Here is a 272,630-nt window from a genome sequence, read left to right on the forward strand (position 1 = left end):
CAGTATTGGCAGTCCAGTCTAGTTTATCATCCAGCTGCACTCCCAGATATTTATAGGTCTGTACCCTCTGCACACAGTCACCTCTGATGATCACTGGGTCTATGAGGGGCCTGGTCCTCCTAAAATCCACCACCAGCTCCTTGGTTTTGCTGGTGTTCAGGTGTAGGTGGTTTGAGTCGCACCATTTAACAAAGTCATTGATTAGGTCCCTATACTCCTCCTCCAGCCCACTCCTGATGCAGCCCACGATAGCAGTGTCTTCAGTGAACTTTTGCACGTGGCAGGACTCCGAGTTGTATAGGAAGTCCAATGTATGGCTGAACAGGACTGGAGAAAGTACAGTCCCCTGTGGTGTTCCTGTGCTGCTGACCACAATGTCAGACGTGCAGTTCCCAAGACGCACATACTGAGGTCTGTCTTTAAGACAGTCCACGATCCATGCCACCAGGTATGAATCTAATCTCATCTCTGTCAGCTTGTCCCTAAGGAGCAGAGGTTGGATTGTGTTGAAGGCGCTAGAGAAGTCTAGAAACATAATTCTTACAGCACCACTGCCTCTGTCCAAGTGAGAGAGGGATCGGTGTAGCATGTAGATGATGGCATCCTCTGCTCCCACCTTCTCCTGATATGCAAACTGCAGAGGGTCGAGGGCGTGTTGAACCTGTGGCCTAAGGTGGTGAAGCAGCAGCCTCTCCATGGTCTTCATCACATGAGATGTTAGAGCGACAGGCCGGAAGTCATTCACCTCACTAGGACGTGATACCTTTGGGATTGGGGTGATACAAGATGTTTTCCAAAGCCTCAGGACTCTCCCCTGTTCCAGGCTCAGGTTGAAGATGCGCTGTAGAGGACCCCCCAGCTCCGATGCACAGACCTTCAGCAGTCGTGGCGATACTCCATCTGGACCCGCTGCTTTGCTGGCACGAAGTCTCCTCAGCTCTCTGCTCACCTGCGCTGTTGTAATTATGGGTGGGGATGTCTCTCCTATGTTGGTATCAGCAGAAGGATGTGTGGAGGGTGCAATACTCCGAGGTGAGAGTGAGAGTGGGTTAGGGTGGTCAAACCTGTTAAAGAAGTTGTTCATTTCATTTGCTCTCTTCACGTCTCTCCCGATGGTGGCACCCTGCTTCGAGCTGCAGCCAGTGATGATCTTCATCCCATCCCACACTTCCTTCATGCTGTTATTCTGCAACTTCTGCTCCAGCTTTCTCCTGTACTGCTCCTTTGCCGCTCTGAGCTGGACTCAGAGTTCCTTCTGCACGCACTTGAGCTCATGCTGATCACCGTCTTAAGCAGGGAACATAAAGAGAGGTTAGTGCAGATGTCATTTTATTAATCTTCCCTTTGCTTCCCCTGAAAATAACCCAGGAGACCCTCTCCATGCTTGCATGCGTGACACTACAGTGAAAACGTGTGTTCTCTGTGGCCCTCCAGGATTTGAGGATGTCACCCTTTTAAGATTTTTAATCATCACAGTTTTCATTCTGCTTTTCCAGATTTTATGCTACTGAATGCTGAACGGGGGGCAGCTGCCTCACTGTTAGACCCAGTAGTGTGGTCACTAGTAAATACCGGATGAAATAACCCGAAAACGAGGAAGGAATATCATAATGATCATAGGGAAGTCCTGACCTGAACCCAAGAGAGAGGTTGTGGCAGATCCTGACATGACTGGCTGACTCTTGTAAACCTGCTAATGTGTCAAAGAAAGGTGAGTGATGGGAAAGACTGATGTCAAGTGATAAGAAGCATTTAGTGGCACGTAACACTTTGGGGGCAATTACTTTTTCACATGGGCTATAGGGGTGCTGGAATTGATTTAAACATTGTATTGTGTGTTCCCTCAGGGTCTTTTTCTCAAATGCTGTCATTTCATCTTAAGGTCTGAGGTCATTTGTGTGTTTTTAACAGCACAGCACCACCCAGACATTGAAACCTTCAGCCTAATCCTGGCCAGTCAGTTGAGTGGTCTTTTAGAATTTTATATGGTCAGATAAATAGTAGTGTAATAGCAAATATGCATAGTAATTTAATATCTAACACAAAGGAAACATGTTAAAATTGCTTGTCTTAATTTTAGGAATATCAGAACTAAACAAGTTGGAGTTGTATGTAGAGCTGAGTAACATAAACCTGGCTAAATGACAAAGAGGAGGATGAGTATGACACAGACGGGTACACATTAGTTAGGAGAGAGGGACCAAAAATGGAAAGATGGGAGAGTCGCCATTTAAGTTAAACAGAATCAAAATGTAAGGCTTCTTCACTTGGATGATGAGCCGCATCTTAGTGAGGACGTCTGGATTGGACTTAAACAGCATTAGGGTTGAGACCTCATATTAGGGGGGTGTTATAGACCCCCTAAAGAGACAGTACTTTCAATGTGCATCTTTTTAATAATATTAAAAAAGAAAGTTCGGAGGGGGAATATTATAGTCACCAGCATAGTGAAGTGCCCATTTGTAAAACCAGGCTTAATGGTACAATGGATGGTGGACTGCATTTATGAACCTCTGTTCACCGGATATGCCTAACATGCCTCTTTCTCTGCACTTCTTGTTGCTGTTCTGTCCTGAACAGTTTACTATCTTACGCCGGCCACTTGTCTTAGTTCATCAGACATTCCCACCCTCTTGTGGACACCAGATGATATCACTCCCAGGCAAGGGCATGAGTGCCGGGGGTCTTATTACTGCATGTATGTGTATACAGTATATAAAATCCAACATCTGTCTGTCTGTCTGTATGTCAGTCCGCTTTTCACGAGAGAACGACTTCACAGATTTAGATCAGGTTTGTTTTCTACAATTTGTTTGAACATTCTGGTTGATTTTGCAACTTCTCTCATTGCTCCAAGAATCAGAGTTCGCTTGTGGTAGCCATATATATTCATGCTAATCCAAGACAGGGGCCGCGTGCTGAGGGGAGGGGGAAGCATGACATCAGGAGTGGGGAGCCAGATGGGGCCCCCCCTCGCTGTCCTGTTTCACAATATACTGTGTGTATATATTGTGAAAGGCGCTATATAGTGCCCGACCCGGCACAGACTGAGGCAGAGGCACGTACTTTAACACTTTTTTATTTTTCTTCAGCCGTGGAGCACGCCTTCCTCGTGTCCCACAGGCCCAACACAGTCCGAAAACACTCACAATAATGACAGTATTGCTTCTGGCTCCACCACTCCTCCTCCCGACCCTGGCGCCTCGAGTGGCGATGGCTGGCCCTTTTTTTAAACCCCACCCGGAAGCATTCCATGTGCTTGATCACCTGGCACTAATTGCATTTCTGGGTGGGGCTGCAGACTCCATGCAGCTCCCCCTGGCAGCCATCTGAGCCCCCAACCAGGCTGTGGAGGACTTCATCTCCCATGGAGCCATGCGTCAGGTTGGGGAATCATCGTCTGCCAGGGAGGCTGCCACCAAGCGTCCCGGGGGAGGTATTGAGCTGTCCATGGTAGCTCCCCCGGAACAGATGCAGTAGGGGCGTCCCTGCCGGGCATGGGACCCGGCTGTCCTTCACAATATATATATATATCCATCCATCCATCCATTTTCTAACCCGCTGAATCCGAACACAGGGTCACGGGGGTCTGCTGGAGCCAATCCCAGCCAACACAGGGCACAGGGCAGGAAACAATCCTGGGCAGGGTGCCAACCCACCGCAGGACACACACAAACACACCCACACACCAAGCACACACCAAGGCCAATTTAGAATCGCCAATCCACCTAACCTGCATGTTTTTGGACTGTGGGAGGAAACCGGAGCGCCCGGAGGAAACCCACGCAGACACGGGGAGAACATACAAACTCCACGCAGGGAGGACCCGGGAAGCGAACCCGGGTCTCCTAACTGCGAGGCAGCAGCGCTACCACTGCGCCACCGTGCCGCCCCTATATATATATATATATATATATATACACTAGACATTAAGCCTGTTACAATAACGGGCGCTAGAACAGTAGTGCATAAACATTAGAAGGAACAGTCTCTATTAAATTATTAAATGGCAAAGGACCGTCTATTTTCTGTTACAGTAATACTGGCATGTATGTGGCTGTAATAAGCGTCACTGTATTGTGTGCCTTTCATTTTCTCTCACAGTAATACGTCTCTCCAGCAAGTATTTGAATCTGTGCTGGCGTGCAGCTGATTATTGTATGTGTGGCGTCTCCCCAGCAACGGATTTTATGTGCGCGAAAATAAATCTACTTTTAAAAGTCATCCTATTGTAATATCATGAAAATTCGTATATTTAGTAAAACACTTTACACTTTAGCACTTTTGTTAATTGCAAATCAGACATCCTCAGAGTGAACACTTGCACAACAACAAACACTAATCCCACCTCTTTGGGGAAGCTGCTCTCCGCGTCTCAGTACCCGATTGGATTTTTCGTGCGTTATGTTTTAGGTCTTACCTCATTCACCGAAATCCGATTGGATCGCCCGCGTGAGGCAGCCTTTGAAGCATCGCACCGTGCCCCGCGCATGCGCACTTCGCCAGAAGACACCCACAGGGATTTTATTAAAGTGGATATATATATATATCTCCATCCCTTAGCCAACCCAGTATATCCTAACTACAGGGTCACGGGGGTCTGCTGGAGCCTATCCCAGCCAACACAGGGCACAAAGCAGGAACAAATCCCGGACAGGGTGCCAGCCCACCGCAGATATATACGTATATTCATAGCATTTGTAGTCTGAAACACAATCTGATTGTATGGCTGGTTACCTACCAGGTAATGCATGTGGTTGGTCTGCAAGTCAGCAAACATCCACCATGCTCTCTCATAAGGGATGAAACACGTGTCACGTACTCTTTGCATTATTTTGATAGTAAACTATGTTATATATATATATATATATACATTGTGAGATATGGCCGGCCATTCATCTCAGCCAATACCCCCAGGCTGCCAGATGGAGCCCTCCCTGCAGCATGGAGGTGCCCTGAATGCCAGCAGGGAATCATGGACAGTGGAGTCGTTATTCACAACCCTGCTGGATACCGTGGGGGCCGCCAGAGGACACTAAAGGGAGGCGGCTCAAGGACGTGTATTTCCCCTATAACCTGGAAGTACGTCTTAGTCACAGCGACAGAGGAAATGATGTACTTCCGGGATAAAGAAGAAGAGTTTTCATGCACTAGCTAAGCGGAGGCAAGGTCCGCTCCAACACGTGGCGACAGGTAGGCTGAATTGAATGGAGGCTGGTCCTGCCTGGCTCCCAACTCCTGAGGCCCACAGCCACTCTCTTGGATTCACGCTAATAAATCAGTAGCGCAAGGCAACTCTGAGGGAAGTCACAAAATCAACCAGAATGTTCAAGCAAATTATAGAAAAAAACCCGATCTAAATCCGTTAAGTAGTTCCCTCATGAACAGCAGACAGACGGACAGACAGACATTGGATTTTATATGTAGACTAGCCGTCCTGCAGCTCCGCCTGCATAGTAGTGAAACAGGACAAACTTTAACAATCAATAAGCAAACAAGTATTGCTAGCTAAGTGGAGGCAAGGTGCGCTCCAACAAGTGGCGACAGGTGGAGCGACTCGAACGGAGGCTGGCACATGAGTGAGGTGCCCCCCACCTCCCCCTCCCCTCTGCCCGTAGCCTCTCTCTCGGATTCACGCTAATATGTTGCTACTGCAAGCGAACTACCGGTATGATTCTTAGCACGATGAGAGAAGTCACAAAATCAACCGGAATGATGACGCACATTATAGAAAAAACGAATCTAAATCTGTGAAGTGCTTCTCTTGTGAAAAGTGGACAGATGGACGTTGGATTTTAGACATAGAGATATAGATGGGGGACATCATCCATCCATCCATTTTCCAACCCGCTGAATCCGAACACAGGGTCACGGGGGTCTGCTGGAGCCAATCCCAGCCAACACAGGGCACAAGGCAGGAACCAATCCCGGGCAGGGTGCCAACCCACCGCAGGACACACACACCACACCCCAAGCACACACTCGGGCCAATTTAGACTCACCAATCCACCTAACCTGCATGTCTTTTGGACTGTGGGAGGAAACCCACGCAGACACGGGGAGAACATGCAAACTCCATGCAGGGAGGACCTGGGAAGCGAACCTCAGGTCCCCAGATCTCCCAACTGCGAGGCTGTAGCGCTACCCACTGCGCCACCGTGCCGCCCTGGGGGACATCAATTACCTGAATATTAACTGGGCTAACCTTTCAAATAGCGGAGTTTAAGAGCAGGAGTGTTTCTTATCCCAGTATGTTAAAATACCAACCAGAAGGGAGAGCCTGATGGTCTTGATGGGGGTCTCAGACCTGCCCTGAGTGACTGATGAGGAGGAGCGCTGTGGACGTCAGGGGTTTGCAACTCAAATCTGGTGCTGGCTTTGTGAATGTAAAGAGCCGAGCCCTTTATGGAGCATACTTGAATTTTCAGAATTCAAAGGTTAACAGACCCTGATGCCAACCCAATCTCTTGAATGGAAACCATACGAATGTGCCCAATAGCAAGTTTTATTGTGTTCGGAAAAGAAGAACGACAGCCAAAGCCTTTAATCGCACACTCGAGTCAATACTGAAAATGAAAACAGGGACGGTGAAGCAGCAGGCAGCGTGTGTGCACTTCACACTGTACAAGTCCTCAGGGTCGCACATCTGGAGCTCTGTACATTGTGCTTGCCATGACAGGTGCCATATGTCTTCATACGTGTGACATGAATAACTGGGCACCCCAGCATGCAGTTCTTCAAGCGTCACTTGTGTTCAGAACAGAAATCCATTTGTGTCTTCAGAATCTCTTTGTTTTGTTCTGCTGGCATATTTTTGCCTTCTGCAGTGAAATGCTCGTAGTTTCTAGAAGTCCTGTGCCCTTGAGCCCATACCACCTGGGCTGACATGGCTTATCCGAGGTCCTGCCATGTGCTGTCGGTGTTGGCTTTGCCTTCTATGTGTTCAAACCTGGAGTTGAGTTACGTGGTTACTGATTTGATTTCTTTGAAAGTGCTTGTTAAAAACAGAAAAGGAAATTGAAATACAAAAACAGATACTGGGATCGTCATCTTTGTTTGTGTGCTTCGTCGTCCCATTTTCTTCTTCTTTTCAGAGCGCTTCACGCAGTCCATTTGCTTTTGCTATTCAAGAAGCTAGAAGGGCGACTTCTCTTCAACTCGTCGCACTTCTTGTTGGTCAAGTCAAGCGACTTGCTAGTGTAGGATGGTCATTTAGAGAAACAGTGCAGTAGTCCTTGTAGTTCCCTTGTCATATTGCAACAGTCTCCTGTCTTTGCCCGATGTTGGCACGCACCTTGTACAATGGACGATCCCCCCACCCCCCGTTAACAGTGGCTAAGCTTTGTGCAGCACAGATTTTCCCCTCCAGTCCACGACAACTGCTGCACATTGATGAGGATGCAGTTAGTGATTGTTAACAGCGGCCTGCACCATCTGCATGGATACTGCTGAACTCTCCTCCAAGGAAGTCAGATTTTCTCCACGTAGTTTCCTGGGAAAAGTCCTTCTCTTCCTCGAAACCTCCCTCGCCACCAGCCTGAAGGGTCTGGAAAACAACAAAAAAAAAGCAACACCAACACTTTAGTTTCAGGTAGAGTGACCCCCCTGAGTGCCCAGGGTGTTTCATTGTTCTGCCAGCGTTATGCCCACAATAGTCTTACAGCCTGGAGGCAGCTCTGAGTGAATTCTACTTAAAAGTGGGTGGGAACAATTGGGCGGCTCCCTAAGTGGCCAATCCAAAGCCTTGTGAAGGCGGAGCTCAAAGTAGGGGCGGTGCTGACAGGCCGCAAGCTTCTGATTACAAGAAACTGTCTACAGCTCCGTGCGTCAGGTGTGAAGAGAGCGCACCGCATGGCGAGACCTTTTAGTAACATCAGAGGATACGTTGGCATGCAAAGACCTCCATGGAAGAATGGTGCACGTGAAATGTCGCAGGTGCTGTGTGTGCTCTCTGTCGTTCGGTTATGATTGTGTCCGAGTCGACGTGAGCCTGAAATAACTGACAGCCACATTCGTGAAAGTATGAATCGCAAAATAAAAGTTGGGTCACATTCCACCAAAAGGACTGCCGCTAAGAGAGCTGATCAAGAAGAGCCACAGGAGATGACAATTTCACTCCTCCAAACACCTCAACCAGACACGGTGGTGTGTGGCACTCCTAATATCTCTGCAAAAGGATGAAGGTCCAAGTCATTAGAGTCCTGTGAGACATGGAGGCTATCCAGTGACCGGAGATGAAGACTGGACTCCTTCTCTCCAGAGAATCTTTGGGTCCCACTGGTTTGACTTTGTGTTGTCCACGGAGTCCCGAATGAGGCTCATGACCTGCAAGTTACAGCACTACGGCCGTGTGGCGCGATTACCCAGATGGAGATTCAGCTGGCACGATTCTCACTGTTGGAGACCGAGTGGCTGGACCAGGCCAAGGGGTCGCCCACGTAACAGCAGACAGAGGGTTTTTCTGGAGGGTGGGACTGGGTCTGCCTGCCAACCAGGATCCCGAGTTGTTTCGTCATGTGGCTGGTGTAGCAACACGCTGTACCGGTGCATGCTCCCCAACCTGACTTGACTTGACACGGAGACCACCAGCATAACTTCAGATGAGGTTGCACAGCACCCAGTGTCTCCCTTCACGTCTAAACAAATAACTAAAGGAAGTTGACGTTATTGTCTAACTGGAATTACACAAAGAATACAGCGACAGCCTTGTATCACGCAGCATATCCACAGGCCGCAGTGCCCCTTTAACGCCTACGTGTGTTAGTATCGTTTGTTCTCTCCCTGACACCCTGGCTGTTCAAAATGCATGAACTGAAGGAACGGTTTGTAGTAAGGACCCTGTGGGCTGAGCTTTTCAACAGATTTTTCCCTGACTTTTATTCTCGTTTAAGAGTCACGTCTGGCCCTGCGAGACTATGGCCACGAACAGATGTTTGAGGAATACATACAGTAGATCTAAATGTTAGTCATAAAAATGCAGACTCTGAGCCCATTCAATCACTAGCTAAAGCTGCAGAAACGTTTCCCAATGAATCCACAATGTTGGACACCAGAACAACAGGGGAGCAAAAAAACCAAAAGGTCAGTCAGCAGCATCCCTGGAGACAATAAACCTCCAGGGGGTCCACAGAGAAAGTCCGGAGACCTCGGCCAACTAGCCACCCACCCGCTGCTGGTCATTCTATATTAGAGTCTGTGCTCGGCCATCCAGTCCATCCAGTAATCCCAGGGCTTTCTCAGGTGTCACTTCCATGGGCAGGAGAACAGCTTGGATGTACAGCAGTGGCACCAAGTGCCACAACGCGATGTGTGTGAGTCATTTGTATAGAAATATGAGGTCACCCACATGCACATGGGAGGCAGCTAAAGGGCTCAGAAGAAGGTAATTCCCAGTCAGACCAGAGGGTGGCAGAGAGCTTTAATCCTTTCTCTTATCTCCCCACAGACCAAATGCGAGAAATTCCACCTGGCTCCCATGATGTCACTTCCTGTTCCGCCCCAGAAGACGTCACTTTAGAACATCAGAACATGAGAACACTCTGGACGAGAACAGGCCATTCAGCCCAACAAAGCTCGCCAGTCCTCTCCACTTATTTCTTCCAAAAAAACATCAAGTCGAGTTTTGAAAGTCCCCAACATCTTACTGTGCACCACACTACTTGGTCGCTTATTCCAAGTGTCTGTCGTTCTTTGTGTAAAGAAAAACTTCCTAATGTTTGTGCGAAATTTACCCTTAACAAGTTTCCAACTGTGTCCATGTGTTCTTGATGAACTCATTTTAAAATAACAGTCTCAATCCACCGGACTAATGCCCTTCATCATTTTAAAGACTTCAGTCAGGTCTCCTCTCCGTCTCCTTAAGACTCAACTCTTTTAATCTTTCCTCATTTCTCATCCCCTGTAGCCCCTGAATCCGCCTAGTCGCTCTCGTCTGGACCTTCTCTTGTGCTGTTCTGTCTTTATGGAGACTAAAACTGCACCCAGGACTCCAGATGAGGCCTCACCAGTGTGTTATAAAGCTGGAGCAGAACGTCCTGGGACTTGTACTCCACACATCAAGGCGCTATATAACCATCATGGCTTCTGAACATTGTCTGGAAGTCGATAGCTTAGTGTCCACTACGACTCCTACATCCTTCTCATAAAGTGGACTCTTGATTTTCCGACCGCCTATTGTGTATTCAAACCTCACATTTTTACTTCCTATCTGTAATTCTTTACATTTACTGACATTAAATGTCATTGTCCAAGCCTGTCTGCTGTCCAAGTCCTTCTGTGATGATATAATGGATTCCAAATTATCTGCTAATCCACCTATCTTGGTATCATCTGCCAACTTCACCAGCTTGTTACTTATATTCCTATCTAAATCATCCATCCATTTTCCAACCCACTGAATCCGAACACAGGGTCACGGGGGTCTGCTGGAGCCAATCCCAGCCAACACAGGGCACAAGGCAGGAACCAATCCCGGGCAGGGTGCCAACCCACCGCAGGACACACACAAACACAGCCACACACCAAGCACACACTAGGGCCAATGTAGAATCGCCAATCCACCTAACCTGCATGTCTTTGGACTGTGGGAGAAAACCCACACAGACACGGGGATCTAAATCATTTATATGTATTAAAATAAGCAGCGGCCCCACACTGCCCCCTGCTGGTCACCACTCTGAACATCAGCCAATTCTGATGAGGTTCCTCACACCATCATCACCCTCTGTTCCTGTGTCTGAACCAATTCTGCACCCATCTAAAAACATCACCCTGAACTGCCACTTCTTTTAGTTTGCCCTCTCAGGTGGCACCTTATCAAATTCTTTCTGAAAGTCCACATCAATGATCTCATCTGCTCCACTCTGGTCGTATCCTTTTGTTGCCTCCTCATAGAATTCCAGCCTGTTAGTCAAACACGACCTCCCTCTTCTGAGCCCTTCCATACTAACAGAAGAGCCCATCTCCTAATGGCCTCATGTCCAGTTCCTGTTCCAAGATCCTTCCTCTTCCTGCATTTCAGCTTTACCTCCGCCATGTTTCCTAACCTGTTCAGTTCTGTTTTGGACTCTTGTCTGTGCAGATCATTTTCTGAACCTCTTTGCATTTGCAGCTAATTCTCGAGTATACGGGAGGCCGACCCAAACCTCTTTTGTTGTGTCAAGGCTTGATTATTTACCACAATCGGTAATTCAGTAATTCTGAACTCTTACTGACCCTCCGCTATTCTTTTCTCTTCTCAGTACCCTGCTGTAGCATTTGGTGCCAGTGCTGTACTGCCAGGCCCGTGGCAAGACACCTGAGGTACTGGGAGCCTTGGAATCGACAGATGGAAGGATTCTGTTGTAAGATTGGGAAGCTCAGCCCTGACTCTACTGTAGAATGACCAGTGGCTGGCCGTGGTGTCCAGGACTATGACGATCTCTAACTGACCGCAGACCCCCAGACGTTTCTTTTTCCTGTTGATGCCTCTGACTGCAGTTTTGTTTTCCTTTCATTTGTTGTCTCACCAAACAAAGTATGTTAGACATTTTGAATGAATCCACAAACAACCAGAAGGTGCACAAGGCCCATCTTTACACCAGTGTAGGAGTTATAGTAAAATGGTGCTGATACCAGCTTTCACACCTCAGTGCCAAGACAATACCAAAGCAAATAGCTAACAACAGCGGAACCCCAGGTGCCATTCTGTCCCCTTCGACGTGTCGAGGACGTTGGCATACCTGCTGCATATGTAAATGTGGGGGTTTGGTCTGGTCCTGTGGTGATTTGTTTCGAGTGTGCAGATATACAACGTGAGCGTGGGTGGGACTGGGGTGCCAGGACACAGCCAAATTTAGCATAATGCGGGTAGAGTTCTGTTTGAAAAATGTGGAAGTTCAGTACTTTGTTAGCACCAGCAAACCACACAAACCCTACTTTATGCTGTCACTGGGATGACGTCATGAGTTGCACAATCCCAGTCACTTAGCAACAATACAGACAAGGCGTCTCAAAATGGTGGTGCCCATAACAAAACAAAGTGGCTAATAAAAATAAATGTGACTAATAGACTCCTTATTGTCTTAACCCTTAAACTGCTGGAACTGACTATAGTCTTTTCTCAGTGCAATTTGCCAGCACGCCGGAGCTGATCAGTCCATGCCGGACATTCGTGGAGCAGCCAGCTCGTGACCACTGGCGCCCCCTACAGCACTGCAGCCTCACTGTCCCTGGGATTGAGCCTCTGCTCTAGACTGGCCTACCAGTATCAGCGTTGGCCTCTGTGTGCAGCCAGTTCAAGCTCAGTAGGCTCGGTGATTTACTGAATTTCATCAATGACGTTAGTCGCACCTTCTACATATTGTTGCAGTAGTTTTTTAATTAGTTTTTAAAATTCACATGCGGTGTGTAAAATGATCAGTGTTGCAGTAATTGTGATGCTCTTTGCATAAAAAAACAACATGTGTTACATTAAAATTTCACATTTTCTTGGTGAATTTGGCATCCAGGGGTGCACTAACCTCCAAGTGTGTGGCACTTTAAGGGTTAAATCTCCCTGATGATATATTAAATACGAGACCAACGAACGGCCGTGAAAAAATTAAAAACAAAAGCCAGGTCATGACATTAACAACAAGAGCACGAGACGCTAATAACTCAGCCCGGTGCTGTGGCCTCTCAAGGTGGTTTATAAAGATGAGGCCCCGCCCCCTTGGGCTCAGCCAACAACAGACTAACACACGACCATAAAACAAAAATAATAGAAAAGGAAGGAAAGACAAAAATCACCAAAGACGTCTCTAAAAACAACAACACAAAAGGTAGCACGACACTCAGGTGGTGTTCTGCTGCTGTTCTCTGGCTTGAGGAAGTCCCACCAGATGATCCATAGCTTCACTTCCACCTCACTGTGGCCCCTCCCCTTAGGTCAGTGACCACCACCACCACTTCTGGAATCACCGCCGTGTCCTTTGTCAGCTCCTTTGGGTTTTCCTACTTTCTCCCTTTTAAATGCTGGAATTCTCACTCTTTTCATGTCTGTTCACTCCATCATAGCGATACAAATAAACGTACACTGGGATTTCAAAACAATTATTAATAAATGATAACCACAATGGCAGAAAATGAGTAAATAACACTGACATGCTGTGGTTATCGTTACACTTTTGTCAGATAACTGTTTTTTAATGACTTCTTTCTAGATACAAAGCAGCCTCACCTTCATTGAGGATGTCGATGACGTCGTTGACGTTAAAGCTGAGCTCATCCGTGTCCTGCCCCACATACTGATAGAGCGCCCGGCACCGAGGTCCTTGTACACGGGGCTGTGGCTTGGGTTGGCTCGCTGGCGGCGGGCGATGCTGGCTGATGCTCTTCCTCCTCTGCATCCTGCAAACAACATTAAAAATAGTGAGTGGCGAGTCTGTAAGAGGGCTCCTCGTGTCACGTGGGCCTCATTGCAGCCCCCCAGGACTCATGTGTGTAAAGTGACAGGGCAGTCATGGCCTCTGAATTGCTGGGGTGATCCTTGAGCTTCATTAGCTACGAGACTTATCTGGAGTGGCTAGCGGTGACATGACCGGAGCGCTTATGTGGCTCGGCTTATTGTAAACTGACAGTGATGTGTCCTTTATCTGTTATCTGTCTATCATATAGCGCCTTTCACATCTATCTATCTATCTATCTATCATATAGTGCCTTTCACATCTATCTATCTATTGATCTATCATATAGTGCCTTTCACATCTATCTTTCTATCGATCTATCATATAGTGCCTTTCACATCTATCTTTCTCTCATATAGTACCTTTCACATCTATCTATCTATCTATCATAGAGCGCCTTTCGCATCTATCTATCTTTCTATCATATAGTGCCTTTCGCATCTATCTATCTTTCTATCATATAGTGCCTTTCACATCTATCTTTCTATCATATAGTGCCTTTCACATCTATCTATCTTTCTATCATATAGTACCTTTCACATCTATCTGTCTATCATAGAGCGCCTTTCACATCTATCTATCTTTCTATCATATAGTGCCTTTCGCATCTATCTATCTATTTATCATATACTGCCTTTCGCATCTATCTATCTTTCTATCATATAGTGCCTTTCACATCTATCTATTGATCTATCATATAGTGCCTTTCACATCTATCTATCGATCTATCATATAGTGCCTTTCACATCTATCTTTCTATCGATCTATCATATAGTGCCTTTCACATCTATCTATCTATCGATCTATCATATAGTGCCTTTCACATCTATCTTTCTATCTATCTATCATATAGTGCCTTTCACATCTATCTATCTATCTATCTATCTATCTATCTATCTATCTATCATAGAGCGCCTTTCGCATCTATCTATCTTTCTATCATATAGTGCCTTTCACATCTATCTATCTTTCTATCATATAGTGCCTTTCACATCTCTCAATCTATCTATCAGGCTAGGGATCTGCACTGGCAATCGGAAGGTTGTCAGTTCAAATCCCGTAAATGCCAATAGGGGCAATAGGGGCCCTTGAGCAAGGCCCTTAACCTGCAATTGCTGAGCGCTTTGAGTAATGAGAAAAGAGCTATATAAATGCAAAGAATTATTATTATTATTATCAATTATATAGTGCCTTTCACATCCATCTTTTTTATAGTGCCTTTCCTGACTGTATCTCCCTATTATATAGTGCCTTTCACATCCATCTTTTTTATAGTGCCTTTCCTGACTGTATCTCCCTATCATATAGTGCCTTTCACTTCTATCTATCTATTATATAGTGCCTTTCACATCTATCTATCTATCTATCATATAGTGCCTTTCACTTCTATCTATCTATCATATAGTGCCTTTCCTGTCTGTATCTCCCTATTATATAGTGCCTTTCACATCTTTCTCTTCACACAAAGTTCCTCTGCCACACCTAAACCCGCCAACCCTGGCGAACATAAAGCAGCACCTTACCCGGCGACCCCCTGGTCGGGCACGCTGAGGAAGTCCAGGTTGTTGGAGGCCGCTGGGGTATGCCTGGCTTTAGAGGCAGCCCCCTGCTTCGGTAACATCCCCACTGGAGGCCGGTTCTGTTTCTGGGGGGATGAATAGGTCTGCTCATTGCCTCGGGGGCCCTTCTGGGGGAAGCGAGCCGCTCCATTCTGGTAAGAAGCTGCTTGAACAGAGAAGGTTAGTTAGTTTCTGGCCTCGTTTTTGCACCTCTTACGTTTCTGGTGGCCAGAGAGAGCGCCTTTGCTCCTCACCCTCCATGTGTTCTTAATTTGCTGTTGCGATTCCACAATTCAAACTCATTCAATACAAATGAAAGTATAGAGTGATGTACAAAAAAAAATGGATTTCAATTCTGAACTTAATATGTAATTGTTTTTAAAAGCTTTTAATTCTGATACTTCAATCAATTTTAATGCAGACTGTTCAACAAAAGGATAACAAGGAAAACAAAAAAATATTTTATTTAAGGTCAAAATTTAGTTTTTAAATATTGGATTTTTTTCTCTTAGTCTGATCCCATTTTTTATAAAACTGAAAACTGTTCCCTTTATTTATAATTGAAGTCCATGCGCCTGTCCTTCTCCATGAAAATCTCCGTCACTTCTTGTAAAAGCCCTCTTTATTTTCCTTTAGTTTTAAAAATCTTAATCTTCCATTTTGACAGTCAGTTCGAACAAAAAAATAAAAATAAACGAACCGCCGCAGCGCACTTGACTTTCTGATGTCGCTGACTTATCGGCGCCTCTGCGGAGAAGAACAGCAGCAGACACGGGCACCTGTTGGGCTCACATGCGCCCCCTTCAGGACGCCACGGTACTGCCTGCCTCTCCCTGTGCCTTCTCACTGCGGTTTTATGTCCGATCAGCAAAACTAAATATGTCACAGACATTCATTAAAGATATTAGTCAGACTGTGAACAGTCAGGGTGTATAATAAACGTGTCTGCATAACGTATATTGGCGACACACAGAGAGACAGCGACAGGCACGCGCATCAACCCTGTGAGTGTGTGAGGAGAGCGCAGTCCGAGGTGAGGTGAGACTCGTTGCTGCCACACCTCGCGCCTCTCCATTGTATGTGAACAGGAAATGTGCCAATTCAGTGATTTTGACTATAAAAATGACCACAATTATTGGAATCATACAGAAAATACGTTTCTAGCACAGAGCAGTGGACACATTTATTTTATGTTTTCATTATTAGTTTTTTTTACTTTTCATGATGACTTGCCTCCCCTGACCGCACGTCCCCATGAATGCCATCCCTCGTTTGTCTTTTTGTAGTCTTTTGTTTTTCTGTATTGAGTGAGGCACCGATTTTATTTTATAACCTTAAAACATGGCAGCACTGATTGGTTTTGTTCTCTCCCATTTTAAATGCTGCAGTCCTTCCAGCTGTGGCTGGTGCTCAGATGGCTGGCAGCTTCTCTGCTCATGTAAGGCACCATCAGAGTTTCATTTACTTGCAACTCCCTGGTGGCTATGAATTCAGGTGGGACGCGGCCTCGCTGAATAAATTTGGTTTCTCATCAAAGTAACCAGCTGGGCTCGAAATCCCCCACAAGTGTCCGAGGACAGAGCCCAGCCAGTATTTCTGAACATTTTGAGGTCTGATGGACGTCACTGCGGCCTTTCTTTCACTTACCAGTTGGTGGGCCCGGAGCCTTCCGAGATGGAGCTTGTGTCCTGTGCCCTCTGCTCTGTGGGACCCCCTTCTTGGTTGGTTCTGTTCAGAAGAACACAAAGTCACATCATTTATCAGGTTAGGTGAGATGGACCAGCAGAGTCTCCCGCAGGTTCATGGCCCACCTTTTCTATCACTTCTTGCAGAGCATAGCCAAGACTATAAGGAGCCTCGCTGGGAGTTTAATCAGTCAGTTAGAATTTCAGGGGGGTTCAAACCCGAGATGCCCAGTCACTACACCCACGATTGTGTGAGAGGACATCTTGACGGCCTGGCCTGCTGTATGAGTGAGAGGTCTGCTGGGTGGTGCAATGGTGTCCAGTCCAGTGCTGATGGGCTCCATGGAGAAGTCACCAGGTGGACGGGGACACGTTATTACCACACGTCTGATCACAAACAGAAAGGTGGAATACAAAGGGCCTACAGGCCACCACTTTGTGTCACTTGATTCATCCACATTGCTGAAGTGCCCTACATATACCTAAGGTGGCTTGTCATCGATTGTGTGTCACCCAGCCAAGCTCAGTGCTTAACACTGGGGTGAATGCAGGTGAGGTGGACCCCAAGGCTTTTTGGTGGGCTCAGTAGAGCTGACCTTTGACCCTCTCAGGTGTTCAGTGAACTCAAGTCCAGGAACATCTCAGCATAGTGTTGTTAACCAAACTACAGTATAATAATAATTCATTACATTTATATAGCGCTTTTCTCAGTACTCAAAGCGCTATCCACACAGGGAGGAACCGGGAAGCGAACCCACAATCTTCCACAGTCTCCTTACTGCAAAGCAGCAGCACTAGCACTGCGCCACCTGTGAGGACTATAACTGAACTTGACAATGAAATCAAATAAAATAAGATTATTGAGTGGGCACAGCATCTCCATCTTAACTAGCAGGACTGGGATTGACTTGGAAAAAACTTGTCAGCATTGAGCTCAGCCACTTACTGGACGTCTTGGGGAGGCCGTCACCGATGGTCACCGTCAGCGTCTTGCCTCCGATTTTGAGCTGCGCTGCCTCCCCTTGGCCTCTCATGAACACCACCACACGGGACCCTCCTCCTCCCCATCCTTCCTTCTTCACCCTGAACTCGATCCTGCAATGAAACAACAGCAAATTAAAGAGGAGGATCATGGGGCACCTGCCAAACTGGACACTCTCAAGGAGCTAGAGGCGACCTGCATGGGCGCAGTCCTTCAGTCCTCACTTAGTCGGAAGGTTTTCAGACTGTCAGAGTGCTAGGTGGGCTGCACACCCACCTACCAGTTTGAATACAAGGGGGCTCACTGTAGACAATCTGAGAACTAATTGACAAGAAGAAGGGCGGCAGGATTGGAGCCCATGAAGGACTGGTGGCTCTGCTGGCATCTAGAAGGTTGCGGGTTCAAATCCCGTTACTGCCAGGAGAGACCCTTGACCTGAAAATTGCTCTGGGGTGCTGTATGATGGCTGACGCTGTGCTCTGACCTCTAAAGCTCACCCTTGGGGGCTTAGTAAAGTATATCAAATGAAAATCAATAAAATCAAACATGCCCACTGTCCCCTCCACCCATAACATCATCTACTCAGGGGTACGGCTGCTTTTGCAGAGTGTCGAGGAATACTCTGCCTAAAAACGATTATTTTATACGTGTAACTCATCCCATGTTGACCTCCTGCTTTCATGGGGAATGGAACTCACAAACTTCCCGACACAATGGACTTCAAAAGGGACTCACACTTGTGTACCACCAGGCTGGCGCTGCCACCTGAACCCTACACAAGTTCAAGGCACACACTACTCTAATTTTCCCTTTTTTACCTTGTGGGAAACGCCATCCCCCGTTTCCCACAGGCACAACACAGTCTCAGCCCAAGCACAGCACAAATCCTTCCTTCTCTCTTTTCTCTTCCTTTCTCCTCCACTCCTCTGGTCAAGCTTCATCTTCGTCTTCCTCCTCCCGACTTTGGCTCGCCGAGTAGTGGCTGCTGGCTCCTTTTATAAGACCCGTGGAAGGGCTCTAGGTGCTTGATGATTTACTTCCAGTTGTGGGAGAAGAACTGCCTGTAAGGGCTTAACAGCTCCTATTACAGCACCCCATATAGTGGCGCCTGCGGATCCCAAAAGGGCTGCACCAAACTCCAACTCCCATGAAGCCCTGCGGGAGTCCGAGGCACCGCTGTAACCCATCTAGCATGGGGTAACGCTCTGCTGTCCCGGCCTGGCAAGGGCCCCGGCCACACGCTACACCCTGAACAGCAGACCCAGTCCGGCCCCATTGAGCTCGTCGTGGGTCTAAGGTCTGATTGTGTTCTGGAAGTTTCTTGCATACTTTTACTGTAACCTCCAATAAAGGTTCTTAAACTTGTGATTATGAGGATGTAAATAATAAAAAGACAGATGTTTATGTTTCTATTTAAGTGAGAAGTCAAGCAGAATGACCCCTTTAATTGGCTAACTAAAAAGATTTCAATATGCGAGCATTCGAGGCAACTCAGGCCCCTTCTTTAGGTGAGATGGAAGCCAAATCCTCCCATGAATATTAAAGTAAAAGTGTAGAAAACAGGCATATTGTTAATAAAAGTGCCATTCAGGAGATTCTCAAGATTTGTCACTGCCAGTGTAAACCGTAGTAAAGCTCATTTATTATAACACGGGCGGCACAAGTCTAGCCGACTGCTGTCTGTGTGCCTTCTGCGTTGTCTGATCAGACACTTCATGTCTGAAATCGGGGGCATCACACAGGAGAGCGGACTCTGCCACTCTTACTTACAAAACATGAACACGATGTCAGCCATCCATCGATTTTCTGTGCCAGCCAGCACTGGGCGCAGGCTGAATCATCAAGTCACTTTTATTATCACATCACACAACATGAATGTACAAGCAAGTGACAAACTTATGTGGGAGGCCCAGGGTAGTAGAGCAACATTAACACAGCAGAGTGTGCACATGTGAATATGAATATGTGAAAATAAACTTACATTGGCACTCCATACAATATACACTATCCAGCCATCCATTGTCCAACAGGGTCAGAGGGGTCTGCTGGAGCCAATCCCAGCCAGCACAGGGCGCAAGGCAGGAACAAACACTGGGCAGGGCGCCAGCCCACTGCAGGGCACACACACACACACACCAGGGACAATTTAGCATTGCCAATGCACCTAACCTGCTTGTCTTTGGGGAGCAAACCCACTCAAACACGGGGAGAACATGCAAACTCCACGCACCTGGGAAGCGAACCCAGACGGGTCTCCTTACTGCGAGGCAGCAGCGCTACCCACTGAGCCACCGTGCCGCCCCAATATATACTTAGAACACAAAAAAGATGGAATACGTAAATGATGTGTGTGTTACGGGACGGGGTGTCAATCAGGGTCAATGCAGAGTTCAGCATCCTAACCCAATATCTAAATGGTACTGATAATAACTGTGCAATATCAATACTCTCAGGGTCCAACATCCACTACTCACCGCACATGATCAGCATTATTGTGCAATATTTAAATAATGTGCAATAACCCAATAGTGCAATAGTTATTATTCTTTCCATATGTATATAGCGTCTCAGAACTTTTTTGCAAATTCTTTGCAACTTTTTGCACCATTTGTTTATTTACTTGTTGTGTTCTACATATATGTCTGCACTGAAGGAGCTGCTTTTAATCTCATTGTCCGTGTGAAGAAGTGACAATAAAAGGCATTCGATTGTATCCTAACAGCTGGATGGGAGAAGCCATTCCTGAGTCTGCTTATCCTGGGGTCTGATGCTGTGGTGTCGTCTACCTAAAGGTAACAGTGAGATCAGCTCAAGGCCTTCCTTACACACCACCTGACACATACGTCCTGTAGGTTTGGGAACGTCCCCTCCAGTGATTTGTTAGGGCAGAATGCACGACCCTATGTGTGGCTTCGCAGTTGATGGCAGGGCGGGTCCCATACCAGATAGTGATGCAGTCAATTTCCCCTTGGGATTAATAAAGTATCTATCTATCTGTCTATCTAATCCTGCCAACTACACTATCTATCTATCTATCTATCTATCTATCTATCTATCTATCTATCTATCTATCTATCTATGGTGCAGAGTCGAATGATGTAAGGATGTGAGATCCTAATTGTCAAACGTCTGTGTTGCTGAGCCTTCTTCGCCACTTTTGTGGTGTGAACAGTCCATGTGAGGTCTTTGGTGATAGGCAGGTACAACACCTGGACCTAAGTACGAAGAGACGTTTATTACATCAGCAGGACATCAGCAGGACGGTTTATCCTGGTGAAGCTATATTTTTTGCACACACGTTCAGTTTGACACCATTACTGTAATAGTACGTTTAGCACAAAAGCGTACCACTAACGGGGGGTGGGGGCGTGGAAAGTAGGTGGAGTCAAAAGAGATGCTGCTGATGGGGGCGTCATCTTACGGGCCTCAGAATGTCTCGGGTCGCTGAATCTGTCCGAGGCCCAAAACTGTCCACAGTGCAGCTGGACTCGATTGAATTAACGAGGTGTCATCCACAAATCTGAGACGTCTGACAGGCGAATCAACTGAAGTACGGCCATTTCAGAACAGTGAGAAGAGTAGTGGGGATCGGGCACAGCGGTAAGGGTTAAAAGGCTCGTCTGGTTACCCAGCCGCACGCACTGTTTCCTATTTGTAAGAAGGTCCAGTGATCAAGTGACAGATTAAACTGGGTTGGTTTCTCATCTTGGAGCTCTAGGAGTCGAAAGCTGCAGTAACATATCGACATACAGTACTTGTATGAATCAAAAATAAACAGGGATAGGGGCGTCACATAGGATAACGGACTTCTCTCTAACTCCTACCGAAATAACAATCCAAATTAAATAGGACAGTGAAAAACATTAAATATTAAAAGAGAAAACCAAAGAGAAAGCGAAGGCTATACCATTAAAATGCACCACGGAGGGAGCAACAGTCATATATGCTGACTTTCTAAACAATCACAGCATAAAATAACTACACAGACCTGAAAAGAAAGCACTGCGTATATGAAATGCCAAGCCTTTTATTAAAAATAAAAAACGAAAATGCTCCAGTAAAATCAAAAGCATAAAGAGTCATAAGGAGAGCTTGAAAACCGCGTCTCACCCCTTCAACCTTCACGCCACGTCTGCCTAAGTTCACAGGAGGAGCTGACGCGCGCGTTCTTGGGGTGCAACACACAACAAGGGCTGGCCCGGAACAGTGTCAAGTCAAGTTGGGGAGCCTGCACTGGTACAGCGCGTCACCGCCCGGCCGCCACCACTACACGACGAAACAACTCGGGATCCCGGTTGGCAACCCCCCAGGTAGACACGCGTTCCAGTCCCACCCTCTGGAAATGACCCTCTATCTGCCGCAGTCAGGTGTTACGTGGGCGACCCCTGGCCTGGTCCAGCCACTCGGGTCTCCAACAATGAGGATCTTATGAGCTCGTTAAGTGATACAACTACCGGGGCCTGATTTACAGAAATCGTAATAGCGGCGTTCTGTGATATGAGAAAAACGACCAGGCAGCTGCTGATGGACTATGAAAGAACAGAAAGGGCGGAGGTGCAGCACTGTAAGTAAGGAGAGGGGCTTCTGATATGTGAGGGTTAGACACTCCGCGTGGGAGATGACAGGCAGGAAAGAAGGAGTGAGGAGTTCGGGGACAACAAGCAGGACAGCAGAGGACAGAACGTGAGTGACAGGAGACAAACCGGTAGATATGGAGAGCTTCCTTTCTTCACTCTGAAGGTGTCCTCCATAACCCAGGTAACGAACTGGAGGTAAGGACACAGTTTGTTGCGGAACTAAGGCTCCAAAAAAACTCCAGCCTCTCGGAGTTGTGTGGGCTCATTACAATATAATGCAGCATGCTGGAGATGCAAAGACCAGTATGGGCGACATGGGCAGCTCGATAACTCGTATGGGGTGCCCTCATCCAAAATTCCAAATGGCGATTCCAGCCTCAATCCATCAGGGGCGCGCGCTCCGTAGAGTCTGGGGGGGGGGGGGGCAATTATGTAAATGATGGGGCGCAGGTTTCAGGCAGTCGATGGGAACCCCCCACCTCCGCCAGTCGTCCACGTCTAGTACTTCAGCTCATTCGCGTCATATGACAGACAGGTAAGGGACGTGCGCTCCGTTCATTCACAGAGGGGCGTACTTAACATAACTGAAGGAGTGCGCACTCGAGACACCGAGGTGACCCCCCAAAACCCCCCCCCCCAACACTGACTACCCGCTGTGGACACTGAGGGTCGCCTGGAGCGGGTAAATCATTATAAGCTTTTTAGATGTGAGCTAGAAATGGTGAGAGAATAACAGGAGTTTCTACAGATGTGTCTACAAACACAACACCTGGAAAGGAGCTGTTTATGGGCCTGACGTTTGGGTAAAAATAAATAAAAGAATTTCAAATCATTTAAAAGTATAAGCAGCAGAACTCTACCTCTTCAGGATTGTGGAGTATTACATCTCTCATTACAGACTGGATTTATTATTGGAGGTCAGTCAGATTTTATTTCACTAGCTGGTGGGTTTCCTGCATACGTTGAAGAGAATGAGTGGGCTGATTGTATGGCTAAAGAAAACTGTATGGAGGTGTCTGCCGAGAGTGGAGATATCCCAGTTAATAAAAGAGGAGCCTACGGATTACGGCCAAACCTGTGGTACAGTATAATGGAGTAAGGAGAGGCGTCTGCACAGAATTTATACACATTTTGGATTCGTGGGGGAAAGGGAGGGAATAAAATGAACAATGAAGCCCAACCTTAATCCCTGCCCTTTAGCTGAGCAGCAGAAATGGTGGCTCTGATTTGAGCTCCCTGGGTGTGTGTCTGAGGGTGACACGAGAGGTAGAGAGTGTGACCGTCACCCTACACGATTCCTCAAAGGTGTTCATGAAACATTAGAACAATCGAGATGAGAACAGGATATTCAGCCCAACAAAGCTCGTCAGTCCTGTCCACTTATTTCTTCACGTCGAGTTTTGAAAGTCCCTCAAGTCTTACTGTCCACCACACTACTTGATCGCTTATTCCAAGTGTCTGTCGTTCTTTGTATAAAGAAAAACTTCCTAATGTTTGTGTGACATTTCCCCTTCAGAAGTTTCCAACTGTGTCCCCATGTTCTTGATGAACTCATTTTAAAGTCACCATCTTGATCCACTGGACTAATGCCCTTCATCATTTTAGACACTTCAGTCAGGTCTCCTCTTCATCACTGTGAAGGCTCAGCTCTTCTAATCCTCGTAACTCAACAGGAGCCCCCCATAATCAGCCAAGTCGCTCTTCTCTGGACCTTCTCGTGTGCTGTTATGTCTTTCTGGAGACCTAAACTGCACAAAGGACTCCAGATGAGGCCTCACCAGTGTGTTATAAAGCCTGAGCAGACCCTCCTGTGACTTGTACTGCACACATCAAGACGCTATATAACCTGACAGTCTGTTAGGCTTCTTCTGACTGGCAGTTGATAGCTTAGAGTCCACTGTGACTCCTAAATCCTTCTCATAAGGTGGACTCTCGATTTTCTGACCTCCCATTGTGTATTCAGACCTCACATTTTTACTTCTTATGTGTAATTCTTTACATTTACTGACATCGTCCACAAATCTGCCCAAGCCTGTCTGCTGTCCAAGTCCTTCTGTGATGATATAATGGATTCCAAATGATCTGCTGATCCACCTATCTTGGTATCATCGGCCATCTTAACCAGCTTGTTCCTTATATTCCTATCTAAATCATTTATATTTATTAAAAATAGCAGCAGCTCCAGCACTGCCCCCTGCTGGTCACCACTCTTAACATCACCAACTCTGATGAGGTTCCTCACACCATCACCCTTCCTGTGTCTGAGCCAATTCTGCACCCATCTACACTCCACACCCTGAACTGGCACTTCTTTTAGTTTGATGCCCACCCTCTCTTATCAATGCTTTCTGAAAGTCCACATCAATAATCTCATCTGCTCCTCTCTGCTCGTATCCTTTTGTTGCCTCCTCATAGAATTCCAGCCTGTTAGTCAAACACAACCTCCCTCTTCTGACCCCACACTGACTGTCCTGTCCTTGCCAGGTGTTGCTCCATCTTCTCCTTAATAATTCCTTCCATTAACTTTCCTGTGATGCCCATTAAGCTTACTGGCCTCTACTTCCTTGGTTCTGCCCGGTCACCTCCTTATATAACGAGATGATATTTTCCACTTTCCAGTCCTATGGAATCTCTCCAGTGTGCAGTGATTTCCTAACAATGTGTGCCAAGGGTTTCTATCTGCACTCGCTGGCCTCCTTAAGAACTCGAGGGTCAATATCATTTGGTCCTGGTGATTTGTTTGAAACCTTCTTATGAGCGCCGCCATGCCCTCCATTGTGCAGTAATGCTAAGACGATACACTAGGCGGTCTCATATCCTGGCATGTGCATGGGTAGTTACCCATAGTCCTCCTTCCCGGCTGTGCCCTGTGAATAAGGCAGCCATTGACATCGCCTTCCCCACAAGGTGGCTGCCCAGGTTTGACTGTCTCATTTTGTTACAAACTGGGACAGAAACCAGAGGTGCTGCCCGACACTCATCCGATACTCGGGAGGCCATACCTGTCTGAGAAGTTGAGGTGCAGCTTGCTTCGGGTTTGCTCTTCAAAGCGCTTGCACAGCAGACTAAGGAACTCCGTTTTGAAGGTGGACTCCAGCAGGCTGTCATATTGGGCCTCGTGGATCACAAAGAAGTCATCCTTCCTCGTGCTGTGGGGAAAAAGAGAGTTGGGTTATGTGAAGCAGCGCCACTGTCAGAGGCAGGCACTGGTCTGAAAATGTCTAAAGTGGGCGCGGGTTTGTCACTATGTCACCCCTCAGCACCAGCCAGGATTTGTCAATTCTGGCACCACAATCCATTCCAGAATAAAGAGGCTTAATGGTCAACTAGGGACCACCGTGTCAAGGAGACACCTGCCTGCCACACACCCACAGTAGCCCTGCGTCACCTTAACTCTCGCTGACCAACTGTGTCACCTGCTCCCTTTACCCCATTGTTATAAATTAGTGGGGAAGTGGCAGCAGAAATGGAGCAACCAGCTGTAATGTCGTTCTGTTTAGTAGGAAAGAAGTAAGGAGTTTGGTTTCTTTGAGGAGGGAGCAGGAGATGCATGGACCAAAACTGTAGTCAGGAGAACATCTGCAGTCAGAGCCATAAATCAAAATATGAAGCGAAATGAAAAATCAATCAATCGAAAATGTCTCCAGCTCTAAACACCCCTTAAAAAGGGACACCTAAGAACATAAAGAGCTGTTTGTGTTGAGAATCCACAATCTTGGACACCTTGAGGTCTCCTTATAGACTTCCTGGAAGTGACATCACAACGTGCAGCACCCTGGCATCACGTGACAACAATAGGGATGCGTAACTGAGCACAAAATGGCCTCCCAAACCGAAAACAATATACAAGATGGCGGCAACATTTCTGTTCCTAGTGACTAATGAGATAAACTGTTTGTAATCCGTTGGAAACACGGACAACAGAACTCACAGCGTCTTATGACAGTGGAGTCCTCTGTTGGTGACTGCAATTATTTTAACCAGCCGAGCCGATTGCAGTGCACAGTCGTCGATGCGCAGCCATTCTTGTACTCAACAGCTTTTTAAGTAGCGTTACTCGCCATTATCAGTCATTTTGTCAGTTAACGCGAGTGACTTGGCAGTATGTAGGCTTTGTCACACCGCTGTTTTTCTTTTGGATTGTGACGTTTTACCTTTTATAGGTGAACAGGATTTAACTATTTGGTCAGTGCTGTTCAATTTGTTTATAACTAGCTGTCCCCCCGCAGCTGCAAGCAGAAGGTGGGTACACGCCAACGTCCAATACTGGCACTGTGTCTGATCGTGGAGAGACGAGCACACGGCCGTGACATCTCTGCCAATCAGCAGCTCCCCTCTAAAACACACGGAGCTCTGATCTCTCTCTCAAAAACGTCAAACGTTACTCGTTAACAGATGATCATGTTTGCTGAACAAACGGGTATCGCTAGCTAAGCGGAGGCGAGGTGACGAGAGGAAGAGCGACTTGAACGGAGGCTGGCGCGGGAGTGAGGGGAGCCTCGGCCTGCGCCCCTCTCCTGATGTCACGCTTCTCCCTGCCCTCGGCCCGCAGCCTGTCTCTCGAATTTGTGCAAATAAATCGGAAACTGCAACTGAACTCTGATACTGAGTGCGATGCGAAAAGTCGCAAAGTCAACCGGAATGTTCAAGGAAATTATAGAAAAGAAATCCGATCTAAATGTGTGAAGGACTGAAAAGCGGACAGACAGACAGACATTGGATTTGATTTATTTATTTATATATCTATATGTGTGTATTAGCTGTGTAAGCCGTGCTGTAAAAAGCCTGGGGTCCTAGAACTATTGAAATCAAAATCCAAAAACGTTGTTGCGGTGTGAAGTCCTGTGAGACGGAGATTCTATCAAGTCACGTCAAACAAGACCGCCGTCATCTAACCTCTCAGTCGTGCGAATGCCTCTGGCAGACACACTTCCTGCGCTCTCAGCTCTTATAAAGTTTATCAGGACGATCATTTTATACGTTCTGGATGACACGTCAATGACAAAGCGAAGAAGAAAGAGCAGGGACAGACATTCGAGAAAGTCGTTTGATTAATTAGAGAGAAAGAAATTCACTCACAGGCAGTTATACGTTACGTTGTCACGATGTAAGAATCAAAATTCAGTGCGATCTTGAAGAAAAGTTCATTCCTAATATTGTTTTTACTGAAGTTTTAAAGTAAAAGTGAAAATAATGCATAAGTAACAATACCCATATCTCTTTAAATTGGATATCCGGTAAACCAAACCTGGAGGTGGGCAAGTGAAGCGAGCAGTGGGCAGAGCCTCCTAGTAGATATATAGATATACATATTGTGGCAGGTGGCCGGGACGCCCCTTCTCTGTATATTCAGGGGGAGCAGCCCTGGACGGTGGATGGCTGCCCCCCCATGGGTTGGAGTGCTGTTTTCGGTTTCCCGCAGGGCTCCATGGGAATTGGAGTTGGGTGCAGCCCTGTTGGGTCCTGCAGGCGCCGCCAGGGGGTGCTGCAGCTGGGACTCCTGAGCCCGTCTGGGTGGCATATTCGCCACACCCGGAAGTGCAGCCGGAACTCGGCAATCAAGCACCTGGAGCACTTGTGGGTGCCCAATAAAAGGGGCCAGCGAGCAGTCGGGTGGAGGAGGACGAGGTTACCTGGGAGGAGTGGTGGTGCAGGAGAAGAAGTGTGTGGTGTACTTGGTGCTTTTGGGACTGTGTTGTGCCCCACAGGTGAAGAAAATAAAAAGTTTATTTATTTTCTACGTGTGCCTCCTGTGTGAATCTGGGTCAGGTCGGGCACATATTAGCGCCTTCTCACAATATATAGATATATAGTGTGATAAACAGCCGGCAGGTCAATCCAGCCGGGACGTCCCTGAACTGAAAGAATGGAGGAAGGCAGAACTTTCAGGACACTACCTCCCCCAGAATGCTAGGTGGCAGCACCCCTGGACGGTAACTCTACCCCGGATTCCCTCAGGGCATCCTGGGACATGGAGTCCGTTTCCTCAGCCCTGTTGGGTGCCGCTCATGAAGAACCTGGGGACTTCTACTTTTCTTACAACCCAGAAGTACTTCGGAGTCAGGAGGACAGAAGCCCACAGTACTTCTGGGCTGCTTAAGAACTGAGGAGGTGCCATTTGACCCAGAAGAAGAGGAGGAGTGCTTCCGGGTCAAGGAATATAAAGGACTGGTTGAGACCCAGCAGAAGAGAGCTGAAGAGCTGGGAGGAGAGGATTGTATTGTTGTGGTTATTGATTATTGTGAATTGTGGCGATTGTGGTGCTTTGTGCACTTTATTTAAGAAAATAATTAAAAATCTGCTTGGTGCTTTTAAATGTGTGTCCTGAACATCTGTCTGGTGGGTGTCATGGGGCAAGGGCACCCTCTAGCGTCCACAATAGATATATAAATATATAGATATCGATATCCATACATCCATTTACCAACCTGCTGAATCTGAACACAGGGTCACGGGGGTCTGCTGGAGCCAATCCCAGCCAGCACTGGGCACAAGGCAGGAATCAATCCCACCGCAGTAGATATAGACAGATATTACTAATTTGTTATTCATGTAGCTGTCCGATTTATTCACCTTTACTTTTCTAATAATTGTTCAATATCTTATTAATTTGATTTGATTTGTTTTTTATGGTCTTTTAATGTCCATAACATAAAAATCTAATCCTTGTCTTGCGGTTTCCTCCTCAAACATCTTGAGTACACCAGAGAGTCGAGGGGAGAGCACTCGTGATTTTTGTCGATGTCTTTGCTTTGCTCTGTCACCTCCTGGCATTTCTGTGCCCCCAGTAATCCGTAGGCACATCGTGTTAGCATAAAGACAGGGGCTTGTGTCCTAAAGTCCATGAGACAGAAGAACCAAGAATGGAAATTGAAGCATCCAGAACAGGACGTCCTAACACAGAAATTCTTTCGAAAGCAGCTTATACTTCACTTCTGTTTCTTTATTTCAAGGCCACCATTTTGTTTCTTACTAGCAACCAGCAGCCACTCATTTTGCTACGCAGACTAGCAAGAAGTTGTGATGGACGGCCGGCAACTCATCCCAGCCGCTAGATGGCGTCTCCCCTGCAGTACCCAGGATTCCTGCAGGGCACCATGGGAGATGGAGTTCGGTTTCACAGCCCTGTTGGGGACCCTGGGGGCCACCGTGGGATGCTGCAGGAAAACAAGGGGAGTTTTATTTCCCGTATTGCATGGAAGTACTCCCAAGTCACAGGGGACGGAAGAACTGAAGAAAAATATAACTCTTTATCTGACCCGGAAGTGCTATGGAATCATGTGGACTGAAGGACAGGAGCACTTCTGGGTCAAGGACTGTGGGAAACCCAGCAAGAGAGCCGGAGTTGGGAGGAAGAGTGACAGAGCTGCTGGGTGGAGAGGAGGATCGATTTACGGTATTATTATTGTGATTATTGATTATTGTATTGCGTATTGTGGAGGTGGAGGTGCTGGTGTTTGGACGTGTTGTCTGTGGGCTTTACAGGGAAACAGCGACCCCTAGTGCCACAGAGTATTTTATGACAATCACAAGAAAGAAGACACGCCAAAAAAATGGTTGAAACAGAGAAATGGATGAACACGGCAACCAAAGCCAAAAGGAGAGGTGAAAATCAGAGTCAAGGTGAGGACAGAAGACACTAACAACGAGAAAAAAGAGCTTTGAAATGAGTCAGACAGGATATCTGAAAAAGGGTTTTGTTGTCAATTAATCCGCATAGGAAATACTTTTTTTTTTTATTTCCAGGACCTTTTGTCCCCATCACAAAGTCTGTCAAGGGTCATGACCTCTGTGGACACGCCCCTAGCAACGCCCTAATAACGGTGGAAATGGCCCCACCATTGCCATAAACTTGGTGACCCAAAAGTACTTCCAGAAATGCCTCACTAGAGGGGGAAATCCTGTTAGAAACACCCTGACTAGACAGAAATGGGCCTTCATGAAATCAGAGAGAATTCTTCAAAATGGTGTTCTCCAACTGCAGTGACACTTCGTGGAGCACAAAGACAAAATGCAGGTACCTGCAACGTGAAGACAAGCCGAGTCAAACCCGTCCCAGTACAGACTCCAATACGGAGCAGGAGGTCGAAAATCCGGAAAAGTCACCAAATGCCAAGCGCATTCACAATGAACCACCTGGCGCTGTGGGAGCCCCTCTGGATTTATAGGGCAGTGATTGGCAGGTGGGACCACCCACAAAAGACATGGAGCAGATGCAGATACATGAAATATAAAGAATACTGCAAACCACAAGCACAAGAAAAGAGCAACGCGTACAAATAAAGCAGGAAAGTACAAGAAGGGCACAAAACAAGCATTTGAACGTAAGCCAGGGAAGGAGCCAAGGCTGAGATACGACACAAATAATCAGATCCATTATCTGGGGGCTATGAAAGCCCCCAAAGCAAGTGTGAGAACATGCCATTCAGGGTGCTAACATGGCCTGTGCCAGTGGTTGGTGCTAGAAATGCTAGTCTGCCTGATGCCCGTCCACCACATGCCACTGTCACGTCAAGATGAAGTGAAGCTGGGGGGGGGGGGTTACCTAATAAACTGAGACGTCTGCCTCTCAAAGACATGGCGGGCACCGTTAAACCCGGGCTGCTCGAGTACCTGAGAGACACACTCTGGATCGTAGAAACCTCCAGCTTTCTCTTGAGCACCTCCTTGATTTGACCTTTTTCCGGACCCTTCTTCACCTTCTCTCGTCCAATCAGATAAATCCCTTTGGGCGTCAGGATGAGGTCACGTTTTATTGACTGCAACAAGAGGAAGGATGACAAGGATTAGAAAGTCGTACTGCAACACCCCCATTTCAGAGGGGTGCTGGACTTTAGGGGGGGTTTGAATGAGCAAACTCACTGAGGTGACAGCAAGAAACTGTGCAGATGTCATGTGACATTATTGGAGAGTGGCGTTGACTTGTCTGTGTCACATGATGTGAAGGACCCACTTCAAAGACTAACAGCAGAGTGATGACCCGTAGGAGAGGTGCCACCACCCCTAAGGGCACCTTGCTCGCACATGTCACCAACCACTGCTTCTTATTTTTTCTTTTTCAGTTTTCTGTGGTGGCATTGCCACCTGATTGAACTTCTTTACACTCGCCTTTGATCGTGGGAAGGATGTGGAGCTCAAACCATTGACGAGTCCTCTGGCATCAGATCTTCTACCCAGAATGCACCAGATGGTGAGGTGTTGGCCTAAGTAACTCAGTTAAATGTGGCGTCTCGTTCGACTTCCTTCAACAAAGTGCTTTGTGTGTGGCTAGCATGGCGGGTCACGGCCTTCTGTCCTGTTTGAAGTGACGCTATGGGCATTGTCACCATTGGTGTTTCAAACAGAACGTTGACACCTGAAACTCGGTGGAGTTATCTGTTGTAGTTCAGTGACGTGACCACAGGGGGGCATCTGCTGGAATATGGGGGCTGTCATGAAAAACAAGCAACTGAGTGAGCGTCTGTCCGGTTCTCGCTGTGTTTGTGGGTCCAACCGGTGTGCCAAGCTGCCAGTTGTGTGTAGAAAGACTCAAGATGGCTCTGAATGGACCAACCCAAGGAAGGAAAAAAAATCCCCACCTGCTAAAGTGCTTTGTAGTAACTGGCATTGGTGCTCTTTGTGGCATTCCTGCTTTAAAAAATCAAAATGGACAGAAGCCTACCTTGAAGCGGCGGTCAAACTTGTTGACGGAGTCGGCGAATTCAATGCGCTCCCTCTTTGTCAGGAACTGGCGGAGCTCAGGCTTATCCTCCATCCCCAGGTAGTCCCCGACAAAGTTCCTGTTGATGCTGTTCCTTCGCCTCTCCTTCCAGTTGTACAGGATGTCGGAAGCTGTGGGGACGAGAACATCCGGTGTCAGGGCACAAGAAGGCCTTTGAAGTTCTGAGGTGAAAGGAGCACTGCAGGGGCTCGACTGTTTACTGGCATCTGCTCTGCCACCTCCTGGCCACCAGCTGTCCTGGGGTATTGGAAATTGTCACCAAATTTACATTGTAAAGACCCCTTTGTGTGAAGCCTTCAGTTTCTTGGCAGCCGGACACACGGACGAACCTTCATGCTGCCAAGTCCAACAGACCGGCATGTTCATGGAGAAGGCGTCTGAACCCAAAACAGAAAGTGAACAGGACGGAGGAGACGCACTTACAAAGGTTTCTCTAATAGCCCATCAGCCTGTAAACGTGACTGACTCGGGATGTTGGCCATTGGGACACTGAAGGGGCCTTGCAGTCCGACGTGAAAAACACGTTAAAAATGAGCGGCACGTCAGCCACGCTGGGAATGCCTTGGCTATATTTTTAAACCAATATAACGGTATCTTGATTAAAAAAGATATGATAGGGGTGTCCATTTCTACTAAAATCATGAAAACCTCAGGGTGACCCCCAACTGTCTATATAAAAGGGACAGTCAATCAAGAGCACAGAAGGCTACTTAGAAAACTGAAGAGAAGTGACGTCAGGCTCGCTCCCCACGCTCATCGATTGCGGGTTTTAATTGTCTGCTCAGAGTCGCTGGCAGACGTCTCAGGGGGTCTTTGGCCACGTGCCAGGAAGCCCATCAGAATGCAATGCTGGTGAGTTTATTTATTGTTTACTAGTCGTCCCCCGCGGCTCCGCCCACAGAGAAGTGAAATAGCACAGCGAGGAGGGCCCCGCCCACTCCTGACATCACGCTTCCCCCTCCCCTCGGCTCGCAGCCTCTGTCTCAGATTGGCGCAAATAAAATCGGAACCACAAGCGAAGTGTGAGACTGAGCACGACGAGAGAAGGCGCAAAATCAAAATATAGGAAGAAAACACCCGATCTAAATCCGTGGAAAGTGGACAGACGGACAGACAAGGAGACGGAGAGACGGATGTTGGATTATATACCCTGCTCAAAAAAATGATAGGACCCCCTTTCTAATGAGAGTATCACATCAAGTCAATGAGACTTCTGGGCCATCGATCTGCTCAGTGAAGTAGCAGAGGGGCTCGTTCATCAGTTTCAGGGACACTGGAGAGGGGGACAACAATGAGACGACCCCCAAAACAGCAATGAATGGGTTAACAGCTGGAGGGAGGCCACTGACATTTTTCCCTCTCATCTATTTTGTCACTCGTTTTGCACTTGGCTACAGTCAGTGTCACTACTGGTACCATCAGGCCATACCTGGACCCTACAGAGCTGGCACACGTAGGATGGCACATCAATACCACATGTCATTGCCAGAAGGTTTGCTGTGTCTCCCACCACAGTCTCAAGGGCATGGAGGAGATTCCAGGAGACGGGCAGGCAGTTACTGTAGGAGAGCAGGACCGGGCCCCTCGTAGAAGGTCCTTAACCCATCAGCAGGACCCACCGGAGGAACAGGATGAGCACTGGCAGAGCCTACAAAATGACCTCCAGCAGGCCACGGGTGTGAATGTCTCTGACATCTCAAACAGACCATCCAGCAGACCTCCATGTCACCGGCCTGTCACCGTTACTCTTCTGTCTGTGCACCGCCGACTAGAAATATCACAGCAGGTCATGTGACCTTCAGAAACTCTCAGGTGATTGTGCAGTGACGGTGGGGGTGGGATTTGGAGGTAAGACAGAGGAGAGGAGTGGGGTTGGGGGGGGACTTTGAGAATTGTCTGCAACTTAACATAAAGAACTGCAGCATCAAAGAGCCAGGTCAGCATTTAGAAAGTGGACACATGGGGGGGTGCAGTGCTGCATGTACCTGGGGGTCCACATCAATGGACACACAGGAACTGGAGAAGGAGGGGCAGAGATCCTGGTCTCCTTAACGTGGGGAGTGGTGTCTTTGATATCTTCTACAGCTCAGTGATAGCCCACCCGTGGTGTCCCCTGTCGACTCGCACGCCACTTCCAAGCCAAGAAATCTCTAAAATGTCATCTTTGAAGAACAGCCTTCTCATAGATGTCTAAGGACGCGGTTGTTCACAGTTCTGTTTTATTCAGATTAGTTGCTTGATTTTTGATTGTACAGCAACCTTGGGGGTCTTGCTAGCTGCTCATATATAAAATGTAGAAATAAATAAATAAGTAAAGATGGCCTGCAACAGCTGGAGGCTTTGGCTCGATCAGGCATACCTTCCTCTCTCATCTGCTCATACTTCCTTCTTGCAATGTATTTCCTCCAGGCTTTCTGAATGGTCCGGGCAAACGTATCAAACTTCCGCTCCCTCATTTCTTCCAACAGAAAAAGCTGCAGGACAGGAAAACGAAATCAACGTGAGGCTGTGGCAGTGCATGAAGAAAGCCGAGACGGGCCAGGAGCCATCGCTCCTACGGGTACACAGACAGACAGACAGACAGAGTGAAAAACGCTATGTAATAGAGCCTAACTCTTTACATTTATATAGCGCCTTTCTCACTACTCAAAGCACATTACATAATGAGTGGGGAGACACTTCAGCCACCACCAATGGGAATGATGCCACAGCAGGCCATTTTGTGCCAGCATGCTCACCACACATGAGCTATTAGGTGGTGAAGGGCTGAGAGAGAGAGAGACTTAGCCAGTTAGGGACAGAATGACTGGGCCAAGGTGGGCACTTTATACAGGACATCGGGGCACACTCTAATCTTTTTGAAAGATGCCCAGGGATGTTTAATGACCACAGAGAGTCAGAACCTTCATTTTACATCTGGTCTGATGGATGGCACCATTTTTACAGCACAGTGTCTCCCCGTCACTTCACTGGGGCATTGACCAGGATAAGAGCCCCCTGCTGGCCTCACCAACACCTTTTTCCAGTAGCAACCAACACATTTTCTACATGGTTTCCCATCAAAGTAGTGGCCAGGCGTGAACACGCTTAGCTTCAGGTAGACAACCTCTTCTGAAGATAGATAAGGCGCTATATAACGAGAGAGAGAGAGATGGATTGAGAGAGAGTGAGAGAGTGTGAGAGAGAGTGAGAGAGAGTGAGAGAATACCCATCTCAGTCCTCTGGGAGCACCTGCAGGAAAACCACACAGACATGGGGAGAACATGCAATCTCCATGCAGGAAGGACATCACACATCTGCACATTATTATTATTATTGTTGTTATTATTATTAATGCTTTAATGGTCCCCAAATGAAATAAAACATCACACAGGCCATCAATCACACACTGAGGACACTCGGCCAGGCCAGGCAACGTTTCTCTATGGGGACAAATAAAGTTCTATCTATCTATCTGTCTCTATCCATTATATAGTGCCTTTCACATCTATCTATCTATCTATTATATAGTGCCTTTCACATATATCTATCAGTTATATAGTGCCTTTCACATCTATCTATTATATAGTGCCTTTCACATCTATTATATAGTGCCTTTCACATATATCTATCTATTTATCTATCTATCAGTTATATAGTGCCTTTCACATCTATCTATTATATAGTGCCTTTCACATCTATCTATCTATCTATCTGTCTGTCTGTCTATCCATTATATAGTGCCTTTCACATCTATCTATCTATCTATTATAGTGCCTTTCACATATATCTATCTATCAGTTATATAGTGCCTTTCATATCTATCTATCTATTATATAGTGCCTTTCACATCTATCTATTATATAGTGCCTTTCACATATATCTATCTATCTATCAGTTATATAGTGCCTTTCACATCTATCTATTATATAGTGCCTTTCACATCTATCTATCTGTCTGTCTGTCTATCCATTATATAGTGCCTTTCACATCTATCTATCTATCTATTATATAGTGCCTTTCACATCTATCTATCTAGAGGACATGAGTGATGACAACTTGAATGAAGTGTGTGGTTACAGCAGCCCACGGGTGTCCTTCGTGTCTTAGCTCTTTATTTCTTCACATCACATCCACTCACAGCCTAATCGCGTTCTCCTTGACGCCAGTCTGAATCTTTACTAACGTTACAAATTTACCTCATGCCTGTTTTTCTCTGTCTTTACAATTTTGGAATATGGAGACTTTTTGAAAATCAGAGGCTGCTGAGGAGCATTCATTTCTAGTAGGGTTGATTACTGCAGTGTGTTACTTGCAGGCTTTCCGTTCGTTCGACTCCTTAGAAGAAGCAGACAGTCTGACCCCATAACCCCCATCCCGGAGTTATTGCATTGGCTTCCAGTTAAGTTCAGGGCTGATTTTGGAATCAGTCCTCCTCCAAAGAGCAGCGTCTCTATCAGAAGTCCACATTAATTACAAGTAGACTCACCTATTAAAATTTGAAGCTGCCAGCTTACTAAATATTAAGAAGACATCAGCGGTGGTCGAGCTTGTAGCTGCCTGCTGTTATCGGAGAGGCTCCCTTTCTTATTGTGTTATAATTTGAGGCCTTTTTTTATCATTTTCTCAGGGTTTCCTGACGTTAACAAAATCATCTTGTAGTTGTTTTGGGTTTTTAATGTAAGGAATCTCATTTTATAAGCAGAATTAAATTCTATTTGGAACTTCTGTCTGAAGTGAATCACTTTTCATTGCCTTTGAAGATGCCATTTTGTGTTGGCTATGGGCACTACCACCTTGTGTCTCCCGTTTCCATGAAGATTTTCTCACCTTGTTGCCTTGCAGTGACTGCGACTTCACAGAGGAGATTGTTGCTTCAATGCAGCGCACCAGAGAGGTGGCTATGAAGGGAGAGGCGGTGGGTGAGAAGTGTGGCACTCCCCAAAGTCCAAACTACTAAGAGATCTGTAAGATGGCGCCAGTGCTTGTGCTCAACCAATCAGCACAGTTCACAGGAGCCCCACCCACAGTCATTCCTGATTCAACAAAAAGTAGAAACCCTGGAGGAGGAGGAGGAGCTAAGAAGAGTAGCAGGAACTACAAGTGGCCCAAGTTGCCATAGTGGGAAGGCAACAAACATCCCTGAGTTTCTAGAAACTTCCTGGCTCCTGAAATAAAAGTTTCTTCAGTGAGAATGTGCCTACAGTTTTTCTTCATGGTGTCCTGCTGTGCCACTTGGTGCCAATGCTCTACTTGTAAGCTGTTTTGTGGCCCATGGCAAAGACCCTAAAGATACTGAGAGTCAAAGATGAATGTCATTCTGTAGGGCAGCCCAGCAAAGACTCTACTGGAGGATGACCGTGGCACTGTGGGTGGTCAGTTGGCTGAGGTTGCCAGGACGGCCTGACTTTGACGGTGACTTTGCATTACAGTGGGTGTGTGGATGCCCCATGGGTGGGTGGTGGCTCGTTATAGGGTAACACGCATGCGCAGACGTACCGACTCTGGGTTTTTGATGAACACTTTGCTTCTGCCCATCTGGAACTGATCAGCATCCATATTGACCGAGCGCAATAAGTGCTGGACACCTTGGCGCTCATCGCCACGCCAGTAGGGCCACGTCTCCTGTGTGAGGATGGCATACCTGTGGGGAAAAGAACAAAATTATTTATAGGGTAAGAATGATGACAGTGGCATCTGTGGATAGATGTACATAGATGTGAAAGACGCTATATAATAGATGGATAGAACTTTATTTGCCTTATGGGGAAATTTGGCTTTTTACAGAAGCTCATTAAATAAGCAGATAAGATAGATAGATAGATAGCGTAGTTGGCAGGATTAGATAGATAGATAGATAGATAGATAGATAGATAGATAGATAGATAGATAGATAGATAGATAGATAGATAGATGACGGTGTGCCCACTAGGGTTGTAGCAGCAACCCAAACCCCAGACACCACTACACAAACGCAGTCCCGGGTTCAAGTACCAAATGTGTGTATTTCTAACATTAAATTCACTGGTTTCCAAATCCTCATCTCCACGGAGGTTTTCCTCTCCTCCCGCACCTCCCAGGTGGTCTTGTCCACCTCCACCCACCTCTGACTGCTGAGGCAGGATGTACGGCTCCTTTTACCCCAGACCCAGGAGTAGACCCAGGTGCCACAACCTTGCACATCAGAGGCACTGCCCAGTTAGGTGGAAGCCTCTCATAAAAGGTATAATGGTCCCCTGCAGCTCCCCCTGGTGGCACCCAAGAACCCTGACAGGGTTCTCATACAGGACTGCAATTCCCAGCCTGCCCTGTGGGTATCCACCAGTGGGATTCTGCCATCTTGTGCATTGGGGGGAAAACGTAACCTGGGAAGCAGCCAGCCTCTGTTCTTCTGATTAAGCCTTCTGTCCTGGCGTGGCACCAGCACCCATCCCGGTGGGGATGCCAGACCATCCAGCATGGCACTCACAATAGAGAGACAGATAAATAAATATACACACACACTGTGGTCTAAACGCACACCAGAATGACTCCAAAGAAAGAAAATTAAAAAGAAAGAAGGCCTCGGCAGTCCCAGTCCCTGCGAGGCGGGTGCAGAGGGGTTTCTTAATCCGTTGTGTGAAAGTCCCTGGTGGTGTTGTGTCACATTGTTCATGACGGTCACTCCACCACCACCTCCAGCAGGTCCATGGCTAAGCCTGAGGTGGGCACTGCGTTCCAACAGCAGGAGTCGAGAGGTGACCACTCTGCCCGCTTGTCACTCAGATGTCCCAGTGTCTCCTGCAGGTCCTTCTTCACGTTTGTTGAGGTTTCTTCTTCAGCTCCATATCTCGGTAGTTTGCCTCAGACTCCCACCACAGTGTGTGTGAAGATGGGCTTCAGTCCTCCCTGCATGTCCCCTTCATTCCCTCTCTGTGTGACAGTGTGTTTGTCCTGTTGTGTTTATATAGCGCCTTCACAGAGGCTTGGCTCAGAGCGCTGAGTGTCCTGAGTGATGGGCACAGACAGTGACTGGCGTGTGGTGCCCCTCTTTCTCCCCCTCTCTCTCTCTCTCTATGCCCTGCCACCCCTGCCCTTCACCTCTTTTTGGGCTCCCGGCCATTTCCAGCTCGCTGAGCATCTGATGAGTCACTCGTGCCTTCAAAGGAGGAGGATGTGATGACGTGAGGTGATCAGCTGAAAGAAGACGTCACATCACAAAGTGGCCGAGGGTCAGAGGGACCGAAATAGAACAGGAGGTGGAGTGAGTGGTGGGCACTCATCAGCACAAATGAGACCACAAATTCCAAAAATAGAGCAGAAGAGAAAAAGAAAAGATGAAGAAATCAAGCCCCAGGCTCCTCTGAGGCCTAAAATCCAAGACCAGCCTTTCCACAAACTCCACAGCAACAGACATTGGAGTGGGGGGCTCACCGGAAACTCCTGCAAACGTCAAGGTGGGCGACTTACAGGTTTCTGTCTTGAATTCCCATCCCCTCATTACTCCCCTGCACAGTCAGCCAATCACAGAGAGAGAGAGACCCCCCTCAGCCCCCACACCCCCAGCCCCTCACCTCAGCAGGAACTTGTTGAAGATTCTTCTGTAGGCAAAGCCGGCTCGGCGGACCCTGATGTTCTCCCGGAGACCCAGATACTCCACCTGGTGCTTCACCCTGGAGGACAATGACAGCCACAGAAAGACTTACTCGGGGGTCTCGTATACAGCAGGCAGTCACACCCGGGCTACCAGCCCACCCTACCGTGGCTCAGGTGACCCCCCAGCCCCCCCCCCCCCCACTAGTGACACCTGGCCGTGTAAGAGACACTTTGTCATCGACCTCCCAAGATGACACTGAGTGAGTTGTCTTTGATGTCCTGGCAAATCCCACCATAACTCAAAGACAAGTCCCACCATAACTCCCTGTGTGACTCGCTGTGACATCGTCAAAAATATAAGAAAGAATTTTACAGTAACAGTGCACGTCTAAAGGGCCCTGGTTCATTGTAGAAAGGCGCTATATTCAATAACGCCTCTGTGACCCTAAACAAGTCACTTCCACCCACGCTAGGCCCACCTAACCACTTCAGGATCAAGGGGAGCCACTGGCCACCATGGCAACACTGGGTACAAGTCAGGAGGCAAATCTGAGTGCGATGCCAACCAGGCACAGGGCACAATCGGGCACACACACACACACACACACAGAGACGTTACAGAAACACAAAGAAATTGTTTTTACCCATGAAGCACCTTGGGAGGCTGCTCACTGAAGTAAGTGCCAGTTCCAGTTCTAGATTTAGGTCTACAGTACTGGCTTGTACTTCCTCTCGGTCCAGTTCTACTTCTAGACCTCACTGCAGGCCCAGGTGGAGTTCTCGTTCTAGTTGCAATTCTATATTCCTAGTTTTTCGTCTAGGTCTGGCTGTATTTCTAGATCCAGGTCAAGGCCTAGGGGGAGTTCTGGTTCTAATTGTGGTTCAGTAGTCTCAGTTCCGGGTCTGGATCTAGTTCAGGGTCTAAAGCTCTAGTTCTGGGTGCAGTTCTGGTTCAACATCTAGTTTTCTTTCTAGGTGTAGTTCTAGTTCTTTTTCTAAGTCTAGCTTTAGGTCCTGGCCTAGGCTGAGTTCTAGTTCTGTTTCCAGTTCTACAATCCTACTTATTGTTCCAAGTGTAGTTCTGATTCTGGTTCTAGGTCTATTTTTATTTGAAAGTCTAGTTCTATTTGGATTTATAGGCCTAGAGCCAGGTCCAGGCCTAGGTAGAATTGTAGTTCTGTTTCCAGTTCTGTAATCCCAGTTCTGGTACTTGGTCTAGTTGTACTTCCAGGTCTAAATCAGCTCCAGTTCTTGGTCTAGTTCCTGTTGACATGTGACATATTGTGACACAGCAGGGATCGGTTCCCACTGCTAGTGTGATCTCTGATAGGTCACGTATCTTACCTGCGCTCACTTTGTATAAAAATATTTTGGAAACAATTCCATTCTGTACTTGTAAAGATCCCTAGGATGGTGGTCACTGTTGAAAGGCGCTATATGTATTCACCCTGCACCGGTCAGTCGTCTTCCGAGGACAAACACAGAAGCAGTTGTGCGGGTGGCCTGTTTGGCCTCACTGGACTGTTGATGGAATGACCAGGTCAGTGACGAGGAAGAGGAAGATGGTGGACGGGGAGATTTTACACCAGAACTGAGGAGTCCTGCTGGACAGAAAGACACAGGGTGGTAAACCTGTGAAGGAAGCCTCACCAGTCAGATGGCACGAGGCCTTGGCACTGACTCATGAGGGGCTGTGGGTCACGCCCGGCCAGGCAGAGGCTTGTTAATTTCATTCTATTTACTTATCGTCCAGTCTCTACATGTGAGAACAGAATATGTCGTCCTCTTGTGTTCCTTGTATTTTGTGGGTGGATCCTAAAGAGGTGGGGCCACCGGTCCATCACCTTTAAAGGACCGCCCCCTGGGCCTGTAAAGGCTGCTGGGAGTTGAAGTCCAGGGCGGTTCATTTGAATGTGCTCTGGTGTTGGTGCTTCTGTCGTATTTTCCTTTGGGTTCTTCGATTTACTTTGCTCTTCTTGTTGTGATTATTCTTATGGATTTCGAATTGGGACTCATGTGCTTCTGATTGCCTTGTAGGTAACTCCTTTTTTTAAATATTTTGTTATTTTTCCACCCTCTGGTGAATGAATCCTTTATTTATTTCTTTGTGGGACTTGTCTCAGCATGCCAGAGTTTTACGGTTGTCCACTCCCTTCCTTGACTACGTTATGTTAGTATTTTTGAATAGTTTGACCTTTTGAATCTAAAGCCCCATTTTGCCCACCTACAGAGTGGGGACCTCAGGGTGCCTTGGAGGGCTGCTCGTTTGGGGCAGACTGGCGTTTGTGTGCCAGTGTGTTCATAACAGAAGGCCCGGCCCGGCTCTCCACATTCATTCTCACCTCTTACCTGCTTTCTTCCCAGTCCTTGGGCCTCTTGGTCTCGTTGGGCTTGATGCAGCGGATGTAGTGGGGTGTGCACTTCATCAGCGTGTTCACCAGGTCGTTGGCTTGTTTCTGTTGAATGTGGGCACAGAAGGAGGCCGTTAAACAGTTTGGCTTTGAACACAAGTTCATCTTGAGGACAGCGTTCGGCTGGACTGAGGTGGCCATCACCAGTCCCTCAAGTCACTTCTCCTCTCCGGCTCAGATCAGGATGAGAGTCCCCAACATGTCCTCGTGGAGCACCAAGAATGAGGGGGCGGCTGGTCTGATGGTTTCTCACCTCTAGAAAGGAGGAGATACAGCAGGGCAGTGACACGACCTTAAGGGGGCGCAGCTGAGAGGCACAGAAATTCAAGTTCATTTGGATAAGCCTGACCATCCTGAGCCATCAACTGGACGCACCGGACAACTGGAGTGACCGTCCTGAGGTCCCAGCAGGAGAAAAATCAACTGTGTGAACGAATAAAGGACAACGCAGGACAGGCAGAGGCGGCGACGGGACAGCGGGAAGGAAATCAGCCAGAAAGGGGCAAAGCAAATCTAAAGAGGGCACCCTGTGACCAGACAGTAAAATAATTAGAAATAAATGAGGGCATAAGAAAGAGACGGGAGGAAAGGTGGGACACCGGCAAGTTTGAAGGACAATGTAGGACAATGTTCTCAGCTGTAAGACATCATTTACACTTGTCTGTTGATATCATTGTGACATTGTTGAGAAACATTCCTCTGCATCTACTTGTACATATGAGACAGAAATAAGAGAATAAAAAAAAACACAAATGGGGGACTCGAACCTCAAAGCCGCAACAAGACCTCCGGCCATCTGTGCGATTCTGTGGCCACCTCAGGCCTGTGCTGGCCATCAAATGTCAAACGGCTTCAATATCATTAATTCAGGGTGGATTACTGTAGGCGCTCAGGGCCGTGACATTGACCCCTTGGTCCAAACTGTCCAATCAGGCACCTGCGGCTTTAGATCTTCATCCAGCTATACTGTAGTTACAGTACATTCTATTATTATTACATTATATTGTATTCTATTACATTATTATTCTATTCTATTTATTATTATTATTCTATTCTATTATTATTACATTATATTGTATTCTATTACATTATTATTCTATTCTATTTATTATTATTATTATTCTATTCTATTATTATTACATTATATTGTATTCTATTACATTATTATTCTATTCTATTTATTATTATTATTATTCTATTCTATTATTATTACATTATATTGTATTCTATTACATTCTATTCTATTCTATTATTATTATTTTTTTATATTATATTATATTGTATTCTGTTATATTATATGATATTACATTCTATTCTATTATATTATTATTATATTATGTTATATTACATTCTATTCTATTATATTACATTCTATAATTATTATATTATATTATTATTAAATTATGTTATATTACATTCTATTATATTATTATCCATCCATCCATCCATTGTCCAACCTGCTGAATCTGAACACAGGGTCACAGGGGTCTGCTGGAGCCAATCCCAGCCAACACAGGGCACAAGGCAGGAACCAATCCTGGGCAGGGTGCTAACCCACCGCAGGACACACACAAACACACCGCACACACCAAGGCCAATGTAGAATCGCCAATCCACCTAACTGGCATGTCTTATATTATATTATATTATATTGTTTTCTATTACATTCTATTCTATTCTATTGTATTCTACTCTATTTTATTATTATATTATATTCTATTACATTCTATTCTATATTACATTCTATTCTATTACATCCTATTCTATTATTATTATTATGTTATATTATATTATTATTCTTTTATATTCTATTCTATGATTATTCTATTCTATTCTAATCTGTTCTATTCTGTTATTATTATTCTGTTATATTATATTATTATTATATTCTATTGTATTCTATTCTGTTATTATTATTCTGTTATATTATATTATTATTATATTACATTGTATTGTATTCTATTCTATTATTATTATATTTTATTTTGTATTCTATTTTATTACACTGTGATGGACTGGTGCCCTGTCCAGGTGTTGCTCCTGCTGTAGTACAAAGCGGGCATTGCCCTTTCTGCTAGGCTTTAAGTGGCACACAAGGCCTGTTCAGATGTCTGATTTAGCAGGGATGCAGCAATTCAGCTGGACCCCCTTGACTCTCCGCTCGGCCCAACACTTTGCTCAGCCCTGATATCAGAGGCCTCAGTCCAAGCAGAGTTGGCACCCAAATGGACATTCATGTTAGACTTGAACCTCTGGCTGAGCTCTGGCTGGATGTGATGTAGAAAACAAGACCTCCATGAGCAGGCATTGGCTCTGTAACTGAAAGGGACTTTGGTGGCATCACCTTCAGAATGAGGTGCAGTCCTGTCCTCGGGGGTCCTTGGGGAGCTCAAAGCAGACAAGGACTTGGGGCTGAGAAGCCCCCCGACCCTTTAGCCTGAAAGCTTCTCACCATAGAGCCTTGGAGCTGGATGCCCTCTGCTAGCACGAAGACCCACTCTGCCATGCCAGGCTCTGTGCCAGTGGCTGAGCCCACTGACAAGCAGCCGTGACTTCAAGAAGAGAACTCTGGCGCCTGCTCTCTTGTGCCAAGAATGATTGTCACTTTTTCCCTCTGAAGTGGCAGAGGGCACAGCAAAGAGCCAACAGCAAGCTAAGGAAGGCACCTTCTGAGCACAGCACAGACAGAGGACGCCCAGCGAACACCAACTCCACAATCTGAAGACTTGGTGTCGTAAAACTGATTATGTGTGAACTCTGAATGGCCTGTAAAGTGCCAGCCTGTTCTGTGCTAGGTGTTTGTCTGTCTTGTGTCTCGTCTTCGCTGTTCATATCGATGCACTTATCATATTTCTGTAGTCCTTACATTGACACGTCTGCGGCGAGTCGTGGTATGTAATAACCTGCCGGGGCGAGAGGGGGCGCTGTTGTCGCTATCACGCCGTCTCTCCTGGCAGCACTGAGAAACCGCCCAGTGAGGGCACTTAGCCACGCCTCTTCTGGGTCATGTTATAGAAGACATGAAGGAGGCACCATTTGCACTTTGAGCGACCCGCCGGGCAGACCTCAGATACTTTGTCGCTGTGCCCGAGGGGCTGTTTGCTTTGACGCCAAAGAGGCGTAATTGGTGCTTGGAGATCGACCCCATTTGTGAGGAGAGCTGTCAGTCCTACACCTGGGCACATTATCAGTAAATTGTGTTACTCTGTTTGTTAAGACAAGTGGGCTTCAGTTACTTTAATAGAAGACCACCTCCCGCTGCAGAGAAAGGTAAGGAAGGTAAAGTGAGAGCCTTAGGGAATTATTAATTAGTTACTAATAACTAATGAACTGATGGATTAACGTCGATCAGTCAGCTCTTCTTCTCACACACAACTCCCTGCACTTACTTTCTTGGCGTCCCTGGGTGGGCTACTAAACGGAGATCCTCCGCTGCCTTGTGCCTGATTATTGCAGGGATCAGCTCCAGTGAATATGGCTGCCCGAGCCTAAAGTTAGACCCCCACGTGACTTTGCCCCCCTAACAGAGAGCTGCTTATACTTTTAACAGCGCAGCATGCGGACCACCAGGAGGTGTAATGCTGTCTGGTGTTTCTCCCTCTTGAGTTTACCATGCGGAGCCATAATCGTCACATCACGCAGGTGTGTCACGGGGGGGACCCCGATGTTAGACAGAGAAGCCGATTAAGTGCAGTGAATCTGAAACCAAAGATGAATGAACAAGAAGAGCCCACCCTCCCTAAACACGGCCCAGACTCCCACCTTGATCTTCATGCTTGCTGTTGAGGGTCGGCCTTTCTTATCCACGCTGAGGTTCTCTGGGAAGAGCCCCCTGATGAAGTCACTGCGGAGGATGAACAAAGATGCCAGTCAGCTCACAGACAGGAGGACATAACAGCAGAGAGGCGGCCGCCCGGCCCGGTGGGGTGTTGGTGGCTCCTCCACCCCTCGTCTGTCTTCTCTTAGCTGGTTTCGTTACATTTCGCTGACTCTGGCCAGTTATGTCCTGCTGGGAGCCTCACGCCAGCTAAAGTGCCAGTGAGGGTGAGTGTGCCAGAGAGAGTCCAGAGGGGACGAACAAGGAGAGCGACCAAAGAGGATCAGCTGAAGCCCACCGGAGATGAAGAGGAGACCTGACTGATGAAGGTCATCACTACATGTGTAAGCTCAGCCCTGTGGGGACTTTGAAATCTTAACTTGGTTATTTAGGACCCCTGAGGCTGGCTCTCCTTGTGCCACTTGTCCTAATGTTCTAAATGGCTGCCTTGAGATGTGTCCCCCTTCAAGCCAAGTCTGACCTTCATGTCGTGTGTGCGCCTGCCAAAGCTCTTCTTACCTGCCCGTCTCCTCAGGACCGTTGACAGGAGGACATACGCTTGGCACGCTATGGTGTCACACAGGGGACCCCCTGCCAAGCTCCTGCCAGGCCAGCACTTCCACCCCCGAGGTGGCACTAACTGCCCCCTGCTGGCCTCCTGTACTGCAGCACTGGCCGTCCCCAAACATTCTTGCCTGGGTGGACTTCACAGTTGTGTGCTTTGCTTTTCTTTGTATGAATGTGCCTTTGGTTTTTGATGCCCGTTGTGTTTATCAGTCAGTCACCATGGCCTCAGTTTGGTGTCTCTTGTGTTTGTGTTCCTGGAGGGGCGGGGCCACCCGCCAATCACCGCCCTATGTGTGGGAGGGGCCTCTCGTCGGTCCTGGCGGCTCATTACGCCTTTCTGTGTTTTCTGCTCCTCACTTTTGCTTTTCTCGTCTCCTGGAGTTTTTTGCTTTTGTGCTCTTTGGAGCTTTGGCCTTTTTAATTACTTTTATTACTTTATAAAGTTCTTTCACGGCCCCCTTGGTGTCTAGTCGGGGGGGCTGAAGGTGTTTTACAGCCCTCTAGTGGGCACTTTTTGAAGTGCTCTTTGGACCTGCACCTGTCCTGACAATACGCTTAGGTTGAGCTGTCTGCCCAAAGTGGACTACAGATATGAATGTTGGCAAAGCCATTATAATGCCAGCTGGATGGTAATCAGGTCATCTCTCTTAGACCACCAGGAGTCTCCCTGTCTTAGTATGTCGCTTAGTCTGCAGTCTGCTTTGGTCTCAGTGGCCTTGTGCCATGGAGCCTCTCCGTTAAAAGGACATTCAGGAGTCAGCACACCCTTGTTGGCTGCTAATGCCAGGAGAGCACTACTGAGGCAGACGTGGCAGGTGGGTGGCTCGTCACCAGCAGTCACCGCAGTGCAAATCTTCATGCGTCGCGGTGCCAGTCCACGGCAAGTCGGCCATCACAGAACAAAGTTGGCTCAGTGGGCACAACAGCAGAAAAAAAAAAGACTTTCTGTCCAAAAATCCACAAAAGTTTAAACCTGAGCCAAATTCCAAAACCCAACGGTCAGTGAACTAACAAAAGGGGGCCCAAATAAGAAAAGCAAGGAGACCCCAACACTGGCACTGCCTGTCTGGAGCCTGCCGGGCCCTGAAATTAGGGGCAGGACACCCATGCCCCCCCCCCCCCCCCCACCATGGGGTCAAGAGAAAAAGGAGAAGAGAAGAAGAAGGTTAATAAATAATAATAAAGAGAAACTAGAAAACAGGAACGGGAAAGAGGATACAAACAAAGACCCTCATTAAGAAGCCTGCCAGGAAGTCAGAGACTCGGAGTGCCACTCTGTTCACATGCCAACGGGAGAGCCTGCTAAGTTTGTTGACAGCCACCAGGGGGCGCTGTGGGAAGGGGCATTCCTCTTTTTAGAGGGGTCTCACCTGATCCACTGCAGTGGCACCAGGGGTTCTTCCGAGTCTGGGATAAAAGACCCCCCCCCCCCCACCAGGTGAGCTGGAGTCGGGTGGGAGAGGAAGAAGAAGAGAAGAGGAAGGTGAATCGGAATTTGACAAGTCGCCTGATTCAAAGGTCTTTGCGTTGATTTGAGTCTGTGAGGTGGTGTCTGGGGTGCTGCTGCGCCCCCTACGGGTCACCCAGTATAAACACACAAGTGAACAAGTTTGTGTTTGGTGTGACGTCCCGGGTTTTGTCTTCAGTTGTGCCCCCTGAGGGGTTTGCATTCATCCAGTTTGAATTCTGTGACCCCAGTTTTGTTTGCTCTTTTAAGGCCACCTCATCAGCGGTTGCTATGGCAATGTGATGTCACTGCAGCGACCGTATAAAGTCTGGTGGGTGTGTCCTGAGTCATCCAACATTAAGGACAACTCCTCCTATTGGTGTCCAGATCTTTAGTGTGACCAAGGGAAGGGGAGGGGCTTAGTGTGCATTTGCATGTTTCAAGGCGTGGCATACTTACTATTCGCTGGACTGCATGAGCTCGATGAGGTCCGTGAAGAGCACATCTCGGTTACGTTCGCAGAAGCCGTTTATGTCGTAGGACACCTGGGGAAAGACGACGAAGGTCAGGCCTTTAAGAACTGGTGCCACTGGTGCAGCCCCCGTCTCCTCCTATCTCTAGGTAGCTGATGCCAGGCTGTTTGCCCTTTCCATAGCCTTTTAACCCCTTGGTGTGGTGGTGCCGCTCACCAAGGGGGGGTTATGGCTTTGGATGTGTCATAATAGGCCATCTGCCTGATATCCACCACCCCAATTTAAAACTCTTCTACTGTCTGTGCCTTGTGCCCTCACTCCCCTCTGCCCACCCTGCTCACCCACTCCTCCTCTGTCACACCTTGCCTGCGTAGTGGTGGACGATGAAGCCGGAGTTCCAGCTGTTGAAGTGTTCGTGGGTGCCCACTGCAGCTTGCAGCTTCTGGAGAAGTGTGCCATCTGCCCCCTCACCCTTGGCGTGCATGGTGGCGCAGACATCATCCAGAACACTCATGATGCCAGGGGGGTTCTGCAAAAACATAAAACAAGAGCAGCATTTAGACATAATGGAGTCCTCCCTCGTACAGGTCAGCACTGGAGAGCGCCACATGTGCCCCGCTGGCATCAAAGCTGGCATGTCGGGCAGCTCATCGATTAGCACCTGAATGACATTTGAGCCCCCGAACTCCAGCGGGCTCAGGGCTGTGTGGAGGTTCTCACCGTTGACCTCAGCCCCTCATGTTGGTTTGAGTCTTGGATGCTTTGTGGTGGTCCACCTTGAGAAGGGCACTATATAGAATGAGACCCGACGTGCTTGTTGAATAAAGTGAAGCTCCCGATGTGAAAGGCACTATATATAATGAGTAGGACGGCTTCCGAAAGTGACGGCTAACAATTCCTCTAATTGAGGAGACAAACACGAGACAGACGGCTGCTTGTTATGGCCGCACTGACACTCATGTCTGCTGTTCCATGTGGACGTCAAGTGAAGCTCCTGACCTGTGACTGTAGGGCTGGGTGCATTGCGCTGCTGCCACCTGATTGGCCGATTAGGTGGTCCTAAAAATCTGACCAGTGGGTGTATTTTTTTCGCCTGTGCAGGCCGTGAAGCCTGCTGCTTGAGTTGTTGTCAGGTTGAGTTGTCTCACATCTGGAGCCTTGAGGCCTAGTGTTGGAGTTAAAGCCTGCATTGAGAGACCATGATGTGGGGGTCAGAAGTGGACACAACACTCCAGGAGCGGCCGCACCAGTGCATTACTTAGCTAAGTCTCAGCACCCTTGTCTCGTATTCCACACAGGGGGGCTTCTCTATCCAGATCGACTGCAGTGTCTGCTGGACGACAGAACGGTCAGTCGTAGCCATGAGTGTCCCCCACGGGGGTGTCAGGCCAAGACAAACTCCTGAAGTGAAAAGTCAGTCAAAGGTGGACTTCCAAAGCCCAAAGTTCAGAGGCCTACTGACCACCATGATGACCACCATGATGTTGTGTGCACCACGCATCCACACAGCAACCAGATACACACACAAATCTAGAGACATACGAGGTGGGGCCCGAGAAAAAAACGAGTGTGCTAAGGGGGGACACGACACGTCAATGGAAGAAGAGAAGAACCTCGAGGGAAGAACCAAAAAACCCCAAAGAGTGACAACGTTAACAAGCCGCTGAGACCGCAGCCTCTCAGCGCTCCACTTCTGGCCCTTCGTTTCTCCGTCTTGTTGGTTTGTGTGATCCTGCGCTGTTTCCCTGTACTCCTCCATTCCACACACCAGACAGAAGCCCAACATGAAGCGTCACATGAATGCCCAGAATCTGAAATGCCAGCGACCAACGTGTCTTACCAGCTTATTTTCAATCAGGTCGCAGACCACTTTGTTGTTAAAGTACTCAATTGGGGTCCACTTGATGCCCTCCTGCACGTACTCCTCCTAAAAATGAGAGAAATGAGAAAGGTGAGCAATGCAGCCAATCACAATGGAGGCACTGGCAAGCCCCACCCCCTCCACTGTCCTCGCCCCTTTTGTTGACACAAACACCACCCCCTCAGTTACAGCCAATCACAGAGCACGATGAGCTGGCTGACCAGGGCCAAGCCAAAGCCACAGGGAGCCCCATGGTCAGGGTCTTCAGAATGTCTCTGACTTGTCCTGCCCGTGAGGTTAGTGGGACCGCCATTTTAGTCAAGGAGCCCCCTAAAGCCAGGTGCTCAGGGCTCAAGCTGGGCTGCCACCTCGCCATGCCAGGCCTCACCTGCTCCGCCTTCAGGGTCAGCTCGATGAAGATCTGCTGCAGCTTCTCGTTCACAAAGTTGATACAGAACTGCTCAAAGCCGTTTTTCTGGCAAAACAGAAAGAATGTCAGTTTAGAGCACTCGACACGTGGCGCCCCCTAGTGCCCGGCCCTGTGCACACATCAAATAAACTCTTCATGCTTCAGATAATTTAAAATGCCAGTTGAGAGGCTGGTGCTGCTGCTGGACACCAATCCTAGAGGACTGTACACGTTCTCCCGGTGCCCATGTGGGTGTGAACTAACTGCCAGTTCCAAACTGGCCATTGTGTGAGTGGGCTGTGTGATAGCCTGGCACCCTGCCCAAGGCTGCGTTCTGCTGGGATGGGCTCTGGCCACCTGTGACCCCAAACTGGTTTGAGACTATCATGTTATGGGGAAATAAAATGCAATGATTGGCCTTCTTTAATGCATTATCTAACAATTATTATGAAATAATACAACCGTAGCGGGCTACCGAGATGGCATGGCACTGAGTGGTCATATTCAAGAGAGTGCCCCCAGTTCCAGTGTGGCCTTCGAAAGGCGCTATAAATTAGAGGTGGGCGGTATGATCAACGGTATTTTTCTAAATTCTGCCAGTTTCACGGTATTAGACGGTATTTTTTTCCTCATGCATGAGTGGATGTTAACCACATTTTCCACTGCAATTACTGCAGTAGACTGGCTAAGAATAACCTGTTAGACTGTTATGAGAATTGTACATTGTACAAAAAGACATTTTAATGTGCACACAAGTATTAATCCAGGTTTGCATGGCCCCATAAAGTGATAGTTTTCAAGGGGGTGACACTAAAGAGAAGGAATCACATTGCACGACTGATGCAGTCAAAATATAGAAACTTTAATTGAACAAATTTTACAAAAGCTTAAACTATGATTTTGACAACATATTTTCAACCATCCAAAGAGGCATTTAGACTTAGTAAAATATCCAGAGGTGCTTGTCAAAAGTTGTATTGCATTGAACATGTCTTAGAAAAGGAATAAATAATAAATATTTTTTGTAAACCAACTACACTTAATGTTAATGTTAACAATCTCCGTCCACTGACACGTTTAAGTGACTTTTTAATCAATTTTACCATCATTAAACTGCATAATATTTAAACTAATAAATAATAACAATAAAATATATAATAGTAGTATTACTGATAGTTGCACTATTACTTCAAGGCTTCAAGCCCAGGTGCATTACACAGTATTCACCAAATTAAAATAAAACAAGTGCAACTTGGTGATGACATCTTACCAACTGTACCATCATTTTGGCAAACTGCATTAATATGGACCTTGCTTCAAGCTAAGCTATATACATAAATAATAAAAACTGCAACTTGCATTTATAATGCTGTTTGTGGTATAGCCCTATGGAAGCGCATTAGGGCCACAGTGAAGAAAAACAAACTATATGTCGAGAATAAATTAGACATGTTGACTACGTCAAGATTAAAGTCGACATTTCCACTTTATTCTCATAGTTTATTTTATAATTAAAGTAAAATGTTGTAAACTAAACTTCATCCTAAAATCAATGTTTAATTTACTAGATTTTCTCAAACCCCGTCACAAGTTAATGCAGCACATCAAATACTTTGTGTTACGTTCCCCGACCCAGCTGTTAATCACTACGCTTCTTAAACTGACTTCCTCCGCACGAAGAGCAGGCGCCTGCAGCAATCACCGCACAGATAAACGTCTTTGTGAAATTAAAACTAGTTATTAACTTAGCCGACGGAGTGTTCAGAACTTTAAAAATATCTTCGTTATACATGTTTAATTATGCCATCCATTCAGAGTTGCGCCCATCTCTGAACGAGTCGCCATCACATCGCAGGATCAATACAAGCAAAACATACACTAGCACGTACAAAAACAAGTGCAACTCGGCTTGCAGTGTTATCCAGTAGTATAGAAACAGTATTTACACATCTGACCTTTTAAAACTAAAGCATTTCCAGGCGACAGACGTGACTGCTTTTTTTCGGCTCTCTGTCCATTTTCACCGCACAGCATACCTATGCTACCGCCCACTATTTGGTGGTGTAGCAGTGAAAAAGAGCCCTAGTGCAACAAATCTGTGTTTAGCGGTGTAGCAGTGAAAAAGGTCCCCACTTGAACAGTTTCCCGCTGCGCCATGTTCCGAACGTCGTTTAGGCAATTTAAACCAGTGTTGCGGTATAAGAAAAATCCATATCATAAAAAAAATAAAAAACGGTTTTCGGTATGAACCGGTATACCGCCCAGCACTACTATAAATGCTAAGGGTGTCCTCTAGAGCAGTGCTCCGCAACCGGTGTGCCACGGCACACTGGTGTGCCTTGAGCCGATACAGGTGTGACGCGGTCAAATAAGACAATTTTCTAACTAAATAATATTTCAACGGTTCTCCTTAGAAACACAATAACGAGAATACGTGCAATGAAATATTCGCGTAAATAGCCTTTTAAAGGTATCATAATTGTATGTGTCTTTTCTCTGAAATAATAAATCCCATCGCCTGGCGCCTGTCGCCTACGACGTAGGCCCTACATAGTCACCAGACAACTCCGTAGTATGCTTTGATAAGCAGAGGGCTCCGTGCCCTCACATAGATTCAATTCAAGCCGACGTGTTAGTCGTGCTACGTCGCATTCACTCGTCTTGCGACAGTAGTCATCATTCATTACTGTTAGTTGTGTTGCTGAATTGTGTATGGTTAACGTTCTTCGTGTGATTCATATTTAGTTTTATACCCCTTTAAATATGGATAAATTTTTACGTGGAAAAGATTCGTCTTCACGTACAGATGATGAAGAACCCAGCACAAGTGTTGCAAAAAAAACAAAGAAGATTGTGAAATGGAAGTACAACGAAGACTACATTCGATATGGATTCTCGTGGTGTGGTGACGAAACGGCTCCAAAGCCACAATGCATCATTTGCGGCGATCAGCTATCAAACGAGGCAATGGCACCCAGTAAACTAAATCGCCATCTAAATTCAAACCATCCCAGTTACGCCAAAAAAGACAAACAACACTTGTGTTAATTAAAAATGATAAGCGGTCATGCTTAAAAGATCTTGACCAAGAACTTCGGGTTGCGCTGTCAAATATTGAGCCGAATATAAAACTTTTGTGTTCATTGAAACAAGCGCAGGTATCACATTAATCAGTCATTATGTTATAATAATTATTAAGATTGCATAAAAGTAAATATAGTATAGTTTTTATGTATGTATACTTATAATAAATGTATACTTATAATAAAAAATGAAAATTAATTGTAAAATTTGTGTATTAAATTCATATCTATATATCGGTAGCGTAGCTGGAGATCATGTTTGCCGGGGCGATGAAAAATTTGACGCCCCAAAGCTGAAAGCAATTTTTTTTGCGCCTCCTCAAGGAACAAAAAAAAAAAAAGGAAACTACCGTAGTTTGGACGCCCCTCAATAGCTGGCGCTCGGAGCGGACCACACCCCCATATCCCCCCCCCCCCCAGCTACGCCACTGCTATATATTTTGGCTTTTGATGTGCCGCGGAATTCTAGGAAGAACTTTGGTGTGTCGTAGGTGAGAAAAGGTTGCGGAGCACTGCTCTAGAGAAATTCTCTTCTGGGGCACTCATGTTAAAGAGCCATGGGGTTGGGGGGGTGTGACCAGCAGGGGGCAGCAGGGGAACCAAAAGGCTTTTAACAGCACTTGGCCCTTGTAACCAAAGAGGCCTACTGGTCTTCAAGTGTTTTATTTGGTGGGATTCACAAGTCGTGACAGGGACCTGGAGGTCATCTGAGTTACCTTAAAGATTTCAAAGCCGTAAATGTCGAGGACCCCGATGCTGTACTCCTCGTAGGGCTTCTGCATGGCCTTGTTGATCGCCTGGAAGACGAGAAAAAACTGAGGTGAGGGCAAACCACACACACACACACACGCACACACACCTGCGCACCCCAACACAGACATGTGCACACACACACACGCACCGTATGTGTACAGACACACACAAGTGTGCACACACACACACGCACCTGTGTACCCCAACATAGACACAAGTGTGCACACACACGAATACACTCACCCACACACACACCATCTCACTCCCCCTTGCACTGCTGCTGACTTCACGTCTCACTCTCCAGACACGCACAGATATCAGTGAAACAACAGCAGCCTTTTGGGGTGACGCCATCGGGTCCCCACAAGTCCCTGTTCTCAGTCATTCTGCTTGCTCTTTTGTGCCCTCTGATGGCACAGGCTAGGACGCCGATGGCCTGTTTGCTTTGTGACCGTCTAGTGAGGGGCTTCAATGTGATAAGAAGATGGATGGCGGCCTCAGTCGATGTGACTGCGAGGGTCTCAATGCGGTGACAATTGGCTGAGTTGGGTAATCATAAAGAGAGCAAAAGGGGCAGGAGAGTGAAGAGAAGTTAAGACAGACGGGCTGGAGGTGAGTGGCTGGATGCCAGTGGATGGGGGGGGCACAGCACGTGGCAGAGACGGGGTGCGGATGAGCCTGAGAATGAAAGGAAATGTGTAAACTGGGCCAGGTGATGAACAGGAGGACACCACTGGGGGAGACAAACCCTACCTGTGGGGAGAGGGGGCTCGGTGGCACAGGGGGGCACACGCTACACTGATGAAGCCCCTCTGGTTGAAGGCTGACAGTAAATCTAGAGGTAAGGCCATCAAACCGATACAAGACAACGGCTCTGGGATTACTGTGAGGGACTGAGGAGACCAGAAGGTAATAACGTTAGCCGGAGTCATCATCAGTGGCAGGCGAAGGGTCACAACTGGGAAATGAAGCGAAAAAAAAACGAAGACAAAACGAGAAACAGAAAACTGAAACAAACCTCGGCCGTGACCTGCCTGAACAGCAAAAGTAACCGACGCTAAGAGATTTGTGTTTTAGTCCAACTGCAGGGCGTCTTCTGCTGTTCGGCTGTGGGACATCGGGGTCATGTGACCTGACGATCGTGGTGCATAATTCAGGGGAACACACAAAAACAAGGCAAATTCTAACAACTGGCACTGCTGGCCTGCCACGGTCAAGCCCTCCTGTCCTAGCATGCACCCCCCCCTCCGTGGGTACCTGGCATTTGACTGCTGCTATCTCAGGCAGTGGTGTCACAGGGGTGTACCCTCATAGAGGGTGGCACCAACAGGACTGCCTATTGCATTTTTGGGCTGAAATCACCAAGGGAGGCCACCATCCCCCCATAATTAAAGAACTGAGAATTTGTCGAGTGCCCGCACGCCATTAAGAGCTGGAACTCCTGTGTTAAACAGCCAGCTACCTGTGCGCCGCATCATTCAAAGAATCACAAACTCTCTGTCACCAAGTCACCCTGGGCATGTGGGGGTCTTAATCCGGTGTAAGAGTGGGCTGGCAGCCCATCCTGTCCGGGACGCCCAAGAAATGAAAGGATGGGGGAAGGCAGCTTCTTTAGGGCACTGCCTCCCCCAGAACACCAGGTGGCAGCTCCCCTGGACTGCAGGGCACCATGGGACTTGGAGTTCTTTATCTCAGCCCTGTTGGGTATCATGTGTGCTGCCAGGAAGTGCTGTGAAAATGGAGGCGCCGTATGGCATGGGGCTAACCCTCAAGTGCCTGGAGACCACGTGGGCAGAAGAGCAGAAGCACTTCCAGGCTGGCCAATATAAAAGGATGTGCCAGCCTCAAAGGGGCGAGCCAGAGTCGGGTGGAAGGAGAGGAGGAGAAAGAGACCAAGAGACAGAGAGAGAAGAATAACTGTGTGCTGTGCCAGTTACATACTTGTGGCTGTGATGGTGGGAAACGCTCAAGGGAAGAGTTTTCCAAAATAAATAAGTTCTTTGTGCTTTTGACTTGTGCCCAGTGTCTGTTGTGTTGGGTTTGGGGAGCTGTAGCGCCCTCTAGTGTTCATACCGGCATTGCTCTGGTGATGCCACTGATCTCAGGGGTGCTAGAGGTGGTAGGGGTCTTCCAGAGTTCAGAGATGAGCTAACAGCAGTTGAAGTTTCCTGGCAGCGCCCCCTAGTGATCAATTCCTTTCTCCTGGGTAGAAGTGTCCACGTTGACAGCTACTCTTTACTCGCACACACACACACACGGACACACAGCCTCCACTTGTCCTTCTCCTGAGTCCCCCACAGCACCTCCATGTTTCTAGTGTTGGACCACCACACGTGACTTGTTGAGCTCACCTCCACCAGAAAGTCAAACAGTCGTGCATATAGCGCCTTTGACAGGGCATCGCGGGTGTAGCAGGCCTGCTCCCTGTTCAGGGTGACGTCAATCGATTCCGATTTGCCAACCCCTTTAATGTCCATCTTGCGGCTGGTGAGTTTCTCGTTGAGGCGGTTCTGGTCGATGCCCAGAAGGTACGCTGGGAAGGCCAACACTGGCAGACAGAAGAGAGCGAGTGCCCGGTTAGTTTAGTCAGACGCACGTCCACTTACCGCCGGTCACTGGTCTCTCTCTCTCTCTCTCGTCACTCATCATGCAGCTTGGAGGTCCAATCAGAACATAGTGAATGTGGCCTGGACCGGAGGGGGCAGGGCTTGATAGTGACTTACAGTCCAGGCTCTCCACCTGCGCGTAGTTGCCCACTTCGATGAACGAGATGTTTCCCATGTGCAGGATGCCAGCCACGATTTGGAGGGTGTACCTCTGCTCCGTGGGGGAGATGCCGATGACTTGCATTGCTTCCTGAGTAAGAAAGGAAAATAAAACAGAAAATCTCGACATCAAGATGGGCATGAGGCGGGCACTGCCAGGCAACACTAAAATAATTGCATTTCTGCTTACTTCCAGTTCTGAGCCAATAATGAAAAATAAAGAATCTGGAAAAACAAAAAGGAACGTAAAGAAAAAATAACATCACATGATCTGGACCAAAGTGACACACACAGACACACGTGCAGGACACGGGAACGAGCCCAAGTCCAAATGCCACCCGCCCAGCTTGGGTACAATCTGAAGAGCATCAAAGTGTGCCAGCTGCTGTAGGATGAAGGACGTCTGCACAAGGACTGGCAGGAGATGGAGGAGCGGAGACGACAACAAGCAGGAGAATCGAAAACCGAACAACGGGCAGAAGGTCAAAACCGGCGGGCAAGGAGATCGTCCATCAAAGTCAAAATGCAAAAAGTTAAAAACAACAGCAGGGGTTCAAAAAAAACCATAAAAGACAAAATGAAGATCTGCCAATACAAGACATACCCATCAAGAGACACCATGGTGACCTTTTTGTGTCGTCACCACAAATGAGCGCAGCCCGGGGAATACTGGGCCAGATCTCCATAGCAACGCAAAACACGAGAAACAAAACGTGACAAAACGGGATGAACCTTCTGAAAGGGGACAAAATCAGACCCCATAAATGAACTCCTTGGGGCTCAAAACCTGGCAATCCCGAAACAGATTAATGGGAGAGAAGTTAGGAGCCCACGCTGGCACAGCACATCGCCGCACCCACCACATGACAAACCAACTCAAGATCCCAGATTAGGCCCCGAGTGCAGCCATGTGGCCAGTTCAGGTGGAATGGAACCAGTGGCAGGTTTGTTATGGTGGCTGGAGTGCCAATTCTGCCACCAGCCCCCAGGTTTGGAGGGCCGACATGCAGGGTTAAGGTGCAGATTAACGTCATACTCAGGACGTGAAAGTTGGACAAGGCTGGGCTCGCCGTGTTTATTATGGGATGGCCTACTTTGTCACTCACGCACACTTAAACACACGCGTGTTGTAATATTGTGACACTGATTCCTGATTTTCCCATCATGCACTGTGCTGACGCTGCTTTAACTTGTTACCTGCCTTGTCTCCTGTAGGTGGAGCCCAAGGAGGCGGGGCCCCCTAGTTTTGCAAATATTTGAGGGGGGAGCTCCTGTCCCACTTTTTTGATCCCTGCTTCTGACGTAAGTTTCTCGGTTTTGCGAAGTTTGCATTTCCTGTCGGTCTTCTCGACTTCTTGGGCTGCTTTGCTGTCAGTTTGGCTGCAGTTTGAAATATTGGCTGGGGGTTTGTCCTGCGCCCCTCTCTGCGTCTCCTGAACACCTTAAAGTCACTTCGCTGTCGAGGGCCCCCCTAACCACCAGTTTGTGAAGCCCCCCCCCCATACCATTGGACTTGTCCTGGTGTCTGGTTATGCAAGCGTCTTCAGGGTTTGGGCCGAGGGGGTCTTATTTCTTGTCCCCCTACACCTAAAATCCCCTCATTTCTCCACCATATTTTTTGCAGCAAATGAGACCCTTTTGATAAAGAGCAAAGCAAAAGGTTTACAGTAGAAATGATCAGGGGGGCTGTGCAGGCCACATCGACTGACCCCCCTAATGGGGGTATGAGGGCTCGAAGCTCCTGCTTTTCACAAAACTTTGATGTTTGATGTTATTTCGAAGTTGCTGATGATGAATGAGATCTTATGTTTGATATTTTGATTCTTTTAGCGGTGGTCCTAGCCCCCCCTAACAGCCACTCCCAGAAGGTTACAATTGGCAGATTTCAAACCTAAGCATGTGGGGTATCATATTATGAATTATGATTTCTGATCCTTTATGAACCCACCATGGACCTCCATCAGAGGGTGAAAATGACCAATTTCTATTTCTAATTGAGAACATTAGACCTGAAACAGATAAGCTGAAGCTCACACTTGAACATTTCCAACATCTGACGCAGCTTTTCTTGCTTATTGAGTCAATCCTCACGTTTCTTACGCCAACTTGGATTTCTTGACCTTTCAGAAGCTTTGGCTCCATTTCTGGGTTTGTGGGGGTCGCGGGCCTGCGGTTTGAGTTTGTGGCCGGGCCACTCAGGGTGACGCCTGTGAAGATGGCAGGGCAGGGCAGGACGACTGTTATGTATTTGTTTTGTTTTTTGTTAGTTTTGAGGTCCACACCTGATTTTAGGCTTTGTGTGTGTCAGGAATCACAGCAGCAGCACTGCAGATCTTCACAATAAGGGTCTTTAAGGAATAGCCCACCCAAGAATGGTACCATGTACCCCATGTTCTTTCTCGTTTTTTCTGGAGAATGACTGAGCAGGGCCTACAGCCACCACGCAGTGAATCGGCCCACCAGCCGTCCACTTGTCTTACATAAGACGTGATCTTCTGCTTGATGCCAAGTAAACCCTGCCAGGAGGTGGCATCCTCACCCTGCTGCTCCAGCAGTACAATAAGGAAAGGAACCATAAATGCAAAAACCCAAAAGACCCATCAAGGAGTCAAAGCCCAACAGCAAATTCAAAAATTTCCAAAGCAAGAAATGGGAACATGAAAGACGGGGCCGTCGACCCAACTTATGATGGCCCCACACTTAAGGAATCGGCAACGACGGGAGGTACGGCAAACATCAAAGGGTAGAGAAGAGGGCAATGGCGTATCCAGAGGGGGCGACAGCGAGCCACTCACCATCGTCTCCTGGAAGTCTTTGCTGTCGACCGTTCCGTCCACTTTGTAAGTGCCAGACTGGTTCAGGTAGAAGTAATAATCAGGGGTCATGATGCCCAGGGTCTCCATCTGCTCCTTGGTGGCTCCTTCTAGGAGCTGGCAGAGAATGGCACAGCGTTAGTCAACTGGAATACTCAAAAAGAAAAACCGTTACACTCCTTGTGTGCTGGTGCCTCGTAGTGAGGAGACCGGGGGGCAAATCTGGGGTCCTCCCTGCATGGAGCTTGTGAGTCCTTCTCGTGTCTGTCTGCACTAACTTGGCTCAGGTGTTTGTGTGGTGTGTGTGTGTTCACCCTGTGATAGACTGGCACCCAGTCCTGGTGTTGTTCCTGCCTTATGCCCTATGGTTGCTGGGGTGGTCTCCACACACCACATACGTGACCCTGCCCAGGAGAGGGGCTTCAGTGACGGTGGAGTATGGCGCACTCATCTGGTTGCAGCTAAGACCTGCTGGGGGCGTATTGTGACCTGTCCATCCTGAGCTGGGACCTTTGAGGGTGGAGGACCACCTGAGTGCCTCTTACCTGGTAGAAGATGTGGAAGTTCCTCTCGTTCTCGTTCTGGTTCACCACCCGCGATTTCTCCAACAGGAAATTCGAAATTTTCCCTCCGTCTGGCTCACCTCCCCGGCTGAATTGGATCTCAAAGTACTTGCCCTGGAATCAGACGGACAAACGTCACACGACATGGGGGGGTAAAGACGAGAAACACTCACTGAGTCGAATGTTCTTCGCTGATTCTACTGATGATGCACAGTAAGCTGGTGACGCTAAGGTGGGGCGCTATAAACATTTTAAGGGTCTCCTAGCACTGCAGTCTGTGAGAAGCAACACGGACCACCAGATGACAACATCAAGAGACGGGACAGCGCAAGACCAGGACACCAAAACCAAACGTGTGTGTGTGCGTCACTTCTTGGGTAGAGGGTCCTCATGTTTCTCTTCTGAGTGTCACCTGTTTGGGACGTTTCACCTTCTAGTTTTCAACCTCGCGTTTCATCGTCTGCTGCCCTCACATTCACAAAGGCTGAGAAATGAAATCTGAAGATGGTGGTCCGGCCGCACCACTCGTCCCTTATACAGCTCTTGAAAGCCCACATTAAGTTCCTGAAGAACAGAAGACACTCTCAGTCCTGGATGGCAGCCAACGACCCCTGTGAGGGCTGAGGGCGTGCGGTTTTGAGTCTTGTGGTCGGCTGGATGGCTCCTTTTCTCACCACTTCCCCTTCCTGCTGCCGCCATCACCATCTGGTCAGGTGACATGCAGTGGCCCGAAATCCCCTGCCATCTGCTCAGAGGGGCAGCTGAGTCTTAAAAAGTGACGGAAGAAAGCCACCAAAGTGTGGGGGGGACGCGTCACCGGTCTTCTTGGCCCAGTTCACGTCACACTGTAACACAATCGCTTGGCACAGTCACCTTAGGGGATTAACGTTTGGATTTTTTCAAGCCATATTTACTTTTTCCCTATTATGGTAAACCTGCGTTGGTTTTTGAGTGAAGCACCTTTTAGAAATTACAACACGGGACGTCCCAGCCCTGGTGCTCCAAAATGGCTGAAAGGACGAGGAGATGAAGGAGAAGGACAAGGGCCAAAAATGTGAACATCAAAACCAAAAATACGAGTGAAGACCCTCAGTGTTAGGCGTCACAAAGCTCACAGTGCCGTGAAAAAGTATTTGCCCCCCGATGTTTCATTATTCATAACACTTCATTGTTTCTGATCTGAAGACAAGTTTAGTAGAATATGAACGTCAGGGCTCTTGTGGTGCTTGAAGGCTCGGGGTGGTGGTGCTGGCGGACTGTCTTGGCCTCTTCAGCACTGGGTGGGGGACAGCGCCTCTGGATTGGCAAACTAAGGAGGTGGTCTCCATCTGTAAGAAAGAGGACCGGAGGGGAGCTCCAGCTTTAGGGGGGAATTACACACCTCAGCCTTCCTGGGGCGGCCTGTGCCAGGGATCTGGAGAGGAGGGTCTGGACATTGGTCAAGCCTTGGATTCTGGAGGAACAATGTGGACCACTGGAGCAGCTTTATACCCTCATGAGGATTCTGGAGGATCCATAGGAGTCAAACCAACCAGTCTACATGTGAAAGGCATACGACTGTGTGGAGACAGCGATGTGTCTGCTGGCCAATCAGAGGAGTGCTACATAAGCTACTACCTCCTCCTGGGGTGGGCACATATGTATGTTCTGGGGTCAGCACTGGGCACTGTGTTGTCGCGTTGAGAGAAGCCAACCAAAAGGCAACACTCTCCATTTACCAGTCCATCTCTGTTCTTACCCTAACCCTATGGCCATGAGCTTTGGGCAGTGACTGAAAGAACGAGACCACCATGGATACAAGTAGCAGAAGTGAGCATCCTTGGTGGGGTGTCTGGATGAGACCCCATCAGAGATGGGGTGGGAGCACAGACAATCTGGAGCTGCTGGTCCACCACACTGGTCTGGGCTTCTCATTTGGATGTCATCTTGAGGTACCCCAGATGTGCCCACCAGGTGGAGAGATTATATCTGCCAACTGACCTGCAGACACCTCAGTAACCCACCAGCAGAACTGGAGGAGGTGGCAGGACATCTGGGCATCTTTGCTTAGACTGCTGCCCCTGTGACCCCGATAGGTGACTGAAAATGGAGGGAATTGGCAAATGGCGACCTGAGTAAACACAACACGCACTTTTAAATGGCTGTTGAGTTTGTTGAGGGGAAAAAGTTCACCAACACATCTAGCACCCTTGTGAAAAAGTAATTGACCCCCTACATGTAATACTTAGCTGTGCCACCTTTATCAGCAGTCAAACACTTCTGGTACCAGGAGCTGACACTTTGCCATCACAGTGGAGAAATTTTGACCCCAAAGTTTATGGGGGCAATTACTTTTTCACATGGCTGATACAGGTGTTGGCGAGCCTTTTTCCTTCTATAAATCAAACCACCATTTAAAAACCGATTGTCTTTTGTATTTTACTGAAGTGGTTTGGAGATCAGAAGCAATTTAATTGTTGTAAATAATAAAAAAATCGAGGAAGTCAGGAAGGGGGGCAAATACTTTTTAACGGCGCAGTAAATAAGGCTTCATTCCCAAAACTAGGCCTTAAAACGCCAGTGAGGCCTTGAAACGTAAACCAATCCTCCAGAGCTCAAAGTAAGCCTGGCACCAAACTCAAGGTCAGAATTTAGAGGAAGAGGGGGATGGGAAAAGCCCCCCCGGCCCACCTGACAGGAACAAGGCACAATAATTTGAAGTCCTCTGTGCTCTCCAACCCAGACACACAGAAGCCATCTGCATGGTGGCATAGGAAACGGCATGCTGCCATATCTACGCTCACACATTACAGCTGGTGCCAAGCAATAAAAGCACAAAATGGGGTCCCCAAAGGGGACATTGAGGGCAAAATGGCAAGGCAATTACATCATCAAAATGACGTTAAAAAAAAAGAATAGTGATGCCAAAATGGAGTGGCCCCTGCCACATATGACAATAAAATGTCCATTATCACTGACATCGCTCAGCAGGGCAGTATAAGGAATCGTCATAATCGTCATCGTTGTGTCATCGCTGTCCACTTAGCCCGTCCTTCACAGACACAGCAACCAAACTGAAAGCAGAGGAATAATCCAGCATAACAGAAGATGACAGGCTGGAACTGGCTTAGTCCAGTCCAGGGTCACAAAGGGCTTCAGTCTACCCCTGGACAGGGCACAGTGCCCCCTCATGGACACACCCATCCCCAGTTCATCCCAGGCCGTTGGGATTGCCTCCACCCGGACAGCGACTGGATTGGGGTCTTTGAACCCTGGATGTCAATCTGTGAGCCGAGTGAATGTGAATCTGCTTGAGTCACATGACTAATGACTAATCTGGGCCATGCCAGGGTGAGTGTGGTGCCAGGCCATGCCAGGGTCATGTCGCAGTGGCAGGTACCTGTTGTTATCGTCACACAGCCCCTTCCATGGAGGCCCCTCTGAAAATCACAACTGGCACCACAAACGTCTTTAAAGTACCACCAGACCCCGATGGAGGTGGTGGTGGTCCAACCACACTTGAGCAGGACTTGCACCCCACCTGATTCACTGGGCAGAAGCTGCCACACAGGAAAGATGAGTGAGTGGCAGTGTGACTTTGAGCCCCCCGCTCACCTTCATGACACAAAGAGCAGTACAGTAGAAGATCTGAGCCTTGGCCACCGATGGGCAGCTGTGCCCTTCCTTTGCCCGGCCACCTCAATGAATGGAGAAAGCAGGCTGACCAGCTGGCAAGGTGAGGTCATGGAAGAAGAGGGACATGGATGACAAACGGCAATGGGAATGGTCACGGGGTGCTGGACACCATACTGGGCAGGGGGGGCACAGGTGCCCCATACCAAGGAGAAGGCCTGCAAAGCTGTCAGCTGGCACTGCGCTTAATTCAAACAGGAACTCACAAATCTGCTGGAGTTGTTGTTGCGGACCGTCTTGGCGTTCCCAAAGGCTTCCAGGAGAGGGTTGGACTGCAGGATGATGTCCTTCACGTGCTGGAAACAAAAGAAAAGGTGGGACAAAGAGTGAGTGGACTTTAAGGTCGTACCCCGTGGTGGGCGTGCAGTTTCTCAATGTGGAGACCCTTGAGCCTGAAAGACATGTGGGCATCACGCAGGAGCAGAAGAGGGAAAGGAAATCGGGAGAAACGCGGTGGGAGGACGCTGTGAGGTGGACCCTCGTCTCTGAGCACATCTCAGACTGGTGACTGCCACAAGGGGGCGCTGCAAACCCCCACACCTTGTGAAGATCGTCTTGTGGCTGGCATGGCGTTGTGTGTTTGGGATGACAGAGAGGAGTCGGGAGTAACGAGAAGAAGAGGAAGAAGAAGAAGACGTAAATAGCAGGGAACTGGGGGGGGAGGGCACTGAGGGAATAATAATAACAACTACAAGACCTTCCAAAATGTACCTCATAATGAAGATAAACACAATAAGAAGAAGAAGAACAATACAATACAACAGCAGATGAACTTCTCATGATAACTCCTCTGTTTTTATACAAGTGCTCATGTCAATCATTTCTTATTTTATTGATTTATTAATTCCATCCCTCAATCCACGATTCTTTTGCCCCCCCCCCCATAATTAGCCCCTTTTATGACTGCAGGCCATCAACCAATCAGTCAATCCATGAGCCAATCAGATCCCTGCCTGATAAATGAGTGGCCCCGCCCCTGCTCGCTGCACCTCCACAATTCCAAGTCGGCCATTTTGTGTCCCGATCGCCCAGCTCGATGGCGGCCCGCTGTGACTCGCCGACTGCGCTCTCTTTCTGTTGTACACACACATGTGACTGAGCGGTCGATCGAGTGATGACGTCCTCCTCGTCCGCCGTCACTAGCAGTGCGCTCACCTGAACCTTCTGGCCTCCGCCCGACACCTTGGAGATGTATCCCATGATGTATTTTGCCGCCACCGTCTTTCCGGCTCCACTTTCACCACTGTGAGGAAGAACATGAAGGTGGACAGCGTTAGTGAGAGTCGTGCCATCTTGGACTAGTGACATTAACCCTTTGCCCTCCCGCCTTCATCTTGGTCATGTCTTTGTCAGGTGCCACACTTGTTCCCAAACACCTCCTTGATTATGTTGTTGTTGCCAGAAGGTCCAAGTGGATGAACACATCAACTCCAAAGAGCCCTGCTGGGATCCAAACTTGGGGTCTCCTGACTTGACCCCAATGTTCTCACTGAGTGTCCTGGGTGCCCCCTTGACCTGAGCCCACACACCCCTCTGCGGACCGCCCCCTTACCTGATGATGACACACTGGTTCTCGCCGTCGATCAGCATGTTCCTGTACATGTTGTCAGTCAAGGCGTAAATGTGCGGCGGGTTCTCGTACTGAGCCTGCCAAGAGAAAGGGATGACATGTCAGACGGGAGGGAGAAGGACACCAAAGCTGGGCACCATGTAACTGACTCAGCCTGGCACTTCGGGGAGAGAGTGGCTCCCTAGCAGCACTCTGGCACCACCTAGTGGTGGAGGGACTCTCAGTGCACAGCACATTGGAGGTGGAAACTTCTCCTGTCATCCATCCTGAGACACTTTGAGCAAACATCCCATCTTCTTCATTCCACTAGCAGCATGGGGAATGCCAGGCTATGTGGGTTCATTTACAGAAGATGATGTCCTGATGTCCAAGGAGACTCAGGTGATCCTCAGCCCAAACCTCAGCCCGGTGGTCCCCCATACGGCATCTGCAGGAAAGAAGGAATACTCACGGCCCCCTGGTACAGCTCGACCTCTCTGTCCGTGAAGTAGGGCATCTGCTTGAAGGGGTTGACAGAAATGAGCACTGAGCCGATGTAAGTCTGTGGGGGGGACGAGTCAAGGAAGCCGTTAGAAGTGCCCCCCAAACTGGGCAGGGCAGGGCAGGGCAGCTCTTGGCTGTGTCACAAACTGCACCAGACACACACACACATACTTCTGACCCGTGTAAGCTGCCTTGCACACGCACACACATGCACTATGTGGACACACACCCAGACACACACACACACACACACACACGCACACCCAGACACACACACCCAGACACACACACACACACACACACGCACACCCAGACACACACAGACACACACACACACACACACACACACACACAGTGTGTATTCACAGTCACTCATGTTTGCACACACACACTCCTCTACAGTCACATTCTGCTCCCGTTGGCCAGCTTTCAGTACACACACACTATACACCCCCCCACACACACACACACACAAACACACACCAACCGCCCCCCCCACCACGTGTGCCCACTTCCCAAACTCCGTTTCCTTTAAAAGAGAGAAGTTTCTTTTTGCAGACTCATGTGAAACAGGAACCTCTCTGCCTGAGCGTCCCTGCAGGCGTACGGCTTGGGCTGGTGGTGGCAGTTGAGGGGGGGGGGGGGTCTCAGAAAAAACCCCCTCGCCCATCCACTGGCTGACCTTTCATGGTGCGTGACACAAAGCTGGACTTGCTGCCCCACATGATGCCCACAATTTGTTTCTCTGCTGGCCACTGGAAATGGCCAAAGCTGCGGGCACCTCCTGTGGGGGCCCAGCCATTGGCCACCAGCCTCCCTCTGCATCCCTGTGTGGGTGAGGCCATCAGAAAGCTTCTGGAAACTGCAGGAAGAGGGCACCTGACCCCCCATTCCCCCCCCCTCCTCCACACACACACGTAAACACACACCAAGAGCCACGCAAGCACACACACTGCTATACAAAACCAGTGCTGTTGGCATCACTCACAAGTGGCACATCACAGACCCTCATAGTCCACCCACCAACCAGCTATCAGCCCCATTAAAAATGACCCCCTAAAGGCCACCAGGAGGTAGTGCTGACCTGAAGTAACCTGTGGGCTTTACTGGCAGGAGACCCTCTGTTCTCAGGGCGCCACCTGGCTATTCCCCAGGTAGGCAGTGCCAGTGCTTGACACCTCAGAGGACAAACTCATCAGAATGCTTTTAGGTGTGCCCGTTGTTTGGCCCACTGCATGAAGCCCCTCTCAGCTAGAGGCGTCTCAGCTCCCTATGTGTAGTATAAATGACTGATGACCTTCAGCTCCTCTTAGCCCCCCACTAGAGCCCCCCTCATATCTTCCTTCCATTCCCTGTGCCCATTTTAAATAGCCGATGACCTTCAGCCCCTGTCAGGCCACTGCTGGAGGTCTCCTTAATTGTCATCTCTAGGCTCCCCCATTCCAGTGCCCCACCCTGTCTCTCCTCTGCCCTTGCCCATCAGAGGTGATGCCCCCCAGCCCTTATGTTTTCATCACTGGTGGTCTCTTCACCATTTCTGGTTCATAAGTAAAGGATACAAATATGTAGTCATCGTTGTAGCGTTTCTTGAGGTTCTCCACGATGGCATCATCAGTGATTTTGGACAGGAGGACCATGTCATCCACTCCGCTCTGCTTGACATTTTGGCTCTGCCAGTGGTATTTGCTGCCCTAGAAGACAAAGCGGGCATTGAGTGATGCTGTCACTTTAGCAGGTCAGTGCCCCTGCTGGCTTTCTTATGTGCCTTCACACGTGCAGACCAGCTTTGTCCAGCATCTCCTGTGCCCCTCGTAATGTATTGGGGGGTGATGGCCTTTTTGTCCTGCGCACATGATATTGACCTGGAACTGTGCCCACAGGTAAGCCCCTGCTCAAGTGGGCACCAGCAACAGATGTTGTTATTTTCTTGGTGCCATTGAGACACCTGCTTTACTCGGGCACCTCTTCAAGCACCTCATCCACAGTCTGAGATGCTGTGCCACCTTGGCACTCTTAAAGACACTCCAGGCTGCCGCTCCTTTACAAGCAGATTTGGTGCTGATGACCACTGGACCCTCTTGGTCCCCCACTAGAGACCCCCTCATGACTTCCTTTCACATTGAGTCAATAAGGCAAGAAATCCATTCCTTGAGGTCACAAACCTCAAATTAGCCAAACAGAAGTCCAAAGAACACCCAAGAAGAGGCAGATAAAGAAAAAGAAAACCCACCAATCACAGCAGTGCGCTGCCTTGATGGACGACACCCCCTCCCTTGTGCCTCGAGGGCACTGCCATAGCAACGAGACCTCCAAAGAATCCACAAACAGGGCCAAACCCAGGCAGCCTGACCCCCAACACCAACGGCAGGCTGCACGCTTGTAAAGTTCAAAACATAATATTTAATATAAATGTACACCCCCCCCCAAATATGACGAAATACACAGAAATGCCCTGCGAGGGAGAGGGAGCATCATTAGGAATGACAAAGCCAGCATGGTGCTGCTGCCAAAATTAGAAAGACTCGAAAGTGGAGCTAAAAACCCTAATTAGATGGACAATGTCCTGGGATGACCGCCCCCCCCACTACATCCATCCATCCATTTTCCAACCCGCTGAATCCGAACACAGGGTCACGGGGGTCTGCTGGAGCCAATCCCAGCCAACACAGGGCACAAGGCAGGAAACCAATCCCGGGCAGGGTGCCAACCCACCGCAGGACACACACAAACACACCCACACACCAAGCACACACCAGGGCCAATTTAGAATCACCAATCCACCTAACCAGCAAGTCTTTGGACTGTGGGAGGAAACCCACGCAGACACGGGGAGAACATGCAAACTCCACGCAGGGAGGACCCGGGAAGTGAACCCAGGTCTCCTAACTGCGAGGCAGCAGCACTACCACTGTGCCACCGTGCCACTACATTATATCACAAATTCCCTGAAATCCCATAATGGAGTCCTCATGTGTTACACTGCCTTGTATTTGTCACATGACCTCGGGTGACAAGATGGAGCACCATGAGTGGCCATTTATTGATTAAGATTCCCCCAAATAGAAGAGTGTGACAACAATGTCACTTCAACCAGAGTCACAGCTCATCCTGTGTCCCCACCCCTCCTCTTATTAGTCTCTGGTCCTGCTTGGCCTTTGACCCGTCGTGCCCTCTGCATGGGGCCAGGCAGCCTGGCCTGACTAAGCATGGATGCCATGGGAGATGGAAAAGAGAGAAAGAGGGAGATGGGGGTCCTTTATTAGCCTCGTCTTCATATTAGTTCGGCCCCCCAATGTAATTTAACTGGTCCTGGGATCAATGACACCAAGAAAATAACAACAACGTCTGTTGCCAGTGCCCACTTGAGCAGGGGCTTACCTGTGGGCACAGTGCCAAGTCAATATCACACGTGCAGGACAAAAAGGCCAATGCCCCCCAATGCATCGGGCACTAGGAGGGGCACAGGAGATGCTGGACAATCTGGTCGTGGTAGTGTCCTGGGATGACTGTTCCCCCCCCCCCCTCCTGTCCAGTCGCCAGCCTTGGTGATGTCACGAGCCGCACAGCCCTGGGGAACTCTGGGAAAAATGAAACATGGAAACAATCAACAGAATTGTCACCTGAAAATGGCCACACCCACAAGAGAAATAAAATGGAGTGACGGGAAGACCCCAACATCCTTCACGGGAAGCGCTAAAAACTCAGCCTTTCGTATTCCTCATCCAAGTTTGCGGACCACCAAGACCCTTTTTGTCGACCCTTCTTTGTGTCTCAGGGCGTCACTTCTCTCTCTCTCGGTTTTCGACTCTCTTTTTGTCTTTTCTCCTGTTTCCTTTTCAAAGAGCCTCGCTAGTCATCTCCCATAATCCTGACATTTTTAAAGCGTCCTCTCCCCCCCATTCAGAGTTTTTGAAATGAATGTTTTTTACCCTTCTTTGTTGGGCCTGTGCAGGCCAAAAGCCTGCTTGTAAAGTTTAGGGCCAGGCTGAGTTAGTCATTCAGCTGCCGCTGGAGCCTCGTGGCCAACCTCCGGGAGATAAGCTGGGCTTTTGTGGGGCCCAGCAGATTGGAAGTCCAGGTAAACGGTGGCCCACTGAATGTCCCGGAATATGTGGACATGACGTCCCACCAAACTCGAGGGTCTCAGCAGGTCAGCTGGCAGAGATTGTGGTTTCACTGGTTTTCATCGCCATGCAGTCCCACGACGGTACGAGTGAAGTGAATTTCAAGTGAATCGTTGGACTCATCGCTGGGCCGACTCCCTTTGTGACTTCAATCACGTCACGTCTTCACCCCCAGCTGTTTTAAGGGTCTCTCCTCCTCAGCTGCTCTCCATGGTCCTCGGTCAGACACCAGACACTGGTAATTTTACAACTGAAGCACGACCTCAGCGCCATATCATCTAACACCCAAAAGGCCCTCGTCACGGCAGGATGAGTGACCAGCGGGTCAGCCAGAATGACTTGTACTCGTCCTGTCAAAACCGAAAAACACGAGCCAGAACTCAAAGGGCCTTACCCGACACCGAGAAACCACTAAGCCACACGCCAAAGCCTTTTAGAAAGTAGTGCCACCCCCTGAAGGGTCACGTCAGTCTTGTCACAACATGCCACGTCCCCTCACAGTCATCACCTCCTGGTAACAGAGCCACCGGTACAAAAGAAAATGGCAGCACAGAAATGTCAAACCACAGCGTTAACACTAGACGGTGTGTGCCTCCTTCTCTCAGACCACCACAGCTAGACCCTCGATCCCGGTCTGAACCCAAAGCTTCTGCCTGTGACCTTTCAGCCGGGGCTCCCCTGCTAGCTGAGATTCAGACGTCTCTCTAGGTCTGCTTTGTTCACGTTTTAGGTTGGTTTTGTCAGCTTTAGGTGTCTTTTATGGGTGGTCCCCAAGGTGGCGGGCCCACCTGACCATCACCATCATGGGTCTGACCTCATCCCTATGAAGCCTGAAGAGACCCACTGGCCCATGTGGTTCATGGAAACTGGTGAGTTTTTTGCTCTTTTTGATTATTTTTGTGACTGTCGCTCAGTTTTCCTCCCTGATTTTGATTTTTGGAATTTGTTTGCTTTTGGGATTGTCAGCTTTGAAGTCGTCACCTTCTGTGTCTTTGTGCTCCTTGCAGCATTTTTGTGAAAATAAATTTATTTATAAAGATTCTGCGTTTGCCCTTTTTTGAGAATAACCAGAGTTTGATGGTTTCCTCCCCTCTTGTGGGCATTTTGAGTCATTGTTGGGACTCATCGTACTCAGGGACCCCAAGATCATGACAGAAACGTGATGAGGGGGGGAGTGATGACCTCCTCAAACTTATCGGGCTTCGTATCCTTTTTATGGTAAATTGCATGAGAGGCTGACAAGGTGGGGAGGAAAAGAACAGCAGTGGCATCTGCTGAACGTCAAGCACATTGCTGAGGCTGCCCAGAGCATGAAGAAGAAGAAGAAGAAAAAGAGCAGCGCCATCTGCTGAGCCCCTGTCATGTTTTGAAATGACAGACTGCATACATTAAGGTTTCATTTTGCTCAGATGAACCAGGATGACCTCAATTTGCAGGACCCTTAAAGCAATTTAGCCATGGGGGTCAATTACCATCCAACGCACCTTTTTATATGTTCTTCCTGCAGGACCCCCCTTGGCTGGAATTCACATTTTTGGATTCTTTGCATTATCCTATGTAAGTACGCTGGCTGGGTTATGTTCCATGTGTTTTATGGGTGGTCCCCCAAGAGGTGTGGGCACACCTGCCAATCACTGCCAGGATCTGCCCTCCACGCTGAGGGTCTCTCACAGTTCCTGGTGGTTAGTTTAACATAAAGAAAACAGACCCAAAAAAAAAAATAAGTGTGAGCCCCAGTGGGTTGGGGGACCCCGGCTGAAAGATGGCATATTACACTGGGAATTTACAACTTAATGGTCTGGAGAGCAGAAAACAATCCGACTGCCAGAGGATCAAAAACTGGGAATGGAAATCAATATGGAGGGAAGTGAGTGAAGGAGCAAAGAACCAAGGAGTACAGCTGGCCAATCAGAAGAGTGGCAGGTCACATGTCCTGGAGCCCTCCGCCCCTCCTCAAACCGAAACAACAGCCTGCCTGATGAAGAAGAGGCAGAAAGAGCGACGACACGGGAACCGACGCTGGAGACTCAGATGCAGAGAGAGTGGAGAATGTCGCTAGTCGCTAAATGAACAAGCCGCCCTGGGCAGCACCCGCTGTGCCAGTGCTGATTGTCAGGAAGCTTTTCTGAGATGACATCCAGCCAGACTTTGGCTCTCTATTTCATTTTGGATTGCACTTCTTTTGATATCGTTATACTTTAATGACCGCCGCGTTGCTTCACATTTCCATAATTTGCCTTCATATCTGAAATAAATATGAGGGCACCCGCTGGGAGAAGACGGCTGCTTTCTTATCCACAGGGCTATCAGTAGAAGACCAAGTGTGGTAGAAGTGAGACCGCAGTTGGCCAAAGAGTGCTGAGCACCCGTATGTTTGTGTAGGTGGCAGTGAGTCCTGTGGGGGGTACTGACAAGTGACAAGTGCCCCCCTATATGTGTTTAAGTGAAAGGGATGGCATGTGGGATATTACAGAGTGACCGGCAGTTGGCCAACACTTCCATGTGATTGTGTAAGCAGGATCTGTGTGTGTGTGTGTGTGTGTGCTGATCTTAACGTGCAGGAGTAGACCCTCCTAGTAAACACACTTGCTAAGTAATTCACCGTCAAGTCCTGGAGACTAAAGGCACCGGTGACAAAGACCGGTGCCAACGACCCTGTGCTCTCTGGGTGTCCTCACACACCACAATGCAGTGGCAACATCTGCTGAGCGTCAAGCCAAACACAGGAGTGACAAGGGCAAAAGAGACAGAGCAGCACATAGCAGGGCACCAGGTAAGCCATAGAGCAGCCGCCTAATGTTGCGACTCCACAACGATGATGACGATGATGACGATGATGACGGACACATGCATGCCAACACACGAGGAGACGGTCAGACGCTCACATCGATGTTCACTACTTTTGAAAGTTTGATTGCCGATGTGCTCTCTTTTTGATATTATTTTATAGTCACCAGAATGGAGAAGCCCCTCTTGCTGTGTACGGACCCCCTTATTTATGTACTGGACGCCCGTGTTTCCTACTAAATTTTAATGTTGTTCCCGTAATAATATGTGAGCAAAATAAAACTTTATATCTGAACTAATGAAAAGCAGAGGGAGGCTCCTGTCCACCTCGGGGATGTGACACTGTGACAGTCACCAAGTGACGTTTCTGACCTTCCATTGTGTACTCAGGTCTAAGTTTGTGGCTACAAAACCAGTTAGGGCTTAAGGGGACACATTATGAGGACACGAGGTTGGTTGATGTTTGGGGTCTCGGTGCCCACACTTCTGATCCTTCTCTGCTATTCAGCTTTGATTATCAGCTGCTGCTCCTCCTTCGTCTTTGTGTCTTTGTCTCCATTAAGTCAGGACAGTCAAAGGGTGACACAAGACAAAGCGCAGCGCCACCATTTGCTGAGTGACGGCCACTTCCGTCTCTGTCCGTGTGCTCGGCGCTGACGGTTCCCCTTTTAGGTGTCACACACACAGAATTTAGAAGCCAGCAGCAGCGACTTCCCCTTTTGACCTCTGAGTCATTTTAGGTGACATCACCGTCCTCCTCGATTAAAGGCACAAGTGAGAGTGTCACATGTGAGTGACTTGAGTGGCTCGAGGTGCGGCAAGAAAGGCCATTTCAATAAACCCCTGCGGTCTGTCTACGGGGGTCTCAGTGGTGGGCTCCATGATTGGGGGCCGCCGTCTGCATGTTCTCCCCCCACTTTGACTTTCCTCCCCAGGTGAATTCTAAATGAAGTTGTGGCCTGGTGGGTGTGATGGCGCCCCCTACAGGGAGGGCTGGCCAAGACCCTGCACTTGACTACTGGACTACTGGATGAGTGTGTGGGCTCAACACCTCCATGAATATCCAATCTGACATCGGGATGAGAGACCCCTGATGACGATGGAGGCCAGGATTTTAGGTGGGGGTCCCAGATGTGCTTACTTGGGGGCTGCTGATTGGTGAAGTGGGCCTCAGGGTCCAAGTGGGGTGACAGTTGGTGTCCCTCCAGCCCCACGCTCAGAGAAGGTATATAAATGAGTTGTGGGGGGGGGACTCAAACAGACAAGCTGCCCCCAATTAAGGGGGGCTATTTTTCATTTCCATGTTAAGCTGGAATGTCTCAACGCTTTGTGTTTTAACCACTGAGTTCTGGGCAGTAACACAAGGGGGCGCAATTCCACTTTCTAATCAGCATCCACTGGCTGGATGGGGCTGGTCGATGGGGAGTGCCAGTCTGTGCCAGGGTAATGGCCTTGTGGGTAACAATGTGAGGATGGATTTGTAGAATTAGGACTTTGGGGGTCAGTGCCCTCTCTTTATTTCAGTGGAGGGAGAGCAGGAGACCGTCCAGAAGTCATTAGGGAACAGCAAATAATCCGGGAATGTCATCACCTGGATGGTCATGGAGGGACAAAGCCTCACTGAGCGGGTAGCACGCTGGGCACTCCGGCTGCAGCTCTGCAGTGTGTCACTTGTGGCCTGCTTCTTATTTTTACTTTGATATTTTGACTTCCTCTGCTGGCTTTTGTCTTCCTGTCATCGTTAGTTATGACTCAGCTGAAGGGGCCGCACTGTGAAGAGCTGCACTGTGACATGCAGCTGTAGGTGGCATGGTGGCACAGCGACTAGCAACTGCTGCCTCACAGTCGATGGCTGGCATCCGTATGTGTGGAGCTGGCACGTCCTGTCATTTGAAGACCCAGCATTGGCTCTCTTGGTGACAACCACCACATATTGGACAGGCAGGAGACCCCGAGGGTTGAAGTAACTGCAGAGAAGAGAGGGTGAATAAACACCCAGCTGACGTGTGGCGGATCAGTGCCACCAGGGCTCAAAATCTCACGACTGCCACTGGAGGGCAGCACATCCGCGTCACCTTCCAGAATGGACCCTCGACTTCATGGTAACGGCAGGGGGTCAGCCAGGCATGCAATGCCATATGTTGGCCGTATGCATGATGCCCTCAGAAATAGCTTAGGAAAGGCTCAATGGCAGGACTGGTGGTCTGCGTGCCAAGCTGTCAACATTTTTGACCATCATGGATACAAAAATCCAGAGGTAGGAGTGGCGTGTGCCACTAACTACAGCTGGATCAGCTCAGGCATTACACAGCTGGCACTCCTTTCTTGTGCTGCCAGACCACATGTGTCTGTTATTGGGGTCATCACTGGGGTCTTTGACCGGGTACACCCTCTGGCCCGTCCCCTATATGATGCATTGCAGCACAGGGCACCTGTATGAGTTATCGCCACCCAGACAAAAAGCAGCTCAGGAATGGGTCACTGGCAAGACTTTGCCCATTTCAAGAAGCCTGGCTCAGGAGTCAGGATGGGACTAGGAACTGTGCCACATGTTGGCACATCGAGATTTTCCATTGCCATCTCTTGTGAATTTCTTTGTGTGGCCAGTGTATAAATGGCAGGGACACTTATGTGATCATCTTCTGTGCCCTCTGGTCATGCCTTAGCAGAATGTTTGCCAGCAGAGCACTCAAAGATCTCAGGCCTGGTCAGACAAGCAGGGTCTGGAAACAGAAAGGGTGCCCAGTAGGCTGGCTGACCTTGAAGAGGACCCTATGGAAGGTGGCCTGCGCCTCTGTCCTGTGGTCACCATTGAGTTCGTGTGGCCAAAGCCTAAGGTGACCGACCTGCAATGGCAGTCAGGGTGTCGTGATGACCTCAACTACTCAAAGCCCTCACATGGGTGCCCCCTGGAGGCTCCTACAGTCTGGCAGAAAAGTCATGAAAAGAACCCAAAGGAGAAATGTTTACAGAGCGAAGCCCCCCAGGGGCAGAACAAAGCGACTTACAAATAAAAGGCAAAGTGAGATGCTGCCAAGCCACTAGATGAGGTGGTCTACCCACTGTGCCACCTCCATTCTGTTCTCCCAACCCCCTTGTGGCTGGCATTTGACCCGTCTTATGGCACCTCACTACAATAGGACATCAAACTGGATTTGAACCCAGGACCACCTCCATAACAGACAGGAGTAGCGACAAGTGCCAGATTTTCTGGATAAGCTCCAGAGAGCCACTTCGGGGGTCTGGAATGACCAGTGACCCCAGTGAAGGTGCAGGCCCTGCAAGGTCTGGGCGCCCCCTAGCTGGCACTGCAAGCCTTGCACACACGTAGACGTGAGAGGGAATTCCATGCTGGGGGTCTGGTAGGCATTTGGACATTCAACTGAGAGCACCCAAACATCAAAGACGCCATTGGTGTGTGGCATGAGGAGCCTCTGGTAGGGTGAGATCTTCCTCAAGGCGCTATATAGAATGCTGCTCTGTTTTAACCATCGACTGACACCTTATTGGATTTCTTCTTCCTTCCCCTTGTTTGCCTGTCCTTGGTCGCTGGGTGGTCTGCACTGCTGCCCACTATAAACTGGAGCCATTACTCTCTCACTTTTTTTTATCACACACATGAGGGGCATGAAATCATCAAACGCACGATTCACGTGGCATGATGGGAATGATTGTGGTCTCCTAGGACCCCCTGTGTTCTCCTTGGCTCCGTGTCGGCTTCCCCTGAGGACCCTTTGTGTGTGATGGGCTGGCACCCCCTACAGGATTGTTCTGGCATTGCAAAATACTGAGAGGAGATGAATCGATGGATTCATGTGACTTAAAGCTGGTGGTATGGTGGCACGATGGCCAATGCCACCCAGTCCTGGGTTCAGTTCCCTGCCAATCCACACAGAGCACAGCAAAAGCACCAGGAGATCCTAACTGAGAACAAATCCTTTCTTTCCTCACATTTTAACAACTGATGCCCCCCTCTAATCTGAATGTGCCCATCCGTCTGATGTCACATGTAGCACTGAGGACGAGGCAGGACCCCACCCTGGATGGGAGGCCCATTGGTCACATAGGGAAACTTCTTCGGAGATCCAAAAAGCAAAAGTAAGTCCGCCATCAGGACCACCGGGGTCCGGGCCCCCGCTGCTCAACAGGGAGTCGGACCGCCCACAAGTCGCGTCTCTGCGCACTTCCTCTGCTCTTACAGTAAAGTGGAAGCCCTAAAGATAGAGTGGGCCGTTTTAGCAGATAACCGAGGCGCTTCAGCGTCCCCCCACCACTGACTGTATCTTCACATCTGTGATCGTAAACGGTCTGCCAGCGATAACTCGGCCATTTCCTCCGTTATTCATCGACTCTGGTCAGTTGTGATGGAAGGTCCAATCTGAAAATGCCAGCTGATGGCCGTCAGCAGGTGAGGTGCAACTGTCCACTATACCTCTAGGGGGCACTGGTGCCCACCTCACCTTCTGCTCCCCTAAAACTCTCTGTGGGGGCACACATTGTCCAAGAGGGGGTCCGTTAGCGACTGTGGCCTTTACTCACCCAGCAATTCACACACAGACACAGCGTGCAGCTTTCCCTAGCGGGGCTCATTCCAGGTGAGACAAGAGTCGCCCACTCGAAGGAGGGCAAAACAGCCTCCACCGTGTTGGGGGTCCTAAGCATGGGCAGCAGCAACGTCTTCTGTCCATCCGTAGGTCAGCGAGCTCTGGGGTTCCATGCAGCTGTCCGTTCTCTTTGAACTTGGGGACAATGTGTTTGGTGACAGGCATGATCAGGACGTGGCACACAGTTACCGCAGAGCCTGACCCTGATGACCCCACCCAAGATGGCACACTCGACTCGTCTCATCATGGCACTCATCCCATCTCCCTGTCAGGACCACGCTGTCAGTTGGATTCCCATTGGACATAAAGCCCTCATGGGGTCCGCCTGCAGCGCCAGAGACTAAACCCACCCAGACTGACCGAGGGCTTATGTGGAGGGGCTGTGCTGGCGGAGGGGGCAGGCCCACCCTGTCACTTTACAGTCTTCTGTGTGTGTGTGTGTGTGTGACCTCCCTAGTGGACAAAGAATTCCATACCACAAATGGCATCACCCACCAGTGGGCACACTGCAGAGGAGTTAGGACTGAAAATGTCTTTGTGATGGCAATCACTAAGGAAAGGCGCTATATAGGGTCTCCAGGACCCTCAGCGAGTCTCCCCCTGCTCTTTGTTTCATTGACCTGCATGACTTCCTTGGCACCCATCTGCCATTCCATCCATATTCTGACCCCCCCCCCCCCCCACATATTCCACTCCAGCAGTGTTGGGATGTCAGTCACAAATCCTAGTGGCTCAAAGTGGGTCGAGGTGCCCTCGCTTAACTGAATGGCACCCCCCGGTGCCCAGTTTTAGAGGTGCAACTGCTTTCAGTCAGAACAAGATGGTGCTGGGAGGTTTGGGGGGGGGGGGTACTGCCACTGTCACGGGTGACGTCTCCATGAGCCACTAGCCTGTTATCACCTGCTGAGGGCACTCACTGTCACCTCTGACACTTTAAATGAACTGGCAATGAACCAAAGTCTCGATTCCTGTCAAGATGACAAAATAGGTGACATTGAATGGCAGTGAATTTCATGTCTGTGACCATCAACCTGTCTGTCATAATCGGTGACTGTCACCTGTGCATTGTGGTGCCAGTAGGGGTGTAGCCAAGGGGCAGCTTGACAGATTTAACAAAGTCATTGCTGTTAAATGCTTGTGGGTGGGTGACACCCTGCAGCCCCCTGTTCAGCTGAGGACCCCTGGAACCTGAGATGATTCAGCCCTCTGTGAAGTCCCCAGAGAAGCCACCAGTTCACTGGGAATCTGAACAAAGAGGCAGTGGGGACGAAAGGACACAGAGTGACATCAGGAAATCGATGAGCCGACTAACGGCCTCCAAAATGCCATCCTGACGTGGGGCTTCACCTCATCTTGTGATCTAACCCACGGTGCCCAGTGAAGACCCCCTAATTATCCGTTAACGGGTCAGTGATGTAAACAGTGACGCGTTCTAAGTGGGGTCCTTGGTATTCTGAGCCAGAGAGTGAGGTCTTCCTCAAGGCGCTATATAACATGCAGCTCTGCTTGCCCGGCACCTCACTTCCCTCGATTGTCTGTCCTCGGTCACCGCAGGTCACTGCCACTGGACACTTCAAGCTGGCGCTCATAGCTAACAGGGGATCGCGTGGCACAATAGCCATGACTGTCCTCCCAGGACTTTGACCCGGGTGCCCTGCCCAGCTGGAATGGCTTCAGTGTGGAGTTTGCATGTTCTCCCTGGCTCCCCAAGTAGAGCTTTATGCCTGGTGGTCCGGCGCCTCCCACCCACAGCTCCTTGTACCCCTGCAGTAGAAATACTGGGAGGAGATGACTGGACGGATTGTTGGCATTTAAACTGGGTGGCACTCCGGTTTGAACTCTCAATCCCTGCCAATGAGGAACAAACTGAACAGAAAAATGAAGAAACAAAACGGACGAGCAGAAGGTGAAAAATGACACCAAAAGCAACCAAACCCGAAAAGTCAAGATGACAAAACTCCGAGGCCGGACATCCCAGGAAGACGTGTGGTGACATCACTGGCCACGCCCACCCACACCCACGCTGTGAACTTTGACGATGATCATAAAATGACGCTTGTCATACGATTCCAACATTCCTGACGTCCATCGTGGTCTTCCAACTGCAGCCCACCATTAGTTTGATTTTACTCATAATGGACGGGTACCCATCTGGGGTTGGCACTGTCCCAGTCCCAGCTCCATGTTCTAGAAGAGCAGATGGGCACAGCCTCACTTCAGCGTGTTTAGAGTGGCACCTGCATGTTCACCCTGCGGTCAACTGGCACCCTGGGCAGCCGTGGCGCCTGAGGACTGCCATGTTGGGCTCCAGCTTCCCAGCGACGCTGCCCTGGATGTGGGCACGTGTAGAAAATGGATGTATGAGCAGCCAGCTGAAGGGCACAACGCTGACACCCTGGGCGACCCCAAGTGGACCCTCCTGATAAAAACATCGGCTAAAAAAATCAGCGGGAATCACACAAGGGGGTCCGCCATCGGCTCAGTCCACCACTCCTCCTCACTAAAGCTGAACTTTGAACACATGGGTAACGGCCGACGATGTGGCGGGCAGGTGATACCCACACAGACAGGCCAGGGGGTGCCCTGCACTCTGGAGAGCTCACCGGTGCCCACTCACAGTGGGCCATTGCACCGGGTCACCTGTCTCCAACTGGACCACCGCTAACGGCTGCCTGAAGCCAAGGTGCCCCCCAGGGGTAGCTGGCTGTGCCACTTCTCCCCCGCTGTGATCTTCTTTCACATCTTATTCTTGAATTTCTCTGATTGGTCAATGAGGGGCACCATGATAATGCCAAATGCCCCCCAAGTAAATGTACTGGTTTGGTCTTTTCACATTTATGTCTTTGTGGTGTGGTGAAAAAAAATGTGGCAAGCAGCGGGCACACAGTGACGGAGCCATTTTTAGGGTCAGTTTTTTTCTTCAAAGCTTGTGCCATGATGTGAAGAGTCTGGCAAGCAGGGAGTGCCAGTCTCCTGTGCCAGTCGCCACAGATCACACTAAGGTCACTAACGGTACCCCGTGTCAAAAGGCTTGCTGATTCACTGACACCTCACTGGGATGGGTGGTCTTGCGGGGGGACATGTTGAACTTTCCGTTCAATCCCCCCCTCCACTGTGTAGCTCATCTCTATAAATAAGCTGCATGAGAACGACAAACAAACAAGAAAGAAGAGACAGCTGAGGGTGAAGTGAGACCACGGAAGTGACAGGCAAGGTGGGCCGCCGACCTGCTGGGGACATGAGACGTGCCTACTTATGGAGGAGGCCATCATGAAGACCCCACGCACTAAGAGACCCAAGGATGGCCATCGTATTGAATGAGATGAGTGTGGTGATGAAGGGCACAGGGCACAGGGAGCTCCCCAAGTGGACCCAAGACCTGCAACACCCTCTTGGCCTCTCCTGGCATTAGTAACAGCAAGGATGGGACGGGATGCCACCCTGCTACAAGAACTTCTATGGGGGGGGCCGCATGACCAGTTGAGTTACTCTGTAGTGATGGCGTCGGGGGTCAGGCTCGCTCCCTTTGCTCATCCCTCCTCCACCGTGCACACCTTGTACCCAAGCAAGACATTTGTGGGTTTCACAAAGTGCCAGGCATTACACCCTGACCCCCAGGGCTCTATACCCCCATTGCACCAACATGCCATGCTGTCTGGACGTGCTAAACGCACAAAAACGGGAAGCTCATCCGACTCTTGACAAGTTCCTCATCTGTGTGGTGGCCCTCGTGCCAGATAAGAAGCTGGCACCTTAACAGCTCTCACTGCCGTCCAGGCGCCATGCATAACGGAGTTTACTTCTCTAATTATGGCGGCCTGGCGGCTCCTTGTACGGGCAGCTCTAGCCATGCGGCTCTTCTGCACAGTCGCCCCGCCTCTCTGTGGGGGGGCACTTTCACAATGATGTCACGGGTGGCACTTCCGCCTGCCTGTGCGCGATGAGCTAAGTGCTGAGAGCTGCTGGAAGTACAACTGCAAGGGCTGCAGGGCGCTATATACACTGAGGCTCAAGCCCACTCGTGCAGCATACAGAGGGGCCATATGGGGGCGCCAGAGTCCACTGGGAAGGTGGCCTCTCAATAGAACTAAAGGGGCACAGCATACACAGAAGAGAGGGTCAGCCCGGGGGCTGCAGGGGGCACCGGGGGTACAGCAGAGAAGTGGAGGGGCTTACATCCGTTATGTAGAGAGCGTTACACCGGAGACACCCCACTGTTGGTCAAGCGCATGGCAATTCAATAAGAAATCACTAGCAAAGACGCTAGACATGCCTGAAGTCTCCTACAAGAACACAAAAGATGGCACACTGTGCCAGGCTGCGGGTGCGAGTGAGTGAGCCTTCACTGCGGGGTATCAATCAACCAATCACAGAGCCAGCAGTGCCTTCAGCCTTTTACAGATTTAGCGACACTTCAGTTCTCAAATACAATTCTTTCTTTGTACGCATTGCAGTTGGTCAACAGACAGGGTAAGCAACCCACTCTGAGTCCTGCCACCAGTCACCAGGGAGCATTGAACCTACAGCCATCTGAATAAGAAGAGGAAGGTGCATCTGGATGCTGGCTCAGTGTCTGTACTCCTGCAGGAGGTGCCCACATGTGACTCCATGAAGTGCCAGTCGAAGCCCACATGGAGCCCCCCAAAGTCAATGCCCGCTACTGACACCCAACCCTGTGCCAAAATAAAAACACAACCATTGGATGTTGAAAATGGAGAAGACTTCGTCTGAACTAGCAGACTAAAGTAATGGAAGCGGAGCTCTTTGGAATTCATAATCAAGTGTAAGAGTGACACTCTGGGGTTTACATCGAGCCTTTTGTGGCATTTAGGTCTGTGGGTGTCACAGGTAATAAAATAACATGAGCTGTGCTGCCCATCCGAGACGGGTAAAAATCAAAGTCAGCCACATAGACCTTGTCGTTAACGCTGGACTTGCACCGTCTAAAGGAATCTATTTTGTATTCATGTAGTAATGAAGTGCATTGCATTTGTCATTCCAACAGATGGAGCATAACAAACATTTGTTATAATAAAATACATCACTAAGAATGTTTGTAATCTGTTGGAATAACCAATGCAATGCATATGTCTCTTTTATATGCCATTTGGTATGGATTAGTCAAAGCAGAGTTAATGTTTGTGATGTGCCATCTGTTGGAATCTCAGAGACATAGCACCAGGATGGTCACACAGACACTTATCCTTCTATTAAGATGGACTAGCTGTGCTATTCGTCTAAAATGAGCTGAAATCTAAATAATCAACGAAGACCTCAGCGTGAATGCTGGTAGTGCACCACCTATTGGAATGTGTTTCATAATGCATGTAGTAATAAATTGAATTGCATTTGTCATTTCAACAGATGGTGCATCACAAACATTTGTTATAATAAAATGCATTGCTACAAATGTTTGTAAGGCATCATCGGTTGCATATGCCTCTGTTATATGCCATTTGGTATGGATTAGTAAATACAGTTTTAATTTTTGTGAAATACCATTAGTTGGAATGACAGCCACATAGCAACAGGACAGACACACAGACACTCATCCTTTTATTAAGGTGGACTAGCTGTGCTACTAGCCACTAAAATGGCTTGAAATCTAAGAAATCAACGTAGACCTCAGCGTGAATGTTTACAGTGCACCACCTATTGGAATGTGTCCTGTAATGCATGTAGTAATAAAGTGTGTTGCATTTGTCATTCCAACAGATGGTGCATCACAAACATTTGCAGTAATAAAATGCCACAGAGTGCAATTGCAGCCTGCAACACCTGTGAGGTCAGTCATGTAATGCCCCAACATGACAGAATGCCCACAACATCAGTCATGAAATGCCCATCAAATGCCCAGCTACACTATGGTTAAGATTAGGAATGTGGGAGTTTCTCTGATTCAGAGGGCATTTTGTGACTGACATTGTTGGCATTCTGTGATGTTGTGGGTGTTACATGACTACGCAGGCTGCATTTTCACCCATCTGCCAGAGGGGATCCTACTCTGTTGGGCCCCTGAGCAACGCCCTTAACCTGAAGGCAGCACGTGGGGTGCTGTACAATGGCTGACACCAAAGGTCAGGCAAAAACGTAATTTCCCCTCAAAGATTAACAAAGTATATGAAATAAAAAAAAAATTAAAAATCTTATAAAATGTATTACTACAAACGTGTGTGATGCACCATCTGTTGGAATGACAAATGCAATGTTTTTTATTACCACAAATGTTTGTGATGTGCCATCTGTTGGAATGACTGAGACACTGAAACTGGATGGTCACACAGTTGCTTATCCTTTTATTAAGTTGGAATTTAATTAGAATATGAAATGTATGAATGTAAGAATAAATGCAAGAACACAGTTTTGTCTGAGGCTGACCTCAGATATTGCAGATGTGCATCTGAAATGACCTAAAGGGCAGTGCTCTGAGTGCCCCTCTCCCCTTTAATTCTAATGTCAGCTCTTCACTGAGAGGTGACACAAACACGTCACAGCCCGGGCTGCAGGGCAGATTCGCTGTTGACTCCCGTGGAGGTCTGCTTAGCTAGTTGTGTTAGTCACAAGAGCTTCAGGCTGATCCCTCAGATCTTTCCCCTCAAACCCTTCTGACTACTGCAGAGAGCCGGCGATGTGGGACATCCGGAGAGCAGAAAAGAAGATCCAGACAGCCAGGTGCCAGCAGGTCGTCCAAAGGGAGACCAGACATCCCACCTTCTCCATGTCTACAAGGTCAGTCCGGGTGGGGCTGATGAAACTCAAACACTTTGAATGTTCACAGACTGGACATCCACTTTTAAACATCAAGGTGCCAGGGTGGTCCTTCAGAGCGATGCCACAGGGGCTCCCAAAAAATCCATCCACATGTCACGGGCTCCAAACTGTGAATGAGCACTAAGAGATGGTCACCTGCAGATTTATGCACCGCCATTGAGTTCTGATTTTTAAAGGACCCTCGCTGCAGACGTCCGTTCGTAAGTTCAGGTTTTCTTACTCTGTTAGCCCTGCTAAGCTGCCAGCCATACATTCAAGATTTCAGTTTTCTTCTCCATATCAGGAAGTTCTTCAAAGCACCAAGAACTAAGTTCATGTGCAGAGACCCCGACTCAGAATGAAATGGTCCAGCAATGGCTCTCCACACACCCAGTTGAGGACCCTAAAGTGCATTTTTAGGAGTGCAGAAGACGCCCAGAGGTGCCTACTGACAAAAGCGCGCTGGGCAGTTCGACTCCATGCAGACTGGACGCCATAACCAAAGTCCAGAAGACACGCCAATGAGCCCGTCCTCCGTGTCGACGCCCGCATGAACGGAGAGGCCGAAAGTCTTCATGTGTAGGGGAGACCAGAGGGGGGCTGCAGAAAGTTGTAGGATGAAGACCCCCGCAGGCCCCCGGGTGACCCCCATCACTCTGAGGTATTTCCTGATTACGTCATCCTCATCCTCTTGGGTGTTATTGACGTCATGTGCACACCCAGAATGCCTTGCTGGCCCCGTGCCAGTCTAACAGGTTGTCCGGTACAATGTGCCCGCCATGCCCACCCCCAAACTCACAGTCTCCATGATGTAGTGTAGCATTCATGCTAAGAGTGATGGTGACACCACCACACTATGGCCATAATGCCAATACTTACCTCACAGACGCCCCCTCCCAAAATCGCCTCTGTGCCAGTGACAACAAAGTGACAGTCACTCGCCAAATCAGTGACCACTTCACGCCTCAAAAGATGGTTGTGTATGTCGCCTAATGGGCTGGCTGGCGCTGGCGCTATACGTGCCTAACGTGCCACACAAAACCTTACAATGTGTCCGCACTGGCTATCAATCAGCCAATCACAGCGCCATTAGGACAAGCGCCTTTGGGAGAAACTGCGACACTTCAGAGGTCAGCACCTGATCACAACTAGCAGCAACCACAACGTATTTCTTGTAGAGTCCAAAATCACACAAGGAGGCTTTAACTGGCCCTGTTTTGGGGGAGCCCCCCAGCCTTGACTCTATGAAATAAATCCATGTACGGAGAATAAAACAAACTGGAAGGGACCTTAGGAAAGGCAATTCAGAGATCGACTCCACGTATGTTCTGCAATGTGTCCACTCGCTCAGGGTCAGCAGTGGGCCTCGGGTTTTTAAAGTGCCAACTCAATAAGCCTCGCTGTTTGTACTCCCTTTGTGACCACGTGAACCAATCGGTCAAAGCTGACCACTCTAAAGAGAAGGGCAGTGCCCAGCGCCCAGCCTCCAGCACCCACCCTGGCTTAGAAAAGAAAGAAGTGCGAAGTCTACAAGTGAAGAGCCAATCCGGGACGGGACGCAGCACTCGGACACGCCCACATCCACTCAATTCAAAACACGTGAGCACTCCTCTAGCGGGACTCCAGCCTGAATATCCGCAGCTCCGCTCTGGAGCTCCAAGTAGGTGGAGTCGTCTCCAATTGGCAGTCCAAGTGGGTGGAGTTGACGCCAAAGGGTGCCAATAGAGTCCAGCTACAGTCTCTCTTGGGGGACCTCCAGAGTTCCGCCCACTTACATGACATTAGACTAAGTGTGAGACTTCTATTCCACGTGAGCCCCACTGCATTTGGGGGTGTGAAAGTAAAAGTACAATCTGAGCCGTTCCACCCAATCAGATCTCTTTGACACTTTCTCCTACATAACTTGTCCGCGCTGCCAGTGGTCAGATAACCCCACCGACCACCAATTCACACCTGAAGCGCGTCGCTCAGCCCGCGGTCCCCTCCGTCCACTTCGCTTCGACTCCGAACACAAACAGCAGGCGGCGCTCTGGAACAGACGTCTGTGTTCGCTCCTCAGGGTTCGTGTGTCATTTGCGGGGTGACGCACAGCGCACTTCCGGTCACTTGATGTTTTGTGATCAGTTTCATTGTTTGCTGAACGGAGCGCCTGAAGTGTTTCGGGGATCACCGGTGCTCAAGCACATCTCGGGTTTGCCGTTTGGAGTACCGGGTGATTCAATCTGTCCATCCATTTCCTAAGCCCGCGTTATCCTGCGCAGCGCCGCGGCGAGGCTGGAGCCCATCCGAGCGAGCATCGGGAACAACTCCTGGCCGTGCCGCCAGTCCATCACATGGTGAACACACACATCAGGGGGCAACCCAACATCCCCTGCATGTCTTAGTACTGGCAGAGGAAAGCCACGCTGACACGGAGAGAACCTGCAAACCTCAAGCCCGCAGGGAGCGCTCGGGATGTGGAGCCCGGTCTCCTTGTTGCTAACACTGCGCCACCACGCAGACCCCGGCCGCTCCCGCACGCCTAACACAAATCCATCCGCCCATTGGACTCCCAGCGCAGCTACACATCGGGGGTCGCTTCGCCTTCTCCCAGCTCAAGCGCTGATTACAACACAGGCGCCAGTTCCTCTTGCGCTGCCATTTCTAAGTGTGGTGCTCTGAGGAGTCCGTTAGGGCGGGGGGGTGGGGGGGTTTGGGGGGGTGTACAGGAAGTCAGAGACCACCGCGTCAGGTGTTTTCTTTTTGAGCAGCGGGTATTTATAGGACACAACGAATCAGCAAACGGCGAACCGATAAGCGGGCTGATCTGATCTGCAGGACCCTCGCCAGCCTCGCGTATTTGTCGGCACCTCGTAGTTTACGGGCCTGAACGTGAAAGTTTCATTTGGTTTGTCGCAGCGGCTCTGCTCGGTCTCAACCGAAATGTCGCCGGCCCGCTCACAATTTGTGACGCCACCTCACTTTTCTTTTATTTTGGCTTCGCCTGGTGCTGACCCCGAAACAAAGCCGCGATTCATCAAACGTTACTCCTCCATATAGCGCCATTCGCTACATGCACCGTCTCAGTGTTAATAAGAATGTGTCAGTATTCTGATGGCGGCTGAGGTTCTCGTGTGACTTAAAAAAATGAGCCAAGTCACAAAAAAGTCACCTGACCGGAACTCGGGGACACAAATTAGTAGTGCCAGGTCAGGCAACCTGGAACGGAGATGGGACCCCCGAGCGACACTGCAGGATAAGGACCAAGGCAAGAGAAACGCTGATCGGGGGGTGGGATTTGGTGGGGTAAGGAGGACAGACAGACGGTCAGACAGACGGACAGACAGACAAACAGACAGACAGACATGCAAATGGACAGACAGACAGACAGACAGACAGACAGACAGACAGACAGACAGACAGGGTCCACAGAGTTAAACTTCAGAGTTTCTAAAGAGTTGGGCCATAAAAACACTGAAGAGTTCATTCAGCTCTGGCCAGTTTACTGTGCAGAAAGAACATTAGGAGACACTGGCACAATATGGGAGGGGGCTTGTGGGGGGGGGCAGCAGGAATGGGTCCGGGGGGGGGGTGTCAAATCAACAGAGTGAGAATGAGAAGAACAGAAGATGAGCTTTGAGAGGACGAGGCTCCAAATAGAGAGAAAGAGTGGGACAAGACAGATGTGACTAAGGGGTGACCGAAAGGAGGACAGCTGGACAAAACCAGAAATCGATGACACAACAGGGGCTAACGTGTGCAGTGTGCCTAAGCCCCCCAAGGGCACGCCCAGCCCCCTCCCCACATGTGTCATGTGTGTGCTGCGTTGTTCGCACTTCGACTGCTGCAGGACTTCCTGTGACAACATGTGATACTTCAAGGCCCCTGGTGACAAGACATCACCCACCAGCAGCTCCTTTCTGGTTTCAAATCCCAATTGTGGTTCCGGATGTGTGGACATTGAAGATGAGCTTAAAGTGGACCACTGAGGTTCACAGTCACCTGGGGGCCACAAGACATGCCAAGTCCGATTGAAGACATGGCAGCAGCACAGCCACAGGAGGACACAGACACCCAATGTAAGGGGGATGAGGACCACCATAATCAAAAAATAACATGTGTCATGATGGTCATTGACAATGTGAATACTGGCCAAGGTGGTCAGCACTGACCCTGGCACGAGGACCAATACAAGAGGACTGTCCCCACAGAGCCATCCCGTGTCCATTTAGGGTACGAGTGTTGTGGGCAAACAGAAGGACAGCGGTGTGGTCAGTCTTGATGGTGAAGTGTTGAGTAGAGAGCCCTCTGGCAATGCAGGTGTGGTGGGAGAGCATGGAGAGGGCATCTATAGCGTGGACACACGTGACACAGATTCACAAACTGGCATCTCTCATAGTGAATGGAGAAGACCACCACCACTTAAGACTAGAACTGTTAGCGAGCAGGTGGGGTGCATGGCGTCACTGATGGGAGTGACCGTGACCAGCACAGGCCACCAGGCCTCAAGACCCAGCTTCTTTAAGACAGTTCATTGGTGCTACCCGCTGGTGATGAAGCAGTGAGTGAGTGAGGTGCCCAGTGTGCCAGTCCGAGTGCTTTTTAATCCCACAGTCACACATGTGGCACTCTGATGTCCTTATTGGGTCCCCCAAATGTGGGTTCAGAGCTACAGACCCCTCTGCTAACCCCCATAGCCCAGGAGAAAATTAGAGAATTAAAAAAAGAGGGCAAGATGTGAAGAGCCTTCAAAGGTGTCACACCTGTCACCATGGGCTGCTTTGTGAGATGCCCTGTAGTGGTACTCGCTGGGCAAGGCGCTGTATAAAATAACCAGTAAGATGCAGTGACCGGGCCAGGACAGGAGGTAATGGAGCGAGTCTCTCATCTTCTTGTGTATCCTGACATGTTCACTTAGTGATGTTAGCTCACAATGCCGGGGGCCTGCATTCAAATGCCACTCAGGTGTAGGACCAAGTGGCATTGCCCTTTATTCTTTTTCTTGTCAGAGCTTTCTCTTCTGTTTTTGGCTCAAACTCCAGTCTTGACGACACCCCCTGTGAAATTAGAGCTGCCACTGTGGGGCAGCTAAAGCACCTGATGAGGATGTTTATGCATCACAGGCGGTGGACACGCCAGGGGCGCACCTCGGTCACCATGACCCGCCTTTACCATCCTGAAGGGGCAAACCTGTGCAGTGAGTAGCAAGAAATGAGTTGTGCCAATGGGCAGCCAAGGAGCTCCACCCGCAGGCCGGTCAGGTCCGCCGGCAAACAGCCAATGAGATTGTGCGTTTGTTTGTGTCAGGTGATTTAGAGAGAGGCTGATGATTTGAGGAGAAGCTCGAGGCGTTCACATCAAGTGACTCAAAGAATGAAGACGACGAGATCGGCCGTAAAGCGTTCATGGAGTCATGTAGGAGATCAGAAGACCGAAAACCTCAACAGCAAATGATGGCTAAGCGCCACTGCAGTCGTGCAATCTGATTGGCTGGTCAAGTGCCACCAAAAAAAAAAAACAGTAAAGTGACCGACAAAAAGTTCAGAAATGTCAGCAAATCACCAGACGCTCCGCATGGGCAGCTCTTTACACAGAAATGAAAGGGGGAAGATAATTCACAAGTTTGGGGCATCTTTACAAAAGAAAGAAAGAAAGAAAGAAAGAAAGAAAGAAAGAAAGAAAGAAAGAAAGAAAGATGACAATAGCAAATGGCAAATTGTTTTTAAAATGCCATCCCCGATATTGGCCACTATTTAAAAATTCAAAAGTAAAACACAGAGACAGAAGATGGTGACGTGTCCGGCGTGTCTGATGTGTCCCATGTGTCTGTGTGACTTTTTCTCCATTTTCTTCCCATTTTCCTCCTGCCCCCCAGAGACGTGAGTTAAGCTGACTGGCGACTCAAGACCAGCCCTATCTGTGCCCTGGGTACCCTGTCTAGGGTGGGCTCCTGGTGTACGTCTGCTCATTTTTGGGATAGCCAGCTCTGAATTGGAATAAGCAGATTAAGAAACAGGACAGCCGGACAAACAGATGACATGGAGGACCACATGGTGTCACCTCAGCGCAGTGCAGGTCCTTTCCAGCATCCACGTGGAACACTGACGTGAAATCCATGAGAATTTGGCAAGACAGAGGAATGCCGTCCATCCCTGGTGCCCAGTAGATGAAGCCCCCCCAAAGTCCACTGGCATTTTTTTCAGTGAGGAATTGTGGGCCATTGTTGCCCTTCTCTGTCACTCAAAAGCATTTAAAAATGAAAGCCCTCAACAGGTTGTGAGTGCAGGTGGCTCACACCCCAGAGTCCCAGGTTCAAGTGCTGGGACCGTCACTGCTCGTGTGGGGTTTGCATGTTCTCCCAGGGTTTTTGTGGGTTGATTGAACACTTGAGCACCCTGTCCAGGGTGGGCTCTCACTTTGTGCCCGATGTTGTAAAGGTTAGCCTCTGTGACCTGGAACTGAATAACATGGGTACAGAAAATGGATGAAGGGGTGAAAAATGCGGCATTTGGCTCGTCTCACTTTGCAATGACTTGACGTCACTTTGGTAACACATGCATGCCCTCAATTAAAGGCGCTATATTAAACAGAGGATGGCAGACCAATTGGCTTGGATTGAAAATGGTTGAATGAATGGATTGACAGACAAGGATTTACAGGAAAATGGCATCTACACATCAAACAGCAGGAGTGGGCTGTAGCATCATGTGTTTAGGTGCCAACATGTGGGCCTTGGCACCCACCGGTACTGTGAATGAAAAGAAATAAAAGGGCATTTCTATCAATTGTTGTGGTGGGCCACTTGCTATTAAAGGCACTATAAGGAAGTTGACGTCACCCAGTGGGTGTTCTCCTACATCTGCATGTGGCTCCAATGTTCATGGCAACTTCAGGGCATCACACCTGCCTACTGTGGATGGACTCGTGCCCACTCCGTTACTTCAGCATTTGGCAGCACTTTGTGAAATCGTTCAGTCCGCTGTGTGCGCGGGTCACATGTTGGTAAGCCAGTAAGTGGACCCCCTGCATATCAGGGGTGAGATATGTGGACCAGTTCTGTAGGGGGCGCTCGGCCATACTTTAGATTTGCCAGCTGATAGTAAAAGTGCTATATGACGAGTAGAGGAGGGCACCGAGACTTTAAGCCCGAGAACTCATCTTCCATTTTAAGCTATATAAGTTAAATATACTGACATTTTATTGTTATTACTTTTGCCATCAAGACTTTAAAAAAGCAAAAAGAAATGACCGCAAGTAACGGCAAGTCTAAGAAAAGAAGAACCGGAACGGCACGACGGTGAAAGTCCACAGCAGGAAGAGCCGCCGAGTGACGTCACAGACGGCCCGTCTGGACACCCCGCCTACAGCAGCCGTGCGCGTGCCGGTAACCGAAAGACCGGTGGGGGCGGGTCCAAAAATTAAAGGTGGGATCGCGAGACTGATGGGAGGAGGAGGAGGAAGAAGAAGAAGATTAGGAGGAGGACAGGCGAAGACGGACGGCGATGGGGAAAAGGCCGCTGCGGTTTCTGCTTCTTCTCGTTTTGAAACTCAGACGTCAATCAAGCGGCCTGGGGGATGAAAGGGGGAGCGGCGGGAGAGCGCGAGAGGTGAAAGGCGCTGTAAAATGAATCTAATTAATAGATAGAGAGGGCACTATACACTAGACACAGATAGGAAAGGCACAATATAATCCATATGATAATATAATAGGTCCATACAGGATAGATAGATAGATAGATAGATAGATAGATAGATAGATAGATAGATAGATAGATAGATAGATAGATATGAATTGCACTATATAATAGATAGAGGAACTATAGAGGAACTAAGGGAACTATATATAATATATAGAGAGATAGAGGTGAAAGGCACTATATCATGAATATGAAAGGCAGTACATAACAGACAGATGACGAGGCAGATTTGTGATAGATGTTAAAAGGCGCTATACCGTAGACCGCTGGACAGACAGATGTGAAAGGCGCTATATAATCGAGTGCGGAGTTGACGCCGATGACAGCGCACTTTCTCTCCGCCCGACACTTCCGATCCTGTCGACATGTTACATCTCAGATCCTCTTTTCCTACAGACGGCTGCTGCACTTCCTGCCCCTGACAGGTAGGTGGCGCACATATATCGCCTTTTTTGGTCTGAAGAAGCCGCGCTGTTCACGTTCCCGGTGTCCGTTAAAGAATGCCCGGCAGGCAGGTGCTGAGCAGCCCTTCTGTCCGGGGGGTGTGCAGTGGACGTGTACCGTGAGAGCGGTGGGCCACTAACTGGACTGGATACTCATCCCCTCCCAGCGGCACTCCCGTCTTTCTCTTCCCCGGCACTGTCACATCTGGAGGTGGCACCGGGCTGTCAGCTTTTGAATGAAGAGCCGGCATCACGGACGTATCGCCAGCACCGTGTATGAATGCAAGTGACCCACGCGAGGGGGCACGCGAGCGCCTCGAGCTGAGAGGACTGAGGGGCCGGGTGGTCCAGCGGGGTCTATCAAAGGCCACTCGTGAGCTCCGCTTTGGGTGCCCCCCAAGCCTTTAATCTGCCGGGTGCACTTTAATTGAAGACTTTAGGTGAGATTTGCATCATCATCATTAGAGGACCACCACACACACTCACACAGACACACACAGTAAGTCAGAGGACGTTTATGCCAGTCTACTTGTGGTCAAGTGATGCTAAGGATCTGTCACCCTAAGCTTCCACCCACGAGGCGCCCCTTGAAGCGGACGTCTGTCTCCTTTTAACCTGTCGACCTTCTGACGCGCTGCTTATCGAAACCGCGAAGGACTTACCATCTTAGAGGTTCCGGCTCTTTCTTCTTCTCCTTATTCTTCTTCTGCCTGCCCGTCCTCCTCCTCTTCCTCCGTTCCAACGAAGATGCGGCGCAGTCCTGGGGCGCCAGGCGAGCCCCCCACCGCCGCTCGTTGGGCTCAAGTGTCAGAGGGCGGCCGGCCGGGATGCGCGTCTCTCGACTTTTGCGGTAGTCGGAGCTCAACTTCCTCAAAAGAGTGCAAGAGGCGGGTGGGGTGTGGTGGGGTGGCCGTTGTCGCTCTCTCTCTCTGCTTCTTATCTTTCTCACCATTTAAAAGAAGCGAGAAAACGCCGAAAGAGGATGCACGAATGACCGTGGACTCCTTCCCCTCTGCCCCGCTCCGAGATCAACTACTCGACTTGCCAGAAAACAGAAGTGCGCGGCTCAGACCTGACCGACGAGAGGAACAGGTGGGTGGGAATGGGGGGGCTGATGTGAGCCTTTAAAAAGAAAAAGAATTAAAGGACAAGAAAGACCACCCATCCTTCTGTTGTCTTTCTCCATCTCCACGCTGATGTCTGACGTGACCCTGCAGACTGGACTGAGCCGTCACTCCGATTTATGGTTTGAAGAAGACAAGAACGACCGTCTGTGCCTCACGTGCCTCTGATTATACAACTCATTGTAATAATAATAATAATACATTTTATTTATATAGCGCCCTTCACAGCACACGTGATGACAGGCAGCACGTAGAAAGTCAAATTAGCATAAAATCAGAACCTTACAGTGAAATGAGAACAGCTCGTGAATGCAGTGAATGCTCCGTGAGATATTCCATAAATTCATAAACTGAGGAGCCCAAACCTTCTGGGCGCTTCATACGGCGTCGACTATCAGCAACACGTCCAGGTGAGGCATGTAGTGGATGGTAAGTCGGCGTTCATTACTCGTAGTCAATATGGAGGGCTCATCGTTCTGGGCCAGAGCATTTCTGTGGGTGCTCACAGTCAGCACTGGTCCACAGTAGGAGAAATTTGGGCTGCCAAGACCCTTCGATGTGAGAGGTCAATGAGGGCTGTGCCGTCTGGCATGAGCCGACAGAAGATCTACCATGGCACAAATCACAGAGAATTTTCATGATGGTTAAGACACACAGAGCATCCAGCCCTGTTGCATGTGGGACTGTGTGGCAAGTTAGAATGCCCATGATAATGCCAGCCCACCATTCAAAATGCCAAAAGGGTCAGAACTGGGCCTTGGGTCAACAGAAGAAGCTGACCAGGTCCAATGTATCTCGTTTGTTGTTGCATCCATGTGGACAGCTTGTGTGTCACTGACTTGGAGAGGAGATGATGTTAGGATGCACCGTCAGAAGAAGACGAGCTGGCGGAGGGAGTGTGACGCTTTGGACAACCATCACTTCAGCCCTGGAAATTCATTTGGTGCATCACACCTACCTACCAGGTATACCTCCTTCATGGCAATGGAAGTGACATCTTTCAGCAGGATGAAGTGCTCTGCTGCACGGCTTGAACGGTTCAGGAGGGTCTGAGGAACACCATGACAAGCTCAATGTGTCACCGTGGCCTCCAACTTCCCCACATCTCAATACCAAACAAGTGTCTGTGGCATGCGTTGGCATAAGTCTAATCTGTAGCGGAGTTGAAGGATCTGCTGAGACCAGAAGACACTTTAAGGGGCCATTAGAGTCCATGTGCCAGATAGAAGAGCAACAGCACGTTAGCCAGGTAGCTCATCCTCCATCCCTCTGTCTGCCAAACTCCCTCATCCAGAGCAGGACTGGAGTCAATCCCAGCAGGCACTGGGAGTAAGGTGGGAACAATCCCAGGATGGGGTGGCAGTCTGTCATAGGGTGAACACACACACACACACACATGGCACCATCATCGTGACATATTGTGATCGTGGAGATGCCCACCTCATCCAAGGAGGCTCTCATTTCTTTTATATCGTGCCTTAACTGATGTTCCAGTCTGGGCACCAACAGTTTGAATGATACCCTCACTGAAGCACAACACCAGAAAGTCCGCGATCTCCTGATAAAAGAGGCGACTCTCATATGTTGACCACATCAATGGCTCTCAGTGTAAAGCAGCTTGTGTGTGGATGACCACCTGTGGATTTGCTGCACACTCCGCACTCCTCCTACATTGTCTAGAGTTTGCCCTAAGTGTGTGTGTGTGTGGGGTGGTACAGTGGCGTCACACTGCTCCTTGTGTGGACTCTTCATGTTCTCCCTGTGTCCATGTGGAATTCCTCAGGGTGTTCGAGTTTCATCCTCCAGTCCAAAGATGTGCAGGTGAGGTGGCCTGGTGCTGCTGGATTGGCCCCAGTGTGTGTGTCTCTGTGTGTGTTCACCCTGTCCAGGGGTTCTTCCTGCTTTTCGCCCATTAATTACTGCAGTGGGCTCCAGCTGACCCCGTGACTCTGCCCAGGAGAAGTGGGTTAAGAAGTGTGGATGTGTGTGTGTGCCCACCGTGGGCTGGCGCCCTCTACTGGTCTGATTCCTTTCCTGTCCTTTGATCAGTTTCTCTTAATTCATCCAACCATTTGTTCATTTTCTGTATCTAATTTTTTCTTTGACCTCACTGGCAAGGCTGGGTATAAAACAACAACCAGTCTAGAATGAGATGCCAGTCTCACACTCTGAGCTGCCTTGGGTCCCTCCTGACTGACCAGTGAATGAGATTCACAGTTTTATCATCTAGAGGATCAGTAGGGGGAGTGAAGCCAAACCGGGCAGCAGCCCATTACAGGGTACACCCAACATGTGGTGCCAGCTTAGACTCACCAATCCACCTGACATGTACGCCTTAGGTCCAGAGAGTAAGCCCACCCAGACGAGGGGAGAATGTGCCAGCTGCATGTGGCCTGGGATTTGCTGATGAGAATCCTAAATACTTGCAGGTGAGCTCCAGTGCCCTCGTCCAGCACATTGGCAAGGACGCTGCCTGGATATGCTGTGGGTACCTGTGACCCTCAGTTGGATTAGCGGGGCTTGAAAATGGCCTCAGTGTCTTGATTACTCGTGTATGGCGCTGGACAGAGAGGCTCATTGTCATTGTCACTTCTGCCATCTTGCAGTTTCTGCATCCTGAAGTGCATCTTTTGAACTTTCCCATGTGATCCATTGCAGCCCCCTTGTCAGCACAGACGGGAGCCTCCTGGAGTTTTATTTGTTATTATGGGGCGCCTCCTCCTGGGTGACCTCAAGAATCATTTGCTTTCCATTCAGTTTATTTCACTCTGCGCTGCCTGTCTGTGCCCTTCCCGTGTAGTGAAATCGCGTGTCATCGTTAGAAGTGGCGGCCGCAGAAGGACACGTGACACATTTTCACAACAGGCAGTTCAAGGTTTCCTGCTCAGGTTGACCGTCGTCACTCTGCTTCTCCCCACGGTTCCCATAAATGGCGAAATTCTTCCTGTGTGTGGCTTTTAGTGCAATGAAAATGTGCTCAGCGGGCACAGCAGGCTGCCTGGAGACAGATGGGCACACGCTGGCATGATGGCAGAGCTGACTGAGCAATCCCATATTTATTAGAATTTACCTTCTCAGCAACGAGGCTGACTGGGAACGAGAAGTTCAAGCAAACAGGCGTTAAGGGGACACACCGGACTGAGGGGGTTTAAAATTAGGACAGGGGACCGCAGCTGTTAACTTAAAATAAGCCCTTTAACAAGGACACAGGGACACGGATGGAAGCTTTTTAAGGACGAACATCACACAAAGGTAAGGACGTTCTTCCTCTGACAAACCACCACGTGGAATTAATGACCAAGTAGTGTGGTGGGCAGTAGCACTGTGAAGACCCTCACGTGTCAACATCTGAGAGAATTAGGTGGCCCAGTTTTCTAACGCGACTCGTCTTTCAGCAGATTTTCGTTAAGGACGTCTCTGGAGTTTTTTTTCCCCCTCTCAGCCCTGCCTGGTCTCGCTGTCCCCGATGCTGCCACCTCCACGCTTCACTGTTTAAGTGACATCACGCAGGTGACAAGCAGTGCCTGGTTACCTCCAGACATGTCATAGTTCTTGGTTTAATCAGACCTGACTATCTTGTTTCTCACAGTCTCAGGGGACTTTAGGTGTCTTTTTGTAAACTTCGAGTTGGCTTAACTGAGAAGAGTCTGTCTGGCCACTTAGCCCAAAGTGTCACAGTGATGGTTGTCCTTCTGGAAGTTTCTCCAGACAGGTTTTCTTGAGCTCCCCCAGAGTGACGTAGGGGTTCTTGGTCACCTCTCTTTACCAAAGCCCTTCTTCCCTAATTGCTCAGCTCTAAGGTCGATTCAAACTTCTTCCATTTAAGGATTATGGAGGTCACTTTGCTCTTGGGAACCTTCAAGGCTGCAGCCTTCCCTGATCTGTGCGTTGTCACAGTCCTGTCTCTAAGCGCTGCAGACAATCCCCCCGGCCTTATGGCTTGGTCACTGTCACCTGTGGGACATCTACAGACTATGTGGGCACCTTTCCTAGTCACATCCAGTTGGGTGAACTGACCACAGGTGGACCCCAAACACCTCAACGATGAGCAAAGTAAAGGGTCTGACTATTGTTGTCAAAGGGACACTTCAGTTTTTTGTTTTTTATAAAATTTGCAAACTCCGAATTTCACTTTGTCATTCTGGGGCATTGAGTGTTGATGAATGACAGAAGAAATGAATTGAAACGATTTCAGCACAAGTCCACAACGTAATGTGCAGGGAATGAAGGGGTCTGTATACTGTCAGCGTTCGCCTAATGGCCACCGTGTGGCGCTATGAACGTAATGCCGTTTCTGTCTCCCCTTGGCTCTGTCCTTATGGCCTCATGGGGGCAGAATTCTTCAGTCTTGGGGTTATCTGCCTGACCTCTGGAAGATCAAACGCAACGCTGCTCTTTCATTGACTTTATAACTGAAGCTGGTGGTCCGTGCCACGTGTGTGGATCAAAGTGGCCGTATCAGCCTGGCCAATGGGAGACACCATTTTATTAAACATCACACACAGCACACAAGCACGATAAGAGAAGTTAATCTGACCCTTAGGCTCTCAAGGCTCAGTGGTGAGTGGCCTTTGTGTTTCATGGTGGGAGTAATCAGGCGGCCCTCTTATACACAAGCCTTTTATTCAGTGTGCACACACATTCCACTTTCCAGGCGCAAGCACTGCAGAAGATGGCGGCCTGATGAAGATCTTGGGCTGTCTGTCTGGGTGAGAGGAGTAGAGGCTGGGTTGCCATCATGCTGAGTCACATGACAGTCCAATAGCCTTAACAGCAAACAGAGGAGGAAGAGGAGGAGGATGAAGAGGAGTGCATTTATCAGGGCTATCACATCAAAGCGTCCCGTCCTAAATAACTAAACACCGTGCATGGAAGTGCACTCCTATTGCCAATCCCTCCCCATCAGGACCATTTACACCCACTGGCACACTGCTACGCCTTCCTCCTCCTCCGACATGTTATCATCTGCTTAGACGCAAACACTGACGTCCATACTGTCGCCCTTCCGTTCACACTTACACATGATTCATAATGTACCCCCTATCCCCATATCCAGTTCCCTATCCTTAGATTCCCTTGCTCCCTCCTCCCATTCCCTAATTTATCATCCTCTCCTCTCCCTCTTCCATTGTGTGCAGTCGCTCTGTTGGAGTGAGGAAAGCCCTCGTTGAGACTCGACTGCTGCTCTTCCCACGCTGGTCTCAGCTCTCCGCTTTCCATCGCTGCCCGAGTGGAGTGGTCTTGGGTACACAGCACCACAACCTTTAATGTCCTTGGCAAGTTCTGCAGCACATCTGCCTGAAGTAAGCACGGCTGCAAAACCTAAACTTTAGCACCAGGGGGCAGTAGGCCACCTTGTTGACATCCTTGCATTCTGGAGAAAATGGAGACAGGGTGGAAAAGCAAGGTTTAGTCGTTTAAAAGTGGTGAGAACCCTAACCACATCCTGCTCATTTTGCTTGGTTTTGTTTTTTGTTGGTCACATCCCTCCACCTTCCCCTAAAAGTAACTCTTAAACGAGGCACCTCAACGTACTCACAGATGCAACACAAAACTGTGTCCCCTCCCTGGTGTGGCTTCCTCATACTGCCCTCTTCCTCCCACCGTCAGGATACACCATACTCTCCATCCTGACCGCCGAGTCTTCACAGCACACTGATATTGAATCCAGCTTCATAGAGGTCCGGAGCGGGGGGGTTTCACTGCCATGGCTAGTGAGCTGGCTAAGTGGATCCGTTAAAGCCCCCTAATACCACTTTTAGAAGCCCCACTGACCACAAGGCACATTAAAATGCAGAAACATACACTCTGCCCACCCTGGGTGGGGGTGAAGGCACAGGAACTGGGGTCCGGAGTGGAGTCAATGATTTAGAAACATGGATTCAACAAGCAAATGTGACCCCAATCTTCAAGAAGGGAGGAACAAAAAGTGGATCCTGGTAATTACAGACCAATACGTCTCTTGACTGCTGTGCCATGCAAGATCATGGCAACTATAATGAGAAAAAGATTAGAAAAGTACCAGTAAGAAAATACACTGCTCAAAAAAATGAAAGGACCCCCTTCTAATGAGAGTATCACATCAAGTCAGTGACACCTGTGGGCTGTTGATCTGCTCAGTGAAGTAGCAGAGGGGCTCGTTCATCAGTTTCAGCTGCTTTGGGACACAGGGGGGGGGCAACAATGAGATGACCTCCAAAACAGGAATGAATGGGTTAACAGCTGGAGGGAGGCCATTGACATTTTTCCCTCTCTTCTGTTTTGTCACTCATTTTGCATTTGGCTACAGTCAGTGTCACTTCTGGTAGTATCAGGGCATACCTGGACCCTACAGAGCTGGCACAGGTAGGATGGCACATCAATACCACGTGTCATTGCCAGAAGGTTTGCTGTGTCTCCCAGCACAGTCTCAAGGGCATGGAGGAGATTCCAGGAGACAGGCTGGCAGTTACTGTAGGAGAGCTGGACAGGGCCCCTTGTGGAAGGTCCTTAACCCATCAGCAGGACCCACTGGAGGAACAGGATGAGCACTGGCAGAGCCTACAAAATGACCTCCAGCAGGCCACTGGTGTGAATGTCTCTGAGCAAACATTGAGAAACAGACTTCATGAGGGTGGCCCGAGGGCCTGACGTCCTCTAGTGGGCACCATGGAGCTCAATTGGCATTTGCCATAGAATACCAGAATTGGCAGGTCCACCAATTGTGCCCTGTGCTTTTCACAGATGACAGCACATGTGACAGACATGAAAGGGTCTGGAGAAGCCGTGGAGAACGTTATGCTGCCTGTAACATCGTTTAGCATGACCAGTTTGGTGGTGGGTCAGTGATGGTCTGGGGAGGCATATCCATAGAGGGAAACACAGACCTCTACAGGCTAGACAACGGCGGGCACCTTGACTGCCATTAGGGATCGGAATGAAATCCTTGCACCCATTGTCAGACCCTAGGCTGGTTCCTCCTGGTGTACGACAATGCCCGGCCTCATGTGGCGAGAGGATGAAGGAATTGATCCCATTGACTGGCCCCCCCGTACACTCACTCGCCTGACCTCAATCCAATACAACACCTCTGGGTGGGACATTTTGTTTCGGTCCATCTGACTCCTTAGCCTGTCCAGGAGCTCAGTGATGCCCTGGTCCAGATCTGGGTGGAGATCCCCCAGGACACCATCTGTTGTCTCATTGGGACGTTGTCAGGCGTGGGGTGGGGAGGCCTACAAACTACTGAAGACAATTTGGAGTTGCTGTAATGAAATTTCGGCCAACTGGACTCGCCTGCCTGCCACCTCATTTTTTCACTTTGATTTTCGGGGTGTCTTTGAGTTCAGCCCTCTCTCTGTTGGTTGATCATCTTCATTTCCATCCTTTTGTTCCTCACACATCACCATATCAGTCCATACCAGTAAAGATAGCCAGCAGGAGTTCTTCCCCCATTGAGATCTGAGGAGTTCCTTTAATTTTTTTGAGCACTTTACATGACTGAATACCAGCCAGCATGGGTTTATGAGAGGAAGATCCTGCCAAACGAGTCTGTTAGATTACTTTGAACGACAGAATTTACTTGGACTTTCAAAAAGCCTTTGACTCGGTCATCCCAGACCAGTGATTAATTTTAGAACTAGAAACTGTGACCAACAAAACAGGACCTCAAGTGGCAGGGATTAAAGAGTCCAGACACGAGGAGAATGGAGTGGGGTCATCACTGGAGACCCTCAGGGGTCTGTCCTCAGACTGTTATTTTATCTGATTTATATTAATGACACGGACTCCAGTGTAGTTAGTAAACTTGTGAAGTTCCCAGGTGGCACTAGTGTGGAAGGACAGGGGAAGACAGTTTATTCAGGATATTACACCCTGGTACCCAAGATGGCAACCCTCCTGACCTTTTTACTGCTACGGAGACCCACAAGACATATCGGGAACTGTTACTGTTATAAGGCAGCCCCTGTGGGTGCAGCTAGTGGGCGCTGACTGGATTTATGAGCCCTACTTCGCCGGGCTCCAGATGTACCCATGCCAAGTATCAGGACACTGGAAGTGCTCCCAGGTTTAATATAAAAGGAGCAGGCTCCTTCATTCGGTAGGAAGTAGACGACGCTTGCCTGGAGGAGCGGAATAGAAAGAAAGAGTCTTGAGAATCCTGTTGTGTGTGTGCTGTGTGCCTTCTGAAACCTGCAGTTTAACGTAGAAAAGTGCTACACACGGACATAAGGAATGTCAATTAGGAATACAAGACATGAGACACTAAGCTAAAGGAAGCAATCTAAACGATTTACTGGTTTATGTTGACACAAAATATCCATATTACTAACCGAGAATGGTAAACCGGATGGCATGGACGCAGGTACACGGCGATGAGACCATGAGACGTACTGCACAGGCGCGTACAGTGCACGCCTCATAAACCGCACGCGAAGTCGTATCCACCGCGAACGAAGGAATCACGGCCTAAAAATGAAAGAGCTCAACTGACGTGAATGAGAAATGAAGCAACAACGCGCCCATAGCTAACGACTAACGCCACAGCCGCACAAAAAAAGAGGATTCTGCGCTGCAGCCCAGATTCAAACGGAAGAGGCTACGGCGGCCCCACAGGTCCACAATGATAGTACGGAGAGCGCAGGCGTCACCGCCATATTGTGAGTGGCACTACTACGGAAGGCGCAGGCGTTACCACCATATTGTGAGTGGCACTCCTATGGAGTGAAGTTAGGAATAATGAGCTGCTTGGGATTGTACAAACTGCTGAACGCTTTACACTGAATTCAAACACAATACAGCTCAACGATACAAACACGAGCCCACCTGGATAAGATCAATGAACGCAGGCGCCTACAACGCGCGTCTGAAACTGCGGAAGCAAACTAGGCACGGGTTCAAAACGGACAAGCTCGACTGACGGATATACAAACACGAGCCCGCCTGGATAAAATCAATGAACGCAGGCGCCTACAAAGCGCGTCTGAAATGCTGCGGGCACGGCTCCAAGACGAACGAGCTCGACTAATGTATTTCAGGATACCCAACGCCGGGGGTAGGTGAGCGAAGCGAGCAGGGGGCGGAGCCCCCCTTGTTCATCACCTAAGCAAAGTGCAGAAACAATTAAAAAGGAAAATAAAATATTAAGTTATGTTGTTAAAACTGTTAAATATAAATCAAGGAGCATTATGCTCTGAGAGAGCAGCTGGAGTACTGTGTGCAGGTCTGATCTCCATACCACAAGAAGCTGTGCAGAGGAGAGCAACCAAGTGCATCATGGGACTGAAGGACACGTCCTGTTCTGACAGACTCACAGAATGGAACCCATTTAGTCTGAGCAGAGGAGACTGCGTGAGGACCTAATCCAGAATTTCAAAATCGTCCAAGGAATTCATAAAGCAGATCCAGCAGAATTAGTTCAACTTAATGGTGAGTCTCATACTTGAGGTAATCAAGGTGAAGGGCGTTTAGGACTGAAGCCAGAGAGCACTTTGTGTGGGAGTCTTAAACAAATCACCAAGACGTGGAAATGAACTTTAAGAAGATATCTGGATGAGATATTGGGACAGCCTGATGGACTGCAGGCCCAGAAGCCTGCAGTAACTAGACCTGCCCACCCGTGTGGTTCGCACTGGATTGGTTGTGGTAGGCAGGAGACTTGTATGGCATTGGTCACCGCTGCATCGGAAGGAGGAGTAGCTCTCTGATGTCTTTTGTCAAATTTCTTATGAGTGACACATTAGATGCTCAGATATTAGAATATTTATACATCTGAAAATGGAATTTGCCTCAGAGCCTCCTACACACCCATGCGGTGCACCACGCATTATCCAGCTGAACCCCACTGAAGTTGGCTAACATCACCCAAATGGGGACACAACGGTGTTGCTACCACTCACCTTCAGGGTTGTCTGTTGGAAGAAGGTCACACTGGCTCTGACACTGCTGCATTGCTGCTGGTCGGAGGTCCTCTGGACAATCACTGGACGGCTGACCAATGTGGGTCAAGCATTGCACAGACCGCATTTGCTGACCCAGACCACACTTGGCAGAGCACTAGACAGGAAAAGAAAGATGACTAAAGGTGTTTGGGATTAAGTCTAATGGCATTAACACAATTCAAGACAGTTGGCGGAAGAGGAGATTAAACATGACTCCCCCATCAGGGGGCAGAATGGTTACATTTTTCTTTTTCTACTTTATATGTCAGAGAACAGGGGGCTTAGTAGAATGAATATTAGAACAATTGTGACAAGAACAGGCCATTCAACCCAACAAGCTCATCAATTCTATTCACCCAGATCTGCGTGGAAGAAAAACGTTCAAAATCTGTGCAAAATGTGACTTTAACAAGTTCTCATCAGTGTGCCCTAGTTCTTGTTAACAAATGTATCTTAACTTACTTCCTGGCATCCACTGTAATCATTTCCCTAATAATTTTAAAAACATTTATCATGACACCTGGTAATCTCTTTTTGCTTAAACTGGATAGGATCTTTGTGGACCTGGAGATAGCAATATGACAGGGGGCCTTGAGAGGAGCTGTGGTGTTGTATGAGGAAGTCGGGAGTGGCAGAGAAGTACGTAAGAGTGGTACAAGATATGTACGAGGAGAGTGTGACCGTGGGGAGGTCTGCGGTAGGAGTGATGGAGGTGGGATTACATCAGGGATTGGCTCTCAGCCCTTTGTTATTTGCAAAGGTGATGGACAGGTTGACAGACGAGATTAGACAGGAGTCCCCGTGGACTGTGATGTTTGCTGATGACATTGTGATCTGCAGGTTGAGGAGACCCTGGAGAGGTGGAGATATGAGAGGAGAGGAATGCAGGTCAGTAGGACCACCAAGACAGAATACATGTGTGTGAATGAGTGGGAGGTCAGTGGAATGGAGAGGATGAGGGGAGTAGAGTTGGTGAAGGTGGATGAGTTTAAATATTTGGGATCAACAGTACAGAGTAACAGAGACTGTGGAAGAGAAGTGAAGAAGAGAGTGCAGGCAGGGTGGAATGGGAGGAAAAGAGTGTCAGGAGTGATTTGTGACAGACAGGTATCAGCAAGAGTGAAAGGGAAGGTCTACAGGACGGTAGTGAGACCAGCTGTGTTATATGGGCTGGAGACGGTGGCACAGGAGACAAAGCTGGAGGTGACAGAGTTAAAGATGCTAAGATTTGCACTGTGTGTGACAAGGATGGACAGGATTAGAAATGAGGACATTAGAGGGTCAGCTCAAGTTGGACGGTTGGGAGACAAAGTCAGAGAGGCGAGGTTGCGTTGGTTTGAAGATGTGCAGAGGACAGATGAGGGGTATATTGGGAGAAGGATGTTAAAGATAGAGCTGCCAGATAAGAGGAGAAGAGGAAGGCCTAAGAGATGATGAGGACAAGAAGATATGGAACAAGATGATCCGCTGTGGCAACCCCTAACGGGAGCAGCCGAAAGAAGAAGAAGAAGCTTAAGTCGGATAGGATCAACTCATTCTGTCTCACCTCACAGCTCACACCTCTCAGTCCTGAATCAGCCTGGTTGTTCTTTTCTGAACGTTCTGTTGTGCCGCTATGTCTTTTTCTGTAATGTGGAGATGGAACTCCAAGTGATGCCCTCCAAGATCGACTTACACTGCACACGTTATGATGTGTAAACTAACATCCAATTAGCCTTCTCTTCCCTGTCTGGATGTAGATAGTGACCAGGCCACTGTGACTCCCAGGTCCTTCTCATGAGCTATAGTTTCAAGTTTCAGACCTGCCATGGTGTTTTCAAATCTAACATTTCTACTTCCTATTGGTAATTCTTTATATTTACTGACAATTTAATCTCATGTGCTGCAAATCTGTATGCTGTCCAAGTCCCTGTGTAATAATTCTGCTATTTCTCCATTATCTGCCCATTCACCTAGTTTGGTATTATCTGCAGACTTAACCAGCTTCATGTTTTTATTCCTATGCAGATCACTTATGTATATTAAAAAGAGCAGCTGCCCCTGTGGGACACCTAACATCACCTGCTTCTGAAGATGTTCCTCTAAGCATTAGCCTTTGCTTCCTGTGTCTGTTCTAATTTTGCACCCACCTACACACAAAAGCACCTTGAATTTCCACTTCTTTTCGTTTGACTACTAACCTTTCATGTGGAACTTTATCAAAAGCCATTGAAACATAAAGACAAATATCGTCATCTGTGCCTCCCTGATCATCTGCTTTTGTTGCTTCCCCATAAAATCCTCCCAATCAGTCAAGCACAATCTTCCTCACTGTTTCCTAGCACGTCTGTTTAAGACACGTGCCGCTCGACCTTCTCCTTAATAAGTGCTTCCTTTAATTTACCTGAAATGCACGTAAAGCTTACTGACTTAAAACTGCAGTGAGGGACCCGAGCCACACGGCAAGGCCTGGCCTTTGAAGACTTGTAAGTGGGATCAGAATGCTTAGAAATCCAACCAAATATCCTGAATGTTCGACCAAAAAGAGTTTGCATGCTTACTGTTTCTCATCCCACACTTCAGAGATTATAATTATAAGGAATTTGTTTCTTTATAATAAAAAAGTGTGCTGACAACATCCAAAGTGGACAGATGGATTTGTTTTAATATTAAACTGCTCCACAATTCCTTATCCAGACTACTACAACTCTCCACTGCTAGAAGTAACCACACGTGTCACTAAGCCACTGAAGTTACACGTCTGGTGTTCAATCAGCTGAGGTGGGCACATGACGCTCCTCTCTTCAGATCACTACTTTTAGCTCAAATCCTAGGGCAGTCAATGGCTCAGCACCTATCTCTATACACCGTCATAGGAAAAGGTTTGGGAGCCCCTCTTAATTTTTGGATTTGTGTTTCTCATTGGCTGAACTTCCTTTTCATACCTGACATGCCTTATGGACACAGTAGGATTTCAGCAGTGACATTAAGTTTATTGGATTAACAGAAAATATGCAATATGCATGATAACAAAATTAGACAGGTGCATAAATGTGGGCCCCCCAACAGAGATATGACCTCAATACTTAGTTGTGCCTCCTTTTGTCCTCTAGATGCTGTCCTCCTATAGCCTCTGATGAGTGTCTGATTCTGGATGGAGGTATTGTTGACCATTCTTCATACCAAATCTCTCCAGTTCAGTTCAATTTGATGGACAGCCTGCTTCAAATCATCCCATAGATTGTCGATGATATTCAAGTCAGGGGCCTGTGACGGCCATTCCAGAACATTGGACTTCTCCCTCTGCATGAATGCCTTTGTAGATTACCCCTGCGTAACTTCAACTTTCTGACTGATGCTTGAACATTATCCTGAAGAATTTGTTGATATTGGGTTGAATTCATCCAACCCTCGACTTTAACAAGGGTCACAGTCCCTGAACTGGCCACACAGCCCCACAGCATGATGGGACCTCCACCAAATTTGACAGTAGGAAGCAGGTGTTTGTCTTGGAATGTGGTGTTCTTCTTCTGCCATGCAAAGCGCTTTTTGTTCTGACCAAAAAACTCCATTTCTGTCTCATCAGTCCAAAGCACTTTGTTCCCAAATGAATCTGGCTTGTCTATATGAGCATTGGCATACAACAAGCGACTCTGTTTGTGGTGTGAGTGCAGAAAGGGCTTCTTTCTTATCACCCTGCCATACAGATGTGCTGAATTGTAGAACGATGTACAGATACATCATCTGCAGTCAGATGTTCTTGCAGGTCTTTGGAGGTGATCTGTGGGTTGTCTGTCATCATTCTCACAATCCTGCTCATATGCCGCTCCTGTATTTTTCTTGGCCTGCCAGACCTGCTGGTTTAACAGCAACTGTGCCTGTGGCCGTCCATTTCCTTATTCCATTCCTTACAGTTACAGAAACTGACAGTTTAAACCTCTGAGATGGCTTTTTGTAGCCTTCCCCTAAACCAGGAGACTCAACAATCTTTGTTTTCAGATCTTTGGAGAGTTGCTTTGAGGATCCCATGCTGTCTGTCACTCTTCAAAGGAGAGTCAAAGGGAAGGAAGCTCAACTTGTAACTGACCACCTTAAATCCCTTTATATCTCATGATTGGACACACCTGTCTATAAAGGTTTAACGAGCTCATCAACCAATCAGCATTGAGCAGTGACAGGCATTCAATTAAGCACAATGACAAGGGGACCCACATTTATGCACAGCCAGTTTTTCACATGATTTAATTTCATACAACTAAACACTGCGTCACTAAAAATCTTTGTTCGGAAAACACCGCAGTACTCCTAGGAAATGACAGACATCCCACTGTTATCTTTTGTGTTGAAAGGAGAGTCAATTATTATGCAGGCTGAGAGCATGTCCCAGACTTTTTAATATGACTGTATATGGCGTCACTTGTGAGGCCCTGTTCTCTTTCTGGACCACTCAAGTCTGCGGATGCCACCTCTGTGTGAGATCAAGTCTCAGTCCTGACTCTTTTCACATGTACTTCTTAGCTGGCCCACCTCTGTTTGAAAGTCTGATTCCCTCACTCTGTTTAAAGACTCTTGTCTGGTGAATGTCTTAACTGATATTAGTTGTTAGATTTTATAGCCTACAGCCATGTGGCGTGACTCCCCGAGGCTGATCTGGCTTGCAGGATCCTCATTGTTGAGGGCCCTGAGTGGCTGGACCAGGCCAAGGGGACACCCACGTAACACCTGGCTGTGGCAGATAGAGGGTCATTTCTGGAGGGTGGGCCTAGACTGAGTGTCTGCCTGGAGGATGCCAACCAGGATCCCGAGCTGGTCTGTCATGTGGTGGCTGTGGTAACATACTGTACCAGTGCATGCTCCCCAACCTGACCAGGCCTGTTTTATATTGTAACTAGCATTGTGATTTTGTTTTGAGCTCTTCACCTGTGGTTATCAATTGTCTAACCCTGTCTTGTAATATTTGTTCCCAAACAGTCCCCCAGACTGTCGATTACGTTGACCTCTTTTGTAAGTCGCTGTTGTTCACAAAGCAAATAAATGTTACCTTCAGCTTTTGTTCCTGATGCTGTACTGTGTTAGTCATAGATTGATACAGGAGGGTGAAATGACACCTCTATCTATTTAGTTAGCCAATAAAAGGTGTCATTTCACCCTACTTCCTCCTGTATCAATCTATGGCTAACACGATACAACACTCTACTGCTATGGATATACCAGACACCACAATGTACCGGATTCACATGGAACTGAAAACCCGATGGAACAAACTTGCCCACTTGGACAGCGATATTTTCTTCTTGACCAAATGCAAAAAGGAAACATTTGAACAAAATGTTTGTTAACATGAAAGAAAAAAATCACTTTGCTGTCCCAATATAAACTCGAGTATTTTTCAGTTCCTTTGTTACACCTCGCCTGATGAAGGGGCCTTAGCTGCCCCGAAAGCCTGCATTTGTAATCTATTTAGTTAGCCAATAAAAGGGGTCATTTCACCCTATGAAAGGCTCAAAGTGTCACAGTCAGCTTAACAGCAATCAAACCTGCCATCTACTGGGCAAAATGGGAATTACATAAAACTGATAATGGTCTTCATCGCACAGCAGGAGGTAACAAGCTTGGACCACACTCAACAGCAGCAGCCATTGGGTGCAATGAAATAAGTCATGGCGACTGATTAATCAAATAAGGAAATGAATGGGTCTAAAGGGAATAAGAGGATCATCCTGGTTGTGTTTCCTCATACTGTCTCTCTCGATTCAGTCTTTCAGCTGATGCTTCACACTCCTCTCGCATTTCCTGTTACACCTGACAGAACGGTCATGAAGGTGACAGAATGGCTGAAGTAAAGACTGTGGTCAAAGCGGCAAGCTTCTGTGCCTCCCTGACTTGGTCTCCAACTTCTTCAGAAGGTCTGAGTGTTAAAAGTAAGGAAATGAATGACAAACCTCGCTCCACTCTCCAGTCACCCACTGAGGGTGAGGGCAGCGCTGCAAGTTGCACCTCATCTTTGAAGTGGGTTTGGTGTCTTCAGGGCAGTGGGTAGCCGGGAGGGTGGTGCTATAGTCGCCACTCTTGCAGAGGACAATCCTGTGCCGGAAACCTGGACCACAGCTTGGAGTACACTGCAGATCAAGAGAAGAGAGTGACTAATGGCATCCAGTGAATGACATAAGCTGCTCAAGGCTGGGCAGGGACAGCCAGGTGACATTAATCAAGAGTAACAAGAGACTGGATCTGCTGCTCAGAAACTGCCATCAGAGGGCGCAGCCATGGTGAACGCCCAGAAAACCAGTGAAATCTCAGCAGTCATACTGTAAATATAAAAGAAGATCCTCAAACCTGTTTAATCCACTTCAGGGTTGTGGGGGGTGGTGGGTTGTGGTTGGGGCTGAAGCAGATCCCAGAAGGACCGAGCACAAGGCAGCAAACAGTCCCAGACAGGGCTCACTCAAATGCACACACATCCGCACTCTCACTGGCTCACATAAAAAAGGAAATTTCTTTGCCCCCCCACCCCCCCTGCCTTGTGTTAATATAATGAAAAATGTCCTCTTTTTTTTGTAAACATTAAACTTTACTTATTGTTCCTGATAATGCCAGTCCATGCCACTGTATTGGACTAACCAGATCAACAGCATTAAAAAGCGAATGGCCTGCACGTAGCTTGTTTCAAACCTGCCCTCTAGTGGGCAAAACGAAAATAACATAAAACCAGCAAAGTCATGCAACTCACAGCAAGAGGGAAAAAGCCTGTGAATTTCACACTCAGCAGTAACAACCATAGGGTGCAATGAAGTCAGTCAAGCGGAGTGAACTCCCCTTGATACGTATCAGAAGCTTGGCAGCCTCTCCCACCTACTTCCTATTCCTCTTTCCGATGCAGTGGTGACCAATGAATGCCATATAAGGCGCCTGCCTACCTCCGACCAATCCAGTGCGAACCACTCAGGTGGGCAGCTTTGGTTATTGCAGGCTTCTGTGACTGCGGGTCTGGGTGCGGAGCAGGCTTTGTTGTCTAGGGTCTTCTCCTCGGTGGCAGAAATCTTACGGACACACAGGATGGTACGTGTCTGCAGGCCACCATTACAACTTCGGCTGCACTCGGACCACTCCTTCACGGACCACCTGGGATGGAGAGACAGAGAGATGGAGAGTGAGCTTGAAGTCCTCGGCACTTCCCTCTGATACACACTCGGCTCTTTTTTCCAAGGACAGGACACACTTCTCCCCTTAAGTTTAAAGACCTATTGGTCTAACTAGAAGAACAATGGACACATCAAGTTATACATAAACCATCTTTTATCTTCAAACATCCTTTTAAGTAATTCTGGATGAACATTCAGCAGAGGCAGTCAGTCCCGCATTGTAATACCATAAGCATGAGGCAAAGGGCAGCAGGCTAAAACTCATCCATCCATCCATTATCCAACCCGCTATATCCTAACTATAGGGTCACGGGGGGGGTCTGCTGGAGCCAATACCAGCCAACACAGGGCACAAGGCAGGATACAAACCCCAGGCAGGGCGCCAGCCCACCGCAGAGGCTAAAACTCACAATAAGCAATTTTTCAATTCAGAATAAGCAGCTTTCCCTTTGGATTAAATTATAATGTGAACACCTAAAGTCTGCTCTTTGGCCCACAAGAATCAGTGCCCAGTATGCCCATTTGGCCAAGGTGCTCCCAAAGCATAAATCTTCACAGGCTCTTTGAAACAACAGGTGTGTGCTGTCATACAGAAATGGTCTCATTGAGACTTACCGATGACATCACTAGGTAGCTGACATCTATGTGACAACTATAAGCTTTCAATGCTTCACCGTGACTTGTGAAGTTTGAAAGGCTGGCATTTACAATGTATGCCTGCCACTGTTCTGTGCCTGTCTCACCCACAGTTGCTGAAGGAACTTGGAACTACAAGAGGGGTAAGCATTTCTGAGTATGGCCATGAGGCTTTATTTAACAGACATCATCAGATCAAGAAACTGTAAAAGCAAGAAAATCTGAGGGCTGTCATTTTGGGCCCACCAGTACTTACGCCGGAGGACACGGCTCACTGTTACATGCCCTCTGCCTCTCCTGAGGTTTGGCTTTTTGGCTGCAGTGATGATCTGAAGCCACGGTGTGATTGACCTGCCTCTTGCAGACCACTTGCTGGACCTGAATTCCTGAAAAGAGAAAGAAAAAAAAAAATCAATGGTTGATATCACAATTAATGCTCGACAAGTGAAATGAAACAGAATGAGGACTTTGTCATCTTGTGAAAATGGTAGCAACTTGAGAACATGAACACCATCTTCAGAATAAACACTCTGGGCCATCAAAAGGTCTGCTGGAGACCAAGGTGCACATTCGACAAATGCATCAGGGCCCCTGTGGACTAATCTGGCCTACTGAGGTCCAAAATTCAGACAATAAAGGCTCATCCATGTATGTGATGCCAACCCTGAGTACTATGTTACATGAACGTAACAGTGAAGGAGTCTTAATTCCAATTTTTAATGGCCTCCTGAAATTCAGACACTGCACGCTGAAGATTTACTGGGGTCTTATGAAGTCCTTGCTGTATCCCCAGCTCAGGGCTCTCATGGCCCTCATGGTCCTAATGCTACTTTGTGTGTCCTGAGACTGCTGGCCTTCATTTTCAATGTACAGCAGATCTGGCTTGAGGAGAGTAGGCTCAAGAGACTTCAGAAAGCATTTGATAAGGTGCCACATGAGAGGGTGGGCATCAAACTAAAAGAAGTGGCAGTTCAGGGTGTGGGGTAGAGATGAGTGATAATTGGCTCAGACACAGGAAGCAGAGGGTGACATTGTGGGGAACCTCATCAGAATTGGCTGAAGTTAAGAGTGGTGTCCAGCAGGGGTCAGTGTGGGGCCACTGCTATTTGTAATAAATATCTTCTTCTTCTTCGTTCGGCTGCTCCCGTTAGGGGTTGCCACAGCGGAACATCTTCTTTCATATCTTTCTGTACTCTGCATCTTCTTCTGTTACCCCCATCACCTGCATGTCCTCTCTCACCACATCCATAAACCTTCGCTTAGGCCTTCCTCTTTTCTTCTTCCCTGGCAGCTCTATCCTTAATTTGTAATAAATATACAGAAATGATAAAGCTGGTGAAGTCTGCAGATGATACCAAGACAGGTGGATTGGCAGATCATAGAGAATCCGTTGAATCATCACAGGGGGACGTGGACAGCAGACAGGCTTCGGCAGATTTGTAGAGAACGAAATTTAATGCCAAAAAATGTAAAGAATTACATCCATCCATCCATTATCCAACCCACTATATCCGAACTACAGGGTCACGGGGGTCTGCTGGAGCCAATCCCAGCCAACACAGGGTGCAAGGCAGGAAACAAACCCCAGGCAGGGCACCAACCCAAAAGAATTACATGTAGGAATTAAAAATGTGAGGTTTGAATACACAATGGGAGGTCTGAAAATGTAAAATACACCTCATGAGAAGGAATTAGGAGTCACAGTGGACTATCAACATCCAGAAGCCATTAAGAAGGCTAACAGAATGTCAGGTTATAGCGCCTTGATGTGTGGAGTACAAGTCACAGGAGGTTCTGCTCAAGCTTTATAACACACTGGTGAGGCTTCAGCTGGAGTCCTGTGTGCAGTGAGGGTCTCCAGAAAGACATAGCAGCACTAGAGAAGGTCCAGAGAAGAGCGACTAGGCTGATTATCGGGGGCTACAGGGGATAGGACTGTCGAGCTTTGCGGGCCTCAATGGCCTGTTCTCGTTCAGAGTGTTTGACTGTTCATTATGGGCTCACTGCATCTCCTCAAATTCCCTTAATATCTCTAAACTGCTGAAAATAACATCAAGGCCTTGTTGCTATATTCTGAACTGTTGTTCTCCATCACTTCCATCCTTGTAAAATCACAAGAGACCGGAGGCTTTGTGTTAAGCCAGTCATCATAACTATTAAATAATGAACATAGGCACTGATCCTAATGGTCCGCTACTAACTTACAGACTTGTGGTTGTTTTATCGCTGCTGCAGAATTTCACATTACTGTCACTTCTCAGGAAATGCTAAAGGGATATACAGATAGCTGTGCTCTCTACGTCTTGTGATTTAATGCTCTAGCAGGAGATTTTTTTCTCAATGTCTGGCATCTTTCATTACACTCAAAATGGCTTCACCGCTGCAGCTTTTCCTTCATGTTTATGTCTCCATATATTTTATCTGGGTTTATCACTGACATCTCAAGGCTGCTGCCACCATTTTGTTACCACTTGATCATTTACAAAGGGAGGCCAGTATAGAAGTTTTGCACTGTAAATTTGGACCATCACGTGGAAAGAGACTATAAAGGCTGACAATAAAAATGAATCTGGATGCATGTGGTGCAATCCCCCAGCACAGTAACTTGTTCCAATCTGCTACTCGTAGTTCAAGAATATGCACAGCCGGTGACAAGTCAGTGAGAGTTTCACACGGCCAGAGTGAACACCGGCTGGACGCCATGCAACCTACCTCCGGCACAAACGGCAGAACATCTGCTCCAAGCAGCGTACTGCCAAGAGTAAGCACTCTCCGAGTTGTTGGACACAGGAGGGTTGAACTGGTAGCGAATGCCTTGGTTCTCCTCCCGCACTAGCACCTGACAAAGAAAAAAGCGGCATGGTTATGACCAAAAAGAAACGAGCCAATAAACGAGAAGAAATACACCAATTGAAGGCAGAGCCATGGTCAAAGCTCCAAGAAGGCATCTCTCATTGGCACAAACCTACTCCTGCAATTTACAACACTGTGCACATGCATCCATCCATCATCCAACCCGCTATATCCTAACTATAGGGTCATGGGGTCTGCTGGAGCCAATCCCAGACAACGCAGAGCAGGAAATAAACCCGCCAAAGCACCTAACCTGCATGTCTTTGGACTGTGGGAGGAAACCCACACAGACACGGGGAGAACATGCAGACTCCACTCAGGTAGGACCCGGGAAGCAAACCCAGCTGGGTCTCCTTACTGCGAGGCAGCAGCACTACCCACTGCGCCACCGTGCCGCCCACACTGTGCACATAAACCCAGAAAGACTTAAGATGACAGCTGGCCTCAGGAGTATTCCCATTAGGCCAACTCAAAGCAAATCCATTTGGCTGAAAATGAACCCCAATTCATGTCCTGTGGCTTACACAAAGGGACCTCCCTCCCCTGGTACTGCCACTCATAAAAGTTAACAGGTCTGCATTTTGTGTATCAAGTAGAAATTCTACAGGCTTTCTCCAAAGTCACCTGGGTGACGGCTTAGCCTCCACCTTGGTGTGTGGATCACTGGCACGTGCTGCTGATCACAGTCCGAGGTGGGGCTGATTGCTAGTAACTATTAACTATTGTTAATATTTATAATATAATAGTTATTTATTAACTATTAACTATTGTAACTATTGTTAGTAGTTAGACCTGAAAAGGAACGCTGCGGTGACCTGCGGGGATGAGCTGGGACGGACTTGACATCGGCAGTGGCAAGGGGCTGTGAGAGTGCGCCCCCTTGGTATATTGTAAAACATGATGCATTTTTACATAAACCTACAGTGGGTTCAAAAAGTATTGAGCCCCCTTGATTTTCTGCACACTTTATTATGTGGCAGGTTTCATCTTAAATGGATGAATGTGACATTTCTTGTCTATCTCTCTACACTCAATAACCCATGACCGTGTGAAAACGTGTTTTTAGAAAGGTTTGAAAATGTATTCAAAACTGAAATCTCTCACTCCACAAAGTATTCAGACCCTCTGCTGTGGCTCAGTTGAGTCCCGATTGTTTTAATTCTCCTTCAGATGTGGCGAGAACTTGATTGGAGTCCACCTGTGGCAAACTGAATTGACTGCACATTGTGTAGAGAAGGTCCCACAATTCACACTGCGTGTTAGGACAAAAAACAAGTCATGGAGTCCGTCCAAGAGACTCTCTGTACACCTCTGTGGTCAAATTGTAGCGAGGCACAGATTGGGGTAAAGGAATACAATACAACACAATTTATTTTTGTGTATCCCAAAATCACAAAAGAAGTGCTGCAGTTGGCTTTAACAGGCCCTGCGTCTTGACCGCCCCCCAGCCTTGACTCTCTAAGAAGATGAGGAAAAACTCCCAAAAACAAAAATGGAAGAAACTTTTGGAAAGGTGGTTCAAAGAGAGACGCCTTTCCTGGTAGGTTTGGAGTGCAGTGGGTGTCAAAACAAAGGGGTTCAATACAATACAATACACAGAACAGAACACACGGAATCCTCAATACAATATACAGAGCAGAATTTAACAGTAGATGACATCACATAACAGGATTTGGAGATCTCGGCCATCAAGCTGCCTCCCGCTATTGGCCATTCCACAGATGAGACAGCACTGGGCCAGCCAATCCGATGACAGGACCCCTCTACCCGATGATAAAACCAAGGCAAGAGAGGGAGCCAAGTAACATTAGCCACCATGTTGCTTTGGTTATCTCCAATTGGCTCATTTGATGTGCGTTATAGAGAACTTGGTCAAGTTTGCCACTTTCTGCTAAACAGAAAAGAATTAGCTGTTGACAGAAGTAAAATCCGGTTTCCTCCCACAGACCAAAGACATGCAGGTTAGGTGGATTGGCCCTAGTGTGTGCTTGGTGTGTGGGTGTGTTTGTGTGTGTCCTGCGGTGGGTTGGCACCCTGCCTGGGATTGGTTCCTGCCTTGTGCCCTGTGTTGGCTGGGATTGGCTCCAGCAGACCCCCGTGACCCTGTGTTCGGATTCAGCAGGTTGGAAAATGGATGGATGGATGGTGATAAAGTCTAAAACTGAAAACTTCTTTTAAGCCGAAGAAAAAAAAACAAAATCTCCAGGGATTCCAAGGCCAGGAGACCCCAAATGAGCATTCTGTCTGACAGAGATGTCCTAAAGTCACTCCTCATCGTTTCCAGGCTTCATCTGAGAGGATTTGATGCAGGTGGTCTCATAGACCGTTGGGGCACCCGCCTTCATTCCAGCATCATAGGTGGTTGCACGGTGCCTTGGTCAGGTGGTGGTGGCACAAAACAGCACCACAGAAGAGCCAGAAAACAAAGTAGAGACTAGTAAAGGTTTGAAATTTCTGAACAGTATGATCATTCAATGCATATATAGTCTATTAAAGAGTACAACTGAAATGTAGCTATGTACAAACCAACTGAAAAAATGTTTTTTAATATTCCACAGTGTTAGCCTGGTGAAGCTCTATTGGTGTAAAGAATTCCATATTTTTGGTGCATAACAGCAGAAGGCCGCCTCACCACTTCAAGAACCCGTGTTGTTTGAGGAAATGACTTCCTTCATAGTCGGAGTTGTCTAGCTGTCTTAGTAGGCAGTCTCAGCAAAAGCGTGGGCCTAGGTCTTTGTAAAAGACCCTTTGACAGCAGTTCTCTACAAGCTTTGCACACCTGGATTTGAGCAGTTTATGCCATTTTTCCTGGTAGATCCTCTCAAACTCCATTAGATTGGGATGAAAATTGTCTGTGAATGGCCATCTTCATGTCTCTCCACACAGGGTCAGTCCACTCGAGAACACTCAGAGACCTGTTCCAAAGCCTCTTCAGCATTAGTTCGGCTGTATGCCTTGGGTCATTGAGCCATTGCCCTAATCTGAGGTGATGTTCACTCTGGAGCAGCTATTCTTCCAGCACCTCTTTAGATTTGCCTGCATTCATCTTTCCATCAATTCTGGCCAGTCTTCTTGTCCCCATAGCACGATGCTGCTGCCACCACCATGCTTCACAGTAGGGATGGCACTAGGCAGGGATTGAGAAGTGCCTCATTTTTGCCAGATACGTGCTTGGAGTTCTGCCCAAAAAACTCAATTTTTTGTCTCGTCAGACCAGATTCCTTTTAATGCCATTCGGCAAACTCCAAGTAGGCTGTAATATGCCTTTTATTTAAGAGTGGCTTCCGTCTGGCCATTTTATCATAGATGTCTGATGAATGGGGTGCTACTGAGATGGTGCTCCTTCCCACAGGTCCCCCCTTTGGTCTGTGGGAGGAAACCGGATTTTACTTCTGTCAACAGCTAATTCTTTTCTGTTTAGCAGAAAGTGGCAAACTTGACCAAGTTCTCTATAACGCACATCAAATGAGCCAATTGGAGATAACCAAAGCAACATGGTGGCTAATGTTACTTGGCTCCCTCTCTTGCCTTCAAGTAGCTCTTCTCTGTTTTGGACAACTTAATTAAAGTGAGAATGATTAGGCCAATGAGTGAGAGGCCAAACAGATCCTAAACTGAGACTCGATTTCTTTGGTCTTTTCATTCATCACACGCTTGTCCACATGGGACTGTGTTCTAATGCAAGAGTTGGGCGAGGAGAAAGTGATCGGCTATGCTGGCCTGAATGGCCTGCTCTCGTCATAATTGCTCTAATGTGCTAACAAACCATTTGTGGCTTCCGCCAGAAGTAAAGTATTTTCAGTCTTGAATGCCGGAGAAGAAACGCTACAGCATCATGATCTATACGTCTCTGTTTTTGCATAAGTGTGACAGGCATGTCCCAAAAAGAAATATAATTTTAAAAAATGGCGAAAACCAGTAGTGCACAGCCACCAGATTACTGCATCATTCAGAGAAACGAGTTACCATAACAATGAGGGTGACATTGGTGGGACCCAGTGCTTCAAGTGTTTCCGGTTCATCCACTGGCCGCTGATAGTAGAAGGTGGTCCCGGCGATGTCAAACGTGCGGGGAGTGTCTATGGTCAGCTTCCCGTTGATGAAGTACTCGTCCCTGTCACTTTTTAGCACTAGAAACACAAGACACAAAGGCAGATTATTGAAAATGAAGGAGACTGAAGAAATTGGTGCTGCAGAGACAAAAGCATCACAGGCCGATTGTGAGAGCACTGCTAATGGGCATGGGGCCGTGGCACCTAAAGAGGTCTGGCATTTCAGTCCACACTCACCTCCAGAAAGGTCACTTCATATTCCACTTTCCTTCCAAACAGCAGAGGCTCATGAGGACACGACGACTGTTAGCTTATTGGTGACTAGCCGCCCCACCGTGGGTCTGCCCACGTATTAGTGAAACAGGACAGTGAGGAGGGCACCGCCCCTGCCCGGCTCCCCACTCCTGACATCCCGCTTCCCCCTCACCTCGACTTGCAATCGTGGATTTGCATGAATATGTCGCTCCTGCAAGCGAACTGTGACACTTAGCATGATGAGAGAAGTCGCAAAATCAACCGGAATGTTCAAGCAAATTCTAGAAAAAAAAAAAAACGATCTAAATCCGTGAAAAATGGACAGACAGACAGATGTTGGATTTTATATATATATATATATATATATATATATATATATATAAAGATGGATGGAAGTGACGATAGAATGAAGGGATGGCCCAATCTGACATTTTCATACTACTTTCTGTTTGGCTTCTATGGCGTAGCACTGGAGGTGCCGAAATGAGACTTGACTGACTGACTGACTGAACAATGGGATGGAGCTTTTGACCTGAAGACCCTCACCACTCTCACTCAACTGTTATTAAGCCACAACAGCTGTTTGTGAAATTGAACCATTTGAATTGATCCCCTGCTTGTTGAAGAGCCTCAGTTATGCACAGATACCGGGTATACTTTCTACCTGCTAATGTTTTCACTTGCTTCTCTTAAAACGTTTAATCTCTAATTGTACGCCTGTTGTAGACCACGCTGTGCCATGATGACATCACGTGAAACAACAGGGTAACCAATGAATGAGCTATAGGAGGGCAGCAGTCCTGACCAAAGAAAGGGGTAGATAAGAAGTGTCCTCCATTCAAAGTTGTTCCTGTTTGAGATTAAAGGTCATGTCAGGATTTTCTGAAAGTGGCTTATTTAACAATATTATAGCAAAAATTGGACACTTTGTGAACATATGCCTTGTGGTGTGTGGCCGGGTCTCATGTTGGGAAGACCAGTAGAGCAAGTGTGGCCAGAGCGTTACCTCCCCCGGGCAACGCAACCCCCCTGAGTTACAGCGGTGCCTCGGAGTCCCGCAGGGCTCCATGGGAGTTGGAATTTGGTGCAGCCCTGTTGGGATCCGCAGGTGCTGCCAGGGGGAGCTGCAGCAGAAGCTGCTGAGCCCTTATAGGGCAGATCTTCCGCCACACCCGAAAGCTGACCATAGACACAAAGAATGATAGACACTTGGAATAAGTGACCAAGTAGTGTGGTGGATAGTAAGACATTTGCGACGTTCAAAACTTGACTTGATGTTTTTTTGGAAGAAATAAGTGCAGAGGACTGGCGAGCTTTGTTGGGCTGAATGACCTGTTCTCGTCTAGAGTGTTCTAATGTTCTAAATCATCAAGCACCTGGAGCCCTTCTGGGTGGGCTATAGTAGGAGCCAGCAGTCACCACTCTGGGAGCTTGAGTCGGGAAGAGGGAGACAAAGCTTTCCAGAGAGGAGTGGTGGAGAAGAAAAGAGAAGAGAAGTATTGTGTGGACTGTGTTGTGCCTGTGAGAACGGGGAATAAAACTTTTATTTGTTTTTATAAGTGTGCCTCCCGTGTCTGTCTGTGTCGGGCTGGGTGGCTGGCACACCCTCTAGTGGTTTTGTCACAGCCTATACATACAAATACGTTTATACACCATAAGTAAATGGAGATTATTGTTTTCACTGTTGGTCCTCATAGAAGCCTACTGTGTCAGGGACTTGGTTATCTTTGTTCTCCATAAAAACTTGAGATTAACGATTTTTCTCTTCCATCACAACAAAAAACACGAGGTAATAACAGAAAAAGAATGAGACATTTTTGGGAGGAAATATGGGAATGACTGTCCAGAAATCAAACTGTTTAACACGAGATTGAAGACGCATTTCTATTCTCTAGCGTTCTGTGACCCTCAGTGATACTGATGGTTCCTTCCTCATAGTCATTTGTTTCTTTCTATTGTGTTTTATTCTATTTCTGACTGTTGTGTATTTTATTGTAAAGCACTTTACCTACAGCATTACTGATGTTGTTTTAAATGTCCTCTATAAATAAACTGACACTGGCTGACTATCTGTCCATCAAGCTCTCCACTATCGTGGTGTACTTGACAGCAAAGAGAATCATGACAATAGAATTTGTTTTTGCCCATAACTGCAAACACAGGGTCAGCAACAAATTCAATAATTATCAGTTTTGGGAGGAGTACTTCTTTAATAAAGCCCACGGACTACTGTGATGGATCAGCCTCTGAGCACATTGACACCTCAGTCACAATGCTAGCCATTACTGAGCTGGTCAGAGGAGTGGGTACGCCATGTGATCTCGCCCACCTAAGGCTCGGTGATGTAAATGATATGTACACTTATTATCAAATAAAATTTAAATGATACGAAAATGAGAAACTTTGATAAGGGGAGATACTTGATTGCATGTATTAACCAATCATTTGCTACTCTTTTAAGAACATGAAGCCTGTGCATGAAACAGAAAAACAAAAAGGCACAGCAAGGTTGGCTGGGATAGCAGAGCACGCCACACGCTACTGTTTTGGATACACAAGCGTCATGGAAGGGATGAATGTTCATGCAGTGGACTCTTTAAGTGGCAGTAAAGAAAGCAACAGCTCAACTGCCAAAGAATCTGTTAAAAAAGAGGACCTGATGGATGAACAAGATGAAAAGACAGCAGTGGTACGGTGCTCCTTTGGCAATTTAAGGTCTGACATGCAACAGAACATGCAGAATGCAAGTGCTCGCCATCCATCACAGACTCCAGAAACGTCAAACTCAAAGACAAACCGCACTGGCGGCGTTCACCTGAGTAAGCCTGCATGCAAAGCGCTGATCAGCTTGGCGTTTACTACAGGAGCGATTACTGACAGAGCAGCTTTGACACCCGAACAAGTAGACAGGCTGGTCTTCCTCATCCGGATTTGCAGGAAACTGCATGTACTGACATTATTAGGTATGAGCACATTTAGCGTTTTATTTTTGTCCAGAAACACAAAGCAGAGCTTGTTAGTTTCTGTTCGCAGTTTAAAGTATACGACACCAGAACTTACTTTTATTTACTGTACCTGCCTGTTTTTCAATCTGCGAGGTCCAAAAATCTTCTCTCTCATTTCTTTCCTTTAACTTAAATTAGTATATCTGAGAGAAGTTCAGGTCCTACTCTAAGTGTAATGTATGCTTTAGTCGTTCAGTAAACCGCGCACTCCATCCTGTGTGTAAAGTCTTTTGTCAGTTTGCTTGCTGATCTTTAACAGACGCTTACATTTGATAAACGCCCTGCATAAGGACTGAACTGCGCACAGAGGCTTTGGGGATCCCGCTCTGTGACACTTTACATTTTGCTGTTTTTGAACGCAGTTAGCATTTCTCTTCACAAGATTTAAGATTTTTTGCATTTAATTTATCAATTAAATTTTGGTTCCCATTTGCCGTCTCTTTAATTTGTTGTTACTTTTTATGTCAGTGGTTCTCAATTTGTGGGACAGGCCCCCCTAGGGAGGCGCAAAGTAACAAAAAGGGGGGCGCGAAGATGTGAAAAAAAGAAGACAAGAATCGAAAATATGAAAAATACATCTATTGAAACCAAAACAAATTAACTTAAACTACATTCTGATACTAGAAAAATAAATATAGAGTTACATAAATGTCGATAAAAGTTAAGTAGCTATAATAAAATATCCATCCATCCATTGTCCAACCCGCTGAATCCAAACACAGGGTCACGGGGGTCTGCTGGAGCCAATCCCAGCTAACACAGGGCACAAGGCAGGAACCAATCCCGGGCAGGGTGCCAACCCACCGCAGGACACACACAAACACACCCACACACCAAGCACACACTAGGGCCAATTTAGAAACGCCAATCCACCTAACCTGCATGTCTTTGGACTGTAGGAGGAAACCGGAGTGCCCGGAGGAAACCCACGCAGACACAGGGAGAACATGCAAACTCCACACAGGGAGGACCCGGGAAACGAACCCGGGTCTCCTAACTACGAGGCAGCAGCGCTACCACTGCGCCACCGTGCCGCCCCTATAATAAAATATGCATCTATGATATATCATTAATTAAAAAAGAACAAATTGGTATTAGTGGGCTCCTTTCAAAAAAACGTTAGGGGGGGGCGCAATTAAAACTGTTATGAAAACTTGGGTCGCAAATACTTAAAGGTTGAGAAACGCTGTCTTATGTTGATATTCTAAAGGAAGAGCCTTGGAGTGAATGAAGAGTGACCTGAGTGATATCGTGATAACTACTGATATCGACTGATATGAAAAGCCTTACCGTAATCACATTTTTTGCCACATTGCCCAGCCTGACACCCACCACAGCATCACTTCCACTGATGACCACACAACACATATGAGACGTTTGTTGTTTCCGCCACATTTGCCTCCCTGTGTAATTCTTTCCTTCTCCTCTTCAGCTCCTGTTTTTTCCTCTAAGACAATTTACTTGAGGTGCAGTGAGTGCTTATTGCGACTCTCTTCGGTTCTCCTCCTTTCAGGTCCTCCCAATTCAGAGTTTTTTTGCACAAGGGTCTTATATTATTTTTGTATTTTTCCACTTCTAGTGCTGTTTTAGTGCACGTAGCACTTGACATAACTAGCTGAGGTGGCACCACATTAAAGAGTGAATTGACCAGAATGGAACCTGTGAATGAGCTATCAACTCTCACCACAACACTCATTTTAAAGGATTTCTCCTTCTTTATTGTCTCCTTGTATTGTGGCCTAGTGGCTAAGACCTCTGGGTGTTACACCACAAGGGTGCCAGTTCAATCTTCATACGTGACTTCTTTGTAAGAAGTCTGTGCTGCAACAAACAGTGACAGTGCCAGGGGCAGAAAGGCACATAAAATAGACACTGCGTACAAGATAAGAAAAAGACTCACCCAAGTAGTTAAGAGACACATTGAGCTCCTGGATGAGGATGTGCACAGACCCCTTTGGAATCCTGACGACTTCCTCATAACCTAAAGGAGACAGCACAGAAAGTCAGAGCAGTTTGACTTTTCCAGAAGTTTCCCTACGGTGGCAGATGGAGAGGCTACAGTCGACATGGCAGAGGACAGGGTAAGGTGTTTTTAATACAAGTTTACATGTGACTGCGTGGTGTGGTTATAGGAGGAGATCTTATGGATTACAACTAAAATTGACACAAGTGCAAACAACCAACCACTACACTAATTGGGTGCTCGTTTTATTTATTTATTACTTCAGTCAACAATAGCTGACAGCTACACTACTGTTCTGCCACAATAGACAAATCAGGAAATGGTAGAGGCAAAAATTATAGTAATAAAACAAATTGAAAGGTCAAAACCAGAAAGCCCAACTCTGCTGCACCTGGGCCTTAATGCTGCTCCAAACTCAGAATCTGTTGGGAGAAGCAAAACTGTCATCTCTAAACTCTGTTACAACAAACACACACACTCTCAGACTCATTTTAGAAGTATCCACGATCTTGGACAACCTGGAGGTGCACAACACCAGCCTTTACACTCTCCACCTGGTAGCATCTCAGATAGCAACCACAAACAAAGTCTCTGAAGATTGCAGCTCTCATTGTGGGGCATTACAATAAAAATAAGGCATTTATAATTTTTATCTAGCCCAAATAAAATAAACAGATAAGCACACAAACAAAACACACATGTACCAATTCCCCAGTTACTCAATAGTAATAATAATAATAATAATAATTCTTTGCATTTGTCACATATGTCAGTGCAATTAAACAAAACCTCTGCACAATCCTCATAGCTACCTTCATCAAGCAACATGCTTGGCATCACCCTACTCTGACAACACTACGAGTTTATTCAGGGACAAGAAAAGCTGCTTTGGCACATCTTGCAAATTCTCACTTGCTATTTAACAAAGGACAAAATGTCCGACCTTCATCAAACTTCATCAGCTCGTCTTAAAAGTGCTGTCAGCGGTGTCAGCTTTGATAAAAAACAAAACCAGCAAATGACAAGGCGCACATCACAGGCAGCATGTGGAAAGTTTAAACAGCTGTTTGTGTGGCTGACGTATGACACCTGAAGGCAAACGACTGTCCATTGTGACTTTTTTTTTTTTCCCGAAGCAGGTGAAGGTATTTCAGGGAAAAACTGAACTTACAACAAATGACATTCTGGGATTCTCTGATGAAGTAAATTTCACAGTAATTATGTTATTAGATTTAGTTTGACACCATTGACCATTCTATTATATGGGCTGGAAAATGACATTGGGCCGTCAGACACTTGCTTGGCCTGGTTTAGTTCTTATTTATCAAATCGATTCCAGTATGTACTGTATAGAAATGGGCTGACAGGATTTTGTCATTATACTTAGAAAATAAATATGCCAAACTTGACGACTGTATGGAATGTTGATATCTTCAAATAAAATCAATAAAACAATATATATATAAAGTTAAATATGGTTTCCTGCAGGGCTCAGCACCAGGACCTTCGCTGTTTCCCGGTTTCCATTGGGAACTATCATTAGAAAACTTGACATTAACTTCCACTTGTTTGGAGACAACACCCAGCAGGCTTTTCTTTTAGACCAAGTGACATTTTTCTGATGCTGTTCTTGATTAATTGAGCCAGTGAGTTAAAGGAGTGGATAAATGACACTATTTGTCTCAGAAAACAGAAAAAAAGAAATGTTATTTACTGGGGGAACAAGGAGACCACAACAACATTCTGCTACCTATTAACTCAGTTCAAATCATTATTAGTTTTACTAAATCAGCACAAAATTTAGGTGTTATCTTTGATCTTTTAAAGCACACGACAAAACTATCTAAAACACGTTTTTTCCATGTTAAAAATGTTGGAAAATAAAGATGTTTTTTAAATATGAAAATAATTCATGCATGTATTTGTAGTAGGGTTTGCTACTGCAATGTGTTATTTACAGGCTCTTCAAATCATTCTTTATGCAGCTTTCAGTTAATTCAAAATGCTGCTGGAAAAATCATTACAAGAACTAGAAAGTACAAACACATAACGGTGTCTCTCAGGCCCATACACTGGCTTCCAGGTAAGTTTAGTGAAGATTACAAAATCCAAGTTTTCACCTCAACAGCCTCAAGTGTCTGAGGCCCTGCTTACCTATTTGAATTTATCATCATTACCTACAAACTGGAGCACACATTAACATCTCAAGATGCCAGCTTACTTAACATTCAAATAATTAATGAATAACAGTGGGTGTTAAAGTCTTTACTTATAGGAGCACAAAGCTGTGGAATGATCTGCCTGCTTATATAAGAGATGCCCCTTTGGTCTCAGGCTGAAGACTCACGACTTTAGTCAAGCTTACCCTAATGAGACCTGATCTTTAGCTGTGCATACTGCATATCTCTGTTTGTTATCCATTTGAATATAAATACAAGTAATACAATAATTATGATCCATTACTAACCCTCCTCCATTCTGGTTCTCTTCTCAGCACCACTTGGTGCCACTGCTCCACTGCCAAGCTGTTCTCCCCTCCACGTAAATAATCACCTGAGATACTCGGAATTAACAGATTCTGTGATTGACTGGACGGCCAGCGTAGACTCAACTGTAGAATACCCAAGAAGGGGTGGACGGCTAGCTGGTTGAGGTCTTCAGAACTCTGACTATGTCTGCCTTGGTCTTTAATTTTGTCTCATAAAACTGACTGTGGACGCCCCTCTTAGGTTCATTTTCTTTCCTGATGCTGCTGACTGTGTTTTTGGTGTCCTCTCCTTTGTTATTCAAACATTAATTAATGAACATACGTTGTTGTCTTCCATTTACGTTAATCAGTTTCAGACTACTTGGTTTTCTGTTTGTGACTTTAAGTGTACTAAATCTTTCATTTAGTAATTTTTAAAAAGTTACATTTAGTGTTCTGCGGCTGCACTCTGTGAAGAGTGCTATACAAGAGAAACAAGTGAGCAAGATGAAGATGAAGTCCAGTGTAACTTATATGATTTCTCATGAAGAAAAGCCATTTACTAAACTGATTGCTCAAATTAAACCAATATGAAAAAGAATGGCTTCAGTGCATCAAAGACCTACAACAACGAGACAGTGTGTGCCAAGGTTACTGGATGTGTTGCAGATGAAATAAAAGCAAATGCACTAACTATGACACAGAAGAGCAATGACGTTGCCATAATTACAGTCTATGGCTTGTCAGGAAGACAGGATTCAACTACGTATGGCAGGGGCCTTTCTTTAGGCCACCCCAAGGCTTGACTGATTTACAGTACTATGATGTACGGGGTAGGAGGACAAAATCAGAGACTTATGCTGCATTGCTGAGTGGAACAGTCCAGACTGGTGACAAGGCCAAGGTGGAAATCTTGCAGCAAACGAGGCTGGCATAAACACAGAGAGAGTTCAAGGTGGAAGTGCATTGGAAGTGAAACTAGGGGCCGTGCGGGGCTGTACCTCGGTTATTTCACTCTTAACTCCACAGACCTAACCCGGCAATGCCAATCACTCCAAGGTCTGTGCCCCAAAGGTAATAAAGTGCATGTCTTTCTAAAGCCAATATGGAATACATACTGAATCACTTTAGTCCGAAAATGTAACATGAGCTGAAAGTGCCAGTTTTGGAGTTGGGCTGTCCAGCAGACTCTCCATCAGCTGTTAAGAATGTGCATGGGCTGTGTGGTAGAAACGAGCTTCACTCTTAGTTTAGGTGAGAGAATGCTAGACCATGTTACCTGTTAAAGACAGGTAATAGAATGATTTTTTAAATATTTTATATCCTTTGCCCTACATGTACCTTTAGCACCTTTCCTCTGCATTCTCGTGTGTCTGAGCCTTTCTTGGCTGGCGCTGCCTCTGTCGAGCACATTCTCATAACGCCCGCTTCTCAGGCTCTGTTATGTTGAGGCACCTTGCTTGCCTCCTGTTTGCTTTTATACTTCTTGTCCTTGAACTTCAAAGTTTGAAGACTCTCAGTGTGCCTCTCACACCCTCACTCCTCCTCATGTGTCTCACACTTGCAATTTCAATCACATCAAAGACACCAAACTGACCAATCAGGTGGCTCCGCGGCATAGTTACTTAAAGTATGGGTCACGACTCATGCAATCCGCATTGCTCCAATATTAATGTTGGCACCGGATGACCAAGAGTGATCTATGAATATATGGTGGCGATTGTCCAAGGGGAACTTCCCCCACAATTGAACAGTCATCATGGACTGCTTCTCAAAGACACTAAGAAGGGCAAGGTTAGAACACAATGGGGAAAAATAACAATTAAGAAACACTGCTCAAAGGGTCCAAACACGCACAGACCATGGCATTTAAGTGGATAGTAGATAATAAGAACCACCACAGAGGATTCAACCTCTATGGATGTGTGAATGTCACAAGATGTTTTCTGTAAGCTGGTCCGTGGCATGATCTACATAAAGACCCCTCCGGGACTTTGATCCCTTTAATTACCAAATATGTGCCGCATCAGTAGAAGACGAGTTTGTTTACAAGCTTACAGGGTGCGCCTTTGAGAAAAGCGGTCAATAAAAGCGGATAACATCAAAGCAGTTAGAACAAGAATGTAAATTACACAACGTGAAATGTTTTCACCCTGCACACAGACGATCTGCCCAAGGCTCAATAAAGTATGGCATACTCTGTCACAGCTGTCACACTTGTATCAGACACTGTCTGTATTCCTTTAGTTGAATAATTCAGCAGGACATCACCACATAGATGCATCTGGAAAGCGCTTCTCAAAATACATGAAGGGCCAAAGTGAAAGCCTGCCTTTTGTCAGATTAGGTCATTGTTTGCCTTTACAGAAACCTCAAAGCTTAGCCTTGCTTGTCACAAGAATTCATTGGTTTCTACCTCAAGCCATTATTGCCATTACACTTTCAAAAGAGAAAATGTTAAAAGACGAGAAGCTGCTGGAGTGTTTGTTGCATTGTGGCCTTGACTCACATGCCCTGGAAGAAGAACAGCCTGAACTACAGACCTCCCGTGGGAGAGAACATAACAACTGGACTGACGTTACAGCTAAATACGTTAACTTTAAAGACTGGGTCCTTAAGACGGAAATGGGCCTGCATGTACAAATTGACAATGTTGTTGAAGTTAACAGTGAAAGAGCTCTGGAAAAGAAATTTGGAAAAGGGAAGTGCAGAACTCTCCTGATCTCCTTTATGATGTGCCAGGTCAGAGGTGGTGAAATTTTTTTTTTTGTGTGTAAGTTGATAAATGTTGATAAATGCAGGGGGACGCAGCAACTCTTCAGAAACCCCCTCTTAAACAGTTTTTCAATGGGAAACAAACACACTCTTACAGCTCCTCCGGCCTGCTGCATGACGTGCTCCTCACGCGGGGCTTTGAACATTTAAAAGACTGAGCCGCGGCCATCCTGGAGTCTCACTCTCCTGTCTCTCTTCCCTCAGACTCCCTCTGCTCAGCCGCTGCTTCCGAGCCGCCATACCCCCTTGTTGAATGAAGACTTTGCGTTCCTTTGAGCAGGGCCGTTTCGTCAAGTCTGACGGCTGTTCCTTGTGAGGCCTCTGAAAGAGACTTGTGTTTGTATCCGCCAGAAGAGCAATAAAGTCTCAACTCTTTGGAAAACCTGCTGTACTCTCCCGTGAAACATTGTGACCCAAGCTTGAGAGTCTTTACTTGTAAAGAGCCCAATGTAATATATGAGTGTGATAGCTTTGATAAGAGCAGCAACGGTTTGATGGCTAAGAACCCCTCCCAGTCTTTAGTGAGAAGTCAAGCAAATTGAAACCTTTTATTGGCTAATTAAAAAGATTACAAGCTTTTGAGGCAACTCAGGCCCCTGTTTCAGGTAAGAAGTAATCCTCAAGAATTGAAGAATCCTGTTGCCTGAAGAAGGGGCCTGAGTTGCCTCGAAAGCCTGCATATTATAATCTTTCTAGTTAGCCATTTATAAAAGGGGTAATTTTGCTTGACTTCTCACTACATTCATAATGGCTAACACGGTACAACACCCTAGTACTACGGTCCGAGTGTTTGTAATTTTAACCTCTGGTCAAGGCTAAAGCCCAGTGTCGTCACGGCTGACGGTCATTCCAGAAGGAAAAACTTCATTGATGTTATGACGAAAGTGGAAACTGATTTGTTTCACCGGGGAGAGAAAGGAAGACAGGAAAGGGACCTCACCACGGGCTCTGGGGCGCTTGGCAGTTTGGCAATGAGTGGTCTTTTACGTAGAGGACGTGCCCAAATCAGGCAACACAGCTCAATACAACGATATGACGGCAAGAACTGGCCAGAGAGGAGATGCTGGCGTCTCAATTATCTACTTAAGTGTGAATACATTTGCATATTTGATCAAGGCCATGTACCCTTTAGAATTTGACTATAAACTGAAGCAGACCTTCTAAACAATCAGAGGAAGACGACTAAATCTGAGAGCAGAGTTCAGGGCAAAGAAACCAAACCTGTTGTCCTCATCCATCCATCCATTTTGTGATTATGGACACGCGGAACTGAAGACTGTCAGGTCAGTAATTGGCACTTCACAGGAACTGGAGCTCCACACCAGGCAGCCATTTTCCGAACCCGGAGATTTAAGGTAGAAACAAAGTGTGGATAACAGAGGCCAGCTCATCGCAGGGTCATGCTTGTCCAAGTCTAAGAGTCTGAGTTTGGACTGTTAAAACAAGGACAGAGAATGTGCAAACTCGGCACAGAAGGGATTCTAGTTAAGAACTGCCTTGGGGTTTCAGGAGAGATGAGGCTGAAGTGCTGCACCAACCTTTCAGCCAAGCAGAATGGGGGCAGGGGGGAGAAGAGGAAGATGTCATGGGCCTGAAAACTACACTATCTGGGTGCAAAAGAAAGACAAACAACACTGCATGTGACGAGACAGAAAACAGCGGGCGGGCAGACAATGGGACTGAGCTGAACGGTAGACTGACATGCTGCTAAAGAACATCTTAAGTTGTGTATCTTCAGCTTCACAGTCTTTGCTGGGCTGCATCATGGATGACTTCAAAGAAAAATCTGCAGAAGACATATGGTATGGACCTCCTGGCCATTTATTAGTGTATTCAAAGTTTGACTTGACTGCTGCTAATAGCACTAAATGACATAAAGATCAACTGAATGATATCTGCTTTGTACACTGCTTGATGATTAACACCACTGACAGGAGAGTGACGAAAACTCACGCCAAGCCAGTAGCTTTCACATTCATCCAGGTGTTCAAGTACCATGGGGTGCCATTCCACAATTCTAATGCCAGATTGTGCTGCCAGGCCTGGTTTCTCTAAATCACTTGCAACTGCCTCCCTGCCAAAACTGTAGCTCCATTTCACAATTCCAGGCCAAGCGCAGATGGGTGGCCTGACCACAAGGAGACCACTAACCCAGGGCTGTCTCCTGTGATGTGTGTTCTGGACAACATTCCTGATTATTCATATTCTCCTGAGGGTTCACATTTGATTCACTCACTCAATGAGGGCCTTCTAGAAGATGGGGGCTCCTTAAAAAAGACCCCAGTGTTCTGAGTGCCACACGGTTTCGTCACGTTTAACAACTAATCATTATTTTATAAAGTGTCTATATACCACAAAGACTTTCTCTTGGCACTTTAACATAACTGTCTTCAAAATTTGACAATTTTATGTTACTACTAGACTCTTTTATTGGGAATATCTCTCTAATTTTAAGGATTTTGATGTAAAGTTCTTTGTAGCTTAACAACGAGTCACTAGTCTTGTGTTGCTCCTCACTGGTGATGGGTGATTTTGTAACCTGTAGCACTTGTTGTTCCCAAAATGTCCCCTAGACTGACAAATCCTCAAATCCTGAATGCTGACCTCTTTCTTAAGCTGATTCAGATAAAAGATAGATAGATAGATAGATAGATAGACAAAAGGTACTATATGATAGATAGATAGATAGATAGATAGATAGATAGATAGATAGATAGATAGATAGATAGATAGATAGATAGATAGATAGATAGATAGATAGATAGATAGATAGATAGATAGATAGATAGATAGATAGATAGATAGATAGATAGATAGATAGATACTTTATTAATCCCAGGGGGAAATTCACAAAAGCATCTGCTAAATGAGTAAATGTAAATACAGGACATCAGAACAACTGGTGTGATGGTCTGGTGAACCGACAAACAATTTGAACCAACAGCCTTATGGCTTATCCATTAGAACATGCTGCCTAAAAGCTTACAGTTATAATCCCCTCTGTGACGGGACAAGGGGTTCGCCATCTTCCTTGTGGAGTAGTTAGTGTGGCCTCTAGTGGCCAAGATGTTGAACGGTAAGTAATCAGGCTGATGGTCCAGTGGCTGACCCAAATCCTCCCCGACTCCCACCCACTCATTTTGAATGAATTAATTACATTTCTGTAGCGTTTATGTCACAACTCAAAGTGCTTTACAACAACAGTGGGGAACCACTTGAGCCACCTAAATGTGTAGTACCCACCTGGACGATGCAATGGCAGCCATTACTGCACCAGTACACTCACCACTCATTAAGGGGTTAAGGGGTGAGAGAGGGATAGTCAGCCAATTAGAGATGTGTATGATTAGGGGGCCAACATGTTCAAGCTGTGGTGGGCAATTTAGCCAGGACATCAGGATAAACCCTACACTTTTCAAAAGATGCCCCAAAGATATTTAACAACCACAGAGATTCAGAACCTCTAGAGAAATGGAAGGATGTGACAGTTTCACATTTGTACTGCACAGAAAATTGTAAATAAGAAGAGGCACATGGGCCTTGAACAGCCCATGGTGTCTCCAGCCTAGCAGTTTGCAAGCCTTCTCTTTATTTTAGTTCAGTTCATTGTTACACCGTACACTTCAGGAGCAGAACAAAGACTAGAGGGGCCCGGGTACAAAGCTTCAGAAAGCTTTCAGACTCTTCACTTTTTTCATATTTTGTTCTTTTGTAGTCTTAGGGCGTGTTTATACTTCACATTCAGAACGCGTTTGCACACACAACATGGCTGCCACGTGTTCCCAGCGTTCATTTGATGCATCCTCAGAAATTAATATGACATGTGCGTGAGTGGCAGTACCAGCAAAAAGTCGGGGGGGGCACAGTGTGATCAAGTCAGGATGTGACGTCAGAGTCCCTGTTTACTGCCTACATGTGACAGAAAGCCACTTTGGTGACCCTACAGATCGAAGTGCGCGCTGCGGTGTTTGATGAACGGTTTGATATGGTGAAGCAAAATGCCGACACACAAACGCATTGGTGGTGCTTTAGTATTCAAGCGTCGCATATTCCCCATCGTAATGATGGCATACATTTTAAAGGTCTCACATACCATCTTGTTTTTTTTTTTTTTGCACCTTCATAACAGCATCAGAATGTATGGTGGCGTATTTGAGCCACAGAGAAAAAAAAAGTTAGGGACACAGTGAAAAGGTCGGTTTTGTGATTAAAGTGGAAATTTGGGCTTTAATCTCGAAATGTCCACGTTAACCTTGTAGTTTATTTTATCATTAAAGCAGACCGTTGTAAACGTCATCTTCAGTTGTTAATCACTATACGTACTGCTGGGGCTTCCTCCTGAGCTGACAGCAGCGATCGCCACACACAATACGTGACATTTCTGATATTCCAGTTCTCTGCACGTTTAGAATCTTTAGATTTCTACTTGATATCACTTACATGATGAAATGCATTAAAGAATTGATGTTACATTTTACAGATAAGTCGTTAACGTCATTTAAATGATGGACACTATTAATAATTACACGTTGTGGTGCCATGGTGGCAGACCAGTAGTGCTGCTGTCTCGCAGGGAGTCACGTCTCTTGTGTTGCCTGCCTGGATTTTGTGCATTTTCCGGGTGGGTTTCCACAGTGGACTCACATTTTCTCTTAAAGATATGAAGGTTTGGGGATTTGGTAACACTAAAATGATGCCAGTGTGTATGTGTGTGTATTTGTGCTCACCTTACGATGAGCTGATGTCCCGTCCAGGGATTGTTTGTGCCTCGTAGCCCCATGCTAGCTGGAATGGGCACATCCCTGGATTAACGGATAGAATCATTAAACATCCTTTTCAGAGATATTGTGGCAAGATGTCCTCAGAATTTATTGGATGTTTCAGGCAATTCCCAACACAGCGAAGCTGAACGTTTTCTCACCGTGATGATATCTCACACTGCCACCTGGTGGAATCTTCCAGATTTGCGTCAAGTACGCGTGTGAGTATAAACAGTAAAATGCTTGCATAGCAGTAGCATCCACAGGCGCATGTGTCATGTCAAGTATAAACCCGGCCTTATGCTAAAATCAATTTGTTTTTTAAATTTGTTAAAAAATATAAACTGACGTATCACACTGACACAACTATTCAGACCATTTTTAGGACTCATGAAATATGGCAAGGGGCTCCCTACTCTTTTGATCATCATTGGGATTTTTCTACACCTTCTTTGGAGTCCATCTGTGGTCATTTCAATTGACTGGAGAGGCACACACCGCTCCACAGAAGGAGGTCCATATAGATAAGTACAAACAAAGCCATGAGGTCACAGTTGCCAGATGTGCGGGCAAAAATTTTGATTTGCAAGTGTTTGTTTTATTGGGTTATTTTTAAAATTATGTGTGGCCATCCGAATGGCAAAACTCAAAGACCCCCTCTAGATATCAATAGCGGAAAAACTTCAAAGGGGTCTGATGAAACCAGCACTGTATGGCCACATTTCTAAGCATCATGTCTGGAGGAAACCAGGTGACGCTGATCACCCATGCAATATACCATTCCAAAGGTGAAGTGTGGTGGTGGTACCTTCATGCTGCGTGGACTGGAATGCTAGGCAGTCTTGAAGGAAAGCTGAATGGATGAAATTAAAGAAAACCTGCACTCTGGACCTAAGACTGAGCTGAAGGCTCATCTTCCAGCAGAGCAAAGAAAAGACAACAGAGGAGTGGCTCAGGGACAACTCCAGGAATATCCTTGAGCGGCCCAGTCAGAGCCCAGACTTGAACCCAATCGAACATCTCTGGAGAGACCTGAAAATAGCCGTCCACTAACAATCTCCATCCAACCTGACAGAGCTTGACAGGATCTGCAGTGAAGTAGTGCAGAAAAACTCAAAAGCCAGGAGTGTGGAGCTTCTCACGTCAAACTCAAGACAACTCCAAGCTGTAACTGCTGCTACAACTACTGTAAGTACTGAGTGAGGGGTCTGAACACTTGTGTTAGACTTTAATTTCTAAAATGAAGCCCACTACTTGTTCCCTGGTCCAGTGCCAACAAAACAAGTAAAAAGCGCAATGGATGTTCTTGTAGCGCCTATTCTAAACATTATCAATAGTTCATTATTGCAGGGCACAGTACCCGATACACTAAAAGTGTCAGTCATTAAACCATTACTTCAAAAGTCAGACCTAGACCCACACACACTTAACAATTATAGGCCTATTTCAAATTTACCGTTTCTCTCTAAAATACTAGAAAAAGTAGTCGCCAGTCAGCTTCAGTCACACCTTACAACTTATTTGAGATATTCCAGTCTGGTGTACGCACTGGTCATAGTACAGAAACAGCACTAACGCGGGTTCTAAACGACATTCTGATATCCTCTGATGAAGGAAATTCCACTGTAATTATGTTGTTGGACTTAAGGGCAGCGTTTGACACCATCGACCATTCTATTTTACTGCACAGGCTAGAAAATGATGTTGGGCTTACAGGCACCGTGCTCGCTTGGTTTAGTTCTTATTTATCAAATCAATTCCAATACGTACAGAAATGTGCTGACAGGACTCCATCATTATACACAGAAGTTCAATATGGTGTCCCAGAGGGCTCAGTACTTGGACCTTTACTGTTTTCACTTTACAGGCGTCCACTGGGATCTCTCATTAGGACACATCAAGTTAATTTTCACTCGTATGCAGATGACACCCAGTTATACTTTTCTTTTAGATCAAATGAAGTTTCTCTGATGTTGTCTTTAATTAGTTGTGTTAGTGAATTAAAGGAGTGGATGGATGAGAACTACTTGTCTTTAAACAGAGATGTTAATTGTTGGAGGGAATGACGCTGATCACAACAATATTCTGCCATCATTTAACTCAGTTGGAGTCCCCATTAATTTTACTGAATCAGCCCGCAAAATGTTGAGAAATTAAGGCATTTTCTAAGTAAGCAGAATTCTGAGATATTAATTCATGCATTTATTTCTAGTAGGATTGACTACTGCAATGCAGTGTTCACTGGATGTTCAAACTGTTCTTTATACAGCCTCCAGTTAATTCAAAATACGGCTGCAAGAATTATTACAAGAACAAGAAAATACGAACACATAACTCCAGTTCTCAAATCCTTACACTGGCTCGCGGTTAAGTTTAGGGCAGATTTCAAAATCTTCCTTTTAATATATAAAGCATTAAATGGCAGAGGTCCGGCTTACTTGTCTGAACTTATCATGACTTACAAACCAAAGTGCACATTAAGATCTCAAGATGCTGGTCTGCTTAGGATTCCAAGGATTAATAAAATAACAGTGGGAGGTCGAGCTTTTAGTTACAGGGCCCCTAAACTGTGGAGTGGTCTGCCTGCTACTATAAGAGATGCCCCTTCGGTCTCAGCTTTTAAAGACTCACTACTTCAGTTTAGCACACCCTGACTAGAGCTGCTGATTAACTGTACAGACTGCATCTCTGTTGTTAGTCATTAGCACTAAAACATAAGTCACATGATAGTTATAATTTGTTACTAACCCTCACCTATTCGGTTTCTCTTCTCGGTACTCAAATGTGGCACTTAGTGCCACGGCCCACCTGTCAAGTTGCTTTGCCTGCCTAAGGTGAAGTCATCTCTGATGGAGGATCGCAGGAATCGTGGGGTAGAGGGGTCCTTTCATCGGATTGGCTGGCCACAGCGCTAACTCAGCTGTGGAATGGCCAATAGGGGGAGGCAGTTTAATGGCTGAGATCTCGAGGACTCTAAACAAATCCAAATCATATTATGGGATATCATCTACTGTTAAATTAAAATACCCCCCTCACTTATCTACCTTGGATTATACAGAACACTTGATAATGAATTTAAAGACTACACAGCTTACTTTGCTTGTGTGACGGTTTCTTATAGCTTGCCCCTCCTGGGGTTGTCTGCTGTCCTTGCCATGTGTAGCACCAGTGCTATCCAATACGTTCCTTGCCAGTGAACTCTCACTGTTAGCTGACTCATCACAGGCAGAGGGGATGTTGAGCTTTTAGCTACTCAAATTAACAAACACAAATTCCTTTCTTCCTTGCTTTCAGAATTTTCTGCTTGCAGCTGCAGGAGACAAGTAGGTCACCATCTGTGTAGAGTTTACGTTTTCCTTTTGTGTTCATGCTGTTTCCCTTCTCCATCCCAAAGATCTGTCCATCCAGCTGCTTACCAGACCTAAACTGGCCCAGTGTGAGCGGGTATGAAAGTGTGCCCTGTCCTGTCCATGGTTCACTCCTTCCTTGTGCTTTATGTTGATAGAACAGGTCCCAGCTCCACATCACTCTTAATTGAATTAAACAGGCCAATATAACAAATACATTTTCTTTTTTTTCTTCCTTTGAGCCCCTTATCATATACAAACTTTAAACATTCTGAAAGCTGTAAGCACCGTTAGGCGACTTCACATTTCTAATAAAGAAAAAAATGATAAACACCCCAGCAACAATTGATTTTTTAACTGTAAGAGGACCTAAAATGAGTCTGACGATGATGCAACCAGGCCAAGCAACAGAATGTAATTCAAGAAAATGTGACATTCAGCAACATGGTGGTGAATTTTTTTTACTGCATCACACACACCGGTGTCCTTCTTGTGAGTCTATGAACGGCTGTGTCTGAGGACATGGTCTCCACAGGTCTGTGTGGCTCACCAATGATGTGCAGGATTCTAAACTGGCCCCAGTGTGAGCGAGTGCTGGGGATGCCCTGTGATGGACTCACTCCCTCTACTGGCACAGCATATTCTTGCCTTGCCCCCAGTGCAACAGAGAAAGACGCCAACAACCCCACAGCCCTCAGTTGGATTAATTGGCTTTGAGAATACATCGATGTAAAATACAATGTCCTGTAGATCTTCTTTTAAGGTAAGCTTGTAATGTACATCAAGCCCAGTGACGCTTTTGGCATACAAACCGTGGTGGGCCCTCTCAGAATTCTCCTATATGTGTGCAGGTTTCTCAAACACAAACATTAACTTACCTCACAAATTGTGTAATGACAAATAACGACTGGCGAAAACTGAACGTTCAAACCCCTGACTCCTCACACAAAATCAATCAAGTAATCCTGCTGTCTGGTCTGTCTCAACCGACATCGTTGTGATACCCCTGAAACAGTCATCATCTAACACAGTACCTCCACGGAGATTTAGAGGGTCAGTAAAGTGAGGACTATAGAAAAGTATATTCTTAAAGTTGATGACTTGCATATCTTCAGAGAGAATCGAGAGCGGATATGAAAATAAGGTTAACCGTGCATTTAAGTTTATATGTTTGTGCCTCTTTATTAATAATAATAATAATAAAGTGACAGAAGAGTATATTAAAGCAGTTTTAACTATGTAAAAATTCATTGTTAAGGGCCTGTACGCCAAGTTGTCTGCAGCTTAGCCCTCATCAGTGAAGCTGCGTGCTGCCGCCTAACTGGCACGGCTGGCTATTATGTCGGCCTTAAGAGATTCTAGTGCAACACGTAATTATTAATTGAATTATTAATGAAGTAGTCCAGTTTTCACAGCAGGGTTCTACTGAGTCCAAAGTAGTGGTGAGAACTAATTAACCAAAGGCCCTCAATCTTTAACAACAAATTCAAATCCTATCATGTGATATCATCTACTGTTAAATTCTACTCTGTATTTGTAATATTTCATTTGCACTATTGTATTGTATTGAGGATTACTTGTGTTCTGTTCTGTGTATTGTATTGACCCCATTTTTATTTTTAGACACCCAATGCACGCCCAACCTACCTAGAAAGGGGTCTTTCTTTGAACGGCCTTTCCAGAGGTTTCTTCTATTTTTTCCCTACTAGGGTTTTTCTTTGCCTTCTCAGAGAGTCAAGGCCGGGGGGCTGTCAAGAGGCAGGGCCTGTTAAAGCCCATTGCGGCACTTCTTGTGTGATCTTGGGCTGTACAAAAATAAATGTTATTGTATTGTATTGAATTTAACAGCTCAGAATTACGGAGGAGTGATTAGGTGATGCTCACCTCCAGGTGGCAAATATGTCCTTTGAGCCAAAGGGATTTTAATGAAGAAACAGACAGTGAAGGGTAGATTGTTATGAGAAAAGGTGCTGAGCGAGGTCATCTTTATTAGTAACCCTATAAAGCAGATGATGGGAAATTGTGTGAAGGGGGGATGTAAGTCGTGATAGGAATTGTAATAAATCTGAAGCTCACAGAATGCTCAGGGCTCAATGCATCTGAACTGGGACCGTGATTCTACTGTCTGTCCTGAGACTCTGAGTGCCTTCTTTGGGGCTGAGGGGGCCCGTGCTGCCTAATCTGCTTCAGCAGGACCTCTGGCTCTGAACATCCTGAAGTGAAAGAGCAACACTTCAAATTTAGAATCAAACAGTTTGAAGGTGACAAAGGACAAGCCACAATAACAGGAACAGAACACACATTTACTGTACACTGCACATCCAGCAGCAACGGTAATCAACATGCGGCCAAGTGGTGACTCGTTAATGTGAGGCCCGCAAACAACTGAAAGTGAAGTCTTCTGCAGACCTGACCTTTCTGCACTCCTTTGAAACAGAAGCATCACACTGCTGGGGTCTTTTCCACAAAGTAGCACACATGGACTTCCATGATGATGATTTCAAATTGAATATGGTCCCAAGATGCAGTGTCATTTTTTGTGAATGGTGCATTCCAGATATTGATCTTCTGACCCAAATTACTGTGACCATATTTAAAGGACTACCTGGTACTGATCTTTTTCTACCTCTTCACTGATGTGTGCTGTATAGCCTGGACTGTTAAAGGTCACATTTGGTATTTTTCAAGTCAAATTTGTTTCTTCACAATTATGATATTGATTAATTTGCTACATAAATAAACTGTGTTCTAAAATTAAGCATTTTTATAAATTATAAATCATACTTATCGTAGCCCACTCTTGCACTTAAAAATGCAGGTGAAATGTAACAGGATCCAAATGTAAAAACAAAAGCCTTAAAATGTAACCAAACACACTGATTTCTTCTAAATCAAAATTATTAGAGTGTTAATCTCCATCTTGAGATTGCACACAGATTGCAAAAAAGCGTATTCATGTCATATGAGGAAGGGGAAAAATGTAAAAAGCAAAACGTTTTTGTGAGACTCAGTCATTTTAAGAGGAGACCACCTGCGTGTTGCACCTCACTACTTATCTTCCGCCATGGCAACCTTTCATCCCCTGGGGTGGACTTTCCTCCAGTGAATTACTGACACTTTGGAATGCTGATATTCAGATGTGGCCAGCTGTCTCTATTGTAGAGCCGTCTACAGAGCAATCACTGGAAAAATGTCACACGATCATTCACAGATTTTACACTGCCATACATAAACTGGTTAAAATGAAAAAAGATGGATGTAACTAACTTCGTAGCACATGAAGAGATAAACTTTTTTGGTAACTGACAAGTATTACTTACACAGTTCCAGGATTCTGTTACAGTTATTATTTATTAATTATTGACAGTATTGATGATTATCTATTTTAAATTATTACTATCCATTAAATTAATTATTATTTATTTTTAATTATTTATTTAGTATAGGAAAGTTTTTTTTACCGTTCTTACACTTGTCCTGTGTTTATGCATAATTTGCACTGTGGTCCTGGGGAATGTTACTCCATGCCACTGTATGGATGGTATGACAATAAAGACACCTGACTTGATTTGAAAAGAGGTCATCATCTACCATTAAACACACAGACTGACACCAATCAGTCTGTAAGTACACAGGGAGAACATGCAAACTCCAGGCAGACCTTGGGGCTGCAAGGCATGAAGGAGAGTTCTGTGCTACCACTCTGTCCACGTTAAAACACATGGACTAAATTTATTATACATTAACCTGGTTAAAATTAAATGTATGCTAAAACTGTGGGTTCATTCACTTGTCTGTGTTCACCGCGTGTGCTCAACTTTACTCTCACTAGCTGTTGCTAGACAGCCCTGACACACGAGTGCATGATGATGCCAGGGGAAGCAGGTAATATTTCTGCAAAATGATGCAATAAATAATTACTGCAAAAGAAGCCAACACATTTTTTAATCTGCAGGATTCAGTGTGTGTGCCAGCATTAGGAGTGTGTTGGGTCAAAGGTCAAAATTCTATTCACAACAATCTCTATGAACAGGTGATGTATCCTTACCTCAAGAATCTCTCTCTCTCTCATATATATATATATATATATATATATATATATAAGATTGTAGAAGATTAGCCCAGCTACAGACAGACACACAGACCAACAATGTCAAGTACACACGTTTATTGTCCGTTGGCACAAACTACAATTAAGCTCCATCCTTCCTTCTATTCTCTAACTGCCTCTACTTCTCTCCTACAAGCTCTGTCTTCTTCCTCCCGACTCCGGCTCCCCATTCTGCAGAAGACCAGCCCTCGCGGGGCTCAGCTGAGGGCGGGGCACTGTGGCAGATCACTGGGGCCCATGCCCGGCTGGGACGCCCCTTCAGTATATGTTCAGGGGGAGCAACCATGGACTTTTCAATACCTCCCCCTGGACGCTATATGGCAACCCCTCTGGGTTGGAGCGGTGCCTCGGTTTCATGCAGGGCTCCATGGGAATTGGAGTTTGGTGTTGCTCTGTTGGGTCCCGCAGGCGCCGCCAGGGGGTGCTGCAGCTGGGACTCCTGAGCCCATGTGGGCAGTGTTTTCGCCACACCCAAAGTGCAGCCAGAACTCGGCAATCAAGCACCTGGAGCTCTTCCGGGCGGACTATAAAAGGGGCCAGCAGCCACCACTCCAGGAGCCAGAGTCGGGAGGAGGACAACGCTTGCCGGGAGGAGTGGTGGTGGAGAGAGTTGTTAGGACTTTATTGTGCTTGTGTGACAGATTTTTTTCTATAATTTTCTTGAACATTCCAGTTGATTTTGCGACTCCTCTCATTGCACTAAGTATCATAGTTTGCTTGAAGTACCGATTTATTTGCATGAATCCGAGAGAGCGGCTGCAGGCCGAGGGGAGGGGGGCGGAGCCCTCCGGCCTCGGGGCGTACCTTACCTCTGCTTAGCTAGCGAACGACAGAGAACCACTTCACGGATTTAGATTGGGTTTTTTTCTGTAATTTGCTTGAGTATTCCGGTTGATTTTGTGACTTCTCTCATCGTGCTCACAATCATAGTTCACTTGCAGGAGTGATATGTTCATGCTAATCTGAGACAGAGGCTGCGGGCAGAGGGGAGTGGGGAGCCGGGCAAAGCCCTCCTCACTCCCACGCCAGCCTCTGTTCAAGTCGGTGCCCCTCTGTGTTTTGGAGTGTACCTTGCCTCCACTTAGCTAGCGACACTGGTTTGTTTATTGACTTTTAAAGTTTTATCCTGTTTCACAACTACATGGCACTTTTTAAAAACTGAAACCTTTGCTACTTTAAACTGGAAGCATTCAGTAAGTTTTTTTGGTTTCAAATTGGACCCCTGGACCTTTCATCACCACTTTAAGGTGCAAGAGTATACGAGTTATTTTTTTTAAATGTATAAAAATTACTCACTTTATAATACATCTTTATGTGGCAAAATAATATATACCTTGATTGTGAAGAAATAACTATTATTTGTATAATACCAAATGTATCCTTTAAAAGCTCAAACTGAATGTGCCAGCGTGGGTCCTCATTTTAATTTCAACACGCCTTCAACACAATCCAACCTCTGCTCCTTAGGGACAAGCTGACAGAGATGGGAGTAGATTCACACCTGGTGGCATGGATCATGGATTATCTTACAGACAGACCTCAGTATGTGCGTCTTGACATTGTGGTCAGCAGCAGAGGAGCGCTGTAGGGGACTGGACTTTCTCCGGTCCTGTTCAGCCTATATACATCGGACTTCCAATACAACTCAGAGTCCTGCCACATGCAAAAGTTTGCTGATGACACTGCTATCGTGGGCTGCATCAGGAGTGGGCAGGAGGAGGGTTATAGGGACCTAATCAATGACTTTGTTAAATGGTGCGACTCAAACCACCTACACCTAAACACCAGCAAAACCAAGGAGCTGGTGGTGGATTTTAGGAGGCCCAGACCCCTCATGGCGAGCGCCCTCTTCTACGCGGTGGTGTGCTGGGGAGGCAGCATTAAGAAGACAGACGCCTCACGCCTGGACAAACGGGTGAGGAAGGCAGGCTCTATTGTTGGCATGGAGCTGGACAGTTTGACATCTGTGGCAGAGCGACAGGCACCCAGCAGGATCCTGTCAATCATGGAGAATCCACTGCATCTACTGAACAGGATCATCTCCAGACAGAGGTGCAGCTTCAGCGACAGACTGCTGTCACCGTCCTGCTCCACTGACAGACTGAGAAGATTGTTATTCCCCCCAAACTATACGACTCTTCAATTCCACCCGGAGGTGTAAACGTTAACATTATACAAAGTTATTGTCTGTTATACCTGCAATATTATCAATCTTTAATTTAATATTGTTTTTTTTTTGTATCAGTAAGTTGCTGCTGGAGTATGGGAATTTCCCCTTGGGATTAATACAGTATCTATCTATCTATCTAATTTGTGCAGTCATCTTTATGCCAATTGGTCAGCCCTCGGACTGCCTTGTAAGTAGTACCAGGAACTCAGATAAGTTCACTCCTTACAAAAACAAAGATGTTAATGGATAAGTAAATTACATTGAGCAGATGATAAACTGCTGATCAGAAAATGCCGAAGACATAGTTGGGGGATTGTTAAAAATATTAATGAATGAGAAAAGCGCTATATAAATGTAATGAATTATTATTATTATTACTTAAATTACTAAGAGATGCTTGTTACTTATTTTGCCGCAGAGTGAGCCCACTGTCTCTTAATGCAGAAATGCCACTGATAAGACATCCTTAAAGCCAAAGTGAGACTAAAACTAGGTCTACTAACGGTTTAGTCCCGCATTTCAAGTTTTAGCCAAACTAATTAAAGAATAATAAGATGAATATAAACCGTGCAAGCTACCTGGATCGGTACAGATTCGTGACGCTGAACTGGAATACATGGGTTATGGAATCACTGGGCTTAGAAAACGACTTCATGGCACTGCGGCTTACAGGCTTGAACAAAAAAGGGCCGTGCAGTTCACTCGGAGGGTACACAGACGGACCAAAGACGAGCTTCTTAGGATACCTCAGGACTGAACGGATAGATTCTTGTAAAAATGAATTTTCATAGCGATCAGCTGTACTGAATATGCGTCCATTCAGGGCCGGCTCATTTAGGCGAACTTAGATAGATAGACAGATAGATAGATAGATAGATAGATAGATAGATAGATAGATAGATAGATAGATAGATAGATAGATAGATAGATAGATAGATACCTAACTTAGTAGATACTCAGAGCGGCAGAGGCCTGGACAGCGGAATTGTTTAAACATTACAGACCAACGTAGAAACACATACAGTTGGAATCCCCCTAGAAAAATCGCTCCTGCTGTAACAACCGTTAGGTCGAAACTCCAAGGAGGGAACCCTGCTATGCGACTGAACATGCGCAAAATAGAACTGCGAGATATAAATAAGGTTTGAAAACGCCATTTACGGCAACTGCTAGGGCAGCACAAATGCTTGAGGCGGCACTGCATTCATTCGTCCATCCATTTTCCAATTCCACTTATCAGGAACTGAGTCGCGGGGAAGATGAACCCATCGCAGGAGGAACGGGCGCGCGCACACACACACACATACATACATACATACATACACATACACACGCACATCAATTTAGCTTCACCAAAACTGAAAGGCTGTTCTCACCTGTTGTACGTCTGCACCTGTACAAGCTGGCCAGTGAGCTGAACTCCTACAAGCGTCGTAGACGAAACCAGCAACGCGCCACCACAAGTGTCTCTGGCCCCGCCCACGGCACGCAAGCATACCTACGCCCGCCAAATTTAGCGGAAGTGCACGTAGTCGAGAGGCTCGCTGAGTGAACGGTGGCGCCCGGTGCATCGTTAGATTCCGAGGAATGATAAAAAGGCAGATACTCACACGAGGAGGTCTATTAAAACCGGCAATTAAAAAAAGAAGAAGAAGAATCAGGCGGAATAGAAAAACGATTGCCATCGTAATTGGCAGAGTCAGGGTTGGCAGCGGAAAACTCGTCAGGTTTGTCGAGTTAACGCCGTGTGTCGCTCTGCACCTCACTAGACATTTCTAAAAAAAATCCGTTCTGCCGTAGAGAGCACTTAAAGCGCTTCATTGTTAAAATAACAATACAGTAATAATAAATATTACTGAGTGTGAACGCTGAGTCTATCATGGCGGAAATTCTCCGCGAAAGATGGCAAACTATCGATCAATCAAAACAGAAACGGCGACAATTAAGGTAAACTTTGTCTTTTTTTTCCGCTTGAGAAATGTACTTGGTGTGCATCTTAATGGAGTTGAGAATACATTCCCTGCAGGCCTAGTCCCAAAGACGAGGGTCCCACCAGTGCACTCTGAGGACTGAGGGATATTCAGGTAGAGCGCTGGGAATTAAAGTGACCCAGTTGGTTTGAATGTGTTACACCAAAGGCTCATGTTGTTTATGTTTTTAGCTGTGACAACAGGTACTCTTATAGTTATTTGTGATATCACAAAGCAAAGCCAAATAATCAAATATTACACTTCTCACTACCTTAACAGGATCATCTCGAGACAGAGGAGCGGCAGCTTCAGTGACAGACTGCTGTCACCGTCCTGCTCCACTGACACACTGAGGAGATCGGTCCTCCCCAACACTATGCGACTCTTCAATTCCCCCTGGGGGGGAGGGGGGGGGCGTTAATATTATATAAAGTTATTGTCAGTTATACCTGCATTGTTATCACTGTTTAATTTAATATTGCTTTGTATCAGTATGCTGCTGCTGGAGTATGTGAATTTCCCCTTGAGATTAATAAAGTATCTATCTATCTATCTATCTATCTATCTATCTATCTAGTGCCTTTTATTATCTATCTATCTAAACTTGTAGGTTCTGACATAATTGATTGAAATTATGAGAATTTATCCTGTCCCCATATCTAACCTGTGACGCCTGACCAACCCTCTCCTCCAACATACACTGGACTAGCGTGTCCACCACAGTCACGAGTGCCCGAGTTTGATGACAACATCTCGGTGTTCAACAGCGAGCCCCGTCACCCGTGATCACCTCTGTGGTGTGACTGAATGTTTTCTTCTTCTCCACTGGTGTTGTCGGTTTGTTGCAGAAATGTCCAAGGGCATATAGGAAGTTGTCACAGGGTTTCATTTTTCCCTTATAACTAAACTAGCTGTCACCTGTAGCTCTGCCAATGTAAACAGAATGAAACAGGACAAACTTTAAAAATCAGTAAAACAAATTAAAAAAATTTAATTCTGGCCAAGTGGAAGGGTAGGTGCGCTGGAACGTCAAACATTGGCACTCTATCTGATCGTGTTCAGGTCTGACGGGAGAAGGTCTCGCACTTGGAGAGAACAGCAAGTGGCCTTGATATCTCTGGCAATCAGCACCTACCCTCTGAAACACACGTAGCTCTGATCTCTCTCGCAAAAACGTCAAACGTTACTCCTTAACAATCTCTAGATGATAATGTCTGCTGAACAAACGGGTATTGCTAGCTAAGTGGAGGCAAGGTACACTTCAACATGTGGCGAGAGGTAAAGCAACTCAAACGAAGGCTGGCGCCTGAGTGAGGAGGGCCCTGCCCACCAGCATCTCTCTCGGATTCGCGCAAATAAATCGGTACCACAAGCGAACTGTGACACTTAGCGCAATGAGAGAGAATCAACTGGAATGGTCAAGCAAATTATGGAAAAAAAACCCAATCGAAATCCATTAAGTAGTGAAAAGCGAACAGACAGACAGACATTAGATTTTATATATATATATATATATATATATATATATATGATACTGTTTGTTTCCAGAAATCCTACAATCATACTTAGGCATTTACAGTGGTGTGAAAAACTATTTGCCCCCTTCCTGATTTCTTATTCTTTTGCATGTTTGTCACACAAAATGTTTCTGATCATCAAACACATTTAACCATTAGTCAAATATAACACAAGTAAACACAAAATGCAGTTTGTAAATGGTGGTTTTTATTATTTAGGGAGAAAAAAAAATCCAAACCTACATGGCCCTGTGTGAAAAAGTAATTGCCCCCTGAACCTAATAACTGGTTGGGCCACCCTTAGCAGCAATAACTGCAATCAAGTGTTTGCGATAACTTGCAATGAGTCTTTTACAGCGCTCTGGAGGAATTTTTGGCCCACTCATCTTTGCAAAATTGTTGTAATTCAGCTTTATTTGAGGGTTTTCTAGCATGAACCGCCTTTTTAAGGTCATGCCATAGCATCTCAATTGGATTCAGGTCAGGACTTTGACTAGGCCACTCCAAAGTCTTCATTTTGTTTTTCTTCAGCCATTCAGAGGTGGATTTGCTGGTGTGTTTTGGGTCATTGTCCTGTTGCAGCACCCAAGATCGCTTCAGCTTGAGTTGACGAACAGATGGCCGGACATTCTCCTTCAGGAGAATGGTAGACAGTAGAATTCATGGTTCCATCTATCACAGCAAGCTTTCCAGGTCCTGAAGCAGCAAAACAACCCCAGACCATCACACTACCACCACCATATTTTACTGTTGGTATGATGTTCTTTTTCTGAAATGCTGTGTTCCTTTTACGCCAGATGTAATGGGACATTTGCTTTCCAAAAAGTTCAACTTTTGTCTCATCAGTCCACAAGGTATTTTCCCAAAAGTCTTGGCAATCATTGAGATGTTTCTTAGCAAAATTGAGACGAGCCCTAATGTTCTTTTTGCTTAACAGTGGTTTGCGTCTTGGAAATCTGCCATGCAGGCCATTTTTGCCCAGTCTCTTTCTTATGGTGGAGTCGTGAACACTGACCTTAATTGAGGCAAGTGAGGCCTGCAGTTCTTTAGACGTTGTCCTGGGGTCTTTTGTGACCTCTCGGATGAGTCGTCTCTGCGCTCTTGGGGTAATTTTGGTCGGCCGGCCACTCCTGGGAAGGTTCACCACTGTTCCATGTTTTTGCCATTTGTGGATAATGGCTCTCACTGTGGTTCGCTGGAGTCCCAAAGCTTTAGAAATGGCTTTATAACCTTTACCAGACTGATAGATCTCAATTACTTCTGTTCTCATTTGTTCCTGAATTTCTTTGGATCTTGGCATGATGTCTAGCTTTTGAGGTGCTTTTGGTCTACTTCTCTGTGTCAGGCAGCTCCTATTTAAGTGATTTCTTGATTGAAACAGGTGTGGCAGTAATCAGGCCTGGGGGTGGCTACGGAAATTGAACTCAGGTGTGATACACCACAGTTAGGTTATTTTTTAACAAGGGGGCAATTACTTTTTCACACAGGGCCATGTAGGTTTGGATTTTTTTTCTCCCTAAATAATAAAAACCATCGTTTAAAAACTGCATTTTGTGTTTACTTGTGTTATATTTGACTAATGGTTAAATGTGTTTGATGATCAGAAACATTTTGTGTGACAAACATGCAAAAGAATAAGAAATCAGGAAGGGGGCAAATAGTTTTTCACACCACTGTATCTCTATTTATACTTTCTCAGGTTGCTAACTCATTAATAATAAACTCTTCAGAACAGGTAATCCACCTGAAGCTAAGCATGTGTGGGCATAGTCAATACTTTAAGTGGAGACCATCTAGGAAAAGCTTGGGTTGCTGCTCAAAGAGGTCTTGTTGAGGCCAGCAGGGGGCACTGTGCTGTCCTTTGTATGAGACCTAAAACTGAAGCCCTGACTCTCTGTGGTCATTAAAAATCCCAGGGCATTTTTCATAAAGAGTTTAGGTGTTTCTTGATGCCTTGGCTAAATTGTCTATCACAACCTGGTCATTCTGTTCCCTTAATCATGCCCTGTCCATTACTGGCTAACTATCATCTCCTAATAACTAAGGTGTGGTGAGTGTACTGGTGAATAATGGCTGCCATTGCATTATCCTGTGGATGTTGCACATTGGTGGAGGTTGAAGTGGCTGCCCCGTCTCTTTATAAGAGCTCTCTCAGTGTCTTGAAAAGCGCTATATAAATGCATTGTCTTCTTCTTTTTAATTAAATAGCTCAGTCCAATCTCAGTCCTGGGGGACCCGTGTCACTCAGGCTTTTGTTCCAACTTGTTCTCAAGCAGTCAGTTGATTTCTCTCTAAGTGATCTCATTTGTTACTTTGCCATTTTTTTTCTTTTCTTATTCTGCATTTAGAAAAGAACAGGAGTGTGAGATTTACTTTCATAAGAAGTTTAGAAATATTCTTATTTTTGCTATAGTTTTATGTCCTTAGCTCTCTTTGGTTATTTTCCTATTAAAGGGATACTCCATTCAACAGTTATACTTTTTGTTTTAAATTGTTACTTACACTGAGTTGTTTGTACTGATGACCACAAAAAGATTTTAATCTCATGTTTTAATAGAGGAGAAAGATAACAAAGCTTCTTCTTACATAGTAGGTTTCTGTGGGGACCAACAATGAACAAACAGCAAATCATTTCAAAACGTCCATGGAAAAAACACTCCGTTTACTCGTGTCGCATAATCCACATGTCAGATGTCACAGCATCCCAAATACATAAATATGGTTACATAAACAACATCTGGAAAATCTTCTTGTGAAAAGCTGCAGAGTGCATTCAGACTGCTTCAAGCTTTTGATTTGAAGGCCCACCTTTCTGCTCATTCATTAGTTGTAACAGCAGTTTGTGAAACTGCACCATTGAATTGACCTTCTGTTTGTTGAAGCCCCTCAGATGTGCACCAGTACAAGGACCACCTGATAATGATTGTGCTAATTCTGCTTCTTTCTCAGACCGTACTCTGACACTTTGCTATGACATGAAGCGCCATGATAGTCAATGAATGGGCACGACTCCTGACTACAATGGGGGTCATCAATCTCGATAGAAGGCACTCCCTACCCCACAAGAGGATATTCCAGAAGTGGATTATTTAACATTATTTTAGCCAAATATAAGAGTATGGGAGGTTGTGAGCGTACTGCTAGATATCTGACATGTGGACTATGTGACTTTAGTAAATGGAGATTTTGTTGTTTTTTTTTTCATGGACGTCTTGATGTTATTTGAAGTTTATTCAGTGTTGGTCCTTACATTTACTTATTTGTCTGACACCTTTGTCCAAGGTGGCTTACAACATTTATGGCACAATTGGTTCCATTTCTTTTGGTTTTCTAATTGGAGGACAGGCAGGTCAGGTGACTTGCTCAAGGTCACACAGTGTCAGTAGCGGGACTTGAACCCACAGCCTCAGGGTTTGAAGTCCAAAATCCTTAACTAATACGCCACACTGGTCCTCTAAAGGAAAAGAAAAATACTTAGCATTAAAATCTGCCTGCCTACTAGAACACCCTGACTTCATTTGTGCCCGCACTTTTAAATTAGAGACAAGGTCATGTATAACAATAAATATCAGAAGTCTTATTTCTTTTACCCTGATGTTTACTTAGGACTTTGAATATGTGGTGACTAATTTGGGACATGACATAAGGCATGTTACTAGAAGGAACCGTTTCTGTGTTTGCTGATTGGTGTCATTGAAATATGTAAATGAACCTAACTGATTAAAGGAAGTTATTGTGTTTAATTTGTGAAATCTGCCATGTTGCATTAAGCAAGAGCACATGGGACTCCAGCAGCTGGTGTAAATGAAGGACATCCATGTTGGTGGCTCAAGACTCATCTGTATTTACTGAGCATTGTCCACAACAGTCCCCATAGACGCCCATTATGCCAGAAATGTTGTTATGTCCTGTTAAAAAAGGGCTTTTTACAGTTTTCTAAATATGACTCATGATGTTTCATTTGTATGTTTTAGTTTATCCATGCAACTACAGGGTCATGGTGGTCTGCTGGAGCCAATCCCAGCCAGCACAGGGTGCAAGGCAGGAAACAAACCCTGGGCAGGGCACCAGTCCACCACAGGGCGCACACACACACACACACACCCACCCATGTTTTAGTTTATTGTATTTTTATTTCTGGATTATGTCAAGATTTTTTTTAAATGAATAAAATTTTGTGTCCAGAGCTCATAAGGGTCAGATTAATAGAAACAGCAGGCTGATGCAGTTAGGGGGCCACTGGACTAACTTGACCACCATTAAAAAGAACCCTTGGCGGTTATAGTGCAGTTTTGTGAACACTTTTTCAGAATACAACATCTCCAAAAAAAACATTAGATTACTTTTTTTTTTCTTGGCCCTCAGTATATAACACAGGGCAAGTAAGAGATTTTTAAAAATGATCATTTTTGGAAGGAGCTTTCCTTTGATTTACTTTTTGTCTGTTGAGTTTACTTCCTTAATTATATTCTAAGAATGACAGTGAACAGTGAAACAAGTAGATAGATGACAGTGAGTGATCAAAAGGCCAGACACCATACATTTTTAAATTAGGTTTGCTAAATCTTATTAGAATTGAGTCAGATCCCAGGGCATTTTTTGGAGACCAAAAGAGTTTGGGTGTTTCCTGATACCCTGACTAAACTGCCCATCACAACCAGGTCATTCTGGCTCCTTAATCATCCTCTGTCCATTACTGGCTAACTGTCTTCCCTTGACCTCCTAATAAGAGCAAAAGGCCTGAAACCATACATGTTAAAAAGTAGGTTTGCTAAATCTTATTGGAATTTAGTCAGCATTTTAATTCTTATTTATTTTGTCTTATTTCTCTTTCTTCATCATGTAAAGCACTTTGAGCTACATTGTTTGTATGAAAATGGGCTATAGAAATAAATGTTGTTGTTGGCATTAATGTGTGTTACATGAAGATCATTTTGTGTGTTTCTTTTTTTCCTTGGTTTTAAGATTTTCAACGTGATTGTGACTTTTATTCCACTTTTCCAGTTGTTCTGTTTATTTAGGCCACTAGTAAATCTAACAATAAAGCAGCTGCAGTCACATTCAGTATTGTTTGACCCTCTGTGTCTGCGCTGTTTCTTGTCAGTTGTGCTTTTTTTCTAAGTGCAGAATAAAGGATTAGAATTGAAGACCAGCTACTTAAATAATGAGAACAAAATGATCCACTGATTGAGAAACTGGTTAGAATAAAAACCTGCAGCTATGTGTGTCACCAGCATGGAGACTGGACACCACGGGTCTGTTTGTTTTTATTTAGGTTTCTTTCTTTTTTTTTTTTTCTTTCAGGAATCACAAAAATGTTTGTTATCTCCACCTGAGGTCACTTTAGCGTCATTAGCCACCAGTCAGCAAAAAAGAACAAGACAAGTCATGTCTGCTGCATGCTCAGAAAATGGAGTGATTAGTGAATGGTGCCTAAGGCTGTATCTGCAGTTTACATCGACATGTGGCTGACACAGCTGCTTCCACAAGTCCCGGTCCAGTCCTTGTAATTTGTGTAATTTAAAGACGCCATCTCCATCTCCATCTGCTCCAGTGAGTTTACCACTCTTTGATGTTCAAGCCTTTCCTTATGCCGCTCACTAGTCCTGCTACAGCGTCCCTGTTTGATAAGGTAAGGCTGAACTCCAGTCAGTTACAGGCTTAAGTAGAGAACAGTTATTGTGATATGTTGGATTAACCAAAAATGTGAAGAAAACGGCTCACAGTGCAATTAGGCAATTTCCAAAGTGGAAAATTAAAAAAAAATGTTCTTTTTGGTTTGATTACATTGCTATTTCCTTGTGTTGGTGAACATATTTTGGAATTTATATACCATGTTCTAGCCATTATTGTCTCACTAATACAACATGTGTGGCTGTGTCTGTTGCTGTTATAAATTGTGTGCTCTGCGATTGTCAAATCTGCGAGATCCTCCCCTTACATCCCGTCACTTGCTGTAGTCTCCAAGTTTCCATGTCTGCCATTAACATACTTGTGTTGGTGATGTTGGCTATTCAGTATGTGCGTTTGTAGCAGCTGGGTTTTGAAGTTATTGAGCGTGCTTGGAGCTAGCCATTTGGAACACTAGATTCCTGTTTTCTTTCAGTTTTGTAAGCCTTTCATAAGCATTCATTGCTTGTTTCTGTGATAAGTGACAAGGGTCATATGCTTGATAGTTCTTCAACAGATGATTCATTTTGCTGTTCTCAGAAGTATGGCTTCCTTACATGTTTGTTACACTGGCCCACTAACTTTGCAGTGTCTGGCATTGCCCCATCATTGTCTATCGGAGAGCCCTAATTACGGTAGCTTAGGGAAGGGTCAATAAATTGTAACAGGACCTGTAGGGAAGGTCCTAACAGCGATCAGCGGGCCAGGGGACAGTCACACCTCCTGTACATCAGCCCCTGCATTCTGACAGAGTGCAAATAAAGCATACAAGAACAAAAATGCCGTGTTCCATGTGTACATACAAATTTACATTCATTTATGTTACTTACAGGGTTCTTTTAATTTGCTTGAGGAAGCTCTTAAATATTACAAAATAAATAAAATTACCATTAAGGGTGCAAAAGTCACAGGACTAAGGCCACGAGGGCCAGAAACCCGACATCTGTAAAATGTTACATGTCAGTTTTACTGGGCAGGTAAACAAGTTTGTTTGGCACGTCTGTATCACTCAGGTACTAATGTGCAAATGCCAGTTGTGGTCACTAGGGGGTACTATTGAGCCAAACTCATATATGGCCTGTAAGATTAAACCAAATCAAATTTAATTTGTCACATAAAAATGATACATACTGTACAATATGTAATTAAATGCTAAGGTTTAAGATAAATCAAACAAAAAATCTGTTCCTTTATTCAAGAGTTTTGCTGGCATGTGTGGCCATTACTGCCATTTCAGTCAGACACCACTTCGACATGCTAGCTTACTACTGCTTGATGTACATCATTCACATCGTGTCACGTCTCAACATACACATTTATGTAGAGTGAGTGCTACACAAGCAAATACATCATACATATGTGTGCAATGACGTGAAAGTTGGTGCAGAAAAAATAATTTGTATTAAATCATCATGCAGACAATGAGCACAGCTCACAACAGTCAGTACTTATTACACCACAATGATAAATTGTGGAAGAAGCCATAGTTTAAAACAAAAACAAAAAAATGCCTCCAATCATTCTGGGGTCCATATCCCCTGCCCTTGATAATTTCTTTTATGAATAGCTGACATCTCAGCAATACGCGACTCTAAAAGCAGCACAACTTTTGTGTGTTACCCAAACTTCCCCCTAGGGACAAATAAAGATCTATCCATCCATGATGCTTGACTCCTACGAATTTGTACAAAATGTCATAAGTCCATGCAGCGGAATCCTGAGCTGGTTACCAGAGTGAGGAACAAACACTGTGCATCTGCCTGCTGTGCCACCATGTCACCCAGGCAGCATACTGTAGTGACACTTAGTGCACTGCTTCACTTCTGTAGCTGACATCTGCAATGACAAGGAGAGCACACGTCACATGTGAACTCTGAGGCACTGGAGGTTTAGTGAAGAGCCCAGGCCATTGTGTATGGTGTAATTAGGATCGGGAGGGTCCTTTATAAATAAGACTTTGTAACAAATGCCATCCAGGGAGGGTAACCTGCTACAGCTCCCCACTTAGGGTGAAAAATCGGAAAGAAGGCCAACACACTCGCCATACTTCATCACATTCATTCAGTACAATGAGTAACTACAGAGCCTACCCTGGCAGTGATGGGCACAAGGTAGATGCCAGCCTTAGCAAGGGTACTAGTCCCTCACATGGCACACTGACAAATATACTCATTCTAGAACAATTTAAACTCTCTGATCAGTCTGACCTGTATGTTGTGGGGGGTATGGGAGGAAACAACTTGGACAAGGAGAGAACATGCAAACTCCACATGAAGAGCCAGGGATTGCACCCAAGTTTCTGGTAGCAACCACATCATCCTGAATTAAACTGGTTCTTACTAGTCCAACATAATCCAAATGGTGCGTTTCCCTGGGTAACACTTGACATATGGTGGCTCAGGAGAAGCTAGAGGCTACTGGCATGGTGGAGATTTTCTACCAAGAAGCACTCACTTGGGACTGAATTGACAAACACTGTTCTGGAGTCAAAAAGCATGGAGCCCACTAAGTAGTCCACAAGATAACCATTTAAAGAGACGTAACGAGAACTTAAGGAGGACCGTCATTTGGTTTCTTAAATGTCAGTTGGTTTTTGCTCTATCTTTGCTTCCTGATTCCTTGCTGACCAAATCCATTAAAGCTTTAATGTGCCATGTACTGCATGTGTCACTCTTAGCTGTTTTTTCTGCCCTCTGGCCAGTAAACAAAGACCACCTTGATAGCCTTTGCATCCACTCGAGTTTGCACTGGAGCTTTAGAAGACAACTGTAATGCATTATCTGATGGCATGCTGCGTGAATGGCTATAATTAAAATGACGGATAACTTTGAGAAGAGACAGTGGGTCTCATTCACCCGGTGCCACGCACAAGGGGTGAATGGAAGGACACTGAAGCACAATCTGGCGGACGAGCCCACTTTTACGCATCAGACTGAATGAAGTCTCAGTAATTACCAGATTATCACTTCAGATAGATTTGCTAGGCCTCACACCTGGGTTCAACTCCTGGTCTGTTTCACTCCCTTCCTGTTTGCCCCTATTGGTTTTGCCTTGGTTCTGTCATCCCCCAACATCCCCCCCCAACCCCACCATGATATTCTGTTAACATTAACTGGCAACTCCAACTTGGCTTGATATAAATGAGTGGAGTGTGCCTAATTACACCAGCGTGCCCATCTAGGGACAGTTTCAGCCTACTGCTTGATGTTGTCTGAGACAGGCACCTGGGCACCATTACACTTCCTCCTTCGAAAGACATTGGGGTGAGGAGCCTAGAAGAGGAAGATGAAAAAACTTTAAAAAGCCCACTTTAAGTTAGGCATGAGGTTAGCGAGTGAGTATCACAAAAGCGTCAAGGACTGCAGTATAATGACATAATGACAGCCTTCAGGATGCGTGCGCGGCAGACAGCGAGACGCCTCTGGTCGACCCCTCTCTCTGTGATTCTTTGATGAACGAGATTTTGGCTCATAACCATTTCAGATCGCTGTGTGTTTTAGATTATATTTCCTGTGATTACTGTACTGTACATGTCTTTTATTAATATAGTGCCTTTCATTGAGAATTGCATCATCCAGCTCCTTTCTGAGCACACATCACAAGGTTGGAGGGCTTCACAGTTTAACATACTCTGAAATCACAGGCTTTAATATGCTGCCTTTCATCCTAAACGATATTCCTTTCCATTGTGAAAGTCTTATTCCTAAAGAACTTATAATTATTTAATTATGAATTTATTTTAGGGCTTGAATTCAGTTTACCAGGAGAGCATGTCAGTTGTCCGGTCAGCACGGATGCTGAGGCATGTGGAAGCCAGCCCCGGACACAGACAGACAGACACCTCCATAACTACAAAAGCACACGTTTATTTACAAAGTTCTCACAGACAGCACACAGTGCCCCTGCACCAATCACCCTCTTGAGTCCCTCAACAGGTCCTTTACCGCCTCCACTCGTCTCCATCGAGCTCTGTCCTCTTCCTCCCGACTGCAGCTGATGAATGAAGGGAGGCGGCCCCTTTTAAGTCCACCTGGACATGCTCCAGGTGCCACCTGACGAGCCCTCCGGGTGTCCCTGGTATTCCTTCTGCCAGCACCTCTGGGTGTGGCGGAAGTGCTGACGTCCAGGGCTTCACGGGCATCCCCTGGCGGTGACCATGGGCCCCTATAAGGCTGAGCTTCCATGCTCCGTTCCCGTGGCCCCCATACAAACCAAGGCAGCTTCCCTCTCGTGGTCCGGAGGAGGCGTAGTCCCTCTCCCTGTTCTTCCAGGGGTCCCGGCTGGGCACCACCCCCAGCCGCCCGCCACAGGCAGTAGGGATAAATATGAAAGGATGCTTGTCTCTTCAAGTTGGGTCGGGCAAATGCGGTGGTCTGCTTACCAAGTGATCGAGGCTCTCCTGCCTGCTGCCCCTTATATTCATATTTGTGCATTTCTTGTCTTAATCCCACACTTTCAGTGGCCTTGAAAACCAGTTGTGAACGTTGTGTACGGCTGTTAAGAAAGGTGCTATATAAAATATGGCATCCTCTTCCGTGGTGCTCTTAGCTTGACAAACAGGCCGTTTAGTTCATACAGCCAGGAGATGCTGGAGTTGATTCCAAGCATCCACATGAAAGAATTCTTAAGTGAACTTATTTTTCCAACAGCAGGAAGGAGTGACGCCTAAAATTGAAGACTTATTCCAACCAGTGTCATCTGGGGTCAGCAGCTGGGCTTTAATGGTTTGCCTTGAGGCGTTGGCTATTTACAGGATGTCTATTTCTGCTTAACTTGACCACATTGCATGGTCTGCCACATAGGCTGGTCTGAAGGCCTTCGAAGAGGAAGCTGTGTGGGGGTGAATGTTAGGATTTGTATGCATGCCACATGGTAAGCCTTGCACTGCTCTGCCTTACTAGATGTGCACATGGCACGCCTTTTGATTCTCAGACGAGTCTGAGGCCTGCCTGCTGAAGATGACCGAGATATAATAAGCTCAGCTTGAATGAAACCGGCTGAAGCGAGAGGAGCAAGCCAAGCTCTTAATGTTGATGGCTGCCAACAGGACTTTGCTGCCATGTGCTATGGGATTAACATAACATGAGCTTCTCATACTTCTGTGTCCACAGCCCATTCAGTCAGCATTGGGAAAGCTGCACTGGCAGGGCGAGAGTCTATCACTGTGCCCACTCATGCACATACCCATGGGGCCATATCAATATCTCCAGTTAACCCAATTTACGTGTCTTCGACGAGGCAAACACATGCAGACACAGAGAGATATAAGCCATGGCTGAACTTGTGATTTGAACGCAGAACAAAGGATCTGTGAGGAATCTGGGCCTACCTTTATGCCACTGTGCTATTACTATGGGATTACTTGCCCACAATATGAGAGATTATTTTTCTGGAAAAAATGGAATCATAATGAAAATGGTGAGTTTGGTTTGCTAACTGTTAATGTTTAGGTTGAAAATTCTGTGTACTGTTAAAATACAACAACAGCAGACACACGTGTAGCTAAGTGGAAGACGACCATCACCTCATAACCTGCTCAAGCCTAAACCTCCTACATCTGTGTGTGTCTCACATCTATGGGGTATGGCCACACAATGCCTAACTGAACATCTGTGGGGCAGGCCGACTGAGACATATTCTGATTGTGGGGCACTCGTGCAACAAGCCAAAGGTAAATGAGCTGGGAGGTTTGTGAAGACGGTCAGAGCAGTCGGCCTGCGTTCAGTTGGAGACGAGGAACCCCAACCCACTGTGTGATGACCAGTTTTACACAACTGCTGACTGCAGCCTCCCTTAATGTCATACCTCCTTCTGGAAGCGAGTCATTGAAGATCCCATTAAAGACTTCACAGGTGCCCCCATCTCCGCCGCACACCCGACACTTGTCCTCCCGGATGTCGGAGCCAAGGATTCGATCACATCCTACATGCTGCATGGGTTGAAGATTATAATTAGTCTTTAATTCATGTTACAGTGCCTTATAAGACAGACATTACACAGCAGCATACACAGCAGGCAGAGGCTCAGATTTAGAATCTAACAAAGGAACTTTGACAATGAGAGATGGGAGAGAATGTCACCGGTGTGTGTCTCACTCTGTCCAAAGAAGACTTGAATGACTGGCTTTAAGAGCAATTGGCACCATGCTGTTACTTAATGAAAGTATGAATTACTTCTCTCCAATTGTAATGGGATCACTTTACTTGTTACTTTGGGGAGAAAGTAACCACATTACTGATTACTTTACTTTTACGTTACCCTTTAAGCCTGCATAAAAATACGAGTCAGAAAGTGCAAGGCAGACATCCAAAAGGCCTTTCAGAAATAACCAATAACGGTGAATGTGAACTCGGCCATTAACCAAGTAAATCACATGACTTACATGAGCCCAGTGCCATGTCAAACATATAAACCAACAAATAGTGCATAGAAGGAACACTTCATAAAAAAAATAAATTGACTGGTCAGCTCAGTGACCTGCGCCGTTTACTGTGTGACACAGCCACTACTCACGCCTGTGTGTCAGTGCGTCTCCCACCTCCAGAAAGAAGGAGTTCTACATGTTGGAATGAATTATCTGACATTCACTAACCGCTACCTTGGGTGTACACAGGCTTCTCCTGCGTTTTTGTAGGAACGTTAAAAAAAATGCATGTTGGGATATGGAGTTTTATGACGCATGACACACAATTTTTTATTTATTTGGATAATGAAGGCTTTTGTGCCTCCCTCTGTAAATCAAATTCCTTATGAGCTCTTTGATCGAGACACTATACATATTAATGCAGAAAAAAAAATATTAACGCAGCTAAAACCTCCTGGTGACACACTGCGGTTCACTTCGCTCTGTCTTTCTTTGACTAGAATTAAGTTCTCCCCATGAATCATATTTAGTGAGGAGCGAAGCAGGAGCATTTCAGTTCACATGCAGTTTTCTGAAACTGACACTAATATTTGTTCTGCAAGTGATTTTGCAATTTAATCACTTAAGGAGTTTTGTGGGGGATTTTAAAGGGTTTTTTTGGGTGGGAAAACAAAGGCCACTGCTCCTTAAAGCCTCTGTGACACTTCATGTTTCCCTGTGCTCTTTTCTGTAGCCACATTAAGCATGTAATCTGTACCACACGAGAAAAATCAATTCTACTTGTGCCTGTCGTTCACATCGTATCACTGCGGAGGAGTGAAGTGCGCTTTTGAACCCACCATCGTGCACAGGCCTCTGAAAGCCACCACTTCAAATCCCACACACCTCTCCACACCTAGAACTGCCTTATCCTAGATGAGGATATGCATAATACAGAGGTGTTAGTGTCCTGTTGCCACTCGTAGTCATAGTCATACATACCGTATACTGACTTACATTACCAATCTCCTTTAACTTTCTCTCTTGTATTTTTATATTCCTTTTGGAAAGATAACGTCTTTTGGAATAAATGTCGTCCTGTAATCTCGGTATAAAAATATACACATCTAGCAGAAAACATCACTAAAACAGCCCAAAATGCCTACAAAATGGGACATGGTCAGCTTTAATCCTACAGTAGAACCCTCCAGTTGTCACTTCATTAATTGCATTTAAAAGCAGACGTTGTCAGTCAAACCCACTCAGTTGCTATGGCACTGTGTAAAGTAACTGATTAGTTTAGTGTCTTGAGCAGTAGAGGTAACGACGGTCAAGGCTGTTTATATTGTGAGTTTTAGGGTCTACGTTCTTCATCATTTTATGTCAAGATCATTCCAGTGAACACACATGGACACTCACACAATCTGAATGTAACAAACAGAAACTTCAGGGCATGCCAGGCTGCCCAGGCCACCATTCGTGAGAGGTGCACATGTGACTCCGTATGTTCATCTACCGCCTTTCACTTTACTTTGAACTCTGAAGCAGAAGCAGTCAGCCTGATCTAGTGGCTCAAATCTGTCCCAGTAAAGCGAGCAGTCCCACCACTGACACAAACATTAGCCTCACCTTCCTGTTGTATGGATGTCTGTAACCATTGCATATGTCCAGCGTTTATTCCATGTTTACTGGGTAAGGTGAGACCATTTATAGGCTGTGCTCTCACCAAATACTTCAACACACTTTAATGGAAGTCGACACAGACGTTCGAGCTGAAGACCTCTAGCTGGGTCTGAGGGCAGCCTCAGGCTGGCATACCTGTAGGTGGGATGGACGTACCTTACATTCACCGTTGACACAGATATCTGGGGAATCTTCTCGGCATGGTGTGCCATCAATTACAGCTGGGGCTCGCTCAGTGTAAAAATTGAAACCTTCTGCCAGGCAGTTCAGGGAGCAAGACTTCACTCCTCCTGTAGGAGAAATGGAAACGTCATCATGTGCGAGCCTCAAGTGTAAGGAAGAGATAGAAAGACAAAATACAATGCCAACATATACAGTATATAGCGCCTTTCAGCATGAGCACTGGCCATCTGTAAAAGGCATAATGTAGTGTAATAGTCAATATTTATATAGTACCTTCCAATGGGAGTGTTTAAAGTAAAGTTGCATAAATATGAAGCCTCAGGGTGTGGTAAAAAAAATCCATATTTACAGTGTCTTTCATTTTGAGCATTAAACATTAGACAAATAAAAAGCAACACCAGCAAAGTCCTGCATTATATAGATGGGTCATACATGTGTCTCTTATCAGATCCTCTTAATGCAGTGTGGGGATGCAGGGTCTTTAGCTCACCTCAGCAGCATTGTGCGTAAGGGGGACGCGACACAAACGGCTAAGTAATCTAAAAGCAGCCTTACAATATGTCTGCAGGTATAGGGCACTGGCATAAAAGAGACCTATAAAAAACAGAGAACCTTCACACACTGGATAAAAGTCATTCTGTTTATTCAAATGAGGCCTCCTCCTGTGGTCAGGGGCATCAAATTAGTTGGTATGGCATTTTTAAAAGAGACATTTTTCTCCATCACACAATGTTTGATGTATTGATTGAGTGATTTAAGAATTTAAGACTGTTGGCAGTCTTAGAAAAAATAACAATAAAAAAGGATGCTGGTCAGAAGTGCAGGCCTGCCAGTGGCCAGTCAGCCAATGAAAACAGATTTAAGAACAATAAAAAGTGAGCTTTTATGGGGCTTCTTTTAAAATCCAGTGAGATGAGAGAACCACCTGTAGTGGTGCATCACAGACTAATAATCATTTGAACAAGCGGACCTCCGGCCCTGAAATTAAAGGGGACCTGAAGGGGTGAAGTCTATCAATGTAATAATTCAGAACACATAGACAGCATACACTGAGGGGCTATGGGTAGATAAGGAGTCGCTGATACCACACGTGTGCTCCGCCAGTCCTCAAATAAAAGGGAATGTAAAATGTAGGCCGAGGTGGCCTAATGTGGGTCTCCAAAGTGAAAGAAATGTCTTATAGAAAAAAGAAGAGCTTGGAAAACACAAAGCTGAACCAATTTAAGAATGTGATGAAACATTAAAGCAAAAGCCTGAAATCCCATGCATTACCAGGTGTTGGACTTGTGTAACAGAGGTGTGGGCTCACTTTTAACTTCCGGAAAGTGAATGGCATTTGTCTTCTTCAACTTGTGTTCGATTTCTAAGGGCTTGGGTGTAAGAGCTGGTAGCAGTGATGAAATCTTGTACTTTTCTGAGTCAAGGAGGAGAGATGCGAGTATTCTGAGGTGATGAACGTGTTTGGTTAGGCGCTTCACCTGAAGAAGAGGTCTGCCCATTCAGTGCCTAAAGTGGCTACACATAAGCAGTGGTTTCAGTCTTGCAGTGTCAAGTGCTATGATACTGACATGGCCGATTTGACTTGCCTTCTGTTCGTAAAGGGTTGGGCATTAAGGGCTGCTGGTATGAATGTAGTCTTGTATGCTGAGGTGTGTGGTACTCGTCATGCCTGTGTTTTGTGGCCTAAGGGGTGTAATTGGCATGAGGAATGTGTGACACTGTCAGTGGCAGCTGCAGGTGACTGCCAGTGACAGTGAAACTCGACCCAAACTTCAATGACACACACATTGACCGTGAGACACAGAATACGGGCACAACAAACACTGACAGCTACCTGTGCACACTCACACTCTAGCTACATTGTTTCACCATGAAAAACCTGATCCACGACATCGGGTAACCATAAGCCCCAATGAGATGGCAACACACTGCTGCAAGTACAAAGCTGACAGATCAGCGTGAACTTAGACAAGAAGTGCAAGGATAACTGATTCGCAACACATGTACAGTATCAGCAGCTCCATATGGTTTGTATCCACGAGAGCCTCCATTGGTAATCCCCCGTGACATGGCATGAACTTCATGGCAAATCAAAGCGATACACACCATCATAAAAGGAGCAACACAAGCACCGCTCCTCTTCTCAGCCTGACCATGATGTCACTGTGTTTTGCAATAAAGTTCATATGTTCAGCGTGAGGTGCGCTGTACCCGCACTCCTGTTTTGTTTTCATGCCAGACATGCGGCGTTCGTGTAAGATGTGACACACATGCAGGCGGCTGTGCATTTCCTGTCAAGCAAAACATGCTGCCATGAGAAGGATGGAAAGACAAACCAAGGGGCTGTCGTGGGCCAGAAGCCCAAATCGTGGTTAATGTTGTGTGTGTAATGGCATAAGCGGTCACTTGAGACCAAGATGCCAGGGGTGTGTGAGCTTTTGCATGACAGACAGACAGACAACCCTCAGCATTTTATTTATGTAGACAGATAGTTAAAAATCTGCACACGGCTGACGTCAGTCTGAGATATCAGGTTCAAGATCCCTTATGTGTTGTAATGGAGCCGCACATGGGCTGGCATCCCAGCTGAGAAGCCATTTCAATGGAAAGACTGGGGAAAACATCGGATTTTGAATACTTTTTCTCCCAATAATAGACTGTGATGTCCATTTGGATAACCACAGAGTCCCAGGGTGCAGCCCTGTTGGATTTCGGGAGTGCCGTAGGGGGTCACTGTGGGGAGTTACAAACAATACTTCATGGGATCACCTAACCCAGAAGTACTTCCAACAAACTTTGTCCTAGCACTGGAAGTGCTCCTGGGTCTTAGATAAAAGGAGCTGCTCACCTCACACAGGAGAGTTGGAGTTGTGAGTGGAAGATGGACAAAGGTCATCTGGGAGGAGTGGAGGAGAAGAGACAGACAGAAAAAAGGAAGAACTGTTGGGTGCTTTTGTGCAACACTGCAATGAAGCCCTTGGTGAGGTGCTGGTGCTCAGTAAACCTTTTCTTCAAACCGGGGTTTGTGTCTGTGAGGTTATGTCAGGGGTTTGGGCTGCTGCGACGCCCCCTACTGGTCACACTGTTCACAACAACAGCAGTCTGTGAAGTCAAAGCCAGCAGTTTGCTGCCATCTGTCCAGTCTGAAGTGGGGGGGGGGGGGGGGGGGGGGGGGGTTTGTAGGTACTTCTGGTGTTTCCTTTTGTTTCTCTGATGTTATTACCATTTAAAATATAAAAAGTTCTATATTTTCAGAATTATATCAATTAAATATATGTTTAATAAAAAATTCACTACAGAAAAAGACCTCAAAGTCCTGGAAAAACTGGGGCACTTGTACTCTTTAAGTTCTGTCCATTTTACCTTTGGAGTTGGAGAAGGGAGTCAAAAATAAATAAATGATAAAGTGCGAGTCAATGGTAAAAACTTCCATTATAGCAGTGGGGAACAGTCCTGTGGGTAAGAGCAGCGCTAAAGTACATCTTCACCTCATAATAAAACCTACACTCCTCATGGGGGGTCCAGTGACCAGGAAGCTGAGGTAATTCACACTGAACATTAAACACGGAAAGGCTTCTCATGAGGTCTACGTCTTCTACTTAAATCCGCTGTACCTGTGGCGGGCTCGGTCAGGCTGTGAGAAGACAGCCCTTCATATTATCGATTGTATAACGTACATCACATCTTTCACTTCCATCACAGACTGACATTCAAACCGATGTTGTGTAAAGTGCCGTGTTTCCTCATCAGCTGCATTTGGAAAATATTGCAGTGAAAGCTTGTGGAAACGGATTGCCCTCATGAAGTCCATAAAAATGTTTACCAAGACCTCTAAAGACGTTCTTTGTGTTTGTGGCCTGAGACAAGAGACTTCATTTTTCATAGCTTAGCTTTGTGTTGTTGCCGTGCTTCATCAAGTGACCGCTCAATAAAAGAAATCTCCCTGCTAAAGCACAGTCACTGAACAACGACGTGCTGACCAATGGAATTTATGACAAGTCTGTGTCTTCAGAGATGTTTTTTGAGATGGGAGTGTGCTGAACTATTTCTTTTCAGCATTAGGCCATTGCCTGCACTTGTTCCAGTCATACCCTGAGCCACTTGTCTAGCAGTGTTAAGAAGTCTGTCATTCCTGCCATTCTGTCATCATGTCTCATACACAACAGGTCAAGGTGTCCCACTGTGGGAACGTCATGAAAGGCTTGTGAATGCACACGCAAGGAAAAGCTTGCTTGGCTGTCCTTCGCCTCTCTTTGTACTTTTTACTTTGAGTGGTTGTTTGTAAAGCGAGGCCTAAGGACACCCCCGTGTCCATCTGGCAGAGGGTACTGTAGCGTCCGAACCGAACGGCCGTACAACCTTGAATACGCCCGATCTCGTCCGATCTCGGAAACCAATTCTGCCAGGTTCTGCAACAGCTTCTAGAACTTGGTGGTTTGGACTCTGAGCTCAGATCTGCTCCTAGTAGTTTATTTATATGCAGCACATTTGTTACACTTGTTACTACTCTTGTTTATTATTATTTGTTGTAATTGTTTGTTTATATATTAGTAATAATTTTAAATAGATAGTATCTAGTCACTTACCTACTATTTATAGTATAGTATAGTTCTTTACTGGTCTTGCACTTGTCCTGTGTTTATATAAATATATCTATAATAATAAAAGGCAAAGTCCTCACTGACTGACTGACTCACTCACTCACTGACTGACTCATCACTAATTCTCCAACTTCCCGTGTAGGTGGAAGGCTGAAATTTGGCAGGCTCATTCCTTACAGCTTACTTACAAAAGTTAGGCAGGTTTCATTTCGAAATTCAAAGCGTAATGGTCATAACTGGAACATATTTTTTGTCCATACACTGTAATGGAGGAGGCGGAGTCACGTATCGCGTCATCACGCCTCCTACGTAATCACGTGAACTAAAAACAAGGAAGAGATTTACAGCACGAGTCACACGCGGGAACGAAGGTAAATGACGTTCATTTTTGACTGTCTTTTAATATTGTGTTAGCATACATATTAACACATGTGCAATTAAATGTGTGCATTTACGGGGTGATTTCTCAGGCTTAAAAGCTCACCTTTTATCAAACGCGGGAACAAAGGTAACTGACGTTGTTCACTGTCTTGTAATACTGTGTAACCATACATATTAACACATGTCCAATTAAACGTGTGCATTTACGCGGTGATTTCTCAGGCTTAAAAGCTCGCCTTTTACTAAAAAGGTAAATGCAAAACTATTTTCAATCAGTTTATTGAAACGCTCCCGTTAAGGATTGCAATAACATATTCGCGAGATAAAACAACGAAGTAGGGGGAAATGGAGGAACAGCCGCAAACAGCGAAGACCAAAAAATTTATTAAACAATTGAGAACGGAGCGAGTTAAGCATACAAGCATGTTCATAAGGGAAACAAAGCACGGTGTAAAACGTAAGTTTAAATTAACTTTATAGAAACGCTCCCGCTGCGGATTGCAATAACATATTCGCGAGATAAAAGTTTAATGAGAAGACACGAGGTATAAACGAACCACACGCCGTGGCGCAACGTTAGGGGCAACAGTTTCAACCATTCTATGATCTGCTTCTCGCAACTGAAAGACGGCACATGGCGGATGTTAGCCGACTTGCTGACCGCAACGTTAGGGGATTCAACTATGGCGCTGACGCCACATCTCAGTGCCAACACTTTGCAGACTGTACTTAAAAGACACGCCCTCCTCACTGGACAGTTAAAAACACCAATCAAACTAACGATGACATCAAGTATTACCCAATCAAAACTAGGAAAGGAGGCATCTTCATAAAATGCGTGTGGGATGATTTGCATGAGACGCTGCTTTAAAAAAAAAATGATAAAAAAATACGGGATAAATCCCGTCCAGTATTGATTCAAAACGGGACGCGCAATTTCATTCTCAAACGCGGCACGATTCCGTATTTTAAAGGACGGGTGGCAACCCTACAGTGCCAGGTAACCACCCATACAATCACATTGTGATTCAGACTAGGAATGCAATGAATGTAATTACCCCGATCTACATACAAGGCGAAAGTCTTGCAACATTCAAAGATGATGGTTTGGGATAAGTACACCATACAACATAAAAGAGCTTATGAAGCCTTGAACCGAAAAAAGCAACATCTCAGAGATCGTAAAAAAAAAAATAGGAGGTAATGTCGTTTTACTCGCTGTACATTTTAGTCAAACATTACCAGTTATTCCACGAGGGAGACCAGCAGATGAACTCAACGCGTGTTTAAAATCCATGCTTCTCCCACGCTCTGTTATATGTCTCGTGTTCTCGGGTAGGTGCACCAAAAAATTTATACATTTAACCATGTAATGGGCAAACAAAAAATGAGGTATACCCGAAGGCACTGCAGTAGTACTTAATGTAACTTTACTTCTTAAATTTTAATGTTTTACTGTTTAATAATTTATACGCTTCTTATATGTTGTTCAAATTCTTTTATCAAAATACCACTGACAGCGCAATGCACGATAACATGGAGTGAATACACCATACGCATCCGCCCACGGCTGCCCTGCTGTGCGCAGATAGGAGTTGATTCTACAATAAAATAAAATAAAGATAAAAAGAGTAAAACGATCATCACCCATAAAGCGGATAGTAGACGTGACGTACTATATGTGTACCACATTTCAAGTGTATAGGTGAAACGGTTTGCGAGCTACAGGTCATTTAAAATCCTGGACAGACACACAAATTGCCACGGTAGCAAATTACAGAAGAAGATTTTACTGTTTAATAATTTATATTTATATGAAATGTGCTTCTTATATATTACTTCATATTCTCATATGATAATGATGTTAATGTTTATATTGATTTCTGTGTTATTAAAACTGCATGTATGTGTGTATATGTATGTATATATATATATATATATATATATATATATATATATATATACTAGCAAAATACCCGCGTTTCGCAGCGGAGAAGTACTGTGTTAAAGAGGTTATGAAAAAAAAAGGAAACATTTTAAAAATAACGTAACATGATTGTCAATGAAAGCCCGTTTCAGTCAGTAAGTCTTATGTGTGTGTTTATGTATGTGTGTATATATATGTAGATGTGTATATGTAGATATGTATATGTATATAAATGTTTATGTGTGTGTGTATATTATATATATAATATATATATATATATATATATATATACATATATATATATATATATATATATATATATATATATAAAAAGACAGCAACAGTTATAACAATGAGAACACAATTACATTGACAATCATGTTACGTTATTTTTAAAATGTTTCCTTTTTTTTTCATAACCTCTTTAACACACTACTTCTCCGCTGCGAAGCGCGGGTATTTTGCTAGTATATATATATATATATATATATATATATACTGTATATACTGCCTTATACTGTACATGGGGTCATTTCATGCTACTGTATGCTGCAATACGCTGTATGGGTGGTTTGATGATAAAGCCACTTGACTTGATTTGACTTGACTTGCTCCTAATTCTTTTGTATCGCACTCCTGCTGTTGTAGTTGCTGTATTTTATTAAGTCTTTCTGCCTTTGATAGAGGAATTTTTGGACTTCTATGCGTCTAACCTGGGATTTTTAACCTTAAGGAGTTTTATTTTGCCATTTATTTCTCACTGTCTTGATTCCTGAAAGATTTCATTTTGCCCTCTCCCTGTTGCACCATGTTGATTCTTGTGAGCGCCGGCATTTGTTGAGTTTCATGTTAGCCATTGCCTTGGGCCGATGTGTGCTGTCAGCGAAGGTGTTTCTTTCTCATTTGAGTTTGGATCAGTTTATGTTTTGTAGAGCTAATTTCTTCACGTTTCCTTTAACGTTCTTTGACTGAACGTCTGACTGATGACTGCTGATTTTTGTTTAGCGTTTTCTGGTTTGTTTGAAAGGCCTCCAACAGTCAAACCCCCCTCTCTCTCTGGTATCAATCCTTGTACATATTTTTGACCTCGCTTATCTCCTGACTTCTTTAATTAATCATTTTCTCTGAGCTCTGCTCAGTCAGAACACATGTACTGTATTGCTCTTGGTGTAGGTGACCACATGTACACAATGAATGGTCTCAGCCCTTTAGACAAAAGGGAACTTGAGTGAACTCACTATACAGCTTTTAGATCAGGACTTTCTTTGTTCAAGGAGCACATTATCTAGGTAACCATCCCCACAGTTTCAACACGCGTATGTAGCACATTTAGCAGACACTGTGCTTCCTATAATTTGACATCAGTCACCATTGAGGATTTTTCGCCCACTCTTCTTTGCAGAACTGATGCAATGTAGCGGTTACTACATGTTATTTTCCCTGTATCTGTTTCTGACAACCTTGTTCCTCTTGAAATTATAATGTTCTGGCAATTTAGTAATTGTAGGCCATAACTTTAAGGGGAGAAGGGGGTCAAGCTGTGCCTGTGGGTCCTTAAATAAATGTACTGTATGTGACATAAGGGAAGAGACTTTAAACAAAAAAAATATGCACACTTTATGAGTGGGAGGAGAGGAGGAACCTGATGAGAAGGAAATCAAAGGCACAAGCAAGCAACTCCAACATGTGGACTGGTTTGTGTGCTCGCGACTGCAAGGGTTGGCTAACCATCGGAGCGCGTCTGTCTGTACAGCACTGTCTGTTTTCCCTCTGTTGACACCACTCCATTACAACACAAAGGGAAAGCGCAGCGAGTGTTTCTGTGTTTCATATAATCTGGACTTTACTTTGGAATACCCATGCAGGTTGGCTCAGACATGGGGATCAGGACACTCATTAAACAGGGATAATAATAATAATAATTCATGGGTTAAAGGGGGTCTGTGTGTGTTTAGAGTACTGTATATAGGCATGTCTTGGTTATATTCATGTTCTGTCTGTAAGCTGGGGTTCTTCTTTTGTTGTTCTTTCTTTTGTTTTTTCTACATAAGCACAGTTTCTTTATAGTGAAGGTTGTTCTCTTATAATCCTTGTACATGTTGGATGTTCTAAGGGGGGATATGTTTGGATTGTGTTTGGATTTATCCAATGTACTGTACGCACTATTTGTTTCATTGGATGAACTGGTATGGGTTTTTTTTCCTCTGTTCATAAGGGACCCCATCTAAAAAGGGGTTCAAATTAGGGCTAAGGGTCCATCCATTTCCGAACCTATTAGAAGCAAACTCTTACTAAGGGTCGGAGGTTTATGTACGTGTAGTGGACTTCACATAGTAGTTAAAGGAACTCACTTCAACATTGTGGCTTTTCTTTTCAGTTTCAGTTCATGGTCTTTATCTTGGCCACTCAAAACTTGAACCTTGAACCTGAACCATTCATTTGTAGACTTGCTTTTGCGTTTTGGCTCCTTGTCCTGATGCACAGCCCAATGACACTTCAGTTTCAGGACATGGAAAGAATATTCTGGTCAAGTGCACTATTTCTGTTTCCTTAAGAATGGCAAGTCTTCCAAAGCATCTCTGCGCCATCACACTTGCGCCCTCATATTTGATCGTAGGTCTGAAGTTCTTCCTGTTGAAGCCAGACACAGTGAGCCCGTGTTGTCCAAAGGGTTTGACTTTTGACTCGTCTGCAAATTGCACTTGAGAGTCACCCAGGAGTTTTTTTGCAAATGCAAGATGAGCACTGATGTTCCTCTTGGATAGCAGAGGTTTCTGCTTTAGCCCTCTCTCATGAAGCCCATTTTTCTTCTCTTTCTTATCATGGAGTCATGAACACCGACCTTTGCTGCAGTTCTTTGGATGCTCTTGTAGGATCCTCAGTGACTTTTGAATGAGTTGTTGTCATGTCCTTGAGGTTATTTGGGTTGGTAGGCCTTCCCTGGGAAGATTCTCCACTGTTCCAAATGTTCTCCTTGTGGAGATAATGGCTGCCAGTTGCTCTAATGATTGGAGGCCATTCATTGTGACATTTACAGTTGTGCTTCAAAGTTTGTGAACCCTTTAGAATTTTCTGTATTTCTGCCTAAATATGACCTAAAACATCATCAGATTTTCACTCAAGTCCTAAAAGTAGATAGAGTTAAACAAATGAGACAAAAATATTATACTTGGTCATTTATTTATTGAGAAAAATGATCGAATATTACATATTTGTGAGTGGCAAAAGTATGTGAACCTCTAGGATTAGCAGTTAGTTTGAAGGTGAAATTCGAGTCTGGTGTTTTCAATCAATGGGATGACAATCAGGTGTGAGTGGGCACCCTGTGTTATTTAAAGAACAGGAATCTATCAAAGTCTGCTCTTCACAACATGTGTCTGTGGAAGTGTATCATGGCACGAACAAAGGAGATTTCTGAGGACCTCAGAAAAAGAGTTGTTGATGCTCATCAGGCTGGGAAAGGTTACAAAACCATCTCTAAAGAGTTTGGACTCCACCAATCCACAGTCAGACAGATTGTGTACAAATGGAGGAAATTCAAGACCATTGTTACCCTCCCCAGGAGTGGTCGACCAACAAAGATCACTCCAAGAGCAAAGCGTGTAATAGTCGGCGAGGTCACAAAGGACCCCAGGGTAACTTCTAAGCAACTGAAGGCCTCTCTCACATTGGCTAATTTCATGTTCATGAGTCTACCATCAGGAGAACACTGAACAACAATGGTGTGCATGGCAGGGTTGCAAGGAGAAAGCCACTGCTCTCCAAAAAAAACAATGCTGCTTGTCGGCAGTTTGCTAAAGATCACGTGGACACACCAGAAGGCTATTGGAAGAAAGTTTTGTGGACAGATGAGACCAAAATAGAACTTTTTGGTTTAAATGAAAAGCGTTATGTTTGGAGAAAGGAAAACACTGCATTCCAGCATAAGAACCTTATCATCCCATCTGTGAAACATGGTGGTGGTAGTATCATGGTTTGGGCCTGTTTTGCTGCATCTGCGCCAGGACGGCTTGCCTTCATTGATGGAACAATAAATTCTGAATTATATTAGAGGATTCTAAAGGAAAATGTCAGGACATCTGTCCATGAACTGAATCGCAAGAGAAGGTGGGTCATGCAGCAAGACAACGACCCTAAGCACACAAGTCGTTCTACCAAAGAATGGTTAAAGAAGAGTAAAGTTAATGTTTTGGAATGGCCAAGTCAAAGTCCTGACCTTAATCCAATCGAAAGCTGTTCTGTATGGAGGAATGGGCTCAAATTCCTCTAAGCCGGTGTGCAGGACTGATCAACAGTCACCGGAAACATGTTGTGAAGAGCAAACTTTGATAGATCCCTGTTCTTGAAATAACACGGTGCCCACTCACACCTGATTGTCATCCCATTGATTGAAAACACTGGACTCGAATTTCACCTTCAAACTAACTGCTAATCCTAGAGCTTCACATACTTTTGCCACTCACAAATATGTAATATTCGATCATTTTTCTAAATAAATAAATGACCAAGTATAATATTTTTGTCTCATTTGTTTAACTGGTTTCTCTTTATCTGCTTTTAGGAGTTGAGTGAAAATCTGATGATGTTTTAGGTCATATTTATACAGAAATACAGTAGTACTAGGGTGTTGTACCGTGTTAGCCATTGTGAATGTAGAGAAAAAAACAAGCAAACTGACACCTTTTATTGGCTAACTAAAAAGATTACAATATGCAAGCTTTCGAGGCAACTCAGGCCCCTTCTTCAGGCAAGTACATCTTGTCTGAAGAAGGGGCCTGAGTTGCCTCGAAAGCTTGCATATTGTAATCTTTTTAGTTAGCCAATAAAAGGTGTCAGTTTGCTTGGTTTTTCTCTGCAGAAATACAGAAAATTCTAAAGGGTTCACAAACACTCAAGCACAACTGTATACTAACAGTGAGGCTATCAGGAATGGGGCAGATATTTTTTCACAGCACATTATGAGATATTCTGTTGTTTAGATTAAAATCTCATCCTGGCAAGGCTTTCATATGGAGAAATTAGGCTCACTTCTCTGCTGGTGGTCATCACCCCTTCCTAGAACACCTGGCGTACTCTGATAGGACCAAACAGACAAAGTCTGCACCGTAGCTCCTTCTTGACGTTCACAAGTAACTGATGTACTGCATGATGGGATGGGTGCTTGGATGTTCCATTGCAGCAGTTACCATATGAACTTCTTAGATTGGTATCCCTCTTGGTCCTGCTAAAGGGTCTCATTTAGTCCCCTTGCCAGTATTTGACAGGTCACCGAGGCACAGTTTGGAACATAGCCCATGACAGGCTGTCTTAACCGACACCCTGTGCATTTTTTATGTTAACATCAACAGATCTCCCCCCCCCCCCCAAAAAAAACCAAGCTGGGTTTAAAGGTCATGTGCCAGGTCACACCACTTCCTGCCAACTTTACAAGCTTCTTTTACTCTGTAAGTATAAAAGCTGCGAGGTATCTGGCATCCTGAAGCTGAGGAATGTCGAATCGGGGAAGGGGAGGAGTTGCTGGGGAGGCAAACAGCTGAAAGTAATTAACACCCCCAAACCCCCCATCCCCATCTCTAGGCCTCCCCCTAATCCCCTCAGTGCTCCCTTCTGCTTTCTAATAAGTTCATGCTTTTGGCAAAAGTGCAGCCGGGGGTCAAGAGATCAAAACACATGAGTGCCATGAAGAAAGCAGAACTATCAGCCAGACTGGAATTCAGCAGAGCGCAGGAGGCTGGTGTGAGGGGGCCTTGAGTGGCTTTAGGGGGGATCAGGAGCCGGGGGAAGGAAGGGCACAGAAGTCAAAAAGAACTTTTTGCTGAGTTTTAGATTGTTCCGTGTTAACGTGGTGTTCATTATTTAATAATAGCCTGCTCTTAATGCCAAAACAAGGGGGAAGGGTGGGCATAGAAAAGAATTTAGAGGGGACCGCTGATAGCAGACCATCACAGACCTAATGTCACGAGTGTGGTGGTCTGCCCAGCCAAACCAACTGCGTGTGAGACTGGCACCTCCACGCACCTGCCAGGCATCTCGTCTCCATCCTCTGTGCTCAGGAGGATCGTCATCTGAAGCAGATTTTGAAGTGTGTGCCCGTTGAGCCTTTGAGTGGAGGTGGAGGAAAGAAACTCCGTGGACAAGAAACTGCATCTCTCTAATGTTTCTAGCACTTCAGGCGTGTTGTGGGGAGATGTTCATTGTCCTGTCATCTGTGATATTTGCTTCGTATTGGGGGTCCCTTCCACCACATTCTAACTCAAAGATTCCCATGAGTGTAAAAGGTACAGTCCAGGAAATTGAAAACGTCAGGTCCTCACTTCGTACTGTACCAATAGATTAAACAACAGGGGTCTGAGGGTGACAGCGTCCCCTCCTGATTATGGCAGTTGTTTCACTACCTCTTCCCTTTCCTCCATTGCCACCTCAGCTTTGGCACATGACATATGTTTGTAGTTGACAGTTCTTGCAGTAGCTCATCTGAGTGGTCTTCCTTTGAGGTTTATAGTTTTCCACACACCTTCTAGGCATATCATGCCACGTCCTTTAGTTGTTCAAATGGCGAGCTGTCTTATAATGCCAGCCAGACTGTCACTGCCACCCCAAACTGTTTGTGGGTTAACTAGTGGGCCTCCCATGTAGGTGGCTGATGAAAACGTAACCCTTACTCCCCCATACATGGAAGCTTCTGCTGAAGAAGCCATTTAGCTCCGATTTGCTGAGGCCTCTTGGACTGTCAAACAGCAGACAATGCTTTGTGTTTGTCCTTTGCAGTTTTTATTAATTTGTTTTGCAGCCTTCCCAGATGGCTCTAATTAGGGTGTTTGAACTTCATAGATTCCAAATATTACAAAGAGTTGAAAATATTTAACATTTTGCTGCACGGCCATATTTGTTTTTTACGAGCGATCACATCAGTTGTTACCACAGAGATCTATCCTTGAACCACCCGAGAATGTGCGGCACATGTCGTCTCCAGAAAGACCTCATAAAGAGTAGTGCTTGTGTCCTTCATGTACCGGATTACAGGATAAAAACAACGCTGGTGTGCAAATCTGATCCTAGTTAAAAGACTTGCTTTGTTTCTTTTGACCTTTGACTTTTGCCTTGTGTTCTGAATTTCACGATCGATTGCCTTGCATTTTTTGGCTTCGACTCAGGCACGAATTCCCAACTATGTTTGGATCTCCTGATCCCCTTCATGAAACAAGAAACCGTCTCATTCTCAGACAGTAGAGCATCAAGCATGGCCACTCTAAGACCGAGCTTCCATCCCAGTGTCCGTCTACTCCAGAGTCGTTCTGCCCATGTGGACTCTCTGATCCTGGGCCGTGTGAATTATGTGAAGTAGGCCCACACACACCCAGGCATTGAGTCTTGGCCAGTGGAACACTGGAGCAGCAGCATGGCTAACATCTTATTCCAAGTGACCGAGTCTTACATTATATAAAAGCTTCCCATTTCGGGACAACAGGATTCCCTTTAAGATCTCAAACAGTTCATTGTGTTCCCAGCGTCACACAGCACAGCCCCACATCCCAACATAAAGCTCCAGTCCTCTTCAATGTTCTACTCACCACCCCGGTATGGCTTCCATTTGTAGTATTTTCCCCGGAAAGGCACACCGTCAAAGTCAGCACACTGCACTTCTCTGAACTCGAGGGATCCTGCTGGACACTCCTGAATAGATGAGAGGGAAAAAGACCGGAGGTGAAGACGGATGCATAACTTCAGACCATAAAGGAAAATGAAAAGTGTGGCGACTCAGAGATCAAACTACAAATGCGTCATCAGGAGCCCTCGATCCTCTCAACAAATCAGTAAAAGGGCTAAGGCTGAGTGCTGGTAAAATGGACACTCGTCGTACGACCTCCGCCTGGGTATGCAGCGCAGAGTGTCCCGGCACTATAATATAACACTTCTTTCACTGATTACTTGGAAGAGAGCTCTATTAAAAATAGGGATTAGCATACTGACGTCTCTTTACTGTGCACAGTGCCTTTCTTTATTTACAGGATATTTCATGGAAACTTAGAGGATTACTGCAGAAACACATCTCTCCATTTTTAAAGGAGTCACTGTGGCCAAAGTCTGTCATGGGAGGAATGGGCACAATGCAGCAGTCAAGTCAGTCTGTCACCAGGCGAACCCACAAATAAATGAAACTGGCATCAGCCGGGGTCAGCGTGGAATGTGAAGTCGACCTAACGGGACCTTCAGAGAGCAGGAGGAGAACCAGATGAGCAAGAGAGGGGCACACAGACCTCGTACAGGAGACCCCGTGTCTAAGCGTGGCACTGGTGAGTGAGCGCTGTAACACAATATAATGACCCCCCCCCCCCCCCCCCACCATTCCATTTTCTCAACCACTTACTCTGTTACAAGTATAATAGTAGGCCAGAAATGTACAGCAGTATATTTGTCCACAGCTTGTGTTATCAATAATTACTTCCTGATACTCAGTTTTAAGTTCCAGTAGTTTTTTTGAACCCACAAGTAGCCAAACTTCTGCTTATTGTACTGTGATGCACAGCACCAAATAAATTATTATCAGAATTAAGCATAAAAAAGTAAATAAAAATCAACATTTTGATGACTTTTTGGCAATTCATAACACGTCCTAATACATCACAAGACATTTATTAACTAACCCTAACTCTGGGAGTGCAGCTGGATGATAAACTGGACTGGACTGCCAATACTGATGCTCTGTGTAAGAAAGGACAGAGCCGGTTATACTTCCTTAGAAGGCTGGCGTCCTTCAACATCTGCAATAAGATTCTGCAGATGTTCTATCAGACGGTTGTGGCGAGCGCCCTCTTCTACGCGGTGGTGTGCTGGGGAGGCAGCATTAAGAAGAGGGACACCTCACACCTGGACAAACTGGTGAGGAAGGCAGGCTCTATTGTTGGAATGGAGCTGGACAGTTTGACATCCGTGGCAGAGTGACGGGCACTGAGCAGACTCCTGTCAATCATGGAGAATCCACTGCATCCACTAAATAGTATCATCTCCAGACAGAAGAGCAGCTTCAGCGACAGACTGCTGTCACCGTCCTGCTCCACTGACAGACTGAGGAGATCGTCCCTCTCTCACACTATGTGACTCTTCAATTCCACTCGGGGGGGTAAACGTTAACATTATATAAAGTTATTGTCTGTCTGTATACCTGCATTGTTATTACTCTTTAATTTAATATTGTTATTATCAGTATGCTGCTGCTGGAGTATGGGAAATAATAATAAAGTATCTATCTATCTATCTATCTATCTATCTATCTATCTATCTATCTATCTATCTATCTATCTATCTATCTATCTATCTATCTATCTATCTATCTATCTATCTATCTATCTATCTATCTATCTATCTATCTATTTATTTATTTATCTGGCTTCAAGGCAACACCTTTACCTTGGACAAGAAATGCAGGAATAACAGAATAACTTGAGTGTAAACAGCACATTAGCCTCATTGTTCTGCCCCACACGCTGTTAGCTGTGATTTGTTGAGCTGCGCTCCCCCTTTGTCTTGTCACTTAGTACTAGGGTGTTGTATCATGTTAGCCATTATGAATGTAGAGAAAAGCCAAGCAAAATGACCCCTTTTATTGGCCTACTAAAAAGATTTCAATATGCAAGCTTTCGAGGCAACTCAGGCCCCTTCTTCAGGCAAGATGTCTCTTGTCACTTATTAACACACCTGTCAGTCACGTCCCACACTCAAAGTAACTCATGTAACGCATGTAGGTCCCACGATAAACATTTAAACACAATACACCCCATGTGTCTCACGTAGGCACTCCTTATCTCTTGTTTCGGTTAGGTCCAAAGCGTATCTTTAGGGTATATACTGTAAACCTCTTGGTCTGGTTAGTTGTGGTACACAGCAATTTGGACCTCAGTTTACACGCTTCTCTTTGGAAATCACTCGCCTTGTAAGTGTCTTATAAAGCTTTATTGTTTAATGTGTATTGTCTGCTATCTATTGCTTTGTGAATCATTACTTATTGTCTTTGGTTGTATATACCTGTATGTTTCTTTTGTATATATTTCAATTTACAACGAGGTACGTCCAGTAAAAGCCTTCAAGAAAGCTCACCCTTGTCGTTTTTATGTGGATGTGCCGAGTTGTTTAAGCTCTCTGTGGCCGCGTTGCACAGACAGCACGGAGTGAGGCAGACAAACAAGAAGGTAATCTGTCTAGAAATTCGAGTCTGCCAGCTCTCTCGGGCTTTGGGCTTCTCTGTGCCAGGATGTGAAGTTACCACAATCTGAGAGGGAGATAGAGCCAGGGGTGCACTGGCACCGTTTGGCCAGGAAAACCACTCTGGGAAAGGAGGACTTGCTGGGTAATAATAATAATTTTTTGCATTTATATAGCACTTTTCTCACTACTTAAAGTGCTAAGCAGTTGCAGGTTACGGGCCCAACAGAGCAGAGTCCCTATTGGCATTTACGGTATTCGAACTGGCAACCTTCCGATTGCCAGTGCAGATCCCTAGCCTTAGAGCCACCACTCCACTGAGGTGGGCTGTTTAGCCAGAAGTCATTCCAGATGACAGGGTCGTTTTTTCAGTATACAGCAAATAAAGTGTTATTGTATTTTAGAGCTGAAAGATGACTTTTCAGTTACAGTACAATGCAAGAGAAGGATCCACCAAGGCTTGCATTTTTAAGCAAAGAAATGAAAATAAATACACCTACAAAAAAACCCAAAAAGAATTCAGTGGTGACGTGATATTATTTCATACGCTTACAAATTCATCCTCAGTCTGTGATGGACTGTTTTGTTCCTGCCTTGTACACCGTGATCCTTGATAAGAGGATTAGGAAAATGAGTGGACGGATGGATGGATCCTTAGCATCATTTAACCTCACAGGTCTTGTAAAGAAGTTGAAACATATCTAAAAAAATGTCTAAAAATGACATTATTACTGTATATACTGTATATTACATATTTCTTGTAAATGCTGTACTGATTTTTCACCACTCTCATTCCCAGGGTGCCTCATGATGCCAATCGGTCTGCCTGGTAATTACCTGACACGCTTATTGCTCTTAGCCATCACGTCTTCTCTGTTGCTTGCTCTTTAGCCAATGTGAGCACATCCGCCATATCAGCCCTTCACTCTTCTGGCCATTGTGTTTGTTTCACTTGAATTTCTGCTGCCCAACTCTGGCCGTGTGCAGATGTGAGCTGAAATGGAGACCTGCCTGTTCACCGTACTCCGCTTAGTTCTTCTCTTCGCTACGTACACAGGATTGAAAAATAACATTTTTGGATTTTAAATCTTAAACTTGTTTTAAAGCTACAGCTGACTATTTAGGGCGGACTGTCTCATCATTTTAGCTAATCAGAATGGTGAAAAACAGGATACACTGTAAAGTGTATTTGGATTAGAGAGACATGCGCATTGTCAAAGGGAGCTAAAACGAGGACCATAAAGCGCTAAAGGTTCTCAAAATCACCATTAAAATAAAAATCATCTATACAGCAGCAATAGTCAATGGTTGTTAATACTTATGATATTTTAAGTTTCAGTATGTGTCACAAATGCATGCATAGGGAACATCTTCAGGGCTTCTGCGCTACCAGTAGTTCCACCCCAGACTGGCACTGTTGCTCCCATCTTTCCCTCTGGTGTGGCTGCAGGTCTGTTAATGTCACTTTTGCTCATCTTTCAGAAGCCCTGCCACTTCCATCCCAGGACCACTGGACGTGGTCAGTCATAACAGACTCGTGCCAGAACAAGACACTTCTAACAGACTGGTGCGCTGGCATTGCTCACTTTGTTTTTTTTTGCTTGCTTTTTGTTAAAGCATCTGCCATTTAAAGGGCTTCACCCAGTGCTGTCCGAACCCTCCACACATCTCTTTTCTGTTCTCGTACACGCACGATAAACCGTAAGTAAGCAACCTTACTCATGTGCCACTTTAAAAAAAAAAAAATGCTCAGCTGAAATTTACAGTAATCACATGAAATAAACCGTTAAAAAAACAAATGTATGACCCATCAAAACATTTTACAGAATTTACGCAGCACTTGACTGAGATGTAGATACCTGGATCCCATCTGAAATCCTGTGGGCTTTGCATACAGGCTCGCCTAAATACTTCACGGAGTGAGCTGCATTTGTGGTGCTGCAGAAGGGACTTACCTGTAACGGTGTTTAAACGGGTGGAGTGGAAGTGGATTCAAGCACAAAGAGAAGTGGATTCAAGCACAAAGAGAAGTGGATTCAAGCACAAAGAGAAGTGGATTCAAACACAAAGAAAAGTGGATTCAAACACAGACTATTTTATGTAGCCCTGCAAACTAAAAAAAAGGTCCTAGCAGGAAATGACCCGCCACATGATTATCATTATTGAGGAATATAACACATTCAGTAATTATCGTTATCTTATTTGTTTTGCTCAGCCCTATATACAGTAATCCCTTCTCGTTCCAGAACCCCCCACGAAAGGTGAAAATCCGCAAAGTAAAAACCATATGTATATATGGTTATTTTTATATATTTTAAGCCCTTATAAACTCTCCCACACTTATACTGTAAACATTTCCAGCATAGTTGTACAGCATAAACCCTTTATATTCTCTTAGATATTTGGTAAGATTCATTGAAATTATGTATGTAAACACACTGTTTATATAGTACGCACAAACATACGTATCGTATATCATTGAGTTTTATTTAATACGTAATACAGTTTTAAACACATTGTAATAATACATATTTTAACAAAAATTATTTTATATTTACTGTATATACAGTAATGCACTCATTTTACTTACTTACCCAGTTATATTAGATATATTATGATTATTCGTTTAGTATTAATATCATATTTCTAAAATACGAACACTGCCGTCATGCACCATTTGCATTCTGGTAATGTTTACATTCTCAGTTGATTTCAGCTGGTAACACAGCCAATTGTTGCCAGTTGTAAAATGGTACAGTTCATTCGGAACATAATTTATTACTGGTATTATTATTATTATTAAGAAAAAATTAGTTTATTGATTAGGTAATATAAAAATAAATGAAAAATCTACAACATGTTAATATAAATAAAACCTAAATGTTATTTTAAAGATATCGAGCATCTCCGATATCACATATGTTACAGCCATTACAATAGACAGGCCACCAGCAGTAAATACGTACAATGTAAGAAAAATTGTATAAAATGTGTGTACAGTTACACTAAACGTACGTACATGTACTAAGTATGCGAATCACTTTGACGCTGAATGAGCGAGACGAGATGCTGGTTAACGCAGCGGAATCGAATGCTGCTCTCCGTCGCTGTGCCAATCGGCACCCTGGAACTTAACCACGTACTCTGATTGGGTAACTTCTCAGCCATCCGCCCATAGTGTCCCTTGTATGAAATCAACTGGGCAAACCAACTGAGGAAGCATGTACCAGAAATAAAAAGACCCATTGTCCGCAGAAATCCGCAAACCAGTGAAAAATCCGCGATATATATTTAGATATGCTTACATATAAAAACCGCAATAGAGTGAAGCCGAGAAAGTCGAAGCGCGATATAGCGAGGGATTACTGTAATAATATAACCTTCTCAGACCTGCTTAACCCAGCTTTGGGTCATTGGAGTTTATACAGTACTGACAATATCAGATGCCAGGCAGGAACCAACCCATCACATGGCTCACCCGCAGACCCGCCCTCATGGGACTAGCAGTTAACCTAACATGCACTCCATAGGGGATATGGGATATGTTTGAGGTTTCGGGTACCTTTGTCATGCCTGAAGTACTTCTTATGTCTGGCTACAAACAAACCAGAATAACAAACACCAGTCCTCCTTAGTATTTCCTGGAGCTTCTAAAAGGTCTTTATTGATCATCTCTGCACTTGCATAGACCCTGAATATTCAACAAATGTTGTCATGTGACTCATAATACATGTTAGGACCTAACAGCACATGTCTTTGCATTGAGTCACCTTCTTTAGTGGATTCAGAGGTCTTTGAGCCTTCATCTGCATTTTGTGACATCACACGTCCCTAGCTCTTCAATGTTTAATGACTATTATACATATTTGAAATGAAACTGTCAAAGATTCAAGCCTTTAACTCACATCAATGTTGCAAGATCGAAATCGCTTCCTTTCTCCCAGACAGTACTTCCCTCCAATGGTTGGCCTGCAGATAGACAAAGAGAGACACAGTCACATTATTAAAAGACCAAAAAGGGCCTTTGAGATGCTCCTCAGACCTAAAGATCAAAGTGACCCTCATGTTTGATAACACTTGGTGAACTGAGCAAACCACCAAGCGAAATGACATCTCATTGACATCTACGGAAACATCAAAGAGTTCAGCTTGGTTCTAAGGGAGCGAGACCAGCCATGGAGTATTAGGACAGAAGAACCAGACCCACCAGGCTACCCCTGAGAACAGAAGATGTTCAGACGAGTCATGAGGAGTGACCACAGATGTCAGGAAGACCAGTCAGGACAAATAGCAAATCAGAAATTAATGACCTGGACGTTACTGTGACATTACGGTGACCCACAATGTATTTAATACGCTAAATGCATGGGATGTCGTGGGCAGGGCCCGTGTTCAGGCATGTCTGATTGATGAGAAGAAGTGATGGTGGACCTCCAGGACCATATCTATGTAAATTCAAGTCAGTGTTTATTTCTATAGTGACTTTCACACTCTGACTCAATGTGGGAAATGTTAAAGAGATAACTTTTATTATTCACTGGGGGCTGACCAGTTGCACTGCAGAGACCGTTGAACACAAAGTAAGAAAAGCTCACAAAAACAAGCGGGATAAAGTTGTGTCAGTGGAGGAGAGGAAAAGCAAAAGTTGAGCTTGATGAAAAGAGATGAAGGCCACGACTCACCTGGGGCTGTCACAGTGTCGGGTCGATGATGACACACCTCCTCCACATGTGCGACTGCATTCTCCCCATGGTGACCAGAGGCTCCACCCTCCATCCACGCCTTCCGGCCGTGTTCCGAAGGGGACACATTCCCTCTTGTAGCACCACTGCAACAGAAGACATCGAGATACTCAGTGATGGCAACAAAGGCTAGAGGTGAACGGAAAGGCGCCAAGCAATCAATCAGGTCTGTAGACCATCACTAGGCAGTTTACAATCAGGAGTATAATATTTTAATTTGAATAATTTAATAATGAATAATTATAATGTAATTAATAACTGACACCATCCCCAGACAATTTTTGAAGCCAACAAGACCATATGCCAGGCATGTTGTGCGAAAGAAAAAAATATAGTAAAGGAGGAATTTAGGCGCTGGCACGCCCTGCACACTCACTCCCTTGTCGATGGTGTTAGTCTGGCAGATGGTGCCCTCTGCAGCTGGGATGCTGCTGGTGATGCAGCGATTACTCTTACTGATGCACCAGAGTTCACTGCAGACTTCCTGCAAAAGAGCAGATGCACAATGAGGTAAGGCAGCCTTAGGCTCTCCACTAAACTCTGGGGTCTCCCCCATGGAGATGCTGAGAATGAACACCCACTAACTCACAGTGTCATGGAACAAGCTTGACCTGGCAGTAGTTTGAGGTGAGAATCCCACTCACATGCCCATGCTGACTATCAAAATAATAATAATAAAAATAATAATAATTCTTTTCATTTATATATCGCTTTTCTCACTACTCAAAGCGCTCAGCAGTTGCAGGTTAAGGGCCTTTCCTTGCTCAAGGGCCCAACAGAGCAGAATGGCCTTGGTTTCCCCTCCCAGTCCTTCCTTTATTCTGTATTTGAGTGTGGTGGGCTCCATGCCAGTCGCCCCTTTTGGTTGTCATTTTTCGCCTTGGTGTTATCTGTCTGTGGCTGCTAAACAGAACTTATTCTTTTTTTTTGTCATCTCCATTTTCTCTCATCGGTAAACTTAACGCCTTTTATGTCAACTCTCATAGTGATAGCAAGTAGCCCACTGTTCAGCTGCCAGCAGTACCACACGATTCAGCCTTATTTATTTCTGTATGTGACATTAGGAGGACTTTTAAAGAAATTAATGTCCTTACAGCATCTGGTCAAGCTGGAATTTGAGAGCATTATTAAAAACGTGCAGCAGCTAAGTGGCTGACATGTTTTCTATTTCCCAGAGACAATCTGTGGTCCCTGAATGCTTCAACAAGACAATTTCTTCAGTGTCTAACATCACAAAAGTGGACCGTCTGAATGAACACAGACAGGTGGCACACAGTACTAAGTCAGACAGAATATTGAAGGCAGTCCTGATCACCTCCAGTTTGCATATCGTCACAACTAGTCCACAGCGTGAGGAGGAAATTTCCTCTCACAGTCCATAATTTCCTCTCACCAGTTTAGAGACTACAGCTCAGTTTTTAACCAGACTCCTCAACTTAGGAGCCCGCGCCACCCTCTGCCACTGGATTTTGGACTTCGTAACCACAGACTTTGGAGTGCACCACATCCTCCATGTCGCCCATCAACACGAGTGCTCCACAGGGTAGTGTGCTGAGCTCCCTGCTAAATCTCCCCCAGTGAAATAAACTGCACTGCTGTCTGATCCTGCGCCCTCTGGCACTGGCAATACACCACTTCAGTTCCCAACCACACACCACTTAATGGACAGCCAATTTCACAGCCGACCAACAGTGATGACTCCCTGCTAGGACTGTGGCCAGACACAAAGCCAACTCAGACATTACATTAACTGATGACACCACCATCATAGGCCTGATCACCAACTGTAATGAAGCAGTGAAGAGGTCTACCTGCTGAATCAGTGGTGCCAGGACAGCAATCTGACCTTTAATGTTACCAGGACCAGGAAGCTGGTAACAGACTTCACACCACAGTGCCAAGTACGTTAGAGGGGATGCTGTTCAAATGGTGAGCAGCTTCAAATTCTGGGAGTGACCATCACTAATGAACTGAAGTGGCATCAAAACATATTGCCCTCTGTCCGTCAAAGAAGGCTCACCAGCACCTCTGCTTCTTCAGACATCTGAGGGCGGCTTGTGTTATTCCATTTGTTGTCATGAACTTCTACAGGTGCACAGTGGAGTCCACATCTCAGGATGGCACCTGCTCAGCCCAGGGCATTACAGAGGCTGGTGAACGTGGCACAGAACATGGCTGGCTCTCAGCTACCTTCTGTTCAGGACAAATGCAACACTCACAGAATCAGAAAGGCAAATAGGATTATTAAAGACAGCAAAAAGACAAACAATCGTACATCAATGCCAGTCGGAGAAACAAAGATCCAAGTCAGAAATTTGAAAATAAAAGAAGATCCACACTAAAGCCACCTGCAAGGGACATGGAGGGAGTGTCCACAAACTTGGACAACGAGAGACGCACGGCACTGGTTTAAAGGTCATTTCATCATTGGGTCATGGCGACAAATTCCTAAATAATGAAGCTCATTGACAAACGATGGCATCTCAGCACTTTCATTACATCCAATGTCTGTCTGTCTGTCTCTATCTGCTTTTCACGAGAGAACTACTTCATGGATATCAATCGGGTTTTTTCTATAATTTACTTGAACATTCCGGTTGATTTTGTGACTTCTCTCATTGCGCCAAGTATCACAGTATGCTTGCGGTACCGATTTATTTGTGCAAATCCGAGAGAGACGCAGCGGGCCAAGGGGTGGCGGGCGGGCGGGCAGGGCCCTCCTCACCCACACACCAGCCTCCGTTCGAGCTGCTCTACCTGTCGCCATGTGTTGGAGCGCATCTTACCTCTATTTACCTGTTTGTTCAGCAGACCCTATCATCTGGAGATTGTTAAGGAGTAACGTTGGATGTTTTTGAGAGAGAGAGATCAGAGCTACGTGTGTTTTAGAGGGTAGCTGCTCATTGGCAGAGGCATCACGGCCACCTGCTTTTCTCCCCATGCGGGTGACGCTCTCCACTTGTAAAACTTGGTGGTCTCATACAAATGTTCTGTGTGGTTTAACATATGGAGATGGAAACAGCAGGGAATAAAAGCTGAAGGTCTTCTCTCTCTTCTCATATTCATCGTTTGATGTCACACTGTGAAAGATACATGAACTGCTTGCAAGCTGCTGAGGGTTGATAGCTAATAAAGCCATTTTGCTCTAACGGCAGGTTATTCATACAGGCGTCTGTCATAAGATGGGGTGCAGTAAGCTGCCCTCGGACAAATTCCAGTTTCTTTAGGAACGCCATGTCTATTTGACACAAGAGAGATGACCTTTCCTTCTTTAGGGTCTACCTGACAAGTGCAAAAAATAAGAACAGATGGCCCATCAGCGTAATAAAGTCAAATAATTAAACAAGTAAACGATATTATGCTTTTTGATTAAGTAAGGGGAAGGGAGAGGAGGAAGAAGAAGAAATTATAAAAAGCCAATCGAAAAATTTGTAGTTTGCTCTTGTGCCTTGCAATGTAGAATCCAGGTAGTCATCTGTGACTGAATCAGAGCCAACTTGATTGAACTTGTCCTGTCTTCCTTTTCTTCCACAACACCCAAGTGTCTTCAGTGCACAGCAAAACCAAATTGATTGGCCTCGCTGTTCCAATACTTGTGGAGGGGACTGGGAGTTTACTGTAATTTATTAATGTTGGCCATTGTATATTAAAATTTCTGCTAATAAAGCATCATTAGTGAACAATAATAGATAACACTGAGACCCACTGAGGCGAGAAAGGTTGGGGACAAGTGACTGAAATGGTCACAGCACTTCCAGCAGCTTAACATCAGAAAGGAACAAAGAATAAAAGGAAGTACCCCATATTTACACTGGCGGGATTTGACTCCATACTGGAAGCGGCACTGTTCGTCTGCGTCATACACCTGACCGGGCGCCATAGTCGGGTAGAAAAACTCCTGCCTCGGAAGCTCGTTATTCAAGCAGCTGCCCATCCCTGAGCTGTTAAAGGAAGAATGAAAACAACTTGACCAAAGACCCTGGCACGTGCCACTTCACTGCTGTCCCCGAGGCCAAGGATATCCAACCGTGTGGACACACCTACAGTATGTCTGAATCAATGGAACCTTGAAGATTGTCTTGGCTTACTCAAGGAAGGTGGTGATGTAGTCACGGCTGCAGGCTGACCACACAAAGGGGTTGGTTTTCATGGTGATGTGCGCCGCCATCAGCTTGGCAGTCTCCTGGCCTCTGGAGCCACAGGCATTGCCTACGCCATCATGGTTCATCCCAAACCTGGAAGTTCAAAAAACAAGAAGGCTGGTCATCATGAGGTGATGCTGCTTGTGTGTATTTGAAAAAGCAAATTGCTGACTGGAAGTTAAAGAATAATGAAACCTGACAAAATGAAGTGGAGTGACCACTCAGACGTCTAGAAGTCCACTTGATTTGAGTCTGAATTAGACGGCCAACTCAGACCAGCTTGTTTCTTTTGTCTCTGTGTCTCCATAATTGGCATTTGCAGTACCACAGATTAATTTCTAACGTATGGGACCCTCCAAATCTGACTATGTGCAGAAAACGGTGCAGAACAGAAGAAGGAAGTCTATGAAAGGTAGCAGCCGTACCCCTGAACTCAAATGGCATGTGCCAGTATTGACCTTGAAGAGAAATGAACCTTTTCACTCAAGTGGAGAAACGTAAAGGGAATGGTGGGTCAGAGTTTTATAATGTTCAGTCAGGCGATGAAACTTGAAAATCCAAAGTCCAGACTAGCAGAGGAACAGACAGGGGCTGGAAGAGGACTTAGGCTGGGCCTGTGGTTGGACGGGACTCTCTGGGAGATCCTCCTCTTTGGAGTATGGCGTCCTGTGAAGAAGCCTCTGCCATTTACTCACAGTGTAGAGGAAAGGCAGACCAGCAAGCACTGCATGTGCCTGAACCTCTAAGGCCGGATTTATACTTGACGCGATGTGACGCCTGCTCCAGCGGACGCTACTGCTATGCAGTCCTTGTGCTGGTTATACTGGGCATACTTGATGTAAATCTGGAAGTTTCCACCAGGTGGCAGTGCGAGATATCATCATGGTGAGAAAACATTTGGCTTGGCTATGTTGGGAGTTGCTTGAAACATCCATTAAACTCCGAGGACACCTTAGCCACAATATCTCTGTGTTTAATGATTACATCCGTCAATCCAGGGATGTGCCCATTCCAGCAACCATCGGCTGAAAGGCAGAAACAGAATCCCTGGACGGGGCATCAGCTCATTGCAAGGTGAACACAAACATACACACTGGTGTCATTTTAGTGTCACCAAATCCCCAAACCTGCATATTTTTGGAAGGAAACTGGAGCCCACTGTGGAAACCCACCAGGAAAGGAAAACACGCAAACTCCAGGCAGGGAACACCGGGAACGTGACTCGGTACTGTGAGGCAGCAGCTGCCCCCATATGCGTAATTATTAACTGTATCCATTATTTGAACGAAGTTAATGAATTATCTGTAAAATGTAACATCCATATTTTGAATGCATTTCATCATGAAAGTGACATCAAGTAGAAATCTAAGGATTGTAAATGTGGAATGAGCTGGAATATCAGAAATGTCACGTGTTGTGTGTGGCGATCACTGCTGCCAGCAGTCCGTATAGCGATCTTAACAACTGGGTGACGTTTACGACGGTCCGCTTTAGAGGCTAAAGTGGACATTTTGAGATCAAAGCCGTAGTTTCCACTTTAATCACTAAATAGGCCTTTTCACCGTGTCCTTCATTTTTTTTCTCTGTGGCTCAAATACGCCGCCATACATTCGGATGTTGTTGTGAAGGTGCGATATGGCACAGAAGGTGGTATGTGAGACCTTTACAGCACATAGTGTCCTTACGATGGAGAATATCCGACACTTGAGTATCAAAGCACCACCAATACATTTGTGTGTCGGCATTTTACTTCACCACATTGAACCGTTCATCAAACACCGCAGCTCACACATCGATCCTGTAGGGTCACCAAAGTGGCTCTCTGTCACATGTAGACAGTAAACAGGGACTGACGTCACATTCCGATTTTTATCACACTGCACCCCCTGACTTTTGCTGGCTCTGCAACCCGCATATGCATCACGTTAATTTCAGAGAACGTGTCAAATGAACGCTGGGAACACATGGCAGCCATGATACTGTACGTGTGTGTACGCGTTCTGAGCGTAAAGTAGAAAACAGCCCTGAAAATAAGAGAGGCATCCAGGCAGTATGGCTGACAGACAGGAGACCGGCCAGCACCATCCCTCCTGGGTAGCCAGTTTCAACAAGAGGGAACCTGCTGCCCAAAACAGAGAGAAGGCGCCCCCCAGTGGTTACTAAGGGGCAGTGCATTTAAGACTGAAGCCAGGAAGCACTTCTTTACACAAAGAGAGCAAACTACTGAGACATGGGGTTGAAGCAGAAACCTCGAGAACCTTTAAGAAGAATCAGGGTGAGGTACTGGGACAGCTGAGCTCTTAGCTCAACAAAGGGGCTTGTTGGACTTCCGGAAGATTATCAGCAAACTTTGGTTTGAAGAAACGAATTACCAGCAAAACAGATGCAGACAAAAATAAGCAAAGAGGTGGGAAGAGGACAACACTGTCTTGATGGCCAACTTCATGCAGTTCTGCCAGAAGATAAGGGGTTACCAAAGGGCTAAGCAGGAATGCAAAACAAATATAACGTTCCAAACAAATCGGTAACCAAGAATCGTCAAAACAGTGCTGTCAGGAATGAAAAATGCAGAGAGCACACACCAAAGTCTAAGGCGGCCTTGGAGCCCTCAAAGCCGTTAAGTAGTCGTGCTGGTGACATCAGGGTGCGCATCTTCTGTGTCATAACAAAACAAAACCCCAAAATGGTGGCACCCTCCAGAAAACAAACCGTTGATGTGGTAAACACCAAACATAGTTAATCCAGAGACAATTTAACAGTAAAGGAGCGTGAAGAACGATTTCCAAAAGTTACCAACAGATCCGTTCCATTAAAATCTCTTGTGTATGAGAGACAAAGAGCGTTGACTTGGCAATACGAGTCTGCTCTTCACCACGGGCGGACTGACTGACCGACCGACTTTGGGCTTCAACTGCACACCGCTTGTGTGTGTTGATGAAGTCCAAACGAGGCGCACCCTCCATTCAGATGAGCAGATGCCACACACTTGTAGTTTAGATCATAAGAGGGCTTCTGCCATCCCCCGGATGGGACACCAAGTCACACACACACGTATTCTCAAATCAGAGTTAGCAGTTCCCATAATACAAGAAGGGGAAACTGGAATTCCCATAGTAAATCCACTTGGAAAGGCTCTGGGCTGGCATTTGAACAGAGGGCACTCAATCTAAGTGCTGTGCCACCCCTCTTAGGACATACGCAAGAGACAGCCTGCAGACACAGACTGAGACTTGATGTCATCGTGGTGTTCACTGCTGCGCCACCATGCCATCCTCCTCAGCGTTTGATCAGTTCCTTTGCTGATGGCGTTGCACATTTCTTTGTAGCTGTGCTCGTGTTTTGTTCACATTGTATCGGCCTCATGTGTTCCAGTGCAGTGTCTTTGGATTTGATTTAGATGGGAGCAGCCGAGAGCGAGCAGGTGGTTTCCCTGCATGGTTCTCTTGCCCCCAGGGTCGAGCCAATTACAGGTCATCACTGAAATCCTGTCCAGAGAGAAAGAAAGAAAGAACAATAACCTCTAATTGAGAATTCCAAGAAAAGTCACGAGAGGTCTGGGAGAGATGTCTCATGTGGAGGCCAGATGGCGAAAGTAGGCACAGTGCCCAAACTCGAGGCTGCCCGGCGAGCTGAGGGGGACACACATGAAGATGCATTTCTCTTCAGGCTTGAGGGAATGGGAGGTCCCAGGAGCTAAAAGCTTTTGAAGCCTTCTAATTTCTTCAACAAAGTGGCTGCCCGCATACTGGTGCCAGCAGGAAGGCATGCCCGCCTCCTTCTTCCCCTGCTGACTTTGTGAGCCCTGAAGTGCCAAGCGCTGCGCTGAATCTGAGCTGCTGGAAGAAAGACACGGCCTTTTCATAGCACCTTTAACAGTTAATGAATGAATGTGAACATTGAAGTAGCGTCTGGCATGATGGGCACTGTAACAAGGACAAAGGCCATCAGTCAGCAAGCCAGGCTTTATTTTATGTCTTGGATAGGAAGTGTTTACAATTATTTAAGGAAGTGGAAGAGTGCATCCCACTTATGGCTTTCAATTAAGGTCTTCAATGAATGGCGACCTTCAGGTTACGAGTCTGCAGATTTGTTATTAAATCAGTTTACTACAATCGGCTCCTGAGTGATTAGTGGCCGTGAACACCATTGGAGTCACACCTGAAGAGGCCCGATATTTAAGGCTACCGCCTGTCACCAAGGGCGCAGCCCCAAGCTCCGTGCCGAGTGATCTCATTAGACCCCCTAGATACTCACGTGTGCCCGATCTCATGAGCAATGGTAAAAGCTGTGGCCAACCCGATGTCCTCATTGATGCTGCAGCTCCTCTCCGGCTCACACATCCCTCCAACTGGCGCCAGGCCTGCCAACATCAAACACACAGTCAGAATTGTCCTTCTTACCACACTCCTTTAACTATCTGAGCCCAGTTGTCTTAATTCAGGGGCCCACCGTCCATCCCAGCAGCATCAGATCCAATTAAGGAACCGACTTTGGACTGGGCACCAGTATGTGCCAGACTGCTGTCCCACATGCAGTGCCTCATCTGCAGGGCTTGGTGATGTCACAAGAGACTCGGGGAACAAGCCGAGAAAAACCTACAAATGGTGTCTCTAAAGAACAATTCAGCATCGCTTTGTAATATCGAGTCCCAGTGGATTTGAGTTGGCTTGTTTGGCACTGATCAGCAGAAAGGAACACTTCAGTGTCAAAGTGAAACCAGATCTCTGCTCTAAATGGATTCCAAATAGAAAGCACAAAATCAGAATTGTGTCTGACGCTCCACTGGGGCAGCTCATTGATTGCATCTGGACAGAGAGTCACTATGGTGGCCTAACCTACACAGTGAAGACCAAAGAACACCCCAAGTCAGGGGGTGGAGACAAGAAAATCTCCAAGTCACCGAATACGCTGAATAAATCAGCCATGAAGAAATGGAAAGGCTGAGGCAGAGCTGCAAATCTAATACAGCCGGCCGTCCACAAGAACTGAAGGAGGCGAGTAAGGGAGGCCACAGAGAGACGTCTGAGAACTCCAAAGGAGTGACGAGCTACAGTGGAGGACACTGGAGAGACTAGCAAGACAACAGATGTTCACCAGTCACATCTGTATGAGAAAGTCACCTCAGCAGAAGGCACAGGGGCGACGCCGAAGTCAGCTGGAAGAAGTTCAGCAGTCCAATGAGACCAAAATGGAGCTTTCTGGCCATCGGACCAAATGCCATATTACACTGCACATTATCAAACACACCTCATCTCCACTGTGGAGCATGGTGGAGGCGCCAGCAGGCCGTGGGATTGGATTGCTTCTCTGATGATGAAGCCTGCAAGAAACCTGCACCTTGGGAGAAGATATGAAGCTCAAAAATGAAGTCAAAGCTAATGGCTTAAAAATAAAATCCAATTTATAATCCCTGCTGTACGCAGATTTCTATGCAAGTTACCCTTTAGAAATCTTGTACATATGCATGCTGGAGAATGTGAATTTCCCCTTGGGATTAATAAAGTATCTATCTATCTATCTATCTATCTATCTATCTATCTATCTATCTATCTATCTATCTATCTATCTATCTATCTATCTATCTATCTATCTATCTACATGACTGCACCTTAAACTCCGCCCTGTTACCACCCAGACACAACCAAATATGGTCAATGCTAATCACCCTCATACATATGCAGTCAGGATGCTGCAGATCTTCATTGGCTGGTAGAGCAGACACCACCAAGTCCTGCGTTGAGCCTTTCAGCAGATTATAGCACCTCTCTTCTGTGCTGTGGGGTCACAGAAAGGCGTGAGGCTCCAGCGTCTGAGTGGGTAGCCACTGTCACCTGGCACAGGTAATGACATGACAGCTGTTACAATGAAGAGGACAGGCCAAGAGAAATACTGAGGGTTCAAATGCCAGCTACCTTGCCACCAAGGCAGCCATCACGTACAGCACCTTCAGCAAGTCATCTGATCAGCGCTATTTTGCCTCAAATGAATACTGAGTTGACCCAGGCCACCGAGCCATGACGAGTCATCAGTTAGCTGCTTCAGCTGCATTTCCCTACTTTACCAGGGGTGTCGCCATTTCCCACTTTCTCCAAAATGTTGTGTATGGACGGGTCAGAGTCACCACAGCTTTCTCTGTAAGTTTTCTTTTCTAAGTGGCGACTTTTGCATGGAAAGCTGTGACCACACATTTTAAGCCTCTCATTGTGCATATCCAAGTTTTCTAAATCTGACCCCAGATCTCAATCCAAGTGAGAATATGTGGATGGACTTGACAAAGACTGTTGGCTGATGACCACCATGACACCCAGCAGAGCTGAAACGGTGAGAAATAGCAGGGCTGATAGACAGACGAGCACATACAGATGCACAGGTGTCATGGCTGCCATCTACTAAATACTGACAATGTTGCAAAGATCTCCTTTCACTTTGACATTAGCCAATCTCAAGAAAGTTGAATTGAATGCACTGTGATTCAATGTGAACACTTCCAAGGAGGTGAATCATTTTCATAAGCCCTGTACAAGCGTCTGACATCAGCAGGTTTCTCTTGTTTCAACCAACTTTATGACATCACTGTAACATGCAAAATAACAGCCGCCTGTGAATTAACAGACAGGGCGAGAAACACAGTGAAGATCAGAGGAAAGCGCATCACCAAAGACAAAATGGAGAGGGGCTCCAACTGACCAGCTCTCCTTATGTGTGGCACCTTTAACACTCGCAATAAGAGGCACACGTCGTGTTTAGAGACGGTCAGCGCAGTGTGTGGCTTCATGGAGCGGGCCGAGACGAGACTTGGGGGCTCACTCTGAATTGTCAGATGTCACGTGAGGACCTGCTGAAAGGGGGCTCTTGTCAGTTTTGTTTCAGCCCCGGATTGTTCTCTAGTTTATTGTTTGTTTGTTCTTTGGGTTTATTTCTATTGTTTGGGGATGATTGATTTTCGTGTGGTTTCTGTTTTTATGTAATTTCTATTGATATTCTTCTGTATTCATGTATTGAGCATTCATGCTGTTTAATTATAGTCTTCATTTTCTGGGGGTGGAACTCCAAGAGGTGAGGCCTCCATGATGTCACTGCTGAGGGTCCGACCCCACCTTTTATGTTTCAGGCTGGGGAGTGAGTGACATCTTTGTAATTATTTTCTTTGGATTTCCTGGATCATCGTGGATTTATATTTTCGAGATTTCTGATTATTGGATAACAGTTTGGATTTGTTTTTGCCTTGGGTTGCCATTTTAGGTCTACCCTTTTGCAGTTCTTACCTTTCCTTGCCATTTTCGTTTCCCTGTTGTTCATTATAAATAAATTCTTTATTTATCAAGATTCTTTATCTGCCATTGTCTTCTTAAGCCAGAGCTTTACGGTTATCCACTCCTTTGAAGGGTATGTTGTGTGCTTTGAGCATTTAAAGTTGTTTCGAATTTTCAAAAGCCTGAGCTCCATTTTGGGCTTGTGCAGGCCTTGAAGCCTGACTTTTGAGTTTGGGCCCTGGCTTCCTGGAGTGAGGCTAGTTTCTAGATAGACCAGTGAAGTCCTGGTCTGGGTTTTGGACCATTTGTGAGGCCTGTCATACCTTTTGAATAGTTTGTATGCTGCAAGGCATAACATTGTAACAGCTGTGGCAGCAAGAGGCCACAGTGAAGACCGGCAAGCATCTAACTCCTCAAGTTATTACTAAACGGACATCACATAAACTCTTGAATGGGGATCTGAACCCCCTTCTGAAGGGGCTTATTGGTGACAAACTAAATGACCTCCTTAAGTAGCAGCTGCACAGCCATTTAAAGACGGAGACCCCCTTATTACAGTAAAGAGTGCAGCAGTGGCCACAGGAGGTGACGAGTCCCTGCCAGCATTCACTGAGTGACCCAAAGTGATTAGATAATAGAATGTGGACAGGCCACCCTGGCAGGTTGGCTGGTGACTGACTGCCAGGGCTTCCTTTACTTGGCTCCAGTGCTCGGGTGTTGTACCCTCTTGGCCATTATGGATGCAATAAGAAGTCCAGCAAAGTGATGCCTTCTGTAGGCTAAGATTACAATATGCAGGCTTTCCTGCCTGAACGAGTGGCCTGAGTTGCCTGCATATTGTAATCTTTTTAGTAGGCCAGTAGAAGGTGTCACTTTGCTTGACTTCTCTTTACTTAGCTCTGTTTTTATTCCCTCTTTACTTTCTTTATGTTTCTAATTTTTATAGATGGGGTCTTTTGAGCTGAGTCACAGTGTGCCCCTCTTTTGATGCACTGTGTATTTACAGTCATTGAATTAGATCCAGCACAGGACTGCAAAGTTGAGTGTGATAACCAAAGCTGGCACCAGGACCGTAATGCCAGCTGATGCCACCAAGCAGACATCCAGTCATTTAGGGACAACACAAGGGAACAAAGTGCAAGGAGGAGGTGAGAGGCTATGGGAAGTCTGTGTGTGTGGCAGTTGGGGGGCTCATGCTTTAAGGGCTCTTTGATCAAATCATCACCCTGGCAATTTTACTCAAAATGATATAGTGCCCACCTACCTAGAGTCCCACAGGGCTTGTTCTTGTAGATGCAGATGTCATACCTGCAAAACATGACATTGAGAGCACGTTACACACAAATGCACACAACTGATGCCTGAGGGTCCTCCTGGGCTGTGCCTTGTCACAGATGAGCCCCTGAAGACAAACTTGGGGTCACACGAAAAGCCGCACTAAACCAAATGGCCCATATAGTGCCAAGAAATATGAACCACTTGGTGGAAATCTGAAGGGTGGTACAGCTGAAAGAACAGCAGACACCTAAGAGAAAAAGACAATTGGTCGCAATGCAGCGCATTTCACGCTAGTCCGCTAGAGTCATCAAAGTGACTCACTGGACTCACGGAGGAGCAACACAGGGACATGAGACTCATCTGAGGCCTGTGCACAACAAGATGGAATCAAATCTAAATTCTGATGACAAATACACTTTTATTAGAAAAGGAAAACGTATCATTGAGGGATGTTCAAAGGGAGGAGACACGGTGACAGCATCAAGTACGTCAAGCCTTTCTGCTCCCTGGGGCCTAACCAAATAGTGCTGGTTTAGGTGGAGTGGCTTGCCCGCTACTCAGACCACCGACCCTCGTCTCCCCTCTCCATTATCTGCCAGTACTGCTGAGTTTCCATTCCCACAGTCGCCTACCTCTGAAAGTCCTGAGCTGGTCCTGCAGAGCTCCCTCTGGTGGCCCCAGGTGCCCAGCATTCGTATTGTGGCGTCAGAGAGTACAGAGACCCCCATCGCTTTCTGCACATCTTATTGTGCTGTTGCTTTGATTTTAAAGGATACATTTGCCCTTTTTACCCATCAGTCTACACTCAGTACCCCATAATGACAAAGCGAAAACAGATTTGTCAGAAAGGTTGTCAAATTTAATAAAAACACAAAACCTGAAATCTCTTTCTTTGTTATAGAAGAATGCAGACCCTCCTGCATTCAGCAATTTGTAGAAGCCCCTTTGGCGGTCTTCTTGGGTATGCTACTATAAGCTTGGCACACCCGGTTTTGCTCCTGGCAGATTCTCTCAAGCTCTGTTAGGTTAGATGGGACGCATCTGCAAACTGCCATCTTCGGGTCTCTCCAGGCCTGTTGTGTGGAGTTTAGGTCTGGGCTTTGTGTGGGCCACTCAAGGACAATCGGAGACACTGTCTTGGCTGTGTGGGCATCGAACCGTCGTCCCAGTCAGAGGTGACCCCACTGGATCTGGCTGCCTTCATCCTTCCCTCAATTCTGACCGGTCACCCTGTCCCCACAGCCTGATGCTGCCACCATTGTGCTTCACAGTAGGGACTGGCAGGTGATGAGCAGTGCCAGGTCTTCACCACACATAGCGATTGGAGTTCTGCCCAAAATGTTCAACGTTTGTCTCACCAGACCAGAAACTCTTTTTCTTAAATGCCTTTTACTAAAGGGTGGCTGCCCTCTCGCCAATCCCCCATAAACACCTGATTGCTGGAGTCCTGCCTGACGGGGTCTCATATCTCAGCAGTGGACTCGTGAGACACGGTTAGGGTGACCACCGAGTTCTTGCTCACATCCCTGAATGACACCCTTCTCGGGAAGAGTCCTGGTGGCTCACAGTGCTGTGCTCCTGTTACTATTTAAAGCTTTACAAATGGCTTTGTCCTCTTGCCCTGACAGACATCTTAGCACAGTTTGAGTGTGCAGGTCTGCAGAGAGTTCCTTGGACTGCATGCATTGGTTTCTGTCCTGGCATGTCAGTGTGAATTGTGGACTCTCTACACACAGGGACAAGTGTGCCTTAGTGAATGATGTCCAGTCAATTCAGTGGGCCACAAGTGGACTCCGGTCAAGTTCTAGAAACATCTCAAGGAGAGTGTAAGCAAACAGAATGAGACACCTGAGGCCAGGCTGGAGTGGCACAGCAGAGGGTCTCAGTACTTCTATGAATGAGAGATTTTAGTTTTGATTTTTTGTAAATTTGCAAACCTTTCTTAGAAAACATTGTCACTTTGTCATTATGGGTTATTGAGTGCAGACTGAGGTGCAGAAATGTCACAGTGAGGCCTACAGCTCAATCAAGTGTGCAGAAGTGAAAGGGTCTCAGTACCTTCTCAGGCCACTGTAAGTCCCAGTAAAGAAGGTAAATGACCAGATACCCTTGGTCACTCCGGTAATGCCACCCTCTGCTGCATGCGGCAAAGCCCAAACCTGCCATCCACGGGAGCCCACCACTTCCACCCACAAACTCTTCTGCCTTCTGACTTTGATGTTAACTTAGTTTATTTCCAGGGCTCTCTTTAACCAAATACAATAAAGCATATCGACCCTCACAGGCACTGGGGGGGCAGCCCATCTAGTTGGGAGGGGGGGGGGGAACCTCTCAAGTGACGCCTCCTTAACGCTGGCCACTTAGTCTGGGAATTGAGTTAATGTGAATTGTCAGGGCTGGTGTAAGGAGGGAAAGGCCGAAATGTGGAATACCTGACCCAGGGACCAAAGGAAATATCCATAACCTAAAACTCTTATATAATTAACTTGAGTAAATTGCGAATGATTGAATATGTATTAGATGGTACAGAAAGTAATCAGTCAACAATATCCATTCATCCGTTTTCCAACCCGCTGAATCTGAACACAGGGTCATGGGGGGTCTGCTGGAGCCAATCCCAGCCAGCACAGGGCGCAAGGCAGGAACAAATCCCGGGCAGGGCGCCAGCCCACCGCAGAATCATCAAAATAAAAGTACAATTTGTAATTATGAAAAATAATTAGAACATTTTGATGAGAACAGGCCATTCAGCTTGCCAATCCTATTCACCTCATTTTTGCACATCGAGTTGAGATTTGAAGACCCTCACAGTCCTGCTCTCCACTACACTACTTGGTATTTTATTCCATGGAGCTTTGTGTGAAATAAAAGTCAAAACGTTTGTACAAAATGTGGCCTGAAGTCTCTGTCTTTTTCCCTGTGTTAGAACAATCTGGACGGGAACAGGCCCTTCAGCCAGTCCTGTCCACTTCATTCCTCCAGAAGGAGTTCAAGTTGAGTGCTGAAGGTCCATGAAGTCCTACTGACTACCACACTGCTTGATCACTCATTCCATGTGTCTGTGGTTCTCTGTGTACAGCAAAACCTCCTTGACCTTCAGAAAGCATTTGATAAGGTGCCACATGAGAGGGTGGGCATCAAACTAAAACAAGTGGCAGTTCAGGGTATGGTGTGTCGGTGGGTGCAGAATTGGCTCAGACACAGGAAAGGATGATGGTGTGAGGAACCTCCTCAGAATTGGTGATGTTAAGAACGGTGTCCAGCAGGGGGCAGTGCTGGGGCTGCGGATATTTTTAATAAATATAAATGATTCAGATAAGAATATAAAGAGCCAGCTGGTTAAGTTTGCAGATGATACCAAGATAGGTGGATTAGCAGATAATTTGGAATCCGTTTTATCATCACAGAAGGACTTGGACAGCAGACAGGCTTGGGCAGATTTGTGGATGATGAACTTTAATGTCAGTAAATGTAAAGAATTACACATAGGAAGTAAAAATGTGAGGTTTGAATACACAATGGGAGGTCGGAAAATCGAGAGTCCACCTTATGAGAAGGATTTAGGAGTCGTAGTGGACTGTAAGCTATCGACTGCCAGTCAGTGTTCAGAAGCCATTAAGAAGGCTAACAGAACATCAGGTTATATAGCGCCTTGATGTGTGGAGTACAAGTCACAGGAGGTTCTGCTCAAGCTTTATACAACACTGGTGAGGCCTCATCTGGAGTCCTGGGTGCAGTTTTAGTCTCCATAAAGACATAGCAGCACTAGAGAAGGTCCAGAGAAGAGCAACCAAGATGATTACAGGGGGGCTACAGGGGACGAGTTAGGAGGAAAGATTCAAAGAGCTGAGCCTTCACAGGAGATGAAGAGGAGACCTGACTGAAGTGTTTAAAATGATGAATGGAATTAGTCCAGTGGATCAAGATGGTGACTTTAAAATGAGTTCAACAAGAACTCGGGGACACAGTTGGAAACTTGACGATGCGGGTTCTCTCCATGCTCCCAATGTCCTTATAAGAGCCCTAAACCCAACATCGTCGGTAATGTCACCGAGATGAGTTGACAAATGAGAACAAATCTCACATGAAGCAAGGGGATATTTCACAAAAAGTGCATAAGTGCTTTTATTAAAACAATAGAGTCCAAAGTGCAGTGCATCAGGTGTCAATAAATAAATCCATCATAAAACAAGTGTCCAGTGAGGATAAAAACCATCAATAAATAAATCCTTTAAAATCAGAGGTAAAAATGCGGAAGTTACAATGCAATCTCTCAGTCTTTCTTCCTGGCTTACCCATTGCTGCATCAGCCGGTGGAGACCCTACAGCCGCGAGCGTCTTCTGCCAGCCTCCGTCTTGGCTTCCTTACGGACGTCACTGTATGTGAATTTCCCCTTGGGATTAATAAAGTATCTATCTATCTATCCACTGCCAGACCGTCCGAGGTCGGCTCTCCTCCCTTCATCTTTTGCACTCCCGCAGTCGCTCCTCAGATCCCTCGGGAGGACACCTGCCCTGCTCACTCCACTCCAATAGAGCATTCAGTGGGGTGAGCTAGCCCCTAGAGCGCCACAACCTAACACTACTTCGCGGGGCCCCAGCTCGTGCTGTCTCCTCCTTACAGGCGGCCAGATCGTAGCTGTTAAGACGGCTCTTCACGTCTTCTAACCTCCTTCGCTCTTTGTCTCCGATACATCTATCTCTATCTCCCCATCCTGGTGTCGACCCGTATATATACACCCCCGCGCGCCTCCGTGGGCGCAGCACCCTAATCACACACCGCAGGAAGCCAATGAGGCAATCACATGCAGGTGCGACTCACTCCAACTACCCCATTAACTCCCTGCGGTCATGCAATCGCGCCCACGGAGAATGGCATGGCTATACGGATTTAAAACCCGGCCTTTTTTTATTGGAAGCCGCAGACCTGCTATACCACAAAGGTAAATTTCGCACAAACATTAGGAAGTTTTTCTTTCCACAAAGAATGACAGACACTTGGAATAAGCGACCAAGTAATGTGGTGGACAGTAAGACTTTAAAGACTTTCAAAACTCAACTTGATGTTTTATTGGAAGAAATAAGTGGAGAGGACTGGCGAGCTTTGTTGGGATGAATGGCCTGTTCTTGTCTCGATTGTTCTAATGTTCCTAATGTTTGTGTGAAATTTACACTTAATGAGTTTCCAACTGTGTCCCCGTGTTCTTGATGAACTCATTTTAAAGTCAGCGTCTCGATCCACTGCACTAATTCCCTTCATCATTTTAGACACTCCAATCAGGTCTCCTCTTAATCTCTGAAAGGCTCAGCTCTTTTAATCTGCTAAATCCTTCTCATAACTTTTGACTTTCAGACCCCCCATTATGTATTCCCACCTCACATTTTCACTTCCTATGTGTAATTCTTTACATTTACTGACATTACATTTCATTGTCCACAAATCTGCCCAAGCCTGTCTGCTGTCCAAGTCCTTCTGTGATGATATAACGGATTCCAAATTATTTGCTAATCCACCTATCTTGGTATCATCTGCAAACTTAACCAGCTTGTTATTTATATTCTTATCTAAATAATTTATATTTATTAGAAATAACAGCAGCCCCAGCACTGCCCCCTGGTGGACACCACTCTTAAAGTCACCCAATCCCATCATCCACTGCTTCCTGTATCTGAGCTAATTCTGCGTCCTTCTACACATCACACCCTGAACATTGTTAGTGCCAGAGACACTGAGTCCCTGTGTGGAGCACTGAGAGTGACGGGCATTGTAGGCATCACCCATTCGTTCTTATTTAGATGGGGTCTTATGTGGAATACTACAGGGTGACTGGCAGTTGGGCCTCACTGATGTGTAGGGATCTGTGTGTGTGTTAAGGTGCGAGAGCAGGCCAGTCTAGTAACGGCCGTGTTGAGTCTCACTCATCCCTCGATAGCACGTCCTTGTTTCTGATCAGCAGGCCTGTACATCGAGGCCACACGCTTACCTGGTGATGAGCACAGCCGTATCGTGGTGAGCGATTCCATTCTCTGGGATGGTGTTCCCGTTGCCATTGCGGTTGAGGATGGATTTTTGCCATTTGCAGAAGCTGTCCAGCGATTTGCCAGCGTGGTGATTTATCTCCAAGGTTGGCTGTGAACAAATGAAGTAAAGGCTCGTCACATGCATCCCATCCATAAAGTTCACTTTATCATATTAAAGAGAATGATAAAGTAAAATCACCATTATAATGTTTTTGTGATTGATTTGGTATTAAATTAAAAACAAAATAATATGAGATTCTGTATAACAATAAGCAACCATAAGAGAGAGAATACTCAGCCCATCCTGAACCAAAGGGGTAAATATTTTGGGGTAACCCAATCACTAAAGAAGGAAAGAAATTAAAGGAAGACCAGCAAACCACAGCAGCAACAAGAAAATGAGCCTCAGGTGATAGAGAGCAGAGTCTGGGGGGCTGCAGCATTGGGGGGCTTACACAACTGAGCAGCAGTCATCCACACTTCAGTTGAATGGCTGAAGACTTCATTAATCCACAATGCAGATGACTCAGGATAGACTGGATTCTAGGGTCATAGTCTGTTTACAGGTCTTGATGTCACCGCTCTTCAATCTTTCTTTTTCTGATGAGTTTTGTTCCCTGCTAAGCTCATTTCTACTGGGAATTTTGGGAGATTCTGTGGTTTAAAGGCTCCTAAATATATTCTGTGTCATTCTGTGATGGCAAACTTGTTTCTCATGGATATGCCAGCATTTGTGTGATTTTGTTGATGTGGTTGCTATGGCAATGCTGTGAGTGCCGTCCAGGGTCATTGAGGGTCAAGGGTGTAACGGTGGGCTCTGTACAACTCCTGCTATCTGACACTGAATAACAAACTCTACCCTCTTGTTTGATATTCTCCATCCATCCATCCATTGTCTCCCGCTTATCCGAGGTCGGGTCGCGGGGGCAGCAGCTTGAGCAGAGATGCCCAGACTTCCCTCTCCCCGGCCACTTCTTCTAGCTCTTCCGGGAGAATCCCAAGGCGTTCCCAGGCCAGTCGAGAGACATAGTCCCTCCAGAGTGTCCTGGGTCTTCCCCGGGGCCTCCTCCCGGTTAGACGTGCCCAGAACACCTCACCAGGGAGGCGTCCAGGAGGCATCCTGATCAGATGCCCGAGCCACCTCATCTGACTCCTCTCGATACGGAGGAGCAGCGGCTCTACTCTGAGCCCCTCCCGGATGACTGAGCTTCTCACCTTATCTTTAAGGGAAAGCCCAGACGCCCTGCGGAGGAAACTCATTTCAGCCGCTTGTATTCGCGATCTCGTTCTTTCGGTCACTACCCATAGCTCATGACCATAGGTGAGGGTAGGAACATAGATCGACTGGTAAATTGAGAGCTTCGCCTTGTGGCTCAGCTCCTTTTTCACCACGACAGACCGATGCAGGGCCCGCATTACTGCGGATGCCGCACCGATCCGCCTGTCGATCTCACGCTCCATTCTTCCCTCACTCGTGAACAAGACCCCGAGATACTTGAACTCCTCCACTTGGGGCAGGATCTCGCTACCAACCCTGAGAGGGCACTCCACCCTTTTCCGGCTGAGGACCATGGTCTCGGATTTGGAGGTGCTGATTCACATCCCAGCCGCTTCACACTCAGCTGTGAACCGATCCAGAGAGAGCTGAAGATCACGGCCTGATGAAGCAAACAGGACAACATCATCTGCAAAAAGCAGTGACCCCGTGGGCCTGCACCCATGGGGCTCGGCCGGGCACAGCCCGAAGAGGCAACGTGGGTCCCCCTTCCCATGGGCTCACCACCTATGGGAGGGGCCAAGGAGGTCGGGTGCAGTGTGAGTTGGGTGGTGGCCGAAGGCGGGGACCTTGGCGGTCCGATCCTCAGCTACAGAAGCTGGCTTGATATTCTGGGTTAAGAAAGAAATCTGACAAAAAAGAGGAGACCATCCAGTCCATCAGGCGCCTTTGTTTAGCTGACAGCTCAAGTGTCCCCACATTCACCTCTGGACACCGAGCAAGGAGCAGCCTTTTACAGAAGTTCTGTACCTAACACTTACTTATTTATTATATATTGTCACACACATGGGCATGGGAAACAGCTGAAGGGCCTAAACACTAGTAATTCTACGCCAGGCCAGGGGGCAGCGGAGTGTACTCACTATCTCAGTTCCTTGCAGACCTTTCCCGGGAAATCCCGCCTGTTGCCAGCCCCAAGGATGACATCACTTCCGGGCACGAGGACGCCACTCCCAGTTCCTGCACCAATGATGTCATTTCCCTTCCAGGCCTTTAAAACTGCCATCTTGCGTCAGTACAGGCAGTTCTGTTCTGGACTCTGACCTAACCACATCGTGCTACTAAAAACACAATTTTGCAGTCGAGAATATATTATATGGTGGCTGCCCCAACTCTTTATGATGTCTTCGACTTATTTTTCTTACAATATTTAAAGTTAATTCTATCTATCTATCTATCTATCTATCTATCTATCTATCTATCTATCTATCTATCTATCTATCTATCTATCTATCTATCTATCTATCTATCTATCTATCTATCTAATCCTGCCAACTACGCTATCTCTTTTTCTCTCTCTCTCTCTCTCATCCCGGACCTTCTTAAAGATTGTTGAGGTTTCTGCTTCATCTCCATGTCTCAGTCGTTCTTCTCGATTCCCACAGCTCTTTCCATAAAGACGTTCTTCCTGGCTTTGGTCCTAAATGTACTTTCCTTTCATTAAACAGCAGTAGTTCTGCTGGATCTGCTTTATCAAGGTCTTTGAGGATTTAGAAAATCCAGATGAGGTCCCCACACTGTCTCCTTCTTTGAGTCGCTCTCAGTAGGAGGTGTCATTCAGTCCCGTGACGCTCCCGCTTGCTCGTCTCTGCACAGCTTCACATGCTGTTTCATAAAGTCTTTGCTTCAGTTCTCTGACTTTGATTTTTATGGATGACACTTACTTGTGGCAAAGACAGGCTGGACCTTTGGTGAAAGAACCTAAGCTTGGCTGTCAGTAAACATTTCATCTTCTGCTTGCACAATCTTCTCTTAATTGTCCCGACACGGGAAATGACATCTAGAAGGAAGACTGCCAGCTGCCCACAGTAATAGACTCAGGTGCCATCCAGCAAGAGGCAAAAAGGACTGTGTCTGCCAGAGTACCCAGAGAGTATAGTTTGTGTTAGGAAGGTTTAAGTGAAAGCATAGAAAGGTCTAAAATTAGGAAAATGCAAGGAAAAACAGAAATATGCAAAGGAAGGAAAGAAGATAAAGCAGGTGATATAAGTGTGTCCAAAAGGAAAATACAGGGAGGCAGTGCCAGAACATCTAGGGAAAAGTGCCAGGTACACCAGGGAGATATAACTGGCAAAGAGGATCTGGGTGAGGCCTACTAGGTGAGGAGGAGGACATGGGTGCAGAATTCTGAATGGGCTGTGATCATAGTGGGATTTTTGGAGCAAAATCTGCCATTGGAGAAGGTAAAGTGACACGTTCTCCTCGCCCCTCTCTAAATGTTCAGGCTGATTAAACTGTTTCCCTTTGTTTGATACAAACCACTCTTCATGATCGTTCAAGACGAGATCGACTTTTCAGGCTCCTCCCACTTGTTGTTTTTCATGCAAAGTGGTGACACGAGGTGTTTAATTAATGACTTCATCGAAAATAAAAAAGACAGGACAAAGCAATTTCAGCAGAGAAGTCACCTTACCTGATCTTCAGTCAGCAGGACAAGTCTGGACACCACGATGTTCACTGCGTTCCCCAGGCTAGAATCCTGAAAAAGTTTAGCAACCTGACCTCCAGGAAAGAAAAAAAGACCAGTCTTAAAACATTTAGTGCAACGACCAGCCAGCCTGATGTCCTGCTACTCCAACACAGACCTGCAAATCAGGCGAGTCACTTGGGGGCTACACATGGTGGGGTGGCAGTGGGGACTGACCAGTGAGACCCTGTGATCTGTGAGCCTACACTGTACACACATGAAAGACTGGACGCTGCAGTCCAACTCATAAAGATGACGTGCTGACTGAGGCCACAACAAGAAGAAGCCATAGCAATGTGAGCAGTGAAGAAGAAGAAGGAGCTTCAACAGCTGTGATTGGCTGCAGAGGGTCGAATGTGTTCTACAAGTTGGGTATCCTCAACAGATGGACAGATAACAATACTGGGCAGGTTTTAGCTAATTTTGAAACTACAAACCATCAGGAGCCTTATTGAAGATAAGCGAGCCAAACAAATGGACCAAAGACGTGTCCTCCAGCCTGGGACCAGGAAAAATCGTCTGACTCCTCCAAAGATGGACATACAGCAGTCAAAGAGCCCATGAAGAACTCCAAGACACTTTCTGCATCTCTCTCTCTATATATATATACAGTATACTGTATATATCACAGTCTGATTATTTGGGGGGTCACCTACCAAATAACACTTGTGGTTAGATGGCCTCCCTCTCGGCAAACATCTGCCACGACCTCTCAGTTGTGAGAAACAGAACATAGGCATGTTATCGAGTAACTGTCAAATAATACAAAGAGTACGCGACACGTGCCTGTCCACAACCACCCACTAGCGTTACCTGCTAGGTGACCACCCAAATAATCAGATTGTGATTCAGACCTATGGACTCCAATCTGCACCTGTCCAGTATGCAAACCAGCCGCTGTGACACAAACTGATGAGACCCAATTAGAGTGACACTCGTGTTGTGTACTCTTTGTATCATTGCACAGGTACTGTATAATACACACATATACAGTATTTAAATATACACCCGCAGTATATGTATATAGTGCTGTGAAAAAGCATTTGCCCCCTTCCTGCTATCCTCAGTTTTTGTAACTTTGTCAAAATGGCTGGCTTTCAAAACGGTTTTAAATGGCGACAGGTCACCAGAATCCTCTGTGACCGCCGCATGCCAGACCACCTTAAGTCCAAGATATAGTGGTGTGCCCAGTTGCCATCTATGGCTCAGAGTGCTGGACAGCTACTGCCAAGCTTAGTGTGATGGAAAGACGGATGGTGCAGTGGTGCCTTGGTTTGGCGAGAAGAGACCATGCTATGAACACTGACGTCCGGAAACAGATGGGACTTGCACCAATCATGGAAAACATGTGTGAGGCAAGGCCACAATGGTATGGGCATGTCACCCGTGGTGATGAGAACTCAGTGACCAGAACAGCACCAGATGCCCACGAGGGAGACCAAAGAAACGTTAGATGGACCAGATCAAGGAGGACATGAAAATCACTGGTGTTGTCCCGGAGGACACCGTGGATCGCACCAAATGGAGGAGACGTTGCAGATAAGCAGACCCTGCAATCGCATGGGAGTAACGCTAGGAAGAAGAGTCAAAATGGCTGGCTTTACATTTTCAAACAAAGATTAATGTTAGGTCATAAGAACCTGTTTACTTATCACACCATTTATGAGTTGATAGACGGTGTATTCCAATGATTATAAAATGATCCAAAGCCACGTTTGCTTATATGCAAAAGTAATTGCCCCCTTAGCTGCACACATGTTTAACAAGTACATTGGTAATTTGACTCTGCTGATCCAAACCTCGCCATATAATAACGGTCACCATGACAGTGAAGTGCTCACCACAAGGATCTTAGAAGAACTTTTAGGAAATTCTAAAAGAGATGAGGAAGAATGTTGTTGAAACTTAAGAAAGTGCGACAAAACCATTTCTAAGGCTACATCCACACAACTACTGTAACAGACAAATCCTTTAAGTTAATGATGTTAATGGTAAATTGACCTTAGTTTGCTTAGTGTTTGAACTTGAATATAACGCAGCTTCACAGAGATCATGGATGATTCAGATTAACCCGTTATTGACAATGGAATGTTCAGAATGTTAGCTCCGTGTGACAGCCCATAGATTGGAGTCAGACAGCTAGAAAGAAACACGAACTGTGAGACAGATGGGCATTACGGGCACCGAGTTTTTTAACTGTTAGGTTACGTTTACATGACGTATGTTATGTGGTGAATGAGATAACGTATAGAAACCTTAAGAGAATTGGAACTTACTGTAGGTATCTAATCCTCACGCAGAATTTCACACATTTCCCTTTTTTGTGTGTATTATCCACTTTGTTCTCTTATGGTTTGTGTGAACAGTTTTCTTGTTTCACTAAAGTCTTTAAAATGAAGACCCTTGGAGCAGAGCCTTTAACCAGCACTTTCTCCATCCTGGGTATGACGTTAACCCGCACCCAGCCCTCCAAGCAGGTCCTCCAATGTGCAGGGAACACTCAGGGTCCGGTGGCAGGGCTGGCCCTCCAGCTACTCCAGTCTTACTAGTGTGGTGTTGAGGTGTCACCCGTTACACAGCTGCACTCCGCTCCTAATTTGGGACCCTCGGGTGGTTCAGTGTGTGGTGGGCGCAGCAATGCTCTGTGTCGGTGTGGGCTCCCAACCTCTCTCTGTCTCTTTTTTATGTACGGCGAGTCTTACTAGTGCTAGAGTGCTTTAACTATCTTTAAACTCTCGACAAACACGGCTACAACTACATTTTCGCTTAAAAAACGCACATTAGTCTCAGTTTTCATCTTTCGTCCACACTGTCCCGCTGTTTTTAACCCCTTAAAATGTAGAGCCGTATATTTCTGAAAAAGCCAACTTGGCGTTGCAGTGTGAATGGATGAGAGTTTTGAAAAATGCAGACTCTAACCATACTCTGATTGGCTCGTGCTTATTACGTAGGCCTTCCCTGATTGGCAGGTGACAGAGAGCGCTGCATGTAAAGCAGCTCTCCATGACTCCCGGTCCGTACTCTCGACTGCTTTGCTCACTTTATACTCGTGCGTTACTCTCAATAACAACTCCACGTCATCGTCAGTCCAAACCAGACCCTCTGATTTTTTCGTTTGTTTTCCGTATTCTCCATTGCTGTTCTCTGTGTATAAATGTAGGCTGCAGTCGACTGTCTGGCACAGAGGACACTTTCTCTTCCTGTTTCCACCGATGCACATGTGCCCAGTGTCGGTGAATGGCCACGTCATATGTGTTTCTGGTCATTTTACTGTCCACAGAGATACTTTCATAAACAACGTGAAACAGCTAATGTGAACGGAGATCTCTTTATTTGAAATGAAAATGTAGTGATGTGGACGTAGCTGGGATAAGCCAAGTTCAGTGGCTGTTGAAATAAATAAAGTGTAGACACAGCCGCTCAGCTCATCACGGACATGGGAAAAAATGTTAGAAACAGTTGTCATTGACCCGTTCTAGCACCCCATTATAGTTTAGCATGCCGGTTTGAGTGCCAGGGAGGTCGAAGGGTCGTCTGGAGGCCTGCAGGAACTCCGAGAGGAAGCTGTGGGGCTCCAACTTGCCGATACCGAGGCACGCGTCTGAGGTCGGGTTCTGGTGGCCGAGTGCGGTGGCGCACTTCTGTAACCGCTGCAGGAGAGAAGGTGAAAAGGCTTTATTTAAAATCAGAGGAAGAGGTCAGAAGGATAGAGAGCTCAGTCTCAGAGTGGCCAGCAAAGGGAATGGACACGACAGCGAGGGGAAGCACACGGGCTGAACGAGAAGCCATCGCGCCACCAAGACAGACGGGTATGCACGCGAGTGCGGGAACATTTAAATAGGGTGGACGTACGGCGCACATCCTGAACGTAATTGAGGACTGGATGGACTCGCGGTGTTAAAGCATGGTCCTAACATTTGACCAGGGCTTAAGAGTAGATCTGTGCTCCTGATTTGCTTAGTTTAGTAGCAGAGATTCACGTACCGACCGTTGTGCCTGTAGTTGGTGCTTAGTTTTTCATTTTTGGATTCATTTTTCAGTTTGCCCTTCGTGAACCGTCTTGTAGCTGCACAAAGGAGGAGGACGAGTTTTTTTTTTTTGTTTTTCTTTCGGAAGCCACTGTAAATGTTCTAAGTGACACCTCCATACACTCCTTCTCATTTTGGAAGTGTCTTTGCATTGGACACTGCTGGAATTAAACAGAATCCTGTTTTTGAGTCTCTCTTACTCCATCCCCTGGTCGCCCGGTCTCATCTACTGGCACCCCAACGGTGTCCTTACCCAGGGTTTGACAGCAGCGTAAAGGCTCTGGGACTCCAGCGCACCACAGCAAGGGACAGAGAGAGAGCGCCATTACAGTGCAGAAGCCTGGCCTGCCAAAATGACAAGAGCAGAGTGACGACTCCTTCGAGAAGTCACAGAGGATCCCAGAAGAAGGTGGAAGATTCGTGGGACAGGAGCAAGGCGGAAAGCTGTGCTATCCAAGAGGAAGATCAGGCTTATCTCACTTTTGCAATAGGAACACCTGAATGATCCCCAAGCCCTTTGGCAATAACGACAGATAAGTTAAAAGTGAAACTGTCTGTGTGTCAGGCCTACAGTAAAACATGGAGTGGCCCGTCTGATGGTGTGGTGATGGCTCGGGAGATGAAGGAGCCATGAATTGTGGACTTTCCTTTCAGGACAGACACAAAGGGCTGAAGTCGACTAAAGCCGACATTCAGGGGCAGAGGGCAATAAAAGCTGTAAATGTCAATAAAAGTCACCGTTAGGTTAGGTTATACTGTAGGTAGACCCTCTTGGCTAGGGGTCTGTTAGACTCAATGACCTGATGTCGCATCCCTGCGTGTGTGTGAGTAGCGTAAACAACGTCTAGAATGGCATCGCCATCGGCCGACAGACAGATGTGAACGTGCAAAGCAAAATACTCTATGTGAATGATTTCTTTATTTATTGCGCATTATTGTGAGATTGGACTGACTTCTCAAACTCCAATTCTGATGCAAGGGATGTGGAAATCGAAAACGAAAGGATCGGTCCCCAGCTGATGGTGCTGCTGATGCGCCTGTGCCAACGTGGGAGGACTACACAGACACTGATCTGTGGGGCACAAGCTGGCTACTGGACGTCACCAAACGACGCGGTGTGCACAGCCTGCCAGCGGACACTGCGGATTACCAGCCACTCGACTACTCCAAGCTGATTTTTTTTTCCAGAAAGTGCCTTTCAACTTATGAGTGATGAGACAGACAGGAATGTAATAAAGCATGTGAATTTACACACCGTGGGGGCTCATGGAAGATAAAACAGAGTGACATCTGTCATAAATAAGTATATGGTGTTGATTTATGTGTGAAACCACTGCTTGGTGTGCTTTTTGGAAAAATATTCAGCCCTGGGACAAAAGGCAAAAAATAATAATTAGCCCTGAAAGAGTTAAGGAGAGTGACCCCTCATCTGCTGGTTAGGCAGCGGGACAAGCGGCCAAAACACAAAGCAAGTGTCAGAAGTGGCGCGGCCGAGGACCTGTGGTAGGACCTGACATGAGCACTTGACACACCTGTTCAAGCAGCTCAGTGAAGACGAGGGGCTAAGACTGCAGTGTGACAGCCTGACATCAGTGATGCAAAGTGCTGATTTGCAGTTGGTTCTGCAATCAAGTATTGGAACTGTGGGGGCAATGACTTTTTCACATACTTCCTTGAAAATTTAAAACCCGTAGTGCGTTCACTTGAGTTCCTTTTCTGTAATGCAGCATTTTGTCTGAGGGGGCATATACTTTGCCACCACACTGTGTGCTTATGTAGATCTACAGATATTTTATTCTACTTGGCCACTCTGACCACTCAGAGAGTAAAATCAAACAAGGAAGAGAAGACGGTCATCTCCTGAGCAGCAGTGCCCACCCCTCCAGCCCCCAATACAATATACAACTTACAATATTCATGACAGCGAGGACGTACTGCTCAATGTCCCTACGGCCATGGTAGCCCACCATCATCTTGTCTGCAACCACCAAAGTCTCCACATTCCGCTCTGTGCTGACGGAGCGCTTGAAGGGCAGCTGTGCACGTGGCATCTGGTTCCCTGAAGGGCTGATGGCGGAAGGCTTAAAGTTCCTCATCCACCAGGGACGTCCCTTCCCAGCTTTGTCATCTGAAACAGAAGAGAAAGAAACTGAGCACCTAGGTGGGGGTGGGGGTTGGGGGTTTCCCGCTGAACTGTGGGACAGAGACGTTGCGACTAAACTCGAACCCGTAAAGACCAACCAAGACACCATCTGTTTGTATGGCATGCAGTCCTTGTGCTACACACAGGGGTCCATAGACTGAGCCTCGGCATGGCTGGACTCTAACCCACAAGAAGGCCATTTCAGCCCCCTCATTGGCTCTCCGTGTGGCGTAGCCAAGCTCACAGCTGGTGTGTACCTGTTGTCACACACGTGTGAGTCAGAGGGAGCTGTATGGACCAAGGGAAGGTAATTCCACACCAGGCCAGGGGGTGGCGAGGTGCACTAAACCTTCTTCTGTTGCCTCTGCAGTCCAAACACAGGAAAACCTGCCTGATTCACCCTCGATGACGTCAATTCCGTGTCCAGGTGCCCAGAAGAACGTCACTTCCGGCTCTGGCCCTTAAAGCCGCCATATTTTCACTAAGGCATCAGTTCAGTTGTGGACTCCATATCAGTGGACAGCCACGTCACCTGCCAGGGCTCATACTGCAGAAATGGGGAGATGAAAGGGTGGACTGGAGCTACAGCTGGCTTTCACCCTGGAAAGGCACTATATAAAATAATTACTGTTCTATGCAGGTATGGCCTGAAGGGTCTCTCCCACCTCTGGCTTCCTGGCATCTTCCTCTGTTAAAAATACAGAAACAACTCCGCTGAGCTGGTGAAGTGTTGTGGCAGACCTGGCACTTTATTTCATGAGCCTGCTAGTTGGTAAGCCCCTCATGTTCACAGTCTGTAACATCTGCTGTGCCATGTAGTGCGCCCCCTAGTGGTTAAGGTAGTAACTGAAACTGAGCCCTTGAATGGCGGTGCCTCGATTTGTCATTTCTCATATTTTAGAAATAATGACACCCTTGAATTGACCTTGTAAGGAGGGCGTTGGCTCAGGCAAGGCACCATATTGGATGAAGTTGATTATTTATATGCAAGTTCAGAAGAGGCCTTCCCCCTGAAGCTAAGCACATTTGGAGAGACCATCTAGGAAAACTTGGGTGGTTGCTGGAAGAGGTGTTGGTGAGGCTGGCAGGGGGTGCCCACCGTGTGGATGCCAGTGCAGTGACATGGACTCTGTACTGTAAACATGGTGCCATCCTTCAGATGAGACATAAAACCAAGGTCCTGACTCCCTGTGGTCATAAAAGATCCCTGAGCATCCATTATAAAGAGCAGGGTGTTTCCCGGGGTCCTGGCTGTATTACCCACCATGGCCTGGTCATTTGGCCCCCTAATCATCCCCCATCTGTAATTGGCTCTCTCTCTCTCTCCCTCTGTCACCCCTTCACCTCCTAACAGCTCATGTGTGGTAAGCGTAAAAATGGCTGCCGTCACATCGTCCAGGTGGATGCCGCACATTAGTGGTGGTTGAGGTGGCTCCCCCCTCACTGAAGCACTTAGTGAGAAAAGCGCTAAATACATGTAAAGAATTATTATTATTATTATTATTATGCTGACTGGAAGTGTGGTCAAGGCTTTGGTCAATTTTTGACTTCCTGTGAGACCCTGAGAGTCACTTTACTGGTCAGCGCTCACCCTGTAGAAATATTCAGACAATAAACCTGGAGGTGACGACTGTCGTGGGGCGAGTGGACATCAGAGTGGACTCTCACTGGCCGCCTCCTCGTCTGATGGCAGACAGTGTTGTCCGTTTGCCTCCATTGGGCCTTCACCACACTTGAGACTCATTTTCATTCTCTTAACTGATTGGTTAAAATAAAGAAAAGCCTCAAAGGGATAAAGTGATCCCTTCTATTTATCAGTTACTTACTTCATGTTGTTTGTAAAATTGTTAATTTCATGTTTTTATGGAGAACAAACGTAACTAAATGACAGATACAGTAGCGCCAATGGGGACAATACCAAATGAATATGAATATGGATGACCTCAAATAGCCATAAAGAATTTACTCATGTCATGTAATCCGCATGTCAGGTGTCCACTCGTATGCTCACAGTGTCACGCACACATGCTGTTTTGTTAAATACGCCATTTCTGTGACTCTCACAAACAAATGTGGAAGGCACTGGACTTGTCATACCTCAGCTTGTTTTGTGCCTTTGTTGCCCATTTCTTCTTTTTTTGTTATGTGAAGTATTAGAACATGAGAACAGTCTGGACGAGAACAAGCCATTCAGACAACAAAGCTCACCAGTCTTGTCCACTTAATTCTTCAAGTTGAGTTCTCAAAGTCCCTAAAGTCCTCCTGTCCACCACACTACTTGGTCGCTTATTCTAAGTGTCTGTCATTCTTTGTGTAAGGAAAAACTTCCTGATGTTTGTGTGACATTCCCCTTCACAAGTTTCCAACTGTGTCCCCGTGTTCTTGATGAACTCATTTTAAAGTCACCGTCTAGATCCACTGGACTAATTCCCTTCATCATTTTAAACACTTCAGTCAGGTCTCCTCTTCATCACTGTAAAGGCTCAGCTCTTCTAATCCTCATAACTCACCCCCTGTAGCCCCCCGTAATCGGCCCAGTCGCTCTTCTCTGGACCTTCTCTAGTGCTGTTATATCTTTGTGGAGACCCAAACTGCACCCAGGACTCCAGATGAGGCCTCACCAGTGTGTTATAAAGCTTGAATTCTTCATGTTTTATGCATCTCTGTCTAACCCTGTGTCATGTTCCATATGTTTTGTGCGTGGTCCCCAAAGTGGCCACCTTTCTGTCACCACCACGACCTTCCTTCTGCCATATAAATCTGGAGTGACCCCCACAGTACCTGGTGGTTCATTTTGAATGCACTTGGGAGTTGGTGAGTTGTCTTGTGAATTTGCTGCTAACTCCTTGTGTCTTGTGTGCTCTACAGAGCTTCATGTACTTAGAGAGCACGTTTGTGATCACATCCATATCACATTGTATTGAGGATCACTTGTGTTCTGTTCTGTGGATATTTTGTTGTATTTACCCCCATTTTTTTGAGACCCGCTGCCTCTTTTTAAATTGCCTTTCTTCCATTTTTTTTCCCTACTAGGGTTTTTTTTCTTGTTTTCTTAGAGAGTTCAAGGCTGGGGGGGCTGTCAAGAGGCAGGGCCTGTTAAAGGCCATTGTGGCCCTCCTTGTGTGATTTTGGGCTACACAAAAATAAATTGTATTGGATTGAATTGTAAACCCCTGGCTTACATACCCCTGGCAAATAAAGAATCGCATAAAAAAAAGATTTATTTATAAATAATATCAAACAGCTAAAAAGAGGTACAAGGAGTTCTCCAAAAGGCAGTCCACAGTTACCTTAAACAAAACCAAAGAAATGTTGAACAGCCCAAAACTCCAACCATAAAGAGGAGAGCTGACAAACACCAAGGACATGCAATGCACTGCAGAGGGCCTGCAATTCCCATGAGCCTTTACAGGGCAGGGGGCAGGCCCTCAGCAGTGATTGACAGGTGACTCTGCCTCTTGGGAGCCACACACAACGGACAGGGCAGAAGATACAATCATACACAGAAACTCAAGAATAATAAAAAATATATATACATAATTATACAAATGAATAACTAAAATTAACACAATAAACATAAACCATAACATTTAAAAGGTAAAATATGAATGAAAAAAACGGAAGTGAACTCTGGTTGAAACATGACACAGTTTTAAACACCTATTTCATCATTTGTATATTGTCACATTTCATAATGTGTTTATTTCATTTTCATTCAGTCGTGCTGAAACTAAAATGTAAAATGTGATGGATGACAACATGTAGGGGAATTTTCTACATGGACTCACATTAAGGAGGAGTGGCAGTATGGTGGGCAGCTGCCCCTGTTGAGACTGGGTAGGTGGTGGGTGTTATGCGCCACTCATCTGGCTTCAGGAAGCAGGCCTGTAATGTCTGTCAGTGTGGGTCAGTGCATCACAGCCGCCACCTTGTATCACCTGCCCCGTCTAGAGGTCAAAAAACGAAAAGCACACGAGTCCCCTCTATTTTACATACCCAAGACTCCGCATGATGGCTCCATGTACTGGTGTCTGAGGGACGATCTCTTGTACACCACATGGGGACGCTGGTCTCGCTCCTGGACGTTGGTGAAGTTCTCTGCCGAGTTCAGAGGCTCAATGAAGTACTCCTCCGCGCCAGAGACGATCACCCCCTGCTGGAGAGAAGCGGGGTGTTCAGTATTTTTAGCAGAGAATGCCAATCAATAACTTGAGTGGGTTCTTCTCTCAGCTATGTCTTACAACCTTTAGGTAAAGAAACCACTGCCATGACAATTTCATCTGACACATTTCTAGGCTCTTACAAAAAGGTTCCGTCGATCTACCCCTCGATCCGACTGTGTCATGTCTAGCCAGGAGGGGCCGCTCTCTCACAGTTTCTGGTCATTTGCTCACACATGTCGAGTGTTTAATCATGGCCCCATGGTACTCTTTATTACGTAGACCTTAACAGAATGCCCCCAATCCCCTACTCTGTCAGGTGCCGTAGTTCAGTGATCCCCCCTTTCTCTTACATTCTGTAACCCCACACAACTAAGCAGAGGACGGGAACAGGCATGAAGGAGAAAAACAGACACTTTTATAGCCAAAATAATAGAAAAAGAACAAGTGACTGTGACAGAAACACCATCACCACACTAGCAGATGCTTCTCCCAGCTTGGTCTTTGGTGCCACGTGGCTTTGAGTGGAGAAAGCGGCAGGTGGGAAATGAAAGAGGGAGAGAAGACTGTTTCTGCTATCTCTGTCTTCATCTTCCTTGATGTTCCTCCCAGACCACTAGGATAAGCCACACCACCACCACCCCCTCAACACACACACTTAATGCCAATGCTACTGCAGTCCACCCCCATTCTAGCCCAGTCCTGGAAGGCAAAAGGGTGCCATAAATCCTACCAATCTAAACTTTCCATTCCTCAGCCCACTGGTATTCCTTCATGCCAGCTGGCCAGAATTTCACTCTGCCACTTTTAACTTGCAGTAAATACGTCAGTTGGTCCACAAGTTCACATTTTTATCACAATATTATTACACTGTCCTCATCACTCGACGTGATGACACAACTTTGGATTGTAGTAGAAGACCAGAGACCCCAGGAAAACCCCCAGAAAACAGGGAAACTGCCATCTTGTTAAAATATATGGGTTGAGAAGAATTCTGACACCAGGGGGCACCTTCTTAAAACAAGGTGTATGAGGACAGAAGAGGGTGAAGGCCGGAGTGGGGGCGGGGGTAATGGTGGTGGTGGTTCCAGGTTCAAAAGCTGTGCCCTAAGTTTATTAGCACATGAATCACAATGGTGCCAAGACTGCATCCTCCAGGCCTCTAGAGGGCAGCAAGAAGAAGTCCACGGGCTTTGTGATCTGGGGTCTCAGATCAGATAAAGCGCAAGGACACACAAAAAGAGGCTTGAAAAGTGCATAGAAAACTTCCTACACAAACATCAGGATTTACAGCATAAAAGAAAACGTGATGGGAGAGCGTGGGCATAATGATGGCAACTCTCACTCAACTGTATGCAAAATGCAGCTTTGATCATGCAGGGAAATGCAGCCAAACCAGCTGAACAACGACTCGCACGTATAATATATACGTATAATATAAAAGTAAAATATAATATTCAGATCAGAATGTGCTGTGCTGCATCGACATGACAAACATATGACACCCCAAAAGTGATGTACTGATCGTATTTTAGAAGGTCTTTTTGTCACTTTCTATAAGCTGGCTACCTGATGTCACTTCTCAGGTCACTGGCCGGCAGGTCAGGAATATCTCAGCCATGCTTCACTCCGCCATTAACTGACCGCCAAGGAACAACATTCAGTTTTCATACAGTGTGGGCACACATACAGGGCCATCTTAATGCATGGGCATGCTGGGCATTTGAGCATAGAGGCCCCATGCTAAGCCCTGTATGTTGTGACTTGATGTGTGGTTGTGTAGGTAGGGACCCCAGTGCACTGCTCTGCCCAGGGGGGGCCTATAATGCTGCTAAGATGGCCCTGCACACATACATAAAACAGAACATGATTTTGGCAACATAAGTCAATGTGCTGCTGTGTCCAGTTCTCCTAACGTAATCAGATTAATCGACGGCACTCATATTGCAATATGGGCGTCTAGTGAGAATGAAGCTGCTTTTGTTAGCCGTGAGCAGTGACCTTCCATTAATGTCACAATGAGACTAACAAACGCAGACGCAGATGGCTGCATCAACCCATGAATCATTTATTTTAAGGCAGACATGACAGTGCTGGCTTGTTGGTGAGGTTGCTGGCTGGACCCTCAGTGTTTCTGGCGACTTGTACTATTTATCGTAACCACACTCATGTCATTACATGTGCCTACCCACTCAGACACTGATGCCTTACACCTTTCCTGGACCCCCAGAGCGCAGAGGAGAGACGCTGTGTTGCTGCCCACACTCTTGCACAGTCAGATACTCTTCACATCAGGTGGGAGGGGCTGCTCTACCAGCCAATGACGTTCTGCAGTATTGTGAATGCATATGCATGAGTCTGATTACACTGCACAACAAAGTTTGTGCTTCTTGAACACTGTTGGGTGTTTCTTATAGATTTTTGGGTGCCGATCACGAATATCACATCAAAATTTACCCATCACGTACCGCTTCAGTTTTGTCATGATTTTTTCTTATATTTGTATCCAAACATTTTCGCTCCCGTAAGAGACTTATCAACAACAGTTTGTGCAGCCTGGGCATGTCCAGCCATGGGATCAGGCCAGGTTGGAAGCTGTTCTGTGGAAGTTGACATCCTGGGCAGGTCTGAACGAGCTTGACACTGTCTCAGCATGCTATAAAGGTGGCTTGCATACAGTGATCCTGCTCATGTGGTTAATCTAGATAGGGAGTGTGTATGTCTAATAGCAGTATAGTAAAGTATAGTATGCGTAGCAATAGAACAGTAAGTAAGCTTGATGCTATAGACGTTTTGGTGTCGGCGATATTTCTCGTCAATATCGTAACAGCCGAGACACATTCTGCTATATCTGTGGCAAATATACACTTGTGCCTCAGAGACGACGGATGACTGCTCTTTTGAAGAAAGCTTATCATCTGTATTTCGGCTGCAAAATTGATGATCAAGACAAGGAATGGGTGCCTCACATTTGCTGTGCAACATGTGCTGTCAGTCTGAGAGCCTGGCTCAGAGGCACTCGAAAGACAATGCCATTTGCTGCACCAGTGATATGATCAAAGAGGGCATTTTTGTTGGCCCCAAGATCAGACATGTTATGAGTGACAAGTGGTTTGAAGATCTGTTCGTTGGGCCGGAAAAGACATTGTTGACAATTTTCTGGGCAATTACAGAGCCCCAAACTCCATTCAGCTGACAGACAAACTTCTCAAAGCATACAAGACAATGAAGTGCAACATGGCACTCAAGATTCATTTCCTCCACTCACACTTGGACTTCTTCCCTGCAAATCTCGGTGCTGTCAGTGACGAACACGGTGAAAGGTTTCACTAGGACATTGCTACGATGGAGAGACGATACCAGGGCAACTGGAATCTGTCAATGCTTGCTGACTACTATTGGACACTGCAATGTTATGCACCAGACATTGAATACAAAATAAAATCAGGAGCAAAACACTTTGAATTCTGTTGAATTTAATAGCTTATGTGAAACATAAACGTAACTAAATACATTATTGTCAGTAAACATATAAATGTCTATTTCTCAGAGTTCCTACGTGATGCAGTAAAACCAAAACTATATTTGTGCATACCTGTCACAATCAGCAAAACTTTTCAGGAAGCAAGACTTTTCAAAAAAATTGTTGTGCAGTGTTATCATAGTCCATGTATGGATGATTCTGGGCAGCGCTGGAGCCGTGTTCACGTCTGCACCTTTAGAAGGTGATTTGCACACATATGGGCACGCGCCCGCTTTTATAAATCTGATTTTTTTTACTTTCTTGTATATGAAGAATAGGGAAAGTATTGTAATCGTCCAAATATTTGACCTTGAGATTCTGATGTCCATAAATTATGTGAAATAAAGTGGAATGACACAGGGAAAAAGACAAGGGTCCCAAATACACAGCCAAGGAGACTCTCAATTGGTTGCAGAGAAAGAAACTAAAGCTGCTAGTATGGCCCAGTCAGTCAGTCACCCGATTTCAACCGAATCCAATTGAAAATCTGTGGAAAGAACTGAAGATCAGAGTTCACAGAAGAGACCCCCGGAACCTTCAGGATCTGAAGAGAGTTTGTGTGGAAGAGAAATCCCACCTGAGCAATGCAAGCGACTTGCTTCTCCATACAGGAGGCGTCTTGAAGCTGTCATCACCAACAAAGGCTTTTCTACTGAGTAGGAAATACATTTCAGTAAGTGTGTTCAATTCTTATTCCCTGTGTCATTCCACTTTATTATACAGAACTTCATTTATGGACTTATTTGTTTGGATTTCTTTGTATGTGTGCATTACTTGGGCTGTTAGCCAAATTTCATGTCAATAGCCCCATTAGAAACAGAGAGAAGGATGTTGACACGTTCAGTACTCATTTTCCCTGCTGTATGTCTGTGTGTGTGTGAACACGATAACTTGAGGACGCTTTCACTTTGGTCAACCAAATTTTGCATACAAGTATCAGGTACAAAACGTAGATTTCTAACAGCTTTTGGGCTATTTCCACTAATGGGAAGTGGAATTTTTTTATTCATGCAGCTGCCATGTCCAATTTATTCAACTTAACTTTTATAATAATTGTTCAATATATTATTCATTTGATTTGATTTGTTGTTGGTGGTTCTATAATGTACAAATAGAATTATTGTCTTGCGGTTTCCTCCATATATATTGTGGAACGAGCCCCGGACACAGACAGGCAGACATGTTAATTTGCACCACCACACATTTATTTACACTGCTATTTACAAAGTCTTGTGCCACACGAACCCCAATCTCCCCCAAAGTCCAGGCCAACCACACTTTGCCTTCTTCGGACCGCCTCCTTCTCTCTTTATCCGACCTCGTCCTGCTTCCACCCGACTCCAGCCTCGAATGAAGGGAGGCGGCCCCTTTTATTCATACCCGGGTGTGCTCCAGGTGTGCACCGGCAATCTTCCACCCGACAAGCCCCAGTGTGGCGGAAGTGCCGGCTGTCTCCCCGGAAGCACTCCGGGTGTTCCCTCTCTTCTTCCCCCCCAACACTTCCTGGTGTGGCAGAAGCAGGGCCGGATTTTCCTATAGGCTAACTAGGCTTCAGCCTAGGGCCTCAAGATCAAGAGGGGCCTACATTCAAATTGTTAGCAAAATTAAAATTACACTATTCTAAAAACAGTGAACACTAAAACACTGAACCGAAAATAAGGAGAAATTCTACGCATATGACTAATAAACAAACATAAAAATGTATTGGTTAAGATCAACGCGTATTACGTATTTTATTATCTCTCATGTAATTTACAAACTTAAAAATGGAAGGTGAAAGGGCCTCATAAGTGGAATAGCCTAGGGCCTCTTTTCATATAAATCCGGCCCTGGGCAGAAGTGCTGGGGTCCAGGGTCCATCAGGCACTTGGCCATGGGCCCCTACAGGGTTGAGCTTCTAAGCCCTGTACCCGTGGCCATCCAATACAACCAGGGCAGTTGCCCCCTCGTGGTCTGGAGGAGGCATGAGCCCTCCTCCTGTCTCCCCGGGCATCCCTCCCCATATCCGAGTGTAAGAGCCATTTCCTAGTTACATAAGAATCATAAATGTTTTACTAAATGACAGTGTATAATCCATGGGAGGTTGCTATAACCCCGATAAGCTGAATTGAATCGGTATATTCTGGATATTTCTAACTGCTCTGACTAAACATTATTCTCAGTTAGTGATCAGCCTTGCCATGTGTAAGGCGTAGAGGGCACATGGTTTGAAACCGGGCCTCTCGTGGTGTTTTGTGTGTCAAGTGACATGTAAGACAAAGCACTTACTAGAAAGTTCTGTGCCGTACGTTTAAAGCGTACAGAAGAAGAAGTCAAGAATCTTTCAGTATAGAAACAACTAAAGTTTTACAAGAAAAGCTACGTTTAGAGAAGAGACATTTTTCCTTTTTTTTTTTGCCTTTTATTCTACGTGTGTAACTTTTTTCTTTATTCTTGTATGGATTATTTACTTTGAATTTTCACTAAATATTTTTAAAATGATCTTTTGGACTGAGCGATTTCTTTTGGCATGCGCTCCACCCGTCCGTGCTTGAACTCGCCAGCTACACCGAGTATACGAGAGAGTCGAGGGGAGACCACTTGTGATTTTTTGCCCTACATATTTTCCTGTTTTTTTTGGTGTGCACATATTTTCACATTCAAAGCCATGCAGTGTTTTACAAATGAGGCCCTTGGTGGAGGAACGTTTGAGTTAAGCCAAGAAGGCATGTAAGGACCACTGAGCTTCCTGCTGGTAAAGGAGAATCAGGCAGGCCCTTCCAGAGGGTTTCTTGTCTGGTTTAAGTTTATTTTCTTTGTTTCTTCCCTTTTTGTTGATTATACAGTAAATGATTGTTAATATCATTGTGTTTATTTCTTTGTTTAGTATGTATGTATGTATGTGTTGTGTTTCTGTGTTGCTTGTGTTTTGTGGGTGGAGCCCCGCCGCTGAAGGACCGCCCCCAGCCTGGATATATTTCAGGGCCGGAGAGCTGATCCTCCTCTGGCTCAGTGATGTGTGGAGTCGCCTTTGTGTCTTCTCAGTGTTGGTTTTCCCAACTTTTATGGATTTTTGCTTCTATTCTTGGATTTTGCTTTATGGCTTTGGACTTGTTTGCCCTGGACTGCCATTTTAGGTAAAGCCTTTTCCCTCATTTTGCCCTTTTTTGTTCTTCTTTTGCTTATATAAATAAAGTCTCCTTTTATAGATATTCTTTGTGGGGTTGTTTCTCAAACCAAAGTTTTTTTTTACAGCATTCCTTTTCCCTTGAGAGATATTTTAATATATTTTGGGATATTTAAAGTAATTTCAACTTTCAAAGCCTGTTCTCCATTTCTTGAGGCCCGGACAGGCCCAATGTTATGTCATGGAGTCTTCCACATAACCAAAGGGGTGTGAGGCCTCCAGAAGGCTTCACTGGGCTGAATCCCAGCTCCACTGGCCCGTCTCAGGCTCTGTGGGCCCAAAAAGGGAACTAAGCTTTAAATCTAGCCCTAAAGGTCCCAAAAATATAAAAAGCCCCACAATAGTTGGGATGACCATAAACCTTTGGTTTATATAAAAAGGGCAAAGAAAGAATCTATGAGTATAGGATTTATTTAAAAAAAAACAGAAAATAAGGTCAAAATATTAAACAAAGCAAGGAAAGGATAAAAAGGAATCGAAAGCAAACAAGTCCAGTCCACAAACTAGAAGGTGAACCCAACAGCAAAGCGAACCAACATGAAATCCACTGTAAACAAATGATCTCCTGCTCCTGAGCCTCCTCAGCAGGCTTACATAGCCAATGGGAGGGCTCGGCAGTGGTGATGTCAGGGTGTCCCCACCTCCTGGGGCTCCACCCACAAAGAACAACAGATTTAAAGGGACATAAAACAGTTAGCCAATACTAAAGAAAACTGTGATGGGATTTACATAAATACTTAAAAAAAAATAACGAAAAAGCAACAGAAACACCAATATGATACACATGACACCTGTGGGGTTGGGAGGTCAGATTTCTTAGAGTGACGTCTACTAAAGGCAGGTCAGGGTAGCCCCTGGCCTGGTTTTGTGGGTCTTTTAGAGGTCTCCACCACAGCACAAAGCTAATGAGGGCATCTGTGTGGGTGGGCCGCTGGAACTTTCTGAAACATTTCATATTTGGCTCAGTGAAGCCCTTAGTATCTTGGACTCTTTTTTTATGGGCTGCCATGTTCATGCACAGACTTTCAAACCTGCCATGAAGCTCTTGGGGGAGGAGCCAACATGAGAGCAGTCAAGTATTGATTGGCCAGCTTTGCTGTCCATCCACGTCACCCTGTTAGTGACAGCCACGCAAAACATCAAGTAAGCATCAAGGCCTGGCCTGCTGATCTTAGTGCTCTCCTCCATGTTAGGACTTCTGGTACTGAATGCTCCTCAGTTTTATTTTTGTTAATAAATTTTTCTTTTTTGCCGTGTATGTTTTTTGCTTTGGGCTCTGAATCACATACATTCTCATTCTGTGTTTCTTTTATACAAGTTTTATTTCATTTTTGAACTTTGTATTTTACTTTGTAATTTTGCTTTAGCATGATGGCATATTGTTTTTCTAGGGCCTCCGCTCTCTAGACACGATGTAATGAGTGACTTCATCAGTGTGATGACATTTTAGCCAATCCCACCCTTTTTAATTGCCTCTCTGCACTGCCTGGTGGTAGACAGACACACGTCCACTCATGTCTTTAAATCCTGTATGTCAGACATTACACTGAACTGCAGAAAAATCATTAGACAAACTTTAGCCCAACAAAAAGCAAAGGTCGTATCCACTTAATTCCTCCAAAATAACATCAAGTTGAGTTTTGAACACCCTAAAGTCCTCCTGACCACCACACTACTTGGTCACTTATTCCACATTTTTGTGTCTCTCTCTGCGATGAAAAACGTCCTAATGTTTGTGCAAAATTTACCCTTAACGAGTTTCCAACGGTGTCCCCGTGTTCTCGATGAATTTGGTTTAAAGTCAGAATCTCAATCCACTGGACTGATTCTCTTCATCATTTTAAACACTTCAGTCAGGTCTCCTCTTCATCACTGTAAAGGCTCAGCTCTTCTAATCCTCATAACTCATCTCCTGTATCCCTGAATCAGCCAAGTCACTCTTCTCTGGACCTTCTCTAGTGCTACTATGTCTTTATGGAGACCCAAACTGCACCCAGGACTCCAGATGAGGCCTCACCAGTGTGTTATAAAGCTGGAGCAGACCCTCCTGTGACTTGAACTGCACACATCAAGGCACTATATAACCTGACATTCTGTGAGCCTTCTTAATGGCTTCTCAACACTCTCAGGGAGTTGATAGGTTCGAGTCCACTGTGACTCCTAAATCATCCTCATAAGGTGGACTCTCGATTTTCAGACCACCCATTGTGTATTCTAACCTCACATTTTTACTTCCTATGTGTAATTCTTTACATTTACTGACATTAAATTTCATCGTCCACAAATCTGCCCAAACCTGTCTGCTGTCCAAGTCCTTCTGTGATGACATAACGGATTCTCGATTATCTGCCAATAAACTGATCTTGGTATCACCTGCAAAGGTCTCCAGCTTTTTATTTATACACCTCTATCTAAATAATTTTCAGATTTTAAAAATAGCAGCAGTCCCAACACTGACCCCTGGTGGTCACCACTCTTAACATCAGCCAATTCTGATGAGGGTCCTCACAACATCCCCCTCTGCTTCCTGTTTCTGAGCCAATTCTACACAGCACACTCTGAACTGCAACTTCTTGTAGTTTGATGCCCACCCTCTCATGTGGCACCTTATCAAATGCTTTCTGAAGGTCCACATCAATAATATTAAACGCTCCATTCTGATTGTTTGCTTTTTTTGCTTCCTCATGAAATTCCGGCATGTTAGTCAAACACAACCTCCCTCATCTGACCCCATGTTGACTGTTCACTAACGCTCCTCTGCTTTCCGTGTGTTGCTTCATCTTCTCCTTAATAATTCCTTCCATTAATTTATGTACGATGTTTGCTTAATCACCCTTTTTATTACTTGCCATTTTCCAGTCTTTTGGAATTTCCCCAGTGCACAGTGACTTCCTAAAAGTATACATCCCAGGTTTATATCTGTACTCACTAACTTCCTTAAGCTCCCTTTGAGAAATGTTCTCTGCTTCTGGTGATTTGTTTCATTTCAGTTTATTTCATCTCAGCAGCTACGATTTCCAAATCCCTTAGTAGCCCCTGTTACCGCTGGAGGTCATCCACTTCCTCACATGTAAGTTTAGGACATCTCTTAATTCCCTGTCTGTATTTTGTAATTCCCCTTGACTATTCTCCTTCTCCTTGACTGTTCTTTTAGTACTTTCTGTGGTGGCTCTGACGTTAGGGATCTGCGCTGGCAATCAGAAGGTTGCCGGTTTGAATCCCGTAAAATGCCAGTAGGGACTCTGCTCTGTTGGGCCCTTAACCTGCAATTGCTGAGCGCTTTGAGTAGTGAGAAAAGTGCTATATAAATGCAAAGAATTATTATTACTTTAATAATCTGTTCAGGTCGTCTTTCTCCTTCTCTGCTCTACTCCTCTCCAACTGTCTTTTAGCCTCCCTGATCTCCTTCTTAATGGTTGCCCTCCTCTTCTCATACACCCTACGACTCCCATTGCAGTTTTATACGTCTTATTCCTTTGCAGGTTCTTTTTCAACTCCTTCTTAACCCTCCAGGGAGTTCTTTTAAATTCCTACTAATTTCAGATTTTGCGATGGACCCGTCCTGCATTGTGTGTCACCTGTTCCACTGCTCCTCTGCTGTCTCCACGCTTATTCCAGTTTAGACTTTGCCACATCTTAATCTTAACAGTTGCAGTCTTTGCATCGTCGCTCTACCAAAGCACTGAAGATCGTATTATTTTGTGCTCACGTGACCCTAGCGGTTCAGTCATCATTACACCCTCCATTCTGTCCTGATTATAATAATAATAATTCTTTTTTCTCTAATAATACTAATTTTGCACTAGAGTATCATACCAGGCCTCTCTCCATGTTGGTGTGCAGTGCAGTGCTCTGCCATTTGTAAGGTTAGCCCAGCTACTATTCAGGTAGTTAAAGTCCCCCATGACTATAATATCCCCCATCAAATAGCCATTGGCTCACGTGAATTGTCCTCTTCCATATATTGGCTCAAATGTCGATTTAAACCTTCTTTTGTATGGAGTGAGGCAGCAGCCTGGAGTCCCTGACCCACCGTTCTACTTCCGCACACCCTCAAGACTCCTGGACGGCCACTACCAGAGTTTAAGGAATCACCGCCAGGTCTCCGCTATTCGCTTCTCATTATTACATTGTCACGTGTTCTGGTGAGCTCCACCATGGTGTGATCACCAGTCTCCACCTTTACGGTCAGCTGCCCCACCGCTTGCCCCCAGGACACTTACCAGTCCATTGCAGTTACTCAGGGGCCACCTTGCTGCTGGTCTGCTGGTCGTACAGGTGGCCGGTGTAGAGGCACTGAGCTGAGTAACGGTGGCTCCAGGCCAGGCGGCCCCTCCGCCAGAACTCCACGCGGAACTGGCTTGAGAGCAGGCGGGAGTGGAGGGTCAAGTTGAGCAGGAAGTGAGTTTGAGGCGTGGAGACGCGATAAAAGAGCTGCCGCTCAGGTCCCAAGCTGCGCCGCTGCCGTCGGCCCCTCCTGAGTCGAGCCGCTTGGCTCAGGACGTCGCCCTGGGAGTCCACTCGGACAGGGATGGTAATCTCGTAGTGGTCCAAGCTGGAGAGGAACTCCTCTTAAAGGAGACAGAAACAAAAAGAGAGTTAGGACTTGAGAGACATCTGCTTGTCCAGAAGGCCTCATATAAAGAATCAGCTTAAGCCAGACACATTTAAGATCTAGGGTCAGTTAAGGGACAGCATATACTGTGTAGAGGGGACAGTGCCAGCTCGGCGGGCCCCTGTTTAAATGGGAACCACACAAGCTATACACAAGTATCTCCAGAAACCCGTAGGGTTTGCACTTTGGGAGGACCCTGTCCAGCAGTCTTCACCCCTTTGGACGCTTTCGGATTTTCTTTGGGCTTTTTGTGAAGCCTACACAGACACAGGGAGGACGTGAACCCCAGTCTCCTTACTGCGAGGCAGAGTGCCACCCAAACAGATGTAAAGTAATTATTAAACCACATGATATTTACAAAACATTATGTAAAATATTCATAAAATAACAGAAAAATACAATGAAAGCATGCAACACTTAAACCAGAGGTGAACCAAGAGCAATAGACATTGGCGTGGTGCCCCCTACTCGTGCCCCACTGAGGATACTAAATAGTCCAAGTTGCCACTTTTCAGTGCCCCCTAAAGTTTATAAAGCAACATTCTGCCCACCCCTTCATTCTACACATAACCAAAGTGTGCCCACTTGTGTCTGGCAATCCTTTTTGCTACAGACTTCTGCCCACCCAGTTTATTCCAAGAGTAAGGGTGTCTGTTTGAGTAGGGGGCAGGACCATTTCTACCCCATTCTGAGGGTCACTCCCTGGGTATCACCACATTCTGCCCCAGTGCCTGCTGGTCTATCCATCATTATTCTGCTGTCACTTTGTGCCCGGTCAGTGGTCCTGTTTCCAGCTGAAGGCCTCTGCTCCTCCACAATTCAGGAGCTCCGCTGAACAGTAAATTGCACGTTGATATCGTAACGGTTTACATAAGACGGTCATACTACATGACACGCCCCCTGCAAGACACGCCCATTTGACTATTGTCATTATTATTCATGAGTTGGATAACTCCTCCCACAAACCTAATCTTTACAACACTGTAAGGATGTTTTATGATAACAAATCGCGAGTTACGTCTTCGAAACGGGTGTGTCGAGAAGGACCCAAGGGACCGGGTGAATCTCGTCACATGACTGACGTAGAATGTAAAGGACGCTGAACGTCATCTCTCCACAGTGGAGCTCCTTGGATCCTTCTCCCTGTTTCACTGTCCACTAACTCCACTGGCTCAATTCAGCCTCAGGTTAGGTGGGGAGCTCCTCGTAATCCTAACCCTGTGCTCATCCCTCCCCAGAGTTTTAAGTCTGCAGGGGCTGGCTGCTTTATTTGTGGCTGGGGATGACCTCTAGAAGGCGCCCCATCTCATTAATAAATAAATATTCAGAAAGTGACAGAGAGCAGACGCACGGCACACAGCAGCAGTGACAGCAGCAGACAGCAGGTCCCTGCCGCCGACAGCTCAGCCCATAGGTGATCCTACTCTTTTATCGGCTAAAGCCCTTTGGATTTGCACAGCCATTCACTCCGAAATGGGAATAAAGGCTGGAGGAGCAGAAAGGGCAGGAAAAGTGCTTACTGGCGGCGTTCTGCTACAAAATTCCACGGCTCGGCAAAAAGGCTGGCACAACAGAGGAAGGATGGTGGCACGCGTTGGTGAAAACTCATTGTGGGATTAAACCACTCTGGAAATGGATGGATGGATGGATGGATGGGAGGATGGGGCAGGATGAGGACAAAGGGCAATGTGACCTTTGTGTCTTAAATGATCCTGCTGGGATTGCCTCGAGCTCACTGTTTCCCTGGAATGGAGTCAGTGGGTCCACACAGTGGATGGATGGATGGATGGATGGATGGATGGATACTTGGCAGCCTACCCTTTGGCCACTTCATTGCACTTACAATAAGCAAGTTAGAAAGATAAAGACACGACGTGATTGGCCAACATGGCATTCTCAGTTCACCTGTCCAATCACAGGAGAGATGTGCAAAATGACTGATCTCGCAATTTCATTTTATATGACACCTTTGTATAGTGGACAGTCCCAGGATGGCGCGTCAGCTGCCTCACTCAGGGGGTGAAGTCCAGTGCCTTCACCACGAAGCCACACTGCCTCCTGGGCCAGCGGACCCTCACTTTTATAATTGCTTCACTTTTACACATAATTGGTGCCAAAAGTGTGCCAGCCCACAACAATATGGAAGACCACTCACTCCGGTCTTACATCTGAAAAAGACGCCGCGCTGGCAGCTCACCCACCAATTAACAACTCCAGCCTCCTGCTGCTCTCCAATTTCCCTTTGTTTTGGGGTCCCACCCAGACGTGCTGGGACAGGCTCAGACCCCGAGTAGAAAGTCAACTCGCTTTTCACGGCCAGACTTCCCTGTAGGCCGCAGACAGTCTCCGTGGCAACCGTGAAACCCAACACTTCCTGTCCAGGGCTGCGGCTTTCGGGATTTCTACCCTTTAATTACAGGATAGATGGATTTGTGTTTTCTTTTCTAAGGAAAGGTCAGCTGCAGGATCTCGTAGTTAGAGGCACCGAAGAAAACTCAGCTTTGGCACTGGTGTGGAAAAATAAAACGGACGGAAAAGAGAGCCTGAAAGAGCTTCAGAGAAGCACATCCAGGACCCCAGAAACCCCCCAAATGAAACTGCAAAGGAAAGGCTGGCACAGGCAGGGGTGGTGGGGCAGCACTTGAACCCGGGCTCCTATGTGGAGTCTGCAGATTGTCCTCATGACTGTGTGGATTCCTCCAGTGACAAAATATGTAGGCCTGGGGGTCTGGCATGGAATGATGCCCCTCAATGGAGAGCTAAGTCAGTGACAGAACAGGCTATACGCACTTGAGATGGTGGACTGAAAAAGAAAGAAAGAAAGAAAGAAAGAAAGAAAGAAAGAAAGAAAGAAAGAAAGAAAGAAAGAAAGAAAGAAAGAAAGAAAGAAAGAAAGAAAGATTTGAACGACACTATAAAAGGGAGAGATGAATGTGAATGGCACTATATAACAGATAGATAATGTGAAAGGTGCTATATATCTGTCTGTATGTTACATAGCACCTTTCACATCTATCTATCTATCTATCTATCTATCTATCTATCTATCTATCTATCTATCTATCTATCTATCTATCTATCTATCTATCTATCTCTCTATATATCTATCTATCTATCTATCTATCTATCTATCTATCTATCTATCTATCTATCTATCTATCTATCTATTATATAGTGCCTTTCATATCTATCTATCTATCTATCTATCTATCTATCTATCTATCTATCTATCTATCTATCTATCTATCTATATATAGTGCCTTTCATATCTATCTATCTATCTATCTATCTATCTATCTATCTATCTATCTATCTATTATATAGTGCCTTTCATATCTATCTATCTATCTATCTATCTATCTATCTATCTATCTATCTATCTATCTATCTATCTATCTATCTATCTATCTATCTATCTGTCAGTCATATAGTGCCTTTCTTATCTGTCTATCCATCACTAAACCTGAGAGCAGAGACGTGTTGCATGTGTCACTGGACTCTGTACACTGTCCTGTACGTCTGTTATATTGTGCCTTTCACGTATCTCTCTATTATGTACAGGTTGGTCCTTTCGTGTATTGCTATCTATCATGTAGCGCCTGTCAAATCAGTTACAGAACTTGGTGCCAGAGGTTAGTGAAATGACTGCACTAATTGATGTGTTCAAGTAAGCAGGAATGTCCCTGGACCCTGCACATGTGACAATGACAACCCTCTCAGTCTGTTATATAGCACCTTTGATAGCCGTCTCTCTGTCTAGAGTGGTGACATGCTGCATGTGAGTTACATTGTGCCATTAAGAGTTTCCCTGGACTCTGTGCACGTGACAGTAAGGTCCCCACAGTGCATGTCTGTTGCGCAGTATCTCTCTGTGTATTATATAGCGCCTTTCTTATGTGTCTGTCACTAAGCATGGCATGTTGATTACCAAATGCAAGTACGAATTTCAGTGGACTCCGCACATGGGGCAATAAGGACACTATAAGTCCATTATTTGGCACCTTTCACATATACTGTCTCTGTCTGACTATTATATACCCCTGTCTATTATATAGCACCTTTCATACGTATCATTAAACATGGTGCTGAAGAGTGGTGGCCGGCTGCACGTTGAAGAATTTCACTCGACGGGGCTCATGTTGTGATAATGAGCCAAGTAAGGAAGGCTGTTTTATAGCACCTTTCATGTGTGTTTCATGTCTATTTATTACACAGCACCTTTCTTGTCTGTCTGTCTGTCTGTCTGTCCTGTAGGACCTTTCATATCCGTCAATGACTAGTTGTGGCTCATGAAAGTGGAGACATCTTACCTGCTGATTACCCCATTTAAGTCAGAACGTTTCTGTACTCCGCACTTGGGACCACCAGGCCCCTTTAAGCCTAGCATATCGTGTCATATCTGTCCATCACTATTCCTGGCTCCATGTTGCTTGTGAATTAGCACAATAAGAGTTTCACCGGACTTGGCACAGGTGACACTAAGGACCCTGTAAACCCCTTGACCTGGGCTTAGGCTTGATGGGACTCCTTTGTGCATTTGTCCCACCCTGAGTGAGGCTGCCAGCCCCTGTCACTCTATGCCTGAGTTAAGTGAGGTCAGACAATGGTGGTATTTTGCTGTAGTAGAGGCTGCAGGGGGCAGAATTCTTTGCCAGTGGGTGAGCCCATTGTCTGTCAGTCTTTGGCACACCTACTAGGCTCCAGCACGGCAGATGGGGCACCGGGCTTGAGTATCATATAGGCTGTGATCAGCTGGCTTTCTGTCCCCTCCCTGTGCTCCTCCCCACATGTGTTAGTCTGTGACATTTTTGGCTTTGAGTGCCACCCTTATCCCCTGGGTGATCTAAAAGTTCAGGCGAGGTGCTGCCCTTGCGTATGTCGCAACAGTGAATTGCAGCCCTAAAATGTGCCAGCCTCTCACCTGGATGTGGCGCTGGCTTACCACTCTTGTCACCAGCCCAGAAGACAAAGGGGTGATGGATGTCAGCAGACATACTGAGATGACCCCAATGAAGCAGGTGTCATATGTCACTTGTCCCCCCCACTTTGTTTCTGCTGCACCTCTTCGCTCATACTTATCAAGTATTTCACCCACACTTCACTATACAAGGCGCAGATTGATGTGCCACATGAGAGTTCAATGTCACACCTTGAAGATGACAGCGAGAGAAGTGCAGTGACAGACATTGAGTGCCCACAATGACGTTTGGTATGAAGCTCAATTAGGGTGGGGCTTGAACTGATTTAGGGCATTCTGGGTATTCAAAAGGAGGGGGAGATCATCAGTGATGCAGTGGGCTTTCATTCCTCGAGAGAGAAAGGAGACCCCTGCAGTCTGTCCATTAGGGGGCAATTGTCCATGAAGTCCTAACCTAAGCCCATGACTAGGTGCACATGGAGCCAACAGACGTGGCATTTGTCAAGGCGCTATATTGAAAGCAGGATGACATACTTGTACTGCAGGCTCTAAGGGAGGCACTAGTGTGGCATGGACTTGTCACTTTTAGGACAACCTTTCACAAATGGAGCCCTTGGGTGGACTGAGGGCAACTGGGTTGTTTGTAACAGACATTGCTCCGCAGCGGGTCCTGAGTGGTGCCAAGTGTGCCCTGGTCACACTGGTAATATTGAGTGATTATTGGGACCCCCATATACCAAGAAACAGACCTCTGCTTTAAAGTAATGAGCAGCAGGCAGCCACCGTGACAGCCCACTGAGGCCCGCTGTCTTTTGTTCCAAGTCCAAATAAATTGGCAGTAATAGGATTAGACCCGTAATGGGGGGGTAACCACAGAGGGCACAGTATGGATCTAATTAGCCGGTTAACAAGATGGCGCAGACTGTGTCTTGGTCTGCTGGCTGATTTTTCCACTTGGCTGCTGCTAAAACCTCCAGGCTAATCCGAGTCACGAATTACAGAAACATCAGCAGGAGGCTGTAAAGGGAGGTGGGCACCCTGAGGGCTCACCTGACCACCAGGCCTAGAACTAGGAAAACGTGCCCAGCTTAAGCCAATTCTAAAGGAGGCGTCTGCCACTCAGTGGGCTCAGTGGCCCGGGGTCTCTGAATGTGGCATGAACCTGCTGCACTGGCCCAGGGTGTTTGTCCTTTGTGGAGTGCTAAGCCAGGGCCACTTGAACAGTGAAATATTGAGAGGGGGACACACATACACACCGTCACACCCCTCACACTCTCTGAATGACAGCCCTGCCAGAGCCAGTGAGTGGTCCTCATTCCAGAACCTTCTTCCGTAACAACAGCTGGAGCTCCATCCCAACGCCCATTCTGGTCTGGCTTCACCTTCTCTATCTCTGTCCAGCTCTCTCTGTGTGAACTGGGCCACCGTCTCTAGGTTGGTCATTCTGCCTAGAAGGCCAAGTGACCACCATCATGTTCAATGTCCTCCTCGTCTCTCCAACTGAGCTCGTCATCAGCACACCACCGGCTAAACCACCTGAGGCTAACCTGGTGGGCATCTAAACTCAAAGTGAAATGATAGGACACAAGAGTGGGGGGGCGTGGGGGTCAGATGTGTGGACCAAAGTGGAAGTCAAGCAGATAGCAGGGAGTGATCAGAGAGCTGGACAGATAGGAAAGGCACTATATGACATAGATAGATAGATAGATAGATAGTAAAGGCACTATATGATAGATAGATAGATAGATAGATAGATAGATAGATAGATAGATAGATAGATAGATAGATAGATAGATAGATAGATAGATAGATAGATAGATAGATAAAAGACACTATATAACAGATAGATAGATGTGAAAGGCACTATATAACAGATAGATAGATGTGAAAGGCACTATATAACAGATAGATAGATGAAAGGCACTATAGAATAGATAGAGAGATAGATAGCGTAGTTGGCAGGATTAGATAGATAGATAGATAGATAGATAGATAGATAGATAGATAGATAGATAGATAGATAGATAGATAGATAGATAGATAGATAGATAGATGTGAAAGATGTGAAAGATGCTGTATAAGCTGGCTAAACAGATAAATATGACAGACACTAGATAACTGTTCTACATATGGATGGCATGAACAGGCACTCTGTAATAGATAGGCACATATGAAAGGCGCTATATAACAGAGAGTTAAGTAGATTTGAAGGCACTGGATGATATACAGTATACAGTAGATGTGAAATGCACCATATGATAAAGAGATTTGAAGGTTCTTATATGACACTATATTAGATAGGCACACCTTGTGACTTGGTCTTCCCGTCAGCGGCGTTCCCGGCGATTTCCTTGGTAACCGTGGAGAGGGTAACCAAACAAGCCAAAGCCATCCAAACTGGATTCATGGTTGTGCAGCGTGCTGTCCAGGGCTGAAGCTGTCTGTCCCAACATGTCTTCTGCCCCTGGCCTCTGCTCACAGAGACGACGAGGATGATGCCACTCCTTTGGGTTCCATCCTGGTGGACGAGCGCGGAGGACAGCGATGGTGTTGTCAGCTGGTGATCTGCTCCCTCGTGCGCCTCGCTGCTGGCTAATGGCTGCCTCTCAAGTGGATCACAGGCCGGCCGCTCTCATGCCATCTCCTTCCTGCTGGAGACAAAGAGGGACAGTCAGAGACCTGGAAGTGTGGGCACAGGGGGCACTAGTTGTCGGTTAAGCTGTTGTGTCACCCTCTTATGTCCAGACTCCCTTCTGGTCGCTGCTCACAGTCATCAAAGGCAGAAAACTCAAACAAAACTCAGAGTTACAAACAGCGCCATCATTGTGGCCATCGATTTGTGAAGCCACTTCTCCAGGGTTACAGGCAGTCTGTCTGTACCTGGGCTAGCAGCACTGGGCACAAGACTGGGCAGCAGTGACATACACGCCATGGTTGGGCTACACAGACATGGGGAGAACTCCAGCAGTCCCACACCAGCTGAGCCGCTTTGCCCCTCGTCTCATCCCTCAATGTCAAGTTGAACCCTGATCACAAGCTACGGTGGCCGTCCGCTGTTTCTTTTGTTCCCCCCTTCGTTTTTAGGATGTGTGTGTGTGTGTGTGTGCGCGTCTTCTCTTTGAGGCCGAGGGCCGTCAGCCAGCTGTCTGGCGGCAGACCAACTGTGGGCAAAGGTAAGCGGAAGCAGCTGGAATGCGAGTTGGCTTCAGCCGAGGGAGACAGGTGGAGTCGGACTTAAAGGGACGCGACACCCATTGCCGCTTTGGGTTTGGGAATCTACGCCGTGAGCCTTCGTGGTCTGTGCTTTGTAGGGCCAATCAAAGGTGATGGACATGGAGATGGGTCACCGCCATCACAAGTCACAAGAAAAGGCAAAGGTCACCGTGATCACCCAAGTGTAGCACATGTGCACTGCTCTGTGGGTATATAGTGCCTTGCAAATCACTGGGTGCAGTTTTCAGGAATTCTTTTATTTCATCCCACATGTCCATGCTGAGGTGATTGAGCGTGCCCTGCTATGGACCAGCGCCACACCCAGTGCCATGGAGACACTGATGGTGTCATTCACCTTGGTCACCATCTCCTACTTGGAATGGCTGGACGTGTCCAGTGGGGTTCTACAGATTCCCAATGCCATTCGCCTGCCCCACTGAGTCTCCTCGGCATGGGATTTGAATCATTGAGTTGTTGCCCTCTAGTGGGCTCTGCTGTCTACCTGCCCTTCCTTTTTTCCCAGATTAATATTTGAATTTATTTGTTTGCCTTCATAATGTTTGGGAGTTTTGGTGTATCGTGGGCACAAGTCACTTCCTGAATGCAGGAGTCATGAGAGTGACAGTCACAACATGGCCGTGCACTGTAAATCCATGGATATGTCCATTTTCAAACCTGCTCCCCAAGCTCAGCATTGTGGCGAGCTGGTGCCCATCCTGGCAGCACTGACCCTGGGCAGAAATCCTTTAAACATTTGGGGGTCACATGGAGCTGCAGCCACTCCTCAACAGGCCACATGTACTCACACTTGGGGTGGGCCTGTTCATCCACCCATCTGTCATTCTTCAAATCCGGGGCCATGGGAAGCACCCCATGCCATGCAGGAACCACCCCAGGATGGGATGCCAGTCCATCACAAGACTTGCACTCACCCTCTTCAGCTGCTTGTGCCATTTCTGGGAGGTGCATTGTGACCTGTTCTTGATGTTTGTTGTGTTTTGTGGGTGGGCGTGGCCACCTGTCTGTCACTTTAAAGTACCGCCCCCAGCCCTCTAAAGACAGGCTGGGAAGTGAAGTTCATTCTCGGTTTGTCTCAGTGCCCTCTGGTGGAGTCTGGTGGGTCTCCTAAGTGTTTTGCTCTGATTCTCGACTTATTCCGTGATTGTTGTGGAGCTCGTTTTGGGACTCATTTGCTTCGGATTGCCTGCTATTCTTTTAGATGATTTGACTTATTTTCTGCTCTTGTTAACTTGTTTCTGTTGTCTTATCCTTCTCTTCAATTCAATTATTTTTAAAAAGAATTTTGGTTTATTTGTTCTTTTCAAGCCAGGGGTTGACGGTAATCCCCTCCCTAGTGGGGTATTTTCATAATATTTGTTTGAACTTTGAGAGTTAAGCAGATTTAAGACTGGTGTAGGCCAAAGCCTGGTACTGAAGTGGAAGCTAGGCTGCCTTTCAGTGCACCTCCTCTGGGCTGACTGGTGGGAGTCGGGCCCGCATCCCTGGGGGTTTTCAAAGGCCTCACAGCACTTTGGCCATTTTGTGTGAGTAACCACATCATCGTGTGTCAGCCAGGCTTGTTAACCTGGTTCAAGTTTCTGGTTTTATTTAATGCGAGCCAAAGTTAACCGGTGTCGCCGATATAAACGGGGAAAAAAACACACAAAAGGCAAAATGAGAACAACCCTCTTAGGCAAAAACTGCAACCCGGCATGACAATGAAAACAGCTGTCCAGATGTGTTGGGAACAAAATGGCATACAAGTTAGGGGTCAGCCAGGGCTTCTCCTATGAAGTCTTCTGGAGCTTTTTTTTCTTTTCTTTATATTGCTTTTCATGTTTCTTATTTGTATAACTAGGTGCTCGTCATCGGTATGGTTCACCATTTACTTATTAATTATGTGCCACGTGTTTTGTGGGGGGGTCCCCAAGAGATGAGGCCACCTGCCCATCACTGTCAAGAGACCCTGTGAAGGCTGAGGAGACCCACAGTCCCCTGCGGTTCATTGAATGCGCTGACATTGGTGAGTTTCGCCTGTGATTGTTCGTTGCTTTTTTTTGTGAATTTATGGGATTTTGGACTTTCTGGATTTGTGTTTTTGGGACTTGATTGTCTTTGAATGCCTTGTGTTTTCAAGCAACTTCATTTGCCTTTTGTACTCTTCTGAGCTTATTGTTGTCACAGCATTGTTGCTGAGAATCAATCTTTTATTTATCAGGAGCCCATGTTTGCCCTTTTGTGACTTGCCAGTTTGATTAAAGTGGGCATGTGAAGTTATTCTTGGGACTCTTTGTGCTCGGGAACCTCACATTCATGACAGGACGTGCCTGTGGTCTTTGAGATTGTGGTTGGGTTGATAGAAAACCTTGTGTGTGCTGATGATGATGTCCTCCATCAGCCTTAGTCCGGTCCTGCTGCCTCATGGGAATTGTAGTCCCTGCATCAGCACTAGTTTTCAGGTCCCCGCCCCCCCCCCCCCCCCCCCATATAACCCCTCTCCCCCAGTAGAATGAGTGACCTGTACTTTAAGTCGGACCAGTGGCATTTATGAAAACTGAACATTAGTGAATAAGCAGACGTTTTGAAAGGTCATTTTGTATTCTGTGTTATCAATTCTGGTTTTGATTTCATTTTTATTCTGCATAAAGACGAATGAAAAAAAGAATCAAAGACCAGGAGATGAATGGTAGTCAGACTGCCAGACACGGGTCAAAGTCCAAAAAGACAAGAAGCAGAACTCGTTGTCGACAAGATCTCGAAAACCTAAAACAAACACGCAGCACTCTTTGTGTGTAGATATTGAGTGGCCTGTCACGGTGCTCTCTTGATGACATCAGACGCAGCGCCATGTGAAACAGAGTTGGAACAACAAGCGGCGCCCGTTAGCAAATCAAGACAATGTCCCGGTAACACAACGCTGTGACTCAGCAGAAGTCAAAGGGGTCAGGAGATGAAGTGTGGCTAAAAATACCGTGTGAGTGAGGAAGGAAAAGAAATCTTTCAAAGGACCCAAAAATCTGTTTGAATCAAAAACACGTTAAGGAAAACACATAGAAAACCATAGCAAGAGTGAAATCTCTCCAACGCCCAAGTGCATTCGAATGAACCGCAGGGGACTGTGGTTTGCTCCCGCCTTTATAAGGCTAAGGGGCAGTTCCTTGTGGTGACGGGCAGGTGGCCCCGCCTCTGGAACCAAGAAACACAATAAAACGAAATAATCAACAATGTAAATGTTAAAAACAGACAACTGGCTGACACATAACACATGCAGATAATGGCCAATAATTCCTATGAATTTCTTGAAGTCAAAAATGAAAACGAGAAATCCCTGAGCCCGTGTACGCTTAATGCAAGAAAAACGCATTTCACTCCTGATAAAAACTGTTCAAGTGCCGCGCTCAGAACTCTTTTGTCTTTGTGTAATAGTATGATTTTCTGTGATGTTGTATTTATTGACTGTTTCCAGCCATCCATCCATTTTCCAACCCGCTGAATCCAAATACAGGGTCACGGGGGTCTGCTGGAGCCAAACCCAGTCAACACAGGGCACAAGGCAGGAACCAATCCCAGGCAGGGTGCTAACCCACCGCAGGACACACACAAACACACCCACACACTAGGGGACAATTTAGAATCACCAATGCACCTAACCTGCATGTCTTTGGACTGTGGGAGGAAACCCATGCAGACACGGGGAGAACATGCAAACTCCACGCAGGGAGGACCCGGGAAGCGAACCTCAGGTCTCCTTACTGCGAGGCAGCAGTGCTACCCACTGCGCCACCGTGCCGTCCTACAAAATGAAACATGACCTAAAATAAAAACTCTACTCCATCATGACTCTGAGAGGCTAAAAGAACAAACCTCACGGCTGACGGCAGGCGGCATCATCCTTATGGTGGCATTAAGAAAGAAAGAAAGAAAGAAAGAAAGAAAGAAAGAAAGAAAGAAAGAAAGAAAGAAAGAAAGAACATAATCCACATTATACAAACAGGGTTAATTCTCCCTCTACACCAATAAATCTGATTCTAATTAATAAATATAAATAAATAAAGCAATAGCATATAGCGACTTTCAAACTTATCATTATCCTATGCATCGTGTGATGGTTATAGTAAAATAAAAAATAGTATAAAGCGCATAGCATAAAAGAATGTTAAATACTTAAACTAGAAAGAAAGAGAAAGAAAGAAAGAAAGAAAGAAAGGGTGGGCACTGTCCACCTGTGGGTATGCGCACTATGAAAGGCGCTATACTGAAGAAACAACATTGTCATGCTCATGTTAAAACCTTTACATTAAAGGAATCATGAAAGGAAAGCACACACCTGCCCACTTGGAATGACTTCACCATATCAAAGGAAGAAGAACTAAGCGTACTGTCTTCTAGTCTCAACGTGGACCATGAAAGGCACTATATATCAAAGAAAGAAAAAGACACTCGTGGTACTGTCCACTAAGGGTTGTGGGCTCTATGAAAGGTTCTATATTGAAGAGAGAAAGAACGAGGACTTTCCCCATGGGTGTGTCCATTATGAAAGGCACTATATCAAAGGAAAAATGACAGAAATGCATAGTATTGTCCACCTGGGATGCATTCACTATGAAAGGCACTATATCAAGAAAGCCTTCAGGCAGGCAATGGCCCAGTGAGGCCTCTGATTCAAGTGTCAGATGAAGCCGAAGCAGCGATGTCACCCGCTGTGGCCCTAACAGGAGAGCTGTGACTGTGTCATGACATGTAACACATGTGATGGTCAGCCCAGGACGTGGCATGTAGCCCCTTAAATCTCCTCCTTTACATACACTGGCGCCCTCTTCTGTGCCTCAGAGTACTGTAGTCGGATGATCCAGCCAGATAGTTCCAGCTCAGGTGACCTTATCAGATCATAGCACCTGGCCAATGACGTGACCACATACCTGCTACAGTTGATGTCATGGCCTCATTTCAAGTGATGACCCTGCTAGAGACCCCATGACAGCTGACATCCCCTCCAAAGGCAGCACAGAGGATGAGGCACAAGGGGACAATCCAGGTGATATCAAGAAACTTTCTGGGAGTCAAGGAGCTCAAAGCCGATCGAGAGTGGCGGCCATCCGCAAAGTGAAAGCAGATGGGGCCCGGAGTGGGGGGAGGGGGGGGCTGACTCCTGAGCGACCCCCACAGGAGGGGGACAGGGGGACACACAAGGAGACGCAGGCCGGACCCTGAGAGAGCCCCGAGAAAAAAATGAGTAGCAGGTGGGCCACATGGCGCCTTGGCTCGGCTCTCAGGCTCCGCTTGCCAAGCGTCCTTACATGACGCCCCCCGGGGGACTCACAAAAATGGATTTAGCAACTCGCTGAGCAAGCAAAACGAAAAGAAAAATAGGGCAGCCGGCAACTGTAAAGGCAAATTCAGAGAAGTGAAGGAGCGCTCCGAAGAATCCCGAGTTGGCGTCAGAAGCCGGCTGTGCGGTCCAAACCGGAGCTCGGGTTAACCCTTCAGCCGCCTGGAAAGTTGCCGAGCTGCTGATGCTGCTTCGCTTCCTGGACTTGCGGGGGCTGGCGGGCTGCCGGTAGCAACTGGGAGGCCCTCTGTTCCCACATCAGATCCTCGCCTCTCTCCATCTTCACCCGGCTGCCTCTGTCCCATCTAGGAAGTTCAGGCAGTGGGAGTGCAGAAGTGCAGTCAGGCCCAGTTTTGTTCTGTCAGTTGCTCTTCATTTTATATAGTGCCTTTCACATGACAGGCCACTGTCCGGTTGTCTCCGCTGATGACGGAACTGAACATCTCTCTTCGTGGCCATCACCCTGTCTGGTTTTGTTGTGAGCCCTGATGGGAATAACATGTACTGGGACACGGAAAACCAGAAGGAATCTCTTCAGAAATACGGGCAGGAGTCGGAACTAAAAGTCCACCGTGTCTGCTGTCGAATCAGAGTCGGTAACAGGAGGCAGAAATCGTGCAAATCTGAAAGTGGGGGCAGAAAGATAAGGAACCAGGAGAAAAATGGGGGTCCGATATTGAAATTGTAACCACAAAGATCACAAAGCCAAACAAGAAATTCAAATTTACAGTCGGAAACTCAAACTTCAAAACACATGCCAATCCGCAAACCCGGACAACACGGAAGTGTAAGGCCACTGACCTTTATAGCCTGAGACCCAGGGCTTGTGGGGCCGATACCAGCAGCATACTGGCAGTAAATGGCTGTGCTCGGAATGTGTGGGCCATCCCAGACCCGCTGGAATTGGCAAGAGCCCAGGAGGAGGAGCAAGCAGCTGGCACTTCAGGTACTGCCCTGACCAATGACAAAACGTGCAGTGTGTCCCGGACTGTCACTGCATAGCAACTCCTTAGCAACATACACTCAAAATAGCAACACGCAAGAACTTGGGGATGGCCTCACGGGAATACGGGAAATAATTTTAACTCTCTAAAAATGAAAGAATTCCCAAGAATTACGAAGAGAAAGTCATTCTTTGACTCGGAACACACCATAAATGAGATGAAATTTGCAATTTTAACACAACAGAGAAAACAAATGTCATGGAGCTGAAGCACATCAGTCGATCAGTCGCGTCCCTGACGTCAGGCGCCACTCGCGTCCCGTTATCCGAGCCTAGCAGTGACGGTGGTGACATCAACATGGAAAAGGAAAATGGCGTCCAAAAAACGAGGCAAATCATTTTTAACTTGTGGAAAAAAAAAGCCAAGTCTAATTTCCAAAAAAAAAAATTCAAAGTAGAACAAGAAATGTGAAGAAACAGGAAAAATGAAAACAGGACCACAACGGGATCATCAGGGTCAAAACAAGCCACAGACCCAAATCAAAAGTGACGTTAGTTTGGAGGATTTTTAACCCAAACGCTCAGACGCTGAGAACGACACACCGCCATCTTAAATAGGGTGACATGTCCTGGCATGGGCGCTACAGTAATAATAATAACTCTTTATGTTTATATTGCGCTCTTGTCACTACTCAGAGCGCTTTACACAATGAGTGTCACCACTGATGTTCAGCACCCAGCCAGATGAGGCCATTTTTGTGCCAGTGCATTCACCACACGTGAGCTGTTAGGCGGTGAAGGGGTGAGCGATAGTGAGCCATTTAGCAAAGTGACAAGACTTGAGAAATGATGAGGGGAGAACCGACGACCAAACGGAAAAAACACGAGCGTCGATAATCGCAACCGCAGAACAACTGAAAAACCCGCAGGCGGAGGAACTCGAAAATCCGCAACTTGGGTAAGAAAGTGAAATCCTCAATGAGCTTTTATCTCGTGGCGTTGTGACCTCCATGGACACACCCCTAGCAACATGTAAAGCAGTCTGCATACAGCGGCGATCGTGGAAATTACAAACTGGTGAACACAACAGTCCAAGGAAAAGTGAAAACTCTTTAAGTGATTGGAATTTCCAGAAATAAATCAAATCAAATTCACGAGCCTCTAAAACAGGAGTCTGGGCACAGAAATCCAAGGGGTTAAAAAACGTATAAAGAAATAAAAAGAGACCCCCAAACCCTAAGAGCTCGTGCGTTGTAACCCTTTGCTCTTCTGAAGATTTTCTTGCGTGAAGAGTTCAGTCCTGACATTAAATTTCAAAATTGAACCCTGGTGGAGTTTGAATATCTTCACGTCTTTTCACCTGGGCTCATGTTTATCAAGCGCCATAGAGCAGGTAGACGTGAGTGTCGTGGTGCGGCGAGTCGGTGGCACTTGAGAGGCAGGCCTAGGGCCACAAACGAGACCAGGTTTGTTCAAAGTGTGCTAACCGCTCCTCTCCTTCTCCTACTGATCCCCCGACGTGGAATACTTCCTGCTTCCCTTGCCTAGCCACGCCTCCTACCGAGGTCACCTCAATGATTGGACCTCACCTCCTCCTCCTCCTCCCTGGCTCTTAGTAAAGCCCACCTCCTCTGAAGCCATTTATTGAAGCTTTGAGTTGTTTTGCTTTGTATGATATATGATAGATGGGGGGGTCCCGGGTCCCCAAACCTTTTTCTGCCTTCTTTGTGTGTCTTTACAACATTTATCAAGAGTCTCAGAGATGAAAACCGGTCCTGACCGGCTCAAAGATCTCAGAGTGACACCATGTCGGTGCTACTCCTAGGGTTAGGAGAAACAGCAGTGCACCGATTGTCCAAATTTAGGAAACAACTCCAAACTTCAGAAGATGGCGTTCACGCACACATCAGCACATGCATCCCATGAAAGCTGTGGAATGTTCTGGAAGCACCGGACAACAATGTACACTCGTACAAAGATAATCGATTACGCAGAGACTGAATAATATTAGTAGCACACCTCATACGCCATTGACGCGGAGAAGCCACGCGCTGTCAGCTGGAATGAAAGTGCTGGTAACGTAACGTAGAAGATGCACTGGCGATGATTTGGGCCGGTCACAGCCACACACCTCTGAACGCCCTTACAGCGTGTGAGGTAATGCACAGAATACCCAGCGCTCCGTGCAAATCAACGCACACATGAAGATCACGGAGGAACACGCAGAGGTGAATCACAAGCAGTGCCACAGGATCGACACACCGATGGTCCTGGACGCAAAGTGCACCCAAGTGGCCAGCATGCCATCCTAAAGATGGGCGGGGATGGATGGGTGACTGACAGTAAAATGTCACCCAGGGACGCTGAGCTGGGCAGGAGCCTGGGAGGAGTCAAGAGGGCAGGTGGAGACCCCCGTCTTTGGACTCCTCACACCACAAAGATTTGTTTTAAAAGTTGGGTGCAGTATCCAGCCCACCGCCATCTTAACAGACCCCAGACTTCGTAGACACGGGGTGACAACAGCAAGCCATCGCTGATATCAGACGACCAAAGAAACAGCAGGGACGGCGGTCCAAGACAGAACACAACGTGGTGCTGCCCAAACACCTCCAACCTTTTGCTCTGGTACAGAGGGTGCCCCCTTGGCACTTTGGATGTCCACAGGGATTTTAATTTTGTGATTTTTGTTTTGCTTCACTGTAGGTAAAAGCTTTTGTGTCTTTATCTGATGCCATTTTCTTTTCTACAAGTGGCGTCAGTTTGTGGCGTGGTGGCCACAAGTGTTGCTATGTAAAACTTTGGCAGACATGCATGGCACAGGACGTCACCATCTCAGTGGTTTGAAGGTCGGCGCTGGGCACTTTCTAGCGCACGCGTGTTAAAGGTCCTTTTGCTTTGTTCTCTCTTTGATGACTTTGTGATTTGGTCCGTCTGTCTTTCTGGTTACAAACTTTAGTCCATTATTATTCCAAATGCATTTTAATCTTCTGGTCGGTAAACAAACCAAAACTGACTCCCTGCGGTTTGAAGCAAAACAGAAAACACAAGATAGAAACATCGGGCCTCCATGTTACACAAAAGACAAAGCAGCACAAGAGAAAGTCCCGAGAAGAGCAACTGAGCTGAATCAGCACCATGGAGAGCAGCTGAGACCCAAAGACTGAAGGAGCTGAGCCGAAGGGAGAGGAAGAGGGGACCTGATTGAAGGGTTTGAAGTGATGAGGGCAACTGGTGTGGTGGATGCCAGCTGTTACTTCAAGATGTGCTCTTCAACAAGAAACCGTGGACGCAGGTCTAAACTTAAGGACAGATTCTGCACAACGATCAGAAAGGTCTTCTTCACATAAAAGAGAACCACAGACATACAGAATAAGGGACCTGGTAGTGTGGAAGGACTTCAGGAACCTCCAGAAATTGACTTGGTGTGCTGTTAAAGAAACAAGTTGGATAGGATTGGTGAATTAGTTGGGCAGAAATCTGTCAAAAACCCCAAAGAGGGAGGATAACTGACAACCCGCAGCTTGTGAACAAAACGGGCAATAAAGAGTATTATAAATGGAAGATTTACTAACAAAAATAGAACATTAGACAAAATGCTCGAGAGTAAAAAACAGCCAAAGGACCTGCAAACGAGTCCAGGACAGACGGACACAGGTGAGGGTGCACCATATGTGCTCTCATTGTTCTCAACTGGGCTGAACGGGTCGCTGCCTATCAAGAATGCTTAATTTTTTTAAACTAACAGCCTTTGGCTCAGTTTTCATCTTTGGAGGCTCAGGGATTTCCGTGTTGGCAGTTTGTAATTCCAAATCTTACCCACAGAGGTCACTGTGTTCTTAAATTAAGAAGAGGTGACAGTGCAGTATTGTGTTTGTTGTTATGGTGACGAGCAGGGAAATTGTAGTGTGGCCTTATGATGGCCCTGGCCAATAGAGGAGCTCGATAAAGATCAGCTGACAGAAGGCGTGGCCATAGGCAGACATAGGTTTGGTCGTTTGAGTGAGGGAAGTGGACGGCCCTGCTGGCGATGCTACCAGATCAGTACGCTGCATGATGAACCAGACTGTGCTATGAAGTGGAGTCTCACACAAAGCAGAAAGGCTGTAAGGCCTCCAAATACTTCACAAAAGTCTCCACAGGCCAGGCCTCCTTAGGCCTCACCCCAGTGGTCTTAAACCCAGCTCCAGTAGCTCGTCTCAGACCCAAAAGGGATTCTATCTTTAAAAAATAAACTCATGTGTCTCAAAATATGGGACCAAAAGCACGCCAAAGAGGGGGGATGACCCTAAAACCTCAACGTCTATTGAAAAGGGCCAACAGGAATCTGCACAAATCAAGGATTTATCTACAGAGTTGCAAGATACAGTAAAGGCCCAGCACAGCAAGAAGAGGAGCAAGGACTTGCATAAAGAAACAATCCAAAGCAAACACATCCCAATAGAGAGTAGAAAAATGATCAACAAAACCAGTAAAACCTCAAAGAAAACTCGATTTCTCATTTGACTCCATAATACAGGAATGATTCCAACTCCTGAGCCTTCTCAGCATATTTTATAGCCAGAGGGCGGAGCTCAGGAGTGGTGACATCAGGTTAGCTCCATCTCAATGGGCTCCACCCACAAGGAAACCCAAAACAGGTAAATTTAAAGAAACAGTACACAATAATATTATATATATATAATAGAAAATAGACATACTGTATGACACATAATCACTCGAAAACAACAAAAAGACACTGAAATACATAAACATGAGCTTAGGAGCAGGTCAGGACCTTCACTAACCAATCCAGACGAGGCTCACCATAACTCAGCCAGGCCCCAAATACTACTTGCTGGCTTCTGCCAAAACAGGCCCCTAAAATGAGGTGCTGGCAAAAATAACGCAAGATGTCCACAAATCATCCAGAAAGCCCAAAGAGGGAGGATAACCGTCAACCCCCAGCTTGTGAACAAAAAGGACAATGAAGAGTATTATAATAAAAATACAACATTAGACACAATGATCAGGAGAGTTAAAAAACAGCCAAAGGACCTGCAGACGAGTCCATAGCAGACTGACAGACAGACACAGGTGAGGGCGCACCATATTAGTTGTCCTTTTGGATTTCTTGAGAGTTACCAGGCCATGGGGCCACATGTGTTTAGACCTGCACCTTCACAGAAGTGTAGTGAACTGGGCGACACGGCGTGAAGACCACCAGAACCTGCATGTCAGCTGAGAGAGAGAGAAGATGCTCAGCCACCCGCTAGTGAAAAATGGAGACTTAAGAAAAGATCTGTCAACGTAGCACAAGTCAGGCTTACGGCTAGATTTGTTGACTAAGCAGATGTTTTAATCCAAGGGAACTTACAAAATAAGTCAACATAATTGACCAAACATCAGCCAAGGGGACTGTTTAGAAATAAGTGTGACAAGACAAGGGGACAGAAAGAATCACCGCAAGTGAAGAGCTCAGAACAAAATGCCACCTCATTACAATTCATGGACTACACACCTGGCAAAGCCATCTTCAGAAACGAAACAAGCAAGAGGGTCTTCAGACGCTTCATAAGCATTTCAGATGGAGGTGGGCAGCTCATCCCACCAGCCTGGAGCTTCACTTGAAGAGTCAGGACGGAGATTTGACACCACACAGAGGTGCCACTCATCAGCAGCAGGCCTGAGTGTGGACCTCACAAGTGTTTAGGTGCCGAGTGGAGCATCAAGGGTGTGAAGTTCATGTGTCCTGCTTCAGGGAGCCACTGTAGTGGTCTGAAGAGACGAGTGACGGGTGCCCACCTTGGCTAGTTGAGCAGCAGACGTTCCGCTGTGTTTGGTAGCACCTGCCAGCAGAGAGTTGCAGGAGTGCAGATGTGACAAGACCAATGCCTGGAGCAGGAGCTGCGCTCCAAACTCTGATCTCATAGAGAGTGACCAGAACAACATGGACAGTGGAGGACAGCAGGTCATCAGTCACCACCCACTTGGAGGGTGCTAGTGGAGATGAACAGAGATGGGGACCTGAATAGAGAACAAGAAGGTCCATCTCTGTCAGGAGGAGCTGGTGATGGTGCTGCTTCATCTAGTTTGAGAGATCAGTGAGACATGCAGAGATTCTACCTGGCACTGTGTGGTTCTCTGGAGGGACCGACCGGTACAGCTGTGTGGCATTGGCATTGGCACTTGCTGAGGTGATGCACAGAGAAAGAGAGGAGGCCCAGCACTGATCTTTGGGACACCCGATGTTTGCCTGGAGCACCCTTGACATCTCCCCTCGTCAGGACACATAGTAGGATCAGCCCACCTGAGGACAGTCCCAGTGATGCCAAGGTCAGAGAGGTTGGCACTGCTGTCTGCAGGTTTGTGTGGGGATTGTAAAGAGAAAGATAAATTCAGAAGACAATTCACACCCTGGCACTGATGGTAGAGTCGACACTTTTATCGTATCGCGTAGGGTCTAACGTCCGATGCTCTTACATCACTTAAAGGGGCAGGATGTGCTTGTTGGGTAATGGAGAGTGGCAGCTTCTGAAAGATCAGCCCAAACCTCCATTGTCACATTTTCAATCCAAACCCATGCCAGACTAGTGTGGCAGGACAGAAGACCCCGGATTACCCATCCATTTTCCTAACCTGCTTATCCAGGGTAGGGGTGTAGGGCAGCTGGAGCCTGTGCCAGCAATCATAGAGCACAAGGCAGGAACAACACCTGGGCACCATCACATGGCAAACACACACACACACCCTTGAGGCAACTCTGCCTGCACAGGGGGGGAACATCCAAACTCCACCTGGGACTTGAACCAGGGGCCGTCTAACAGCATTACAGACCCCCGGGCAAAGCAGTGCACATACAGAGGTTGGCATGAGGCACCCTGCCCATGCGTTAAGATGGCCCTGCTTGAACCCGTCTCCTTTACTGTGAGGCAGCAGCACAACCCAAGATGGATTCCCACACCTGCCTCTCCCCATCCCTGCCAGTTGTGCCCTTTGAAAGTTCTAGAAGTGCGCCGTGAGGTTAAGCCCCGTTCTCCATGCTTAGCGTGGCAGCGAGGAGGTCACCGGTGCAAACCTGCTTGACACACCGATGCGGACGCCATTTTATACAGGATGGTTAATCATAATTTTATTTATATAGCGCCTTTCCCAAGCTCAAAGCAGCTCACAGCAATTCAACAGGACCTTCACAACGCCAGACACAGATAATGTCGGCATAAACAACTAAATCACAAACAAGGCCATTAAAATACGCCTAATGTACTGCAGTTCAAACGATGAGATGAAGCAGATTTACGTGTAACAAGCGCCTTTGCTGCCAATAGCAGTTAAGTGTTTCAAATTTGCAAAATTGTTTTATGAAAAATCGCGCACTGCCATAAACTCACAAGCGTACAGAATTTTAAATTTGCAGAAAGTCAGCGTATTTGCATAGCAAAGCGGCGAGTTCTTCCTAACGACCTCTGTGTGTCTGCACTGTGACAGTCCTCGTGATGTTAGCTAATGACTGTGAGCGCGTTGTGAAGGCTTTGTGGGCTTTCATGGAAGTTCTTTTAGAGATGCTGGACAAACCGCAGCACACCCGACCTTCTCTTCTGCAGTGGACGACGCGCGTCACTCCCTGTAAACGCAGGATTATTCAAATCACATTTCTTATGTTTTAGTGTCAGGAAGTTAGAAGTGTTGATCTTAGTGTCACACAGGTAAATAAATGAACAACATCAGAACAATCTGAACCATCACTCAGTCCCTTAAAGCCCACCAGTGCTGTTCACGTGACTCCTCCAGAATAACATCAAGTCCATCCATCCATTTTCCAACCCGCTGAATCTGAACACAGGGTCACAGGGGTCTGCTGGAGCCAATCCCAGCCAACACAGGGCACAAGGCAGGAACCAATCCCGGGCAGGGTGCCAACCCACCACAGGACACACACAAACACACCCACCCACACACCAAGGCCAATTTAGAATCACCAATCCACCTAACTTGCATGTCTTTGGACTGTGAGAGGAAACCCACACAGACACGGGGAGAACATGCAAACTCCACGCAGGGAGGACCCGGGAAGTGAACCCAGGTCTCCTAACTGCGAGGCAGCAGTGCTACCCACTGTGCCACCCTAACATCAAGTCAAGTTTTGAAAGTCCACCACTCTAGCTGGTCACTTATTCCATGTGTCTGTGCATGAAGAAAGACTAATGTTTGTGTGAAATGTCCCCTTAGCAAGTGTCCACCTGTGTCCCCGTGTTCTGGATGAACTCATTTTAAAGTCACCATCTCGATCCACTGGACTAATTCCCTTCATCATTTTAAATACTCCAGTCAGGTCTCCTCTTCATCTCTGTAGAGGCTCAGCTCTTTTACTCTTTTCTCATAACTCACCCCCTGTAGCCCCCCATAATCAGCCTTGTCACTCTTCTCTGGACCATCTCACGTACTGCTATGTCTTTATGGAGACCAAAACTGCACTCAGGACTCCAGATGAGGCCTCACCAGTGTGTTATAAAGCTTGAGCAGAACCTCCTGGGACTTGTACTCCACACATCAAGGCGCTATATAACCTGATGTTCTGTTAGCCTTCTTAATGGCTTCTGAACACTGCCTGGCAGCTGATAGCGTCGAGACCACTACGACTCCTAAATCCTTCTCAGAAGGTGGACTCCCATTGTGTATTCAAACCTCACATTTATTGGCAACTGCAACAAATCTGCTCAAGTTTGTCACAGGGATGCCATAGGAGAGCCATTTTGGATTCCCAAAGGACCCCTCCACATGAATCTTCCAGAAAGAGCCTTTCTGTATTCAGACCTGTAACAGACCCCAGAGTGTTAATAACCATGACTAGATGACAACAGATTGGTGGCTCCTGATTTTAACAGCTGCACACGTCCAGTAACTCAGACTCAGTTCAGCTTTTCTTGCTCTGTCCGTGTCCAGCTAGGTAGCCTACCAAACAGTCAAGATTTCCGTTTTTTTCTTCATATCAGGAAGTTCTTCAAAGCACAAAGTTCTACCTTCATGTGCTGAGGTCCCATCAAGCAATGGCTCTCCACACACCCACCAATCCCTTTGGGATTAATAAAGTATCTATCTATCTATCTATCTATCTATCTATCTATCTATCTATCTATCTATCTATCTATCTATCTATCTATCTATCATATAGTGCCTTTCACTCTATCTATCTATCATATAGTGCCTTTCACTCTATCTATCTATCTATCTATCTATCTATCTATCTATCTATCTATCTATCTATCTATCTATCACTAAAGGACCGTAAGGTGCCAATAAAGCACGCACATTTTTAAGAGTGTAGCTGACTTGTAAAGTATATTTAGCGTGAAGTTAATTACAGGACGTCATTTAAAGCCCAATGAATCGGCTCCATTTGACGTTAATGATAACAGAATTCGAATTGTTGAATGCGTTCATTTAGCGAGGCGACCAGCACGCCGCCCGCTTTTTGCTCCTGCCAGTTTTTTTAGTGCTCAGCTCAGCTGCCAGTCATGTAACAGTTAAATGAGGGCCATTTTTAGAATAAGAAGCAATAATCCGAAATAACATAAAAATACAATTACTACGAGAAGCCGCTGAGCGAATGACGTCACTTGTGATCCAACGGCACCTGCACGGACAGACAGACAGCTGAACGGAAAGAAGGCTCGGAAGGTCAGGACGCCGCCGCCGCCGCCTTGGCCACGGGACCAGCGCGCCCGACAGGCCAGAGCACGTGCAGCCGAAGCCGAGCCGCCGTCTCCCCGGGGTGTGCTGACTACCGGCATTTTCATTTCTAGGAAGCGCGGAGCGCGCACGGAGGATTCGAGGCTGCTGCGAAAACGACCGACCGAGCGAGCGAGCGAGTCCACTAAATGGTTAAAAAGCGAAACGCGCCTCGGCCAGCAAACCCATCCGCCACCCCCGTCCACTCCGCTTCACGACCCGACCTGCTGCTGGTCGGCCGGCGTTACGAAACGTGTCGGAGCGAAGCCACGTGAGCCGCCGCGTGCACGCGCGCATGTCCAGGGCAGGTCGCGCCGCGCATGAATAACGGTATTGTGTACGGAAGCGAGACCCCTGAAGCCCCCCGATCAGGGCACACGAGGGATTGGCGCTTGGCGTGCCCTCCTTTCTGGTCAATGTGCCCTTTATGCGCTGTTCAGGTATTTAGAAGGGCCGCCCGTCAGGTTTATTGAGTGGCAAATGGCGAACGCGGTATAAGAATACCAAAATAACGAGACCACATACTGGCACAGCTTAATGCCTACAAGATTACACTGTTTTGTGTGCCATTAAAACGTATCAATAATTCACCAAAGAAACATTGTGATTGTACCTGACACAATGTGGGCACCCTCATCCAATTCACAGGGCAGAAGTGCCATTTCATCACATTAGGCCTCTGTATGAGTTTTGCCAGCCGAACACACCCCTGTCTACAGCAAAGGTCAAAGGTTGATACTTCATGGCCACTCTAATGAGTTAAATTATGCCAGATGTTAGCATAAACGTTTTGTGCGAATCTGTAATGCGCTGTTGACTACAACAGCCTGTTTAACAAAGACATTCGGTGCCACTTGTGCCCAGTGCATTGCCAACGGCACAATGACATAATGACAACTCTTACTTCTTATTCTGTTCTCTGTTCTGTGTGATGAATGCCGAGGACTTTTAATCCGTTTGACGTGTTTGGGGCCTTCAGATGATCTTAAGATGCTTAAAGACGACTCCATTTTCTGCGTTCTGATTGGTGCACACGTCTGAGCGCTTTGAGTAGTGAGAAAAGCGCTATATAAATGTAAAGAATTATTATTATTATTAAGTGACTCTCGACTGTTATGCAGATGAGCTGAACTTTCTTACGATGGTCGTCCTGCCACAGAGAACGCCGCCCTTTGTGTGACGAGGCTCCTTCAGGTTTGTTGTAACAGACGATGCCCATCTGGGGTTCATTAGTAACGAGGACTCTCGACTGTTCTTTAACTACACAAATGACACGGGCCACTCTTATTGTCACAAATGTCAGACAACAGGGACTCTGGAGTAAATCTGCCCAGCACGATGTGCCATGGGTACACTGGTCAAATCTACCAGCAGGCCTGGCACACTCCCATATGTACAGCAGCAGCACTCTGAGGCCTCAAGTCATGTCCTGCCACTTTAACATCCAGTTTTGTGTGCTCAAATGCCAAGGCGTCACCCTGGCCCTCCAGATCACATCAGCAGGGTCCGACGGGGTGTGCATTGAGATGAACATATGACTGAGAGGGACAGGTCATGACTGTCACAACACGCGGCATAATGTCACATGACCATGACTTTACACTCTGTGCTACATTGTTACGTTAAGCCACGTCACGTCATGTAACACTGCGTTACGCCGTGTCACCTCGGGTTATGTTCTGGCGTGTCACGTCACAGGATGTTCTGTAACATCGCGTCACATCAGATGGCATGCCGTGTCGTATCATGTCACATTCTAGGCTCTTATTCTTAAGGGTTCTTCTTACTTGCACATGCCGACCAGTGCCATCATTAGAGAGGACTAACTCCCTGCCCTTGAAATGTCAGTGCCCCTTAGCTGAGCAGTCTCGCCACCTCATACAGCATTTGCCAAATGTGGAAACAGGAGATAATAAGAGGACCACCTAAATATTCCACCCGCCCATCTTTCCATTTTCCACCCCATTTGCCCAGTTCAAGGTTGCCTATCTTGGCGGTGCGGGTGCACAGACTCCACATTCTGTTTTTGTTTTATTTGCATGGCATGTCAGGTTACGTTACGTTCGCTCAAATCTCTTCTGGCCCGTTCTTTGGCTTCTCTTTACTTTCCCTTTTCTGTGCCCTCTTTGTTTATTTGAGTTGGTTCTTTTTCACGTATTTCTTGTAATTTTGTATTTTTTCTTAATATTGTTCTGTTTATTTATTATTAAATATCTCTGTTTTGTGGGTGGAGCCCCAGGAGGCGGGGCCACCCTGATGTCACCACTGAAGGCCCGCCCTCAGCCTGTGCACATAGTGGGGCCTTCAGTGGCTCGTGGATGTCTGGAATGTGTGGCTGAGACAGAAATTAGCAGGCAATGCGAGGACACCAGGCAATGTCACATCAGGCCACCTTGTCATGAGGGACGGGCCAAGGCCAGCATGGAATCGACAGGAATAGCCAGGACACCGAAGATGAGGGCGAATCCAAAGAGAAGTCAAAAACCAAAATGAAACCAAGCGTGAGGCCGGCATGACAAAGAAACGAAATGGTGGAGTTTATCACGGGGGGATGACGCTGCTGAATGTTACTGAGGTGGCTCATTTATAGCCGAACTTCAGCATACGCCATTGACGAGCTACCAGCAGCCATGTGACGTGACATAAACAACTCACAATGGTGACAAAATAAAACTATCCAAGTAAATACAAAACCCCACAAAACGGATTCCTCAAAACAAAAGCAGGTCTCATCAGGCACATCAGAGGCGCGGAGCGACGCTCACTCATGGCACGCGTGTCGTTTCTTTTGAGTTTGGGGCTCCTTGGTTTCGCGCTTTTGCTCTTCCTTTATTTTTATAAATTTCACTCCACATTGATGAAGTCTCCTCACTGGACTCATCTCTTCGGCCGGGGGTCTCAAAGAGGCCGCGTTTGTACATTTTGAACGTCGGAGGCCAGGCCCTGTTTTAGGCCCCTGTTGGCCAAAGCCGACCAGTCGAGTTTCGGGTCAGGCCCTTTAGGACAGGCGTGGTTTGTGGGTCATTTAGTGGTCTCACACCATGACATTATACATATAACACCATGCTATGTCACATCACATCACATTGTCATGCTATGTCACATCACATCACATTGTCATGCTATGTCACATTGTGCCATATGAAAACACATTACATGAGGTTACAGCCGTGGCCGGTCTGGTGTCGGATGTAGTGGCAGTCTTGTGGGAGTAAAGGACTGATGCAGCTGATGAAGAGGATGTACCAGACAATGGGCTAGTGGGGTCCTGCTGGGGACACTAGGAGGGACAGCATGGCTTTATGCCCATATCAGTCCATTCAGAGAAAGCCGCCACCCCACAATGCATTACAAACTGAAGAGTGACCCCCCCCCCAAGGTGAGGGTGCAGCACGGGGGGGGGGGGCTTCAAACTCCTCATTTCAATGTGGCCGTGTCACTGTCGTCACTGGGCTTTAGTAGATGTGCAGGTGGGCATGGTGCCGCTTTGCTAATTATCAGTTAGGGGTTCCTCCTCAGCACCGTTTTGTGGAGGTAAGGGGGTGTGCCCCAACCCCCCCCCCCCCAATCTTCCATTCTCAAAGGACCCCACTGTGGAGGGCACCACGGGATAGCCAGATATCAGCTGAGTCGGGCTCAACATTGAATGGCTGAAGCCCACCAGCCTGCTGCACTTTCTCAATTTAACATCAGCCAGTATGAGGCGCCACACCTGCCATCACCACTTCCTGACCACTAGATGTCACTGTGGACTGAGTCCCAATCCTGAGTTAACAGGAAAGGTGGGTCTGTGGCTTCATGGAGGGCACTGGGTATTGAGGAGGAGAGAAGGGTCCCACCTGACAGAGGACATGCAGGCTGTGCCCAGTGGAGTCGGGGGATTTTGGTTTTGTTCATTGTGTTCTCCCTTTGCTCCTCCCTTATTAATCTGATCTCTTAGACCTTTTGTCTTTGTATTCCCGTTTGGAGCAGCCCCTAGGAGGTGCTCCTCGTACAGTACTTGTAGCTCAGTGCTGCCCATTGGCAGTGCCACAGGGGCTCATGTTGTCATCTGTGGGGTCTTCATCCAGCCGCTAGTGAATTCAGCACACCTGGCCGGGTGACTCTTCTGATTTTATACCTCAGAGCTGCTGTGAAGAAACGCAGCATTCAGTCTCAGAACATTCTGGCACGCTGACCACTGACCACCAGAGAGCACCACAGGAGTCTCAGCCAGCAGCCAAGCAGTAGCCAACAAGAGCTGCTGATGTTCTGCCAGGTGTCTCTGAAGGAATGACATGAAGAATTCTGTATCTGTGCCCTTGTGGGTCCAGAGTCTCAGGTTCAATTCACGTGACCCTCTCTGTATGCAGTCTGTGTGTTCTCCCCGGGTCCACTTGGGTTTTCCCGATTATCCTCCCACATCCCAAAGAAACGCAGGTGGAGTGAACTGGCAATTCCCAATGAAGCTCACATGAGGTAGTGTGTGCCACCCATGATGCACTGGCATCCCTGCCCAAGGTGGTTCCTGCCTTTCACTCTGAAATGCCAGGATGAGATGTGGCTCCCTGTGTCCCTAAATTGGATAAGAACTTCAGAAGATGAGAGAATACCCAGCCTCAAGACCACCCAGAAACATCAAAGCCTGGCACACTGTGCCACTGGGCACTGCTTCAATTTACTCATCTGTATGCTTATCCATTTTAAAAGCCTGGTGTGCCAGGGGCTGCCATTCGCCTTTTAGAAGATTGTCACCTTTCCAGGGTGGACTGGCACCCCCCCCCCGCCCCCCCCCCCCCCACCCTTATTAATACACACACAGCAAGTGGACGCCGGCCTCATTTTCACACTCACTTCACACCTTTCAGTCATTTCATTCCTTTCCAAGTGTTTGGGCAGCAGAGCCCACTTCCTGGAAGTCACACCCTCACCCACCCCGGAGGATTTCCGACTTCCATACCTAGGAGGGAGGAGAAGAGAGCAGCGATTGTACTCGTGGAAAATACCAAAGAAATAGCGAGGGGGTGTGTGTAAAAAATCCCCGAATTATTATTAATACAAAAAGATAATAATCAGCACCCCAGAAATAACGTGCGATGTCCCGCACGAAAGCGGAGCGGGCGATACGCGCAGGGCCTTTCACTGTTTTGGTGCCCCCTAGTGGCCACTCTGTACACCCACACCTCAGCCCTTAACGCCGGCCACAGCTGAGTGACCTCCGGACCTCACAAGCCATCTCAGCACTTCATTCGGCTGCTTTTTCGGGGGGGGGGGGGGGGGGGGTTTGGCCGGTTCCAGCAGCACGAACCCGTACGCGTTCACACCGGCAGCCTCATGAAACAGACGGGGGGTAAAAGGACACAAGCAGCGAGATCGTAGAATTTAAGACAACAGTTTAAGAGCTTGAGTCCCGTGTGCGCGACCCCATCACTTGAACTTACAAAAGAGAAAATGAAAGTCAACGAACGGGCGGCTGTGTTCATGCCACTCGACCGATTCTGTCCCGAAGTGAAATCTCCATCCTGAAATCGACCACATGCGCTGGGGTGTTGCGGGAGACCGAAGCCCAAACCCGACAGCAGACACGAACCAGCAGTGGACTCGGCGCCGGTTTCAGAGGCGTCTTTGGGGGAGTCCCGGTTGACTTTTATTATCCCAATGGGAAATTTGTTTGCAGCGAGAAAGTGGAAAAGCCTAAGCTTTGAGTACTGAGAAAAGCGCTATATAAATGTAATGAATTATTATTATTATTAAGGCGCAGCTACAACAGGTACAAGAAAGTCAAGGGTGCTGGAGCCGTGATGCCACAGCACTAACAACTGCACCACCGTGCCGCTCCGTGTTCACTTTGAAACGCTAACGCGCCCCTTCGGGTCGAACTGCACGCAGCTCTGAGTATCTTGTGCACGAACATAAAAGAAATCAAACCTCACATTACACAAAACTATGTGGCCAACGAGGGGCTGAGGGTGCAATGACTTGGGTTTTATTCACGGTCAGTTTCTGTGAAACGTGTAGGGTCTGTCCCGAGCCTGGAGCCCACTTTAGTCAGACCAGCCACTAAGCAGGTACGATGGTGCCGTCGACACACCGGAGCTGGCCGGGTGTTACATAAGCAACGAAATAAGTGGAGACAGCCCGGCACCTCCCGTCCCCCAGAGTTGGCTCCTGCATTTCGAGCCGTGCAGCCAGAATCGGCTGCGGTCCCCTCCCCGGCCCAGATGTAGCGTTTAAAGCGGGTGTCCCCTGCACGACTCGCGGGTGGCTAACTCGGCTCAGTGCTTGCACTTTTTCTTTCTGCAAGTCTTTGGCATCAAAGTTATAAGAAAAAAAAGAACGCGACGCGCACGCAGGCGCAGCCCACCTGACACACACTGCGGACGGCACCTGGCTCGGCGGTCTCTCCTTCACGGGGTCCCGGCGCTTCTCCTCATGCTCGTCGCTCGCGCGCTCGTTCGCCTCTTCCTCCTTCTTTCCTCCGCTCTCTCTCTCTCTCTCTCTCTCTCTCTCTCTCTCTCTCTCTCTCTCTCTCTCTCTCTCTCTCTCTCTCTCTCTCTGGCCTCAGGAAGTGGGCTGTAAAAGCTGCGAGCTCAACGTGCGACCACTCAGACTGACTGCCGCTTCGCTTCCCGGTTCGCTGTACTCGCTTGGAGCGCCGCCAGATTGGGGTTTGGGGGGGGGGGGGGGGGGGGGGGGGCGCCCATTTGAGCCCGAAGGTCAGCGCGACGCGGCGCTATTTTTACACACAGGCATCATCTGCCAGTTTGCGTGGCACACAAGACGCCAGGGTGGCAGAGTCGTACAGGGAGGGGGCACTTTGAAGCCCGGGAGTCTAAACTGATTTTTTATTCGGATTTCTAATCGGGCCTCATAGGATTTTCTGGTCCGTCTTTCCAGATTTGTCTGCCGCGTCGCCCCCTGCACCCCAATGGAGATACGCCCCCCAATTGGATTTTATATATGAATGCGCCCGAAACCTCAAGTGGGACCCCCAATCTCCTTAATTATGTTGTTCCTTTGCTAAGAATTTTTCAAGTGACATCCTGATCATCCGTTTTAATTTTTAAATGGGCGTGTGGGGTGTTATCTGTGCAGATGCCATCTCTTATCAGGGCATCGGCTGTAGGAAATAGCCATGCCAATTATCCCTGGCACATTGAGAAAATAATGTTTTTCCAGACCCAATACAATTTTTGTAACAAACCAAAAAAATCTCCAGTGCCATTAGACAGTGAACTGAAGCGGCGGACGATGTGGCAGACTGGCATCCAGTCTGGGTTTGGTTCCTGGCATGCCGATTGAAGAGGGTCAGTATATTGAAACTGCGTGGCAGTGATGTCGGGTTTGCTTAAGCCCCTGATCTTTCTGTTTTTATTACTTCATCTTGGTGTATAAACTCACAGATACCCCATGGGGCCACCCAGCTATATCTACACGCTAAACATCCCGAGGGGGTCTGTGCCCTGCTCTGCACAGGTATATACATTGTGAACAGTAGGGGGCATTGCAGCGCCCAAAACCTCAGACACCACCACACAAACACGAGTCCCGGGTTCAAGTAAGTGATTTATTAACACCGTCACAATGCCTCTTCCAATACACACAATTCCTCTTTTTCCTCTCCTCCCGGTGACTTTTGTCCTCCTTCATTGCGACTCTGATTCTCCTGGATGTGGCAGGGTGGTTCCTTTAATCTTAGACCTGGGAGCCTGGCACAGCCATATGGAGGTTCTTCCTTGTCAATCAGAAGTCCCAAAAACCATGGAGCACAGCTTCTAGCAGCACCAGGGCTTCTCTACAGCACTACAAGTCCCAGCATGCCCTGTGGGTGTCCACCGGTGTACCTGACCCCACCTATCAGTTTGGGGGGCATATAGCTTGAACAATTCATCTCCCCCCTGTCCTTTCTTCAAGCTGGTTTCCCATCCAGGTAGTGTTCCTCCATCTAATCCTGCTGGGATGCCAGCATACCCACTCTTTGGATGGCATCCTATGCCCAGGGAACCTCCTGCCACTTTTCATGCCTATTTGTCACCTGGGCCAGGTATGGGGAGGGAGTCTGCTCTGGCAGTGATACCAGTCCCTGCCTGCCATCCATTACATTGTATATGAACACAAGGGAGACCCCCGATTTAATATTCATGAGCACGCATGAAACCTCAAGGGGGGCACTCGTCAAATTTAAAGGCGCATTTCAGTGTGTTTAACACCCATAAAGAAGGTCAAGGCCCCATTACGATCAAAACTTACAAAGACCCCTGCTGCTTGGCCTAAAGGTGGGGGGGGGGGGGTTGCTGACATTTTCCTTTGTGAGGGTCTTCACTTCATTTTGCATTTTTAACATTTTGTTGCCTCAAACACTTCACTTAAAATGAATAAAGTTGAGTTTGTGACTGGCGTCCTGTCCCGGGACTGTTCCTGCCAAGGGCCCAGTGCATGCTGGGATGGGGTACCTGCTTCTCCACGACCCTCCTCAGGATGAAGGGAGGTTTAGAAAAAGGAGAGTCAGGTGGGTATTTACAGAATGAGTTTGACATTTCAAACGACGACTGAAGTGCCCCCAAAGTGAGCCCCAGTAGTAGCTCAGAGGGTCTCACAGCACAAGGCTGGAACCAACAAGAAAAGAGCAGATTGAAGGCCTCAGCGTCGGCCCCTCCGCGTTCAGCAGGTGGTCCTCTTCGGGCCGCTTGCTCATCTCCTTTAATTTATTTGCCACATTCTTCTTTGCCAACTTCTGTTTTCTTTCTGTTGTCCAAATGTCCCCTTGTAGGGTTGTCCTGTACCCCCTGCCACTGCGGCCCCCAGATGACCACAGCAGCTTCTCCTTCACTCTCATGTGATTTTGGAGAGTTCAAAGCCATCTTCATCAGTCTTATGTTCAGGGGGCTCTCCATGTCCTTCATGGACTTTGAGTGCCAACTTGAGCTGTGCCACCTCACAATGCCATGCAGAGTTTTAGAGGTAAACCAGCACATCTGAGATGTAAAGTTTGATTGCAGTGTATCATGAAACCCTAACTGATGGCTGACCCTGTAAAACGGCTCACTAGCTGTCCCCCTGCTTGCCACCGACCCTTCACCTTCCCAGACCCCAATCTCCCAAAATAAAGACATTAGTTAAGCCTGAGTGTTGGTGGGCACAAGAAGTGCCACCTTGGTCTCCTCTTTCTCTTCCCACATTTGTCCTCCTTCATGTCCCCATCCCGTCCACTGGTGCCCTGCCCTGGTTAATTTGGACGGCTGGGTGTGTTGGTGGACCCCTCTGACTGCACCACCAGAGGATATTCAGAGACCACCATTACAGCGGACTCACAGGCCCCTTTGGCTCGCCACATTGCTCTTGACCCCATTTGCAGGACTGGAATCGGACACAAGTGGGCGCTATTTCTCATTCATTTGCCCCGCCCCCTAGCCCCACCTTTTGTTATGGCCCCGCCCACCAGTGCCCATTGCAGTGCAATGCTATTTTTACTCAGAAAGGCAAAGCCCACAATGGGGAGGGAAGCTGGCAAAACCCTGGCACAAAGAGCTCAACTGTGAATTTATTTTTTATAATTTATTACACTAAATGAGAAAAATGCAAAAGTAAACTAAACATTTATAAAGTGAAAATAAAATTTAAAAGGCCCAAATGGAGTGACTGAGGGGTTAAAACAAATAAGAGAAAATCAAGAAAAATGAAAAATACAACAAAACATAGACAGGCAGGGAAAGTAAAACTGGGACCCCCATGTGGTGACGAAGCCCACCTTTGTGACGGCCGTGGTTTGAGCGCCCGGTGTGTGTTTTTGTGCCGTCTTGTCTCGCCCAGTTGTCTCGTGGTTCTGCTCTTGTTTGCGTTTTTGCCCGTTGTTGAGATGTGCCCATTTTGGACGGGGCTGCCATGCCCTCCTGCCACTCTCTGAGCTTCCTCATGGATTGTCATTTATATTTTTGCCTCATGGTAGCCGCCATCTTTTACAGTGTCTTGGATTATGCTGTGATGAAGCTGGTATCGTGGGCCTTTGTGGGGGCACCTGGTCAGTGCCAGGGTCAGTGCCTGCTCAGTGTGCTGACATTTTTTGCTGTTGTTTTTGTCGTCTGCTCCGCTGGCCCCTCGTGAGCTCGCCGTTGGTTTCTCACAATCGTTCTTCACGTAGTGAACACCAAGCCGAGGTGCCTTACCGGTGTTGTCCTTTGATGTGTCTTCACTCGGGGACTCGGCCCGATGGCCTTCTTGGCCTGAAGTTCAGTACTTAGCCTCCAGGGGGGGCTGCTGCCCATTTACTGTCACGTTTGATTTTTCTTTACGGTTCGAGGACTGAAGCTCCGACAGGTGGATGTTCAGCTTTGTCATCTCGTAGACGTGATGTTCTGATCCCACTGCTGCCTCCAGTTACTGGTCCAGCTCAGTGTCCGTGAAGTCAACACTCAAGGGCAGTGGGGAGCGATGAGCAGGAGAAGAGCCATTCTCTTCCTCAGTGTGGCCTTGTGGGTGAACACCAGACCACCCATCCCAAGGCTGCCAGTCCAATCTGGTTAAAGTAAGACTCATAACCCACCAAGGCCTCCATGCAAACCTGCTTGGAATCGACTGTGGTGTGCTGGAGAGGCGCTATATAGCACAACACAGCCTTCGAGTGGTCAATAGTTTATTATCAATTATGTTTCGTACATTTGGAGAATTGTCCATTCGTGTAGAAACCGTGAGGTGTTGTGAAGATCGATGTCTCAGAACTGTGTTGGGATTTCAGAAGGCACTATAAGAGCATCCTGGGGGAGCTCAGGTGAACCCCCGGCTAATCCAGGTTGGTGTTCTTCTCCAGCCTTCCCAGCATGCTGAGCTCCTGTCTTGACCCCGTGGTAATTGGCAGCACTGGCCTAGCCGTTCTGGTCATTTCACCTTCGGGGGGCCATGGACAGCATCGTCTGTAGAGTGTGATGGACGACCGGCTATGAACTCCGGTCGCCACCCCCAGGCCGCTAGGAGGAGCCCTCCAGACAGCATATTTGTGCCCCGAGTTCCAGCAGGGCCTCATGGACTTTGTAGTGTTGTGACACAGCCCTGCTGGATACCTTGGGGGCCGCCAGGAGTCGCTGTAAGGGGGCTAGTGGGCTCTTGCATGCCCTATAACCCGGGAGTGCGTCACAGTCACGTGACTGGAGGAAGCGAAGTGCTCCCGGGATGAAAAGGACTGTTTACCCTGACCCGGAAGGGATAAGGACTTGGGGGTTTGGCCAGGAGCCACTTCCGGGTCAGGGGCTATAAAAGGACTCTGGGTACGCCCAGACATTTGAGCTGAGCTGGGAGGAAGGTGGGCGAAGTGTCTGGGAGTGTGGAGGATTGATTATTTGTTTATTATTGAGTATTGTGGAGAGGAGGGTGCTTGGTGCACATTATTATTATATAATAAATAATAATTGGACTTTTACCTGCTGTCTGACGTCTAGTCTGAGGGTTCAAGGGGTCACGGAGACCTCTATCTGTCACAAGAGCCTGTCACGGGGTGTCCGGCAGAAATGTCACTCGCCCATCACGGGTCACACCTGTGCTCGTCCATTTACAGCGGTGCAGCCATCACGGACCCCTGAGAGCACAGGACATCTGAGAACCTCCAGGGCTGAGCTGCGTGATGGCGACAGCCTTTGCTTGGTGGGCACTTATGAGTCTTTGGTCTCCAATACAAATGACATGTAAATGGAGACGCGCTACAGGCCGGGCACTCCTGGTGATCATTCTAACTGAGCTTCACTGTGGGCATCCACTCACCTGCTGTCTTGTGATGAGCCAGCACGGCCAGTTTGGACCCTTTGAGTTCCCCTCCCTGTCCATCCTGCTATTAGATTTACACCTCGTCCTGGGCTTAGCTGTGGGCAGTCCTGGTGTGAACACTGGGATGCTATGCCAGCGTTCATTAAGCTCAATTTTAGGAAGGTTCAGGTGCCCAAGTCTTCCAGAAGTGGCCATGGCTTTTATTGAAATTCAGTGACTGAGCCCCTAAATCCACCAGCTTACTACTGCACTGTGCTCACTCCCCGATGATATGCTGTTAGAAATGATGGGGTGCCTGCTAGTGTCAGATGGCACCTATATGGGTGAGGACAGCTGCTGGTGCCTATGCAGTTCCCCAGTTTCTTTAATTTGATACCCTATGAGTGAGGCAGGCCCCCTAGTGGTCACACAGACCTAACCTCTCGCTGTTTTCTTTCTAGAACTTTCCTCCTCTCCAGTTCCGCTCTGTGCCCTTCACCATCACTTTAGTCGACTGCTCCGCTTGCCTTGCTGAGCTTTTCCCTGTTTGCTGGCGCCCTCTGCTGTCCATCAATGCTGTTTACACTTTTCCTGTCATTGTGCCCGTTGGTTTGAACTTCTCTGCAGGTTCCTTCTGGTTGTTCTCTGAAATGTCCGCCACTGTGACCAGAGTTTTATAAAATAAAGATCAGCTGACTGATCACTTGTGGAGGTAGCAGGTTCACCACCTGGCATGCTGCCTCTTTTGGCTGGCACCTGAGCAATATGCCATTACTATGTTGCAGGCCTTTAATTTTGTTATAATTTTGTCATTGAAAGGCACTATATGAAATACCAGTTAATGGATGGTGAGGTCTGTTGTTTAACGAAATAAAGGCACTATATAAACTACTGATTGATGCCCGGTGATACATGTTGGTCATTTTGCAGTTACCATCACGCTTATAAGCCACTTGAACGTCTGCTCCAGCCCGTCGTATTTCATCCTCACTGATTGGCATCTCCACTTACTTCACCTGTGCCATCTACCCTGGCTGGTTTGTTGGCCACCACTAACCTGGTCAGCCGAATGAACACAGGTGCTTTGTCACCAGGGCACACTATGGGCACAGCAGTTAGTTGGCAGTGCAATTAAATACCAGAAGAAATCCATCCAATCAATCAAAACATCCAGAAAAGGGCAGAGCAACTGGAGAGAACAGAAGAACAAAAGGCTGGAAGTCTTCAGACCACTTTATTGTGCTGCACATTTCATTTTCCCCTCCTCGAACCGCCACCTTATCGTGGTGGAGGGGTTTGCGTGTCCCAATGATCCTAGGAGCTCTGTTGTCCGGGGCTTTATGCCCCTGGTAGGGCCACCCAAGGCAAACTGGTCCTAGGTGAGGGATGAGACAAAGTGCGGTTCATCAAAATCTCCATGATGAATACAAAATTTGGACGGCGTTTTCCCTCGCCCGGACGCGGGTCACCGGGGCCCCCCTCTGGAGCCAGGCCTGGAGGTGGGGCTTGATGGCGAGCGCCTGGTGGCCGGGCCTGCACCCATGGGGCTCGGCTGGGCACAGCCCGAATAGGCAACGTGGGTCCCCCTTCCCATGGGCTCACCACCTATGGGAGGGGCCAAGGAGGTCGGGTGCAGTGTGAGTTGGGTGGTGGCCGAAGGCGGGGACCTTGGCGGTCTGATCCTCAGCTACAGAAGCTGGCTCTTGGGACGTAGAATGTCACCTCTCTGAAGGGGAAGGAGCCTGAGCTAGTGCGTGAGGTTGAGAGGTTCCGGCTAGATATAGTCGGACTCACCTCGACGCACAGCTTGGACTCTGGAACCAATCTCCTTGAGAGGGGCTGGACTCTGTACCACTCTGGAGTTGCCCCCGGTGAGAGGCGCCAAGCGGGTGTGGGTATACTTATTGCCCCCCGACTTGGAGCCTGTACATTGGGGTTTACCCCGGTGGACGAGAGGGTAGCCTCCCTCCGCCTTCGGGTCCTAACTGTTGTTTGTGCGTATGCACCGAACAGCAGTTCAGAGTACCCACCCTTTTTGGAGTCCCTGGAGGGGGTGCTAGAGGACATACCTTCTGGGGACTCCCTCGTTCTGCTGGGGGACTTCAATGCTCACGTGGGCAATGACAGTGAGACCTGGAAGGGCGTGATTGGGAAGAATGACCCCCCCGATCTGAACCCGAGCGGTGTTTTGTTATTGGACTTCTGTGCTCGTCACGGATTGTCCATAACGAACACCATGTTCAAGCATAGGGGTGTTCATATGTGCACTTGGCACCAGGACACCCTAGACCTCAGTTCGATGATCGACTTTGTGGTCGTGTCGTCGGACTTGCGGTCACATGTCTTGGACACTCGGGTGAAGAGAGGGGCGGAGCTGTCAACTGATCACCACCTGGTGGTGAGTTGGCTTCGATGGTGGGGGAGGATGCCGGTCAGGCGTGGTAGGCCCAAACGTGTTGTGAGGGTCTGCTGGAAACATCTGGCAGAGCCCCCTGTCAGAAGTAGCTTCAACTCCCACCTCCGGCAGAACTTCGACCACGTCCCGAGGGAGGTGGGGGACATTGAGTCCGAATGGGCCATGTTCCGTGCCTCTATTGTTGAGGCAGCTGACCGGAGCTGTGGCCGTAAGGTGGTCGGTGCCTGTCGTGGCGGCAATCCCCGAACCCGCTGGTGGACACTGGTGGTGAAGGATGCCGTCAAGCCGAAGAAGGAGTCCTACCGGTCCCTTTTGTCCTGTGGGACCCTGGAGGCAGCTGATAGGTACTGGCAGGCCAAGCGGAATGCGGCTTTGGTGGTTGCTGAGGCAAAAACTTGGGCGTGTTAGGAGTTTGGGGAGGCCATGGAGAATGACTTTCGGACGGCTTCGAGGAGATTCTGGTCCACCATCCGGCGTCTCAGGAAGGGGAAGCAGTGCAGTGTCAACACTGTATATGGTGGGGATGGTGCGCTGCTGACCTCGACTCGGGACGTTGTGGGTCGGTGGGGGGAATACTTCGAAGACCTCCTCAATCCCATTAACATGCCTTCCAATGAGGAAGCAGAGCCTGGGGACTCACAGGTGGGCTCCCCCATCTCTGGGACTGAGGTCACTGAGGTGGTCAGAAAACTCCTTGGTGGCAGGGCCCTGTGGGTGGATGAGATACGCCCGGAGTTCCTCAAGGCTCTGGATGTTGTAGGACTGTCTTGGTTGACACGCCTCTGCAACATCGCATGGACATCAGGGACAGTGCCTCTGGATTGGCAGAACGGGGTGGTGGTCCCCCTCTTTAAGAAGGGGGATCGGAGGGTGTGTTCCAACTACAGAGGGATCACACTCCTCAGCCTCCCTGGAAAAGTCTATTTGGGGGTTCTGGAGAGGAGGGTCCGTCGGATATTCGAACCTCGGATTCAGGAGGAACAGTGTGGTTTTCGTCCTGGTCGCGGAACAGTGGACCAGCTCTATACCCTTAGCAGGGTCCTGGAGGGTGCATGGGAGTTTGCCCAACCAGTCTACATGTGTTTTGTGGACTTGGAAAAGGCATTCGACCGTGTCCCTCGGGGAATCCTGTGGGGGGTGCTCCGGGAGTATGGGGTACCGGCCCCCTGATAAGGGCTGTTCGGTCCCTGTACGATCGGTGCCAGAGCTTGGTCCACAGTGATGCAGGCTCTGCAGCGGTCTGTTGTGGTGAAAAAGGAGCTGAGCCATAAGGCAAAGCCCTCAATTTACTGGTCGATCTGCGCTCCTACCCTCACCTATGGTCATGAGCTATGGGTAGTGACCGAAAGAACGAGATCGCGAATACAAGCAGCTGAATTGAGTTTCCTCCGCAGGGTGTCTGGGCTCTCCCTTAAAGATAGGGTGAGAAGCTCAGAGTAGAGCCGCTGCTCCTCCACATCGAGAGGACTCAGATGAGGTGGCTCGGGCATCTGATCAGGATGCCTCCCTGGTGAGGTGTTCCAGGCACGTCCAACCGGGAGGAGGCCCCGGGGAAGACCCAGGACACGCTGGAGGGACTATGTCTCCCGGCTGGCCTGGGAACACCTCAGGATTCCCCCGGAAGAGCTAGAAGAAGTGGCCGGGGAGAGGGAAGTCTGGGCATCTCTGCTCAAGCTGCTGCCTTCGAGACCCGACCTCGGATAAGCGGAAGAGGATGGATGGATGGATGGATGGACATTTCATTTTTAAAGGATGCATTTGCCATATCTGCCCATAAGTCTACACTCAGTAACCCAGAATGACAAAGTGACGACATGTTTTGGGAAAAGGTTTGAAATTTATTAAAAATCCAAACTGCAAATTTCTCATTCTGATCTAAGTGTTCAGACCCTCCGCTGTGGCCCTCCAGATTGTGCTCATCTTGTTGGCTTTAATTCTCCACGATGTGTCCAGAGCTTGACTGGAGCCCCCCGTGGCACACTTTAGGAAGGCACCCGCGTCCCTGAGTGTTGAAGTCACAGAACTCACTCCGCATGCATTGCAAGTCGCTTGGAGTAAAAGAGTCGGCCATGAAAATAAAAGTAAATGTAAATGTATGTCGGGACAAAAAGCAGTGCTTGAAGTGGGCAGTGTTGGCACCTCCTCCAATTTCAACATGGAGTTTCTTAGGGTAAGAGTGAATATCTTCAACTCTCTCCTGCTCCACTGACAGATTGAGGAGATCGTTCCTCCCCCAAACTATGCGACTCTTCAATTCCACCCCAGTGGGGGGGGTAAACGTTAACGTTATATAAAGTTATTGTCTGTTTTTACCTGCATTATTATCAATCTTTAATTTAATATTGTTTTTTGTATCAGTAAGGTGCTGCTGGAGTATGGGAATTTCCCCTTGGGATTAATAAAGTATCTATCTATCTATCTATCTATCTATCTATCTATCTATCTATCTATCTATCTATCTATCTATCTATCTATCTATCTATCTATCTATCATATAGCGCCTTTCACTCGCCTCCATAGCTGGCAAGCAAGGAGGTCTTAGTCTGAAGTCTCAACAAGTAAAATGCCAACAGTGATCGCGCAGCCGAGACCCCTGCCGCAATGATTTGCTGCGAGGCAACTGAGCGGATTTGGGGTCGTCTATCTCCCTACCCCAAGACCCTCCTGCCTTGTCTGCTTGATAAAGCGCCTTATGACGGCCACGCTTAATGTCGTTATATCCTAATCTTTAATAAGCTCGTCCTTCAGCGAGCGCAGGATCAGAACGCTGTGACAAAAGGAAAACCCAAACGTTACAAAGTGCGAATTCCCCAAGAAATCCTGCGGCCAGTCTGTCCTTGAAGACCGCAGCTTCTCCCGCCCTCACGCGCGTCTTCTCCGGAGACCCCGAACGAGTCTTCTTTGTTTTTCATTTTCTTTCCTTTTTGTCATTCTGGTGTGTGCTCAGACCATAGTGTGTGTGTGTGTCTGTCTGTCTCTTATATAGCGCCTTGCACACATCTATCTATCTATCTATCTATCTATCTATCTATCTATCTATCTATCTATCTATCTATCTATCTATCTATTATATAGTGCCTTTCATATCTATCTATCTATCTATCTATCTATTATATAGTGCCTTTCATATCTATCTATCTATCTATCTATCTATTATATAGTGCCTTTCATATCTATCTATCTATCTATCTATCTATTATATAGTGCCTTTCATATCTATCTATCTATCTATCTATCTATCTATCTATCTATCTATCTATCTATCTATCTATCTATCTATTTGTGAATTTCCCATCGGGATTAATAAAGTATCTATCTATCTATCTATCTATCTATCTATCTATCTATCTATCTATCTATCTATCTATCTATCTATCTATCTATTATATAGTGCCTTTCATATCTATCTATCTATCTATCTATCTATCTATCTATCTATCTATTATATAGTGCCTTTCATATCTATCTATCTATCTATCTATCTATCTATCTATCTATCTATCTATCTATCTATCTATCTGTGTACTCGACAGCTAATTTACATACAGGAAGTTGTAAGAGGATTTGGTGTTTTGTTCCACATGTTTAGGACTCTTCAAGTAAAGAGTTACTCCTTCCAAACAACGTGTCGCTGAGTTATTGGAACCCGCAATAAAAACAACACAGCCCCCACGGCTCCGCCCACGTAGTAGAGAAACAGGGCAAACTTTAAAAATCAATAAAAAATATTAATAAATGTAATTCTGGCCAAGCGGAAAGTAGGTCTGCTCCGAACTGTATCCGATCGTGGAGTTCGTGGCCGTCATAGCTCGGCAGGTACCTTCTAAAACACACACATGTAGCTGTGATTTCTCTCAAACGTTATTCCTTAACAGATGATGATGTCTGCTGAACAAACAGCTATGGCCAGCTAAGCGGAGGCGAGCTGCACTCCAACACGTGGCGACAGGTAGAGCGGCTCAAACAGAGGCTGACGCGGGAATGAGGAGGACCCCACCCGCCTCCCCACTCCTGACGTCACGCGCCCCCCTTCTCTTGGCCCGTTGCGTGGATCTCGGATTCGCGCGAATAAATCAGAACCGCAACTGAACTCTGATACTTAGCACTATGATAGAAGTCGCAAAATCAAGCGGAAAGTTCAAGCAACTTCTAGAGAATAAACCCGATCTACATCTGTGAAGTGGAGCTCTCATGACAAGGATGCTTTGGATTATCAACGCTTGTGTCTGCCACCCATCGACTGCGGTTGGATTTTTTCCATTTCATTATTCGATAATAAAAACGTCACACGACCGACGAGCATCGACATTTAGGGTTCGACGTCAGCTTTCAGAGCCGGGGGTTTCACAAAGCGTGTAATGAATACAGACGGCCAGCAGATGTCACCAGAGAGTCGCGTTGGCGTTGAGTGTTCTGCTCCATCTGGTGGCCTCCTGCTTGACGTGGCTGGGCATCAGATAGTCACATCATGCCAGTGCTGACTCTCTGGAAAGTGCCTGGCATTGGCTAGATGGGTGCCAGAGACTGGCAGAAACATTCTGTGGGTGAGTGACTGCTTAATGCAGCTAAAAGATAAAGTGTGACTTAAAAAGGAAATGCCAATCAACAAAAGGCTACCCCAGCAAGCACCTGGCACAAGTCAGGAACAAACCCAGGATGGCAACAGATTAAGTCAGACATTCACATTTGCGTCCGTCTATCCATCTTCTAAAGCAGCTTGTTCACATCACGAGGAATCTGACGCCTATTTTTGAATCCACTGGGTGCAAAGCAGGGACAATAATAATAATAATAATAATTCATTACATTTATATAGCGCTTTTCTCAGTACTCCAAGTGCTACTCACACAGGGAGGAACCAGGAAGCGAACCCACAATCGTCCTCCCTGGAGAGGATACCAATCCATCCTGGAGTGATGAACACACAATCACACACATTAGTGCCAGTTTAGCAATGCCAATCCACCTAACCTCCATGTCTTTGGACTGCAGGAGGAAAGCAAACCATCCAGCTTAAAATACACGAGAAAGAAACAGAAAGATGAATCAGCAGAACATAGAGAAGCCATCATGGAGTCCAAGCACAAGTCCTAAAGTGTCAGAGGCCGACTGTAATGAGTAGACGATGACACCTGGGGACACAGCTTTGGATGGCTTGTCCGCCTCACAGATTTGCTGTTTTACTCCCCACATCCCAGCAAGTGCGCCTGTTAGGCCGACTGCCAGTTCCAAACTGACCTGGCGGGTGTCCGAGTGGGCACTGAGACAGACTGGCACCGCGCCCAGGGCTGTTTCAAGTGCTACCTGGTACTCCTCAACGCTGAGTGTTGGATTTTGCAGCGTTGGTTTAGATGCCCTCCAAAACAAACACGGGGAACCCCCATAACACCTCTTCAAGGAGTTCATGTCCATAGGGCACCCCATCTGGGGAGTCCTGGGTGACATCTTTAATATTTCTGTGAGTGAATCTGCAAGACCACCAAAGTGGACAGTCTGAGTGAGCACAGGCCAGGGGCACTCACTGCTTGGACAGGCTGACACTGAGACACGTTGTACTGTTCTGTTCTCAGGAGCTCCTCCAGCCTGCACACTGCCGTGGTTTGTGTCTTTTACTGTCATTGTCATTGTCTTTCTGTGTCTTTGTTCATATTTTCTGCTCTTCTGGTCACTTTTGTTGATTATCTGCTCCGTCTGTAAGCTGACTTGTGCCCATTGTGCTTTGTGGGTGGGGCCACCCTGACATCACTGTGACATCACTGCGCCTGAGCCCGCCCACTGGCCACTGAGCCCACCCACTGTGCTTTGTCTGATTTGTGTACTGGGACTTGTTAGCCACTGGACTGCCTGGTAGGCAATTCCTTTAGCCAGCATTGCTTCACTTTCCATGTATTAATAAATATTTTAAATGATAAAGAAGTATTTTCTGGAAGGATCAGTCTCTGCAAGTCAAAGGTGTTTATGGCTTCCTCTCCCTTGCAAGGCATCTTTATATTTTGGGACACTTAATTTTGGAGGCTTAAGGCCTGAGGCCAGCTAGTAGATTTTGGACTGAGCCCATGGGGTGAGGCCCGACCTGTGGCTTCAGCTCCAGATCACTGACTGTAGTGGCCACGTCCTTCACATTCCATGCCATCCTGGCACATCTGGAGCATTTCACAGTGTTAGACCTGCCAGGCCAACTGCCACACGTCTCAATTTAGGATGCCCTCCGCTGCTGGATTGTGGACTTCCAGACCTTAGCGTGTGCAAACTGGCAACGTCACATCCTCCATGTTGCACAAAAGTGCACAACAATGGCCTCCCTTCAAACCAGGCCTCTTCATTGGCCTGTCTAGAGAGATGCCTCACCCCAGGCAGCCTGGCCCCAAACTCTGCAGCCAGGCTTTGGCCTACACGGGCCCAAAAATACAAAAAGGTTTATTAAGCTCAAAGAACATTAAATGTCCAAAAATCAACAGAAAGGTTAAACTTCATGGGAAGGGACATGTGAAATGTCTGGCTTGGGGACAAGTCCAGCAAAGGATCTTTATAAACATAGAAGATGATTTATTGATTAATTAGTCAAAGAGGAATGAAAGCAGCACAAAAAAAGAATAATAAAACCGAGCAGTTTGTCTACCTGATCTGACTGACGTCACTGAGCAACTGAAGGGTCTTTAGGGGTCCTTCATCTGGATGGTACTTTTAGGAACCCAAAGTGGTTCTCCTCTCTGAAGAACTACTTTGGCACTTTCACTTTTAAGAGTGTAGAATGAAGACCAAGAGGCCACTACAAGACGGTCCATGAAGGAGAACTGCTCATGAGTGACCACCCCAAGGTTGTGTTTGTACTCAACAGAGATGATAAGGATCTCCTTCCTGGTAGGGCTCAGATGGACATGGAGCTCCTTCATCCAGGTCGAGATCAGTGAGACGTCCAAAGTTTGTCATTGATACCAGGAGGTTCTCTGGTTGGTTTTAATGACCAGTAGGGATGAGGATCACCAGCATGGCACTGACAGGAGAAACCAAAGAGAAGGATGATGGGACCTAGTGTGGAGCTGGAGAGGGCCCAGCACCAGTCCCTGGGTCACCCCATGCCTACCAGGACACACAGTAGGATCTGCCCAAGAAGTAGGACTCCAAGGGCAGTCCCAGTGATGCCTTGGTCAGGGAGGGTGACAAAGAAGATCCAACGACATTGGCAGCCTGTAAAGTCTTAGGGGGAATGCTCTGCAAAGTGTGTGTGGTATGAATACAGCAGAGGTGCTACTTATGTAACTACAAGGGTGTGCGCTCTGGGCACTCAGTGGGCACCAAACCCCATAATTGGTGTCTAACAGTACAGATGTCCTTCTATCAACACCAAGGGACGCTGTCAACCTCCCCACACCAAAAGCAGATGAGAGATCCAGCAGGGTGAGCACAGATGAAACGTTGGCAGCTCTAGACATCCATGACGTGGTGACAATGGTAAGGAGGGACGTCTCAGTGCAGTGGCACCTCTTGGAACCTGACAGATGAGGATCAAGCAGTCAGTTGTGCAGACAGCAGGAAAAGACCTGCTGAGAGAAAGAAAGAAGAGGAGAGCAGAAAAGACGTTAATGACCTCCATGAGGGGGGCCGAGGGTGGGCTTCTTGGGTGGAGGAGCTATAAGGGCCTGTGTGAACAGGAAGGAGCCATGCTGAGTGAGGAGTCCATGATGTGTGGGACGGGGAGACGATGTGAGGGGACATGGGGACAGGTGGTGGGCAGGTGGTCATTGGTGATACAGCAGGTGTGAAAGGCACTATATGATAGATAGATAGATAGATAGATAGATAGATAGATAGATAGATAGATAGATAGATAGATAGATAGATAGATGAGAAAGACACTATATAATTAATAGATAAGAAAGGCACTATATAATAGATAGATAGATAGATAGATAGATAGATAGATAGATAGATAGATAGATAGATAGATAGACGAAAGGTGCCATATAGTAGATAGA

The 272,630-nt window shown here is 46.6% G+C and overlaps 2 protein-coding genes across 2 annotated transcripts; both read right to left on the minus strand.

Annotated features, from left to right (window-relative positions):
- Window positions 1-6,487: 6,487 nt before the first annotated feature.
- Window positions 6,488-93,446, minus strand: myo1f (myosin IF). The gene is made up of 28 exons (XM_028816661.2): window positions 93,236-93,446; window positions 67,749-67,880; window positions 66,158-66,247; window positions 65,689-65,783; window positions 65,292-65,379; window positions 64,343-64,432; window positions 60,447-60,578; window positions 59,884-60,018; window positions 57,047-57,179; window positions 56,675-56,871; window positions 54,287-54,367; window positions 50,467-50,553; window positions 50,058-50,144; window positions 48,579-48,746; window positions 48,204-48,289; window positions 45,676-45,757; window positions 41,852-41,958; window positions 39,481-39,579; window positions 37,427-37,571; window positions 34,308-34,422; window positions 31,889-32,058; window positions 30,841-30,986; window positions 25,230-25,376; window positions 17,615-17,763; window positions 16,631-16,711; window positions 14,948-15,146; window positions 13,199-13,368; window positions 6,488-7,546 (listed from the first exon to the last, which is right to left on the minus strand). Exons 1-28 carry the CDS (start codon window positions 93,236-93,238, stop codon window positions 7,470-7,472), a joined length of 3,291 nt encoding a protein of 1,096 aa, XP_028672494.1. The 5' UTR covers window positions 93,239-93,446; the 3' UTR covers window positions 6,488-7,469.
- Window positions 93,447-98,718: 5,272 nt separating this feature from the next.
- adamts10 (ADAM metallopeptidase with thrombospondin type 1 motif, 10) lies at window positions 98,719-233,969 on the minus strand. Its single transcript, XM_028816662.2, is given in 25 exon segments — window positions 98,719-99,071; window positions 103,576-103,732; window positions 109,539-109,715; window positions 110,514-110,718; window positions 111,631-111,760; window positions 114,087-114,213; window positions 118,194-118,357; window positions 123,440-123,520; window positions 158,095-158,218; window positions 160,472-160,605; window positions 174,979-175,081; window positions 181,513-181,576; window positions 182,290-182,435; window positions 182,726-182,833; window positions 186,149-186,290; window positions 186,438-186,584; window positions 190,746-190,851; window positions 195,009-195,052; window positions 201,007-201,152; window positions 204,733-204,816; window positions 210,725-210,942; window positions 214,954-215,113; window positions 226,030-226,050; window positions 226,052-226,377; window positions 233,647-233,969. Coding segments are annotated over 25 exon segments (3,324 nt in total). The 5' UTR covers window positions 233,747-233,969; the 3' UTR covers window positions 98,719-98,961.
- Between the last annotated feature and the right edge of the window lie 38,661 nt (window positions 233,970-272,630).

Source organism: Erpetoichthys calabaricus, chromosome 12, assembly GCF_900747795.2.
Source record: "Erpetoichthys calabaricus chromosome 12, fErpCal1.3, whole genome shotgun sequence".
Classification (NCBI taxonomy): domain Eukaryota; kingdom Metazoa; phylum Chordata; class Cladistia; order Polypteriformes; family Polypteridae; genus Erpetoichthys; species Erpetoichthys calabaricus.

Bases quoted from the DNA above. Each gene is read 5' to 3' on its own strand.
- myo1f (XM_028816661.2), bottom strand. The intron at 41,959-45,675 runs GTGGGAGTCTGG...CACATTCAACAG, and splicing joins CAGCAAGCATGAAGATCAAG to AAACAAGCCAACGACCTGGT. The intron at 39,580-41,851 runs GTAAGAGGTGAG...ATTGTCCTCCAG, and splicing joins AAGGACTGGGAAGAAAGCAG to GGTGAAGCACCAGGTGGAGT.